This window comes from Budorcas taxicolor, chromosome 11 (assembly GCF_023091745.1).
Source record: "Budorcas taxicolor isolate Tak-1 chromosome 11, Takin1.1, whole genome shotgun sequence".
NCBI classification, from domain to species: domain Eukaryota; kingdom Metazoa; phylum Chordata; class Mammalia; order Artiodactyla; family Bovidae; genus Budorcas; species Budorcas taxicolor.
In genome coordinates this window covers 78,529,476-78,767,757 of record NC_068920.1, presented here as the reverse complement: position 1 = coordinate 78,767,757, position 238,282 = coordinate 78,529,476, and the positions used below count along the sequence as shown (strand labels likewise).

The window sequence follows — 238,282 nt, the reverse complement described above, 5'->3', positions numbered from 1 at the left end:
TCCTACACATGATGAACGACACTAATGATGAGCTGGGCATATTTGATTGGTGACTGACAACAGGTAGGTTTTAAATTTCCCTCACAGCAGCCTCCCTGGGCTGTACGCTTGGCGGTGGGCACTGGGGTCGGGAGAGGCCTCTTTTTTGTCTCACAAGGATTCCTTGGGAAAGGCCTGCCTTCTGAGCAAAGCACTGGGGCTGTTTGTGATGCTGGAGACTCACGGAACTGTCAACCTTAAAAGGATGAGTCATCTTTCACACCTCAGACAGAATCTTTCTGAAAGCCACATCATGTGATTTGGATTCAAAGTGTTTATTTGCTGCCAAGAATCAAGTTGCAGGTAATCCTCTTACAGCCTTGTTTTTTGAAGAAAACAAACTGTAGAACTACAGTGCACTCCAAGTGCCATATATCTATTTTATTCTTCAGGACATTATATTTTTCTTTTACAGAGCACAACAGGAACCAAAGTAAAAGAGTAATAGATACAGCACTCAGGATAAATCAAATCTTTAAAATAATAAAAAAAAAAATTTACACCTTGTCCTATATCCTGTTAGTGTTTTCATAATATGGCCATGATTGAAAAAACAAAAAGCAAGCATTTACAATTTTTTGATAGACTTTTTATGCCAGGAATGGTTAATTGTCAACCAAAATTTATACTAATCAGGCTGATGTAAATCTATTTTGGTAGCATATCATTAACAAATTTATTTTGGACATAGATAAAAATATTGCCCCTTGATAATAAATCTTTTTTTTTTTTGATGCAAACAGCTAGAACACCTTTTTCTTTTCCTTTTTTTTTTTTTTGATATTCTAAGACAAAAGAAATGGTTAATCTTCAGATTAATAAATTAGGTCATTATAATAATAAATTAATTTTTTTTTTAAGTTCAGCAACCTCTGTCCAAGTATTTACAACAATACTTGAAAGTTCCTTTACAAAACAGAACACGTTTTCTTTTCACATTAAGCATACTGGGTATCTGTGTCTTTCACAACAAGCATTTTTAAAAGAAAAAAAAAATCAATGCAACAAATGGGTAATTAGTATAAAAGTGCTAAGAGCTGTTTGAAAAGTTTAACACTATAGTATACAGTCAGTTATATCTGAGGCAAACTACAACAAACTTCCAGCTTCTTACGGACAATATTCCAGTAGTTGTTTCAAACAGTTGTTTGAAAGAAGAAAAAAAAATCCAGGAGCTGATTAGTGATGCAGCTAAAACTGCCATCGATGTCTCTGGCCAGTGAGCGAATTGAAAACCGAAAGCAAATCCAAATGAGGAAGAATTTAATAAAGGAATACCTTGTCCATGGCAGGTATGGGGCTGACTGTTCAAGGTGTGTGCATACACACACATACACTCACACTCACACACACATTTCTCTTCCCAATTAAACTGCAGGTAGAATGAGATTTTGTGTTAGTCAAAAATTTGTGATGGAATGCCTGTTTGTTTTTGTTCTGGTTAAAATCTCATAAAAATACATTCAACAGGAAAACATAAAATTGTATGTGTATAAATATATATGCATATATATATTATATACACACGCACACAAATACTTTTGTTTTTCTGAAGCATAAGAGTTACATAAATATTCCTATAATTGCTAGAGTTTAAAGAGGCATAATTTTTTTTTTTGAGCTTCAACCAAGGTGCTTGAATAATATACAATTAAAATGAAGTAGTTTCTATTTTGTAGATTCAGTATATAATAAGGAAAAAAAAATATCCCCGAACAGTCTTTTTTTTTTTTTTTTAAAGTTTCTTTTTAAGCTAGAGCTCCAACAAAAACTATGAACAACCAACAACAGAACAGAAGAAAGCGACAAGGAAGTGTAGCCCTGGAAATGCCTGGTGACCTCACCCTCCCCTTCCTGCCACGTGGCCGGCAGAAAAGCTCCAGTGCTCACGTCAAGAAACGACTCGGGTCCTGATCATCTGCTGACTCTGCTAGGAACTGGTTGATTGGCTCGGAAGAAAAAAGAAAGCAGCAAAAAGTATAACTGTAGATCCTTAATCACCCGCTTTAGAGAAACGTGGCTACCCCACGCCTCCTGCTTCTCGCCGCCTACTGCAGCTGTGACTGTATAGAAAAGAAGCGTGTGGCTTGAGGCCTGGGATGGCTATCAAAAGGGTCTGGTGCTCTTGTCTGGTAGTCTAAGGTGGTTACAGGCAGAAGGATCGCAAGGCCTGTTTTCCTGCTCGCTCAGGCCTGAGCTTTGCAGCAACCAGTGCAGTCTTCCGAGCAACAGGAAAAGATATCCTCTGGGCCACTGGACTGGACTTCTCCCCAAGCGGAGCTGACCAACTGTGTCTTTCCACCACCACCCCCCTCCCACCCACTCTCCCCAACCAAACTCACTGTCCCCGCCCCCAAGTTTCTCTACAGCTACATTACAAGCAAATACATCTTAGCAACTTTGAAACCTTTGGTTCTGAGACACCACTTGGTCAGTCATCTTGAGGAGGAGTGGGAATGCTTGCTCTGCATGCCGCTGCCGCCAGAGCCCAGCCCAGGAAGTCCTCAGCGCTGTACATCAAGTCACAATCCAATACAATCCACTAAGCAAGTGCATGAATTCGAGTTTACTTTTTTAAAAGCAGACTGAGTCGTTTTTCTTTCAGAACCTCGTTGGCGCCGCCTGTCTTCACACTGTTTGGTAGAAATTGTCTGCCTGTAGGTGGTTCTGTTTCTGCATGCTGTAGAAGCCACTGAATCTCGCGTCTGGTTCCGCGATTCTCAGCATTCTCTGGGAACCGTCCACCTGGACCCGGGTTCCTTTCTTGCAGTTCACAGATACCAGCTGATTATTTAAAGAAGAAGGCTATTTCAGAAGAAGGGGGGGGAAAAAACCATAAAGAATTAGCTGCGTTATGTATCTTGAATCAACAGATATCTAGGCCTCATTCAAGTGAGATAACAGCATCACAGTACATGGATGAGCGGACTACATGGGGTAATAGCCTGTTCTTTTTGAGGGGGTTGGGGCATACTGCATGGCACACGGATCTTAGTTCCCTGATCAGGGATCGAAACTGTGGCTCCTGTAGTGGAAACAGAGAACTTTAACCACTGAACTGTTGGGGAAGTCCCACCAACTATACTGGGATACTGAAAAATTGTGTTTAAAGGTAAAATGCCAATAAATTATGTCAAACGAGGAGATAAAGGAACTGAAAAAATACTGAAGTGACATAGTTATTTTCAAATCCTTGAAGTACAGATCAGTGCTTAAGAGAGTTGAAGGATGAATGGAAGGTACCAGGTAGGCAGCTATTAAGATAAATGGACCACTTTGAATCACTCAGGCTGTAGAATGAGCATCCCGGTTTGGGCCAGTCCCTCTGTCTCCAGCCACACGCTTTCCCCAGCTCTGCAGGTGGGGACTGTCCTCTACAGCCCTGTATCCCAACCCAGTAGCAATTCGTGTATTTGTTGGAAAAAATCAGAGGCAGGCTATTCCATCTGATAAATTTTCTGGGAAAGGGTTATCTGGATGATAAAATGGCTGTTTTCAATTCTTAAGGTTGTATGACTTTTTTCTTGAGTAAATGAATTCCTTCCTCCTTTTTAAAACAGGCAGATTGAAGCCCTTTGTATTGACAGTAAATACATGTTCTTTCTGCAGTACGAAATCTGCCTTTCTCCACCCTGTCTGGTATTATTTCACGCAATGTCTCCATCTGTCGCTACCCTTCTTTCTGTATGCGTTTGACATGTTTCCCTGTCCTTTGGACTTCTGTACATCTTCATGAGCTTTCAGCTCTCCTCTTTCCCTTTTCTGAGTGTTATCTTCTACCCTTGTGATTTTTTCTTCCTCTCCCAATTCTATGTTGATGGATGATTGAGAAATACCAAGTGATCAAGTTGTAATCTCTAATATAAACAACAATGACTTAAACAAATACCCTTGGATTGATTCCTATTTGAAAACTTTAAATTCAGGAAATTGGACTTGTGAAAAAGGTCAGGTTCGTTAACCGATGGATGATGGAGAATTCATTCAGTGACTGATCTAGCCCCAGGCAAGTACTATATATCTGATCACTACAGCCTGATGTACATTTGAGGCCATGAAGAGCAAAATAAAATTCGGCTGGTAGAGCAGATATCCAGCAACTAAGGAAACACAAGCATGGAGGCTTTCCTAGTTTGATTGTTTAAGAGGTTGAAACTGTTAGGACAATACCTTAGTTGGTGTTCGATACCAGCAAAGCAGTGGTATCCACTGTTTCTTCTGATTGATGAACAGGAATGCTATTATGATAGAGAGGCCTATTATTATGGGAACCACAACCGAGGCAATGGAGTCCACCGAAGAATCTTCTGAGTTCAGCCTGGTGTTATCTCTGTAATCTATCTGGGGGTGACCCACGTCTGGGAGAAAAAAAATATTACAAGCATTTATTACCTAAACCAGAATGTTTAAGGATTATCTTAATTACACTGCAAATAGAGATCAGTGGCTTGGTTTTATTGCTTCCCAGTACTTTAAGGCTAAAACATGATTAAAGTCTAATGTGGATCCAAAGAGCTCTTATGAAAGGGCAGAACTCTTAGGATGGATGTAAAAAAGGAAATATTAGGGTGAGAAGGTTTAATAACTGGGCAGGATGATACTGATTCTAGCTAGTCAAGAAAATATGTTTCTTATATAGACTTTAAAAATGACTAAAAAATATTTTGATTAATGTTAACCTTTATGGTCCTAAGATTCTGAAACAGAAACATCAGCTTTCCTCCCTGCTTATTTATTCTAGTAAACAGGAGGTGAGGACAAAGTGCATGCTTCCACTTAGTGTAACAGATAAGACTAATTAGTAGTGCACTTGTAAAAACCAAGCCAGGATCAAAAGCTTGGTCTGTTGGTTGATATTTCAGTTTACTGAGCTCTAAGCAAAAATGCCTTACTTTTCATAAACAATAAAAATTCACTCGGCCTGTTAGATCATTTTCCTGTATAACAGACATTTAATTTTGCTCTTATAAATGATGGGTCTTTTTGTTCTTTTAAATCACCATTCTTTCACAAAGGTAAATATACAGCAATCAGGAGCGCTCTGAAAATGTCCTTATTTTGTTTGAAGTAAACCACTGTAGTTAGGATCAGGTTAGTGAAAGACCAGGTTAGTGAGAGATGCGGAACACATACAAGCAAAAGGACCTGATTTTGAACTATTTTGAAGACTCAGCTCATGAAGCAGCACAGCTTTGTGATGTTAATACTGTCTTTAATTTAAAACTCAGATTTTTATTAGTATACTTCCATGTGTTTGTGGGGGGATGGAAAGAAGAGACCCTTTCTAGTCATTTTAGGCACCATAGATGGTAATACTTTATAGGAGGTGGGAAAAAAGCAAACGTATTTATCAGCATCAAAAAAATGCAAAAAAGATAAAACATTCTATTGATGAATTCAGGGTGCAAATACATAATGAAGAATGAACTTGTAGCTTCCTACAATATAAATGATATTGGAAGTGTTTTTAGGAATATATGACATATAAGAAAAGTAAATTGAGGCTTGGGGAAAGAAAACTGAAGCTTCAATCGAGATCTGTTAAAAAAAAATTTAGTCTTTAAATTGTTTTACGGCCTAAAAGCACGCCATAAAATTGAGCTTTAAGCTTTCTAGCAGCCAAAGCAAAAATGGAAACAAACATCATCAATAAGATTCACACTGTCTTTAAGATGAAAACAAAGCAGTTGCTTAGGAGAAGCATAGATTTCCTTGGTACCAACACACGAGATTTCTCCTGAGGGTCTTTATAGCACAACTACTATGTAACTCAGAGTCCTCAACATAATAAGTAAGGGCTATTCTTGTGGCCAAAACTCAGCGCCCAGAGCAGTATGTGGCACCGAACAGGCACTAATATTTACTGACTGAATGACTGTACACATAACGGGAAAGCGCCCTTCAGTCAGCAGTTAGAAAAGGAGCCAAAACATGGGTCCAGGAATTTGGCTCTCTGGTCATCTGGCTGGGTCCAAGCATAACACTTAGACAACATCTAAAGTAAGCGATCGTTAATCTCTCAAGCCATGAATTCAGTTCTTCCAAAAGAAATAACAAAAACTGTCTTAACAATGGTTTTGAAAATGTCCTTGGAATAGACAGGAGGCAGTACCGAGTCATGGCTAAGAGCAAGCTTACACTATTTTGATCAAGAGATCTACTTCTAGATAGAAGGTTAAGACTGACAGGAACTTGGCCCTGCTTTGCCACTTAGCTGCTGAGAGGCAGCATAACATCTCTATTGCACACAACTAAAAGGGCAGAGCAGGAAAAAAAGAAGCATGGAAAAGCCTGATGAGTGGGAAAACCAACATATCAGTAATAAACTGGACTCTGAGTGAAAACTGCCCGGAGGCAGAGGGCAATCTTAATGCATAAATGCTTGATAGAAGGTCCACAGGGGCAGGTGAATAATTGATTATTACTCTCCTTACAAAGTTTATTCACATACATACATTTGAGAGATGGCTTAGAAATTCCAGATGCCAAGCTTTTATGATCAGGAACATATTTCTTTCCATCATCACTAAGTCTGTGAGCATGTGGGGCCGGAAAAGGGGCATTTTATCTGAAGACTTACTTCATCATCTCAGGCTGTTAAACATGTTACAGCCAAGCAGGTCTTTCCTGGACTAGTTGTTTGAGATTACTTGGACATGTGATTTAATAGGTTACTCAAAAGAAGTTTTGAAAATTAAAAAAAAAAAAAAGTAAATCATACACATGACAGATTTGAGAGAAGTGGAAGGTGGTGAGAGAGGATGAACCCAGCTCCCACTGTGCATTGACTGAGCACCTGCAGTGAAATAAGCTCGTATCTGCTGACTTTGGCACTTACCTCTGGGGAGATGGATGATGTCGTTTTCACTAGGTGTGGGCCACAGAGGGACCTCCATGTCAATCTCCCGATGATTTGTCTTCTCAATGGGTATATTGGTTGGTTCTGGGACGTACATTTCTAAAAAGAAGGGAACATTTTTTTGGTAAGAGATGATTAGGGGGGAGCACCTTACTGACTTCTCTCTCCTCAACCCAGGTAGACAGTACATTCAGTTCACTGCAACACAACACAACATGTCCTGGGACACAACGATCCAGTTCCTGCACTGACATAAATGTCCGAGAGCCACTCCCTTTGCAGGGGTGGGAAACATGTTTTACAGCCATTTAAAAGGGGCAGAAGTTTACTCCTCCACCAAACTCGAAAGCTCTGCTTTTTCCTAACAAATGCTGCTGACTACAGATTTGTGCAAGCTGATGGGCACTGGCTGAAATGAAAGGATTTCTTTTACTTTCCATCAGCTAAATTATACTTTAATAACTGTTGCTCTTTAATCCATGAATGTTGAATCATTTATATGAAATATGTCACAGGAAGTGAAAAAGTTAAAGCACCTTCATTCTTTATTCATTTCCCCTTCACTCTGTTCCCCTCAAAAGGAATGGACGTCAGCGGACCTCATAAGGTGCTGCCTGATTTAAGTCTTACGTGTCTGCTCTGTTACTCCGGGAACCATGTAGGCTGGAAACTGAACTTGAGTAAATATGTTTATATTATCTAACTCAATCATACAGACACTTTGATCAACACCATACTACAACATGAAACAAAACTGAGAAGAATGATACATTTGTTAACCCCAAATATCAGGAATATATTCCTAACTTCATCTGGCTAACAATAATTCGCCAACTTTTAAAAGAAATAATTCTTAAGAAACCTCTTTTTCCAACATATGACAGAAATCTGCATCAAACACTTTTCTTGGCCAAGTCCTGCCATGTTATTAACTGATTTTTATAATAAGGTTACCCAACATTGGCAATACTAAATACTAAGAAACAGCCTTGTGCTGTGCTGTGCTTAGTTGCTCAGTCTTGTGTCTTTTTGTGACCCTATGGACTGTAGCCCGCCAGGCTCCTCTGTTGATGGAATTCTCCAGGCAAGAATACTGGAGTGGGTTGCCATGCTCTCCTCCAGGGGATCTTCCCAACCCAGGGACTGAACCCAAGTCTCTGGCATTGCAGGCAGATTCTTTACCATCTGAGCCACCAGGGAAGCCCAATAAACAGCCTTATTTACACCAAAATAAAATACATGAAATATGTTTTTCTAAGTTGGAATATTTCTCTCAGAGTGATCAATGGCAATCCCAAAGTTACCAGTTTTTCAAGAAGTGAACCTTAAAAAAGACAGATCTGAGAGAAGTGAAACGTGATAGAGAAGAGAGTATGAATTCAGCTTCCACTGCATTAACTGCCCAAGGTTATGCATCCAGGAACAGCAGAGCCAGGCTTCAGATGCAGTCCTGTGAATCCGAAGCCCAGGTCTTCCTACTGTCCCCAGGAATAAAGTTAGTTACTTCAGCTTTAGCTTTCTTAGTCGAACTTCAAGAGCTCCCCCAGTAGCTCAGTGGTAAAGAATCTGCAGGCAATGCAGGAGCCACAGGAGCAATGGGTTCGATCCCTGGGTTGGGAAGATCCCCTGGAGGAGGGCGCTGCAACTCACTCCAGTGTTCTTGCCTAAAAAATCCCTTGGACAGAGGAGCATGGCAGGCTACAGTCCATGGGGTCGCAAAGCGACATGGTCTACAGTCCATGTCAGACACGACTGAAGCAACTTAGCATGCGTGTACTCAGACATGGCAAGAACTAGACACTCTTAAGAATTTTGAAAGGTTCAACAATTCACTGAAATAAAAAAGAGAGTTTACTTGAAACCATTTTCATTTACAGAAGCACAGGCCTGAGTATCAACTAGTGATTCCAAACTTTTCTATCATATCTGAGTCATCTGAGGCCTTATAAAACCTGCTCACAGGTCCTGATTTGGTAGGTCCAGGCTGGACCTGATTTGGTGGTTCTAGGCTGTGTGTGGGGATGATGTTTAGCTTGCCCACTGAGACATCTTGGTATACGATACAAATTTCCTGGAGGAATTTGGGAAGAAAACCCCTTGACATTTCCATGACATCTTTGCTATGGTGTCTTGAACCCCTGCCCTGCCTGGTCCAACACACAGCCTTGAGCTGCCTTATCACCCCAGGGGCTGACCTGCCATTGACCTGCAGCTGCCTCAGGAGAAAAGGCTAACATGAGACCCACGCGGAAAACCTGTGAATGTCAGCAGCTAAGTAGCAAAGACTTCTACACAGTCCCCCAGGAAGACAGCGGCAGAGATAAGCAACTTTGAAATTCCTGTGCCTCCTTCCTGCCTGGAGGTAGATTTCAGTGAAAGCTTCCACACCACACAGGCTTGACAGTGTGCGTTCTCTTCCCCCAAGTGCTTAGAAAGGCTCTACCTGGCGACGGCTGGGAATGTTGGAAGGATCTGCCCAGGATGGAGGAGGACTGTTTTACTCAGTGGTTACTTAATCACCATCGTTCAACCAACATTTCATCAATACTTCCTACGTGGCAGGCACTGGGCTAAGTCTGGGGCACACAGTTGTGATCAAGACCAATTCTGCCCTCATGGGCCTCCAGTGATGAGTTCCGTCTCCCCATTGGGCAGCTCACAGCCTGTCCTCTGGATCAATTTGCTCTGCTAAGCTCAGTTCAGCTCTGATTAAAATCCACCCATAGCACCTCCTGTATCACCAAATATTCAAAGCTCAGTTCAGAGCTCTTGGGTCTAAGGGGAGAGGGTCATTTCCTTTAATGTGAATTTAAGAGGGAAGCCACCTCTGAGCATTTTTGCCAAAAAGGATACACCTTTAAAAAAAAGAATGCTTGGAGAAACAAAAAGGAGTGTGGGTGCTGCTGTGTTTCCACACTGAGACCGAGGTCTGCCACGGCCAGAAACGGCAACAACCCCAACTCTCAAACAGAACCCTTCTGACATTTACTGCAAGAGCCCTTTATAAAGCTGCTGGCCTTGTCGATGACAAGGAGTGACACACCCTTCCCCTGGCCCGGAGGCACAGATCACAGGCACTCAGTCACAATTAAGAATTACAACTGGGTCCAATTTGCTCAGAGGAACCTAAGACAACTTAGTGGCGACATATTTTAAATTCAGATGCACCGACCTGGCCCATTGTAAGATTCACCTTCCTTAAAATGTCTGTTTCCGGAATATGGGGCAGGGTGCTTGGGACTTGCAAGGTGAGGACACCATTTTTGGGGGGATGGAACTCCAGGTTAACCCAGGTCCAGGACTCCCAGGTCTGCTAACGAGCTGCGTGGCTTTGGATATTCGCTTTTCTGACCTTCAGTTTTCTATAAAATGGGGCAAGTATTGACCAGCAAACCAGTTCACAAGTCTTACTCATATCCAGAGGTGGCAAAAGGAGGAAATGCTTGGTGAGGGCAGGGCTATTCAGAATGTCAGCTGATGTGTGCAGGGGGCAAAGCCAAGTATCCGGGGGAAAAGCAGCCACCTGAAACTTCAGAGACCACGAGAAATTGGGACAGGAGCCCAGGCTTCCTGGCAGGCCACACTTAAGTCAAACGTGAAGTGGCAGAGCTCAACTGACTACAAAATGTGTAGAGATAAAATGGAAAAATGATTCATCAATAATACATCAGAAGCAGAAAGGGGAGTTAACAGAAATTAAGTTCCAATCCAATGGTGCACGCTGACAGAGAAGTCATTGGAGGAATCTCTAGTCGTGAGCAGATGCCAGTGAAACCTGCGTTCCCTCTTCTGTCACACTCGCAGTCGAGGAGAGGGACCTACCTCTATTCCTGCCACCGCGTCACCTGAACTCGGGTCCTACCATCACACACCTGGGTCGTTCGTAAGGCAAGTCACAGCTGTCCTGGCCCCGGGTCTCTCCCGGCTTCAGTCCCTCCTGCAGACCCCAGAGGCTGCCTGGAGCACCTCCATGATGTTGTGTCTCATCTGTTTAAAAAGGAGCCTCCCGAGAAGGATGAAGGACAAAATCTCCCTTGGTTTGAATATTAAAGCCCTGAACATCTTGACCAAAGCTGTCTCCTCTGTCCTTACCTCCTGCTACTAGAACTCCCTATTGCAGGGGCATCTGGCCTCTGTCTCAGGGTCTTCGGTCAGGTGACTCTCTCACTCCAATGAAGAGAACCCGCCTGTCTTTCAAGGCCCAGCTCAGTCCTTCTTCAAGTGAAAGCCGCCCAGACAGACCCCTCTGCTCCACAGGAAAATCCTGTGAATTGAGCACCGTGGTCTGTAGCTGAGATGTGTCACGGTTGTCTCCAATTCACCACCCACCCCTTCTTTCTGAAAACATCTAAGCAGACTTTGCTGCCACCACTGTGGGGAAATGGCTCGTCAAAATGACTTGGATGACGCTAAATGCACAGTGGTCAGTCCCAACTTCTCACCTGATGTCACCCACCACACTTTCCCCACCCTTTTTCCAGGTGGCTCCCAGGTCACAGCTCTTGGTGTCTTCCCATGTGGCAGGGGCTCCTTTTCTGTTTTCCATCCCTGACCTGCCTAGATCCCAAAAGTGAAGGGTTCTTGGGCTCAGTTCCAGACTCCCTTTTCTTCTCTATCTCCACTCACTTCTTGGGTGACCTCGTCCAGTCTCAAGGCTTAAAAACCTCCCTTCTATGACAATGTTCAGTTTTATAGAAACACTTCTTATCTCTCTCCTGAGCTCTAGATATTCACTGTCTATTCACTGCCTCCACTCAGGTGTCCAATGGAGATTTCAAACTAAAAAAAATGCCCCAATAAAACTGATTTTACACCAGAGTTGCAACTCCATGTTTTGATCAAAAACATTACAGTTGTTCATGGTGTGCCTCCTCTTTCACTCCTCACATCATGTTCAAATCCTATGGAATCTACCCTTTTACTAGAAGCAGAACCCGGCCACTCCTCCCACCTCACATCTACTGCCCTGGTCTCAGCTTCCACTTCTGCAAGAAACATTCCATCATTGCTCTACTCTAAACTCTCCAGAGTCTCTATCTTACTCAGTAAGATTCTAAAATCACTCATGAGATCTCATATTTTGGTACATGGCTGCTTCTCTGCTTGCTTCTGGTTACCCTCCCTGTTCAAGGGGTCCCACCCACACAGCATCCGTTTCTCTCCGAGCATCCACGGCAGATTCCCACCCACTGGGCTTTCATCCTGCTTATGTGCAGAGGTTCTCTCCTAATCCGTGATTCCTACCATCCTTCTGGGTCCCTTATAAATGTCATGCAATCTGTGAGGGTTCCTGGATCATCCAAACATCCCGCCCCTTCTGCCCAGCCCGGCACCCCCCACCCCCGGGCTGGCTGTGAGTCGCTCCGCGGCCAGTGTCCTCATCGTGTGTCTGTTTACCTGTTTGCTGCCTGTGTCTCCCTAAGAAAACATCAGTTCTGTGTGGATGGGGACTTGCTGGATTCACTGTTTGTCTTCCCCAGGCCTCAAGCAGTGCTTACTTGAGTAGGCATGAAATGATTCTTGGTTCAATAAGTAAGATCAAGTTTTACCATTTAGATCATTACAAGCTTATTACTAGGAAAACTGGTATGAAACTTGGGAATCAGGTGAAACGTATTAGATAAAGCAACTCGGATGGGAAATACATTTCTCATCATACTTCTCATGCAAAACACTTGCAGGTTCTGCTTCTCCGATGTACACACCTATTGATACAACATGGAAGCAACCTTCTGACTCTTGGTCTACATCATTAACAAGGCCAAGGGAACTAAACCATGAAAAGCACCCAACGGAGGGATCTGAAAAGGGCTCAGTCTCCTGACCCTTTTAACGTATCCCTTTCTTTTTAGGGGATAAATGGACATTTTTAGAATTGTCTTGCTTACACAGCACCTAAACAAAAGGCAAACCTGCGCTGAGCTCAATGAAATCCTTGAGATTTAACTGACCGTGCCATTTTACAAGTGCGTGGTGCTGATGCCCTTCTAAGCTGCCGTGACCTCTAGCCCACTGTGCTGCACGGAGCCAGAGTCTCTAATGCAATGCTACAAGGAAACACAGAATCAGGGTGAAGATGCAGGGCTCTCGCATAGCTGAGGAGCTTCCTGGGCTCCTAGAGTGAGCCCTCTCTTCGGTCGTGAGGTCTCGGCTGCCTGCCGAGATCTGTGTGTCCAGGGCTTTTGATCTGGACACTGCCCAGAGGCTGTCTTGACAAGGGCTCAGGCCCTGCGTTGCTGGGATGAGGGGCAGAAAACAAAGGAGCTGTTTTGGCAGGAGACACGGGCAGGGAATCCAGAAGGCCTGGGGGAGGATCTGGGCAGCTGAGGGGGGCTTAGGTTTAAACTGAGAGGCGGATTACTGGGCTGATGTGAACGGTGGGATGTGGAAACAGACGCAGACAAGTGATCCATCTGCAAAACCCAGCTGGGGGTGTGCTTTGTGGTTCCTGTCCTTGGTGGGAAGAGATGGAAAGTTCAGGGCAGACGGCCCGGGACTGCCAAAACTGATGCACTGAAGAGACTGGGCCAGGAGCGTGTTCTTTAAATGCAGCTCTTCCATTTTGGTTTTGGGAGACAGTCACCTTAGAAGAGCTGTCAAGTGTATCCCCTACTCTGTCTAATCATGGACCTTTGTCACTAGGCTCAGCCAACACTGCCCTCAAACTGTGCTGCTTGGATATGGCAGGTGTCATTAATACCCACGAGGGTATACCCATCAGGCCCGCCACTGACATTTTAGAGAATGCCAATCAGAAGAACCAGAGCAATTCCAGAATGGAACCAAAATCAGGCGCTCACCTAGAAGTCACAGTCTCTCAAGCTACCCTCCATGTCTCTCTCTGGGCCAAAGGAATTAGTTCCATAGGGTTGGGTCCAGGAGGCTCTCAGTCTGCTCTAGTTTGCTCTTAAAATCAACATCACAGGATGAAAAGTGGCAGGGTGGCAGCTTAAGATACCTGGGCACATGGGGCAGCAGCTGCCTTCCACGTTGATGGGCTCGACGCAGGGCAGCGGCGGGCAGCTGACGGTGGAGCAGAGGGTCTGGCCCTGCAGGCAGTAGCAGTGCGTGCAGCTGTCGATGTCCCAGCGCTCCTCGTCCGCGTAGGCCTTCCCGCTGAAGTGGCATACCACCTTCTTTGGGATTGTGTCCTCTAGGGAAAAAAAGGACACATGGTGGAGTCACTCCATGTGACAAGCACATCTTTTCAACATAGTTGAGACGTAAAGGGGGATAGCACTGTGCAATCACGGCATGCTCTGGGATGCCCAGCACTGGGTGAAAGTTCCGCTTCCCCAGTCCCCTGGTTCAGCAGACTCGTTGGAACACTCATCTTGTGGCCTGGACCTGCTCAAGGGCCATCGAGGCTGACGCAGGGTGGTAATTATAGCAACCAGCCAGGAAACGTACTCGCTGGCCAAGAGTCATTGGACTGTCATCGCAAAATACACAAACTCAATCACTGTATGGCTGTTGAACACGCCAGGTAAAAAAACTAAAACACAAATAGGTAAGGAGACGTGTTCAGAGGTTTTGTTCCATGTGGAAAGAGATTAAAAAGTCCAGCTGAGGATCCTTATAGAAACAACTTCCATCGTTATTCTCTGTAACAAGATGACGCAGGCGAGGGGAAGGAATGACGATGGCCTCTCCAGGGAGCCGGCAGGTTTCCTGTGCTCTCCCACAGGGAACTCGGATGGAGATAACCATTTCCTTCATTTTACAGGAATGCTGGATGCATTTCCCTCTCATCAACCAGGACATTCCTACTTCAAAAACAACCTCATTTCAATCTATTATTTCCAGCAAAGTATGGTCTGTGAAAACAATACATTTTTTAAGAGTCAGTTTTTGTATATAAGAATTTACACAAAATTGGCTCAGTCGTGTCCAACCCTTTGCAGCGCCATGGACTGTAGCCCGCCAGGCTCCTCTGTCCACGGGAACTCTCCAGGCAAGAATACTGGAGTGGGTTGCCATGCCCTCCTCCAGAGGATCTTCCCAACCCAGGGACTGAACCCAGGTCTCCAGATTCTTGGCCATCTGAGCCATGACCATCTTGACCATCCGAGGCTGATGTAAGAATTTACAGTGTAACACATTCTGCTCTTTTTCCTCTGTCCTTCCTGGCTGTCCTTGTATCCTCCTTCCCTCAACCTTTTCCTTAAAAGTTCCTTTCTCTTTAACTCAACACCTTCTCCTGGTTTATCTGAACTTATTTCTAGTGGTCACATTCCCTCCAGAACTCAGAGTGAGGCCCAATGACCAGCAAAGCAGAGATGGGGTCAATCAATGGAGAGACACAGGATGGGGTGGGGCAGCCCCTCCCTGTCACTGGCCAGGCTGATAATGGGACGACTTATACTAACCTGGGGAAATTCTATGCTCAGCTTCTACCGGCAGCTCCACTCACCACTGCATGCACGCTAGGTCGCTTCAGTCAGGTGACCCTATGGACTGTAGTCCTACACGCTCCTCAGTCAATGGGATTCTCCAGGCAAGAATACTGGAGTGGGCTGCCATATCTTCCTCCAGGGGATCTTCCTGACCCAGGGATCAACCTGCGTCTCTTATATCTCCTGCATTGGCAGGCAGGTTCTTTACCACTAGCGCCGCCTGGAAAGCCCACTCACCACTGGTCACTGGTTAATGAAAAACTATAAAAGCATCTGGAAGGAAAGTTCCTTAGGAAAGAAGTGGGGTGGGGAGCTCAGTTTCTCCCTGGAAGGCACGTAGGAAGGTCTGGCCAGAGCAGTGTTCGCTGCCCAGGCCCGAAGGACAGAACTCACAATGCCTGAGGGGCAAGGAGGGACATTTCTGTGCAAGGTTCCAGGCCCACACCCTCTGCAGTCAAGTGTTCCTGGGAGGCTGCAATCGCTCCTTGAACAGCCAGCAGGAAGCTTCCCAAGGAGCTCTTCCAGAGAAGGATCACAGGCAGAAATATGTCTTTGGAATCCATACTCTCTTCTTACCAATCACTCAAGCATATGCCCCTGATAGATGGCACCAATAATGTCTCATGACTCTGATATTTTGTGTTGCCAAAGACGGAAGTTTCGGTCCATAATGGAGTGTTATAAGTAATCGTGGAAATGAATCTGTCAAGTATTTAAATGCATAATATCTCTGCTTCCCAATGCTTTTTCACTATTTCTGTAATTACTGTTGCTTGAGGTTCAGTAAGGGAGACAGTTGAGTTCCAGTTGTAAAAATTCCACAGCAATAGGAGAAGAGACTTTGTATGATTTCAATATCTTTAGACCATGAAATTTTTGTACCTTTGTTTTAATCCCTGGATATATATCCCAGTATCTCTAGTTTACAGTCTGTGGGAACTTGAATTTGTATCCTGCTGTTGTGTGAAAAAAAAAAAGTTCTAGTTGTAAGCAGAAATTTTTTAATATCTCTTTAAATATGTATTTCATTGTATCTGGGAATACTCCATAGAAAGGGCTCTGGTGCATGGACCAGTAAGCTTAAAAATTCACTTGGAGGCTTTCATATTAAACTCATCTCAGAAGTTTTCACTAATCTGAGATCCTTAGAGGAGGTGATTTTGTTAAGATACCCAAAATGTACACAGCGAATGGCTGAGCAGAATCACTTAATGAACTTAATTCAAGTAATACACTGACCTCGAGCCAACTCTTGATTGAGGACATTAAATTTGCCATCAAATCTATAGAGTCTATTATGCAGAGGACTCTTTATGAAAGGAAGCATTCCTTCATAAAGCAATATTACTGATTACATTTTCCATACACCTTGCAACAGCTTACATGATGGACTAATATCACTGCATAAAATTGGAGTAATGCATTGCAGTGCAAGGACCTCTGAGGACAAGGTTACAATGCTCACCTCATCTCGTCCATCACTTTATCTATTTTGTGTTTTTCCTCCTAGAGGTATTCTGCCAGTTCTTTTCTTAGAGAAGAGGCAGAAGACAATGAGAAAGAGCCACAGAGAGGATGAGGAGTCATTTTAATAAAAGAAGTTCATCTCAAGGGCAAGCACTGGTCTGCATTTTCTTAAGATCGAGGCAAAAACACCCATCGCATCTTAAGACATTTAATTAATTAATGCTAATACAAGTCAGGTTAAAATTATCTATAATATTAAGATATTAAAATAGTGGTTGTATGTTAAACATTATAAAGACATTCATTCATTTATTCTACAAACATTTATCATCAATGGGAAAAAAGGGAGGACCTGGACTCTGACCCAGAGGACTGAGCAAAAGTGGGGGAGAAAGGCTACGGAGACTGGGACTCCTCACCAGCTACCATGCAGCAGCCACTGTTTCGTGAATTCAATGCGGAGCTGGACAACAAAACTCAGAGGGCGGAGCAACTAACTCTGCTGGGGGAACTGGGAGAGGCTTTGCCCAGGATCTGATGTTTTAGTTTTATTTTGAGAGATGAGTAGAAGATGAAGAAGCTGGAAAGAAGGGTACTGAAAGCAGACAGTGGTGTGCTCAACAGCCTGTCCCACTAGAAGGACAGTGGGAGGTGTCAGGGCTGCAGGGAGGATGGCTGGAGATGAGGTGGGGGTCAGACCGTAAAGGGCCATGAAGAACGATGCAGACTTAGATCCTTCCTGCAGTGCAGGGGATGGGCCTTAATCAGTTTTCTCTTCAAGAAGAGAACCCTGGAATATGACAGTTGCTGCTGCTGCTAAGTCGCTTCAGTCGTGTCTGACTCTGTCCGACCTCATGACAGCAGCCCACCAGGCTCTGCCATCCCTGGGATTCTCCAGGCAAGAACACTGCAGTGGGTTGTCATTTCCTTCTCCAATGCATGAAAGTGAAAAGTGAAAGTGAAGTTGCTCAGTTGTGTCCAACTCTTTGCGACCCTATGGACTGCAGCCTACCAGGGTCCTCTGTCCGTGGGATTTTCCAGGCAAGAGTAGTGGAGTGGGGTGCCATTGCCTTCTCCAGGAATATGACAGGATGGAAGCCTAAATGGGATTAGGAAGATGGGAACACTGTTGATAGGGATGTGCTATGGGCCTGGAGTAATGTGGTGATGGAGATGGTGATGTGGTGATGGGAATGGAGAGGAAAGGCAAGGTTTAGAGTTATTTCTGAGAAACAGTGGTCAGGATATGGATGGTGGGGGGACAGAGGCATGAAGGACAACTCTGTTTCCTGAATGGGAGGTGATGCAGAAGTAATTCCAATGTATGAGTCACTTTCCTGCTTTAAGAAATAAACAGCTGGTGAGCCTGTCAAGGACCTGGTCAAGGCTTATCAAACCAGATATTCTAGTGGGTCAATCAGCGGTGCAGTGGTTGACCTTCAAACTCTTTGCTTTTCTGTATGAACGCAACCATGAGGCTGCCTCTAGGGCAGAACTGATTTGGGGCTCAACAAGTAAAAGTGGTGCTGAAAATGCCATCTAGTCAAGGCTATGGTTTTTCCAGCAGTCGTGTATGGATGTGAGAGTTGGACTGTGAAGAAACCTGAGCGCCGAAGAATTGATGCTTTTGAACTGTGGTGTTGGAGAAGACCCTTGAGAGTCCTTTGGACTGCAAGGAGATCAAATCAGTCAATCCTAAAGGAAATCAGTCCTGACCAGTTGTTGGAAGGACTAATGCTGAAGCTGAAGCTCCAATATTTTGGCCACCTGATGAAAAGGGCTGACTCATCTGCAAAGACCCTGATGCTGGGAAAGACTGAAGGCAGGAGAAAAAGGTGACAACAGAGGATGAGATGGTTGGATGGCATCACCGACTCGATGGACATGAGTTTGAACAAGTTCCTGGAGTTGGTGATGGACAGGGAAGCCTGGCGTGCTGCAGTCCACGGGGTCACAGAGTCAGACATGACTAAGCGACTGAACTGATGTGAAGTAAAAGGGGACACGTTTTAGTCTCCAGTGGTGAAGATGTGGGGTAACAGGCAAAGCTGGCAGTATCCCTCATGTGTCTTTGCAAATCTTAAACTTCCTTGATCAAATAATTCTATTTTCAGTCTGCTGTCCCAAGAAATAATCAGAAAAGACCTCAAATAGGTTGTTTACATAGATGTCCATCACAATATTATTTATAATAGCAAGAATTTAGGGGGAAAAAAAACCCTGTGTCCAACAACTTGGGACTACTGAAATGACTCATGGTACAATCATATATGAAAGAATACTGTGCAGCTATTAAAATGCATCATGTGTAGTATAAGCTCAATCACATAAAGAGAAAAATTTAGAATTGTCTAGAAAGAAATGAAAATGTTAATAGTAAGTAACTGTTAGAACCAAGGGTGAATTTTTCTTTTTTTTTTTTTCCTGCAATGATTATGAGTTACTCTTGATAAAGGCAAAAATATTAAATTATCTCAAACAGACACGTCCATGCTTTACCCACCTGCCCTTCATCCCCAACACTGCCCTCCCTACCAGCCCCGACACACACATATACACAGACACACACACACTGAAGGAAAGAGCTTACTCTAACCCTGCTTCTAAAGAATATGGTCACGCGTGTGGCGCTTTCTGAAGGCTGCTGACCCACTCTGAGGAATTTCAATGGACTGCAAGCAAAGAAATGAAACCGTGGAAGACAGGCCAGAGATCAAATGCTGAGCTGCAGCATAACTTGGTGTTTCTGTAACTACTCAATCAGGAACTTACTGTATGATATCACTGTCCCAAAGAGCATTCATAAAATGAGAAAAGAAGGAGAGAAACTACTCTGGCTCTCTTAGAAGGCAATGGGTTGAACGAAGAACTTTTACTGCATATTAGATGAAACTAAACTTTCTCATTTGATTTTGTTACAAAAATAAGTCTGCTTCCAAATTCAAGGAAGATGAATTGTTCACAGCAGCAAAGCGATGACAACGGAACAGTGAAAGCCATTAACTGGGCACTGACACGCTGAGGCTGCAGCAGGCCCCACGCTCAGGTGCTAAGGCAGAGTCAGGTGGAGCCCCAAGAGCTTCAGGGGCCGTGATGAAGCTCTTCCCCTCCAGGGAGGGGGCTGACTACCATGGGCCCAATATCCAGTTGCTTCTACCAGTTTATCTCTATTCCATTCAAGTTCTCAGCACATTGTCTTGGAAACATCTCACCTTCAACTTCAGTTCATTTTCAACAGAATTAACTTTGACTTGAGGTCAGGAAGCTCTCTTATTAGGTTCAAACAATGGGTGTAGGTGAGGGGTGGTAGAGCTGGTTAGCAGATGCCAGTCAACTGCTGGTGGAAAGCAGGAGCTGAGAGTGCATCTCTCACTGGGGCTTCCCAGGGGGTGTAGTGGTAAAGAATCCACCTGCCAATGCAGGAGACCCCGGCTCAATCCCTGGGTTGGGAAGATCCCCTAGAGAAGGAAATGGCAACCCACTCCAATACTTTTGCCTGGAAAATTCCATGGACAGAGAAGCTGGTGGGTGAGTCCATGGAGTCACAGGGTAGGACACAATGGAGCGACTGAGCTTGCACACACGGATCCAAAAAAGATCTTTTAAAGGGACCTGACTGCAGGACCGAGATGTCTCAAGGTTTGCCCAGAAGTCTAAAACCAGTGTTTGGGCTTGTGTGCAGAATCAGCTGGGCCACACAGCAAGATCTAAGATCCATATGCCCAGCACTCTCACAGCTGATCTCCTTACAGACTGCAAGTCCAAGGATGCAAATGGCAGAGACAAGAGAGAGGGTTTCGAAAGAAGGATTTAGGGCCAAGCACTGAAGAGAACTGCTGAGCATCTGTGGTACCCAGGCGCCGCGCTCAAGATCCCCTAACGTTCAGCAAGAGGAAGGAATCCAGTAACCAAGCGGCAGGCAGTGGAGCCTGAATCTACTCCTGCCTCCACCTGACTGCAAAGCAAGCCACTTTCTCTGCCCTGCCTACATGCATGCTCAGTCGTGTCCAACTCTGTGACTCCATGGACTGCAGCCACCAGGCTCCTCTGATCATGAGGTTTTCCAGGCAAGAAGGCTGGCGTGGGTTGCCATTTCTTCCTCCAAGGGATCTTCCCAACCCAGGGGTTGAACCCACGTTTCCTGGGTCTCCAGCATTGGCAGGCAATTTCTTTACCACTGGGAAAGCTCCACCTGGGAGCTCTACCTAACAGCTCCCTCTCTTACCTTCCCAGGAACACACAGAGCCCTCTTCCTGTGGTCTTGACTATGCCTGGGCCTCTCTGGAACAGTGGGCGGCTTTTGGGCTCTCCAGCTTTTTCAGGTGGAGGTCAAGCTGAATCCAATGTGCTGACCCGGGGTGAGCCATGGTTAGCAGCGGACAGTTTACATCAGGGCTGGCTGGCTTGAGGATGTGGACTTCAGTCCAGGACAAGCCCCATTTTCTCTTTTCAAAAGAAAAATGTTCCCCCTGATGCTTGCAGGGGGTGGTTTTCTGTGATATCCTCAAATCTGATCAGTTTGAGTACAAAATCAATGTATTTCATAACAGTACAGTTTGTTTCTTCAAACATGCTTTAAAACAAAGCTGCACTTAAGATGTGGGTTGGTCACCACTCTGGGGAATTTTCATGTGAAATAAATGAGGACTCCTGTTTTTGAAAAAAGTCTTGACTAATTCTTTCCAGGGTGGCTGCTATGTGGCCCAGATTAGACTAGACTAGATTTTAGTTAATTAGATTTTGGTTAATGAGGCTTAATAGAAACATCTTTTCTTTAGACCAAATTTCATCTGAAAAGCCAATGCTCTGAACAGAGAAAGCATGTTGTGATTTTCAGTTTCACTGATGGATCCCGGTGCTATTTCTTTTTTTTTTTTAATTGAAGTATAGCTGATTTACAGTGTTGTGTCAACCTCAGCTGTACAGCAAAGTGACTAAGTTTTACATAAACACACGTTCATTAAAAAAAATTTTTTTTCCATTATGATTTATCCCAGGAGATTGGACTTAATTCCCTGTGTTATACAGTAGAAGCTTGTTGTTTATCCATTCTAAATGTAACAGTCTGCATCGACAACCACAAATTCTAGTCCAACACCCCCCCTCCAGCCCCCCCAGTCCCTGCCCTCTTGGGAACCACAGGTCTGATCTCTATGCCCGTGAGTCTGTTTCACAGATAGGTTCATTCGTGTCAGAGTTTAGATACTACATGAAAGTAATATCATATGGATTTGTCTTTCTCTGTCTGACTTCACTTGGTGTGATAATCTCCAGGTCCCTGCATGTTGCTGCAAATGCCCCTGTTTCTCACATGCTCACTTCTTTTCTTGGATGGATCACGTCCTCGCATGGCACCTTTGGGTCAATTTGAGAAAAGCTCTGTCAAAAAAGTTTAGAAATGACTTGATTTACAGGGAGATATGGTGGCTAATTTACCTGATTTGAGGTTATAAATAAAGTCATTGTAGATTTTGGGGGAAAACAACATAGCCTAATTGAAAGTTCACATAAAAGCATTTAAAATTTTAAGATTGAAGAGGGATATAGAAAGAGAGACATGGGACCTATCCAACTGAAAGCATCTGAATGGTTTATATTTGGTTATTGAGTGGGCTGTGCCACTTCATTCTGTTGTATTCATCACTCCAGAGAGTTGCTTATGCTGACAGTGACATTAGGTTTATTCTTCCATACCTAATAATAATCATAACCTCCACTGACTGACCGCCTACTCTGTCCTGGGCACGGTGCTAACCAAGCTGTTTGTTTGTTTGGTTGGTTGGTTGTGCTGCAAGGCTTGTGGGGATCCTAGTTCCCTAATTCACTAGGAACTGAATCCAGGCCCTTGGCAGTGAGAGTACAGAGTCCTAACCACTGGACCACCAGGGAATTCCCTAATGGAGCCTTTTTTATGAGTCAATTTCACATGCTTTCCACAACCCAATGGGACAGGGTATATCTGAATTCCATAGAAAACTGAGGCACAGAAAAAATAAGTAACTTGTGCAGAACGCACGGCTAGGAAGTGGCAGGGCCAGAAGGGGAACCACACACCTCCATAGCTGCACACCATCTGCCTGCCGTGTCCCCAGTGGGATAACCCTCGGGGGGAGGGGGCATGTTCCTCGGCAGGGATGTGGGCCAAACAAAAGTGGCTACTGCTCACGACTCTGGAGAATGGGCGTGTGCTTCTTGCCCCAATGTCTGATGAGGCTGGAGGTCTTTATAACACTTCCCTGACGGCTCAGCGGGTAAAGAATTTGCCTGCAATGCAGGAGACATAGGTTCGATACCTAGATTGGGAAACGCCCCTGGAGGAAGAAATACTGGAAATGGCAACCTATTCCAGTATTCTTCTCTGGAAAATCCCATGGACAAAGGAGTCTGGCAGGCTACAGTCCATGGGGTCACAAAGAGTTGACTGAACATGCGCATATGTCTTTGCCTTCAAAGGTAGATTACCCTTCAACCGACTGTATCAGACATGGCATAGTCCTGACAAGACTGGAGATACAGTGGCTACTGAGGACTGGTGGTTCTTCTCAGGATAACTCCTATTTAACACTCCTCTCTCTCTCAAGGAAGAGGATTAGAGAAGAACGGTTCAAGGAAAAAGTGAGGTATGACACTAATATAATAAGGCTTATTTTTCAAACAAACACATTACGAGCTATACACCCAAACAAACGTGATGCCCTTCTAAAACAGTCATTGTTAAGGGCTACAAACATACTCCAGCACTACTGCCCTCGCTCCATATGGCTTTGGAATTTCTCTTCTGCAAGGACATCCAGAGTCAAATTTTGAAACAAGCAAGGAAGACTGTTACTATTTTATGGCCACTCCTTGGCTGAGGTCAGCTTTGGTATTTGGTTCCTCAGGTCTGGCCTCTATCTTATCCACCAGATTGGTTTGAAATGACTTTTAGCCTCTATCAGAAAGAAAGGTCCCTTCCTGCTAAAGGATGGAGGGTTATTCTGCATCAGTATCAGCATTGTGAGTCGCAGGGTGGGTGTTTAACTCACGGAGCGATCAGACATACATCTTATATTTTTGGATTCAAACAGAAGCAACATTATCTTGCATTCTGTCTGACTACAATAAAAAATATGTGATCTCTTTCAGTGATAGAGTTTTGAAAATTCAGTGTGGTTTTTCTTTTTTCCCCCTTTTTCTTGATTCTGGTTATATGAAAAGAGAGGAGGAGGAAGTGATGAGATTTTGAAATGTGAACTCCTTTTGAAGTGACCTCTCCCATTGACTGAACCTTGCTATTTCACTTCTTTTTAAGATAAGAAAAAAGGCTTACCAGGCCATTAAAAGTTGGATTTTGCTTCTCCTCTTGAGCTATTTTACTAATTACACCATAAAACTAATTAACAGCTGGGGAGAAACCTAGATACTAAAATCTGGTCCTTTTCCTCCTCTCTAAAAGGCCAATTTAGTCTTTCAGGAGCCACTGGCGCAGCATCAGGGCTGCTCTGAATCCGACCACGGTGAGAAGAAAGGAGTTTCAGACTCCCCACCGCCTTTCCTCTGGCAAAGGCTATAAGAAGTAAAATCTGCTAGAAGCTGTATGGCAGCTGGACTTTTCCATTTCTGCCAGGAGATAACTTTCCTACATAGGTGGTTCAGGTTCTAAATCTGGTTGTGGTAGGTCATGAAGTCAAGAGTCTCAGTGTGGGAGTAACTTCCTGGGAGGAAGTTGGGCGGCTTTAGAAATGGCATCAGTTCTTTAAAATCTCCAGCGTACTATTTAGAGACCTGAAAAGTAATTTGCTCTGGGATCCTAGTGGCCAAGAAGCTAAATGCAGCTCTCGCTCCTGGAGCAGGTCCCATGAGAAGCATCCCGCCCAGCGGTGCAGCGGGTGCCCCCCACGCCTCACTGTGGAGGCACCATTCTAGACACCAGGGATGGGGCACGGCGGGAGGCGGGGAGCGGGGCGTTTCTGCCCTGCGGGAGATTCCTGGATCCCAGGGATCTTAGCAGCTTTATGTGACTTCAGGTCCAAACACATGTACCAAATGACTTGGATAAAAACTGTGCCAACTCCAGGCCCTGCTAATAATAATACACTTCAAAGTGATTTCTTAAGATTAAGGTTTGAGGAATTTAAAGAAAACTTTTAGTGCAATCATTTAGGCAGGTGGAGAAAGGTACTGGTTACACTGTGGGTAATGTAAGACGAGAAGTGAGAGTGGAAAAGTCGGCAGGCATTTCCACAGAGACGGCCGAGTTAGGGAAGCACGGAGGAGGTGGAAACTGCTGGCTACCTTTCACAAAGCACTGAGAACCTGCTATGACCTTACATTTCACTTTCTCTTAGCTGACAGGACACTGTGATCCCTGCCCTGTGATATACTCTGCATTTTTATATCCCAAGCTGGGCACACACTACGACAGAGAATCAATGGAATGCGGGTGCCTCCTGTTGGAGAAACTAGCTTTACTTTTTTTTATCCTTTTACATAAAGTGGAGATAAACAGAAATCATAATGAAAAAGGAATCTGAGCAAATGAGCAGGTCCCTAAGAAGTGGAGAGGTTTGTAGGCACAGAAGATGAAGACTGGTTTTGAACATGCTGGTCTGCTGAAGCTCCAAAGACTGACAAGGAACACAGAAGCGGAACTCAATGAAACCTTACTAAAAGCAGGTGCAAGTAGCCTCGACAATTTCAGTGAAGCAGAGATCTAACACAGTTACTCCATCAGCAAGTGATAAAGCTTTTGGCTAAAAATGCAAAAATAAAACTTACTGATTAATCTCAAAAACTGAGTACTTTAGTTTACAACTTTTAGCTTCTAACAAAGTACTTGCTCTTAATTCACTTACATAGAAATAAAAAACTGAGACACCTGGTCACAGTACTGCCATGTAGGCTGCCTCGTATCTCCATATACGGTGTTTTTTGGTGGTTTTTTTTTTTTTGGCGGGGGAGGGGTGCAGAGAAGGGTTATGGCAACGGGAATGGTAGCTTGTACTCAAAGCTCCCGATCTCTATAATGTCTTCACTGCTGGAAAGGCAGATCTGCTCCTGGTTTTAAGACTTTTCCTGAAAGGCCCATTTCTGCTTTTATTCTGTTTCTTGGGATGGGAGTCCAGGTCTCTTTATAAAGGCCAAAAGAGCCTTTCAGGTTTCTTGAACATATTGGAAAGAATAGGTGCTGACACAGGGTTCCAAGTTAACAGAGAAATTATAAACTTTCCTGAGTTCCTACCAAACTGATAAATGCAGCGATCTCTGATTCCTGCTGCATGCAAAGAAGAGGGACTTTCTCAGCGATAGAACTTGTTCATCCTTGTATAAGCATGTTATGGGTTGATTAAACACTTCCTGGATAGAAGTTCAATGAAACATTCCATTTCGAACTTTAAAGAGTATAAAGACTGACTCTTCTCTAGATTAAGAAAACTCTGAAGTAGAAGCCAGTGGGCTTCCAGGGTGGCCAGTTTCTGCACCAGAGGAGTTTCTGTACTTACAGGAGGTGCTTCATCCCATTAGAGCCCGAGCTTGGTCAGTCTGCAGACAGACTTCAGGTCTGACTGCATTTCCTCACTGAAATGTAATCCTGTTAAAGGGGGTCCTCCCCCCTCATTAGAGGGTGCACAATCAGGGCTGGCCCCCTGGGCAGAAATCAGAGGCAAAAGCACCTGCTAGTATTCTGCAAGCACCAGTGCCAGTCTCCCTTCCGTGCAAGAGACGTCTTTAAAATAAGAACACAGAACCGAAGCTCAGATAAAGACATGCCACTCAGAAGTTTCCCCCAAGTTAACCAGAACAACTTGAATTTCTATTTACACAGCCAGGGGCCTGGAAAGGATACAGAAGTGAGAGGGGAAAGCTGCCTATGGGATAAGCAAGATGAGATGCTTCCTAGGGTGGAGGGCACGATCTAAACAAACTGAAATCAAACCCTGTTTATTTTTGTCACGACAACTTTAGACCAGTTCCAAAGTTAGTATAGTGCATGACAACCGAATGTTATCCATCTTACACCCTCCAAACAATACACAGAAAAGCATCCTGCCCTCCTTTTGCTCAAATCACTCGGCACTGTCTGTGACCACTGGGGTTGCAAAGCAGGGGCCCCAGGGAGCTAGAGCTCTGAAGAACATGCAGGAAGCACTTGGGTGCCTCCCCTGATAGTAAACACCACATCCTTTGCTTCCAGGAATCACAGTGGATCCTGTACAATGAGTCCCATGGACTCCTCAAATGGGACTAGCCTCTCAGTGCAAACAGAAAAATAAAGGAGCTCCCTCTCTCTTCTGTGCGATGTCCAGAGGCATGGAAGGAAAGTGAAGCTCTGAGGCCTGGGGGCCAGGCACTGCTACCACCCAGCTGCAAAACAAACCTGCAGATACCACGCTGCTTCCACTGGGGTCATGATAAGGTGACTGAGGGCACCATGGGCTATTTAAGCTAGAAGTGTGAAGGATGAAGTATATCACCAAAGTGTTTTCTCAGATAGTTGCGTCCTTCAGAAATTCATCACTGGGATGCGATATCCAGTTTCTCTTGCAGAAAGGTGGGTGCTGTACTTAAAGTGAGATATCAAGAGTCCCTGTGGTGTCTGCCACCTAGGTCAGGTGCACCATGTGTTCAAAGAGCTGTAACTCTGAGCCAATATATTTCCATATCCTCTTTACCATTTTAAGGAGCTTTCACACACTGGGCTTCCTGGTGACTCAAATGGTAAAGAATCTGCCTGCAGTGCAGAAGGTCTGAGTTTGATCTCTGGGTCGGGAAGATCCCCTAGGGAAGGGAATGGCTAACCACTTCAGTATTCTTGCCTGGAGAATTCCATGGACAGAGGAGCCTGGCAGGCTACAGTCCATGGGGTCTCAAAGAGATGGACACGACTGAACAACAAACAGACTTCACATATGTATGGATTGTTCATAATGGTGGCTCAGACAATAAAGAATCTGCCTGCAATGCAGGAGACCCAGGTTCGATTCTTGGATGGGGACGATTCCCTGGGGAAGCGAATGGCTACCCACACCATTATTCTTGCCTGGAAAATCCTATATGGGCTACAGTCCATGGGGTCAGAAAGAAGTCAGACACGATGGAGTGACTAAGCATGCATGCACATATGTATATCACTTAATTTTCACAGAACTTTAGTGAAGTACAGAACAATATTATTATTCTCATCTTACAGATGAGAAAACTGACCTACAGTTATATCTTTTCACCAAGACCTACAGGTAGACTATGCCAGAGATGGGGTCATAACACCTTGGCTTTAAAGTACATTCTCTTCCCAACACTCGGAAGTTTTTAATTTTAGGAAAACATATTGGAGAAATAGCTGTGAAAAGTGTTCCAATGAAGATGCTAGTATTATAACATGATGGCTTAAAAATGCACAACATTTAGTCCTATGGATTGTATATCTTCAGTTCAGTTCAGTCGCTCAGTCGTGTCCGACTCTGCGACCCCATGAATCGCAGCACGCCAGGGCTCCCTCTCCATCACCATCTCCCGGAGTTCACTCAGACTCACGTCCATCAAGTCAGTGATGCCATCCAGCCATCTCATCCTCGGTCGTCCCCTTCTCCGCCTGCCCCCAATCCCTCCCAGCATCACAGTCTTTTCCAATGAGTCAACTCTTCGCATGAGGTGGCCAAAGTACTGGAGCTTCAGCTTTAGCATCATTCCATCCAAAGAACACCCAGGGCTGATCTCCTTCAGAATGGACTGGTTGGATCTCCTTGCAGTCCAAGGGACTCTCAAGAGTCTTCTCCAACACCACAGTTCAAAAGCATCAATTCTTCGGCGCTCGGCCTTCTTCACAGTCCAACTCTCACATCCATACATGACCACAGGAAAAACCATAGCCTTGACTAGACGGACCTTAGTTGGCAAAGTAATGTCTCTGCTTTTGAATATACTGTCTAGGTTGGTCATAACTTTTCTTCCAAGGAGTAAGCATCTTTTAATTTCATGGCTGCAGTCACTATCTGCAGTGATTCTGGAACCCAAAAAAATAAAGTCTGGCACTGTTTCCACTGTTTCCCCATCTGGACGCTGTATTAACTATTTCCTGTTTGGTTCTTGGGCTGAGTTAAATACACAATAATCAATAGATGTTCCAAATAGACAGCATTTATACTTATCTCTAAGAAAAGATACCTAAACAAATAAACATAAATCTAGGCAAAAAAGAATGTAGTATGATAGACTGATATAAAGTGCAGTCATTACCAAGTTGTAAGTCTTGGTAAGTCTCCTTACCAAGGATAAATATTATTAATCATTTGCTAGTTAAGATCACTGTGGAGAGGAAATATAATGACACCAGTACAACTGAGTGCCAAGACAGCTGGACTCCACTTGAAAGCTCCAACTCAAATGTTAATATAAGACATATAAAAACACAAAAGTAGCTAATCTCTAATCAGACAGATGTTTTGATACAACCCACAAGAAAACCACTTTTTCATGTACCATCTATACCAGAACTCATTTTCACAGATCCTTAAAGATACGAGATACTTAAAGACCCTTAAACGATACTGATAACTTGAAGACATGTAATCAGAATATAATTTTGTTCACATCAAATTATGAAATAAGTATGTGTGTGTGTAGACTCACACACAAAAGAAAAATGACTATCCTCCCCAAATAACTAAACATTTGACAAAAACTTAAATGAGAAAGATGCAGTGACTCAGGGATTTCCAGCCAACAAACTTGGCTCTAAATATCTGACCTCATATATTTTATAAAATAACATACAGCTATAAGTAAATAAAAATGCTTGCCAAATGCTAAGTTTCAAGACAATTCAGCAAGTCCCGTACATACGGACGAGTTCCATTCCGAGAGCACATTCGAAGTCTAATCTGTTCATAAGTCCAACAAAGTTAGCCTAGGCAGCCAACTAACACAATCGGCTAAATAGCCTTCCCTGATGGCTTTGCAGGTAAAGAATCCATATGCAATGCAGGAGACACAGGAGACTTGGGTTTGATACCTGGGTTGGGAAGATCCTCTGAAGAAGGAAATGGCAACCCACTTCATTATTCTTGCCTGGGAAATCCCTTGGACAAAGGAGTCTGGTGGGTTACAGTGCATGTGGTGGCAAGAGTCAGACACGACTGAGCAACTAAGCATGCATATAGTACTATACCGTAATGGGTTTATAATACTTCTTACACAAATAACACATACAAAACAGACACAAAGAAACAGAGAAAACATTTTCAATCTTACAGTACACTACCTTCACAAGTACACTACAGTGCCAGCTACATCGCTGCTGCTCGTATGCTTGTTTTTGGACATCCTGGGCTTGAAATGAAGACACTGCACTACTGTACTCTCTACAGTCGTATACAGTCAAGCACACAAGAACACAGCCACTTGCAGAGGGTGCATGAATGTGACAATGTGTGCCAGACACGCAAACTAACCGACGTGACTGAACATGTGAGTGAGTGTTTTCATCTTTGAAAGTTTGCAGCTTCAAGGTTCATATGCTGGGGACTTACTGCATTCTATGCACTGAGTCATACTTATGACTTGGCCCACACTAGAGTTGCTTATTCAGCTCCTCATCTGGTCGGGGGTCGGGGGGGAAACCTGAACATCGACATTTCCAAAGTCATCAGGTATGACGCAGCAGTGATATGGGCTTGAAGACCCCAAACATTAAATGAAGAAAGATCTTCATGATCAATGTAGTGCCCTTTCTTTATATTTTAGAATATTACAGATAATATCTATGGTAATAGATACTGTCAATTTTATAACATTTTATATTACATAATGCAAATATAATAGTTGTGAATATAACATTCAGGAATGACTGTGCTCCTGGACATGGTGCAGATCTGCTGGGTTGCTGACAGAAGATGCTAGTTTGGCCCTTGGCAGAAGCATCACCAACACAGACATCAGAGCAATGGTGACGTGTCAGGACAAGCATCCCCTCAGGCACAGGAAGTGCTGGTGGTACACCACCTGCTGGCCTTTAGCAGTGATGGGATAAAGATATCACTGAAGCACTGAAATAATTTTTTTCTTCAGCAAGTGTCCAAAAAGGCACGTAGCATGTAGTCAGTGATAAGGCCCCAGATGCTACCTTGCAAGTCTGACATGGAGAAGGCATCTGCTGTTTCTAACAAACCATGTGTCAAATCTGCCATCACACATTAAAATTCCCACCAGGCCTTTTATCCCCACCTGAGCTTCATTCAAGTCATCTCTTGATTCTCATTCTCCTTTCTTTAAGCCATCATGACAGTCAAAAAGCCTATGAGAATAAAATCTAAGTTTGTCTGTATTTGTGTAGGAAGCTGGAATAGAAAAAATTCAAGAATCTGAAGATGTTCCATTAAAATGATTGGGTAATTACTACTTAGCTTCTTTCCAGTACAAAGATGAATTCCTTAATGATGGGTATTATAAGTAATTAGACAAAGCTGTTCACTTTTCAAAATTAATCATCAATCCTATTAATTATGTATTACACATTCTATTAAATTAGCACACATAATATGAGGCCTTCACACATTAGAGAGAAGCATTATCATTGCACTTTAGTGACTTGATAATTTATCTGAAAGGAACACCAAACATTTGTAATAATGCTATGTTTAGCAGGATCACCCTTTTCAGTTCTCTTGTGGTAAGAAAAAAGGCTACTTTACAGGATGAAAGCAAGAACACTTTTCTTCAGAGGTTTTATCACTAAAAAAAGAAGTCAGATCAAAGGCAGGTATCCGGTTTTTTAGAAATCTATATTTGATTGATTTGGAAGAAAATGCACCCAGGGAGGTCATCTGCAGCCACGGTGAGCTCAGCGCTGCAGGCTTGGCGGAGGTACACACGACCCCAGGAACAGACTGCCTGGGTTAACACGGAGCTGGGTTCACACTGAGAAAGCCTAGGACAGGAGACAATGAAAGAACTGGTCCTTGGAGCCTGCTGAGAGGCCATCCGGAGCTTTAGGCCATGCAGAATGATGGCCTTCCCACTTTTTCCCTTTGCTTGATGATGTGGATGGGGATGCAGGCTTTGCCAGTGGGGCAGAGCTGATAACTGCCCACAGGCGTGCTACGGCTGCCCAGGCTTGGTGCCCTTACAGAGGGACCATGCTGATGGGAAGCTGACAAGAGAAGTCTGTAGAGGTGAAGGGAGCAAACTGCTGCTGCTGCTAAGTCGCTTCAGTCGTGTCCGACTCTGTGCGACCCCAGAGACGGCTCCCCCGTCCCTGGGATTCTCCAGGCAAGAACACTGGAGTGGGTTGCCATTTCCTTCTCCAATGCATGAAAGTGAAAGTGAGGTTGCTCAGCTGTGTCCAACTCTTAGCAACCCCATGGACTGCAGCCTACCAGGCTCCTCCATCCATGGGATTTTCCAGGCAAGAGTACTGGAGTGGGGTGCCATTGGAGGGTCAGAACATCCTCATATCGCAGTCATGAACTGAATTTGACTTCATATGCTTGAATATTAGCTGGGAGGAAGAATGAAGCCCAATCTGAAAGGCTAATTGCAAGGAAGTATGACGCATACAGCAGAGAAGGCAATGGCGCCCCACTCCAGTACTCTTGCCTGGAAAATCCCATGGGCGGAGGAGACTGGTGGGCTGCAGTCCATGGCGTCGCTGAGGGTCAGACACAACTGAGCGAATTCACTTTCACTTTTCACTTTCATGCATTGGAGAAGGAAATGGCAACCCACTCCAGTGTTCTTGCCTGGAGAATCCCAGGGACGGGGGAGTCTGGCGGGCTGCCGTCTATGGGGTTGCACAGAGTCGGACATGACTGAAGTGGCTTAGCAGCAGCAGTAGCATAATGCATACAGAGGCTCCTAATGACCATTTCAAGGCCTCCCAGATGCCTCAGTGGTAAAGAATCTGCTTGGATTAACAAGCAGGAGAGCTGGGTTCCATCCCTGGGTTGGAGAAGTAGGAAATGGTAACCCACTCCAGTGTTCTTGCCTGTTGGAATCCCATGGACAGAGGAGCCTGGTGGGCTACAGTCCAACACAGGGTTGCAGAGAGTTGGACATGACTTGGCAACTAAATGATAACAACAATGACTATTTCAGAAATAAAACATGTACGTAGCAATTAAGATGAATGTGAGGATAACAGCACACAGTATTACTCATCAGCTGTTAAAGATCCCCAATATGTTCAGCAGAGGATACCTCATAGGTTTATATAATACAGTTATACCTGCATCAATGTGGCTGGGGCAGTGGGGGTGGGGTGGGGGTGGGGTGGGGGTGGGGATTGTTGTAACAGAATCAAAATTTCTACTCTGTCATTATGAGTTTATGTGAACCACAATTTAGTGAAAGTGCTTATAATCTAATTTGAAATCAAAATCACAAATTGAGGCCAAACTGGTATTTTCCTGCCCACACTAAAGAAGAATGTATAGTCTAGATGCAGGAATTGGAATAGGAAAATATGAAAGCAAAAAAAAAAAAGACAAAGAACACAGAATACTAGGATATGCAGGTTCCTTTTCATAAGTATCAATTTGTTAAACTGGTTTTGTGAGACAGTAAAGTGATTTACTACTATCACATGGAAACACATTAATTAGTTGAGCAGCTTACTAATCACATATTCACCAATTAAGCAGCAAAACACAACAGGAACTTTTTTATCTTAAAAAAAAAAAAATTCAGAGCATTTCAACACATGAGAAATTCGCAGCTAGGTTTTTCCTCTGAAGGTTACAGAATTCTCAGGTTTCCTGGGCCCTGGTTTCCAACTATGATCCAAGTACTCCTGGTTGATTTATAAATTGTCTCCTTAGGACAGAAGTTTTGGTATTTCAATATGTTGGTCCTGGCTGTACATTTCCGCCCCCTCTACCAATGCCCTGGTCTGAAATAGTGACCTGGTTACACTTTTCATTCAGATCTTATCAAAGGCTATGCCATTTTTAACAAGATGAATGCCAGTCAACTCTCTGAGAAGATATATAGCAGTAAGCTGGATGGATGCCTTGATACATTTTTGGCATCTGCTTACAAGCTACAAAGCTTACAGGTATTATAGCAGATCTAACATCTCTGTCACTAAGAGGTGAGGCAACCATAGGTCCCCACTGGCTTGGGACACTCCTGGTCTAGAGCCATGGTCCCATCAAAATTATGAACAGTCCCCACTTCACTCACAAAAGCACAGTTTAAAGAATAAACTGGATAGACAGTCACCCTATGAAAAGAACAGAATCCATTTTCACACATTCCCTAACCATGATACTGAGAAAATCAAGCTCTGTAAAATTCCTGAGACCAGAAACTGTGTTTTAAAATCTTTCCATCTCTTGTATACTAATGTGCAGAATAAGCGTTCAAAGGGAGTGACCCCACAGAGTGGCCAGAGGAGCTATCCTGAGAAGCTTGAGTGGTGGCCGGAGGGCACCTGAGCTCCATTTACTGACTCATCTACACAGGCTGCTACAAAGTCCTGTGGACACAGGATTTCTGCTCCTCCTCACGCATTTACCACATATATGCACTGACTTGCCTCTAGAAAGCATGCAAATATCTTCAACAATAAACGCATGATGGCTGCCATTAATACAGCTTGCTTAATTTTTCACCTGCTGACTTTGATTATAGGTTCACAACTGGACTGAGATACGTCATTGTCTTTCACTTGACTTTATGAGTTTTACTTGAGACAGAAGCAATCAGAGAGCGTGAGAGCCTTGGGAGGGATTGTGCTTGTATTAGAGCTGCCAGCTGTCTGAGCCTCACCTTTGGGACTCCAGAACAGCATCTGGCTTGTGTGCATAGGACCAGTTTTGGTATAGATGTCAGGGGCTAATACACGTATGTCCTCTGATCGTAAGATGCATCCCCGTGGGTCACATGAAGGAGAGGGCTCTGACAGTGACATAGGCCTCATTCTGGGTCCCTAAGCCCTCAACACGGACAACCGCATGGTCTAAATAGGATCAATTAAGTGTTAGCAGACAGGGAGAACTGGGAGATTAAATCAGTATCTGGTATTTGGCTGATCTTAAGGTAGTGGCAAGCTTCAGGCACTAAGTGTACTCTGATATGAGTCATGGTGGTTCTGTGTGGACAAAAAGACCACAGTCAATAATAGGGGGAAGGAAGAGAGTTCTAACTCTAATACTGAAAATCCCCAAAAGCCAAAGGAGCCCAGAAGAACCTGACACCACTATAACACTATGATATCCTCAGAAAGCATTTCTGTACTCTCCACACGTTTTACCTCGGGAATACACCTTTCACATCTTTGCTCCTCCTGTTGTGACCTACACTGGGTCTGTGTGGTGTGTCAACCAGAAAAACGGATTTCACAATTACCAACTGATCTACGCATACAGCTGTCAAAAGAGAGTTAGTGGTCTCTGGGCAAGAGAAAGGACTTTTTTTCTTGGTCTTACCTATGCAGTAGGGACAACACTGGCCTTTTCTCAACACAGGTCTTTCACAGGATACAGAAGGGCAAGACTCAGAGTAACAGCTAATGACGCTATCCAGGCACACGCAGCTGGTACACACGTCGGGTTTCCAGGACTCAGCTGCCAGGAATATATCCCCTTCATCGTTTTTGCAGTAACTAGGCACGCTGTCATTGTGGGATGAGGAAGGCTGGAGAGGTTCATCTGCAAAAGTGAACAGAAGGTCAGTAGGGGAAAGAAGATGCTGCAGGGCACCCACTGTGCAACACAGCGAGCTTCACTCTGCCCCACACAAAGCGCGCTCGCCCACGAGGCATTCGTGTATCTCCTTAAAACAGACTCAGGAACGAAAGAGTGTGTCTGACTCGGACCAGGTCTGGGGTTTTTAAGCAAAACAACAGACACAAAAGGTCTGTTGCAGAGATTCTGTTAGTTGTTTGCACAGCATCCATGCTCTCTTTTCCCCTTAGCATAACAAAATCCTGATTTGGGGGACAGGAGGTGGGGTGGCTGAGGACTTGGACCACAAGGTTGATACGTCAGGTGGAACAATCTGCTCCTTCCTTTTCTAGCCTCCCGCACAACTAGGGACGGCTGTGTCACTAAGCTGTGGCTAATGGATTTACTGGTAATCAGGGGACCTGGGGAAGCTTTCGCGTCCCTCTTTTTCTTAAATATTTTTATTTTTGTGTTTGTGGCCACATCATGTGGTATGTGAGATCTTAGTTCCTCAACCAAGGACTGAACCTGAGCCCCCCTGCAGTGGGAGTGGGGTCTTAACCAATGGACCATGAGGGAAGTCCCAGCTGCCCCTTCCTTAAAAGAAGGGCAGACGTAAAGCGATCCTTAACCTTCCAGCCTTGACTATGAGCCTGTGGCCTGTAGCTGTAATATCCTTCTCATACCTGTAAAAGAGAGGCCTTGCTATCACTAAGATACTAAATCAAAGTGGTCAACATCTGGCTCCAAGCTTCCCATAATGCATGGAAAAGAAACCTCTACTTGTTTAAAAACTGAGCTGGGTTTTCTCCTATTTGCAGCCCCATGCAGTCCTAGCCAACCAACACCCAAACAGACTTCTAAACCTCATGTGACGGTTCAGTGTTCAGGCATTCACATAAATGGCTAAAAGGTGATGTGGAATGTAGTAACTCCTGAGGACGTACCTACAGAGAAACTAGCTGCAAGTCTTGTATGTTTTCCCTATGTACAGACAGACCAGAGGGTCTCGAAATCTTGCAACAACTTAACAGAAAAGAACGTTGCCAGAAAACCCCGGATATCTCTTTGGGTCTCAGCATTCACTGAAATGACTTGAGAATTGTTAACTCAAGCAGAAAGCTGATGGGCTATAACAAAGCAAAGTACAAGTTGGTGAGGTTCCTGGTTGAGTAATGTCACCGACAAGAGAGCACTTTTAACCACTTCTGCACTTGAGAGTCTAGACGAGACAGGATGGTTCCACCCAGCAATTCTTGAAGAGAATCCCATTTTCTCAGTGGACACAGGGACAGAAGTATCATCTGTTCTTCTCAGAATCAACTTTATTAAGTCTGCTCTGTAATAAACATGTAGTGATCACAGTCTTGTAGAAGCTCTCGGTGTTCCACTTTCTGTTCCCCTCATGAATACACTCTCCAGCAACAAGTTTGGCTGGATAAGGAGAGTCTCTATGAGAAGTGGGGTAGCTGCTTTGTTTGGGGCTCTGAGACCAAATTGTGTAACTGTATCTCCTACTGTCAGTCCTGAAGGCAGTGACAGAGAAAGAACAGCCACTGGTTTCCACTGCTGCGAAAGTGTTCCAGGTCCAGTTTTAGGAAAACTGGATCACATGCATGTGACTTAAAGATGGGACTGCTTTCTCAGGGACCTTTTCTGGGTCATCCATGTTGAGGGCTAAGTTCTCTTTAAGGGACTGACTGCCGTTAAATTTTGATTTGGCTGGCAATCAGGGCAACTCACACTAGTCTACATGAGGTTCGGCAGGCGGGCATGAGGTTTCTGTGGGTTATGACAGCTTAGCTCTTGCAAGCAACACCCAACCTGGTATCTGAAAACTCAGAAGAGGAAGCAGTGATGAAGTCATGAACTAGCAGCTGAAACGAATATCCTACAGTCTGGAGGGGACCTCAGGGGACACAGCGGTGTGCCCGCAAAGCTGGAGTGAGACCTGCAAGCTGAGATGAAGCGTCTGCCCCAAGGGCAGGAGACTACGTGAACCCTGATGAAGCTGTCATCTGGTATCTTGCCCACGGTATCTTCCTTTGTTGGGCATCTTTCCATTTTTAGGAAGAAAGGAGAACCCCTCCTTATACCTCTGATCCCAAATATTAACAAGTTACTGACTACAGATATATAAGTATGTTTTCTGTGACCCAAATATTATTGACTGGAGATGTTTCAATATTCGCTTACATAACAAATTGCTGGCCATAGGCGTTAGTGTCTACAAAAATCCCCCAGTCAATAGTGTGTTAACTTATTCTGTTTTTTTACCAGTTCTTTCACTGGCGTTCATTCATTCTTTTTATTTCTATTCCAGCTCCCTCTCTCTTCTGTGCTATGCTTCTCTGCAACTTTAAAATATCAAAAATGAAAGAGAATTTTAAAAGCGTGAAAAAGAAAGAAGCGCTCTTCTATTTTCTCCCTTTATCGTCACCCACAGGGATGCTCAATCTTTCTTCATGAGTCCACTTCTAGACCTTGTTCTAAGCCAGGCCAGATGAGACTGTAAGTTAAGGACAGAGGGACGGACAAAGCATCCAAGGCGACCCAATCACTACAGGGATGCAATTCTTCTAGTTTCATTACCTATATATCATTTTGGGGCAATATTACAATAAAAGTATCCTAAGACTGGGCTTCCCAGGCGGCAGCAGTGGTTAACAATCCACTTGCCAATGCAGGAGATGTTACAGATGAGGTTTGATCTCTTGAGTCAGGAAGACCCCTGGAGGAGGGTATGGCAACCCCCTCCAGTATTCTTGCCCAGAGAATCCCAGGGAGAGAGGAGCCTGGAGAGCTACAGTCTGCATGGTCGCAAACAGTCGGACACAACTGAAGTGACTCAGCAGGACATGATCCTAAGATTAGAGAAGGCATTCTTCTAGATGTGAAGTACTCCATTGATCAGTGTTGCTGTCGACCTTCACTGGGAGGTGAAGAAAGCGATGGTTTGAATTTTAAGACTTTTTATCACTGCAACACAACTATGAATGGAAAGTTCTGAAAGCTCAATGATGGGGTAGGTGACTGATTTGAAAATATAAGATCATTCCAGGGACATGCTTATTCACAGATGTTAAGTGTAGCCTTTGGAATACTGAGCTAGGAAACAAAGGCTTAACATTTACGATAAAGGCTATCATTGAAGTATCCCTCAAGTTATATGCAATGAAAGGAAGAGTCACCTAGGCATACGTTAATAAAGGAGAGGTCAAAGCCAGGTATACAGGGGGTACTTCTTCCCATTTCCTGGTAGAATCGGCAGGGCCTCTGCTCATGTGCACTGACCTTGAGGCCTGGCTCTAAGAAATCAGTCCTTAGCACACAAAGGAGTCCCACTTCTAGGGACCTCTTGTTCTTTGCCTGGGCTGAACCTGAGTCCAGTCAGAGGTTAAATCTGGGCCAGTGGTCGTGGAGATGTCCTGTCCCCTAAACCAACCTCTGTATTTCTTCTCAGATCCTAAGATGGGCAGCAACTGAGGTACTTCTCACTTTAGCTAAAGCTTCCTAGGTTACATGTGCTTTTTAAACTTATTTTTTTTTAAAATATTTATTTATTTGGCTACACTTGAAAGTAGTTGTGGCATCTGGGAGCTAGTTCACTGACCGGGGAGGAACCTGGGCCCCCTGCATTTGGAGCATGGAGTCTTGGCCACTGGATCACCAGGGAAGTTCCTACATGTGCTTTTTTTCAAATGCTTTCCTTTCCAGGCACTTCTCTCACTCTGTCGTGATTTACTTAAAGGTGGAATACTAGACCGTTCAGCTCTTCTGGATTATTGCTTCATAAGACAGGAGTTGTGTCTGTTCTCATCAATCCCAGGATCCCCATGGCTCAATTCAGGCAGTCCCTAAGCACTTGTAAAATGAAGCTATAAATGGATTTAACTTCATGATTACCATTGAAAAGACTACTCAAAGTAGTTTTCATCAGGAGGATGGGAATAGTCATGGTCATACATTAAGACAGAAACATTAGGAGGGTTTGTATCCAAGTAAAAGAGTTATGTTATATAATATAGCAGAGACTAGGGTATATAGGGTAAACAATCCGCCTGCAATGCAGGAGACCCAAGTTTGATCCCTAGGTCAGGAAGAATCCCTGGAGAAGGGAATGGCTACCTACTCCAGTATTCTTGCCTGGAGAATTCCATGGACAGAAGAACCTGGTGGGCTAAGTCCATGGGGTCGCAAAGAGTTGGACACGACTAAGCGACTAACACTGTCATTTCCAGGGTATGTCCTAACAACATAACACATCTGAACTATTATACTAGAAAAGATGTCACACTAACTAAGCTTTTCAGATTAACATGGTTGAAAATTACACCAAAGACTCGGTACTAAGATACTACCTAAGCAGCAGGGCATGATGAAAACAACAAAAATGTGGCTATCCCTACAATTTCATCTGATGCAATTAAAAATATCATCAGTGTGAACCCAGGAAGATTTTGGACATCAACTACGCTGGTTATATAATGACAGAATAATAGATTCCAGTTGGTTGACTAGACAATCCAATGTAAAGAAACTAATCAAATCCAAGGGTGTATGTTTTACTGAGCAGAAATGCTCTAAGAATATACATTTAGAAAATAAATGATTATTGATTTAAGTTGAAAAGATAAAAGACTGAGCAACAGCAAAGCAACACTAGTGCGCTAGCTACTTGGTAATGATACATATACAAACTAAGTACCTTCTGGAAAAAAGTTATATATTCTGGTATTAATTAGAATTGCTACCTTAGTTGCAAGATCAGCAACTTATGTTTAAAAAGTCTGACAAAATTTCATTGTATTTGTTACATGACTATAAATTCATCTGCTAAGGGCAGATTATCTGAGGACTGGAAAAAAAAAAAGAAAACAATAGTGCTCTCTGTGCATATGCAGTGCTGGTCGTTGAATACTTTCGGATCTTCACCACTGCAGATTTGAAAATGTGGGTGTTATGCATATTTTAGCAATTCTTCTGTTTAACAATGTATCTTCATCAAACACATATATCTTACATTTTTCAAAGAATTTAATTTACATTCTTTTATCAATAATCGCTCTTCACATTTTGTAATGACAAACATGACTTTTCACAATAGCAAAATCATTTGGAATAATTTGGTGCCTCAGGACACTCTTGAGTCTGAGATTTAGGGTTAAGGGTAAAAAAAGGTAAAAAGAAACAATTTTCTGTTACTGTTTAAAGTCACCTCTGGTGCAAAGCATACTGATGGCATAAACATGTGATCGACAGAAGGGAGTGGATTTAGGAAGCCGGCTGCCTGGGTCACTCCTGTCTGGGATGCTGGTGACTGGGCCTGGCACGTTACCCCATGGGGCTCCACTCGGCCCACTGGTCTTGCAGGATGGCGAGGCTCGGGCTGTAGCCCCGGCCCTCCCTGCCCAGGGCCTCCCCGAGATGCAGCGCCGGTTACCTGGGCACTGTGGGCAGCAGGAGTCCTGGGTGCGTGTGGGGTTCTGGCAGAGCAGCGGTGGGCACACCTCCGTCTCACACAGTACCCGCCCGCTGTGGCAAGTGCACTGGGTGCAGGTGTCAATGTGCCACGTTTCTCCCTCCACAAAGTACTCTCCCCCAGGGGCGTGGCAAACGGAGGGCGTGCTGAGCTCTGGCTTCTGCACCACGAAGTCATCTGCGGAACGAGAAGATCCAAACACAGGAAATGACCCGGCTGCAGTCTCACCAGCTTGGGAAGAGCCCGGTGCTGTGGGCTTTGAGGGACAGAGGAGACGAACTGGTGGCTCCTACCCAGAGGACAGGGGAGAAAACATTCCATGCACAGAAATATAAGGCAGAAGGGCTATTCTTCAGAAATGGTTCAAGCCTGTCAACATGGAATGACAGAATCTGTCGAGACAATTAAATTACAGGGACTCTCACTGCTGAAGGAAACAGGAGCCTCTTAGGGGATGTCTGTGAATGAATAGGATTGTCTAGAATAAATATCTCTCACTAACTGAATGCTCACTACGGTCCAGTTTCCATGTTTAGCACTTTACATGTGTTACTTCGTTTATTCCTTACACCAGCTGTGTGAACAGGTACTGTTATCCTATTTTACTTGTGACACAACTGAGAACTCAGAATATTAAGGGGAGACAAGGCATTTCAACCTAAGTTTACGCTTCTTTTCATCATGAATATGCCTACAGATTAAACAGAATTGCCAACTGATTTGTGCTTCATCCTCTTCATTATCTCTGGGGCCCTGAGTCCTTTTAGGCTCAGAAATAAGTCCTGCTGTTAAGCAGGACATACCCCACTATAGACCAGCTGTCAGCCCAGTGAGCAGGAATGCTTTTTCAGAATTTACAGCGTGAAACCTCACCTGAGACTAAACATTTGGTGATATGATCAAGAGAGGTAAATGCTCAGAGGTTGATGGCAAGTATGAGCTCTTTTTCCCCAGTGGAGGGGGGATTTGGAGCTCCTGGTGAGATGATAATGATAGAGAGGGAATTTAATGCTGAAAATGTCTCAAGAGGCACTGGGAGTTGCCCTGAAGTTGTGCTGGGGAAATGAGAAGTATGAAGATATTAACCGTGTTCATATCATCCAAACACAACAGGCGTTTCAAGAAGGTGCTGACAGTGGGGAACCCTGCGGAGCAGCCGTCTGCAGACACTGCGGCGGGCTCATGCCTGGAGCTCAGCAGAAATCGGGCCCCAGAAGAACTACCCTGTTTGTGCAGAGATACTCAGAGCTGACATCTCCTAAGAACTCATGGGCTGTGTCTTTCAAAGCAGTGTTCAGCCTGAGAGTTAGCAATACTGAGGAGATAAAGTGGTGTGGGCTCCGGTCCAGCTAAGAAGGTAACTTTTAAGACAGCGTTGTCTCCAGGGAGCTAGTAAAGACTGGAACGTTGACCAAGTGTACATACCACAGAAAACTGACATCAGCCAACTCTTATGTGCATAAACAACTCGGCCAGACATTCTAGTATATGAGGGAAGTAGAGAGGAAGATAATTAGAATAAAAATTGGGCTGGTATGAGATAAAAGTACATTTCTCATGGCTTACAGGAAAAGATAAAATTGTTCCAAAGAGTATCACTGCACTAATGTTGGAGAGAGGCTCCCTTTGGAAAGGACTTGCAGAGGGTTGAGAATTGCTGCCCTTTTAAATGTGGACGACTAGGGAAAATGGTCAGATGAAAAATGACATGTGTCTGCAGGTGCCTTACTCTGTGATTTCCTTTGCTATATACATCCATGTGCCTCAAGGCAAAACATGAGTGACCAGATGTGATAGAAAAACTCAAAGGTAGAAAAAAGTAAAAGGGAGAAGGTAAGAGAGATAGGGGAAAAAATCTGAGAAACCGTATCATCTAGTGAATCTTCTATCATAAGAGTTCAGAGGTTGCTCACTTATCTCAGAAGGAAAAATAGCTGATCTTTGAATAGAAGATAGGAGAAAATACTCTTTAAAGTAGGAGTAGGAGCCCGTGAATGTATCAGTGCTGGGGTATCTATTCAGAAAGATCCATACATGGCAACTTACTAAAGATTTTTGGAAGAAAACATACCTACTCATCTATATATGTCAATACCTATATGTTTTTGTATGTGCATATCTAGCTAGTCACTCATCCATAATTACACACCAATAATTCTGTGTATGTTTGCATAAGAACTTCTCATCTCTCTGTAATAGAGAAAACTACATTTGGTTTCACTGACTTTCCATGCTCAAGTCAGTCATCTGGTCTCAGTAATATCTTTGCATTTCCACCAGTTAAGAGTTCTTCACTGAGTACCAAGTTTAGCAAAGACCCAGATGCAGGCCACACTCTACACTCTCATGCTCATAGCTAAAGCATGGGGGTCTTCACTGGAATAAATGAGTTTTCTTTCCCGTAAGAGTCAAATCAGTTCTGTCTCATTAGATTTGTTCATTTATCTTCTGTTTCAGTAGACGCTGCTGGTTTTTCATATTTAACTAGCAAAACATGAACCAGGAAAGTTTTGATACACAGCACATCTGGCTTAACCAGGGGAAACAAAAGAAACTTTGTCATCTGGCCCACTAGTAAAGGGGCAGGAAGGCTGCCTAGAACTTTCCTTAGTTATCAAGGTACGTAGAATCTCAGGGCTGAAAAGGACTTCCAGCGCCCCTCTGCCCACTCCCACCCTGGCAGGCAAAGCAGGTGCAGACCAAAGTGCTAGTGTGTGGTACCTTCCCTCCCAGGCTGAGCCTGCGTCGCTGTCAATGGCCCAGGTCTCAGGTTCTTGAGTGTACCTACTGCACAGGCAGAGAGAGATACAGAACCAGGACTGACCAGGGGAAATACCATCACTACTCCAAACAGTACATTTCAACTTTAAAAGAAATCTGATGCAAGACTCAGGAGACTTCATATCTCTCTGATGTACTATTTTACTTTGGTTAAGAGAGTTAATCTTTGTGTCTGAAAATCTGCCTGAGTTTATTTTTCCCTAACTCAGCGGCCTCCACTTAGTGGAAGAATTAATAAATATAAAACCGTGCTGAGCTCTCTGCTTGTAAGGCACTAGATGAGGTATTATCGTAATAATTACTGTTATGGACAACCATAATTTGGAGCACTGTGAATTATAAATCAGTTCTACTAACTTATCTTGATCAGCATTATTATAATTTTAAATGTTTTGGATATGTGATCACTCTAAACATCTCCATTTGCCAAAAATGCCATATATCTTATCAGTTAGGAATAAAAAAAGCAATAGCCACAGACTTCAGTAATTCTCTCCCTCTCAATTATTACTTTATAAATAAGAAACTTTCATGGAATAAAATCAACACCAAGCCCCTCCAATAAACTAACACATTCAGCCTCAATACACTATCCATAAAGTGGAGGGCTGGAGTTTTAAGTCAGGCAAATTTGGCCTTGGAATGAGGAATGAAGCAGGGCAAAGACTAATAGTTTTGCCGAGAAAATGCACTGGTCATAGCAAACACCCTCTTCCAACAACATAGGAGAAGACTCTACACATGGACATCACCAGATGGTCAACACCAAAATCAGATTGATTATATTCTTTGCAGCCAAAGATGGAGAAGCTCTATACAGTCAACAAAAACAAGACCAGGAGCTGACTGTGGCTCAGATCATGAACTCCTTATTACCAAATTCAGACTGAAATTGAAGAAAGTAGGGAAAACCGCTAGACAATTCAGGTATGACCTAAATCAAATCCCTTATGATTATACAGTGGAAGTGAGAAATAGATTTAAGGGCCTAGAGCTGATAGATAGAGTGCCTGATGAACTATGGATGGAGGTTCGTGACATTGTACAGGAGACAGGGATCAGGACCATCCCCATGGAAAAGAAATGCAAAAAAGCAAAATGGCTGTCTGGGGAGGCCTTACAAATAGCTGTGAAGAGAAGAGAGGCGAAAAGCAAAGGAGAAAAGGAAAGATATAGGCATCTAAATGCAGAGTTCCAAAGAATAGCAAGGAGAGATAAGAAAGCCTTCTTCAGTGATCAATGCAAAGAAACAGAGGAAAACAATAGATTGGGAAAGACTAGAGATCTCTTCAAGAAAATTAGAGATACCAAGGAAACATTTCATGCAAAGATGGGCTCGATAAAGGACAGAAATGGTATGCGCCTAACAGAAGCAGAAGATATTAAGAAGAGGGGGCAAGAATACAAAGAAGAACTGTACAAAAAAGATCTTCAAGACCAAGATAGCCATGATGATGTGATCACTAATCTAGAACCAGACATCTTGGAATGTGAAGTCAAGTGGGCCTTAGAAAGCGTCACTACGAACAAAACTAGTGGAGGTGATGGAATTCCAGTTGAGCTGTTTCAAATCCTGAAAGATGATGCTGTGAAAGTGCTGCACTCAATATGCCAGCATATTTGGAAAACTCAGCAGTGGCCACAGGACTGGAAAAGGTCAGTTTTCATTCCAATTCCAAAGAAAGGCAATGCCAAAGAATGCTCAAACTACCGCACAATTGCACTCATCTCACATGCTAGTAAAGTAATGCTCAAAATTCTCCAAGCCAGGCTTTAGCAATATGTGAACCGTGAACTCCCTGACATTCAAGCTGGTTTTAGAAAAGGCAGGAGAACCAGAGATCAAATTGCCACTATCCGCTGGATCATGGAAAAAGCAAGAGAGTTCCAGAAAAACATCTATTTCTGCTTTATTGACTCTGCCAAAGCCTTGGACTGTGTGGATCACAATAAACTGTGGAAAATTCTGAAAGAGATGGGAATACCAGACCACCTGACCTGCCTCTTGAGAAATCTGTATGCAGGTCAGGAAGCAACAGTTAGAACTGGACATGGAACAACAGATTGGTTCCAAATAGGAAAAGTAGTACGTCATGGCTGTATATCGTCACCCTGCTTCTTTAACTTCTATGCAGAGTACATCACGAGAAATGCTGGGCTGGAAGAAACACAAGCTGGAATCAAGATTGCCGGGAGAAATATCAATAACCTCAGATATGCAGATGACACCACCCTTATGGCAGAAAGTGAGGAGGAGCTAAAAAGCCTCTTGATGAAAGTGAAAGAGGAGAGTGAAAAAGTTGGCCTAAAGCTCAACATTCAGAAAACGAAGATCACGGCATCCAGTCCCATCACTTCATGGGAAATAGATGGGGAAACAGTGGAAATGGTGTCAGACTTTATTTTTTGGGGCTCCAAAATCACTGCAGATAGTGACTGCAGCCATGAACTTAAAAGACGCTTACTCCTTGGAAGAAAAGTTATGACCAACCTAGATAGCATGTTCAAAAGCAGAGACATTACTTTGCCGACTAAGATCCGTCTAGTCAAGGCTATGGTTTTTCGTGTGGTCATGTATGGATGTGAGAGTTGGACTGTGAAGAAGGCTGAGCGCCGAAGAATTGATGCATTTGAACTGTGGTGTTGGAGAAGACTCTTGAGAGTCCCTTAGACTGCAAGGAGATCCAACCAGTCCATTCTGAAGGAGATCAGTCCTGGGATTTCTTTGGAAGGAATGATGCTAAAGCTGAAACTCCAGTACTTTGGCCACCTCATGAGAAGAGTTGACTCACTGGAAAAAAGTCTGATGCTGGGAGGGATTGGGGACAGGAGGAGAAGGGGACAACAGAGGACAAGATGGCTGGATGGCATCACCGACTCAATGGACGTGAATCTGAGTGAACTCCGGGAGTTGGTGTTGGACAGGGAGGCCTGGCGTGCTGTGATTCATGGGGTCGCAAAGAGTCGGACACGACTGAGCAACTGAACTGAACTGAACTGAACTGAAGCCCACAAACCTTTATACAAATGGAGTTCAAAGACCAATCAGTAAAACAGAGTTCAAACCTTCAAAATTTAGGGGAGTGCTTTTAGAGCTCTAGAATAGTCTAGTGGTTTCTGGCTAATCATCTATCATGCCCTGTTGATGCTTGTGGCTACTGCTGATGAAAACCAGAGAGTTGAAGTGTGTTCCAGGGGTCGTCCCCTGTACTCCCCACAGAGTTAGAGAGGTGATGAGGCTCTAGGAGGCGGAAGTCGCTTGCTTAGGGAGCGAACGACATCAGCCAGCCTTTACCTGAGCATGACGGGCAGCACCGTCCCGGGTGAATGGTGGGGTTGCCACAGGCAGGCACGGGGCAGGTGATCAGAGCGCACATCTCCCGTCCGCTGTGACAGTAGCATTCCCGACACCCATCATGCCAGCTCTCCTCATTTTTATGATGGTGGCCATCCATGGACAGACATGTGCCTGACAGGACGGGTGGCCCGGCGGAGGCAGAGACCTCTGGACAGACAGAAGGCAGCCTGGTAAAGAAGCAGCTACTGCACAGGAGAAACAGCCCACAGTGTCTCTACAGGCAATGCTACCCAGTCATCGAAACATCCCGTCTACATAGCACAGCTTGTGATACGGGAAAGGATCATGAAAAGAATTCATGTAAATACACCCTCAACTTTGAAAAATGGGAGAAAAAACCCCTTACAAATCCGCGTCTCTCCTACTGGAAGGCTTATGACTGAATTTTCCTTCTTTCATTCTACATTCTCTTATGTGCTCAGCCTGTCCAACTCAGCCTGTCCCGCCAGGCTCCTCTATCCATGGGATTTTCTACAACCAAGTGAGGTGGGCAGTGGGGGCTACAATCCGCGGAGTTGCAAGAGATGGTTCCCTAGAGAGTGATGGTGTTGTCAGAGCAGACAATGACTAGCGAAACTGTTTCCCTGACAGGCTGTCTTCTTCCTGGTTTCTGGGGAAAGGGCACGCTCTGGCACTTACCTCTGCACTTGCAGATGAGACAGCCATGACTGTCCTTCTGGAAACCCAGGGAGCAGATCTTACTGCACCGGAGCTCTGGGCATTTCTTGCAGCGACAGATGTCACAGCCATGCTTATTCTTCCTGGGTGATTAAAATTTTGTCAGAGGTCAGAAAATCCTAAAGTCTCAAATGACATCCAAGTGCTCACCCCCAGGGTCATGGAAGTGGTACTGTCATTAAGCAGTGACTTGACCTTCTTCTCTCACGACCCCCTGGAGGGATGTGTAATTAGCTCCCTGGGGCCATGACCACCATCCACTCATGGCCTAGGGTTAGACTTGCCCAAGCACTGAGGTGTCTCTAGGATATGAATATCAGAATCTCAATGACATGACTGTTGACTTGATTAGGAAAAGAGGTACCAAGTACAAAAAGAGATGAATGTGGAACTCCATGAACAAGAAGGTGAAGGACATATGGCTGGTCAATGTTGTAGGCCAGCATTAACAGCAGAAGTCCTCCTTTTGTTAGGGCCACTGCCTTCCTTTCTTCTCTTAAGAAATTTCAGATACCAGTAAATATTTTTTTGAGATATCTATAGAATCTTGTAGTTGATAGACGGAGAGCTAAAGGACACACAGACATGATGAAGAATGAAACATCTGAGAAGTTCTACAGTCAATGTCCGATAATTATTTCATTAATCAGTAAAGAATACAAATTGAAAAATGCTCCACCTATGGGGCATGACTGAAGCACAGAGAATAAAGGAAAATGGCTGGATGAATATTTTTTTTTTCCCTTTAATAAACTAGAGTGCCTAAATTTTGTGCTGATCAGGAAGATGATATTAAATAAATATGTGCTTATTAAAATATCACCATGGTTCAAGTGAACCAAAAAATTCTTAGCAACGATTCCTTGTTTTCTCTAAAAGGAGAATGATCTTCTCTTACAAAAGGCATTCATCTGCTCTCCTCTTCCTTCTGTTCACTATCTGCAGCTCCAGGTCCTCTCTTAGACTTAACATCTCCTCCACACGCTTTGCCCTAGCTGGGCTTCCTGGGCACAGAGGAGGAGGAGTTAAGTCTAGCTGCGTTCAGGTTTCATCCCAGGGAGCCCTAAGTGGCAACAGTGGTGCTCAACTAAAAACAAATAAATAAATGAACCCTGTTTTTTTTCTTATGTTGGACAAATTAAGAGATTCTAAAAGAAGACAGCCCTGTGGGAAACGTTGGTATATGACTGCCCAAGTGACAAACTACAATCTGCTAAGTGAAATGAGAACTAACACCAGGGTTTACATATTTACGTCAATATAATGAAAACGGTGAATGAAATGAATGGTTCATACTCATGTCATGGACTGTGCCATTTTTGAGCCTTAACAAGTCTTTAATGGATTTGTTTGCACACTCTTTTATTCACCCTTCCATTCCTTCTCTCCACCCCCCTCCCTCGTGTAAGCATTTGCTGCATAAACACAGTAATGACCCACTCAGCAGGTGTACATGAGCATTAACCTAATGCTCCCATGTGGTGTCTGGCCAAGACTTCTCCTTCAGAGGCTGTCCTTGAAACACATGTGCTAGCCATTCATTTGCCTACAGCACTCAACTTGGTCCTCCTTGAATGTGTTTAATGACAGGAATACCAAGTGGAATCTACAATCCTCTAAGAGATTCCTCTCCAAAATGAAGTTTGGACTTGAGGGCAGCCTGGGTTCTGAACTGTTATAATGCTGTAGCAAAAGGTTGTAGGTACTATTATGATAACAATCCTTTATTCTACATTAGCAATTAAGCTAAGAAATAACTCTACTTTTATTAGTATTGCATTCATATTTTAGGATTAAGAATACTGATGATTTATTAGTTAACTTGGGAAATTTTAAAGAATAATGTCTCCAACTTAATTATCCAATTAAAATTAAGGTTCCCCTCTCCCTGTTAAACATGAATTTCCAGGGGAAAGAATAAAAACAATGCCATTTAGGTACTGGGTAAGAGATGATGGCTCCAAGTCCCTTAGACTACCAGCATTATATAAACATATCATATTGGAAAGGGAGAGAGACTAAAATGGAAGGAACCAAGGCAGGAATGAGAAAGAAAAACTCTGAAAGGCTATTTTTAAGGAACCAATTTGACACATGCAGAAGGAGATGCTAAGACAGACAGTAACGTAACAAGTGTGAACTATCTATTTTCCCCCGAGAATAATCTGAGAGTTCATGGGGTTTGAGTCAATCAAGAATATTTTAAAATGTAAGTCATAATTCTTATCTCCAATGAAATTCATAAAATCTACTGCTGCTGAAAAAAAAGCATAGTGTAAACTGTAGAGAAGAATCAAGGTAAGGTAGGGAGGCAGGTAAGGATGCTCCATATTGCAAATCAGCAGCTTGAGAGCTACTGATTCATCCTAAGGTATGGATTAAATAGGTTATCACAAAACAGTTGCTGGGACAGCTGTGCAAAGCTGAAGGGCTTACATCTCTGGGACCTCACGACAGGTCCACTCCCTTTGGCAGTGTCCAAAGGCCCTGCCTATGAGGAGATTTCACCCAACAGGCCCAAAGGGCAGTGTCATAACAAGGCTCTGGCCTGTCCTCCAAGAAGAGTAAAACCTGATTCCTATCCTTGGACATACCTCCTCTCCCCACTTTCTGATTCCTGTAACAAAACAAGCATAGACTCTTTGGACTTCAGTACATCGCTGATTTGCTCACAAACACCCAAAAACAGCCTCCAAAAATACATAACACACTTCGTCAAGTTACAGACAACTGAGAAGAGCTCTTCTGACTGAGAAATACGTACAGGTATCCGAACGGACAATGCTTTTCACAGACTGTGGGTCTGCACTTCCTGGGGCGCGGGCGGCACTGACAGGTCTCACAGCCATGGGCGTCGGTTAGGAAGCCAAAGGCACAGTTCAAGGTGCAGCCTCGCTTGAGGCCGGTGCAGAGCTCCTCCCCTGTGAAGACACACGGACAGCACGTTTCCTCCAAAGATGAAGGGGCCAGAGCACATCCGACGCCTCAACGCCTCCCCTCACCTTCCAATCTTCCACAGATGTGAAGTTCTCAGCTCTACCACAGCATCAGCAATGGTTAAAAACGATAGATGGTGCCATTTCATGTTTATCATGCTTATCGGAATGTAGCTTCATGTTTTGGTACTAATATACAGAATAAAGTTCAACTCTGAAAAACAGTTTCTGACGTTACTCCAGTCTAGGGCCTAAGAGCAGGCTGACAATTACTATTTAAGATGTGGATAAAACGGAGTGTGCTTTCTCATGAAATCTGTTCTTACTGGTCACTTCAAACCGCTGATGACTATTTATTATTCAAATGTGAGAACTGGAAGCTTACACCTCAAATTTCATTATGCATTTTGTTCCTACTGCGTGCCTATGAGAAGCACATTCACACGTTTACTGTTATGAGTTTCAGATGTTACTGCATAATACTGTGTACTATATGGGAGCATAAAGGACTGCTTACCTTCAAGAGGTATATTTCTAATAACTAATACAAAGTGAAATAATCAGTGTTTCAACTAGATACTTTTTCCCCATTGCTGAAAAATATTCAGCTATTTATATATACTTGGCTAATTGACAAAAAATGTATGTGCCAAAGAAATATCTAGATTAATGTTTATCCACTATTTGAAATGTTCAAACTCTCCCCTGTTGGCAGAACCTGGAGTGATGGTTAACTGTCTTCTGAGTCAGTCATAACTTATTGTAGAAGAGGGGGAAAGAGGGAAGACGAAATGGTGGGTGGCACAAGAAACTGCTATTAGCTTAACGGAAATCTTCTAAAGAAATTTAAAAGGTATGACACAGGGATTACAAGAGTAACACAAGTGATAAAAACGTTACGGTAAATAAGAAAAGCATGCTTGGTGATGTAACTAAAGAAAGTTGAGATGTGTCTAAATTAAATGCAGAATTTGAAAGATAATCCAATTTAAAGAAGCAGATATGCTGATGGCGAAAGTGTGGCAATGTTTAATCAGTGTTCTGTGTGGACTGGTAAAACGGGAACCAGAGACTACTTTTGTTGGATAAATGCATTTATGTGGATATCCTTTGAGCATCAACATTGTAAATAATGTACACGTTATTGGGAAAAATAGAACACATGTCCCTTCCACACACAAATCTTTTCATCTAAATTTAAACCTTGCTGCTGCTTAGTTGCTTCAGTCGTGTCTGACTCGTGTGACCCTATGGACTGCAGCCTGCCAGGCTCCTCTGTCCATGGGATTCTCTAGGCAAGAGAAATAGAGTGGGTTGCCACGCCCTCCTCCAGGGGATATTCCCAACCCAGGGATTGAACCTGGGTCTCCTGCATTGCAGGCAGATTCTTTACCACTGAGCCACCAGGGAAGCCCCCAGATTTAAACCTTAACTACAATTAAATAGGTGAAATGGGTTCATGTTTTACATAAATATTTTAAGATAGCATCTTTTGTGAATCTTAGCTGGCAACACTTGATATTTAATATGCTATCTTTTAAAAAGGATACTGTGACTTATGGTATAATTTTCTAGTTTGTCATCATCATAAACCTTTCATTACACATATTTAATGTAACCACATGGGTCTGTATCACACAGTGAAGCAACTGATTACTCATTTGCATCCTTAAAAGCAACATTCTAAATGGCTCATTTAAAATTTTATAATTATATGACTTGAAAGGTCATCATTGCTTCTCCATTATTATAGGGATGATGAAGGAGGGAGCAGACTTTCATAGCTACACTTCTTTCTCTGACACCAAGATCTAAGTTGTGAATTCATTATTTTTTAATTGCAGAAATTTTAAGTCTTGACATCCCTGAGAACATCCCTGGGGACTGAATTCCTTGAAACTCTGAGCCTGAGCACTTCTGTGCTTTCATTTTTCTGGTGGTCCTGTAAGGACAAGTTTTCCCGTAGATCTTAAATTTATTGGGTTGGCCAAAATATTTGTTCAGGTTTAACCGGAAAGACCTGAACACACTTTCTGGCCAACTCAGTAGAATGGGCTTTCATCCTTAAAAGCTGTTGCATCACTAAGCTTAAAAATTTTGAAAGAAACTAAGTTTGTCTTTACCTCAGCTTTGCAGTAGAAGGGAACTTCAAGCAAAGGCTGCTACGTTTAAACAAAAATACAGGACATTCGTTGTGTTCAGACTGGCTGTGACTTCTTGAGCAGGTTGCCACTGTGGTGCCCTGACTTGGGACAGCTCATCAGCCTGCTATCTCATTTCCCTCCCCAGAAGAAAGGAGCTCTAAAGCAGGGACCCACTTATAGTCCAGGTGCTATCATGGTGTTCAGCACGGAGTGAGCACTCAAGTACTTGCTAAGGGAATGAACCCATCAAAATTCTTGCTATTTACTCCTCCACTCTCATCAAGACTGACGTGCTCATAGAAAATAATGGGATGAAAAAACTTAGTATAAAAAAACTTTAATGATACTGGAACTTGCTAAATGTCTCCAAATATCATCTAACTCAGAAATAGGGAACATTAAAGATTTCAAAGTATTCCTAGATCTATGTATCACTTATGAACTTTTCTTCAGAGAAGTATAACTTTAAGGCAAACATTTTACAAGAAGAGTAGAACAGATACATTAGAAATATTTATAGATGGGTAGGGTTTATAGGTTTGTTTCAAAAGCTTCAGTAGAAAGAATGGTGGAAGTGAAGTTGCTCAGTCATGTCTGACTCTTTGTGACGCCATGGACTATAGCCCACCAGGCTCCTCCATCCATGGAATTTTCCAGGCAAGAGTACTGGAGTGGGTTGCCATTTCCTTCTCCAGGGGATCTTCCTGACCCAGCGATTGAACCCAGGGTCTCCCACATTGTAGGCAGATGCTTTTACTGTCTGAGCCACCAGGGAAGCCTTTATAATTTTTCAATGGTATGACTTCACTGTGATCCAAAAATGCTTTCCAATCCAGAGGGGAAAAGTCCCATTGAAGAGAAGTGATAAATAATGGCAAACTACAGAGCCTGTATGATATGGCTGGTTGACAGCAGCTATGCAGTAAACTTTGTTTATTTGGGAGAAAAAAAGATGCTTTTGCTTCCAGGGGCACAACGTGGCCCCAGCTGTGGGGAGCGCGGTTTGTACTTTGCTTTAAGGGAGCACCATGGGGGCTGCACACAGAACAGTGTGACGGCGCCCCTAGAGCTACGCTGTGCTTCTCTCCGCAGGACTTCACGCGCTGGGGCTCTGGCAGTTCCCACCCGTCTGTGAGCAGCTATGGATACCGCAGACAAAGTTCCCCAGGCTGTTAAATAAAGAAGTGTAACCCTGCAAACAGTGGTCCCAATTTTGCCCTTGGTAAATGTTTGTTCAGAGTAACAATGACATGAAGACAGGAGCCTGCCTCTGTGCATTTGATGCTGCAAGCTTCTTTAGATGTTTGCTTCAGATATTTATTTCATGAAAACTATGAAAGCTTTTTCTCTTCCCGCTACCATTTAGTTTTCTATGTCTGCATTAGTTTCTAGCTAAAAGCATTATTAATCCCTAGAATTACAGAATGTTGAAAACTGGAAGAGAAGTTACAAATAATTTGATGAAATCCGCTTGATTTTAAAATGTAAATAAGATGCTAAAAGATCGACACCATTTAATTCATATGGATGTCATTTACTATATACAGTACCTATAGTAAGCGGAAGTGCATAATATATGACGGCAAACATTTTGGTTAAACTAATGCTACTAACAGCTTGGTATCAATAAAGTTATTTTTAGTAGCTTATCCAAATGATTTTGATTTTGACTTCTCTTTCTAGTGAGCATTCTTAAACATTTTCCACCACGTTTCTTTTCTTTATTCTAAATATGTCTTTGAAAAAATGAGTCAGGGACAGTTTAAATTGTCTGTATGCCCCTGATGCATTACTTTGCTTGACAGAGTTATAAGAAACGTTATTTGTTACAGGTTAAAAAAGCAAAGTTACAACATGTTCAAATAAAATCATTCTTTGTCATATACCTTTCAGGTTATTTTTAAAGATTTTTTTTTTGATGTGAACCATTTTTGAAGTCCTTATTGACTTTGTTACAATATTGCTTCTGTTTTATCTTTTCATTTTTTGACCCTGAGGCATTTGGGATCTCAGCTCCCTGACCAGGGATTGAACCTGCAACCCCCTGCATTGGAAGGTTCACTGGACCACCAGGAAGTCCCTCCATGTTCTTTTTAAGGACGTGTTTCTACTGGGTTTTGATTTCAATCTTCAGTGACTATCTATGATATCCTTGACTATAATGTAATAGCATTACAACCTAATATCGTATAACCAGTATTACCAACACATTACCAATACCAGGGATAAGGGCCATTTTTATCTTTTTTGTACTCCTAGTGTTTGGCATATAGTAGGCACTCAATAAATGCTACATGAATGAAAGGAATGAACCAGCAAACAACAAACCAGCCACAGAGGAGAAACAGTCCTTTGGTGCTGGTCTTAATTTTAAGAAAGAAATCTTGACCCCAGTGGTCTATACATATAGTCTAACTCCTCAGGGAAAACTTGCGTATAGATGGTTAGGACCAATGCAAGTGAAACAGACTTCAGTGGGATGCAGAAAAATAATGTAAAGGAGAGACCCATACTTAACATGTAGCTGCAATGGGCGAAAGAACATATTTAGCCATCCTTCAGTACAAGGGACTTTCACTTTTCTAAAGCCAGGTGAAAGAGACAGAATATTTGAGGGTTAAATGAAAAGGCGAAAGGAAAGCTGTTTGCATGTGTGCCCTCAGAGGACAGGCAGAACCTGAGGCAGGCTGGCGTCGGAACAGAGGAGGGGAAGCTGGGGGCTTTCCACGTCAGCCAGCTCCAGCTGACTCAGAACAGCACGTCATAAAACAGCTATTGTGCAGAGTAAACAATTACCGTATGTCAGGTACTAAATCTGGCTTTGCATTCATTAATTAGTTGTCCTTAAAATAACCCATTAATTTGGTATTATTACCTGCCCTTTATAGATGCAGACATAGAGGCTCTGGGAAATAAAGCAATCTACCCAATCACCCAGAGACAAGTCAGCCTGATGCCAGAGGCTTGGTGGGGAGCTGAGTCCATACAATCACAAGAATCTGACAACCGAGGATGTGGCAGTTTGGTTTAATGTGACTCACCTATCAAAAGGTGTCAAGATTGCTACTGGCAGGGGATGACAGCAGGAAGGCTGTATGGCTTTGTCATGTACCTTCCGTGTACTTCTGCTTGTTTGATACAGACAAAATGACCAATTCCAGTTGGCACAAAATGCAATGGTTTCCTGTACTTATTTCCTCCTACGTGTTAATGAAATGAAGGCGCAGGGCTGTTCCTCTGACAAAGCCAGGCAGAGCAGAATTCTCCTGATAGTCTCAACTTGCAAAAGCCAGTCAGATGTTTTTGACTGGCTCCACTGACAACTGACGGAAATTGCTTCTTTGGATTTAACTTGCAAAGGGCTCACTGTGAATCGGCTGGGTTCTTATGTAAGTGTGTCCATGTGGCCACAAGTTCACAACACCAAAGCCCAGGTGAAGACTGTGGGTGGGGTGATTAGGCACAATGATACATAAATTTTTAGACTTCAAAAAGTTCAGGGAAAAATATTAGGTATGCTCCCATGATCAAAATGGCTGTATAGCTCAAGAGATACAAGAGAAGGATTAAAATACAAACTCTTTGTGATACAATCTCCAATTATCTTGGGGTCAAAAAACCCAAGCTGACCATTTAAGCCAACAGATACTGCTGCCAAAGCAGCTGCCTAGTGAACCTGGCCTTCCAAAGGGAGATATAAAAGGCAGACAGGTGTATAACAGGACCTGCCCTCCTCTGAACAGAAACAAGTGTAGGAAGGCAGACAGTCCCTGATTGGTGGAGGCTTATGGGAAATTTAAAGGTAGGAACAACCATCATCATGGTAGTCTGATGGTCTCCCTTGCAGCCTAACTCCATCTGGCAGACAGTATGATGGTAACAAGTAACTGAGAAAACTGAATTATGCAACTTCTACTGAGTATCTGTCTTCATCAAAAATATCCTTACCAAAAAAAGTGTTGAACAATTAAGGAGAAGAGGAATACAGAGTCCAAGAAAACTGGTAAATCAGAAGGAGATCATCTCTCTACGTTAACTGATTCCAACTCTCTGTGCCTAGGGTAATTATACCTAGAGGCTCACAGAGAACCTGATGATTATAGAAGCACTGTCCATATTGGGGAGAAGGCAATGGCAACCCACTCCAGTACTCTTGCCTGGAAAATCCCATGGATGGAGGAGCCTGATAGGCTGCAGTCCATGGGGTCGCTAAGAGTCGGGCACGACTGAGCGACTTCACTTTCACTTTTCACTTCATGCATTGGAGAAGGAAATGGCAACCCACTCCAGTGTTCTTGCCTGGAGAATCCCAGGGACGGCGGAGCCTGGTGGGTTGCCGTCTATGGGATTGCACAGAGTCGGACACGACTGAAGCGACTTGGCAGCAGCAGACCATATTTGGAGACATCGGAGAGAAAAGAGATTTCAGAAAACTAAAAGAGGCCAAATGTCGATTCAAAAGGGACAAAGGATTCTAGTGCTACAGAAACTAAGCTTGACATTGACAACTGAAAATTCTGCAGAATGAATGTTTAAACATGGGACTTTGAGACATTTAGGAAAGAAACCAATGATTACCAGGAGGCAGTATGGTGAAAGTGAAAGTCGCTCAGTCCAACTCTTTGCGACCCCATGGACTATACAGTCCGAGGAATTCTCCTGGCCAGAATACTGGAGTGGGTAGCTGTCCCCTTCTCCAGGGTATCTTCCCAACCCAGGGATCAAACCCAGGTCTCCCGCATTGCAGGTGGATTCTTTACCAGCTGAGCCACAAGGCAGTATAGGTTTGTGAAAAACAATCCATACTCTACCAACTTTGTCATGTTTAAAGTAGGGTTTCCAGCAAAGAAATGTTGCAAATAGAATGAATTTATTTTAGGGCAGTGATTTAGATGAGGACATGTAAGTTATGCTCATTTAATATAAACTGAGAGACATAGATGGCATCATGGACTCGATGGATGTGAGTCTGAGTGAACTCTGGGAGATGGTGATGAACAGGGAGGCCTGGAGGCCTGGCGTGCTGCGATTCATGGGGTTGCCAAGAGTTGGACACGACTGAGCGACTGAACTAAACTGAACTGAGAGACACAGATAAAGTATGAGGTCATATCATCAAGATTCGCAAATATCCCAACTAGCTCATAAATGGTTGAAAATGCTCAGGGTAATTTCTTGCTCAATCCAACCCTGCATTTGTCTCATTAAAAAAAAAATCAAATATCCAAGTACAGAACAGATGAGAACCACCTAATAGCAGCTAATGCAAAAAGCACCAACTGGTTCTAGATCCTTATAAACTCAGTGTTAGCTGATAGTGTATAATCCAAAGAGCTAACAACCACTTAGGCCACACAATAGCAGGGCAGTGATCAGACCAAATTCTGGAGTATTCTGTTTGTTTCCAGGCCATACATTTAACTGGAGCCTATTATACAGAGTGAAGTAAGCCAGAAAGAAAACCACCAATACAGTATACTAACACATATATATGGAACTTAGAAAGATAGTAATGATAACCCTGTATGAGAGACAGCAAAAGAGACACAGATGTATAGAACGGACTTTTGGACTCTGTGGGAGAGGGAGAGGGTGGGATGATTTGGGAGAATGGCACTGAAATATGTATACTATCAGGTAAGAAACGAATCACCAGTCTATGTTCAATACAGGATACCGGAGGCTTGGGGCTGGTGCACGGGGATGATCCGGAGAGATGATATGGGGTGGGAGGTGGGAGGGGGGTTCAGGATTGGGAACTCATGTATACCCGTGGTGGATTCAGGTCATTGTAGGGCAAAACAAATACAGTATTGTAAAGCAAAATAAAGTAAAAATAAAAATAAAAAAATAAAAAGTAAAAAACAAACAAATCCTAAAAAAAAAAAAAGAAATATAGTGATATAGGAACACTTAAGTAATCATGATACTATAATGATATATAGCAATAAGATATTATGGAGCCACTATAAATGATTTCAGGTTGTTTTAGTTAGCACTGTCCAGTAGAACTTCCTTAAAAAAAAAAACCAAAAAAAAACCATGACATATTTTTAAGTGTATCAAAAGATGGAAAGACCCAACAGAATTCTAGAAACTGTGTCACCTGGAGAACAACTAAAAATGTTTATTCTGGTAGAAGATTTACAGGAATTCAAAATCGTTTTAAACATGAAGGGCAATTTTTTTTTTCCTCCAGGAGGAAATGCAATATACCCTATCTTATTTCAGAGATCATAGTGGAGACATGATTGGAATCTACATGGAGAAGAATTGGGGTCAACAAAGGGGAGTGCACTCTAAAGATTATGGTGTCCACGTGTGGAATGTGACACTTCTGTGTGAGTGACCTCCCTGTCACTGGATGACCCAGACAAGGGTGGTACTGAGAGCGTCCGGAGTGTTTGGAATCATGTGCCCCAGAGCTCCCAAGGCTGCACCTATGAAGCAGCTGGACAATAAGGAGTATCCTGATGCATAATGAAATGAAGGCGAAAAGCAGAATAAAGGGCAGCTCTTTTTCTGCAACTGACTGTGTGTTTACATTAAGTACACTTTTTTCCCCTCTTTCAGGTTGCTAAGGCAATGACATGAACAGGAATGAAAAGGATATTCAATCACATGATGTGCTTTGACAATATCATATTAGGCTCTGAAAAAACACAGTGTTCCATGTACTCACTGTTCTTGCACTGACAGGTTCGACAACCATTGTGATCGAGTTTGAAACCATAAATGCAGTCCTTCTCTGTCAGGGTACAGTTTGATAACTCCCCACATGCAGGTGGATCAATTGTGATGTAGGTTGGTTCTAATAACAGAGAGAGAGAGAGAAAAAAAATCAATGAAACATATGATTACCTCTTAAAAGCTATTCAATCTTTGAAATCCCATACTATGGTACGTTATAGGAAAAAAACCTAATCAATAATTTTCATCAGATCCTAAACTTTTATACCTTCATAATGTTGTTAACCCCTGAAAAAGAAATATTTTTATTTAGATTTTTGAAAATCTGACCCTCTAATTCTTTATGTTTGAGCAATTTATACACTGGGTACCTTCTATAGAAAGCAGGCAAGAAAGGTTAAAATGAATTTAAACTTTTAACTGTTCTTCTATCTCCTCCTGATGTTTTCTGAGTTTTTAAAAATAATCATCAGGACACAGCGCGTCAATTATCTTGCTCTCCATTTTGCAATACTTCTGATATCTATTTGAGGTTTTTTTTTTTTTTTCAAGTTACTAAATCAGAGATGTTTCTGAGACTTTAAAACATCTGGATTTCTTTGATCTGTTATGTGACACACTCTCAATTATTATAGATGACAGAGTAGATAACATCAGCTATGGGAGCTTATACTCAGGGCCCAGGGCTTATGGGAGTGGGAGTGAGACACACATTCCGGAGGAAGAGAGAGCAACCATCCTGGAATGAGATGCACAGAAAAAAACAGGCGATCTTGACTTTCCCTGCTGTGTTAATAATGAAGAATTGCTCTGGGTGATAACAGAAAACTCACACTTATATATACAGTGTATTACATATTCTCATAATGTCCAAGGTGCTCTTCATAAATGCTTTCGCATTTTAGATCACAGTCCAATGAGACGGATGTTACCATTTTAACTGATGAGGAAATCTAGCATCCTGACTTGCCCAAGGTCATGGAGTTAGTAAGTGGTGGATCCCAGATTCAAATCCAGGTGTTCTGGCTGTAGGGTCACACGCTCAGCTTCTGTGTGACACAAAGCACCTTACAAGGGTACCTGTTTGGCAGTGACTGATAGTGGACAGCTTATACAAACTCAGTCCATAGCAGGAGTGCCGTCCAAGGGAACAGGGACAATGACATATTTACGTGGCTCTTTTCAACCCAAAGATGCTATGAACTTCTTCAGAGTAAGCTAGTTTTCACAATATCTTTGGGAAGTGCTAAATACAGAATATCTCTAACCTATGTTTTCACAAATGGAAAATATGAGGTGCAGAGAGGGTAAGTGGCTTAACTAAGTTTACATAGCAACCCAGTAGCAGGCTGTGAATAGAACAGAACAGAGGTTCCTGACCTCCTGTCCAACAGTCTATCCATTAGTCCACACTGTCTTCTCAAGTTTCATCTCCAGTTACCATGGAAGAGAGACCAAAAATAAGTGTTTTAGCTGCCACTGCTAAGATCAAGAGTTCTACGTTTTTATCCATCTGCTAAAAGAGGCCAGTGATTCAACTCTTCACAGGTGGTGAACAACTAGGACTTTATTAAAGAGATGCTTTCATCAGCATTCTCCCAGCAAAAAAACATACGAAGACGGTATAGCACATTCTCTATTTTTATTTCAGCACAGTTGAAGAACATCTCTCTGAAATTTTTATATAATTTCCGCTGCTGTAAATTTTTGAATTGTCTTCAATGACTTAAAGTATCTGTTTTGACATATAAATATAAATATCAAAAAGTGGTTTAATTTTCAGGCAAGTTTTAAGAATTAGTGGATTAAATACAGTAGTATTGGTTTCCTCTCTTGTCTTAAAATTTACTGTAAACATTGTTGACGAGTTGCTCTATCTATCTATGTCGCCCCTCATAGCATGTGGTGACCTTAGTTCCATGACTAGGGATCGAACCTGTGCCCCTGCACGAGGAACACAGATTTCTTAACCACTGGACCACCAGGGAAGTCCCACGTCTTCAGTTTTTAAGCCTACAGGCTTTCCTTTATCACTACTCTTCCTAACCATCCAAGATAACTCTATATCAGCCTTTAGCCATAAGACTGCTGAGGTTTTGTCAAAATTATTCTAACCACAAATATAAGATAGAGCAGGGGGCCAGGATCACATCTGAGTAAACCATATCACAGATAATCCCATCGAAAGAGGAGTTAGGTCTACACTCCAGAGAGTTAAGAATCAGGGGTGTCTTCTAACTCTTTGTCTAGTGAATGGCTTATGGGTAAAGAAATGTCTTGGGCACATCCACACAGACCCAAAGCTTGTATTCTTTACTGATATTTCAGTTTATGAGAAACTTCTGCCTTCAGAAAGTGTATGATGGAAAAATATATACCTGGGCAGATGACACTGACACTGGAAATACAGAATAATCCCTGGGCAGTATGGGATTCTACTTTCAATGAGTTTCAGGGATTTGTTAAGAAAAATGGTGACGTACATGTGTATCATTGGTGATGTGCATCTTATTTTTGGTACACGTCCTGACTAATGGATGAGATGAGTACTGTGATCTGTGGCTAGAAAGTAAAAGAAAAAAAAACAAAAAACCAAAAACCACGGCATTGAGGATCAGAACCACAACACTGACTCAAACACTCCCACACTTTATCCAATGGCTGTATCTGCTAGGTAGTCAGGTCTCAGGTGTATATCAAGCACACATTTCTCCAGTACAGGAAATACATTCAACATGCCTCCCTATAACATTCAGGATAACAACTTTAGCTCAGTTTACCAAATGGGGAAAAAAAAAAAAAAAGCATAGAAGGGCTATTTAAGTAGGTGCTGGTTCAACAATGTTGCATTGTAAATATTTTAGGCAAAATAAGTCCACTGAGTGTCTTCCAGGTTTTGACAATGTGGCAGAATGTAAAGAAGCAAAACAAAATTTTGTGCCTCTAAAATTAATATTTCCCCATTCATCAGTGATGTTCATCAGAAGGAAGAAACTGTGAAAGCACAGAACTCTCAAATTCTGATTCCCTCAACATTTACTATTAAAACAGAAAAACTCAACAAAACCACTTATTCAACAGAACTTATTTACTCTAAAACTATTCAACTGCCCCTCAACAGATTAGGCTGAACACAATAGTCACTGTGATATGTTAAATAAAGACAGATGTCTAAAATTTTTTTAAGAAGCGTTTTAACACTAGTCATTTGATTTTATTACATTAAACAAATAATTACTGTTTTTGTTTTCAAATACAAAGTGGAACAAATATCAAAACCTTATGAGGGTGGAGGCACACGTTTTTGGGGGTACTTACTGCTGCTGTCCTTTGTCACTGGAGTAACTGCTGATTTGTAACACACACACACACACGCCTGGTTCCCTGGTGGCTCAAATGGTAAAGAATTTACCTGCAATGCGGGAGACGGGGGTTCAATCCCTAGGTCGGGAAGATGCCCTGGAGAAGAGAATGGCTAACCATTCCAGTATTCTTGCCTGGAGAATTCCATGGACAGAGGAGCCTTACAGGCTACAGTCCAGGGGATCGCAAAGAGTTGAACATGACTGAGTGACTAACTCTTTCATTAGATACATACAGGTAACTAGCTGCCTCCTAACATTTTATCTAAATTCAAACATTACGATCTAGTCCCTTTCAGCATTCTCTCAGCAATCTAGTGCTGTTTCCCACCACGAGAGGCCATCTCTATTTCAGAATTCCATAAGAACAATATTACAACAGAAACATGTAACTACAAATTGTCCAGCAGAACGCTGACATTATCATAAATGAATCTGAGTCTGCTTTCAGTCCAGTATAGTAATATGTAATCTCAGAATTGATCTTATTACTAACATCAGGGTTAGTGTTTTGAGAATGAAGTGCTACGAAGCTACTGAAACCCAATTTCTTATTCTGCATAATGAACTCTGAAGTGAGACATATTTGATACCATCCTGAACTAGAGTATTTCAAATCAACATCTGAAACATGTACAGTCCTTAGAGAATAACCAAGAACTGGTTAGACTTTCTGTATAGTTTCGATACGAGGAAGTTCTTGGTGGGGGAAGAGGTAAGTTTGAAGAATCTAGAATCATGTTATCATGGTATGATTGTTTCTAATCCAAGTAAACAAAGGAGCTTGAGGAAACATCTGTTGGGCTTGTTAGAGCATCTGAAACTTGTGTATTGGGAATTGTTATTTCCCGGGTAGCTCAGTGGGTAAAGAATCCGCGTGCAATGCAGGAGACCCTGGTTCGATCCCTGTTCGATATCCTGGAGAAGTGATAGGCTACCCACTCCAGTATTCTTGCCTGGGGAGTCCCCATGGACAGAGGAACCTGGAGGGCTGCAGTCCATGGGGTTGCAAAGAGTGAGACACAATTGCGTGACTAAGCATACAACACTCTTTCTTTAGTCTATGAAACAGTGCTCTGAATATGGAAAATATCTGGATGGGGCGTGGCTTGAAGACCAGATGATTCTTATTTAAATCCTATCCTTCTGTGCTCTTAGACGGTCGTTGTGGTTGTTTTGTCACTCAGTCCTGTCCGACTCTTTGCGACCCCACAGACTGCAGCACGCCAGGCTTCCCTGTTCTTCACCATCTCCCTGAGTTTGCTTAAACTCATGTCCATTGAGTCAATGATGCCATCCAACCATGGGGGTAAAATACTGACATGAAATGCCAGAGAGCAGATGCCTTTCTAGAAGGATGATGGTGATGCTGTGTCCTTGGAGGGTATCAGTTGAACAAAGACTAAGACTTTTGGAGACGTTAATGCATCTGCCTGTTGTGTGAAGCAAATAAAATGGTGTTCCTTTAAACTGGCTGGGCAGAGATGTCTTTAGTGGGCCTCTTTCAGAGGTGAGAAATGCTCTTGGATCTCCTTATTTAGGAGAATGGGAAAATGCTTGCACAAAGATGGATTTGGCAAGAGGAAATTCAATCAACTACTGCTTACAGGATCACCCTGAAATTCCATCTCATCTTGTATTGAATCAGCTGAGGAATTAAAGAAATACCTTAAAGTCCTCCAAAGGAAGAAGGCTTGAAACAGCAGGAATTCATTGTCTTTGGCTACAACTATTTCTAAAGGGAACCCTGGAACCGCTTCTTTGTGGAGAAGAACTCTAGAAATATTTTCTGAGCCTAGAAGCAATAAAGAACAAAAATGGGTGTTTGTTATGTCTGTATCCATTTGCTGTTTCCTACCTTGCATTTGAGTGGGAATCTCTAATTTCCTCGACCTGTCCTTTTCCTGAATGATTTTTAAAGACTTTCTAGGTACCTATACCTAACACTGTCCAGAAGAGCTATTTTTCACAAGAACTCTTGGGACTGTGTCAGGAGTGCATATGTTCAGCTACCAATTCTTATCCCAAGTCTCAGAAAACAAAATTCTGGGGAAAAAAAATTATTATAGCATGCAGTAACATAAGCAAACACATATCAGTTCTTCATTTTATAGATTATTAAAATTTCCTTCATATTCTAGGAAGTCCAACAAACCTCTTATCAGTAAAAACATTTCCAGGAAAATAAACACATTTTTCAAGACTTAGCCACAGACACTGAGCTTCTGAAGAACGCCACCAATATTCTGCACTGAAGTTCAGGTATTTCCTAGAAGCAATTTAATATACTCAATAAGGATATTAAGGCACTATGATTGCAATGAATTTGGTTAAGGGTATAAAGTTGACATAAAATCATTATTTTTAACTCCAAGGCCACAGCACTAGACCAGAAAGTAACATACATTTCACTATTCAGGAGGTATAAATGTGTTAAGCAAATCTAAGCTCTAAACTTTCTTGCTGCTTATTTTAAGGAAAAATTTCCAAAAAGAGGAAAGGGAATTAAGTTGAAACTCCAATCCAACCTTTTAAGGTCTTGATTTAAAGTTTTAGTATCAGTCTTATCATCATCATATTGGATAGTTCAACATGTTTAGAATGACAACAGAACAAAAGGGAATGTATTTTGACTACCAGTTAATTAATAATGTGCAACAATAATGTGAATTTGCTTCTGGAACAATGTATATAATCACTGGTCTTTAAATTTCACATAGATATAGCTTAAGTGAAAATGTTCATAGATTCTTTTTAACTTTGTGTCTAAACTGTGTTACTCTACCTAGCGCCTGGTTTTGAATAAACACAAGGTTCTTCTCATTACCTTGATTACTACGAGCTGTTTATCTTGCAAATAATACTAATTATCTCCATTGAGAAATGTGGGGAGCACGCTTTCTTATTAGCAACCCTGGGAAGGCTGACAGCCCATTAGTAGCTCTTGAGGATGGGTGGGTGACCCTGGAAAAATACACTCATGTAAAGCATACAGAGCCAGCGTGCTTAGGACTGTCTGCAGCACTGACTCTATCAGGGGGATAAAAGTTAGCTCAGGCTCCAGATCCCAACTGTCTCCAGGTGTGCTGATCCCTCCCTGAGGTGTGCTCCGGGCGAGTGGCAGGTCTGGAAGGCCTGGCATGGGTAGCAGCTGCCTACCAGCATCCTGCTGCTGCTGCTAAGTCGCTTCAGTCGTGTCCGACTCTGTGTGACCCCATAGATGGCAGCCCACCAGGCTCCCCTGTCCCTGGGATTCTCCAGGCAAGAATACTCGAGTGGGTTGCCACTTCTTTCTCCAATTACTAGCATCCTGCTGCTGCTAAGTCGCTTCAGTCGTGTCCGACTCTGTGCGACCCCACAGACGGCAGCCCACCAGGCTCCCCTGTCCCTGGGATTCTCCAGGCAAGAATACTGGAGTGGACTGCCATTTCCTTCTCCAATTACTAGCACCCTAGATTCCTACAAATCCATACAAGTGCACACATGCATACACAGACAGACACATACCAAGAAAAGTCTTCTCGGGAAAAATCTCACTATAGGTAAGGTAGTTCTCTATGGCAGATATGTTCCTATATTTCTTGAGTTAAAAAACTTTCATATAGAAGTGATAAAATAAACAAAGCTAATTCTTATCTGTCTCATTACTTCTACTTTCAGGATTTACTAATGATTTGCCTACCTTATGGAGATCTTCCATATCAATACAAAAGCCTGCTTATTTGATTGTGGGAGACAAAGATGACTAATGATGTTGTCTTTTCAGACCTAATTCAGGCATTTTCTTCCTTAAGATTTTTTGCCGGGGTGCGGTGGGGGTGGTGGTGGTGGCTGGACTTGGTTAAGCCATGTGAACATCTAATAAATGGGAAAATTCCAAAGCTTCACTTGGTTTATACGGCCATATATATCAGTCCTCCTTATAGTCCACCAATTACTGGTAGCCTGTCTGGGATCATAAAACTGGAGATAAAGCTGGCCAAGTCAGAACCGAAGGAGCTGTTTACAACAGCTAATCTGTTTTACTGTGTCGTCATATGTCATTCTGTTACCACAGTTGCTTTTCAAATGTGACCATAACTAGTCAGAAAACCATTCAAATAAATCAGCAATTTGTTAACATAATTGCAGCCTGGGAAGAGGTATAATAAAGATGAAATATTTCCAAATGAAGTTAGAGGGGAAAACTCTACTAATATAGACGATGAAAGAAAAAAAAAGCCAAAACCTGAGGGTACAAAAATTCCCTAATCTGGAAGTGGGAATTTCCATGGGGTATGAATGTGTATTTAAGAAAGTCTCATTAAGTCATGGAAAAAAATCTCCTACAGTTGGGAGTTTTCAAATTCTTTCAGCCACCACACATTTAGTTATCCTTTTTTTCCTTTGTATATATTTCTCATAACAACACCTACATCCTTGTAATTTCTGAAGTACTTATCTCAGAGCAGTTTCTTTATTTTAAAAATGAATGGTGTGAAAATGTTCCCAAGATTTGTATTATTTTATGAGCAGATAGGGAAGCATTATATTTACTTTAGGCCTATTTATTAACTCTGTATTCTTTTTCCAAGGAATCTTGGCTGTCAGTCATGTTTTTCTTCCTTTACCAATCTCACATTTAATAGGAAAAGACAGTACTATGATTATGTGATTATTAAAAGACCACAAGAAGAAAAAAGTAAAAAAAAAAAAACCCTCTAATTGAGAAGTGGGATATCTTTTTCTAGGAATTCAGCTTGAGAGAGCTCACAAAATGATTGGATTCCAAGAATAATCTTTTATACTTGTCTTATATTTTATCCTTATATATATTTTTACTGATTTATAAGTTCATGTATATATGTGTGTCTGTACATTTTAATAGCTATATTGAGCTGGGAGGGGATGTCAGATGGGTCAGAATTCTGGTATCTCACCCCAACCCTCTGGGAAATAAATAGCTGAGGTCCAGGGGGGAAGGATCTTGCCATTAGGGGCAATGGTTTATTCAGCGTTTACAACTTCAGCATTTAACACAGTGCTTGGTCCACTGGAGCGCTTAATCAATGAACAAAGAGGACAGAAAGACATCTGACAACTGAAAGTCGGGACACGTGTTCTGAGAAAGAGCCCTATTCAATACTGTCCTCTACCGGCCGAATCTCTCATTTCCTAACTTTTGTATCAGGATCCTCATCGTGGCAGGATACCTTGCACATAGTAGATACTCAATAAATGAGCTCCAGTGAAGTAGCAAGCTAGAACAAAAGTCTGCTGTCAACCCAACACACTAATAACAATGAAAACTAAATGCACCTCCCCAAACCCGAACAGTCCCAAACGAGATACTCAGCCTATGAGTATCTTAAGCATCTTAAGCCTATGAGTATTTAAGCCTATGAAATGCTTAAATTATGATCTGCACCTTTGACCTAACAAGGCCCAATAGTACAGGGAGCACTGTAGAAGGCCTGCCTTCAAAATGCTGAACATAAAACTTGACACCCCAAATTTCACTCATCTGGGGAATTCGCTCTGTGATGACTTCATTCCTTGATGGTGCCAAATGAATAAAGTGTTATTAACATAGTCTCAAAAATAGCTGGGCACTCGCTCAACTCCGCGGCTCATTTCATCCTGCATGAAGGACGGGTGCTCGTGCTGAAGGCTCAGCCAATCTGCCTCCTGATTAAGCATAGTTGGGCAGGAATTAGAGGGAGATAAGGGAAACGGGCAGGTCAGGATGCACAAGTGTTGAGGATAGTGTCTTGGTGCTGGGCACACTCAGTGGAGACTTGAGCATCACTGCCCAGGACCTTCAGCCTGGCAGGTGTGAATGAGGCTGGGCCCGTGGCAAGCACGAGGATAAAGACATCTGGGGAGACAACTCAGTGCTTGCAGGGGGTGGGGAAAGCTGCTTCCCCAAGTGGGAGAGGCAGGAACCTACTTGGGGGAGCAGGCTTTCCAAGAGGTCTAAAGGTGAGGTCAAAATTCTAGATGGAGGTTCAGGAAAAGAACCCAGATCAAAGGTAGGTCACAAAAGGTCAAAATAACAGCAACTGGGTCTCAGCCATGAGAACAGAGCCAGGAGCAAAAAGGTTTTGAATCTGAGCCATGACAGTCAAGTACTTTCACGTCCACTGACTTCTTTTCCTCATCTTCTCCGTCCTTACAATCTGGGTCTCAAGGGAAGCAATGCCAAAGACATGGGCTTGGGGTTAGAAGGCTCAGCGTGAGTCTGTGTTCATTCATTATCTTACATGTGATGATGAACCTCTCTGGACTTCTATAAAGTAGGAATTTCCCCTATTTCTACCTCACAAGATCATTATAAGACCCCAGTAAGATCGTAAAGAGGGGACTATTCCGTAAACTCAAAGGGTGACAAAAATATTACCTGTTGCTATAATTATTGTTGTAATGACTATCCAGCCGGCTCAGAGTCAGAAATGGTCTCAGATGATGGCTCAGTAGATGAACTACGAGCCCTTTTGCAGGCCTCAAATGTTCAGCTGATAAATGGTCTGACAACTGGCTTGGCATTCTGAACACTGTCTATTGTAACTTAAGCATCATTTCTATCTCCACTGATAACATGGAAAGCATCTGGGTCGTGGGTGGGTCCATGACATCCTTTCATATGGTCTGGTAAGCTTTGGAGCGTGTTAGTGACCGGCCACTGGCGCCTTTCACATTTGCTGAGCTGCAGTCTGAACATCATTGTTTCAACTTTTGACTGTGTCCATGGTGTCTCGAAGAGAAGAGAAATCTCTTCATAATCAGCTTATCCAGTGTGAGCTGAAACAATGCTCCTGTGTGCCTGGCTGACCCCACACTTCCTCTCTCATGATGGGGGCCTTGCTGGATCTTTGGGGATGAGAGCAAATTCATCAGAGGACAATGTATACTGTTTTGGTACAGCTTTGCCAGTAGTCCTGCCATTCTCAAGTTGAAAGAGGGTATGGAAGTCCCAACTCTAAAAGATGTCTTTAATCAGCAAATTTTAGTTTCAGTAAGTCAGTGATACGAAACCTATCAATATTAAGAGATAATTCAACAAGTACTTTCTTAATAATAGTTGGGGGGGGTAGTTATGTTTCAAATAATAATGTTCTCAGTGTCTGTCACAGCAATGTGGAACACCCCTATTGAATTCCTATGGCCTAAAATCTCCCTGAAATCTTTTAAAACTTGGTTCCCCAAAAGCACAAGAGTCATAGTTTTGAAAGATCTAAGTTTGCTGTCTTTTCTTAACATGCAAGGCCTGAGGCTAGCCCCAGCTGACAGTTTATTATCTCTGAATATTTTTTTAGTTTCACTAATAAAATAGACATCCCTGAATTGCTTTAAACGTAAGCTGATTTTCAGGGCAATAGCTTTCCAATGTGGGGCTTCCCTGGCGGCTCAGATGATGGAGAATCTGCCTGCAATGCAGGAGACCCGGGTTCGATCTCTTGGTTGGGACGATCCCCTAGAGAAGGGGATGGCTACCCACTCCAGTATTCTTGCCTGGAGAATTCCACGGACAGAGAAGTCTGGTGGGCTACAGTCCACGGGGTCACAAAGAGCTGGACACGACTGAGCGACTAACACATATAACTTGCCAATTAAGGTAAAAGAGAATACTGTTTCGTGTCTTCCTACAGATATCCGAACTATGGGTGGCAGGACCATAGTGCAAGGTGTGGGCATAGGCGATGGTGGGCACCAAGCACACAAACCAGCATTAAATCTACTCTGCTGGATCCCAAAGCAGACCCAAGGCAGTCTCAAATTATATCACAGATCACAGTTTAATTGCTGTGTTGTGTCAGACTCTTTTGTGACCCTATGGACTGTAGCCCTCCAGGCTCCTCTGTCCATGGGATTCCTCAGGCAAGAATACTGGAGTGGGTTTCCATTTCCCTCTCCAGGGAATCTTTCTGACCCAGGGATCAAACCACGTCTCCTGCATTGGCAGGCAGGTTCTTTACCACTAAGCCACCAGGGAAACCCATATCATATATGTGTATGTAATTAAAGAGAGAAAACGAAGACCAAGGTAACTTTTAAGTAGAATGAAGGCACTGCAGCCAGGGATGAGGTCCTGAGCACATGTTGTGAGGTCCTGCCTGGCTGGGGAGGTGGCTCACAGACTTATCGCTCAGCAGCCAAGGTGAAAAATCAAACCCAGAGCACTACATGACTCTCAGGGTCCCCCTGTTGGTCTTGGAAGGTTCTTGGGGATTCTTAGTCTTGGTTCATGAGGCTGCAAAGAAAAAGCATTCAGTTTTTTATTTGAATCGAATCTTATTTTTGACTCACAGCAAATGTTAAATTCTGTGGTCTCCAATGGTCTGAACCCCTTAACTGGGCCCTGTTTCAGGCAAGTGTGTTAAATCCAGCTAATCTCTTAGATATGAAAATAAAATTCACTTGATTGGTAAATAGGCATCTTATACACGGCTAGTGAAAATTTGGTCAAACTGCTAATAATTCAAATCAAATTGAAAAATGTATAATGTGCAATGCATTACTATCTTCTCACGTTTCTAATAAATTTCAAAAAAGTACTAATGGTTCCTTATTGCCTATCTCATATCAAACTTGGATCAAACTGATGGTCATGACCCCTCGATCAAGATCTGATGTTGCCAAGTCCCCTGGTAACAGCTGCCCCAGTCTGCACGATGATGGAAGGTGAGCATGTCAGGAGTCTCAAATGGAGAGGGACAGGTGGGTGTGATCCAGCTCCCTGTCACCTCGGCAACCACCTGTGACGGGAGATCCATCAATGGGCAAGGGATGCTCTTTGACAGACAGCTTCATTCCTTTCGTCTGCCTTGCTATTTTATAGCAATACTGCAGCAGATATTTTATCCTCAACAATCAGACAGACACAGCAAGTACTTCAATAGGGTCTCTATAAACAGTTCACTGGGTAGCTCACCATCTCTACCCCTCATGTATTAAACGATGGAAATCACTTTGCTCATTTTAAGGTGTTAAGACTATACCATGAGACAGTTTAAAATGCCACAATATATATAGGGAATTAGTCTAATAATTTATCTGAAAATAAGTCTGTATGGAGCACTTGCAATCCCACAAAAAGTTGAATATAATAGATCACCATTTAAATATATGCCTCTAGCCCCCGGAAATCATATAAATACTATGTAAGTGGATTGATTCTTTTTTTCAATAAACACACCAGGAATTGTACTTACAAATAAGTGTTATTGCTAAAAATGCTCACTTTTGGGGGTTATATGCTTGTACTAAAATGCTGCTCATGCTAAAATTCTATTTGAAATTTCTCTTCAGAGTTGCTGCCAGAGGAGATTACTATGTCATAGAAGACACAGTGCTTCTATTTTACTGTCACGTTTTGCTTCCTCTGAGCAGGTTTACCCAGCTAGATTACCCAGCCTTTCCATCAGGCCTAGGTATGAATGTCTTTGACTATTTCTAAGGGCCTAATAAAACCTCTGAAGTCAGGGGTTTACAAAGCTAAAGATACTCAAAAGGATGTGTTGCAAGCTGTAACGTCAGTTTCAACAGAGAAGCACCCAAAATACTCTGAATGACTATACTCCTGCAGTAGCTGTACACTTTCCCCATATATCTATCTTGAAAGGAGAAACACTTCACTTGGATATGTAAACCTTGGTTTGTTTAAAAATGTCACTATGTTTAAAAATAATTTTATTACTTTATGGTTGGACCTTGTATGGCTGGAAACAAATAAATGAGCTTCATATCAAAAGTGCTGTCCAGTGCTTTAAATACAGATGTGCTGAGACCAATGTATTCCTTAGGACTGAGGCAAACAGTGGAAGAAGATAAAGATGAGGATGTTACCCTAAGACAGTCTAATCAGCCATGGCTAGTAAAGCAGGATATCTCTCGGAAAGGTGGACAATGTGATCACCAGTTAAAATATTAAATTCTGTTAGGCTGACAAAAGCAGAAAGGAAAGCAATTTTGCTACTTCTGGTCAATGGCTGTACCAAGAAGAGAAAAGAATCTTTCTTTTTAATGTCCACAAGCCTTTTCTGAAGGGCATGCCTCTTAATAACCTTCATTAACTTCTGTTTGGCCTAAGAGTTGTCTCTTTTCCAAAAAAAGTTTAACACAGTCTCAGTAGAGATTGTGTTTATTTAAGCTTGTTGGAAAAACATTCCTATCATTTCAAGAATGACTAAATATTTTTCATTCACATAGCTGGCATTCCAGACTATGTTTTCCTGCCTCCGTTGATTAGATGAAAATTAGCAGGCCCAAGTCTGAACTATTAGATTCGATGATTATCTTAGTAGGAAAATTATGAGACTCCTGGCAATAATGCCCTTTTAGGGATGGGAAGTGAACAGCAGAGGAAGCAGAGAGGAACCAGCCCCTTCCAAGACCATTGCTACAGGGAAATACTTAAGAGCAGGGACTGCTGAAGGCTGGACAATCAGAGACAGAGGTTTCTAATCAAGTGTTTCAGAATCAGCTCTGAACCGTAACATTCTAAAGTTACTTGAAATACCTAAAGCTTTTTTAAATTCCCAGAGAAAAACCAAAATACTATGATATTCATTCATGAACAATTTCGGGTGCTTAGGTTCAAGGCCACCGAGGTTGACACAAGGTCATCTGCTATGCATTTGTTACCCCGCATATGACCTTATTTGGACAAGCCAAAAAACACACTGTGCTATATTTTAATCTCCATTTATGGAACTATTTTCCAGGACACTTAGAGTTAAAGGATGAAAGAACATGCCTAACAGTCTTTCAGATATTACGACTATTTTATTATTCTTGGCCTGCTAATAATAGCCTAGTATATGGCACTGAAGCAATATCACCCATCAACTGAGTTTTGATCCCTGTTATGTACCAGAACATTAATATCATGGGACCTGTGGCATCTCTGACTGCACAGACTCTGGGGTCAGCCAAACTATGTCTGATTCCTTGCCACAGAAGCAGTAGCTCAATCATTTGAGATACTGTTTGGTGAGGAAGTATTATGGGCAGGGTTGGAAACATTTTTTCTTATTTCAAGGAATTCCCACCCAGATATGTGCCTGGTACAGACTTTTCTGGCAGGCCAGTAGAAATTGCATTTGAAGGGTGGCTTGATTCAAACTATATCATCAGGATTTATAGGGAACAATATAGTACACCCATAAAATTAGGATTGATGATGAGGAAGACAGTCTATTCGACAGTTCAAAAACCTCCAGCTCTTTAGAGGAGTCCAGAATGTGATCTATCCAGTGTGCTGATGCTGAAGTGGCTTACTAAATCCACAACAAGGTCAAGAAACGCCTAATGTCCTTGCTTCAAAACTGTCCCAAGTAGGACCAGGATTTCCAAAATAAGGGATTCAAGAGAGCCAGGTAAGCAGGAAGAAAGCCATTGCCTGGTTCCATCCTAAGTCCAAAGAATTAGAAAGAATCTAAAGAGTCTAACAGGCAGGGAATCAATCTTATTCCTCCACTTCAGGAGTTGGTTAAGTCCAGGTTAGCGAAATTACAAGGCCTGCCTGAAACTCAGTTCAGTTTCAGACAATAACTCTGCAAATAACATTCATTTAAAGTTTGCAATGACAGAAAAATCTTTTAAATACCGAGGTAAGTAGAGTAATATGCTGAACACTCACACATCCATTACTCAACTACAGCAATCTATGACTATTTGATTTCCTGAGTGAATCTGGAAACAGATTTTGCTTTTGTTTCAGAGAAACAGAAATAGTAGAAAGGAAAGTACCCATTGTGATTGGAAAGTACCCAACCACAAGCAGGGAATTTATTTACTAGCAACTCAAAGCCTAAGGCTGAATGCTACCAAGTAAACTGTTACCTATGTTGTTTCTAGTTCTTGAAAAGTGAGACTCTTGGCATTGGCTCTGAAATCCCCAGGGTCATGGAAATCGTCAGCTCCTCCCAGTAGGAAGACTCTGCACACACCGGGCCTAAGGCACACTCAGGTCACGATGGCCACCAGGGCAGGGTCCAGCCACAGCCCAAGATGAGACAGCAGATGAGATCTGACATCAAGGCTCACCAAGGATGATGAAATCCTTATCTCTTGCATCAGGTGTCACAGCCAAGCTGGCCTCACAGTCGTCCACAGAGCCTGCATTTTTCTGTTGAGTCATCAGGTCATGTCATTACATCATGCAGCCAAATTCCCCTCCCCAACACCTTATCTTACCTTTAATTATAAAACAAACAGTTTTGTTTTTTTCATAGAAAATGGCACTCTGTCCTTAGGGTCTCTCTAATGTTAAGAATCAACCAAGACAGCATTTATACCTTGCATTACTGGGAAATAAAAAAGCAAATTATTCTCAATACCTAAAAAGTGATATTAAAAATCTAGCTGGAAACAAGATAGTGGCCCCTATACATTCTCAAGAGCAGGTCGAAAAGCAGTATGTAAAATGTGACAGTGAGCATTAGCCTCGGAGGGTCTGGAGAAGGCCCACTTGAACTCTGTGATTCTGGACTGCAGGGAATGAACTGAGAGAGGATGAACTGCAGTTTACAAACCAGGCTTGGAAGGCTGTTCCTGGGTGGGAATGGAGAACTAAGTGCTTATCATGAGGGTGAGTGGCCAATCTGAGCTAACTGGTCAACCCACCTGCAGACATGTGGACCCACTGTGTGCCAAACATACTTCATACAGCACTCTGGTTTCTGTCCTCAGAGCACACTGTCAAACAGAAGCATTTAAACATCACTCTTTGGTCAGCTCACAGGAGGTCAGCATCTGGCCTCTTTAACAGCACTGGTTAAGGAAACCCTAGATCAGGGTCTGCTGCCTTACTCCAGTCTTTTCCTCACTCATTCATTCATCATCCATTAATTAACTACTTTTCAGCACCTACTTTACATGCCAGGTGCCATTTTAAGGATTCAAAAGCATATGGTAAAATCCTAGCCCATGGGGGACGTAGCCTCTTTCAGGTTACTGGTCAACCCAGAGGATGCAGAGCATTCTGTCTCAGAGGCTGTATTCCTGTGGGGTCCACGGTCAAGGCTCTAGAGATACTGCTCTGCAACATTCAAGCTGTAGGAACTTGGGCAAGTCATACAACTTTTGAATTTTGGGTTCTGCAATCACAAGTTGGGAGAGCAGAACCTGTCAGAGGGAAGTTGTGAGTATCAAATTGGCTGATGCTCCTAAAGCACTGAGGTCTGGCTCACAGTCAGTGTATAAGAGGTACACTAGTAGCGACTCTCGTTAAGGGCTACAATAAGACAATGCAAATGGTGCTAGATGCTGAGGAAGACTCAATTCTGCTGCCCTTCTTTTTCATTTTTTGTTTTTAAGACAATATGGACGTATCTCCCACATGGACGCTTAAACTGCAAACTTTACATGCTCTTCTGTGTATTTCCACTCTGGCTTTTTACAAGGGCCAAAAAAATAGAAATAATGTGCTTGATGAATAAGAGGAGAAACAGAGAGCCAACAGAACAAAACATAAGAACACAATCAGTTACGGAATGAGATGGCTTATCTGTGTACCTGAACTGGCTGTTGACACTAATTTGCTAAGACTTAATCATGAGAGTACTTAAGTGCCAATTTAAAAAGCACTCAGGTACTTGTGAATTGAGGTAGCTGTCAAGTTAACAGCATAGTCTTTAAGGGCCCCCAAGTTCACATCCCCAGTCCTCCAGGAGTAACCAAGCACATGTTGTCATTTGGAAGGTATGTATCTCTAATAACAACAGCAGTCACAACAAGGTTTTTTCCTCCCTACAGGACCTCACACACCATATTTGTTGATGCAGTAATTTATTTAGGGAGAATTTAAACCTACAATCCTTGTGTGGGATCTGTTTCATCAAATTTCAGACCCTGACTATGTACCTTGGGATTGCAGCTAATAAGGGCAAGGCCAACCTTGTTATGCAATTGCGCGCCAAGAAATTTATTGTGTATAAATTGAATAAACACCAGTGTTTCTGTTTTCCTCCAAATAATTCTGGCTGATTATTCATTAAACAACAACACCTTGCTTTCTTCTTATTTTGTCTAATCTTTTGGCTCTTCTGAAATCACTTAAAATTCCATTTAAATGTGCTACTGAATAACTGCTGAGAAAAATATTTTCAAATAGTTTCAGGGTCTTTCTTGGATCCTAAAAACTAAGCAGTAAGATTTATTTGCCTTGCATAATTTTGTAAGCTTATTATCAATAAATACGTTTACTATTATTCATAAACAATAAGCTTTTACAATCATTATCCTAAGCTGTGCACTGTTTTTTGATCCCCATACCAAAAGAAGAGCATCACCGACACGATGGACACGAATTCGAGCAAACTGAGAGGCCGTGGAGGACAGAACCTGGCGGGCTACAGTCCATGGGGTTGCAAAGAGCCGAACGCGACTTAGCGACTGAAACAACCACGACTAAAAGAATCTTTCGGTCTTCTGAAAACATATTAGAATCAGAACGTTACTGAAGACTAAACACAATCTCATATGAAACTCAGCACTTAAGTGACTTTAAGACAAAAACAAGAAACAGAAGGCAAAGTAGTTCTCCAAGAACTAGACAATGGAGACTCCTGAAAGGCCGGGTGAAGGGGCACAAGACAGACAGACGGAACGGAGGCCGCAGCACCTAACAGCCTGGAATACAGGTGCCAAGTCTGGGGGGATTTGGCCTGGGTACAAGGTCTGAGAAGGAGATCGAGGCTGAGTCTCAAAGGCGTCCTTCCCCCAAGGCCCTCAGATTCGGGAGATCACATGGAATACACCTGGAGGAGCTGTCAAACTGCAAATGACTTCCTCCCCAGTCAGCTGACTTCCAGGTCTCCAACACAGGGCCACAAGCCAGAGATGGAGACAGATATAAGGGAACCAGAAATAGGGGTATGAGGAGACTGAGATGACCTCTGGGGGCAAGGAAAATAGACACAAATGCAGCTGAATCTGACGGACTTCAGCTGACCCCAGCTCAGCCACATGTTGGCAACTGACCTTGGAAGAATTTACCTAAGTCTCTCCAAAACCTAATTTCCTCATCTCTAAAATGGGATCACAAGCCCTACAGCACAGTGGTGATGTGAGGCTTAACGGAATCAGGTACACATAAAAAGCACTTATCCCACAGCATCTGAATGTAGACATTTCTTTTTTTCTCTGGTTTAATTTAAAACAGCCTAAACAGTTTCTTTGAAGTTTACTAGGAGATGTCCTTTATTTATCTTTGTGTCCAATGTGGTATCTGGATTACGGAAGGTGGTTAGTACATTTTTTGGAATTAATGGCTGGCTCAAACTGTCACTCTTTTCTCAAACAGTGGAAGATAAGATTACAACCTGACTCAAATGTTGCAGAGACCAAACTAACATCTTCTTCCTACCCAAATATCTACATAAGAATAAATCAGTTTTCTCATACATACTTTTTTTTCTTCTATTCACCACCTGCTTCCCTTCTCTGCTCACCAGGATGGAATTGCTAATGACTGCATAAGATGAATGCAAAATGATATGCATTCTTTACTTTTAGAAATGAAGCCCTGTATTTTTTTTTTTACAAGTTTTTTTTTTAGTCTTATTTTCAATCTATGATTCAAGACTCCTGAAGTTAAAAGGTTAGTGCTTACTGGATTATATATTTATGCTTTTTAAAATTAAAAAAAATTCTTCATTATCATGCATACATATATACTTAAACACTGCAAATCAACAACAGATTGTCCCTAATTCTTAGGAATAGAGAGTCCCATTTTAATCTGCACCAGCAAGGCATCCTTCCTTGTAAAGCTGACCGTACACCATCATACATACTATTGTGCACTCCATTTTCCAGCACTGAAATGCTTCCTTTAGGGGATAGGAGGAGTATATTCCGAGGGTAGGGGGGTGGTGCGTGATTTCCATAAAACTGGTCATCTGGAAGCTATAAAGTTTTGGAGTGTGGCAGCTGCATTGTAAGTAGAGTAATGGTGAGGGAATTCGTGATGTCAATAGAACCAGAATCCTCCAGTTTAAATTTTTATATGACTTGTAAGATCTTTAATAACTCCAACCCCTCAGAGGTTAATGAAGCTAGTCAGGCAAACTCTTGAAGACTGAGTTGATTAAAATTGAGGTAGAAGCAAAAGCCTTCTCCATAGAGGACTCAGTCTACTTGACTGAATTTCTGAAAAAGCTGGTCATTTCCTTAACAGCTCTTTTTAAAAATTCTAGAAGGATCCATCTTCTACAAGGATTAACTTCCGACCCACTTTAGTTCATTTCACTATGCAAACGTGTTTCTTAGTGATGGACATTCTCTATCAGATCTATCAGCAATATTCAATCTCTTGTATTAACAGACATGGACTGGGGATTAAGACTGACTTGAATAAATGTGCAAAGAATCTTCCCAGGATGGTGAAAATGGCCTGGCTTAGAGGTTGAGATGGAAAGACGAGTCCAGGATATCTCAGGCGCCTCTTTACTACAAAGGAAGAGAGGTCATGAATGTAGGCAACCAAGACATAAGTGAAAGCCTGAGAGGAACTGCACAGCCACAGCCGTCGTGATATTAGAAACAACGGACACTCGGAGGGAGGACTCTGGGCAGTGAAAACTGCCTTTGATGGTTCCAGGTCTTTCTTCTAGCTGCCAGGACTCTTGGGCTTACGGAAGCATTACAAATTGAACAAACTATGCTTTGAGGATGGGTCTTATGTCCAATTTCATTTCCCTGTTTTGACCTTTAGATGTTAATTAGGCTTGCGGTGAACTGAAGTCAAATGCATATATTCTTTGAGTGTAAAGTATTCGGCTAAGCATTATCTGCAGTGGTAAAATAAAGACCACACTGCTGTCATTGTAAATCTGCAGCATCTCCTCCAAAGGATTAGTCTGGGCTGTATCATAAAATCATCTGCAACTAACAGCAGGAAGCAGGCATTACACCTGAGGAAATAAAACACAAGCAAGCACACACTGGTGGAAGTTGATCTGACAGGAGACATTCACTAGGATCCTCAAGGTTTACCTTCGCATACGGGGCAGCACTCCCCAGGCACTTTGACAGGGTTCATGCAGCTCTGTCCACAGGCCGTCGCCACGCAGTGGGGCTCCCCATTGATGCACTGGCAGAACGTGCAGTCATCTTCCCGCCACCGGTCCCCGTGGGCGTGGATCTGGCCATTGGCATAGCAGCCAGCAGGATTGTTCAAAGGATACACAGGATCTAAATTAAAACGTGAGTTCAAGTAAGACCGAGGGCATTCTACATGTTATTTCTGCCTGCACCTAGAGATTTTTTTTTCCCCAGGTTCTCCTCATCAGCAGTTCTTTTCTAGCTGCGCTCAGCAGAAGCTCAGGACTGCAGGAGGTGTCTCTAGGGGGACAGGCAAAGGCAGCCATCGCGTAGAATTTATGTTCACCCATCCTAACACGGCTCACAGGGCAGGGGACCTGAGGCATGCAAGCCAGTGTGCAGGTGTTACTGTTTCATAAAGGTGCAAAACTTCATGGATAGAGCTGTGGGGTGGTAATCAGAGAAAACAAAAAATGCAGATCCATTTTAGGTTCTGCGGATGCCTTCTGAGTTGTCAATTTACAAGTTTATTATACCTCGGTTTCAGCCCCCTGTAAAGTAGAAAGAATAACGCCCCATCTAACTTACAGTGAGCCTGCTATTTCTAGGGCTAACTGGAGTCTATCTCATGGAGCCTGGAGGTCCTTGAGATAACAGTGAGGCGTAGGCAGGCCCCTGAGGACAGGGCAGACAGACCTTGTCTAAACCATACAGGACACTCCTTTGCCCTGGAGGGAATGCCATGGACCTACACAGCTTTTTCTCCACCTGAGCTGAGCGGTCAAGCAGCAACTGAGGCTGTGGGACATAGTTAACCAAGGCTACTGTGAAAGAGTTTTCTGAGGTTGTTGATAAGCACATAAATACAAAACCCCCAAATATCCTTACATATCAAAGTAATTAGATAAGTCACTCAACGTTCTTTTTTCAGACACATAAAATCTGGCCTCAAGAGAAGCAAATGCTTCTGTGCTGGGAAGAAAGTCTAGGCAGTTGTGAGTTTGGTCCTCTTTCTTTTGAAGAGGAAGAAAGTTTAGCTACAAGAAGAGTCAGAAGCCCAGAACTGAAGGCCGTGCAGTCACAGCTTCAGAAAGGCAGTCTGTCCACCACTGAAGCAGCCAAGAAACCTGAGTTAGATAAGACTTCATAAAATTTATTTATAAAAAAAAAAATTACACTGCATACTTCATTTCTACTTTGAGACTGGATCTGAATTCCAGGAAGTAAACATAACTGGACCCATGGCCAGACAACTCGTTATAATTATACACAGAGGTTCACATCTCTGTTTTTATACCACCAAGTGTCACCAATTTCAGGGACTATTATACCCTGGAGGTAGTGAGGGGACAAATCAACTGGGAAGGTTAAAAGATGGGGAAACAGTGGAAACAGTGTCAGACTTTATTTTTTTGGGCTCCAAAATCACTGCAGATGATGACTGCAGCCATGAAATTAAAAGATGCTTACTCCTTGGAAGAAAAGTTATGACCAACCTAGATAGTATATTCAAAAGCAGAGTCATTACTTTGCTGACTAAGGTTCGTCTAGTCAAGGCTATGGTTTTTCCTGTGGTCATGTATGGATGTGAGAGTTGGACTGTGAAGAAGGCTGAGCGCCGAAGAATTGATGCTTTTGAACTGTGGTGTTGGAGAAGACTCTTTGAGAGTCCCTTGGACTGCAAGGAGATCCAACCAGTCCATTCTGAAGGAGATCAACCCTGGGATTTCTTTGGAAGGAATGATGCTAAAGATGAAACTCCAGTACTTTGGCCACCTCATGCTAAGAGTTGACTCACTGGAAAAGACTCTGATGCTGGGAGGGATTGGGGGCAGGAGGAGAAAGGGGATGACAGAGGATGAGATGGCTGGATGGCATCATGGACTTGATGGACGTGAATCTGAGTGAACTCCGGGAGTTGGTGATGGACAGGGAGGCCTGGCGTGCTGCGATTCATGGGGTCGTGAAGAGTCGGACACGACTGAGCGACTGAACTGAACTGAACTGAAAAGCTTGATGTGACTTGCTTAAATCCCCTATGACACCTAAAAAGTGAACCACCTTTCTCCTATGTTAGCAAAAATAACTTTTACCAGGTGAGTGGGCCTCCCTGTTAGGAATGTAGAATTGTTCGCTGTTAGGAATGTACAATAGTTTGTATAATGTAAGCAATTTCAGATCTTCAGATTCTGTGGTAAATAAAGCTCAGATACTGAATAGAAACGGGATTCTGAAAACAGAGCAAGTTATAGGACACGACATGAAATTCTGTCCTCTCATTTCACGTGCGGAGGTTAAGGGTGGCATGAGCGTCAGACATGAGGTGGACATGCCTGACTCTGGACTAGAAGTCCGTGGCCCAGGCAGAGAAGAAATGCTCACAAGTCCCTCCTTTCTGGGGAAACTGTAGTGTGGTTAGACCAGAGACACAGTTGGGCACTGTTCCTGGCTTTACCGGAAACTCAAGAGAGAAGTGACTACTTTTCTGACTCTCCTTATCCTTAAAATGTGTGGGATGTAGCATGTGATACTCAGTTATCATTCTGAAATGTCTGTTATTTCTGGAGGGCAGAGACAGGAGGGTCGAGCCTATTGGGGGAACATGGACCTATTATTTCTTGGAGGGAAAAGGGGAATAAAAAAAATAAAAAAAGCAGACCCTGGGGATCCTTCTGCCCAGGGCTACCCTGGACACTTGTCTGGGCCTTGACCGGGTGCCACAGCACGGCCCCACTCTCACCAGCACACATTTGCAAAGGCCAAGGAGCCCTGCTCTCACCTGGAGGGGCACGGGTACCAGAAAAGAGGCAGGGTCGGGTCCTCTCTGAGCGGACTGGTTGGGCCTGTCAGTCACTAGGGCTGTCCCATCCTCCTGTCTCCACCCACTCTGAGGGGAGCAGAGTGGGCGGAATTCTACTGTCAGGATGAAGAGAAAGTCCCAGGACTTGCCAAGAAACTGCTGGAACTGCAGAGGAGGAACAGAGAGTGCCTCCGGGAGACCTTGTGTTGACCTGTGGAAACACGACCGCTGTCTACACCCAGGGGATAATTTCCCGCAGGGAAGTGTTTCCACATCGTCTACCTGGCATTACCTAAAAGGTAAAAGGTAAAACATGTGACAAAAGTGGGGAATTCTTTTCTATTTTTGAACTGTGAGACTGAATTACGTCAGTTTTGACGTTAACACTTTAAACCATGTCTATGCTTTGTTGTTCAGTCGCTCAGTCATGTCTGACTCTGTGACACCATGGACTGTAGCCCACCAGGCTCCTCTGTCCACGGAATTCTCCAGGCAAGAATACTGGAGTGGGTTGCCATGCCCTCCTCCAGGGGATCTTCCCAACCCAGGGACTGAACCCATGTCTCCTGGGTCTCCTGTATTGGTAGGCAGAGTCTTTGCCACTGAGCCAGCTGGGAATCTGTTCTTACTGGTCCCTAACTGGCAGATTTCCTTACCTTCACACACAGGGCAGCACTCCCCCTCAGGCATGTAGTATCTCTCACAGCTCAGCTCACCACACTGGGCAGTGAAGCAGATGGAAACACCCCCTTGGCATCGGCAGAATCGACAGTTGTCCATTCGAAACATGTCTCCATCACTGTACTCCATGTTGTTGAACACGCAGGCTGGCTTTGTTTCTAGAGGAGTTAAACAAAGCATATTCAAAGTCATTTCTGAGTGGTGTCCTTCCATGTTTTTTAAACAGCCTCTAGAAAATACTGCACAAGGTTAAAATTTAATGGAACTTTATTAAACTCAATATAATTTTTTACAACAGAAGCAATAAAGCTATGTAAAGTACAATAAAATAAAATACAACATTATCCTCATTATAACAAGGAATCAAAATTCCCCTTAGTAAAATCTATACTGGCTTCTCCTTACCCCAAATAAAAGTAATTATTTGACCATGAAACTGACATTTCTGATATGTGCTTTAAAAAGATTTAGTTTTGTTAAACAAAATGTGTGTTTTGCTAAATCACTGTCTATCTCAAGTAAACGATCTTGAATCCACATTATGTTTTGTTCTGCCTCAAAAAATTTATTTAGGCCTCTTAGGTTATGTTTCTGTTTCTCCAGTGTTTTTTTCTGAAATTCTTTTTTCTATTTAGTTAATAATCTATAGTTGTAATAGTGCTTGGCCTTTAAAAAATACTTCCTATATACATTACTTCACTTCATCCCCAAAACAAAGGTCTGATGTAGAAATACTTATCCTGAGTATAGAAGCGAGGAAATCCTAGGTAATTTGTGCAAAGTTATACATTTAGCAAATGACAGGAGAAGGAAATGGCAACCCACTCCAGTATTCTTGCCTGGAGAATCCCAAGGACAGAGGAACCTAGTGGGCTGCTGTCTATGGGGTCGCACAGAGTCGGACATGACTGAAGCGACTTAGCAGCAGCAGCAGCAGCAGCAGAAGCCAAAACCATAGCTCTTCAACTAAAACCTTGTACTCTCCCACTGTGTTTCAAGACTATTGTTTTCTGATAAGGACTCAAAACCCTGCATTTAGAATGATAATGATATCAATGATTTAAAATTTTTCTCTGCATGAAAATACTCTCCCCTAAATCCACTCCTTAACCTAATTTTGGTTGACTTAAAAGAACTCCCTCCAGATAAAGACATCAGAAGAAAAGGAAAACTACAGATCTATAGCTTTTATAAATATAAACATAAAAATACTCAAAAAAGTACTACCAGACTGAATCCAGCAGCATATAAAAAATATCATATACCAAGTGAGATTTATCCCAAGAATGCAAGGTTGGTTTAACATCCAAAAATCAATTAATGTAATTAATTGACTATAATGTAATGCAATGTCTACAGAATAAAGGGCAAGACCATAGGATCATCTCAACAGACACAGAGAAAACATCTGACAGAATTCAACACCCTTTCATGATAAAAAACATTCAACAACTTAGCAGTAGAGGTGTTAAACAGCAACTTGATAGACAGCATCTATGATATTAGCACATCATACTTAATAGTGAAAGCTGAATGCTTTTCCCCTTAGCTCAGGATTAAGACAATGATGTCCACTCTAACCACTTTGATTCAACTTTGTACTAGAGGCTCCAGTCAGGGTAATTAGGCAACAAATTGACATAAAAAGCACCCATATTAGAAAGCAGGAAAACTCTTAATTGCCAACAACATGATTTTGAATTTAAAAAGAAGAAATCTACTAAAAAACTATTAGATCAAAAAGTTTAGCAAGATTTCAGGGTAAAACTGCAACTCCAATAAATTGTATATCTACACACTAGCAATAAATGACCTGAAAATAAAGTTAAAAAATTCCATTCACAGTAGCATCAAAAAGAATAAAATATTTAATAACAAGTCTAAACATAAAGTACAAAACTTGTACTCTGAACACTAAAAAACATTGTTCAAAGAAGATATAGAAGCCCTAAGGAGATGAAAATATATTCCATGTTCATGGACTGAAAGATAATACTGGCAGGATGAAAACATTCCCCAATTGGTTTACATATTCATTCAATCTCTATCAAAATTCTAGTTTTTTCTTTTGTAAAAACTGACAAGTGAATCCTAAAATCAGTAAGAAATTTAAGGAACCCAGAATTGCCAAGACAAACTTGAAAAGGAGAACAAAGCTAGAGGACTCGCACTTTCTGATTTTAAGACACACTACAATGCCACAGTATCAAGACAATGTAGTGCTTGACATCAGGATAAATACACAGTTCAATGGAACTGATTAAGAGTTTAGAAACAGACTCTCATATTTAGTGACCTTTAACAAGAGTGCAATCTGACATTTGACATATGCAAGAACTTGTATCCAGAGAGAACAATGAAAATAACCCAACTGAAAAAGGAGCAAATATTTGAACAGAAATTTATCCAAATAAGATACAGAAATGACCAATAAGCACTGAAAAGATGCTTAACATCATTACTTATTAAGGGAATACAAATCAAAGCCACAATTCATATCCTAGGATGGCTAAGATGAAAAAGATATAGATAATAACAAATGCTGATGAGGATGTGGAGAAGTGGAAACTCTCATGCATCTTGGCGATTGCAGTTGTCTTGAAAAAACTGTTTGGCAGTTCCTCAAAATATGAAACAGAATTAATTACCTGAGGATCCAGCACTTCTACTCTTGGATGCACATCCAGGAGAAATGGAAACATCTACCCACATAAAACCTTGTACACAAATGTTTACAGCAATGTTATTCACAGTAGCCAAAAAACAGAAAAAGTCTAAACATCAACCAACTGACGTACAAGACACAAAATGGGGCATACCCACTAATGGAATATTGCTTGGCCATAAAAAGGAATGAAGTTCTGATATATACTACAATATAAATGATCCTGGGGAACATTACACTAAGCAAAAGAAGCCAGTCAAAATATACCAGATATTGTATAGGATTGTACTTATGTGAAAGGCCCATGACAGGCACATCTACAGAGACAGAAAGTAGATTAGTGGTTTCCAAGCGCCGAAAAATTGATGCTTTTGAACTGTGGTGTTGGAGAAGACTCTTGAGAGCCCCTTGGACTGCAAGGAGATCCAACCAGTCCATCCTAAAGGATATCAGTCCTGGGTGTTCTTTGGAAGGAATGATGCTAAAGCTGAAACTCCAGTACTTTGGCCACCTCATGCGAAGAGTTGACTCACTGGAAAAGACTCTGATGCTGGGAGGGATTGGGGGCAGGAGGAGAAGGGGACGACAGAGGATGAGATGGCTGGATGGCATCACTGACTCGATGGACGTGAATCTCGGAGTTGGTGATGGACAGGGAGGCCTGGCGTGCTGCGATTCATGGGGTCGCAAAGAGTCGGACACGACTGAGCAACTGAACTGAGTGCTGGAAAGTCTGGGGGACATAGGGGTTGACTTAAAGAGCTTGGGAATTCTGGGGGGATTGATGACAATGTTCTAAAATTGTGATGACAATCACGCAACTCTGTAAATACATTAAAAATCATGGAATTGTGCAACTTCACTCAGTGAATTGCATGGTATGTGTCTCTGTAAAGCTGGGAAAATAAAAGTAATTCCAAGGTTAAAAAAAAAAAGTTCTCTTGAGCTAATGCAACCTATTTAACAAGGTAGGAAAAACTGGATTATGACATACATAAGCCATGGGCTTCTCTGTCCTAACATCATTTCTCCATACGTTACCTTGCATGTTCGAAATACGTGAGATTTCCACTGCATTTTGAGTATATTTACATTTGTTTTGTACTTAGACAAACTAGTGTTTTCTAATTTGACTTTATAACAATGCTGTTGAGAATAGAGAACAAGTATTAACATCTACTTCTTCAATGAGGAAAATGAAATTTAAAGCGATGAGGAAGCTTGCCTAAAGTCACATCATTAGTGTGAGATGATCTGTGTGCATGTATTTTCACAAAGGCAGTAAATGTGCGTGTCTGAACCTCTTCCCTAGTACTGGCTGGATATACTATTTCCCCCCCCCCCCCAGAAAACTCATGTCAGAAAGAATCATCTTATTACAGCTCAGAAGTCTATATGCTTTTACCTAACACACTAAACTGAGCTGGGATTGGAAGGAACTGGGCAGTTAAACCCCAAGTTCGAAAGTGCAGGAAATGAAGCACTTTTCGCCAATCAAATCTGCATGCTGTGGAAGGAGGCAAAATACTGCCTTCTATCAAAATGCTGAGCTTCCGTTCAAATTGAAGAAGAACATTTTTTAAGAAACCGATCAGTATTAATTACCTATCTGCCTTCATCAACCACAACGACCATCTGGGTGAAGCCACAAATCTTGGTGCGAGATTTGAAGAAGTGAGGAGGAAAGGCTGTGGTTATGAACAAAGTGGCTCCAGATGAACTCGCTTTTATGGCGGGTTGTGCAGAAGCTTGAGTAGGAGGAGACGAGACTGACAAGGCGGCTAGGGCAGCTACGGTTCACTAGCATAGGCAGAGAGCATGGGAGTGGAACTGAGAGAGATGGTGAGTCCCAGAAAACACAGCCTTGAAAACACAATTGATTCTTTAGGATTAAAATAAAAAACAAACAAAAAAACCCCCCATGATATAATGAAATCCGTTTGATGCTGAGACAAATTTAGAGAAGCTCTTCAGAAAAGTGCACGATAAAAATGGCTGGCAGTATTCTTTGAGGAGCAATGACCAATTACTTCTTCACCTGCTAGGGACAGAGATGAATTTCAGAACCATAGGCAGGGTACCACTACCTCTGTAAGAGGACATTTTCCGTGGATGGAGAAAAGAATAATATTACAAATAGAATAACTTACTATGCAACTTGTACTTCTCAATGCATAAAAGTGCATATGCACTGAGATGCACAAAATGTCTTTTTAAAGATTTTTGCATGTTTTTTGTGTCTTCCCAATTAAATTTTATGTTTCTCAGTTCTGGAATCTTCTCTTCGCTCTTTAATATATTCCAGAACTCCTGAAAAAGAATTTTATAGTAAAGATTGCTATAAGTTCTATTGCCTGGCCAAATCATGCTGATTGGCAGATGGTGATAGATATATAATTTTAGCAAAGGAAAAGACTAAAATGAAGAACTTCACATCAAATGTGAAAATGGAGGGGAAAAGTCCAAATAAGTATACTTCTGTTGCTTTTTCTCTTTAATATCTCAGTGAAAAATGGCTGATGTCTTGCCTCTGGTCTCCTTTTTCTGGGGGTGAGTGGTACAGGAACAAAGTGGGCAGACTTAAGTTAAAAAAACAGAGATAACTGCATGACAAATGAGAAATGTCTGAAAATTTCTCCATAAACCAACAATAAACTGATGGAATCACAAAGGCAGGGTAGATGAGTTTCTAGATACATGAAGGAACAAACCACCTTTTCTGTGTGGGGGAAGCCGGGCATGTGTGCTGGAGCATACTGGATAGAGGATACTTCAGGATAAGAGAAGGGGAACAGTACTTACAAAATAGGGCTGCAGAACAGTGTGTCACTCTTACGCAAAATTAGCTTGGTAAGGCCCACAGAACACAATGGATGCTCAATAAATGCATATTGCATGGAATATTCCTTTCAAAGTGCCATATCCTCTCCATTACTATAGAAGGAGACCTTGCATCCCTAGAGACATTATTGAGCATCACTGCTATGCAATGGGTTCTCAACAGACGTTTCCATACTAACTTTTTCATTAACAAACCGAAGGTCTGAGTCTGTTCTTTTCTTAAAGATTTACCTATGTATTTATTTTGGCTGTGGTGGGTCTGCACTGCTGTGCACTGGCTTTCTCTAGTTGCAGCAAGTGGGGGTTCCTCTCTAATTGCAGTGATCAGGCTGCTCACTGCGGTGGCTTCTCTAGTCGCGGAGCAAAGGCTCTGGGCGCTTGGGCTTCAGTAGGTGTGGATCCTGGCTCTAAAGCACAGGCTCAGTAGCTGCGGCACACAGGCTTAGTGGCTCCGAGGCATGTGGAATCTTCCTGGAGCAGGGTTTGAATCCATGTCCCCTGTATCAGCAGGCAGATTCTTAACCACTGGACCACAAGGGAAACCCAAGGTTTGAGTTTTCTAGGCCCAAATTTTACACAAGGAGAAGCTGACTTTGGGTCTGGCTCTCCTGTGACTGATTGATTTTACATGTTAGTGCCTGATGCTGGAAGAGTCAGTGGCTACAACACTCAAATGGCTATGACACTCAAACCATGGTGTTCCAGTTTGGATTTCTGTGCATTTTTGTATGTTGGAGACCTGATCATATCTAAGCAACCAAATGATCGCTTCCATACTCTGAGCATGGATGACTGCCCTATTCAAACTCAAATGCCTCTAGAAACGAGTGAACTGGGCCAGTGTAAGCCAGTAAGGTGTACTATTACCAAATGGAAGAGGACACACGTCCATCTAAAGTAGAGGCTGTCACTCAACCCCCAGTGACGGATGAAAAAACATGTTTTTGGGCCGGAGCAGACACAGAACCATTTCCTGAAGAAGATGTGGGATTATTCAACACTGTTGTGGAGGTCATCCTTCCAGGTGATGATACTGATGTCTCACAAGTTCACACAAAAGGAGCACAAGCTTACCACCTGCTCATTAGGTCTCTCTAAACAACAGGGTTCTCATTCAGCTACTACCGTGCTGGTCCTCCTTTCAGCCCTCAGTTACAGACTGCCACCATCTGATGCGCAACTCAGCCATCCTCCCCCCCATACAAAACCAAACCCAACAGAAAAGAGGAGTAACATTTATGGAGAATGTTCTTTCCGTCCATTCATCTAGGCCAATGTTTTCAAAACTTGGGAGTTCTTAAATTCTCTCTTTTTAATCTTCTGTTTTCACTATAATGCTTATCTTAAAAAAAAAAATAATGTAAGCATATGGATCACGTGGATGGCAGCTAGGGAACTGAGTGCTGGCAGGTAAGCTCCGTTTCTTCACATGGGGTTAGACAGCAGCCCACTGTCTCCTGAACTGGGGTTCCCAGATCTACTCCAATATCTTCCTATGGGCAGAGGGGGAACAGTGGTGGTGGGGGCTAAGGGGTTGGGCAGCATTCTCAAAATCAAGAAACAGATCTTCAGGCATTCAGGTTCCAGATGGGTGTTCAGCTCACCCCTGAAAACTGCCTTCATGGAGGTGTATTTTAATATTTTGCTTCTACTTTTTATTGGGAAAAGCAGCCAGAGGAAATTGGGAGTAAAGCAACTGAGGACACAATTTACTGCGTCATCCAGTGCTCTCTTTTCAAAAGTTTCCACACGAGGAGAATGCTGCCCTGTCTGGCAGGTTTTTTGTCTCTAAAAATAAGAATTGTGGGTCCGATTCTATCTCCCTTTCCACTTTGACGGCCAGGACGCCAGGGGCCTAACCTGACATTTAACTCCAGCAATTACATAGACAGATGCTATGGCCTGCACACCTGTGGGCATTTCCTCTTTGCTTTTCAACTTTTACATACAACTCTGCAGTCTGACTCTCTTTTCTCATTAATATTTTACTACTATTTTATTGTGTCTGCTCTTAGTGTAAAATTGCCTCAAATCCTTTGTGGATAAGTAAGGCTTTATATATATACAAATAAGGCTTTAAAAAATACATATGCATAAAATAGACCCCTGCTCTTCTGGGCAATGATAATGAATTTTTGACAGGTAATACCTTCTATGTGTGTATGTATACCAAAAAAGTGAAATACAGACTTTGAGATAGAATTCCATAAATACTATCCTATGGAATTTTAAATCTTCAGAGTATTGTAGCTTCTAGTCTCACCTACAATTAATGACTAATGCAGTAACAGACAAACTATAGCAGGACAAGAAGTAAAGCAAAGATCACCCAACTAATTTATGGTGGCAAGAAAGAGGCAAACACCAGAAATCCTGTTACTGCTTTGTCATCTCAACATTTTCTCACAGTAGAAGGCCTGCTCCTGAAGTCTGCTGCTGCTGCTACTAAGTCACTTCAGTCGTGTCCGACTCTGTGCGACCCCATAGACGGCAGCCCACCAGGCTCCTCCATCCCTGGGATTCTCCAGGCAAGAACACTAGAGTGGGTTGCCATTTCCTTCTCCAATGCATGGAAGTGAAAGTGAAAGTTAAGTTGCTCAGTCGTGTCCGACTCTTAGCGACCTTATGGACTGCAGTTCCTGAAGTCAGGGCTCTATAAATGGGAGCAGACCCTGGAGATTTATCCAAGGCCACTGAGGTCAACCAGTCCATCCTAAAGGAGATCAATCCTGGGTGTTCATTGGAAGGACTGATGCTGAGGCTGAAACTCCAATACTTTGGCCACCTCATGTGAACAGCTGACTCACTGGAAAAGACCCTGATGCTGGGAGGGATTGGGGACAGGAGGAGAAGGGGACAACAGAGGATGAGACGGCTGGATGGCATCACCGACTCGATGGACATGAGTTTGAGTGAACTCCGGGAGTTGGTGATGGACAGGGAGGCCTGGCGTGCTGCGATTCATGGGGTCACAAAGAGTTGGACACGACTGAGCAACTGAACTGAACTGAACTGAGGTCAAATATGGGCAGTAATCAGCTGCCCAAACTGCATCACATTGGGGTGAGATGTAAAGTGAATGTCCTGATGAGAAGGCCTGACACTTGGGTTTCTATAATTAAGAAACAAAGAAAGAAGAAAGATACTCTACTTTCTCACCCAGTGGATACAACAGCAAGTTGTATTACTAGAGGTGTTACTTCCAGGGTATAAGAGACTTCAGATTAAAGTGTGGGGCAGTAAAAGATAGTGGATTCTCACAAAGTAACTCCTCTATGGGCTGACAATTAACAGCCACTCTAGAGGGAACTAAGACGATATGAATCAGATCACTTGCTTGCTCAACCAGCCATGCGTCAGAACCCAGGTGCCCCGCGAGAAACAGGCGATGTGCTCATGTCACAGACACAAGGACAGGTTCCCTGTTTTCTGGCAGTTCAGATTCTAGGGTGAGACAGAAACACGGAGAGGGGTGAGTACTAGAAGGAAGCACATCTGAGATGCTGGGAGCCCAGGACAAGGACCAACTATTTCGGTCCCAATGGTACGAGTTAAATATTCACAGAATATCACTTGCAGTCAATTAGCTTAAGCAGGAAGTATCAGAGGCTTGGCCATTTGCTGGTGGTGAAGACATTACTACCAGCTGGATGATAAAGCAGGTGGGGAGAAGCACCGAGAAGAGTTTATGTGCGTGGAGCCTGCCCTGTGCCTCCCCCCGTGTGCTTGAAGTCAAGAAGCAACGTCCTGCTGTGTCCAGGACAGTGAACAGGAAGGAGGCACACAGAATCATAGAGACTGTTTGCTCTTGAAGCACAATTTCTAGCGCTTCACATACAAAACCTGACTTCACTTACTGTTATTCTCTCCATTTGACAGATGTGGCAACTGAGGCTATACAGCTACTAAGTGGAGGAACTGATTTTCAAACTGAAGCCATTCAGTTCCAGTCTGTGTTCTCTTTTAACCACAAAGTCATACCGTCAGTGCTTCTTGAAAGTGGGAAAAAAACCAAAACATGTAGCCTCTGGCCTAAAAACTATAGGACTCAGTGAAACAAGCCTGGACTTTTCATACAACCCTTTCTTGTGGGGGAGGGGCAGCTTGGGAGAAGGGCAGAAAATCTTCTGAACCCTGATTTCTTACAGGCAGCAGTTAACATGGACACTTCTATCCGTATAATTTTATTGTATTTGTCCACATTCAAAGTCATTTTCCTTGTGTGTCTAAGTACTGACTAAATAATGCTCTCTAAAAATTACTGACAGTTCACTTGCTTGAGTTTATTCGCTTTTCCGAAAATTCTGATGGAGGAGCGTGATTTAGGCTCTCCTCCCTTCTAGCATCTAAATTCAATAAACACCAGGTCGTCACACACCAAACCCTCTGCTGAAAGGTGAGAGGGAGAGAGGTGGATTTTTTGTGAAGGAATCCTGGGGCTGAAGAATGGCTTTTTTGGCCCACAAGTTTCCGGCTTTAATGAGGACAATACTACTGACTAGCGGCTGGCCAGAAGTGTTTCCTCTAAGCAGAAAAAGGATGAACCAGAGGAACACGGTCCTTTCTCTTTTCAAACTGTGGTCACTCCATGGCCTAATGCCACAGCGTGGCCTTAGTTACACAGACTACCTCCAGGAGTAGCGGGATGAGGTCTTCCGACTGGAAGAACACAGCCACATTTTCTGTGGTCCTTTTCCTGCAATCCTAGAATTTCTCAACTACTGACACACAGCAGAAGGTGACGGCCACGTGTAGTCTGCGATGACCTTTTCAAAAATGCCTTCTCTACAAGATGGAATGAGGCTTCCCTTCCTAACTTTCCCTACTGCATGGTGGGGTCTTGAGCAGCTATCCTGAGTTTCATCAACTCCCTGAGCATGTTGTCTGCCTTTTAAAAAGACAGAAGCGGCTAGATTGAACCCTCCCTCCTCCTCCTGCACAAATGTATGCTCGCTGAGAACAAGAGAAACCCCACGTACCATTAACACATTCAAAGACATCACAGCACTTTCCAGGTGTCCCATCTCCACGAGAGACTATGCGGGGAGTGGATCCCACCTCACACACGGGGAAACCACATAAGCCAGAGAGACACTCGCATCTGAAACCAGAGAAAAGGGAAGGAAAACCCCGTGAATAAACAACAACACAGAAGTTGGGAGACCACAAACAAAGTGGCCGGCACACTCTTCACCCCTCTCCATGACACTGTCCTGTGTATCTGGTGTCACCGGGGGAACGGGGAGTGGGTCCTAACATAATCGGCATTCCAAATAACTAAGGCTCATCTCCTTAGTATACGCCCAGAAATTTAACATTAACCATTTGGACAGAAAAATTCCTAAAATGCATTACTTCATTTCTTACTTAACCAGACTGGTATTGAGCATAACAGACACTTTCTTGATGACATACATTATCCTGTCTCTCCAGACATCAGTGATGCTTGGACGGGCTGACACAGAACGGTGCTCCTGCATTTTCTAATGATTCTATGATGCTGCTTTGCTGCTGTTGACCTTTAGGTGTTTCTCAGCAATGTTTCTGACTCGATTCTTTCAACTAATAGGTCATTAGTTTTTCAGCTTTTTTTTTTTTTAATCAGTGTGAATGTGCCTAGTAGCACCCTCCTCTGGAGCTATATTAATTTATAATTATATAATAAAAAATATAGATTATGATTAAAGACCACGGAGCTTTTTACAAATAAAGGGTATAAGCTGTAGCAAATGGATTTTGTGACAGCTATCTGGATGCTGAGCGTTTTCGTGTTTTAGGTTTCTAAGCTGCATGTGTACATTCTTCTGAATGCAAACTACCTCTGTTGGCTCTCGCCCTTAACTTCAATTCTCCTGCAAAACTTGCTTGACTGCAGGAAAATAAGAGGCAGGTTTAAAAAAAAAAAAAAGAAGAGAAAAAGATGTTGTCTACTGCCCGATGTTGATGTGTCAGAATGAAACCGGAGGCAGGAAATGAGAAGCCCAGTGCAGCAGGGCGTCAGGATGTAAATGTAACACAAGGGAGGAGCAGCCAGGCTCTGCCCGGGACTCCCCTGGCAATGGAAGTGTGGGTCAGAGGTGGAGAGGATGACTAAGGGAGTTCCCAGGTTGACTGGAGTGAAGGGAAGGCCTCTTAAAAGGAGACATCCTTGCCGGAAGCATGTGGGTATTTATGTACCAGAGAGGTCAAGATTCGGGGAGGGTAACATTCCCAGGAGGGAAGAACTAGTAACACCTCAATTCATTAATTCTGTTTTTTCTCTTCTTATTTGATTGTTTTGTTCTCTTATTTTTCTTCAGATCTTTTCTAAAATAAAATGTCTGCCTTCCACAAGTACTTCCATAATCAGACCCAGAGACTTAATGACAATTTAGTTAAGTGTAGAACTAAAATAGAAATGAATTCAGATAATATCTTCACCAAAGATCATTAAAGCCACTGGACAGGTGTGAGTGACCCCTCTGAGGCCTCTTCCTTGTGGGGAAATGGCCATATATGCTTTATAGTGAAGCTGAGGTTGTTAGGTAATTAAGGTTTTGCTGCAGTGGTATTTCTGACTGTGATTTAGAATAAATGTTTGGCTGTTTGGTGTGAGCAGAGCGAGGAGCTCTCAATTCATAATCTGTATTCCTACAGGACAGTCACCTTCCACGGCTGAGTAAACATGAACTGAGCTTTTAGTCCCTGGAAAGGTTATGCGACGGTCTCTCATTTTTATGTGTGTGGCCACTGCAGTTTTAAACAGATGATCATATTCCTGTGACATTATAGTAACAATGTATCCTTTACATTTACTGCACTTAACACTCTGTACAACTTTAACTTTTCAGAGTTCACAGACTAATGGGGAAAGAGCATTGAGAGGCCCCGCCCTGATCCCAGTATCTGGATGTAATGCCGATGAAAGCATCCTACAAGAACAGCTGGCCAGCCTTCCACATCTTTGGGGATTGGGTATCTTCTCTCCCACTGTTGGGTTCTAGGAAATCACTCTAAGTTAAACACCAGGGAGCACACGACCGAGCAATAAATACCTCATCTGATGTCTTTTGACCTTTCAGAGATCTTTATTGAACACGCATGTGCGCTTGTGTGCCAGGCTTTGTGCTAGGCTGTCAGAAATCACACCAACTTGAAAAGCATAACCAAGTTCGCCTTAAGTCTATTCTCCCCGCTTTGTTGTTGTTTAGTCGCTGTCTTATCTGCCTCTTTTGTGATCCATGGACTGCCGCCCGCCAGGCTCCTCTGTCCGTGGAGTTTCCCAGATGAGAATACTGGAGTGGACTGCCGTTTCCTTCTCCAGGGGATCATCCCCACCCAGGGACTGAACCCGTGTCTCCTGCACTGCGTGTGGATTCTTCGCCACAAGCCACCAGGGAAACCTGCTTCCCCCATTTTTACATTTAACCTATTTCCCACTTTCTAAAATACTTCTCTCATGTTTTTAGAGACCCATACGAGTCGTCTCTGGCACGCTGCAGATCTAGTAACCCACTGAGGAAAGGAAAACTCTTTAGGCTGAATTTTTATTTCTAAACCCAGAAGGACTATACACAATACAGCACCAAGGATTCCGATGCCCTGGCTTTGGCTGGACGGCTTGCTCCTGCTTCCTTCCCCTTCTGGACCAGCCCTTGGGCAAGCCCTCCGTAGTTACTGCCACCTTTGACTCCTCAGAACCTGAAACTAGCAGGTGTTCAAGGCCACTAGCACCTTAAAAAGGAAGGAACCTATGAAGGAAACCAACAGGGGAAAATCTGGGCTCACATCGGATATCTACTGAGCAAGTATCTCTTAGGTTGAGGCTTTACAAAACTGCCTTCTTTGCAGATCAAAAATAGTCAAACGGCAATTTGACACAGTTCAACAAAATACAGCTCATGTGAGTTCTCTTTTGATGGATAAAGTCTGTACTGTCTCAGGTAACAAATGAGGGCCGATCAGGAACCTTTATTCCAAGGAAATCTATTACATTATAAGTAATGTTGAGTTCAAGGCAGCTTGATCAAAATTCTCTAGTAAGATTACTCTAGATTCTCTGGTTTACCTACACTGGAGGTGGGGAGTCTTCCCTTCCACAGATGGGAATAGTGAGGCAGGCAGCCTCGTCAACTGATCTGAAATCGAATAAGGTTTCCTATCCTGTTATTTATAGTGAGTCATGAGGAGGAAATGCTAAATTACAGAGCAACTGAAGCATGCAAGCAGAATCTTGCCCTTATCACCATTTCTCTTCATCCTTATTCTTTTTCTGGTCCCTCCTCCCAATCTCCCTCTTACCCTTTACCCCAAAGCATGGATAAAGAACAAGCAATGGAATGGGAAAACATGTGGGTTAGTGGCTGAGCAAACAGACTAACCTACAAGTAAACTGATGTCCACACTTACTCCTCACTTCTAAAACCTTCCATCCCCCAATTTCCAGGTTCCGACCTGGTCTCCCCTCACCTAGGTCTCTCCTTCTCCCAGTTCATGCCACACTCGACCTATGGGTTCAGTTCCTGTACTTCTGTAGTCAAAAGCCTTCAGTTACTCTTCATTTAACTGATAAACTTGTCAGCCTAGCATTCAACACTCTCACGTCCTCCGCGTATCTTTATTCAAATACAGAACTTCTCTTCATTCTCTTGATGCTAGCCACCTTCTCCAAACAAGCCCTCCCTCTGCTGTCTCTGCATTGCCTACTACCCTACTCCCTGCTGAACACTCTTTATCTAGCCTTCATCTCCCGCGGTCTGTCTAGGTACCATCTGTCTTTCTAGATTACTTTAGATAATAACTCCTCTCTGAAACCCTAAACACCACACTTCTCTTAGGACACCTGGAGCAGAAGTGCTAAGGGCTTTTTAAAGAAAACCAATAAAACAACAGCTTTATTGGGACACAATTCACATACTATAAAATCCACCCCTGTTGAGTATACAGTTCGATGGTATTTATATTCGCAGGGTTGGGCTACCATTACCATTACCTAAATTTAGAACATTTTCATCATCTCATAAAGAAGCCTGTATTTCCCATTTCTTTTCTCCCAACCCCTGGCAATCACGAGTCTTTATTCTTTCTCCATGGATCTTCTTATTTTGGTCAGCTCATATAAAAGGAATCATAGGCTAAGGGCTTTTGAACCTCCAACAAGAACCAACTTGTATTTGCAATCTGCCTGAAAATCAAGCCTTTAATGTTATCCTCAGTATTAAGATAATCATCAATCAAGGTACCACATTAATAAATGTTTGCATAATGTAATCACAGCTGCAGCCAGGTAGGTTAGTGAAGCTGTCTTTCTTCCCTCTCCAATAGGTAACAGATCCAGCTTAGTGGCAAGCAGAAAGATGAGCAGCACTCGGAAAAATCATCTAAGCCCCTAGAGGGCACTCCCCTCCTTAGGAGGCCTGCGTGGGCTGGTTCTCTGGGCTGAAAAGCAGTGCGCACTCCGGCCTTCCCTTTGTGTCATTTACTTCCTGACCTACACAGACAGTCCCGGGCAGGCCTGAGTCCCAGCACAACTTTCGAGGTGCTCCCAAGTCAAGTCTCCACTTATCTTCTAGCTTCCATATTCTGTGACGTGTGGAGAAGACAGTAGAATATGTCTGCACACATACGTGACACACATATGCAGACAGTGACAACGGCAACCTGCGATTCACTGAATCCTCCTTCCCCACCTCCATCACTCAGTGCCACAGCTCAGCCAGCCACTCTGTCTCAAATGCCTGCCTCTCTTTCTCGCCAGGCAAATCCCATGCAGCCTTAAGGCCACCTGCTTGCTCCACAAGGCCTTCTCTCATCAAATAAGCAACCAGGATTAGTTAGCTCTCTCTCCTGGTATAGAGCTGCTCCTGGTACAAAATCAAAATCCTACTGCTTCTCCTGTGAATTCCCCTCGTGCAGGGACATGTCTTATTTGTCTTGTAATGAAAAAACTGAATGAGATAAAGACATCCAAACAATAATTTGGAATAAGATTTTTTTTTTTATGGCTAGTAAGTCAGAAGTTGGACCGTGCATTGTTTTTAAATTTTTTATTTTTTATAAATTTTAGACACAGAGCTACTCAGTGCAGTGCTTTTCAAAATCAGTGTGTGGAGGGAAAGACTATGGAATTTGTTTAGAATGCAGATTCCAGGGCACCATTGTCAAGGACTGCTTCTCTGAGAGTGTCTGGGGCAGGGCTCTAGAAGCAGCCTGGATAATAAGATCTCCAGGAGATTCCACTGGGAATCTGGGGCCCACTTTCTGAACAATTTGCTCCTAAAGGAAGTGATGCTGAAGTTGAAGCCACCTGATGCCGAAGAGCTGACTCACTGGGAAAGACCCTGGTGCTAGGAAAGATTGAAGGCAGGAGGAGAAGGGGGTGACACAGGATGAGATGGTTGGATGGCATCACTGACTCAACGGACAGGAGTTTGAGCAAGCTCTGGGAGATGGTGAAGGACAAGGAAGCCTGGCGTGCTGCAGTCCACACAGTGGCAAAGAGTCAGACACGCCCAAGTGACTGAACAACAACGGCAGAGTCTCAATAACGCAGGTTGCACTTCCCAGTGGCAAAGGCCACGTGCAGCTAGTTTTGTCATTTTACTGAGTAGTCTATTTTGATCAGCAGCACTTACTCTCGATCATTTACTAAGTCCCTTCCTGCCTGAACATAGCTAGCCTACGGGTTAAGAGACGTGGAATGAAGAAAGTAACTGAATTCACTATCCAATACCATCACTCATCAGAAAACGGATGACTGCTAGCCAGCCACTTAAACTGTGGGATGCTCAGTTTTCTCCTCCTTAAAATGAGATGGTTGGACCTTCATGTGCTTTCTTCTAACTATAAAATCCCAGGATTCCAACACTGTCATTCCCATCACAGTCTGATCCTGGCCCATCCCGTCTGCAGCCTCTCCTTGTCTGCACCTCATCCTCGAAGCACATCACAGTCTCTCCCTTCCCCACTTCCCCCTCACCAAGCACCTCAACCTTCAGGCCCGGCTCATGATGGGCCTTGTCTCTTCCTTCTTTGCCCAAGGAGAATGCAGGAAGAGGAACGATACACTCAATGCTGGCATCTCCGGATTACCAGGCATGTCTTCACAACTACATTGAAGAATCAACAGTCTGTTTTACCACAATGACGACAGAAACTGCAAAGGACGCTAAAGCACAGGGAGTTAGCAGAAGACGCTGTGGGGAGAAGGGTCCTCTTGGCCCCTCCTCCCACCACTCAACAGAGCAGCAAACTATCAGACTCCTCGTCGTCCCCTAGCAGATTGTCATTTCTACCTGTTCCTGGAGGAAACACCACTTATTGAGGCCCCTGCAAACATGTCTCCCAACCCTGGATGCATTCCACATCCAAGCTGAGTGCTGAGCCCTTGGCAAGGAGAGAATCACTGTCTATAAATAAAAAATGACTCTATTTAGGCGGGAGGCAGTGCTCTCTTTACACAGGAAACAAGAATAAATGTGGAATTAAAAGGGCAAAGCACGTGTACTACTAGGATTCCACACACCATAAAAATAAAATAACTGTCAGTAACGGAAGTTATAATGACACATAAAACATATTCCTAGTCTATAAAAAGTAGCTTCAACTTTAATTAAATCTGATCTATCTACTAACTTTCTACTGATTAAATTTCTAACCTCTTTCTAGCTATGTGTAAGTTCTGTGTTTTTTTTTTTTTTTTTTAAAGAAGACTGAAAATAAAACCTCCAAAAACAAATGAGTTTCCCAGCTGAGGGCCTGCCTAACCTGATAGAAAGCTGCCCTCCCTATGTTAGTTTCTCACCACGTTTCTCCTGCTTCATCTGTAAGATTTACTACTAAGTGACAACCCCCACCGCACACCATCCCCAGATCATTCCTTCACCATCTCTTTCATTTCCACCACTCAGGAGGTTCAGCATGTGCCTTAGCCGTAGCAGCAAGCACAGGGCCTGGCTTCAAGGACCACACGCCTCCTCCCAGAGGCCTCCTCCCAGAGGCCTCCTCACTCCTCTTTTCACCTGTAAAACCAGAAACCCCATGTTCGGCATCACTTTCCCTTCAAAGACAACAGTAAAATCACTCTGTGCTTTTTGGTTGCTGTTGTATTTTGCATTTTTCTGTGGGGAGCAGTGGAAGGATTTGCTTCAGTAAAGGGACAGTATCAACGGAGGGCAAACAGAGAAAACGGTCCTCTGCATTTCCCACTGCACGGTATTAATAATGACAGTAAAGTCCACTGGAAGCCCTTAATGACACAGGCATTATGACCACCCTCTTCCTAACTTTATCAAGGGGCCGATGACTATGGCTTCTCAATGCTGGACTGTGGCTGAAGGAACTAAACTGTAGGTACTAAGTTTGAGAGAAAAGTGGTATAAATCATAAGACAATAGGAGCTGTGGGCTCATGCCATTCTTAGAAATCACCTTCCGGAGCCAAGCCCTACAGTAAGCAGGTAAGGTCAGGAGAAAGCCAGTGTACGTTGCACAGGTCCTCTATCCCAAGACTGTTTAAACAAGAAGAGAGTTGGGACTGTTCCCAAGAGACTCCTCCTGGCTGTGGGGGAACCAGAGGCACAGACATACAGCTGGGAAGCATCCCAGGGCCCACGAAACACAAGACCTCGGATCTGGTGGGGGTCCTGAACTGAACTGAGCATGGTCCAATAACCTGATAACTACCACAACCCAGGACAAGAAGCTCTCTGCCTTCACCTCCCCAGGCCTAGAGCAAGACACTGGCGTGTACTTCCATGGCGGGCAGGACGGCTGCAGAGGGGACAGGAGAGAGAGGTGCGTGGAGGCCCAGGCAGGAAGAGCAGGAGGAGAAGACACCAGCACGCTGAGCTCTGGGAAGGAGAAGGAGTGGGTCTGGTGGGGACAGTATGTTCTAATAAAGCAACATCAGGTGTTCCTGGTTCAGGGCTGGATTTGCTGACTGCCTTAGGAATGGATGCTTCAGGACGTGGGGGCAGCTTGCTGGTGAACATGCAGTGATTCTGGAACTCTCTGCTGAGTGTGTGCGTGCAACAGGCACTCAGCTGGGTGGACTCAGGATACACAGGGCCTGGTGCTTGGTTCAAGAAGTGTGGTTTAGGGAGGTATCGGATATATATAAACAAAATAAACAAACCAGAACACAAGTGGATGAGGACCATTCTGTCTCCCCTCTGGATCACGTGAAGAACAAACTCCAACATCAGGACTATTTGGAAATGTGGAGGCCTTCCACCACCTGGGCTGCTAACGCTTCTGTAGGCCCTCAGAGCTGCTTGTGGCCTGAGCTGGCACTGAAAGAGCTGACTTTGAGCACACGTCCCCTGGATCCCTTAGGGCTGTTGATTCCCAGACCTCTCATCCTTGTCATCAGTGTAAAGTGCAAGATCCCCTGGTCTCCCATCCTCAAGGCAATGCACATCCTCAGAGATCGCCCTGCTTCCCAGGGACTCATCTTTCATGCCCACTGCTCTGCCCGCCCCCCTACCCTTTCCTCTCCCAGAGTCCGATCATCATCACAAAGTGCACCATCAAATCTGTTCTCTCCCTTACCTGGCTCACCTGAAAAGACTACTTCCTCAAGGTGAGACCATGAACGGCCCCACACTCACCTTTGCTCTGGGCTTGTTCTTCACAGTGGCTATAGGCCAGCCCTACGCTGCTGTTTGCTCCCTCAAGCCTCCACGCAAGCCCCGCTGGCCCCCTGGGGCTTTATCTCCTGCCCATTTCCTACAGAGGGGTGGAGGTTCAGAGAATGTGCTCTGACATGCAGGAATCTTAGGCTGAGTTCTGGCCACTGGGAGCTGTCTGACCTTGGGCACCCCATCAGCTTTCTCAAGCTCACTTGTTCCACATGTAGGACAAGGATGATTCAAGCTTCCCTTTCTCATGGGATTGCGACGTGGATTCAATACATTGATGTGTGAAAAGTAACCAGCACAGTGCCTGGAACATAGAAGCACTCAACACCTGTGAACTATTCCATATCACTATCATTTGGAAGCTTCCAGGTCTATGTGGAGGAAGCCTTTTCACCATCCTGACCCCCTCACCTGATCTTTTGGACTCCAGTGACCCTTGCTGCCCCTTCACTTCAGCCATCTGCTTTCACCAGCCACAGTTCTCTCAAATGTCAAATCAGACTTGCTGCAGTCCACAACATTGGGGGTTGATTTTGGCATTTCCAGAATAATGGTTCATTTTTCCTTTCCGTTGTCTCAGGCCCAGGCTCCCACCACACCGAGTCCTCAACCTTACTGAGACTTCTATTCTAAGTGGTTCCCTTTTATGCTAAGCCTGGGCCTCATCTGATGGTACCTCCTTCACAAAAACAGCCCCCAAACCCAGGGCATTTTACCTGAGCCACCAGCTTCATGATACTTCTAAATTCCCTGCCCCTTTAACCTGCATCCATATCTCGTCCCTTGACATCAAACCCAAGTCAGATACACCCTGAAATGGCAAATATGACTGTCTTCTTTCAAAGGGCGGAAGGGTGTTGTGGACAACTCTAGAGGGTCTGTGCCCTCTGAGGGGGCTTCACTATTCACTCCAGGCAGAAACGTATAGTCAGTGTCACTGTGCCTTCCGACTGCTCAAGAGACACCAGATTTTTACATGAAGAATCCCAGGTTTTAAATGTTGATGACTAATTTAAAGAGGGATCCCCCCCTCAAAAAAAAAAAAAAGGGCAATGCCAAGAAAACATGTCTTGGGGTCAAAGCTCCAAGGCAGCCAGCTGCAAACTGGAGATCAAACCAGTGACTTGCTTGGTCCTGATACCCAAGCTGTTGATGACTGGTGGACGGAAAAAACCACACTTCTGGCAGTAGCTGTTCTGCATCTTCAACCCTGGAGTCCCTCATGTGTCTGGAGACCTCCGTTCAACCCTTAGGATCATTCTTCCAACTGCAGGCACAAAGAGCAGATGCTGTGTGTATGTGTGTGTATGAGCAGGGTAGTGAGAGTGGGCACAGATGGGAAGTGTTCATGCCACATGGGGAAGAGAGAGTGGAGGGACAGACATTCCTGGAAGAGGGAAGAAACTACACACATTTACAGAGGCAAGAAAGAATAGTGTGTTTAGGCTGGAGCAAATGGTTCAAGTCACTAGGAGGATATTGTATGCTGGGCTGGGGAACTGGGGGACATTGTGGGGAAAACGTGCGGGAGACATGAAGTAGCGAGACAGGCCAGAGCTGGGTAACAAGGGCCCTGGTGTACCATACTAGCAAGTACCTTTAATTGAAAGCGGTAAGAAAGTAAAAATCATCTAGTGATGTAGTTTTGCAAAAGGGATGATTATCAAAGGAAAAAAGGAAAAGCAACATGAGCATGAATTCCGTTTCTCTTGAGTCATCAAGTGTGCTGTGTGCTCACTAGCTCAGTCGTGCCCGACTCTTCGCGACCCCATGAGCTGTAGCCCGCCAGGCTCCCTCTGTCTGTGGAATTCTCCAGGCAAGAATACTGGGGCGGGTTGCCATTTCTTACTTCAGGGGATCTTCCTGACCCAGGGATCGAGCCTGCATCTCTTTGTGTCTCCTGCACTAGCAGCAGCAGCAGCACTACCTGCGTGAGTGGGATCAGTGCTAATTTTTAAAAATAATCACTTTGAGAGTAATTGCAATATTGTTGCGGTTTTTGCCATACACTGGCATGAGTCAGCCATGGGTGCACATGTGCCCGCATCCTTAACCCCCGCCCCCCCCACCCCATCACTCTGTCCCAGAGCACCGGCTTTGAGTGCCCTGCTTCATGCATTGGACTTGCACTGGTCGTTTATTTTCCATATGGTAATATACATGTTTCAGTGCTATTCTCTCATATCATCCCACCCTTGCCTTCTCCCACACAGTCCAAAGTCTGTTCTTTACACCTGTGTCTCTTTTGCTGCCTTGCATATAGGATCATTGTCACCGTCTTTCTAAACTCCATATATATGTGTTAATACACAGTATTGTTGTTTTTTAAGTTGCAAGACACATTAAAAATATGAAAATCGATGACCACAGTAGCCTAGAGTGCCCTTTCCTCTTTCTCCATCTAGTGAACTCTGACTCATTCTTAAAGACTGAGCTCAAAAGTGAAATCCAACAGTCAAATTCCAAATCGAAATCAGTATCTCTTTATAAGCTTATTTTTTTTTTGCATAATTCTACTTCTAAAGCACGTAGCACTTTAAATTGCTCCAATTATCTACATCTGTCTTTCCTTTAGACTGTAAGCTCCTTGACATCAGTCTCTACTTCTTATCCCTACAAGGTTAGCAAAACAACCAGCATATGATAAACACTCAAGTATTTGTTCTCCATACAGACTAAAAACATGGGATTCTGATTCTAGGACTTACTACAGCTTAACTACCTATAAATTTAACTAAAAGCATATACTGAGTATTTACCTATGAAAGACAACGAGGAGATTGAGACTTACAAGGTGCATCCTTGTCCTCAAAAAAGTACACAATCTAACGTCTTAGGAAGTCACGTCTTAGAAAGTGCCATAAGAGTCTTCAAGAATCCATGATCTAGTTAATGGACGTCAAAGTACTCCATCCTCTTATTACAAGAGCCAAAGCATACAAACAAAGGCAAAATCAGGAAAGGATCATTTAAAATGTGCTTGTCTGTGTGCTAATACATTCACAACAGACTGAGCAAAAGTCCAAAAAAAACACCAGTTGTCTCTGTCTTCAGGGTTGCAGTCAAGCAGGTAAATGTCCACTAAGCCAATATAACTCTCAACCCTCTGCAAACTGTGTCCACACAATGATGAGTCTTATCACCTACAGCCCACGTAAAGGGGCAATGAAGAGAAAAATACAGTCCACAGTACTGGGTGCTGTTTTTGGCATTTCTAGAAGAGGGAGGATTTTAACAGGTTAGATTTACTTGTTAGTTTCTAAGTAACTTCACAAAACATTTCTGCAGGACTGTCTGGAGCTATTCCTCCAATAGGCTGAATCATGATGCTGCTGCTGCTATCAAATGAGGGTGGGTGGGGAAAGCCCTCTGAGATTCCATATTATCCAGGCTGTGGATTCTTCTTTCCATTTTTAACGAAAGTCTTATGAATTCAGCTGAGTGACTTTCTTTCAGTGACAGTCAGAGGGCCATGTATTTATCATCTGGTGATGGCCAGTCTCCCTCATATCAAACTGAAAGCTCCTGAGTGACAGCCTAAGGCTTTTTGTTTCAGAAGTGAAACAAGTACAAAATAAGAATAGACACTGGTCAAATGCAACACAAAAGGCATAAGACACTCGTATAGGAAGTACAGGGTTACACATCTGAAGTGAATTATTGACAAATTAAACTCTTTATTAGGGAGATAGTTCATCTCCAATGGGCAAGGGTTTTACTTCTAGGAAAGCATATTTTCTTCATTCTGGGGACAAGTCCAATAATAACATGGAATTCCTACAATTATTTTGTTTTACAAACATCAGAGTTTAATATAGACTCTGGCTTTTTTAGTCATGAGCTGACTTGCTCCTTTGGGCCAAAAATTACTGTGACAGAGGGCAACAGAATAGAAGTTCTTTTCTTAGTTGAGAAAGAAGGGCTTCAAATGTATTTCCAAATTTTTCTGCATGTATTTAAAAACAGAATGCTGCATGATAGCATGTCAAGAGTCAGGAATGTTTTAAATCTGCCCTATGCTAATGCATATTTTACATACTGTGTAAGTTAATTTTATTTATCCCCAAAGCAGCTGGATAAATTATTCAAATGAAAGGGAACAACCAAAATATGAACTGAATTAGAGAAATTTGTCTACTAATAGATTAATCTGAAAAAAAAAAACCACCATCTTCTTCAAGACAAGGTCTTGGGAACAGATGGACATGATAATTAATTACAAGGCTTTAATCTGATCAAGTCCTTTTGAAAATGAATATTCAGGAATAATTCTGACTGGTTAGCTTCAGTAAGCATCATACAAGCAACTTAATCACCCAGCACATTGTTAGGAACACAGGGATCTACAGAAACTGTTACTGGATGATCTAAAACTTAACACTGTCTCAGAGGACTAAGAGGGGCTCCCTGAGCTTTGAGGAGGAACCTGGCTTTTCTGAGCCACCTGCAGGAAGTTTCTGGCTTTGACGTCCCTGTCTGGTTGGGCTGATGTGCCCATGATGAGTCCTGTCCTCCATGTTTCTGACCCTTGTATAATCATCCCGCCTACCCCCTGGCCCCTGCTGCTAAGTCATGTCCGACTCTGTGTGACCCCATAGAGGACAGCCCACCAGGCTCCCCCGTCCCTGGGATTCTCCAGGCAAGAACACTGGAGTGGGTTGCCATTTCCTTCTCCAAGGCGTGAAAGTGAAAGTGAAGTCGCTCAGTCGTGTCTGACTCTTCATGACCCCATGGACTGCAGCCTACCAGGCTCCTCTGTCCATGGGATTTTCCAGGCGAGAGTACTGGAGTGGGGTGCCATTGCCTTCTCCTGCTTCCTAGCACCCTCCTAAAGGCACCATTCAGTTGAAGACAGGCTGAGGTTCTAGAGTCAAGACTTGACTGCGGAGCTCTAGAAAACGGAACCACCCAAGTGCACGTGTAGGAACCAAGAGAAAGTTAAGGTATTTCCGATACTGACACTGACACTGACTCTCTCAGACTCTCAAAAGTGCTCAGCTGCGTCCGACTCTTTGCGACCCCATGAACTGTGGCCTGCCAGGCTCCTCTGTCCATGGGATTTTCCAGGCAAGAATACTGGAGTGGGTTGCCATTTCCTTCTCCAATTACTCAAAAGTGGATAGATGTTAAATGATGCAGAAGAGAGAACTGTGACTTCTCTATAAGCTGGTGGGAACTGTAGATTCCAAGCTTTGAAACGACAGGCAAATATGGAGGGATTTGAAAAAGGATCATCAGTGATTCTGTCTGTGTGTATGTTTTTTGAGGTCCTTGATTTCGTAGTTTGGATTTAAGGATTGCCTAGTCTGGATTTAAAGCTTGCTGGTTGCTTTATTGCTTTTTCTTAAATGCAGTTTTCATTATTTGGTAGAAATCCAGTCTATGACTTGACTCCTTCCTGGAAGGCAGATTACCTGTGTGTGTGTGTGTGTGTGTGTGTGTGTGTGTGTGTTCCTTTCTTATTACCTTCCAAAGGTCTGAAACTTTTCTGAGACTGGTGGAGGTGGTATTTGTGAGGTGTTGAGTTCCTTCAAGCCTAAGCCTTACCTTATTCTACACCACCCCCCATACCAAGCCCAGTGTTCTGTCTTCCACGAGGTTCTCAATGGTTCTTGGCTATTTAACTGAGCACTTCCAAATCTGCACCTTGTTTTTGCTCACTGCAGCTTTGTGGCTAGATTAATTTTGATGTAACTCAAGCACTTCTGAAGGGAAAGGACAACCTGCCAAAGATTCCATTCTGCTGGCCTCATCCAGGATGAGTCAATTTCAGGCTGTAACTTCTGAAACCCCAGAAAGCTTCTTTTCTAAGTATCTACAGCCAGTCACAAAAACCAGTGTGTAGCAATCTCCAAGACTCTATTATCATAATATAATACAGTACCAACAAGGCAAATTTTCTTCAGAGTCCAAAGAGATCAGGATGGAGCAAAGGGAACTAAGCATCCTGGATTTTCACCCTGAAGCAGCAGCATATGACTATTTAGATCCTGTAGGAAAACTCATGACCTTCATTCTGGCCATGGGCTGTATATCTGATGTGTCTTTCTTATACAACAGGGTTGGGCATCCTTCTTTTTATCTTATTTCCCTTCCTGGAATTACAGTGTTTGGAGCTTTATGATATACAACAGGGTATGAGTGAAAAATTGTCTTCTAAGGTCAATGTCTTATGAGACAGAAATAAAACTGAGGCTCAAACAAAGACAAGGGGCTGTAACTTGATAGACCATTCTTTACTTAAAGAGACATAGAAAAAAAATGGTCTAATCATAAAGTTAGAGAATCGAAAACTCTTCCACAAATATAATGCTCTCTCTGTGTGTATATACACAACTTAGAGTGAAATAAAGAAAAATGCAATAAAAATATGGAGAACCTGGATAAAGAGGTGTGACAAGGAAGAGAGACAAAGACATAGACTTGACCTTAAAGAAAGCGGGGCAGCAATAGCTGGGGACAAACAGGTACGAATGTGGCCGTGGGAGCCAGTCAGCAGCCAGGTACATGTTGATGGAGCTCACACCAGTGAGTTTGCAGGGCTATAACGATGCTACACACAGCACCCTCCCCACAATGCACCCATCAAGGCAGGCTGACAGGCAGAGATATCCACATTCTATTAGAAAGCAGTTTAATAGAGTAAATCCTTATCTTATGGATTCAGCCTTTGGCCAGACAGTCTCTGTTCCTGCTATATAAGGGGCTATCTATAGATGTAAAAAAAGAAACAGCAACTAGCAATATCCAGCTAGCCATTAACCAACAGGCAATCTCTTTTGTTGGATTACCACTCGGCCTTCACAATTCAACCAGTTCTGATTATCCTGGTTTAAATGATTAGTCTGTAACGTTTTTATAAGACTAACAATTTATTTCATTTTGCCTTACCTAATTTTTTTAAGAAAAAAAAAAACCCAAAGAACAAAGAACAGTAATTCTTTCATGACTTCCTTTGGACTTTACCTCTTTCCTATCATGATGAAAAACATCTCTCTCACTCTCTCATTGTCTTCTGAGTCTTGGGATTTTCTAAAACTTTTCCTTGTCTTCTTTCCCAGAAGTCTCTGATCACCAGCAGGTTGGGTTTCTTCCCCACCCTCCACCCTGCCCCCCCATTCTGAAGAGTTTGGGAGAAGTCCAAGAGTTTAAAGGTAGAAGTTACTTTTGAGATAATCAAATCCCTCCTCGTCTCCTCCTCTCTCGGTAGGAAAACGGACCCAGATGACGTCAGGAGGCTTATCCAGATTCATGCATAAGTGGACATGGATTCTAGAACTCAGATCTAGACATGGGCTCTCTCTGCACGGCACTAGGTCATGTGTGGAGGAGTGTTCTTTAGCTGTCTACTCACATGTATGCATTTGCTCACAGGGCAGAGGAGTGTTCTTTAGCTGTCGACTCACATGTACACGTTTGCTTACAGACTACAATGTAAAGGAAAGTGTAGGACATGGAACATGAGGTCTCCTGAGTGGTGGAGCTAGAGGGGAGTGAACTCAGGGCCACAGCAGACCGGTGCTGCCCTGTGACTCATGCTCACAAAGCCGTGCTCTGCCACTCAGCAGGTAGGACCCTGCCTGAAAGCAAAGAGCCATACAACCTGTCTCCTGGGTGGGTGGAGGAACACTGGGATTCAGGCTCAGCTGCATTTTCACTGGAACTGTACTCAGAATCTAACGTGCTCAAGACATTCCGTTAAGCTTTTTAGTGAAAACCAAAGTCCCATATTAGTCAACACTGTAACTAACAGATACTCTAAAATCTTTAACTACTTTGGACTAAGTAATGCTTAGTCCAATGCTTCCAAATCTTGATTTAAAAATAAAAGAGGATTTTCAGTATAGCGTCTCAGAAAACAAGTGATATAAATGTTCCGGATATAGGCTCTGGAAGAGAATCAGACCCTTTAGTCAGAGAGAGGCTGGAGCCAGGAGGGAGCTTGGGAACCTGGCGTGATACACTGCACACAACCCAGGAGAAACTCTATTTTAAGTTTTTGAATGTTATAAACAATGACTTCATTTATTTCCACCTCAAAATAACTGGATTGGATTTTTCTCAATAACTATGAAGGAATGCATATTTAGAGACAGAAATTGATAACAGAATGTTTCAGAACAAAAAGTTTGGGACAAATCTCATTAAAATAAATTTAGAATGGCTGACTGTAAATAACATATTACATTCATTCATCTTCTTAATAAAAACATAAGAAGAGTCACATAACACAGCAGAAGAGGCATAATGATGCTAAAAAACTCACAACGTACGTACAGAAAAAGGAAAGACAAGAGAGGTATTACCTTTTAGATTTTTAACTAGTTAACTTCTCTCCTGTGGACCTGTACCTAAAAATCCTGGTGAAAAATTACAGGGGCAAAGGAAAAACTGTAAAATGAGGCATGTGTACTGGGGACAGCAAAGAATACAGAGCATAGATTTAAAAAAAAAAAAAATCATGATCTAGGAGCTTTCTCCTTAAGATAGTCTAAGCTGGCTGACACAGGAGGTCACGGGATGCACAGAGGCACAGCCTGGGCAGGCTCCACACTCCAACCACACCTGCTGGGTCCAGGTCTCTCAACCATTCTATAATCAATCAGTCTAGAAGGGAATTGCTATGTATTGGGTAGGCCAAAAAATTCTTTCAGACTTTTCTGTTAGATGTAAGATGTTTTAAAAATCGACCTGGTTTTATTAGGCAGAGCCTGTGGTGTCCCAAAATGGTATTTCCTATTGTGTGATGGGGCAAAACTAAGTTTAACGAAGTAGTCACAACATTCCGCAAGGAGAGGAGTTAAAAATAATGATCACTAAATGATGCTTAAAGTTTAGGCAGTGCTCAGAAGCTTCTAAATTGTGTATCTACTCCCAGGTAAATTGCTGACTGGCTAGGGAAGGAAGTAACAAGAAGGGAGTGGCTGGGAGAAAGGAGGCCATGAGCCCCAGGCCAGAAGGACACTGGTCTTTGAAAAAGAGTCACAGAGCTGTAGCACTCCACCAATTCTCCACCATCAGAGAAGGAAAACTAAAGGAGTCCCTATTTTGGTGACATGTATGTTATGGTGACTTACAAATGGCCTCAAACTCTTTGCAGTTTCTCCCAGTTAGAGGCAGAATCCACTGCCCCTTTCTTTGAACCAACGCTCACTCTGTGAATTGCTTATACTAGCAGAATGTAGTGGAGGCGATGCTGTTGTGCCTTCCATGCTGGTCTCTTTTTAAAGCTTTGCTCCTTCCTCCCTTGTTTCTGCCATCATATGAAGGAGCCAGGATGAAGGACCACACAGGGGGCGACAGGCCCTTCCGGCCCACACACGTGAGTGACACCACCTTGGAGCATCCAGTCCCAGACGAGCCACCAGCTAGCTGCCGGAGAACCTCCCAGTTAACACACTGAGGCATGAGAAATAATAAATCTTCCCTGTTTTAAGCAACTACTTTTGAGGGTGGCTTGTTACACAGCAGTGAGTAACTGAAACATATGTATATTGTGTTAATATGTACTACACTGTTATAAACAAATATGATGGTTGAGATATTAACTCATATTCATTGATGTGTTTCCTGAACTTTAAGACAACAACAAAGTATTGTTTTTCTTAAATTCAGTGGAGAGTACAGGGCTTTAAATCAAAGGACTCAGGCTAAAGACTTGGACTTGCTCTGTCCCCTGTACCAAACAACGCTTGTGATCTTGCACGAGTCACTTATTCTGTAGATCTGTTTTCGTATCTGTAAATTCCTCATGGAGTCAGAAAGACAAAATGAGGACAGCAAAAGTTAAATTTAAAAAAAAGCTTTGTAAACGGCAAGGCACACTGTAACTTAAGCTATCATTATTACAGCACCTAGATGTTACTTAAAGACTTTCCTGTTTCTCCCTTCCTTGCAAAGACATCATTTGATCAATGCATCTGACACGACTTTCTCTGTAAGTTTTCTTTCTCATGGAGGCACTCCCTGGCAAGTATATCTGTGCACATGTACAAATGGCCTTATGAACCATGAAGTGTTGTGAGCTCCACGGATAGTCCCATTTTTCCTTATTGTAATCATGCAGGGTTCAGGACCAGAGCCACTAAGACTCATTCCTTCCCACTATCTCCTGAAAGGTACAATGAGCTGCCATTTACCTGACAATGTATTCAAGCTCCAATAGAACAGAAAAGGATGAAAAGTACCAGCAAGGTGCTTGAAGCCTAAACCAAGCTGAGGGAAGGAAGAATTAACCATGATAATTATATCACACAGAAGAACGATGTCTAAACAGGATGAAAGTGAAAGTTGCTTAGCCATGTCTGATTCTTTGCGACCCCATGGACTATACAGTCCACGGAATTCTCCAGGCCAGGATACTGAGTGTAGCTATTCCCTTCTCCAGGGGATGTTCCCAACTGAGGGATCGAACCCAGGTCTCCTGCATGGCAGGCGGATTCTTTACCAGCTGAGCTACCAGGAAAGCCCTAAATAGGATGAAGTTCAAGAGAAAAGATAGCAAAAGTGGTGACAATGGAGAATGGGGCATTAAGAAAATGCAGAGATGGAGCAAGGAGAGCGGGACTAACGTGTCCTTGGAAAGGGCAGGGATGGGTGGGAGAACCAGTACTTGGCAGGCATGAAAGTGGAAAGAGGTATCCATGCATGATAAGGACACCCAGAAGAGCTCAGCTCAGGTCGTGTTCCATGAGTGAATGAACAACTGAATGAAAAAAATGAACTGAAAATAGGCAACTCAAAAGAAGATTCACAAAGTGAGCAAGTACTGAAATAGGGCAGTCAGTGGCCTGAATGGGCGACAGTCTCACTGAGAATGGCAATTCCATTTGGATGGGAATGAAGGTGGGAGGAATTTATTCCTCAAGATGAGGGGAAACACGTCCACAGATTCCTTTTCTAGTCTATGCAAGTACAATAAATCCTACAGAAAAGGGGGAAGGTAGACCTCTTCTGCTAAAGCTTCCAATACTTTATACTCCATCCTGACTGTAAAGGGCTTCTCCCCCAGAATTCTCCATATAATCAGTTCTGATCTCAAACAGCTTTAACTTCTTAACAATGCCCTTTATAAATATGCTGGTAAAGGTCAAGTCATCATAACAGGGTTTTGCATATTCTAAAATGATCTTCTTTATATCTAATCATGGTCTCAAAGAGAAAACTTTTGATGTGGATCACACACAAGGATAAAGTTATGTAGCCTTTTTTCCCCTTAAAATACTATCACTATTACAACATATTAGGCTTTCTTTCTGTTTCCACTTTCATGTGATTGTTTGGGTTTTTATTCTCCTGACAAAGAATGACCTGAATGCCATCCTCCTTAACAAGCAGGAAGCTCAATATGCTCAAGTCAAGTCATGATCTGAGTCTATTCTGCATTTACTGATTCATTTGAAATTAACACATATGCAGAGGAAAAGAAAGGACATAATTCCTGACCTGTAGAAATGTCCTTTAGCTGGTGAGACAAGACTTTATCCATGTTAACAGTTACATAACAATGCAAGGAAGTATATGATTAATTGGCAACATGGACAGGATATGTTGGGAGTACCTAGGGAGTGAGCTGGGTGTTGGCTGCAGAACAAAGACCTTGTGGATAAAGTGGAATTTAACTGAGAGGTGAGCCCTGTGCTTGGAGCAGAGGATTTCTGCAGAACTAAGAACTGGCCATAAAGAAGAGAGTTGGGGGAAAACTGCAATGGTTTTATAGTGAGACAAGTAGGAGCATTACTACCTAATGGCAGAAAGATAACACTTCTCTTCTGCAATATATGTCAGCATGGCCAATAGTGGGCCTGTTCATTCATTCATTCATAAATGTAAGTTCACATTTTATACCATATGGAAAGCTATAAAATACTCCCATCCCTTGAGAAGCACACAGAATTTGAGAGTGCCCCCCCCCCCAAATCACTGATTTCAATGTCTTATGAAATCTGCTATGATAAAGTTATACATGGGAATGATTATTAATTATTATTAATACATTATAAGAGTAGAGGAGAGACACCTGTCATCTTTAGGGGCTGAAGACTGAAAAACGCTTCAAAGAGAAGGAAATGTAGTCCTGAAAAAGGAGAAGCTTGTAGAAGGGGAAGGCAAATGCAAGGGCCCAAAGCCTGAGAGCACGACAGGGGGAGAGGAGGCTGGGGTGCGGGGGAGGTAGAGGGGCTATTTCAGGTGGGAACACAGGATGCACATGGACAAGGGGCCGCAGGGGAGGAAGGGTCACTGACTATTTAAAATACAGGAAACCGAAGAGCTGTGAGAACTCCCTCCCTGCAAATAATTTACCGTGGGACTTCTGAATGGCTTCCTTCTCCATATTTCCAACTTCCACATTAGAGTCACCTTTAACTGACCACTCTTTGGTTCTGAATTTCAATGTAAAAATTATGTCAACATATAATAACTATCCCAAGGTTTATGTTTACAGGACTCACAGGAGCATGGGGATAAGAAGGCCTCTACTCAAACCTCCTTTCCAAAGTGATGTTTTTCCTAAGCATCTCTGGAAGGTACCCACCCAGAGGGAGAGAAGGCTCTCCAGCCACGGGGATCTCAGTTTATCTCTGGAAACAGCCAAGTTCATGACTGTACACCATTAGTTGTGAAAACTTATTTTTTCCTTAAATTGAGATTAAATATGTCTTCCTGGGGCTTCTATCCATTTCGACCCCCCGGCGTGACTGAAAAGATAGCCGACTGTGCCTCCTACACGCAGATGGCGCTACATTATGTTCATACCAGTGCACTGAGACTTGCCCCTTTTCCTCGCTACAGCTCTTGCGAGTCTACAACTGGCTCAGCTTTGATTAAGTGGTCTAATATCACGTGCCACCTTTTTTCATGAAGACCTTGAAGGGACATCTGTCGCTAGTAGCAATGTGCTCCATTTTCTCCCTTTCCTGATAAGTAAATACGTTTGCACGATACTTCAACCCTTTCCAAGCATTTCACATAAATTAGCACATTGTAATGTCATAAGAAAAGGCTGCACCACTGCATTTTTGTAGGTCACAAAAATCTTTGCATGTGTTTTGTGATACACTATAAAGGACTGGGCAAGTCCTGTAAAATATGTCTGAGAGAATCCTATGGTTTCTCTCAGAACAATGATTAGGAAATGCCAAAGAATTAAAGCATTTTGAGAGAGGAAAGAAGAAACCAGTAATGAGAACCAATTCTGGATGTCTACTCCAATCATGGACAAATCACCGATACTTAACTAGAGACCATACACATTCCTATCTTAGCAAACCATCTGTATCATCACAATTGCTCATGCAACAGATCCAGATGCCAAGTGCCTGGCACTGGGGAGAAAGAGGCTAGACACGGGGCTAAGGAAGGCACCATGCTAACTCTGGATGGTAACTGTGGACCAGAAGTTGAAAGAAATGAGATGACTTGTCAAAATCATGACTTAGTGACCTGGGAAAGCTGTAGGGGAGGACCTGGCAGGGAAGAGGGGAGGGCAACTCAGCAGGGGAACAGCGTGTAAGCCCTCAGTGTCCAAGCTCAGTCTTTCCAGAAGCAAAGCACAAAGTGCCAGCTCTATGGTGGTCCTATGAATCCCGGCAGGGATGGGGTCTGGGCACCCCTGAGTTCTCGAGTAAGCCTAGGCCCACAGGGTTAAGGAGATGTCATGCTACTAAGACTAAAATGACAGCAGTTTTCCCCCTATCAAGCCAAAGAGAGATTTGTTTGTTCCTTCAGAAACCATTATGGAAATCTAAACTCACTGTGGCCTCGGCAAGCTATGATTCTGCGTAGACGTGTAACAACAAACATTAAGGACCCCTGAGGAGCAATTCTATGACGCATGCAGTGCTCCATCCCGTTGGACACAACAGTTAAACACCTTAAGATTCACTGTGGAGGATCAAGCGACATGCCTCCCATGGGTCCACACCTTGCTGCCTACCTGGCTACATACTGAGGGACACACGTGCCTGTTCAGGACCCAGCCTCGAAAGTGCACAGGCACCCCAGCCTGAGGATCTGCTAGGGATGAGGGACTTATCCTGAGGACACCTGCCTTTGGCCCATACGTGGAACTACCAAGTCACAGTAACAGTTCAGGGACTTCTCCACACAAACAGGAGGATCTTAGGGTTCCCGGGCACTTGGGAAAAGCAAACTGCATGCCTGAAACTGGTTTTTAGATGCAACCACACTGGGCAGAGGAGAAAGCGTGATGAACAGACAACAGACCAACCTTGTTGGAAGAGTGCAGCAGCCATCCGCTGTGAGTCTGACTTGCGTTTCGTAGCTGTCCAGGGGGCACACGGTTTGCTGAAAGGAGGGGCACTCCACAGTGCTGCAGTCCACACTGAAAACTGGGGGGCAAATAGAGGCATGGGTCACTGTTACGTTTACTTGCACTTAAGAGTCCCCAAATGAAAACCCTGGCTCTTTGAATTTTCGCAGTTTCCTTGTTTCTTCAAAACCCTGTCTTGGCACTGGCATTTTCATTTCAGTCAATGTGAGAGAACTAGAATATGACTCAAATTTTCTGTTCAAGAAAAGAAGGGAACAGGACACCGAAGAGTTAAGATGCAGACACAGAGAAAGACAAAGAGTTAGACCAATGGTGGTTCTGTGGATGGTGACGATCAGCCAGAGGTATTTCAGATGGAACAGTTCAAGAGATGAGCAAGGGATTGTGAGGCTTGAGCATTTAACTAGCAGTTAAAAAACAAAAAAAATCTGACCGATGGTTAGAAACTTTCAAAGAGGCAATCACTCCAGTCCAGACCTATTCACAGACCACAATGCAGTCATAAGAACAAGGATGTTAGAAATGCCACAGAGCAAGGAACAGCTGGGACATGACAACAAAACGAACGCGGCAGAGAAGTTGAGTAAATAGTCAAAGATGACTTAGCACACGCTATAAAGTCAGCCGAGGAATGGTGGGGAGCCGGCACGAAGACAGACAGGGGCTGAGTGTTTCACTATAAGATGGCTGGGACTTTGATGCATGTATTTATCCAAACATAACTTTCTGTTTTATGCATGATGATTATTTTTAAATGTAATACTTTAAAATGACAGATATATCTGCAAATGAGGATGATGACCTCCTCTGGGGGAATGAAGAAGGCAGCCATAGGACCATAAATTTTAACCCTATTGCCCCTATCAAGCAAACTTTGAAGGAAAAAAAAAAGAGGAGAAAAAGCCAGGATCCCTCTCTGAAGGTGCTTATGTACCAGTTGATTATCTGGTCCTCTGACTGGAGGGCAGAAGTCAGACTGCCAGTAGCTCAAAGTAACAGGTCTGCAGAGCTCATCAGCATAGCCTGTGTGTGGGGGGTAGGGAGGCAGGGGAGGCAGTGGTTAGCTGCTGCTACCCTCTGATGCAAAGCAGCGAGGCTGCTGGGACCACACCTGTGCATACCTGGTTTGCACTCATAGAGGTCACAGCACTCTCCCGGCTTCCCTGAGGCTTTGGACACAAGGATGTTCAGGTATCCTGGCTGGCAGACTTTCCGCAGGCAGCCCGCGGGGTCGCACACACAGCGGCTGGGGAGGGGGCAGCACTCCCCGGGGGGCGCGTAGCCCTCGATCAGAACGGAGTCTTCAGGACAACGTGGAGAGAACTGGACTTCACAGCGGGCCTTGGAGCAATCTGGCTTCTCTTCTGAATGGGAGAGAAAGAGTTTAGCACAGGCCCAAGGGGGCAGCGCGGAGCACTTTTCCCAGAAGTGCAGGCAGTCTATGACCTAACTAGCCAAGAGGAGGAGACAGACAGATATCCAGCGAGAACCTCAAATGCAGCTGAGCCTCTCGTGGGACTCTCTCCCGAGACCTGCTCATGACACAGGGCGAGAGGTGGACACTGCCTCTCCCATCATCCCATCCCCCTTCCTTGTGCTGAACAATCCGTGTCCAACACATGGGCCAGATGAGGAAAGACCAAGGGAAGATAGGGATGTGCCATGGAGACTCTGAAAACGGGACCGAGCCACTGACCAACGCAAAGATCTTTAGTTTGAAAGGAGTTTTAAGGGCTGTTCTTTGTGAACAGTGTTCATTTAAACACCAAAAACAGACCCACATATACATAATGGCTATTTTGGGGTCTGGAGACAAGGTGCATGGCAGTCAACATGGAGGAATTTGACCTCCCTGCTCTGAAATTTGAGGTGATGAAGTACTAAGATGATATGAAAGCTTCAGCAAGATGGATACTGAGCCCAATTCCCATGTCATTTCCCTAAATGACATCGAGAGTGTTTCTTTCCTTAGCAGAGGTCCATAGATGTACCTCGTTCTCCCTTCTCCAGTATTGTGTCACTAACCTACTTCTGCACTTCCATTTGAGACAGTAAATAAATAAACAAATCAAGCAAAGACAGACCGAGTTTATAAAGCCCCAGTCTTCAGCTCAGTTTCTTGGTTTAAGCTTTTAAGAAACCTATAGCAACATTAGGCCCTGGAGAAAAACCCTGAAATAAACCAAAAGCACATCATCACAGCCCCATGACCTTTGCGGGAAAAGAGTTTGGGACTTGCTGGGGGAAAACACACCATGTGGTACTGGGGTATGTTCATAAACTGTCTTTCCTTGTGCAAAACCTACAAAGAATCACAAAGCTGGGTAAGGTGCAAGAGGTCTCCCAGTTTATCCTTCTAAATGAAAATTTTAGTCTGTTTTGCAGATAAAGAACCTAAAGTCCTAGCATTCAAGTGATCTAAGTTAGTGGTAAAAATAAAGCAAGAATCTAGGCCTCCTCACTTCTAGTCCCCCTTAGCTCTTTACATTACAAAAGTAGGTCTATTTACAAAATCTAAGTCCTCAGGTCATTTTCAACTTTGATTGCTGTATCTTTCATTTCACTACCATCTCCCATGTCTAACTATTTCTTATCAAAAGATAGCATAGGTGAGTCTTCATACTCATAGTTCTAGTAAATTCATGCACAGATATTTCTTAGGTGCCTGCTGTTTCAGCAGCCTTGTTTCCACAAGGAAAATAGACATAGCCCTCTGCCCTCATATAGTTTACAATCCAGGAGAGAGTGGTATAAAATAATTGGTAAAATAAATACTCAAACTATATAGTAGGAACAGGTGGTAAGTGCTGGGTGTGTGTGTGGGAAGCAGAACAGAGCAAGGGGGAATCAGAGTGCACGGAAGAAGTGGTGGGGGTGGGGGTGGGGTCCAGTTACAATTTGGTTGGAATAGGCATCACTGGGAAGCTGATGTTTGAACAGGTTAACAGAAGTGAGGGGTGGGCCACGGAGAAGCGTGTCCCAGCAGAGGGCCCAGCTATGGCAGTTCTGTGTGTCCCAAGAAGAACAAGAGGCCAGTGTGGCAGCAACGGGATGTACAGAGGATGCATATACCGATTTCACATCACAACCCTGAGCAATCGCCTTGAGAAGAGAACATAAGTAAAAGAAATTCCGTTCCTGGATCCCCATCGGTGTGGGCAGAACAGATCAGAGAGCTGAGGAGGAGAAAGCTATATGGGAGATGAAGCATGTACAGTACATTGATGGATGATCAGGCAAATACAAACACATGGTCTCACAATTAATAAGACGGCTATGACTTTAACTGGAATTAGCACCTAATTTCTACTCTCGTTAATGTGCTGTCATGGACGTACTCTGTATCACATTCTACTACATTCTAATCACGCAGAATATTTGTTACGTATGATCAGACTTCTCAAACATATGCTTCAATACAACCCAACACATTAGATCTTCCTATTTATTCTGCTCTTTAAGTTTCTTTTAACAGTTCCAACGTTGTCACCTACTGGTGTGTATTTTGCAGCTCAAGCCTTGAGAGATTTACTTAAGACCTGCCTTAGTCACACAGGTGGGATTAAGGTAGGCCCACCACAAACACTGTCTGAAACACAGTCTGAAATGACTTAAGAATGTTAATAATAAGGACTAAATCTTACTAAATGCTTTTTCAACTTTTGTCAAGATTCATATTGGCTTTCCCTTTAATGTACTAATATGATCAATTAGTAGATCTCAAACCAGTCTGAGGATAAACCCTATTTCTAAAGACCCAGCTGGATTTAACTTCCCAACATTCTGATATTTTTAGATTAATAAGTTTGTAATACTAGCCCGGAGCTCTCTCTTTGTGTGTGTGTGTGTGTGTGTGTGCGCGCGCACGCGTGCGTGCACATGCTGGCCTCATCCAGTCTTAGTTTTAGAACTTTCTTAATGAAATGTTTATCATTCTACCTCTTTCTCGGCTATAAAGCAGTTCGAGTAACCCAAGATTTATCTATTCTTTGATGTTTTCATACAACTCACTTATGAAACTACCTGAACTCTGGAGTTTTGTTTGTTTGTTTAAAGAAGGAAAGAACAGATTTCTTCTTTGGTTACTAGATTATTCAGGTGTTCCGCCTCTTTTGGAATTATCTGTACTAACACATATTAGTTAAGAAATATCTCATTCACCTAGATTTTCAAATTCACTTCAGGCTTTATGGACCAAGCTTTCTTGCTTTACATGTTCAAGGCTTCTTTTAAGTTTTCAAATTTATTCCTTCTTTGTTTTTCAGAACGCTTAACTGGCTTTCCTCTAAATTTAAAGATTACTGTTTAGTTCACTTTCTCTTTTATTTTCTCAGAAGTGTGAATAATTTTAATTATGATTTTAATCCTTTAGCCAGATGCTGTTTTGTTTTAATTTCTGATATGTACTACTTTAATGTAACTCATCATTTCTAATTCCATTTGATCTCCTCTTTAACTAAAGACATTTAAGGACAGTGTTAGCAAATTTCGGCATGGGTAGATTGTCTTCGGCTTTCTTTTTGAGCTTGATTTATAGTTTCACTGCCCTATTGTCAGAGAATTTAGGCTATACAATCTTCTACTTCTGTTAATTTCTTGAGTTTATTCATTTTTGCTTTTTTGGCATGGGGGTATGTTTACATGGCCGATGGCCAACTTTAAAATATATGAGTATTCATAAAGGATATATATTCTGTTTATTGAATACAAACCTGTAAATCGATTAAATCAAGCTTAATTATGACCCTCAGCTTACCCAGATCTTACACTTTTTACCTGATTTCCAAGAAGTATCTATAAAAATCTCCCACTATGAACCAGCAACTTCTCCTTGTATTTCTAACAGTTTTTATTTTTCAAGGCTGTGTTGATAACTACATGACTAGCAGGCATAAGATTCAAGCCTGTTACACTGACTTGGCAAACTGTAAAGTGATGATGCTTTCAAGGAATTTAGATTTCTAAGATATAATTTTTTTATTTTTGTAATCATTAATGTTCTTAGCTTTATTCTTTCCTTCTACCATCTATTCACCTTTCAGTAGATTACCTAGAACACCTACTCATCCAGCATCCTTCCCTTGCTCCAGCGAGTCATCTGTCTGTCACTTAAACCCAACTATGGTTATCAGAGCACCAGGAATTGTCTTTCTGATACCTTCTTTCTCAGCCTGTTTCTCAATAATTCCTGCAGTAGATTTCATTTATTCATTTGTCTCTCCTCCATCTCTCTTTCGTGAAGAAAATAAAGAGAAAACTATAGACACACCGTATATTTTTCTATCATTTAGAAGGCTGCTATGACATTACCTCTGAATTTTAAGTTTTATGCATTTGAACAGAAGCCTCTCTTAACTCTTTCCCTATGGTGTCTAACAAATCGATATATAATATGTAACTTAATTAACAAGCTTTTCAGTCTGGTTCCCCTGGCAACACTTCACAACTGGCATCTTAAAAAAAGAAAAAAAAAAAAAAAAAACTTCCCCAGATATAGAAAAACTAAAGTGACAGAATCACTTACAACAGAGATAATTAAGGGAAATAAGCTGGTTTCATCATATTAACATCATATTAATAATCTTCCTTAAAGAGGTGAGTCCTCAAAATGCTGAGAGACGCCCCATATTAAAGTGACATTACAATAACAATGGCAAGTTTCTATCAATCCTCATCACTTTAACCTCTGTGCCTGCATCTCGGCTATTTGTAGACTTTCTCCAGGTCCACATGTCAAAAGGAAAAGTACAATCATGATCTACAAGTAGCAAATGCATTCAAGGTTTTATTTTTTTGCTTCAAACACAGATTTCAATAAAACCAAAGCCAAAAGAAAAATGACTAAACAGAAAAATTTTACTGCCAGATCCTCATTCTATTTAATTTCTGTAGAGTCTCACACATCTGACAATGAAGCCTTCTTCCTTTTTCAAAATCTCTTAAAATGGCCACTTAAAAATAACAGCAGATACTCTGTACACTTATTAATGGAAAACAGGCCATGTGAATGAGTGAAAGTTGCTCAGTCACGTCCTGCTCTTTGCAACCCCATGGACTGTAGCCCACCAGGGTCCTCTGTCCATGGAATTCTTCAGACAAGAATACTGGAGTGGGTAGCCATTTCTTTCCCCAGGGGATCTTGGGGCCTGGGTCTCCTGCATTGTAGGCATATTCTTTACCATCTGAGCCACCAAGGAAGCCCCAGGCCACGTAAAATGGACTAGTAAATTGAGACTGGCAACTGCTTCTGGGCACTCTGCTTTGCTGAAGTCTATCCTGCTTCTCATATATACAGCATACATGCACACAGGGAACCTGTCATCATTCGGAGACTATCCTTGGGCATTCCTAACTATGGTGATATTTCAAAGGACCCCAAATTTGGATTAGAACTAATATAGTAGGTAGAGCACGGCATTAAGAAGGGAAAAGTCTGAGATCACCGTTTTCCCCACACCTCACTGGTAATCTTCTTCCTTTATTATAACCTCATTCCTTTATAATCCAAAGTCCCAGAGTAGCTATGGCATTGATGGAGGGTACAACAGGGGCCACTAGGTGGTCCTGGGAGACACATCTTGGTACCAGTTGAGATGCCATCTATGAATCCTTTTTTAATCCATTCATTCAACACATATTTACTGAGTGACTTCCACGCACCAGGGGTTCTAGGCAGAGGGCTTAGAGCAGGCAATAAAACAAAGTCCTTGCTTGCCTTCCTGGATTTACCATTCCAGAGGAGTTACATAATAAACAAAGAACTACACAGCATCATGCCAGATAGCAGCAAATTCTTGGAAGCAGAACTGGACATCTGGGTATAAAGTACTGGCCAGGTAGGTGAAGGCAGGACATGGCACCTGCACAAAGACCAGGATAAAAGGTGGCGGAAGGTGGGCAAACGTAGGGCCGGGGAGGGGGGCAGCCCCAGATATAGGAAACAGCAAGAATAAAGGCTCCAAGGCAAGAACAAGCTTACTCTCCATGTAGAAAATATTTATCTCATGATAGTTAAGAAGAAATCTGAATTAGTACAATTCACAAGTAGAAATACCAGTAAAGACAAGAAAAATATTTTGGTGAGTGACAGTTCTTATTAAGGATTCAATTCTCACCATCAGGCTGGAGCACTGAAAGTAGCATCTACCCACTGGACACCTTCTCCGGGGGAGGAGGCGCCACACCTCGCCGCGTGCTCACTGCCCTTCACCCTCCCATGTGAAGGAGACGACCTTGGCATCGCTACTCAGTAGATGAGGAGACGGGCACAGAGAGACTACGGAACTTGGCAGAGGTCACACAGTAAGTGGCAGAGCCTCCCAAGCAGTCTTCACACAAGTGCACAATGCGGAAAGCAAGAGAAACTTCAACTTTCCTGGTACGTGCATGTCTAGTCAATGGCTACAGTTTTGCTCACACGTAGAATGCGAAGGTCACTTGCAAAGATAAAGAGGTTCAGGGTCTTCGGCTGTGTCCTCATCACTTTCTGGTTGGCCATTTTCTCCATCTCATCTGCTCCTTGGCCATACAGACATAAAGGAGGGGCTTTCTTACATCCAGCATTATTTTATTCTGAAAGCTTCTATTACAAATGCAAGAGACATTTCATCCTATGCTTTTAAATTTAGAGACAGACTCCTTTAAAGTTACACTGTGAATTCTTTTCATTCACATTCCATGATTTTATCATAACCTTTTTTGGCAAGCTCTGCAGTGAAGACTTGTTCCACACAATCATAACCCCAAGGGGAAAAAATTAGGCTTGTTGATACAGTCCCAGAAATATTTCATATTTCAGCTCGTTCGGAAACACCAGCTGTACTTTCCCAGCATTTTCTTTCAGAATTTAACAGTGATGGAACCCACACAGAGCCTTTCCTTGGTGGTTTGTTAAGCATGCCATATTAAATTGTTTTCAAATACCTAATAAAGTTGTACCAGAGTGGAATATAAATTAGCCCAATATAAAGAACAATAATTAAATGATCTGTAAGACCACAACATGTGATTCTTAAACTCACTGGTTCTCAACCCTGGCTGTGCATTAGGCTCACTTACAAAGCTTTTAAGTATGCCACTGTCTTGGAGCCCATGTCAAATCAATTATATCAGAATTTCTGGGGGAGGAACCTGAGAATTTCTATTTGTTTCAATAGCTCCCTGGGTGAGTCTATCCTGTGATAAGGGTTGATAACCACAGTGTTACTTCTTCCAGCAAAATGAGAATCTTTACAATGGAGTTCTCTATTGACAACAAAGCTTTACCAGGGGCACGTTCAAACATCCTGGCAAATGGCAGCTGGCCAAATGCCAAAGAAGCATGAAGCCCTCCAGATGTCTGCCTGCCACGGAGTGGTCCAGGCTGTATGCTGAGCCCCTGGTACCTCCAGGAGTCTTCCAGACCACACATCTTTTCTAAGCAGGATATTACTGAGCTGAGTTGTAAACGATGCTTTCAATTAGAGCCTGGCTGGGCCTGCAGCACCTGCAACAGTATCAGCTGGGAGCTTGTGAGAACTCTAGAAGCCCAGAGCCCACCCATGCCAGGCCTACTGAGTCTGAATCTGCACTGGAGCAAGATGCCCAGATGTGACAAAGTGCTCTAGTCGGGTGGTTCTCTAACAGTGGTCCACTGACCAGCACATTGGCTTTTCCTGGGAACTTGCTGCAGAGGCAATTCTTAGGCCCATATCTTGAGCGTGGGGCCTGAACAAACCCTCTGCTGAACAAAGTCTGTCTGAACAAACCCTCCAGGGGATTCTCATGCGTGCTATCCTTTGAGAACCGCAATGCTAGAATTCTGATTCTCAACATCAGAAGCCCCTGTGGAACTTTAAAAGGTTCAAAAGCTCAGAATACATCCCAAACCAATTAAGTCAGAATCACTAAAAGTGGGACCCCAGTATCAGTCATTTTTAAGTCTCCCAGGTGACTCCAATGTATAGTAAGAATTTATTCACTGTTCTAGCACACACACACACACCACTCCTATCCCCTGTTCCATGGACAGAGGAGCCTGGTGGGCTACCGTCCATGGGATCACAAAGAGTTGGACACGACGGAGCGACTAACACTCTTTTTTTTTTTACTAGCACACACACAGCACTCCCATCCCCTATTCTCCCAGGAGATTCAAAGCCGCTTTCAACCTTAGGAAACGTGAATCAACAATTTCTCTGGAATCTTCCTGAAAGAGGTCAGATCTTCCTGGGAGGAATGAAAAAAGCTTGGAGGGGTTTCCAGGATCTGTTTCAGGTGGTAGGTGCTGGGGAAAAGGGAGCAGGGAATGGGAGAGAGAGACCCCAAATGGGCTCCATATGCATCTGCCAGGGTTTTAAATCATAGTTTATGGAAATTTATTAGAGTTGTTGAGTCCAGAGATATTTTATTTCATCATCTGTTAATTCACACCAGGAACATATATTGAATTTACTCCCAGAAGGATTTGCCATTCAAATAATTACATTCATATATTCATATATGGTAACAAGTTTTCAAAATGTAACAACGAATTCATTTTCTCAAAATTCTGGCAATAAAATAGGGCCTAAGGAGAGCCTGGATAAATGTAAAAGAACTGAAGATTGGTTTCAAAAAGATTAATTTTACCTAATAAACTATATAGCCTTCTCTGAATATTACTTGTCCCCTTGTTGCCATATACACAAGCCCACAAAAAATGAATGAAAATTATCAGAGAATAAGACAAATGACTAATGAGGAAAGACTTAAATGAACTAAATTTGTACAGTCAGCTCAGCAACATCTTAAGAGGAATCTTCCTAACAGCTTGAAAATGTCACACAGGCATAAACATTAGAAATGAAGAACTCTCCAGGGTGGCGTAAATGGAAGGCAACATCCATTATCAAACACAAACAAAGCCTCTATTGTGCTGAGTGGTCTGAGACTTTTGGGTGGGTCACTTTCCATACTTCAAATTTTCCTCCAGAGGAAAAGGATGCTGCTACTAACTTGGTTGTTACTTTGTGTAAATGTGACATGGATTTGAGAAAACAGATTAAAATGCCAGATGTTTAAACGGTGAAATGAAGGATCTGTCTGGTGTGTCCCATCTGTAAAACGAGGCACTGGCCTTTGTGGGCACCTAATGAACCTACTCCAACCAGAAGCCCTGTGAGCCCTTCCTCTGCAAGCAGGTTCCAGGGGCTCTTGGCCTCTGCTTGTTTAAGGAAGACCAACAAATAACTAACTGTTGGATTAAAGGAGGGACCAGTCTTTTTTTTTTTTTTTTTAAGAACTCTAATATTTGTTATCACTGTAGAGCTTTTGCAGTACAGTAGGAAATGTGATCATATGTGATTTTAAAAATCAAAGAACTGTAAACCAAGGGCTCTGTCAATAATATTGTCAATAACTTCCTGAGTCCCAGAGGTGGCATATGGATCTCAAACACCTTCAGAAGGACTCCAAAGAATATTACGTGCCAACCTAACGTCTTCAGAAGTTCCTCAAAGTGACTATATTTATGTGGTTAAAATGATAAACCAACCACAAAAGGCAGATGAATGAAGGACAGTAGAGTCTACAGAACACTGCTGCTGTTCTGTCTGCTGAGAAGAGCAGGCAAATAAAGAACAGCAAGCTCTCTTACTGTTCAACTGGGAGTTGTCATGAGGGTTTGCACATTCTGGGGAGAAAAAAAAAACCCACGTGGCTAAAAATACAGAAACAGTTTTGAAAACATATTTTGGCCATTTATTTTTTCCTTCCTCTTCATACTTTTCTTATTTCTGTTTTATTGAAGATAAACTACTTGTCTGTATCACTTATTTGTCATTTAACAGTGGTTACTTTTTAATCTTTACCTGGGAGTCAGTTAAGCTAGGGGTTTACCACTAATGTTTGAGAGCCAGAAAGAACTACGTTCAAATCTTGACTCTTCTACAACTAGCTGTGTGATCTCTCTGGGTCATAATTTTCTCAGGGTTGTTTTAAGTGTCAAGAAGATAAATATTACAAGTAGGCCTATGTCTGACACATCTATGTGCCCAACTAATAGTAGTTCTTATCATCCCCATCATTAATTATTAGAAAAAGTCTGGGCTTTGAGTTAGACCTCAGAATACTCAGTATACCTGTGTACTGAACAGGGCATAAAAATACCTGTTCCACAAGGACTCTTGCGAAACTGTAAGATGGCACAGGGAACTCTGCTCAGTGTTATGTGGCAACCTGGATGTGAGGGGAGTTTGGGGGAGAATAGATACAAGTGTATGTACGGCTGAGTCCCTTTGCTGTCCCCTGAAGCTACTGTAACATTGTCAATTGGCTATATTCCAATACAAAATAATAATAATAAAACCTTACCCTACAAGACTTCTTAGAGACTAAAAGAATATACACATTCTTTCAAATATAAAATATTATATAAATATAAAAAATATTTCATATATTTTTATGTATGCATATGTATGTGTATAAAGACACACACACGCACATACAAAACACTCGTAGGTTCTCTGATTAGCTCACTTTCTGTCTCACTTTGTTTTAAACCTAATGCCCAATATGATGCCTGGGCATAATGAACCCAGATAAGATCATTAAATGTTTGCTCTTATTGACAAAGGTGTTAGTCACTCAGTCATTTGTAACTCTTTGCGACCCCATGGACTGTAGCCCACCAGATTTCTCTACCCATGGAATTCTCCAGGCAAGGAAGGATACGGGAGTGGGTTGCCATTCCCTTCTCCAGGGGATCTTTCTGACCCAGGAATTGAACTCAGGTCTCCTGCACTACGGGCAGATTCTCCCCCATCTGAGCCACTAGGGAAACTCAGGGAAGACCAAAGTAAAGATGACCATTACCCACATAAATAAGCTATATATCACCCCTACACATACACACATTCCTTAGCACGCCCAACACACGTCGTCATCTTACTACACTAAAAGCTGTGCTCAAGTGCTGTTTCTCTGTCAGCTTCGACTCCTTTATTCATTCCTTTTTTTGTAAAGGTTACTTATAAAGACTAGTTCCTCACTCTGGAGAGAAGACAGGCAGCTGACTTATTCATGGAGTTTTCCCTGGAGAGTCTTCCCCAGCTATTTCTGCATTCAGGATGTATGGATGGGCCCTGCTTCCACAGCGACCTGACTGACAAGATGGCATAGATCGTAACAAGTGACTCCCCCACGCAAAGGCCTCCTGACATTTACCCCATGCCCTGAAGGAAGGCTCTCCCAGTGGGAGAGACCACCTCTTCACTGCAGACCACCTCTGACGGTCAGCACCTCTCACAGCAGCCTCACTGCCTTCCCACGACTTTCTGTGAAGGCTTCTCCACCTCTCTGACCGTTCCTTTGGCTCTAGCTCCAACTTTCTGATCAGACATGTGCTGGGCTGAGCCCCTGAAAGGGCCCCCCGTTTCTATGCCGTCTTTGTATCCTTTGTGTACCCACGGTGTAAACCCTCGTCCACTGCGAAGGCACCCGGAGACTACAAATATGTGAGCTGCAGCTGAGCAAAGGGATGTGTTTACTTTCCATCCTGAACTACAACTTGACCTGCAGCAAAAACAAAAATACTGCAATGTGTATTTTTTCCCAGAAATGATAATTATAGTACTCCAAACATTTTTCAAACTTCAACTACCAAAATGGAAAAGGCATCTCAAAAAATAATTTATTAAATAGGCACTTATATTCTTGGTAGCCCTTACATGGAAATTCCACTTTTTTTTCTTCATAGCCATGAAAGGGCTTGGCTCCTGGCTCAAAACCCTTTTCCAGACTAACGTGGGACTCAGCCTGCCAGGCTGAGAGGTAAGTGGCTGAAGAGCCCTCCCTCTTCATTTGCAGTCAGCAAGGGGCTATAGCACTTTTTGCCACTTTAAAAGTACTGGCAATGGTAAGGAGCAAAGGCTGTACACGGGGTGATACAAAGGGACGTCTGCACAAGTGGCTGAGGACAGATGTGGAAGCAGGTGGCCCCATTCAGGAGGTACAGTATTTAGACCCACTTTAGGAGCAGCACATGAATCCCAGCCTATTTTTCCTCCTCTCTCTGAAGAGGATGTTTCCTCACCTCATTCCCCACCTGGTCCTTTTTCTCTAGCTGCAGTTTTTCTGGACCAGTAACTCTCATCAGGATACAGCCGTTGTTACCCACACTCTCAGCTCTCCCACACTCATTAGAGTCTCATCTAAACATGGTGGAAGGCTTCAGAAACACAGGCTCTGAGCCTCACCTCCAGAGCTGCTGACTAAGTTCTGCTGGGTTTGGGCCTGAGAATATGCATTTCTGACAAGTTACTGATGCTGCTGTCTGAGTACCAAGCTTTGAGAACCACTGCTGTGGACCATATCTGTTCCCCTCTTGTAAGCTCAGCCAAGTTTCCCAGGTGGCTCACTGGTAAAGAAATCGACTGCCAATCAGAAGACTCAGGTTTGATCCTTGGGTCAGGAAGATCCCCTAGAGAAAGGCATGGCAACCCACTCCAGTATTCCCACTGCCTGGGAAATCCCATGGACAGAGGAGCCTGGCGAGCTACAGTCCATGGGGTTGCAAAAGAGTTGGACAGGGTTCAGCAGCTAAACAGCAACAAAGCTCAGCCAGCCTCTCTCTCCCGCCCGTGGGCAAAGCTGTCTCTCTACCTTTGTTTCTGTCTCTAAAGGCATGTGGCAGAGCCTGCTTTAGGTACAAGAGGACAGTGACGCATGCTGGATGAACTTGATGGAACTGAGCAACGGAGGTCCTAGCCAGTCTCACCAAGTTTCATATTAAACAGCAACTCGCAGGGAGCTACCATCTCAGGCCAGAGCAGGCTGTGTTGCTGCCAATGAACACCATGCTTAGTGCTGGAGCTGCTCCCCCACTTCAGGGACATAGCTTATTTCCAAATATTTTCAAATACAACAAAGGACATCATGATTCCATTAATAAGTCTAAGCAGAACAAATTAAAGGGGACACAGTGGTTTACGATGAAGCAATTCTCACAAATGCACACCCTACTAATTGGGAATTTGTGGCAATTTGGAATAAAAGTGCCGTGAAATTTAACTTCACGTGTATTACGGGCTCCATGAAGTTGCTTGGGACCTAAGTTCCTTTATTTTTTGGCTCTTCAAAACTGGCTGTGTTAGGGGACTACTCTGGCAGCCCAGTGGTTTGAGACTGTGCTTCCACTGCAGGGGGTTCAACTCCTGATCTGGGAACTAGGATCCCACAGGCTGTGTGGTCAGAAAAGAAAAAAAAAAAATTTAACGGTGGGGGAAAAAAAAACCCCTGCTGTGTTAGCCCATGTTCATAGAGTCTTCTTCACCAGTGGGAAGGGAGAGAAGTAGAAGCAAGGCACAGCTCTCAAGGGTGTAACGTGAAAAGTTACACTATTGCTGCTTGTCTCTTTACATGGCCAGGACTGATTCACATAGCCAGGACTGAGTCGCATAGCCACGCCTACCTGCAAGGGAGTCTGGAAATGTCATCTTCATTCTGGGTGGCCATCTCTCTAGTTAAAACTGTATATCTGTGGGAGAACAGGGGACTGGACATGTGGGTATGAGGACGAGAAACTCTGACAGCAAGTTTCCTAGGAAAGTCAACTCTATAAATAAGGGAAGTATCTTGCTTGCCCTTTGAGGAATCAAAATACAAAAAGCATTCTGAAAAATCACCTGGGAAACACTCAAATAAGCAATACGCGTGCTTCATACCAAAGATCCACACCTAGATGTTAAAAGTACCTGGAGGATGCTTATTCATTCAGCAACTCCACAGATATTTAATAATCAAATACCATGAATGAGACATGGTAATAAATTATATATTTTAATAAACCCTTAGCTATCAGTAAGCCTAGATTTTTCACACATATAAACTTCAAGCAGAAAGCCTGGGCTTTTTGGAAATGTTCTGTAACTCACAATTTTCAACAAATCAACCTGACCTTTTCTATAACTAAAGCATATTTTTAAAAAATGATGGACTGGAGATTTGAAGGTTTAATTGCAAAAGAGTAGAAGAATTAATATCTTACATAAAAATGTGGGAATGATTCTATCCATAGGACTTACTTGTTGAAGGAGAAAAAAAGTTTTCATCAGAAATTCTTTTATCTAAGTAGAGAAGACAGTGGCCTAGAGAAGCCAAGTGATTTGCCCAGATCACTGGACCTAGAATGGCCAAAAGCCAGGTCTCCTAGGGAATCCCACAGTGGTTCCACCAAGAAACACCATCATCATCCTAACTTTCTCATCTTTCAGTCTGAAGTCTGATAGTCATCTCTTCCTTAATAGTAAAAACTGCTTAGATTCTAGCTTAGTAAATATCTAATCATAAAACTTGATCATGACATCAGCTAAATATACAAAGCAAAGCAAAGCAAAAATAACCTTTGTAAGCAGAATGGCTACGAAAGGTCAGAAGAGAAACCTCTGGTCACAGGGTGGCTGGGGTGCTATCCACCACCCAGGTGCTGATAGGCTACACACCCACACACGCAGAGCCTCACCCTCTGAGACACAGAGAACAAATATGCTGGGAATGGGAGGGATGGCAAGCCTGCCAAGACGGACTACAGGGGAATCTGTGCACACCAAAGGCCCTGGGACTTGGCCATGAAGGGAGACGACTCCCAAGAGGAACACTCTAATGCCTTCAAACCATAGGGACTTCTCTATAACAATTCAATCCCCAGGAAATTTACAGCGCTGGCAATTTCCCCAGCTCATTAAGAATATGAGGTCCAGCCAGAAAAGAAGTGGAAACTAAGACCAGAGGAGCTGGTCATACCAGATAGGGTCTTTCAGCACTGAAGATAGGAAAAAGCTTCACGTGGAAGCTAGAGAGCACTCTCTGCTCTAGCTCTGCTCCTCGGTTCTGTGGTAGAATGGGCTTCCCTGGTGGCTCAGATGGTAAAGAATCCGCCTGCAATGCAGGAGACCTGGGTTCGATCCCTCGGTTGGGAAGATCCCCTGGAGGAGGGCATGGCAACCCACTCCAGTCTTCTTGCCTGGAGAAGCCCGATGGTGCGAGAAGCCTGGCGGGCTATAGCCCATAGGGTTGCAAAGAGCTGGACACGACTGGGTGACTAAGCACTCGTGCACACACAGACTTATCTGTACATCTGCTCCTGGTGCAACCCTACAGATACGCATAACCCACCACGTACAGAGACTCAGGCTTGATACTGAGTGTATGCTTCTGCCTGCCCGGTGTCCGAGCACTGTGGGTTCCTTATCCAGCAATGAGAAGAGAGCCAGCTGCTCTATTCCCTGCCTTTTTCTCTTCTTTTCCTTACTAGTTTCCTGTTTAAAAGTCATAGCTGTCCTTATCCCCAGGAAACCCACTCTTTAAAATTCAGGGTTTATTTATGTCAATACTATCCTTTGTCCATGTTATAACTGAGAGTTTAAAAACTTGCCTTGGAAGGAAACTAGATATGAACAAGGTGGGACAGGGGGTGAAGGTAATCCCACAAGTTATAGTGATACTGGGAGCCTGATGGCTTGCTGTACATGAATTCCTATTCTAAGCACTTTTTAACAACACAGTAAGATGCCACCTTTCTCCCTGATCTCGTGCCCAATCTCAGACCTCCAGGATTTAGGGAAGATACTGTCCCAATCTCTAGTTCTACTTGGAGACACACTGTCTCACTGTCCTCCCTCTACAGGAGGGTTTCCTCCTAGGAGGCTGGCAGAATCTGATCAGCCAGATATTCTTTTTGGAAAATATAGCCAGGGGTTTAATACAAGTGGCTACTAATACATGCTAGGAATTTTACCTGATCTTAAAGACTTCAACAAGAGATTAAAGACATCTCAGCTGACCTACAAGATTAATGGTATAATTTAAAAAGGTTATTCGGTCACCATATCACTACTCAGCCTCCATTAAAAAAAAATCAGGTGGAAATATATTACAGTCAGAATTCCACCAGAGAATCAATCCCCAAGGTCTTCACAAACACTAATGGGTGCACGATGGATGCCACAGATTACAGGTGTCCCAGAGAGTGCAATCTTACACACTGGCCAGTGAACTCCCTGAGATATACCTAGAAATTGCTCTTATTTTTGAATCATACATTTCAGAGATTCAATCTACTGCCAACCACAGACCACCAGCTTATAAATTTGTCCCAGATTTCTGTTTGTTTTCTGGTTAAAAAATCTTACTTCTAGGACCTCTTTATCCCTCTTCAGTCTTTATCATGAGCCCTACCAACTGGCTTTCTTTTATAAAGAAAAAAAATTTTTGACCAGTTCAAGACTTCCTACATTCGTGACAATGAGCTAAAAACAACTGGACAGCCAGCTTGTCGCCAGCTAAATGACCTGCCCTTGCATAGGTATTTCAAGCACACCTGACTCAAACTACAAATTACTGTATGTCTCGGATCTTCTGGGTCATTGTTTCATGAATAACTGAATTCGTGAATGTTAAGTCAATGAATCTGCTGTGTCGCTTTCTGTGTAATGAATCTTGCATAAGTCGTGGTTGTTTCTATTTAGCAATAACCTTGTACCTAGCTCCCGGCTCCCCAACACCCACTTAAGAACGCATTCAGAAGGCTACTCCTCGTCTGAGCCTCTAATGCTGGGGACAATAGAATTTGTCACCAGTAAGCCTCCTTTCCAGTCACAGAAGAATTACTCATTTAGCAATTTCAAGGGCACTGTGAGGTCTAATTTGCCTCCTTAATTATGTCGATAGGAAGCAAATATTATTAAGAAAATTGCTTTTTTAGTACTGGAAAATAACTTAGACTAACTTACAGTCACAACTGAAACATAACTAAATTTAAACTGACAGAAATAAAGAAAGCTGGCTGAGCCATTCAAGTGAGTTTTAAGTAATGAATCAAACAGCCACGTTTAAGAGTATCCTAGTGAAATGAACAACAACAAAAATCCCACCCAGCAGCTGCTCTTCTGAAGCTAATTCTGAATGAACATAGCTTACAGTTGAGGCCTTATTCCCTATACATTTAATGTACTAGACAGATGCCATATTTTTAAGCCAGAACCACACCATCCTCATGTCAGCAAGAGTGCCAAAGTGATACTCTTTCACTTACAAAAGCTTCTAGAGCAACTATGTGACCCCCAGTCAGTGTGATACATGGTTCTTCATCTCCAAAAATTCACAATGGGGTGTGGGAGAAAACAAGCACAGATCTGGCTCTGGCCACAGACTTGAGCCAGTCACTGACTGCTTATAGGATCTCGTATAACTTTTTGCCTCTCTCTGAGCTTCCCTCTATCAATGGGAAGGTTAACAGATGATTTCCAAGGTTCTTTCCACTCCAAGAAGCAGAGAACAATACAGGAGAAGTTTAAAAAGCAACCCAAAACTAATTGAACTATAATTAAAGAGATGACCCAAGGCAACACAGTATAAAGTGTGCATGAGTGCTGCAGACAAAATGCGCTGTGATTTAAGAGACGGGAGAGCTACTGCTCCTGAGAGTCGCGGACAAAGCTTCCTGGAGGAAGCGTCACTTTTTAATCAAGGCCCTGAAATACGGATAGGATGGAATGCGGGTGTGTGGGGCACAGGGACCACTGCTGGCCTGAGAGGGACATGGTTGGGGAGAAAGGACAGCGTTGTTGACGTGGCTGCCAGCCACACTCCATCCGCTTACTTCCCAGTGACACGTGCACAGCCCCTCTGTCGAAGAGTGGGGCCCTTACCTGCCCTGTTTTCTCACCTGGGGCAGCCAGACCTTCCCTCCAATGTCCCTTCCCCAGGCTCACCGCTAGCCAGATGCCACCATCTGTCCATCCAACGCTCACTGAGCACTCACTACATCCTGCGTACTTTGCTAGGGATTCAGAGTTATATTGTGAAAATACACAGTGCTTGCTCTCCCAGAGCATCTGGTCATTTTCAAGCAAAAGTCACCTCTGTGAAACAGCCCTTCACCTCTGTTTCCCCCACAGGTCTGATTTCTTCCTCTATTTTCACAGACTCTGTATGGGTGTACAAAATGTTCACATTGCATTATTAATTACTTAAATTGTGGCACTCTACGACCAACTGTGATTTCCATGAGGGCTGGACTTGAGTCTTGTACTTCTTCGTTTTCCTACTGCCTAAGATAATGCTGAGACCACAGCCGGCAGCCAACTCTCTCTCTCTCTCATTAATGTGCCCTACTACTTCTAGAGCCTTTACTTCTTGCAGCTGTCTATCTCCTGCCTACCCACCTATACTTTCGGAGTTCTACTCCTTACTCCTAGTGTATGACCCTGGGTGACCTCTCGTGGCTTTGGTTTCCTCATCTGTAAAATGGGGATAATAAAAGTTTCCACCTCACTGGTTTGTTGAGAGGTTTAAGGAACATATGTCAAGAGCTTACACTAATACCTGGCACCTAAGTATTATAAGCACCCACTTGTTAGCTCTGATTATCATTAACTGCTGGCCCTGAAATAGGTACAAAAGGTTCTGGGATCTTTGTAGAAGACATGGAACCAAATCAGCAATGTAAAGTCAAAGCATCAAATGATACAAGGGCAAAGGGCTCAAACAATTTAGCACAACAGTTGGTGGCGCCAACCCAAAGCATAAGCTTTCCGATCTTAGCTACACAATAGCAAAAGGCCTGGTCTCTTTAATTACTGTGTAGTTATTACTATTATCTTCCTTTAGAAATGTCTGCATACAATGAACTACACATTACCAGAATACTGTACTTCAGCCACATTGATTTTTGTTAACAAAGGAATCCTGTAAAATTGATACAGTGCTTAATTAAGTGACTGAACAGAGGCTGTGTCTCAAGATGTAATTAACTTTAAGGACTTTTCAAAGGTCTCCAGATCCAGCCTGATAATTATTTTAAAGTGTTAAAAACATGCTCTAACAAAAGCCTCACACAGACATGCAATTCAATGAGTCTTGGGCGAATTTAGCTTAGGGGCCCCCTAATATGACACTAGTTACCCTGAGAAATACAATAAAATTCTCAAAATCAGTTCTGAAAACGAACACCTAAATTTATTCACAATTTTTACAAGGCTATAGCTTGAACTGAATTCTAAAGTACGCAAAAATCTCTGAAATATACAAAGAGATTCCACGGTCAGAGTTGTAAAATACTCTAGCATGGAAGTAATTCCTTTCTCACCCAAGGACTCTAAATATTGTTTCTACTACATATACTATTGATACACTTGAAAGCTCATTTGAAAGAAAAAGGCTTAGTCTGGATAACACATTGTGGTATTTCTGTAACTAGTCCTTGGGTCTGACATATTTAAGGCAGCTGAGAAAATATGACGAGAGGAGACAATGGACAAGAATCAAGCGAACAAACTTTAGCCCCAGAACCAGCACTAACTCAGCAGTAACAAGACAGACAGATCCCGGTGAGAACAACCACTCTGGAGGGATTAAATGGAGCATTTGGGGAGCTGCAATGAGAACGTGACGAAGATGAAACTGGCATCACTAAATCTGGGGGGAGGAGACGTGACAGACAACAGATAATCTAATTCAAGAAGCTGACAAACACCACGTTATTTAAAAATTTGTCCCTTGGAGAAGGGAAAGGCTACCCACTCCAGTATTCTGGCCTGGAGAATTCCACGGACTACAGTCCATGGGGTCACAAAGAGTGGGACACGACTGAGCGACTTTCACTTCACTTACTATGGTATTACGTCATGGTCACTGACAAACCACACTTTTAGTATCATAATAATAGCTACAGGAGCAGAAGCTTACCCCTTTCCAGATGGGGAAGTTACTACTTATATTAAGGGTGAGCTGGAGGATGAATTAGTGGTAAAATAAGTTGTATAAAATAAGCCCTGGCAGTTACTGAGAGCCAAGCTTTTCAGATTCTCAGAAATAATGTTTTGGGGATAATCAGATTTTCAAGTGATACAAGCATTCAACTACACAGGGGAAAAAAGGTGTGCCGTATCATATTCTATTAGTTCTATCTGCTGAAACCTCTGCCATCTGGTGCAAGTATATCCACACATATACAGTAGTATACAAATTAACATTCTTTTTGAATTAAAAGATATAATATTTAATGTATAGGATATGACAGCAAAAAAAGGGATAAAGCCCCCAAGAAACAAAATAATAGGACTTACATATTCAAATCATGTTATTTTGCAAAGTCACCTTTATGAAATTATATAGTTATTCCAATTCTGCCATTTCTCAACACCTTTCTGTAGAGTTCCTCTTGACATTTTCTTTAAAGGCAGTTCATGAGATTTATTACAACAAGATCAGCTTCAGTGTTTAATAGTTCTACCTTATATTTTAACAAAAATAGAATTCCCCAAAGTGCTCATGTATTTTATTAATCAGGTATGACTCCATGTGCCTTTTGATTATTTCCCCAAATAAAAATTAAAAATAAATAAATAAAAATAAAAATCCAAAGGATGAAAGTTGCACTACCAAAGGCATTCAAAAGAAGAAAGCTACAAATGCTGAAAGCAACTAAAAACAAAACAAAAAAAAGACAGAAGGGAGAAAAGGAAGAGAGAAAGGAGAGAAGAAGACATCATCCTTGTGCAAAGGCAGCCTCATATGGGCTTCTAAGGTACTGGACTGGGAACATCGTCTAGATTTTAAAGCATGTTTGGAATTTGATTCAAATAGTCCCCACCAAAGGCAAGTTATGACCAACCTAGATAGCATATTCAAAAGCAGAGACATTACCTTGCCAACAAAGGTCCATCTAGTCAAGGCTATGGTTTTTCCAGTGGTCATGTATGGATGTGAGAGTTGGACTGTGAAGAAGGCTGAGTGCCGAAGAACTGATGCTTTTGAACTGTGGTGTTGGAGAAGACTCTTGAGAGTCCCTTGGACTGCAAGGAGATCCAACCAGTCCATTCTGAAGGAGATCAGCCCTGGGATTTCTTTGGAAGGAATGATGCTAAAGCTGAAGCTCCAGTACTTTGGCCACCTCATGCGAAGAGTTGACTCATTGGAAAAGACTCTGATGCTGGGAGGGACTGGGGGCAGGAGGAGAAGGGGACGACCGAGGATGAGATGGCTGGATGGCATCACGGACTCGATGGACGCGAGTCTGAGTGAACTCCGGGAGATGGTGATGGACAGGGAGGCCTGGCGTGCTGCGAGTCATGGGGCCGCAAAGAGTCGGACACGGCTGAGCGACTGGACGGAACTGAAGAAGCTTACTATGAGGTACATCTTACTACATTTTATTCTACTCTTTTGGCCAGTAGGAAATTCTTTCCCTGAATAAGCTAAGGCAATACTTTAGCACCCTGATTGAAATATTTATCTTCCCTGCAGTTTTCTGACTGAAAGCAGAAGAGAATGGGTTTTAAATGAAAACAACAACAACAGCAACAACAAAAACCAATTAGTTTCGTATCTAATCATTCTAAGAGCAAAAAAACCTGACTAATAAAAATGTTTTTTGAAAAAAAATGCCATCAAGAAATATGTCGTTAGCTTTAAGAAGGTTACGTTTCAACACTATTTAGCAGAATAAGCATTTAAACGTATTGATTATAGCTTTGTGAGGTCGCTCAATCGTGTCCGACTCTTTGCGACCCCATGGACTGTAGCCTACCAGGCTCCTCCATCCATGGGATTCTCCAGGCAAGAGTACAGGAGTGGATTGCCATTGTTTTCTCCAGGGAATCTTCCCGACCCAGGGATAGAACCTGGGTCTCCTGCATTGTAGGCAGATGCTTTACTGTCTGAGCCATCAGGGAAGTTCAAATGCTTCTTCACAGCATTACTTAAATGCGTAATTTCTCCAAAATGTTTTAAATTTAATTGGGAAACAAACCACAACTGCATAAAAGCCATACATTTAAGCTTACATAAAAACTTCTTTGGAAAACATCTCTGTATTAATCTTACAAGTGAAGTAGCCACACTTGCCTCTCGAATGACACTTAGGATCCAGTCCTGTAAGAGGAGGGGGGTCTTTGCTACAGTTCTAGCGTCTGTGTGTTTAGAATGGTACAGTGACATCACTGGTGATCGCCGAATCTCACTGGTGATTGCTAAATCTTGACAAACTTAATAGTTGCGACAAAGTAACAACTAATTAAGAACATGGGATCCAGAATGATAACACTGGGTAGGCTGTGTGACCATGGGCACGTTACTTCACCTCTTTAACTTATTTCATGGGGTTCTCATGCATATTAAATAAATAAGCCATATAAAGTGCCTGGTGACAGCCCGTACATGGTAAGCACATGGTAGGCATGCCAGAAATGTTAATTATTATTACATCACAGTCCCATTCTCAGATATAAGAGGCTTATTCTTAAACAAATAGGTAAGAGAACATTTTAACCATGGAAGATCTGAAAGACAAGATAAAAGGAGAAAGAGGGCAGGAAGTTGGAGAGAGAATTAAATATGTGGGAATTAAGGCCTCAAACAAATACAAAGACAGGAAACAATAAGACAGGAAATAAGAGTCAAAAGTAAGTGATGAACACTGAAAATGAGCAGAGAACGGAACAGGATTTTAAAGTTGCAGGGTCAGTAGAACAAAGAAAACAATCACCTCGTTGGGCTTAATGCTATCAATTTGGTATGAATTTATTTATGGGCTGTCATCATTTCTTAATCTCACCACCAGATACAACCACTGTATACGACCACATCTCAGGTATTTTAAATGTGCTGTGCAGAGCACCCACATCAAAATGTTTCCAGAAGACCTTCTTTGATTTATTTACTCATGCATTTCTCATCTTTAAATAATAATTGGCTCCAGAGAAAATAAAATGAAACCTTATGCTCAGATTCTAACCTAAGCTTCAGGAGTAAGAAAAGTAATACTCAAAAAGCTAACAGCTCCACTGGCCAGAGACCTCTACCTTAAAATCAGTGCATTCAATCTCTTCCACGTGATAAATAAGGTAAGCAGACAAAGAACCTGGCACATTACAGAGAACATGGAATGTCAGTGCCCTGGGTACAGATTTAACAAGTTGCCAACATCAAAACTACCTAGTCTGGGATGCCAATGAGTCCATTTCAAGTGGCAATAAAATATACTCTTGTTGATAATGCAAACAGGGGACTCTAACATCAACCTAAGTACATCAAGAAACCACGATTTTTACTGAACCATGTGTGTGTCCTAATGCAGTCTCAACTTTCCAAACAAGTGTTCGATATAAATAAAAAGGACAAGGCTACTAATGAATCTATAAAGTATACGTACATTTTAACACTGCAAGGAGTCAATAAGTCCTCTCTCCACAAAATCATGATTTTGTCCAAATAATAAACAGGTATTTGTATGCCTGGAACTTTTGTTTCAACTTTAAGATAATTTCTGCTTAAACACTTCAAGCCACTTTGCTAAACGGTTAGAAAATTTCTTTAAATATGTGAGTGTTGAATCAGGAACATCCACTTATATTTATCACAGGATAAATCAGGTTAATAATTACAGCAGGAAAGGGAACAGAAATAAGGAGGAGAGATGAGGTGGAAAGACTAGAGCTTGGGTTTGTATCCAACTTTAAACAGCGGTGGCCTAGGACACAGTCTGGGATCACCATCTTGCTTTAACAGATAAAGGCAAGGCAGGCTCCAAGAGGGTCAACTTGTGACCCAAGTCACAAATCCATGAAGACCTCAGGATGAACACCCAAAAGAAATAAAACTAATACAACTTTAAATCAAGACAACCATGCCTCGGTTTTCTGAATCCTGCCAACACAGTTGTAGGTGTGATGTCCTGTTTAGAGACGGAAACCTTCCCATTCAGAGAAGGCAAAAGGAGAAGAGGGCAGCTGAGGATGAGATGGTTGGATAGCATCACCAACTCAGTAGACCTGAACTTGAGCAAACTCTGGGAGACAGTGGAGGACAGGGAAGTCTGGTGTGCTGCAGTCCGTGGGATGGCAAAGAGTCGGATGTGACTGAACAGCTTTACCTCATTTGGGGAGCGGATCCCTTGGCTCAGTGGCTTCACCCACTTTGTACTGTCAAGGGAGCCTGGACACAGCAGAACAAGAGCCAACATCTAAACATCAGTACTTCAAGGACAGTGTTGTGCCATCTGAGGCCTTATACTATTGTTTTGTGCCTTGACTTCCTCCCCCTTTGCTGGCTCTTCCCCTTTTTGTTTATAAGCATGCTTAAATTTCTAAAATTTAGAAAGTTAGAAAACGATTTTCCTTTAAATCTTATAATACCTTCAAGGCAATAATTCTAAGCTGCTCCTGTTTCTTTCCTCACCATTTAGAAAGTAAGAGTCAGCATTCACTTATGGCAAGCCCCCCATAAGCGAGTCCCATGGGGGGACACTCCCCCTGCACGTGAGGGGTGCTTGTCTACACGCTCCACCCTACCTCCTGCGTCTGGAGGGCCCTTTGTCCTTCTCCATCTATTGAAATTCCATCCATCCTTCAAGGTTCAAATAAAACGCTATTCTCTTCTCTGGGAAAGAGACTTTCCCAATCAGAGTATCACTATTTTCTCAGCATCCTTGTAGACTTTTTCTTGTACCTTTAAATTACAAAAGTACTTATTTCATTCTACAGGATTGTTTTCATGTCTGCCTCCCCAAGAAAATCGGAAGCACCTTGAGCTAGGGCTTTGTGTTATTCACTGTTGTTTATGTGAATGTTTATTGAATGCAGTAAAATCTTGGTAAGAACTTAACTGTGACAAATTTATTTTGGATCTTTCTATTACTGTTTTTAAGATATCACAGATACAGTGGAGACTGTTTACCTCTGAAAAATCTAGAAGAATCCCAAACTTCAACAACTAAAATAATAATCTCCTGAAATAAAATAGAATTTTTATCCAGAACAAGGAAAACAAGAGAGAAATGTAAATAAAATATATGATCTGCTGGAACAGAATTTTATTATTTCAGGCTACCAATGCTTCCATAAACTGCATTGACTTTATTAAATGAGCAAATATTTTAAGTTGGTTAAAAAAAAATGAGATGCATTAATATTGCTGGAACTAGGCCAACATACAAGGCAACCCCTTTGTATCTGGGGAAATGCAATGGTAAGGGGGATAGATGGGAAATGAATTTGAAGTATGGAGGAAGAGATGATAAAGGAAGAAAGAAGATGGGTGAGGAAAAGGATGTCAGGAAATGTTACAGAGCAAATTAATCACTGAAGACATAGAAGCTAAGTAGCCTGGACAGGAGTCAAGGACAAAAGAATAAAGGAAGAATTACAACATCTACATGGAGGAGAACAACATGCTTCTGCAGGGGACACGGTGTCCAATGTGAGTAAAGGGATTTTGATTAGAGGCTGTTGTGCTGTTATCAGCTGAAATGTCTAAATTGATCTGGCTGCTCTTCCCACCTCTCTGCTCTCCCAGCTCTCAACCCCAACGTCTGAGGCGCTGAGGATGGAATCGGGAGCAGAGGCCTGGAAATGGCTTCTGCTGTGCAGCTGGCCACACTCTGGAGCCAGGACAGACTGGGCTCAGGAGAGAGGCTTTTCAACTCCAGAACAGATTCTCCCATTAATCAGGAATGGTCATGGGAGGAAGAATCTGAGCCAGTCAGCTACTGGTTTGGATATTGCTAATAATTTCTCTCCTTGGTTTCTGCAGGATCTATGCCAGGGTTTCTTCCAACTGCATACAGCAAGCATAATTTTGCCTTTGTATCTGAAAAAATTGGCAGCAATAGTACCAAAAAGAAATGTGACCAGGGCCAAAAGGGTAATAAGCTTCAATGAAATCAGGCATCAGTAAAATCAAGTGATGGGTGAAAAAAAAAATACTAAACCTGTATGTCTCTTCCTTTCAGAGGACAAATAAGAGTATTACAGTGTTTGGTTGGTGTCCTGTCTTCCATCAACTGGAAATCTCCAATAATTACATACTTCTCTCCTTATCAGGCCAATGACAATATTCATGATCACAATCTTGAATTTTTCTAAGTACTGAATATGTTTTACATTTGAGGATACGTTCTGATATGCACCCTTTTTATACTATCTCTTTATTGACTTTCTATTCTTAACCTTTCTTCTTACAAGCCTGCAATGGATCCGCAGTCTCCTCCTTTTATGCTTCAGTCGACTGTGTAACCTGGCTACATAAAGTTCAACTTTTTAAAGGATATCATGAGTGATCTTTTATAAATTAGTTTTAATCCATGTTTTCAGAATCAGCAGGTATTAATTACCCCCTAGGTGCAAAGCAATGTTTCTGCCTTCAGGGGACAGGGTCAGGCAGGAAGGAAAGCAAGATATGGTACAAGTACACAGCCTGAGAAAGTGTAACAAGGTCCTACCACGTTCAAGATCTACACTTATCTCACATGCTAGCAAAGTAATGCTCAAAATTCTCCAAACCAGGCTTCAACAGTATGTGAACTGTAAACTTCCAGATGTTCAGGCTGGATTTAGAAAGGGCAGAGGAACCAGAGATCAAATTGCCAACACTAACTGGATCATAGAAAAAGCAAGGAAATTCCAGAAAAACTTTTACTTCTGCTTTATTGATTATGCCAAAGCCTTTGACTGTGTAGATCACAACAAACTGTGGAAAATTCTTCAAGAGGTGGGAATACCAGACCACCTGACCTGCCTCCTGAGAAATCTGTATGCAGATCAAAAGCAACAGTTAGAACTGGACTTGGAACAACAGACTGGTTCCAAATTGGAAAAGGAATACGTCAAGGCTGTATGCTGTCACCCTGCTTATTAAACTTATATGGAGAGTACATCATGAGAAACGCTGGGCTGGATGAAGCACAAGCTGGAATCAAGATTGCTGGGAGAAATATCAATAACCTCAGATATGCAGATGACACCACTCTTATGGCAGAAAGTGAAGAGGAACTAAAGAGCCTCTTCATCAAGGTGAAAGAGAAGAATGAAAAAGCTGGCTTAAAACTTAACATTCAAAAAACTAAGATCATGGCATCAAGTCCATCACTTTATGGCAAACAGATGGGGAAACAATAGAAACAGTGACAGACTTTATTTTTCTGGGCTCCAAAATCACTGTAGATGGTGACTGGAGCCATGAAATTAAAAGACGCTTGCTCCTTGGAAGAAAAGTTACGATCAACCTAGACAGCATATTAAAAGGCAGAGATTACTTTGCTGACCAAGGCCTGTCTAGTCAAAGCTATGGCTTTTCCAGTAGTCATGTATGGATGTGAAAGTTGGACCATAGAGAAGGGTGAGCACCGAAGAACTGATACTTTTGAACTGTGGTATTGGAAAAGACTCTTGAGAGTCACTTGGACGGCCGGAGATCAAAGCAGTCAATCCTAAAGGAAATCAGTCCTGAAATATTCATTGGAAGGACTGATGCTGAAGGTGAAGCTCCAATACTTTAGCTACTTTTTGTGAAGAGCTGACTCACTGGAAAACACCCTGATGCTGGGAAGGACTGAGGGCAGGTGGAGAAGGGGACGAGAGGATGAGATGGTTGGATGGCATCACTGACTCAATGGACATGAATTTGAGCAAGCTCAGGGAGTTGGTGATGGACAGGGAAGATTGGTGTGCTGCAGTCCATGGGGCTGCAAAAAGTCGGACACAACTGAGTGACTGAAATGAACCACATTCAAACACAGATCCTTGGACAGGGGATCAGGAGAAAATGATTTACACAATATAAGGCCTCATTGTTAAGTTCAGCAGTGTGTAAGAGAAGGAACACACACGCACTTGCATTTCCCTAAGTAGCCCTGGTTCCCCCTAGATAAATCATGTAGGATAAATCATGCCTGAGTCAGGAGATGCATGTTGTCAGAAACCTAGAGAATCTGTGAACAATTTTAAAGAAAAGCTAAGCAAACTGGGGTGTGGGTTCTGCTGACGTTCCTGGGGAAGGAATAGAAGCATCCACCAAAGATCATAGAGAAACACTGCTTGTGGCAGAGGAAGAGGATGAGACAGTGGTATGCCAGGCTGAGGACCTGCGGCTGAGCTGAGGACCTGTGACCGAGCTGAGGACCTGTGACCAAGCTGGAGTCTTAGAATTTTACTCCTGTGTTGCAGACAGTGATACACTTTAATGACTTCATTTCCAAACATCGTCACTAAGTAAACAGCAGGATTCAAAATCACCTCTGCTTTGGTATATTTGTTCCATTTCAAAGAGTAACTCTGACTCCACCACTTGTTGCCCAGTCTTCTCCCATCTCAGCAAAGAGGATCCACTGGTGAAGCCGGCAGTGTGGGGTCAGTCTAGAGCCCACCTCCTAACCTGGTCTACAAATCCAATCAATGGGAGACTTTTTTTCTTTTTCTTTTTTTTTTTTTAAACTTTCTGGCCTTTACGGTAGCACCACATGGCATGTGGGATATTAGTTCCCGGACCACGGATGGAACCTGTACCCCTGTATTAGCAGTCCAGAGTCTTAGCCACTAAACTGCCAGAGAAGTCTTGAGACCTTTTAACTGTACCTCTAAATGACACACAGAATCCACACCTTTGTCTCCAAGTCCTCTGCCGAAACTCCTGTCTGGCCTCGCAGCACCCTCCAGGCTCTCTCTCAGTGTCCTCACCAGCCCCCCGTTTGACTCTCCCTCTTGTGATGAGACCCTTTCCTCAGAGCAGCCAGAAATCGCCCATCCTATCACTGTCAGAGGGCATCCAGTCATCTCCACTTGAAGCTCAGAACTGTGTGACGGCTTCTGATCACACCTGGAATAAAATCCAAACTCCTTACCTTAGAATCTCTGTGATTTAATCCCTCCCTACATCTCTCACTTTCTCTCCCCACCTCTCACTCCACTACAGCCCCTAAACCTCTCATTCCCAGCACACAAAGCTTGTTTCCTCACTGAGGTTGTTCATCCTGCCTAGAATGTGCTTCCTCAGGCTCCGTGCACAGCTACTTCCTTCTTAACTTTCAGCACCACTTAAACATCATCTCTTCAGAGAGACTTTCTCAACCCCATCCTACCTTGGTTTCGGCATTCTGTTATCCAACTGCTCTTATACTTTAGAAAGTGAAAGTGTTAGTTATTCAGTCATGTCTGATTCTTTGAAACGCCATGGACTGAAGCCCACCAGGCTCCTCTGCCCATGGAATTATCCGGGCAAGAATACTGGAGTGGGTTGCCATTCCCTTCTCTACAGGATCTTCCTGACCCAGGAATTGAACCCAGGTCTCCTGCATTGCAAGCTTCAGTGGTGGCTCAAATAGTAAAGAATCCACCTGCAATTCAGGAGACTCGGGTTCCATCTCTGGGTTAGGAAGATCCCCTGGAGAAGGAAATGGCAATCCACTCCAGTATTCTTGCCTGGAGAATTCCATGGACAGAGGAGCCTGGTGGGCTACAGTCCATGGGGTTGCAAAGAGTCAGACATGACTGAAGTGACTTAGCATGCATGTTCAGGCATTGTAGGCAGATTCTTTTTATCTTCTGAGCCACCAGGGAAGCCCTTTATTATACTTTTATTTATGGCTTTTTTTCTTTTACCCCATAAGACTGGAAGCTTGAGGGGACTGAGACCTTATCTGTCTTGTTCACTCTGTATCTACCACAGTGACACAGCGAGGGTTCCACACATATTTGTAAAATGAATGCATGAATGAATGAATTAGGGAAAACTACAGAGGCATCTGCTAAGGGCAGATGACTATCCCCTTCAACTTGAGTTTACAGGATAAACATATTCAATACATAAGCTTCAGATAAAACAAGTTTTTATGAGTCAGATGGCTTTGAAAACTACTTTTAAGGCTACTTTTAAGTCCGTTAACATCTCTGCATAATAGTATTGCTTCCTAACTTCTCTATCTCATAGAACTACACAAATGGCCCACAAGAACTGGTGATGTCAAAGCTTGAAGGTCTGTAGCAGTGAGTGGCTACAGTGGCCACCGTAAAGAAAGACACAGGCTACCAAACTCAATGCCTCTGAACAAAGAGCACCTTAGAGAATGCTGCTCCATATTATTTAAGATCTCAAGAAAAGCTCACACACACAGAAGCTTATTGGATGTAAAGCTGAGAAAACATGAAGATGCTCCTGCCTTACTGTATTGATGGAGTATTAAATTAATGGCTAATCAGATGCCACAGAATCATTTCCTAAAGCTGTAAGGGAACTTTCCTCAGTGATAAATGACAAACATGACTGAAATATTAATAGAGCTGAAATAAAGTATCCATGTCAAAACACACACACTTTATATGCACTTCTATTGAACTAGATTCTCTTCTCAAGCCACAGAAGAAACTTTGGAAAGAACAGCTTCAAGCAGCTAAAAATGCAGATGAAGATCCTCAAACCGGATACAGATGAAATACCTTGAACATGGCAATGACTCCAGAAGCTCAAAAAATACATAGGCCACTGACTGTTCAAAGTAAGTCCCGAGTAGGTATCTAATTTTATACAAAATTTACATTTGTGTGGGATTCTGTTTGTCTGCTTTCTGGTTCTAGGCTCCCTCTGAAACAACAAGCCATTCAGTGAGGCCCTGCTGTGGAACGCCGAGGAGAAACATATTGCTTCTGGCTTCATCACTGTCCTTTGCCGCTTGTGTGAGAAGCCTGTGTTGACTGTACCGCGAAAAAACTTGAAGGAAAGAAAAGCCCTACTGTTGTAACTGTGCCAAGAAAGTATAAAGAAACAAAACCCAGATGCTAGAATTTGAGGCATTTCCTCTGCTATGTGACTATGTCCTTTAACTGAAGGTCAAAGGAACATGAAAGCACTTCAATATTTTAAAGCCCCAAGTGGGTATTTTTGTGGCCCTCTCAGTTTCTGTATGCCAGCCACACACATTTAACTGACATTTAACAAGCAGAATGTATTCAGCAGCATTCAAGGGAAATCCTGGTATTGCTCTCAAACACGATTTACTTAAATTTCTAATGCTTTATATTAATACAGATTGGTTCATTTCCCTGACAGCCTGAGTTTTTCCAAAATGCCACTAAGTGAATAAAGTCATTTTTAAAGCCCAATCCACATTTGCTACCTCCTAATCCTTTAATATGTCTATGGGCTTTAATTTCATAACCTCTTCTTCTGGGGACTTTTATTTTTGATGCTACAGATAATAGTAAATAATGCAAGATATAACCATTTTATTTCTCAGGAGGTACCTGACATCAGATTTTATAAAGACTTCAAACGTGTTTTCTGGTCATAGGAAACAGTATCTCAGCCCATGGGAAATATAACAAAATCAACCATGTTTTATCACGTTTGGGAAAACATATATCAAACGTGCCACCTCATTTGATGATATGACTCATACCAGTCAAAGTCTTTCAGAAGTTGGCCAAAAAAAGAAAAAAAAAAAAAAAAAAAACCCCACAAAACTTGATGGAAAGGTTAATATGATTGAGGAGTAGATGGATAACTCAAAAAACCTCGAAGCATCAACTCAGTATGTGATTTAATTAAAATCTCTCTGAGCAGTGATACAACTATAAGATGTGGCAAGGATGGTCTAAGGGTTTCACATTAACCAACAGAGCACTAAAACACACGAACGAGCTCCCACTGCAGGGCTCTGAATGGCCATATATGGAGGCTCTGGAAAAACACTATTTCACTTGGCTGATCCAGAATGAGCTAACCTCAGAAATGTGGAGACTCCTATTATCTGTTGATCCTTACCTTCTTCCCTAGCAGTCTGCTTCCCATATATAGAAAATTGGAACCGTTTGTCAGTTAACAACCACTCCCCTTTTGTTTACCAGAATTCTGAGTTATTCATCGGAATGTTTTAAATAATTCTGTTGGGAGTCATCAGAGTTACTAATGGACATACCATCTAATCATGACCTGTAGCCTCTTGTCTACCCAGTGGGAGACAAGCTTTCTGACTTGTTGCTCTAGAAATGTCAACAAAAGGAAGACAGTTTTCAACGTTATCTCTCATATTTCCTCTGCTGTCCAAAGGGTCAGGTTTGCTAGCATGTGGGAAGCAGATAGACAACGCAGTGTAATAGCAAAGTTGGGTGTGGTTGTTATGGTGATAAGGGAAATGAAAGTGGAAGGAGTTTGAATAATATTTATTTGAAGAGTCTTGCCTTTTCCTTTATAAGCTATTCACAAAGTGCATAATATTACACCAATTCTTAAGAAGAATTGTTGGAATGCAGAGCTAGGGTTCAGATTCTATGACTAATTTCTACCATCAAAGATAAACAAAGTTTTCAGAAAACTTTTAATGAGAGAATGTACCACCATTATCAGCATTGTCATATTTATTAACATAAGTAAATATGGACATATATGTATCAGGAAAGATAACTTATTATTTTAATTTATTATTGCATTTATTTCCATGGATTAATTATAATGCCACCATGCCTGTACGTGTGCTTAGCTACATCTAGTTATAGATTTGTACATGCACATGGATGTTATATATATAGATTACACTTTCTGGCACAGAAAATACACAAATGCACATGTGATGTGTATTTTTTTCATAAGCAAACCATATTTCCTATGCACATGAACACACACTACTATAATCCATATGGGATATACTCTGGATTAAAGATGTTTGCTTAGTTATTGATGTATCTAAAGGACCCTCAAGGAAAACACTATAATAAGCCCTGAATTTAGGGAGACACAAAGCCAGGCCAGGAGGCATGCAAGAACGCAAAGATAACATTTTTGGGAGTTCCATGTTGCACTGAGGTGTGACACCACAGCCTAACTGGTCTGAAAAACTCCTAACGGAAACAGAAACAAGTCGGCTCTCAATCAGAAAACACTCAGAAGGTTCCACTGTGATTAGCAACCCAAATGCCAAAGGGCACCAGGAACATATAAATGGGATCATACTTTCCTTTTACTGCCACAGAGATAAAATTTCACTTTAAAAAAACTAATTGCCCCAATCTGGGTCAGACACAATAGAGATGGTTAGATTCGTTTCATGCCTTAGAAAGGAAGGCAGCCAGGTCCTCTAATGCTACAGCAGGAACCCCACGGGACAGGTCACCCTTGCTCGGTGTGGTTTCAAGGATACTTAGGGACGCCACTGTAAACCCACCTTTGCCATGAACTGAAAATGCATCAAAACACTGAAACAGGCATCCTTTCAAGGCCACTCTTGCAAAAACACACCCATGATATTTAACAAAGCTCTATGAAGCAGTTGGACTTTATTTGTGCCCAAACAGCAGAAACAGTAAACAGCAATTTTTTTCTATAAAACAGATAAATAAATCAGAATGTATTCTGGACAACTCTGAAAGGCGTCCTTCTATTAAGGGGACAACAACTGGTCTTACTTATCTTTCTAATTTTCAGGACTTTGACTCTTAACAACAGACCATGGGAATAGATTTTAAAAAGGAAACAGAAAAAATCCCTTATTTCATTTTTCAAACTGCATAAAAGGGTAGGAAGGGGGCGGGGAGGGACTAAGAAGGAATTGATAAAATATGATCTCATTTTACTGACATGCACTTTTTATCTATGTCTATAAAACTTGGGATTTTATCTACAGACAAATATATGGATACATTCAGAAAAGGGGGTATCAATTTTTAACATTATTAAATTCCTGTATTGTTCTTTTGTTATTGCAACAGGAAAAGAAAGGCTACTGATAAGGAGAAGGCACTTTACTTGCTTTTCGGGAAATTAAAAAAAAATATCCCAGTGACAGAGAATAGAATAATGAAGTGTAGGAAAACCAGGAAGTTGTCAGCCAGAAAGGAAAAACACATTCACAATTTAAAGGAACATTCCAGTCTCTGAAAAACACCACAAAAATATTAACTCATCACGTGTTAATTCCTTCCCTCTTCCAACTTTACAGGCACTACTTATACTGCTACTTCCTCCTGATGCAAAGAACACTTAGCAACAGAGACCGCAAACCAAAAGCAGGAAGTCACCCTATAAAAGGGTGTTTCCCCAGCTTTCGATGTTTCAACAACCAATGTGAATTCACTATCCTTATTTCAGAGACCATGTACCATCAGAACAAAGGTCTCATAAGTTTCAAAATAAATTATTCAAATGCTTAGAACAGTATCTTAGTGATCAATATGAATGAGGGAATGAGTCAGGTTTTATTTTTATTACAGCATTTCTATAAAAAAAAAATCAAATACTGACTGCTAGTGCTCTTAAATACCTTTCTTGAGAAAGCTATACATTTCACAAAAAATGCAGCACCAGCTCTGGAAGTAAACATAATCTGTTTATGCATCACAAAATAGCACGTAAACTGACTGCCTATCATGTACAACTGTTCAGACTGGGAATGGCCACTCTGCTCTGTGTGCCCATCTTATCTCTCCCACTAGAGGTGATGCCCTTTCCATGTCCCCTTGAATGCCCTGGTGCAGCTGGGCTGGACCCAGGTCCACGCTCCCCAGGTGTGCAGGACACAGTCAGAAAGGGGCAGGATTAACATTAGGGGTCCTTGCTCCATCCTGAAGAGCTCTCCTCCTTCTGGACTGGAATCCCTTCAATAGGAATTCCACAATTAGAAAGGAAATGTGAATGAATGCCCAATGAGGCCACACTGTAGAGTGTAATTCATCAATAAGAGGTAAGTATTAAAAAAATTAAAACTTTTATTCAAAAAAGTTTTTTTATTGTTGTTGTTTTTTGCCTAGAGGATCTCTTAATCAAGGTACTAGGTAAATACTGCCAAGGCTGGAAAATGGAAAAAGCACACTATCTACCCGAAAATCCTTATCTATATTGATAAAATTCTAAGAACATCTGAAATAATCACTTTTTGATGGAATGCAAATTCCTGCTAGAGTGATTATGCTCCCAAAACTGTTTCTTGAACTTCCCTTTGAACAGATTCTTTTTTTTACCATGAGCAGAACTACTGCAAACCACCGAGCTTGCCCGAGTTGTACAAAACCCCAGATTACGGTTTGGGAAAACTGATTACACTAATTAATGAGGTTTTAATGGCGTGAGTTTGGGAATGACAACTCCTGATGGTCCACACCCTCTGCAAAGCTGATGGAGACAGCTGGCCTGGGGCTAGAGGACACAGAAGGGGCAGCTCCAACTCCCGGCAGAGGGAAAGGCCCTGCTCTGGGGAGTAGTCCCCACCTGGCTCCCTTTGTAGAAGCTCGAAGGCCTCCTGATCTAGGATTCCAGACCCTTCGCTCAAGTCAGGAAGAGCCTCTGTGGAAGCCAGCAGTTAGATGGACACAGCTGGGCAAAGCAGCAACTCAGCAGCTCAGAGTGATAGAGCACACGCCAAACCCTGGGAATAACTGAGAGGTCACCTACAGCCAACTCAGAAACCACAAATCCGCAAGGGACTGCTCAGCGCTACCCAGAAGCTAAAACATTAACCTGCTGAAGGCCGGCATTAGACCAATGTTTCTTAAGCATCCTTGGTAGGTGGAAATACAAAGTTTTCAGCATGGCCCCCCCAAAAAACATCATTTCTCTGGCTGAAGGTGTCGGATTGCTTTTTTTGTCTTTTAACAAGGAATGTGGGTTGTTTTTTTTTTTTTAACAGTATTACTAAGCATATGGTATTTAATCTTGAAACAAACATATGGTGGTAATAAAAACTGTTCACCTATAATTTCTGGGACTCATGTCACTAACCTGGGAGAGGGTACAGGACAGACAGATGGTTGAGCTAAACATAACTTGGGACAGAAGAGATGGACTGAAAGTACATATAAAGAGCTAAAACAAAGAAAGGGAAGGATGTGAATAAATGGAACAAAGTACTACTGGCTACGTACAACTGCACACAAGCATCCTTCTGAGGGTTAGATTGAAAAAAAGTTTACACCATTTATAGTAACCCCAATGTGGTTGAATGAAATGTTCCTCTCAACACACACACACTCCTCTCTTAGCACAAGGATGTAACATTTTTATCATGACTTTTTTTTTCTGCTAGGCACAAGAAATCACAACAACCAGAAGGTCACTGTATAACTTCCAACAGTTAAAATGCAGGTATAAATATTCAGCCAACTGCTCCTCTCCACCTGGGTTTATGCCAAGTTCCAAGTTTCCTGTTTTGATTTCCCAGATATTCAAAACTGGCTACCAACTCTTGGTAGCTGTTTTGGTTTTTCTTCTCCCTCCCCCGCCCCAGTGCCAGTTATCAAGACATCAGAACAACAGCTTGTACTTAAAACACAAAATTATAAGATACTGACTTAGGTGTCAACCTAAATAAAAATACTTATGGAAAATAAATAACTATCTATACTTTCTTTCCCCAGGACACTGCTGGAATTTAAAATGAAACACATGTATTTAGATTTCAAAATCATTTTACATAAATGAACCCAAAAAAGAAAGACATATCATATTATCAACTTGTGATTGCCTTTACAGAGGGCAACAGCAGTGCAGACTTATAGTTGCCTAAAAGCCTTACTGCCTTAATTAAACAAGTATCCTTAATGGTACTTGGGCAGCCTCAGCAAAAATCAAAATCAGGGAGACCTTTATGGTAAGGAGGTACCTTATCCATCTGGAAGGTAAGGTTAAATATGTTTATCTGGTCAAGGGGAGGGTTTGTGCTTCCAAACTTGGTAAGCAATGTTAACTGAATTCCTCAAAAATATATTTTTAAAACAATTTAGATGAGCTAAAGCAATATATTCACAAACATAACAGTGATTTTACATATACCTAGCCTAAGAAAAATAGAATCTGTGATGAGTAATTTTAATGAAATAAAAAATGACTAACTTAAAAATTGTGAATTGGTACACTTGAAGGTCTCGAAGAGAGACAGCTGAGTCTCTAAACACAGAACGCTTGGCTTCAGAATAAGAACCACAGTTGGAGAGGCTCTCTCTTTTGTTTTGTTTTTGTTTTTGATAGTTCAGTACATATATTTTATTATAAAGGATTATGTAACAGCAGTTTTGAAAGGCCAAGTGCTTCCGAAAGTTCCCTGAACTTCATCAACCTCATAAAATGTACAACAGCCACTCCCATTTAAATTCTGCCTCCAAGAGAATTATCATACTGGTAAGTTGTAAGGATCTTATAAATTTAACTCTGCTCTATTATAATCTTACAGTGCAAGGCGGTTATATTTTGAGAGAACATGTAATTTGACTCTTATATGTCTGAGTTTGCGAGTTAACAGTTACACTGGATCATTCTACTATGGTCAATACTATATTATGAAGGGTTTTGAGATGGTATTTAATACCATGCAGATCAATACAACTGTATGAAAATCCATAGACATAAGGGCCTAAACATATTTCTCAAGTTTAGCAAAGGCTGAACAGGTAAAATTACATAGAGGATCACCTCTACTAAAAACAAAAGAATCTCCCCAGCATCCACATTTGGGGATTTTCTTGTTCCTCACTATGTGATTCTACACAGGCACCATGAAATGTCTCAGTAAGGTTTTAATCTCTATTAATACCAATTGGAAAAAAAGTTTTAAAGTCATATAATGAAACTATTGCCATGTATTAATACTTGAAGTAAAGTAATTCATATACAGACTCTGTTTTTAAAAACAAAAAGTATTAGAAAGTAAGTCCAGTGATTACTTAAAGACAAGATAATTCTCTTACACAACAGCACAGCAAATCCAGGGACACAGATTCATATAAACCCTCTATGACTCTGCTACTCAAAAGTGTGGTAAAAAACCAGCTCCTCCTGAAGGTTGACGGGAAACGCAGATTCCTCTGCCCTGGTCCAGTCCTGGTAAATGAGAATATCTGTGTGACGGTCAAGCTCTCTCAAATTTAAGAAACCTACTTGGGACTTCCCTGGTGGTACAGTGGATAAGAACTGCCTGTCAACGTGGGAGACAAGGGTTTGATCCCTGGTCCGGGAAGATTCCACAAGCCACGGAGCAATGAAGCCTGTCTGCAATTACTGAGCCTTCATGCTACAGCCTAGAGCCGTGCTCTGCAACAAGAAATGCCACCACAGTGAGAAGCCTGCACACCACAACGAAGAGTAGCCCCTGCTCTCCACAGTTAGAGAAAGCCATGCACAGCCACGGAGACCCAGCACAACAACCAAAATAAATTACTTTTTAAAAGAGAAACCTATGCCATTTCCTCTGCATGATACCCAAGGCTTGCCATGGACCTCAAGTACCGTGTGGAAACTCAGGCTGGCGCAGAGTTGGGTGCATATGTTATCTCTTTGTATATTATGGGATGGCCTCAGTCTTGCTGAAGATGAGCGTCTCCATCCAGCACTGTTCCAGTGGGAAGAGGGTCAGAAGGGAACTCCACTGTACTTTCTCAAAAATGGAATGGATATTCATTAACACGCTGAGCTCTGTTGGATCACATTTTCTTGGGGTGCTTTTTTTGTGAGCATCCTACTACCCCCACAAAAAACCCCAAGAACTTCTGAGTAAAAAAGTTCTATGAATAAAAGGAAATGGCATCATAATGCTTTCTAAATACTAATGAAATGTGTGTCTACTGACAAACATTACAGATGGCTTCAAGAGCTACAATATCTGATTAGGTCACACAGCACAGGTTGTACTGTAAGCTACAGACCAAAAAAAAGATACCAACCAAGAATAACATTTAGCACTCACACTTTACTGGTGTGAAAAAGGCAAGTGCAATGTAGAAAACTAAAAATGGAGTAAGATGCTCACGTAACATTAACATTTCCTTAGGTAGGATTGAAACAGTGAATTTAGGGCATAGAATAATTAATAAAACGTAAGGCTCTGAAACACCTGCTATTTGGATTTTTAAAAACTGAAAGAAAAGTCTATTAATCAGAAGCCATTTGTCTGTATCTAAATTAGTTTAGCTTCAGAGAATATAGACTTACAATGTAAAAAATCAAACCTCCCTTTGCTTTAAGCAGCAGAAAAAATACAGATATGAAAGCCCACATATTCCTTCTAACCTTTAATTTTTGCCTAAGCATATAAGAACTGATGCTGAAGCTCCAACACTGGCCACCTGAGACAAAGAGCCAACTCACTGGAGAAAACCTTGATGCTAGGAAAGACTGAAGGCAAAAGGAGAAGTGGGTGACAGAGGGTGAGATGGTTGGATAGCATTACCAACTTAATGGACATGAGTCTGAGCAAACTCCGGGAGATAGTGAAGGACAGGGAAGCCTGGCATGCTGCAGTCCATGGGGTCACACAGAATTGGACATGACTTAGTGGCTGAACAACAAAAAAGCACATATATCATGCAACATAAGTTTTGGAGATAGACAAATACTTAAAAATATCATTTAAGACACCTATAAAACATATTTTTAAAAAAAGTCAAAATTCCATAGTGAGTCTAAAACGTGTGTCAATTTATGCACCCTGCATCTTTGAGGCCCTTTAGACAATGGTCCCTCAGTCAGAGGCAAGACCAAGTCAAACTAGCAGCATGTGCTGTGCAGTGAGTGACACACAGCATGCGCTAAATATCCATATTGACCTTTTGAGTAAACAAAGGAATGAGTGTGGGCTTCTCTGGTGCCTCAGACAGTAAAGAATCTGCCTGCAATGCAAGAGACCCAGGTTTGATCCCTGGGTCTGGAAGATGCCCTGGAGAAATGAAATGGCAACCCACCCCAGTATTCTTGCCTGGAGAAGTCTATGGACAGGGGAGCCAGGTGGGCTGCAGTCCAGGAGCTTGCAAAGAGACATGACTAAGCAACTAACATACACAAGAATGAATGAAGAATTAAAGTTGCTCTAAAGTGAAAGCAGTAGCCTCGGAGGGCGCCTGTAAGAACGCTGAGGAAGGGATCGTTCTGGGCTCAAAGAGTCTACAACCATACTGCCACCTCTTCATCTTCCTATCCCATTATTTAATTTTAGGGCTCCTACCCTGAATGGCTCTAATCTCAGCTGCATCGGACCAGCTCTCTCAGACTCAGACACTTTAAACCCTTCTTCAAATTAGGGTATACAAACAAACGAATTAAGCAATCAATTAATTAAAATGATATATTCTGTTTTATACATTCCACTATCACAGGTGCCAACATCTATGTTCTAGGTTAGCGTTCAGTCAGTCACATCAGTGGTCCTGAGGCTTTCTTCCACCAAACTAACAGAACACTCAAATGCTTCCTGCACCATCATCAATACACAGGTCATTTCATCTCACTTTTGATGTGTTAACACTGATAGTCACTCTTTTTCTTCCATGATGCATATTACGTCATATTAATCTTCCTAAAAATGCTCATACTCCTCTCATTACCTATAAACTCCAAGGTCACTGACAGCACTATATTCTCTCCTTGGGAGGATGACTCACAAATCCTTATCTCCAGCCCAGATCTCTGAGTTCCAGACTCATAACTCTCATTTTCCCCTTGATCCTCCATAGATGTTTCCCAGCTGGCTCAGTGGTAAAGAACTTGCCTGCCAATTCAGGAGATACAAGTTTGATCCCTGGGTGAGGATGATCCCCTGGAGAAGGAAATGATAACCCACCCCAATATTCTTGCCTGAGAAATCCCATGAACAGAGAAGCAAGAGAGTCAGACACAACCAAGCAACTAAACAACAACAAACCTCCACAGATAGCTCAAACATAACAATGCAGACTCAATATCTACCTCATCTTACCTCCCATAAAGCTGCTCTCCTTGTATTCCACATCCTAGTACATGACACCGCCATATAGCCTGAGCACTGTGCCCACCCCAAGGATCTAAACAATCACCCCTCACGTCCAATTCTGGGAGTCTTTCTCTTCCACATTCTCCAAAGTCAGCTGCTAAAGCCCGTTGACTTGCCATTTTATCCTTCTCATCTGGCCCCCTCTGTCCATTCTCTCTTTGCTACTCCAAGGCTCTTCTTAAATTATCTTTTCCCTTCTGTTGAGCCGCTTGACATGTCTCTCTGAGTTCGACTCCATCCCTGATTCCTCCACAATGCCTTCCTGGCTTTACCCCTCCCTACAGCAGTTCTTATTTGTCCACCCTGCATAACACAATGATATAAAGTATCTCAAGACAATTTTTGACTATCTTTTCTTTAAAACATCTTACAGAGAAAAAAATAATATAGCCTAAAATTTAAAAACTTTACACATTACCTCTAAGGGCTTTCAGCTAAAACAAAGGAGGACATTCTTAAGTTCCAGGAGTCTTCCTCCTTTGGCAAAATGTTCACTGTGTAGCTCCAAACAGTAATGAGTTTCACAGAACCCATACTATTCCAGTAAGCCTCGGGACCCATGATACAGCAGTGCCAAACATGTAAATGTAAGAACACATCTTATGGACCCCACACAGATATCCCTCTGGCTAGACTCTGCCTGGTGATAAATCAGCGTGAACTGGGCTGATTTTATTTTTCTCTAGAAGCTCCCCACAAGGCTAGACCTCCATGTAGAAAGGGCAGATTTTCCCTCAAGGATGTGTGTCTACCTTTGCAGTCCTTAGCATACTTACCATGAAGATACGCGTGTATGAATGCTACTTAATGAGTTAATTACATCAAAAATTATCTAAATGACAAACAGCTCTACTTGGGTATCAAGTCCAATTTATCTGAAACAAAGCTCCCAAGTTCCCCCTTATGTCTGCTCTTGCACCTAGTAAAACGTACTACAATTTGCTTAAATTCCAAATCTAAGAGTTTTCCTGGACTCCTCCTCCTCTCAGCCCTACACTTAATCCATCAACATGGGAGGACCACATCACCTCCCATCCACGCCTCTTCTCCATCTCTAGCTCTCTTGGGTCTGAGTCCCCAGTATCTCTTATCTGAACAACTACCTGTGGACTCTTTCCCATTCTTGCATCTTCCCAGTCTCCCAAGTCTTAATTCTCCACCATATTCATGTTTGAGAACATGTACCAAATCACATGACGCTCTTGTTCACAATCCTTTAGCCACTTTCCTACCCACTCATCACAAAATCGTCTGTAAGGCAGCACATGATCTGGCCCTCACTCCTGTCCCTCTCTCTTCCATGACCTTCCAGCCACCTTGGCCTTTCTTGCTTCTCGTGACCTTCTTTCGGCACACCAAGCTTGCTCTCACTGAGAGCTCTCACACCTGCAGTGTCCTGTGCACGGGCTTCTCTCCCCTCAGATCATCACCAGTTCGACTCCCTCTTACAGTCGGATTTCAGGCCAAATGCTCTTCCTTCAGGGAAAACTTCCCTGACACTGACATCCATATCTAAAACAACTTCCTTAGTCAGCCTAGTAATTCTCTATCACATCATCCTGGTGCTTACTCTTCGCGGCTCTTATCACACTTGTGATACTTTCCTCTCACTTCTGAGATTACTGAACGTGAGCTCCACAGGAGCTGTATCCTCAGCAACTGAACTATGACTAGGACATATTTGGCACTCAGTGAATATCCGCTGGATGTAACAATACAGACGAATGTTTTCTAGCGTGGTTGACATCCTTCTCTGAATTGGACATGATTTCATATTCCTGATTATTTCTCAAATTTATTTCAACCACTCTGAATAACAGTACATTTTTTTTTTTGGAAAAGAAAAGCTACTTACCCCAATCTGGAGTCATATGCAAGCTTAAAAGTCCAACTTATTCACTGTATCATGGAAGTCTTTCATATCAACTTTAGCTTCCATTACTAAGCCCAGAGAGGTCCCTCCAGAAAACCTTTGGGGCAGCTGCAGAGGCTGGTACTGCTCTTGTTAATGTGGTCCCCTCTTCTGATGGTCTATCAATTTAACTTTTGGGGAGCTCAGTACAGCACGCACCAAGACAATAAAAATAGGTAGCATGGCATAAAACTACAAGCTTTGTTAAGATTGAGGTGGGATGACTTGCAGGCATTCCCTGTCTCTCCTTCCTCAGAGAAATACAGATGGTTCTGACAAATCATTTTGTACATAAGGCATGACTGGCTGTTATCCAGTATGGTATTTCCTCTAAATTTGTGACAAAATTTATGATGTTGTATTTATTAAAATCCAGGACCAATGATCTCCCTTTTAAACAAATAAAATACCCAGGAACCTTTCTTTAAAAATACCCTGAATCGTCATTATTCTTCATAAATCTGTACTGACTAAAATGACTTTCATGCATTAAAAAAAAATGTTGCAATTATGCTTAAAATTCAATTCATGTTCAGAATTCACTCACAAAACACAGAAATGAAGACCCATGCATTTTAGCATGATGCTCTGGCAAGAACACTAGACCTCCTTCCTTATCCCTAAATGCATACATACCTTCACGCTACAGAATGCCCCCAGAGAATGGTGCTTAAAGGAAGGCTTTCATTAACTAGTCACCTTCTCATAAGAAACTGCAAAAACCAAGTCTAAATTTATCAGGTCATGCATCATCGTGGGACTTAATCTCACTGGCTCTGCAAAAATCACCCATGCTCTGCACAACCCTCCCTCCTGAATACCTACCGGGCCTTCTAGAACTCAGACTGTCATCACCAACATCCCTTTTGCTGTCATTCTCCCCTCCAGGTGCTCCTTCACCTCTGTGCTCTAATGAACACCTGCGTCCTCCCTGACTGCACTCTGCCCCCTGAAATCCTCCCAAGTGGGGATGGCTTCACCTTCCACATGCCATAAACCCTGAGGGTGCGGGAGGAGTCTTCTTGGTCTTGTCACTACTTTCAGATCATTCTTCCTTTTCCCCTTAAAAAAAAAAAATACCTTGTCTGCATGAAGCACATGCAATCAGATGCTGTCCGAGCTCCATGCAAGTGTTGCATTATCTTCTTACAGAACTTCTGCCTCTTGTTCATTCCCTGTACATTGCTGCTTCCTCCTTGCCAGCAGCGATGGCCTGGCTGGTCACCGTCTAAGTACTCTCCTGCATAACTCAATCTCAGGGCCCTTCGCTTTCTATAGGACTCACTATGGGATTTTCCAGGCAATAGTACTGGAGTGGATTGCCATTTCCTTCTCCAATGAAAAACCCTTACCCTAGTTAAATCCACCTTTCCACCTCTGCTGCACAGGCCAGAGCCAGAGAAAGGCACAACTGTGCTGGCTGTTCTCCCTTCCAATTTATAGCCGCTAACCTCAAGCATGCAGTCAGCACTAGCAAATGACCCGAATACACTTCCCTACTTAATTCACTCCTCCTCTTTCTGAGTTGTCTATTTTCCATTTCCTCTCCCTCAATTTTTCACACCCTTCTTCCACCTGAACGTTAGCTGACGACCTTGTTTTATAACCTCTGAGAAATAGGAACAATTTTGCTCCTCTCCCTCCTCAATGCCTTTGCTTCTATAATCATCACCATTCTTACATTATTAGTTTTTCCCTTTTTACTAGATCATTCTTGTCATCAAACATGCTGTAACATTTGCCATATTTTTAAAGTCCTTTTTGACCTTAGATCCCTCTGATACAACCATTTCACTTGTTGGTTCCAAGTTTTGAGATGTTTTCCCATGGCTGTTACTTGTACCATCATTCTTCTACTATTTCAGGTTAGGAAACCAGAATCACCTTTGTATATTTTCATCCCTCCCTTACCTATAAGCAGATACTTCATGTTCTTCCATCAAAATGGCGTGCATCTGTTTGCTCTTCCTTGCTTGTCCTTTGCCATCCCCTAGACCCATCTCTAGTGGTACTACATCTAAATAATGTGAAGAGCTCTCCTGCAAGCCTCTACTGCAGAATCTCTCCCTGCTAATACATTACACAACCCCCGCAACTGCAATTTGCCTAATACCGATTTCTTCACGCTCTGCTTCTCTTGGCTTATAAACCCACAGTGACTTTTGATAGCTCCTATTCCTGGGCCTGAGTTCCCTGCACCATGCGAAAGACATTTCATCATCTGGTCCTGTCCTGACTCCTCATCTTTAGTTCCTATCTACCTATAGAAATAAAAACTTGCTCTCCTACATTCATTTCCCAAGTATCTTACACATAAGTCATGCAAATCTCACTTAGACATTTCATTCTTCTGCCCACATCATTCTGCCTGGAATCCATCACCATCCAAATTCTAAATTGTTCAGACTCCAACTCCTCCACGATACTTTATCATGTAATTCCAGGTAACATTTTTTTGGCCCTAAGTTCTTAAAACATTCCAAGTTCTCAACGCTATTAATGATTTAATTATATGCAGTGATATACCATCACTAACTTTATCATTTGCAATATACTTGAATATAGAGTTTTTTCTTCAACATTGTCTCTCAGGAAAGGAAACCCCACAGTACTGACTTCTTACAAGACCTCAAATATTACAGGGTGCTTTATTTAAAAAAAAACAAAGCACGGATCTAAATAGACATTTCTCCAAAGACGACAGGCAGATGGCCAAAAGGCACATGAAAAGATGCTCAACATCACTAATTATTAGAAACACGCAAATCACAACTACAATCACCCTACACCAGTTAGAATGACCATCAGCAAAAAATCTACAGACAATAAATGCTGGAGAGTGTGGAGAAAAGGGAACCCCCCTACATCATTGGTGGGAATGTAAATTTGTACAGCTACTATGCAGAACAGTATTGCAGGTGTGTATGCTCAGTCATGTCGGATTCTTTGTGACCCCATGGACTGTAGGCCGCCAAGTTTCTCTGTCTATGGGATTTCCCAGGCACAAATACTGGAATGGGTTGCCATTTCCTTCTCCAGGAGATCTTCCTGACCCAGGGATTAAAGCTGCTTTCCCTGTGTCTCCTGCATTGGCAGGTGGATTCTTTTTTATCTTTATTTTCTTATTGAAGGATACATGCTTAACAGAATTTTGCTGTTTTCTATCAAATCTCAACATGGATCAGCCACAGGTATACATATATCCCCTCCTTTTTGAACCTCCCTCCCAACTCCCTCCCCATCCCACCCCTCTAGGTTGATACAGAGCCCCTGTTTGAGTTTCCTGAGCCATACAGCAAATTCCCGTTGGCTATATATTTTACACATGGTAATGTAAGTTTCCATGTTACTCTTTCCATAAATCGCACCCTCTCCTCCCCTCTCCCCATGTCCATGAGTCTATTCTTTATGTCTGTTTCTCCACTGCTGCCCTGTAAATAAGTACCTTAGTACCATTTTTTAATATTCTGTATATGTGCATTATAATACGATATTTATTTTTCTCTTTCTGACTCACTTCACTCTGTATGATAGGTTCTAGGTTCATCCACCTCATCAGAACTGACTCAAATGGGTTCCTTTTTATGGCTGAGTGATATTCCATTGTGTATATGTACCACAACTTCTTTATCCATTCAGCTGTTGATGGACACCTCCATTGCTTCCATGTTCTAGCTATTGTAAATAGTGCTGCAATGAACAACTGGATGCATGCGTCTTTTTCAACCTTGGTTTCCTCAGGGTATATGCCTAGGAGTGGGATTGCTGGGTCATATGGTGGTTTTACTACTAGTTTTTTTTAAGGAATCTCCATACCGTCTTCCATAGTAGCTGTGTCAATTTACATCCCCACCAACAGAGCAAGAGTGTTCCCTTTTCTCCACATCCTCTCCAGCATTTATTGTTCGTAGACTTTTTGATGATGGCCATTCTGACCAGTGTGAGGTGATATCTCATGGTGGTTTTGATTTGCATTTCTCTAATAATGAGCGATGTTGAGCATCTCTTCATGTGTTTGTTAGCCATCTGTAGGTCTTCTTTGGAGAAATGTCTGTTTAGGTCCTTTTACCACTTTTTGATTAGGTTGTTTGTTTTTCTGGCATTGAGTTGTATAAGCTGCTTGTATATTTTGGAAATTCAGTTGTTTCATTTGCTATTATTTTCTCCCATTCTGAGGGTTGTCTTTTCACCTTGCTTAAGTGAAAGAGGAGAGTGAAAAAGTTGGCTTAATGCTCAACACTCAGAAAACTAAGATCATGGTATCTGGTCCCACCACTTCATGGTAAATAGATGGGGAAACAGTGGAAACAGTGGCTGACTTTATATTTTTGGTCTCCAAAATCACTGCAGATGGTGACTGCAGCCATGAAATTAAAAGATGCTTACTCCTTGGAAGGAAAGTTATGACCAACCTAGATAGCATATTGAAAAGTAGAGATATTACTTTGCCAACAAAGGTCTGTCTACTCAAGGCTATGGTTTTTCCAGTGGTCATGTATGAATGTGAGAGTTGGACTGTGAAGAAAGCTGAGCGCTGAAGAATTGATGCTTTTGAACTGTGGTGTTGGAGAAGACTCTTGAGAGTCCCTTGGACTGCAAGGAGATCCAACCAGTCCATTCTGAAGGAGACCAGTCCTGGGTGTTCTTTGGAAGGAATGATGCTGAGGCTGAAACTCCAATACTTTGGACACCTCATGCGAAGAGTTGACTCATTACAAAAGACCCTGATGCTGGGAGGGATTGGGGGCAGGAGGAGAAGGGGATGACAGAGGATGAGATGGCTGGATGGCATCACTGACTGGATGGACGTGAGTCTGAGTGAACTCCGGGAGTTGGTGATGGACAGGGAGGCCTGGTGTGCTGTGATTCATGGGGTCGCAAAGAGTCGGACACAACTGAGTGACTGAACTGAACTGATAGTTTCCTTTGCTGTGCAAAAGCTTTTAAGTTTAATCAGGTCCCACTTGTTTACTTTTGATTTTATTTCCATTACTCTAGGAAGTGGGTCACAGAGGAACCTGCTTTGATTTATGTCATTGAGTGTTCTGCCTATGTTTTCCTCTAAGACTGGCAGGTGGATTCTTTACCACTGAGGCACCTGGTAAGCCATGGAAAACAATAAGGAGGTTCTTTAAAAAACTGAGAACAGAACTACCATAGAACTGAGCACTTCCACTTTTAGCCATATACCTGAAGAAAGCCATAATTCAATAATTTGAAAAGATATATGCATTCCGATGTTCACTGCAGTACTACTTTACAATAGCCAGGGCATGGTAGCAGCCTAAATGTCTATCAGCAGAGGAATGGACAAAGAATATGTGGTACATATACACAACAAAATATTACTCAGCAATTAAAAAAAGAACAAAATAATTTCATTTTTGAGATTGTCAAACTGAGTGAAGACTCAACACAGAAAGACAAATATCATATAATACCACATATATATGGAATCTAAAAAAGGGTACAAATGAGCTTACTTACAAAACAGAAGTAGAGTATTTGGATATAGAAAACAAATTTATGATGACCAAGGGATGGGAACTGGGACTGACATATACGCTTACCATACATATAAATAATAAGAACGTGCTGTATAGCATAGGGAACTCTGCTCAATGCTCTATAACGGCCTATAAGGGAAAAGGATCTCAGAAAAAAGATATGTATACATATACATATGTATGGAGAAGGCAATGGCACCCCACTCCAGTACTCTTGCCTGGAAAATCCCATGGATGGAGGAGCCTGGTAGGCTGCAGTCCATGGGGTCGCTAAGAGTCAGGCATGACTGAGCGACTTCACTTTCACTTTTCACTTTCATGCATTGGAGAAGGAAATGGCAACCCACTCCAGTGTTCCTGCCTGGAGAATCCCAGGGACAGAGGAGCCTAGTGGACTGCTGTCTATGGGGTCTCACAGAGTCGGACACGACTGAAGTGACTTAGCAGCAGCAGCAGCATACATATGTACATGTATAACTGATTCACTTTGTTGAACACCTGAAGCTAACACAACATTGTCAACCACACTCCAATAAAAATTAAAACTTAAAAGCAAACAAACAAAAAAGCCCCAAGAGATCCCCTGGAGTAGGAAATGGCAACCCACTCCAGTATTCCTGCCTGGAAAATTCCATGGACAGAGGAACCTGGAGGGCTACAGTCCATGGGGTCGCAAAGAGTTGAACACGACTGAACAACTGAGCATGCACACACAATCTGTGGAAGATACATTAACCTTAAATGACCTCTACCAATCCTAGTTTTGGATTTTGTATACAGAGGCCAGACAGAATCTGTTAAAAAAGGGGGGGTGGGTGGGTGTGAGCATAAAGAAATTTAATCAGCCACAGTAATTATTCCTGAGGGAATGATGTCAAAATTAGAAGTGCTAGATCTTGTAAACAGCCTTTTCAGAAACACTTTAAAAATCAATGCAGTGAATCGCCACATTGTAAAGATCATAAACATACACCTCACTAATTAAAAATGTAACTGTCCTAGTTTTATGTGCAAAGACACCCTGTTTGGAACAAAACTTGTGATAACCTGGATTCCAAATCAGCTGTATCTCCAACAACTTAGATGGCAGTGAGGAAGGTGTGCACAGAAACAGGTGTTAAATGACACAGAAAACAGCTCCAGCAAAGACAATGACAGTGACGGAGATGCATTTGAGATGTGACTAAAACAGTTAAGTAAAATATAAGAAGAGCAAAAAGTAATCCTCTAAACTGCTATATGATGTGACTTTATGCATGAATAATTAAATGAATTAAATAGATATTTGACAGCTTCATCTATGTCCCTGAAGATTTATCCACTGAAGCTGGCAAAAATACTGAAAAGCAGGCAATAGAGGTGAGGACAGGGGTGAGCAAAGAGCCTCAAGACAATACAAACGAGCTTGGTGAACTGTGTCAACGGCATAATATGATTCAAAAAAGACTTTACGGGCCTGTCAGTCATCCACTGTGTAGAGGTGAAGTTTTCAATTTTCAAACTGAAGGACTAAACTAAATGTTATCTAAGATTCCTGAGGTTCTTAAACTTTATTTCTTTCGTTTTCTACTTTGTTGTTTTAATGATCCAGCAGCACTTGGAAAATACAAACAGAAATGCTATTTTAGAAGCTACTATACATTTCTTAAGGGACCTCCCTGGTAGCTCAGCTGCTAAAGAATCCACCTGCAACACAGCGGACCCCGGTTCAATTCCTGGGTTAGGAAGATCCACTGGAGAAGGGATAGGCTACTCACTCCAGTATTCTTGGGCTTCTCTGGTGACTCAGACGGTAAAGAATTCCCCTGCAATGCAGGAGACCTGGGTTCGATCCCTGGGTTGGGAAGATCTCTCAGAGAAGAGAATGGCTACTCACTCCAGTATTCTGGCCAAGAGAGTTTCATGGAGAGAGGAGCCTGGCAGGCTGCAGTCCATGGGGTCGCAAAGAGTCGGACACGAATGAGTGACTTTCACTTTCACATACACTTCTTATTCTTTACAACCATTTAATATGTCTTGGAAACAATACAATTCAAAAACTTCAGTCCTGCTCTACTGCTTTTATGAGCTTGATTTTGGACTTGAAAAATCCTTGGTATTCCACACTATACTACCAGTTTCTCCATCATCGGAGAGATATAAAGTGTATTTTGCAGTAACATGGATAAACCAAGAGACTGCCATACTGATTGAAGCCAGAGAAAGACAAATATCATATGATATCACTTACATGTGAAATCTAAAAAAATGGTTACAAATGAACTTATTGACAAAACAGAAATAGAGTCACAGATGGAGAAAACTCACGGTTACCAAGAGGGGAAAAGGGGGTGATAACTGGGAGAGTGGGATTGGCATACACTACTGTATATAAAATAGATAACTCATAAGAACCCGCTGTATAGCACGGGGAACCCTTTTCAATACTCTAACGAACTATGTGGGAAGAGAATATCAAAGAGTGGCTACATGCATGTGTATAACTGATTCACTTTGCTGTATAGCAGAAACTAACACAGCACTGTAAACCAACTAAATACCAACAAAAAGAATGACAGAATACAAACAAACAAACACAAGAATGTCTCATTCAGCCCTCCTTCCCCGCCGAGTGGAACCTGGGGCTCTGAGATAGTTCACTGCTGCCCAGGGGCACGGCTGAGTCCGAAGCCCAGGCCTCATCCTGTGTGAATTCCGGCAACAAGCCAGGGCACCCGGCTCTGGCTTTGTCACTCCTGATTACTGCAGTCATGAATCATACTTTCAAGTCTTCCATCCTCATCTAGGTTTTATGCATGAATGTACAAAAGTTATGGGCCACGTTAGTATAATTTTCTTGTTATTTTAATGTGATTTCTGACTTCATTCCAGAAGGGAAGCACCCAATGACCTGTCCACACCCACATGGTTTTGCCCTGCGGCAAAGCCCACCTCAGCCTCCAACAGTCACTCCACAAGGCTCCCATCTCCTCTAAACTGCACATTCTTGCCAGACTGCATTTCTAATCGGCCCTCTCCTCCTGGAGCACCATCCTACGGTAAATCAAGCAGAATGGACATGGTGACAACAGACGCTGATCTCAGGAACGTCTCGTGTGATATCATCCATTAAGTAGAGGTGACCTAGGCAGGCAGGCGCAAACTACTTTGCCCGTACTGCCCCAGCGTCACCATCCCGTGGCTTTTAAGACACACACAAGTGTGCGCAGACACATACGCACGCATACACCATCACATCCGCCGCTGGTGAACTTTCGGAATCTTGTTTGAAATCAAAGCTACTACCCACCTCTGTAAGCTCATCTTTGCCTTTTCCAGCTCAAATACGATCACTGCTCAGAGTTATGTGACGCTAAGGCTTGCGACCGACAGTAAGTACTCACCTTCAATCCTCTTTAAAGCTGAAAGGCACATATCCTTCCTTGGAAACTCGAAGGGATTGTTACAGGTTCGAATGGTGTCACACTCACATTTCCCATTGATTAGATTGCAGCCAGAGACAAGGTTTTCATTGCATGGTTCAAAACCGAGCAGTTGGTCATCATCCCAGTTCTCATCTGGAAAACAATTAACAACCACATAATGTTTGCTCGTTCGCTTCATTCAAAGGCCTGTCTGAAAGCAAAAATGTGAGAAGGTGTCAAGATTAACATCGAGTTTTGAACCTCAACTCAGGAAAGGCAGTCTGGCTGCAATTTTACAAATGAATCAAACCCAACCTCCTAATAAATGAGAAGACTGAAATATAGCCAGTCGCATCAACATTAGTTAGTGGTATTTACAAACATTTCTAATCAAAAACTACTACTCCTCTGATGTGTTATTACAGTAACAATTGAGATTCCTTTAAAGTTTTTCATTTTAAACAACGATTCCAAGATTTTCCCATGTTCAATAAAACTATAGGAGCTGCATCTGTCAATCTACAAAATTATTCCAAAAAACTCCAGTTTCTTTTTTTACCGCATCTGATAGAGACTAGTTTCAGGTTTAAAACAGTTCTGAAACATGATACATCAAGGCAGTGCTAATAAATATAAACAGACACCACCCTCCAATGAATGTGCTTCAGTTCAGATGCTAAGGTCTATTACTGCCCACAACCAAGGTCAGGAAAAACAACAAACAAAACTAAGGGCTACAGCCTAGTGAGAGGCTGAAGTCGTCAAATTCTGAAGCTGAGACCAAATCAATGTCCGGGTCAAGGAATGGAGCTGACTAAAGTGAAAGTATTAGTCACTCAGTCGTGTCCATGTGACCCCATGGACTGTAGCCCACCAGGCTTCTCTGTCCATGGGATTCCCCAGATAAGAATACTGGAGTGGGTTGCCATTTCTTTCTCCAGGGGATTTTCCAAACCCAGGGATTAAAGCCAGGTCTCTTGCATTGCAGGCAGAATCTTTACCAACTGGGCCACCAGTATGAAAGTCACTCAGTTGTACCTGACTCTTTGCGACCCCATGGACTACACAATCCATGGAATTCTCCAGGCCAGAACACTGGAGTGGGTAGCCTTTCCCTTCTTTAGGGGATCTTCCCAACCCAGGGATCAAACCCAGGGCTCCCACATTGCAAGCGGATTCTTCAGCAGCTGAGCCACCAGGGAAGACCCTAAAATAGATTTTAAAACCAACTTTCATGGGACCCAGTTCAGAAAAGTGAAGCAAACATGACAGAACCACAGGCAGACTCAATCCTTAACTGAATTCCTCACAGTTGAAACACCTCTTTAGGAAACCAGACTATTTCTCTGAGTCTCTGGTAGGTTATATGAGTTTTCCCCTCTCTTAACATTATCTTTAATAGATACTTTATCACACCTTAACTGGGTACTGACTATTAAATAGTAAACATGTTTCTGATAATCATATCTTGAGAGAATATTTTTAAAGTGCTTGAATTTAAGGTACTTAAACCTGTTGCTCAAAGTAAGGCAGGTATAAAGCCATCTTAACAATGTGGTATTGCAGAAGTCAGTGCAAACAAATGGGTATGATTTTTATAAGGCTAACTTTTCCTTCTGGTGACACTGTTGACTTACTAAGTCAGGAAAAGACTGTTTTCCCTCACTGAAATAAATAATTTTCTTGTCAAGGTGTCTTTAGATGGATATCATTTACAAAACAAAGGGCTTCAGGGTGATTCTTTGAAAAGGGAGAACAGAAAAATCTCCTGTGTTTTGATTTCAGAAGACCAGGCTCTCTTATTTGATCAAACCTTCAGCTCTCAGTAGAATGATTTTAGAAGTTTAAACAAAAACAAAAGTTACCCGTTTGAAGATCTGCTTTCCTATTTAGTCTGTATTTGGCCTTTAGAAATAACAGGTACATAACATGTACACACACAAAGGGACATTCCTATCTTCAAGATGGAAAACCAGAAAAATACACCGAAACAATTCAACAACGTAAAATAGGTGATGATTTTGTCTTCAGTTATAATACATGATGAAATGGCTCACGTAGATAATTTCTTATCTCTATATTTAATTGCTGACATGTTATTAGTACCACCAGCCTAATCCAGTTCTGTGAAATTTACCATGAAGAAATTTTTTGACTGAATATTCAAATTTGGAATTCAAAGTTAGTTCAATTAGGAATGTAAAAGCTAGTAAGAAACTCGAGTGACATTCAAACCACTGGAAAACTGTATTGCTCCTCTTTCTTATCTCATTCCAAGAAGAAATTTTTATCACTATCATTTTAAATATGTATAGTTCCTGTATCACCAATGTGTTGAGGGGATTCTGATGCAGATTCTTCCCTCACAACAAACATCCCTTCCCTCCATTATAACTGGAGTTCCCTGACACATCACTCTTCTGAACCACTGCAGCATCCTCTCACCTGTCTCCTTGCATTACCCTGTTAACTCACTCTGTCAGCACAACCATCTTCCTCAAAAGACAAACTTGCTCAATGGCTCTCTCTTGGCAATAAGACAAAGTCCAAACTTCTTACTGTAGATACGATTCGTTATGATACAGCTTGTACCCACTTGTACAGACCTACTGTGCACCAATCCCTCACACAACCTAATGCTCCAGTAAGTACACAGATTCTCACCACAAACCCTCAAGAAACGCTCCCATGCCTTTGCTCACAGAACATCATCTGCCTAAAACACCTCCTTCCCCTTCCTCTTGATAACTCCTATTCATTCCAAGACCCAAGTCAAGGGGTGGGATGAGTTGGGAGACTGCATTGACCTATATACACTATTATGTGTAAAACAGATAACTAATGAAAACCTACTGTGCAACACAGGGGCCTCTACTCAATGCTCTGTGGTGACCTAAATGGGAAGGAAATCCAACAAAGTGGGGATATGCAGAGCTGATTCACTTTGCTGTACAGCAGAAATTAATACAACATTATAAAGCAACTGTACTCCAATAAAATTTTTTTTAAATTTAAGACAAAACACAAAAAACACCCAAGTCAAATGTCACTTCTTCGAGAAGTTTTCTCCAGCTCTGAGCTGCTCTATCCTCCATGTTCCTATAAATACCTGTGCACACCTTTTATCCTTTCTAGTAATGGCTTCATATAAGTCAAACTTCCCCATTAGACAAACAGTCCTCATGCACAAAACCAGATCCTATCCAACTCTGAATATCCTAACCCCATGATATAAATACAGCCGTATTTCTCATGTCACTGATATGGTAAATGCGCTGTCTATGCTTTTTTTAAAAAAACAACCCACGGACAATGCCTTACTAAAAAATGTATAGATACATATCAAGGAAAACTGTTTCATTATAATGAACTTGTTTACGCAATAAAAATCTTATTCAAAAAGCTTATTAGTAAAGTGTTAATGAGGCAGGCATTTTGAAAAAATTTTCAGACATACTTTGGTACCTTTAGGCATCATCTGTCATTATCTCTTTTCCAGGTCAGCTCTAGACTTCAGCCTTATCACCTGGTTGGCATCATAGGCACTTCCAAAGAGTTCATCTCAGGGCCAATTTGTTTTCACTGCCAGATGTTTTTCTCTGCCTCCCCACAGGAAGACCATTTTCCCTGAGCGTGGAGTCAGAATTAAAAGGCAACTTCCCTTAATACCCACCCCAGCTCCTTACTGTTCTCAGAAGCCTTTTGGCAGAAACGACAGGCTGCACCCCATGGTGCACAGGTGAGCCTGGCCACCCCTCAGGAAATGTCACGGCCGCCTGTGTCCAGTCAGGACACCTCTGACTCTAAAGCCAAAAATGTCTTAGATGCTTTTATTTTCTTTCTTGAGAGGAAACCCTTTCAATTCCAGGCCCCTATCTTAATCAATACTTTGTTTTTCTTCTTCGCAAATAGTTTCCTTAGCAACTGCTGCTTCATAGGGATCAAGTACAACATGTTCTTGAGACAAATGCTTTTGTGTTGTTCTATTACAGAACATTATACGTTAATATAATTTATCAGCCAACCAACAGAGACTGAAAAGCAAAAATTCAGTGAGGTCTGATTACACAGAAATCAAATCTGAGCCCAGCAGCGCCACTGACAGCACTCAACAAATTTGATGTTTTAAAATTTCTTTTCTTAAGTAAATCCATGTATATAGCACAAGGATCAAGGTTCTGATTCTGACACAGTTTTTCATATCTCCTTGGACTGGTCAAGGGTTAGAAGGAAGAAAAAAAAAAAGAGTTAATAACAGGAACAGCTATGACAAACCTGGACAGCATATTAAAAAACAGAGACATTACTTCGCTGACAAAGGTTCATATAGTCAAAGCTATGGTTTTTCCAGCAGTCATGTATGGATATGAGAAGTGGACCGTAAAGAAAGCTAAGCATGGAAGAATTGATGCTTTTTGGACTGTGGTGTTGGAGAGGACTCTTGAGAGTCCCTTGGACTGCAAGGAGATCCAAGCAGTCAATCCTACAGGAAATGAGTTCTGAATATTCATTGGAAGGACTGATGCTCAAGCTGAAGATACAATTCTTTGACCACCTGATGTGAAGAGTTGACTCACTGGAAAAGATCCTGATTCTGGGAAAGATTAAAGGTAGAAGGATAAGGGCATGACAAAGGATGAGATGGTTGGATGGCACCACCGATGCGATGAACATGAGTTTGAGCAAGTTCTGGGAGTTGGTGATGGACAGGAAAGCCTGGCGTGCTGCAGTCCACGGGGTCACAAAGAGTCGGACACAACTGAGCGACTTAACTAAATAACAGGAATACTGCCCTTTATTTATATCAAGTAATTTTTCTCTGGTGTTCTCCATGTGACAAAAAGTAGTCTTTGAGACCGAAAGGTCAAGATATCTGACATACCTCTGCAAATTTATTTTTAAGATTGTAACTTCTTCAAGACACCAAATCCAAATGCTATTTTTTCTAAATATAAAATGAGAGAAATTTTATAATTTCATGTATGAAAGCCTGGCGTGCTGCGATTCATAGCGTCGCAAAGAGTCGGACACGACTGAGTGACTGAACTGAATGTATGAATTAAAATTCATGCATGTTCAAATATAACTAAATGTTTGAGTACTCTAGTGAACAGTCAGTTATAACTATGGCTAATCTGACATCTCCAACTGGGATGTTTATAAGGCAATGTGATGCTTTTCCTCAAGACAACTGTGGGATTTCGGTAGGCAGGATCATTTCATGTGTACTTTCCATTTCATTCCACAGAATATTCATAAGATATGTAACCAGTGATTAAAGTTTAGGAAAATTAGGACTTCCCTTGTGGTCCAGTGATTAGGAATCTGCCTGCCAATGCAGGAGACACAGCTTTGATCCCTGATCTGGGAGGATCCCACGTGCCATGGGACAACTATGCCTGAGCGCTGCAGCTACTGAGCCCACGGGTCTAGAGCCTGTGCTCTGCAACAAGAGAGGCCACACAATGAGAAGTCCGCGCATCACAACTAGGGGGTAGCCCCCACTCACTCCAACTAGACAAAGCCCCTCACAGCAACAAAGACCCAGTGCAACCAAAAATAATTTTAAAATAAAAATATTTCTTAAAAGAGACTTGATAAAGTTAATAATATGTACTACTTCAATAAAGGGCATTGTTAAGGGAATCTGATTTTTTTACTTGGTTATTAGTATTAATTTACTGCAAGTGAATGGTAGTAACTGATGAACACAGTTTGGGGTCACAGCCTCTGCTCAGGCCAAGATGTCAGCAGTTTTACCAGCATTGCCTTTGTACCACCAGTGCAAATGTTGACACACAGAATAAAAGCAAACAATATGTTAGTATTACTGTGAAAATAACTCTGACCTCATGCACTACTTGAAAAGGTCTCTTGGGGTTCCCCCAGGGGTCTGTGGCCCGCATTTTGAGAACTGCTGTTCCTAAAAGCATGCCTCACTGGTACACTTAGGCCAAGACAGAACAGGAGTCAGGTTTAAGAACTAACAAAAGGACACTGGGTACCTCTTCTCCTAAAAGCTACTGGGGCTGCTAAGTCACTTCAGTCGTGTCTGACTCTGTGTGACCCCATAGACGGCAGCCCACCAGGCTCCCCTGTCCCTGGGATTCTCCAGGCAAGAACACTGGAGTGGGTTGCCATTTCCTTCTCCAATGCATCAAAGTGAAAAGTGAAAGTGCAGTTGCTCAGTTGTGTCTGACTCTTCGCGACCCCATGGACTGCAGCCTACCAGGCTTCTCCATCCATGGGAATTTCCAGGCAAGAGTACTGGAGTGGCCTAAAAGCTACTGCTGAATCATAAAAACACATTTCTCTAATGTAACTTTACTTAATACATAATTTGGAACAGAATGATGTCAGTATAAAGCAGAAGGTGGGCTGTTATGTGTGATTTTAATGCTATACTGTTATAAAAAGATCAAGAACAAGTTCTCTCACAATAAACGGAAAAGTCTGCAGTTAATGAATATGTTAAGAAAATATCTTATAATCTCATTTAAATTCCTTCCTCTAATGCAAGAAATGGCTGCCCTAGTGGCTGAACTTTCACTACATTCAACTGTCTGGAGAGGTTGTAAATGAAAAAGCTAGAGATATTCTCCTCTGTGTCTAAAAATCATGATGAAGAAACTACCCCTGAATCTTTAATTCTGATGAAACCAGTCTCCATTCAGAGTAAGTATCTGCGAGGCCTCAACCCCTGGAGGAAGCAGCATGAACTCAGGAGTGTGTGAGGCTGCAGACATGGTTTGCCAGAGCCCAGATGCAAATGTAAAGGGTGGCTTAATTGAGTCTGGATCTTAATTTGGATTTTTATTGTTTATATTTATCCTCTGTGTATGCAGTTCCACAGGTTTTACATGACCTGCCATCCCTATTGTCCCCAACAGCTCTCTATAGTCTAATGAATGATTTTACAAAAAAAAAAATTTAAGAGTGTACATGGGGTGCCAAATCAGAAACACTTAAAACACCTGTACGTCCAACAGCCACCCTCAGTCTTATTCTGGACTTGGTGTTTCTGCTTCATGGACTACTTTCCAACATTCTTGATGATGCCTGAAATTCCTTCTTCCCACAGTTGATATAACAGATTCTAAGTGCATAGGCTAGTGAGAAAGGAGCTGTGATCCTCTGGGTAGGGGAGGGGAAAAGGATGTGAAAGAGGAGGAATCTTCGAAGATGTACGAAGACTCATCAGCCGCAGATCTGGGAAGCGGCAGTCGTGGTTTAGTTGCTAAGTTGTGTCCAACTCTGTTGTGACCCCATGGACTGTGGCCTGCCTCGGGGGTTATATCCGCTCTATGCTCAGGAACCAGCCACGGCAACCCTGGCCTAACTGGACCTAGATTCCACTTCTCTACTCTTCAAAATATCTTTCCATCTGCTTGCTGGAGTCTGAAATTCCATTAACATGGAAAAAAATGTTTCAGGTATGACTGCACATATTGGACAAAGTACTGCGTGTTCACCTGAAATGTCCAACTTCCTGAGGGCACAAAGCATCCCCAGACTCAGAGCCTTATCTTTCCCACCTTATAAGAGCTTAGGGTGCCACAGTTTACTCCAAACCCAGATACAACTGCACCCCATTATGTGGTATTCCACTCACCAGAAATACGCTACAGCAGCTATTAAAAAGCAAGACACAAATTCATAGTACACACTCAGAAGCTCACAGTAATGGAATTCTGTTGGCAGAAGAGAGCCTGCCGGGAATATATATCAGATTAATTCTCCAGCTGTTCACATATCCCTGTGGCTACAGTAAGATGCAAATAGCTAATACTGGCATCTCTTTCCATGCCAGCCTAGAAACTCTGTTGTAATGTAAAATTGCTGCTCTTAACTCCCCCAGCTCCTGGCTGGCTGTTATCAGGCATCCTGTTCTGCTCAAGGAGGAATCTAACATAGCGAGCTTTCATTCTCTCTCCTTCCAGCCTACGGCGTTATGTTCCAAAAGCTGGTGCTTCCCTCTCTCTCTTCTGCATGCTGCAATCGGTGCAAAGCAGAAGGGCAAAATTATGGTTATCAACAGAAATGACTCACGTTATAAACATTTGTTTTATAGGCATTTTCACAGAATAAAACTATGTTAGGCATATGTAGCTATGTACCAGAGTGGACAAAGTCTGAACCTAAAACAATGGAAATATTAAAATATGCACACAATTTTTTGGGAAAGATTCTTAAACCAGTTTGAAAGATTCTTAAACAAACTCTATAAATATGTAACAAGCAAACGTGACCACTGATTCATATTATGTCCAAGTAGGGAAGTCTTTGAAAAACAATGCTGATTCAATTGACTAAATCAATTTATAGTAAAACATTTGTGGACGAAAAGTAATGTTCCACTGCTGTAGCTTTTGTCAGACACCACAGCAATACAACTATCAGATGATGACCACGGAGGAACTACAGCCATGTAAAGTCAGTCATTCATCCATTCATCCTTCCTTCCAAACATTCGTTCCTCAGTTACTGGTATTCCATTAAAAATCAAGAGCTGAACAAGGAAGGTACTAAGAATTTAAAACACTAGGAAAGAGGAGTTTACAGTACAATTTCCCACCACTCTAACCAAAACCATACCAAATATGTGAATAAAATGTTCCTAAGAATCCTGAGACAGAGGAAAAGATTAAGGAAAGGATAATTTCCTTTTTGATAATAGGAAGCTGGTGGGGACAGAGAAGAACTTAAGAGAAGATAAGCAGTATCTCTAGAAACAAGGAATTCATGAAACAAGATGAGGAAAAGAGAGATCGGGGCTGCAGCACACAACTCTATTTCACAATCCTGCCTAAAGCCGGGACTGTCTATCCTCAGTTGAAAGTGGAAAAGCAGATAGCCCAGAGGTCTGTCCTCATGGAGAGGGGATCACCACCTTAGTTCTGTCATTAGAGTGACTCTGAGCAAGGCAGTTAGTCCTCTCAGCTCCAATTCATCACTAATATGGAAGTGTAATGGATAATCCATGAGGTCCCTTTAGACATCATCCTTGTGTTTCCTCGATTCTGGCACCTTTGTTGAAACTGTACTATTCAATTTACTGGACAGTGTCAGAAAACCACATGCTTATGGTGGTCATAATTTAAATTTAAAATAATTTCCCATTTATCTGACTAGTTTAAGGTTTGGAAACCAATCACTATGCATTGTAAGGCAAGCCAAGGGTGCTTTTAATATAACAAATATCACTTTGGAGGACCTTTCCAGCACATCTAGTCCTAGAGGATTAAAACAGGATTGGCCTTGAATTGATAACTACTAAAGCACTGTGTCGCTACACAGTTGCCTCAACTTCTGTATACATTTGGAAATTTTTATGATAAAAATGTTTTTTAATGGGAAGAGACTATAGGAAAATTCATCAAATACTTCAAATGAAGAGCAATAGAAATGGCACAGGTTGATATTGATGGGACACAGTTAAAAGGGACACAGTTAAACACGCAGGGTTTAAAGGGAAATTTCACAGGAAATAAGGTTAAAAAAAAAGAAATTGAATTGAATTCAATTGAAATTAGAAAAAGAGCAATAAAGCAAATCAAAAGAAACAAGAAAGATAATATCTGGAGAAAATGCAATAGAGATAAAAGCAACAGGGGTGATTAACATAATAAAAACTGATTCTTCAGCAAGATTCTTATGATATCTCATAAATGGTTTATGACTAACAGTCCCATCTATGCATGTCACCTCATTCAGGTAGGTACTTGGACATATATTAATACTGTTTTCAATAGGTTTCTCTTCCCTGGTTTTACCAGGAAGTTAGACATTAAATGGTTACATTTTTGAAATTTTTAGATACTTCATTCATGGAAACTCTTCCCTTGCTACAATTAGTCTGACTGAACCCAATGGTGTAGAACTCAACCCCCTACATTTCTTCTGCTTTAAGACTGAATCTCAGTATTTTTAAAGGAAAACTTCAGGCCTTCTCGACCAGCGCATGCTTGTGCAGTGTTAGACCTTCTGGTCAGGCACATGCCATTACTAAGCCACACAGGCTTCTCTGAGCAGGAATGTCCACTAAAACATGGAATTTCCTTGTTTCACCAGCTTTAAAGAATATTGGTACTGTTATCAAATGCACTGTTACTTACAAATTAATACATCTTAGTTGAGGGAAAAATTATCTTGGAGAAGTATTTAATTCTGTCACATTTCCTCTCTTCATCTCAATTCTCTAAAAGTCATCCTTTAAGCCAGATGATTATTTTCCTACAGAAGGGCTTTGGTGTAAATAACACCTAGTAAGGGCGTTATAAGAACTGCCCTATCAAACTTCTTAAGGATGTGGAGTCAGAAAACAGCAATTTCCAAATAAAGTCCAACATCTGGCCGTTCAAGTCTCTGGCACGGAACACAAAGCCTTGTTTAGATTTGATCACAGACCACCTCTTCACCCTCATCTCTCCCACTCTTCCCCACTCACTGCAGCAATACTTTATAACGGCATGCTCCCAAAGGACCCATACTGTTCGTGACCCCCCCCCAGCTTTGCAAAGCCATTCTCTCTGGCTAAGAAAGCTGCTTCCCTTTACCTGCTTTGAGAGCTCCTATTTAATCTTTAATACTTTCTCCAGGTTTCATCTGCTCTATAGGGACTAAATCAAGAATTATCTCCTCTGTAGGAGTCCTATTACATATCTATTAGAATTATTTCATTTATGGCAGTATAATGAAATTGCTCATCTCATCTCCACCAGAAAAAGTAGGTTCTTTTTTGTCATTGGGCTATCACAGGGCTTGCAAATAGTAGCTCAGCAAAATAAATATTTGCAGAAGGAATAAACAGGAACAGGAGGACCTGAATTTCAGCAAAGCAATCGAAATCTTTAAGTGCCAAATGTTTTTGGAAAGTAAGTTTGGTGGTAGGAAAGACACACAATTATTCAGAAATAGCTGAGAAACACCTTTTTATCCCAGTTTTTCTGCTGAAACATTAATACTGAAAACATTTCCTGTGAAACATTAATACTGACTCAAGTTTTCTTTCAGCCTCAACATTTTATTACCCTATACTTCCAAATATCAATAAATATGTCGTGTTGAACGGGTAAACGAATGTAATATTCCTCAACCAACATTGGATAAAAAAATAATAATAAATTCTTGTTATCCCCCTTCCTACCACTTTTGTCTATCATGACCATAATTAGATAATGTGACAAAGTTAATGCTTCTTGTCAGAAAGGTACTTGTATGAATAATACACAGTACCACTTCATAAATAGGAAATGTATGCTCCAACCTAAAATCTGTTAGTCAAATGATCAAGAATGAAACAGAAGACTAGATATGAGAATGCCATTTTTACCTGACTGTACTCACCCCAAAGTATAAAGCACAACAGGGAAAAGAAGAAACGTGACCAGAATTCAAACAAGAACAACAAAATGAGCATGGTATTCTGAAAATAAGCACTCCGAGGGCTATAAATGTTTCATTATACTAGCTGAACAATTAACACAGATAATGAAACACATTTCACAACATGTCCCACCCCTTCAGTCAAATCTTTAGATAACAGCGAACATTTTCTAAGCCACGGACCTTACTAGGTGCTTTCCATAGATTCCCACACAAGCAGGCAACAGGAGGAACTGAAGAACAGGGAAGTGAGGTGGGCAAGAGCTAGACAGGCCAAGAGTCCAGAGAACTCGAGCACCACGGAAAAGAAAGGGAAGTGAAAGTCCTCAGTCGTGTCCGACTCTTTGCGACCCCATGGGCTATACAGTCCACGGAATTCTCCAGGCCAGAATACTGGAGTGGGTAGCCTTTCCCTTCTCCAGGAGGTCGTCCCAACCCAGGGATCGAACCCAGGCCTCCCGTATTGCAGGCAGATTCTTTACCAGCTGAGCCACCAGGGAAGCCCCAGAGAAAGGGAGGAACCCTGTTATTCTTTCATGTCACAATGGAGCAGCCCATCCCAAGTGGATATGATGGTCCACGGCTGATGGTCATTGCTCGAGGGGCCAGCAGAGCCTCCGACACATTCTCAGCCAAGACGATGGCATTGCTGGTGCCTTTGGAAACATCTGGAAACCTGACAGTATGAACGTGATCTCAACTATTCTATCATCCAGGAAACAAGGGTTTCCTTGCGAAAGTAATAATGCCTCCACACAAAGCAATACTCCTGAGGCAAAAGTAATGATTTCTAAGAGGTGTAATGATCTGTAAGTAGCATTAAGGAATCCTTTCAGGATAATGAATTAGTGAAACCAGTTAGCAACTGTTTTGAAAGAAATGTCTTTATAAATCAACTTGGGCACCGCTGTGAACCTCAACTTAGTGTTTCTTCAAAGTAAACCAAGTAGAAGATAAGTGAAAGAGTGACCACCTTTGATTTCAACAATTTTATTTCTAACTGATCCTTACCACTAACTCCCAATACTATTCTACAACGAAATATCATCCCTGAATATCACACACCCAAACCTTTAAACTTTTCTGTTAGCAAGTTTCCATGTATGATCTTATTTTTCCCTACACACTCCATGGATCTCCAGCTACCTGGTCCTGGCAACAAAACGCAATTTGCCAGCAATATTCAATGAACATTTTTTTGTTTTCTTTTTTTTTTAATGTGCCCAGTTTCATTGTAACTGAACATTTGATGTGTATGTCCAGATCGCTTTTCTCTTAAAAAAATATTAAAATCCACGTTGCTACTGTATGTTTATATGGGAAGAAGTATTAGAAATTAGTAATGAGAATCAGAGAAGTCCCTGGTGGTCCAGTGGTTAGGGCTTGGCACTTTCACTGTCGGGGCCTGGGTTCAGTCCATGATTGGGGAACTAAGATCCCCTAAGATGTAAGGTGTGGTGAAAAAAAAGAAATGAGAATCAGAGTGACAACTGGGGTCTATTAAGAAATCTCACACCACACAGCACCTCTCTGATACACTGATTCTTAAGGTCATCAAGTCTTTGAAATTTACCCTGGAACTCTCCTCCTAGGAGCAAATGTAGATAAGGGGGCAATGAAAAAACAGGACTCTTGGGCTTCCCTGGTGGTGAAGACTCTGCACTTCCAATGCAGAGAGCATGGGTTAGACTGGGGAACTAAGATCCCACAGGCTGTGCAGTATATGTGGGGGGTTGGGGAAGGGTGGGTTAGGACTCATGCCTTAGGGTATGTCAAGAATGAACATTAATCACTTGGGAGGTCTATGTTTTATACAGCAATGATTTTATCCCTAAGATTCACGTGAAATAGACCATACACGCAAATATAGCAAGACCCAAAACTAAGCAATTTTAAGAACATGTTTGAAAAATATATTTGCATATTTCCCTCAACACTGGAGTTTCCTCTGTGTAGTAATCGAACCTCGACACCTCATGGATGCCAAGTTCTGATACCCTGGGGGTCTCGGCGATGACATCAACACTACCCCACCATCTTCAATGGCTTCCACTTGATTCCAGAGTCAAGCCTAACCCCTCACACTGATAAATGGGGCCTGTGCCTGGGCCCCAACTAACCTCCCAGTAACCTACCCCCTACTGAGTGGCCAGCACCTCTTACCTCCAGCACTGAAGCCTCAGGGCCTGGGGACCTGTGTCCCCTCCACCCAGAATGTCCCCTGCCCCTTCTGTGCCCATTCACTCTCCCACCCCTTCAGGATTCCAATCAAACTCAACTACTTGCCAAGAAGTTCCATGACCACTCCATTCAAACTGAAAACCTCTGCACAGCTGTTCCCCTTCTCGGCTTTATTTTCCTGCACACACTGCATATCCCTCTGGCACAGTACATGTCTTACGTACTATTTGTAATATTGTTCGTTTTGTCTCTCTCTACCAGAAAGCTCCAGATTGAAAGAAATTTTTGTCTCTCCTGGTCATAGTTCTGTCATCCAGGCCTAGAACAGGGCTTAGCACAGCAGGTCCTCCACAAACACTTACTAAATCAACTCTCAGAATTCTCCTGCTTCCATTCCCTCTGCGTGGCATGGGCTTTCTTACACTAATGAAATCTGCTACCATCTTCCTGTGTGTGGCTTAAATGTCTTCTTGAAGTTAACTTGATTTTTTTCCCACCCACTTCACTTATCCAAAGACACTGCGGCTGTGTGTTTGCAGCTGGATTCTGAGCTGCTGGAGGAGTGGGGGACTGTGTCTTCCTTATTTCTAGAGCCACTTCATGCTGTGCTGAGTAGGATCCCAATCCTTACTTGATAAATGTTGAAAATGAATGGGAAACTGGACTAGTGGACTACTCTATTAACAATATCCTGCGTGTGGGGGTGGGGGGGTGGGGGGCAGGAAGTAGCACCTTTAAAGATGTTCTGTGGGTATGTAAGATTCAGGTTTACTATGTTCTTCAATCCTTATGCATTTATATTTCCTATCTTTCTGGAATGTTTTAAGTACAAAAGAATAAGCTTTATAATAATTCATGACTACAGAGGCTGAGGAACCAAGTATTATTTTGGTATTTTAAAATATTGCCAAGAAACTTTCTTTCAAAGTCAAAAAAAAGTTGATTTCTTTCTGCATTTCATATTTAAACACATGCCTGCATAAACATACACATTGAGAGAATAACTAATTTGCTACCAAAACAAAACATAACTAAAACCCACATGAATCACCCAGTCCTTTTTCCACATGCTACTACAACAGCATGTATCCCCCCATGCAATTAAGTAGGTGGGTTTTGCGAGATCTCGATTCTGTAATGTTATTCTATTCAAAGTTAGTCTTTATAGAGTAAAAGAAGCATCAAAAACAAGTTCAAATGATAAAACTCATAATTTCTTGGAATATATGGAAATGTCTCTACCTTAATTTCTACCTGAAAGGTTTAAAATTATTGTGTATTTTATTAGGTTCAAGATACCTTTCAAGAACCAATGGTTATTAGTATATAAAGGAAAACTTTAAATGTCGACCATTCCCAAAGGATGCTCTGCTCAAATCCATAACCTATTTAATAAGGATCACCAATTTTCAAAGGATTAGAATATACAGAGATACATAGCTTTGAACTTACATACAAGCACTTAACATGTTCTTCAACAATTCTGTTGTTTTAAACTTTCAAGTTTAGAGGACTGCTAGGTTCTCAGAGAAGTCCTAAGAGGCACACCTTGAGTAGTGAGGCACTGGCCTGCTCACGGGCTGCACTGCCTGCAGCATCCCCACGGGCCTCACCTGGTGGCTTCTGGTATCAATTAGGTGGAGGAAAGGTGCCACATACCCCGGGGTTTGCAGGACCAGTGAGTCTGAAAACCAACACATCTCCACTTAGCCTCAGGGCCACGCCTCCCAGGACTCTGTGGAGACACGAGCACCCTCACTTCAGCAGGATGTGTGGAACCACAGAACAACCCTGGGCACAGGAAGATGAACTGACTCAGCCTGGAGAGACTCCAGCTGCAGAGGAAACCCAACCCCTGCAGGTACGACGGCAGTCAGGAGGGTTCTCTTCTTAAGCGGGTGTTGCAGACACACTTGACCACCTCTCGATTCTATTCCTTTCCTGTGAGCATGGAATTTAACTGCAAACACTCCCCCATGAAAACTGGCTTGCCATTCTGGCAGACCTCATGAGCAGTCTGGCAACAGTACAATGCTCCTGGTTTCACAAGCGCCCACATGGGGCATCTCCAAGCCCTTGCTGTGCATCCCGCACGGTGCTTTAATAGGGAGGAAGTGGAGGATATGAGGTGCCCTTACCCCAGAGCCAGTCAAGGAGCTGGTATAGACACCATCACTGAGACCTGACCTCATAGTTTCTGAAAATCTCTTTGAGGGTGGTAACTGCCCAGAGTGTGTGCAAAGGAGTGGGCTGTGGGGCTGCGGGGGATGGGGATGTGTGTGTGCACGCATCCATCACTGACAGAAAACAGAAAGGGATAACTAAGTGCCAATCAATCTCACACCAGGACGGACAGCACCCCACCCCCACCCCCTGCCCCGCCCCGCCCATTTACCAACTCTGTCTTGCGAAGGGAGAGCATGTGAAAAAGTTCCAGGGTCTCAAATGAGGCAGCGGCCTCTTCAAAGGGGTCTTTCCCACCTTCTGACATATTTGGTTTCTAAAGTGAGACTGTGCCTGGTCTGAATAGGGACTGGACATCCCTTCCTGCCATCTGCCACCCTCGCGTCCACCAGCTCCTATGAGTCTCCCCTGCATTCTGGTCTGCTCCCCTTTTCTCCCCCTCCAAGCCCTTCCCCATGGCCCCACGTGCTCTGCACTGAGGAAGCCTGCCGGCTCAGTTTGCCACATGGTGCCCCCGCCACCTGCTCGCCCGTGCTGGGGAGCTGGCTGGGTCTACGCGGGGAGGCAGCGTTGGCCAGCACTTCCTTTCCCTCCGTCCCACCCCAAGGCCAAGGGGCAGTCTACCCCTCCCCTGAGTCTTTCCTGTTTCCCAGGCCAGGTCCATCCAGGACACTCACTGCCAGGGGTCAGAGTGCCACATTCCAGTGGCTTCACACCCCCACAGGGAGGGCTGGGATTCCTGCATGGGGGGTAGGGGTGGGGCAGGGCGGCGGGCAGGAAGAGAACTGTTCAGCAGAGGCTGACTCTGCCACTGTGCCCATTACCCTGAGACCAAGGTCAAGGAGTGGGAAGGGCAACAGGAGTCCCACAGCTCCTTCCAGAGTGGGCAAGAAAAAGCCCCTCAACCTCCCTGGGCTTGGAAGAGGCAGGAGTAGCAGAAACTGTAAAACGCAGTCAGAGAACATAAGAAGCTGGGCCTCAGTTCCTTAATCTGTAAAATGAGGGGCTGGCCTAGAGATGCTTTTCCAAGGGCCCTTCCCAGCCTGTGATTCTGAGCCCTGCTACAGCAACGGTTCTCTGGCCTCAGACATTTCAAGGTCTGATGTACTTTCGGCTACAAATAGAATGCCATCTTCATTCAGAGGGCAACCAAACCTCCTTGACGTCCCTAAGCTAAACCCTCCTCTGATAATACCGGATTCCTCTGCCTCCAACTCCACGTCTCCCAGAGTCACTCGGTGTCTTTCTTGTGATCTCTGGGCCCCTTGGGTTTCAACTCAAGCCCTGCCTTCTCAGAGGCTTCCCAACTTCTGCAGAGCCCCAGGAGAAACCAGGCTCCTGGATGTGCATCCATCGAGGGCACCCTCTGCATCTCAGGCTGCAGAGTGGTGGGACTCGACGCCACCTGCACCAGGCCTAGAGGGTGGGGGTCGGGGGCGCTGGGAGGCCTGGCACCCAGTGCTGTGAGAACCCCAAGCACAGAAGCTCCACTGCAGAATCAGAGCTGTGGAGGAAGGAGACGCTGGGAGCCCAACGCGATCGCATGTGAATGGAGGAAATAAGCCCACTCCTGTCTGGGCTTGGGAACTCCTAACCCCTCCCAAGCATGGTCAGGGTGACTTTCTCTCCTGGAGGATGGGGGTGCAGGGCTGGCATTCAGCTTCCTCAGGACAGGAGCCAGCCTGCTCATCAGCTACCTGACAGATGGGAACAGAATTTGAAAGGGGAGGTAAATAAGATATGGTGCTGAGGAGAGTGGGGAGGAGAAATAAGTGAAGAAGAACCCACTGAGGGCTGCTATTCATGTGATAGACAAAGTCATAAACAGCTTTTGTTAGCCAGGTTCTGCCTCTATAATATGCTCTGTGGAAAACGCACTCCTACGTGGTCAAAATCTACCAACTACTTCAACCAACTGTCTACCTTTTCCTGTTTTTTTGCTTCGTTTTTTTAAACCAAGCAGTTTTTAATAAATCCCTATGAGTAAAGTCTGACAGCAAAGACTAAGTCTGTGGATAAGATGATAAAAACAAACCTGTGAAAAGGTTTCCTGATGTAGAGGCATCTCACTCTAAGCAATGGCTTTTAGTTAAAAAAAAGAAAAAGAAAAAACAGAGTCCCTGATCAATTTCTTCTGGTCAAGCCAGGATTCAACACAGAACACTCCCTTTATTTACTCAGACCCAAACACTAGTGAGAGAGCACGCATTCTGTGTGGTAAATCATCTGGAACTAACTGGAACCTGGACTTTCCCCCCCCACGAAGGTACTACCTTTCACAGGAAAATAGTTCAGAGTTCTGCTCAGTACAAGCTACACGTCCCGGCTCTCCCGGTGCTGCCAGGCCGGTGGCCACACCGGAGCACAGGGTGGAGCTGCAGCAGAAGCAGTCAGGCGGCCCACACAGCGAGCCCTGGGAAGCACATCCTTTCACAAAGACCAGGTTTTAAATGGGCCGCTTCAATACAGGTGAGAGAGACAGAGGCATGGCGATCACACACTCCTGTTCTTTTTATAAAACCATGAATCCAGATGATTCATCTGTGAAATAATCCTGCCATACAAGAACCATACTACACGCATCTACATTGGAATAAATTTATTTTTTTGAAGTTGGGTACCAGGGGAGAATTCAACAGTTAAAAAAAATTTTTTTTGGAATACAAAGACACATTAAAAAAAAAAAATGGTGGTGGCGGCGGGGGGAACCGTGATTAAAAAATGACGACAGACAACAGAAATGGCATTTTTAAAAGGCAGGGCAAGCATTTTGGTTTGAATAAGTATGTGTGTATGTTTGTTTAAAGCTCTTCCAATTTCTTCATAAAGAAAAAGGGCTGTTGCAATCCTGTTGCATAAATCATTTTTTGAATCCATAAATAGTTTTAGAACAAAATAAGCACTCATAAACCACTGACAATGGACTTCAGGATTATGTTCTTGTCACCTTTATGGGTATGATTGGTATTTTGAAATCATCTTTTCCAAACTGTAATCTCTAGGTCCTGGTCAAAAGCTCTTGTCCTTGTGATCGCTGTCCCTACTAAGAGAACACAAGGATATATATTCTTCAGTTCTCACCATAGCAAATATTATCAGTATAAACTTTTAAAACCAACTTTCTTAACTTAAAAAACAATGACTTACCTCTTTCTATTAGAGCTGTGATCTTCATCCTGAGTACTGCCCAGACGCCTCATCAAAGATGAGTGATGGTGCCCTTCTTCCCACCATTTCATCAAGATTTTATTTGGAGACCATTTATTCCTCTCATGGTAGATGAGCAGTAACTCTGAGAAAAGCCCTCAATTCATTACCCCAACAGCAAGACAGAAACACTCATATCAGGTAGCAACTGCCTAAGGGCAAAATCATAAACAAAACCTCCTAAAAGGAACCTTCCAGGCACTGGTGTGATGTAAGGGAGAGAAGAATGTCCCATGATTTACTTATTAACTGAAAACACTATTTACTGAGCAACTGCCACTTTCAAGGCCCCACGCTAGGCACTGGGTGGGCTACAAAGAAGCAAGAACCTATTCAATGAAAGGGCACCTTGCTACCCATCTCCACCTCAAAAGCAAACATACGTTAGAATGTAGAGTGAACCCATAAAGAGCGGGCAGAGCCTTGTTTCAACATAGCTGTCACATATGCTGGAGTCTGAAACCTTCCAAAAACAATGCTCACTGGAAACAAATCACCTGATTAAGCTGTTTTGCCCTTTCAAAATTACCTTGGGAGCCTGTGAACAGGAATCAAACTTCTTCCATACTGAGTATGTTAGGTCTGATGAACAAATCATAGACACATGGTTACTGATAACGAATCTGGAACATTCTGCTACCCTATCCCCAACCACAGGATAAATGTCTCCATGCCTACAATGTTTTGTTGCAACCAAATATTACTGCTTTCAAGGCAAGAGATGAGGAAATAATGTTTCCATCTTCTGAATGTTACAACTATTCAACAAAATCTGTAATGAGCACCTATTATGTATAAACCACGGTGTTCAGAAAAAAATGACAATTTACATTTAGCATGCACTTTCTATGTATAGCCACTCTTCAAGTGCTTTACACAAATGAGTCAACTTAAGTCATTCCTCCTAACAATCCTATTTTACAGATGGAAACTGCACACAGAGGTCAAGTAGCTTGGCCAGGATAATGCACCAGGCAAGTCGCTGGGTGGGACAATGAACTGACTTCAGAGCCAGGACACCCTCTAGTATACAATACTGCCTCTCTCATTAATAAAACATGGTTTCTCCTTAAGGAACTTATTATCTGCATTTCTCCTGAGAAGTCATTCCCTCTGGGCAGTGTGGAAGACCGCAACCCTAAAGCGACCTGGCAATGCCTATGAGCCCTTCAGGCGGGTAAAATGCCCCAAGTCCAGGGTGATTCACGGTCTGGCGAGCAAGCAACAGAGCCGAGGAGACAGGGCCAGCACTGGGAGCCGGGCCAGTGCCACCACTGAAAGCAGGCGAGTTGCCCCAAGACAAGGAGGGCTGTGGTCGGGCAGGCTGGGCAGTGTCCCCGAGCTCGTGACAGCAGAGAGCACCTGTGTGCAAGATGGGGCTGACCCAGGGCGGGCACGGACGTGAGGCTTCCTGAACCCACATGGGTGGGAAGCAGCGGAAAAGGACTCAGAACCTGCAGAGGGGGAAGCGGTGATCACAAAGAGACCAGAGATTCCGGGGAGCTCGGGGGCTCAGAGCTGCTGCCCTCGCTGAGTGCCCCTGTACACGGTAATATATACCCAGGTACACACAGAGCCAGAAAGCCTCACATACACACCTCGCCCCACTCCTGCCCCAAATGCTATATATGCGGACACTTGGAGTTCATTATTTTAAAAAAATAAGGTCTCATGACAGGTCGGGAAGTTATTTCACCACAACTGCAGAAAGAAAGGGAGCAGCGTGGCCGTGATCGGTCCACTGGGGGAAGACTTCTGAGACACCCATACCAATGGGCCCCAGACACTGAGCTTCACACCTGGGAAGCACCAACTCTGAGAGGTAAAAGCGTGAAGCTGCGAAAAGCAGACCCATCCATAAGCAAATCCATCCAGCACTTACCCTGGCGAGAACCTCCCTCAAACTCTATTTATGACTGCTCCCACAGTCTCACATCTCAACAGCCAGAAATAAACTCAGGGCTCTCAAACCCAAACCTTTCCTCCTCCCCCTCACCCAAGCTGGCCAAGCTCCAGGGCTCTGTGAGCGAGGAAACACAGCCGAGCGATGCTGCGCTAGCACTCAGCCGCTGCAGGAACGTTCCTCTGAACACAGAGGCTTACTCTCTATCATGGGACAAGGAACACACACGCCCATTTCATTCTCCATTGATTTAGACATTCGTAATCACATTATTAGGAAGGTTCTGAAAAGAAAATATAAGCAGTTTGGGTTCATAATAAAGATCAACTGGTTAATGATTAACTGTTCTGCACTGGAGGCAATCTATTGATTCCCACTTTCAAATAAAGTTTTATAAATTGATTACAACAGGAGCTACAGGCACTCTCCCCCGTGTCACACTTATTTCCAAAGAGTGGCTGCCTTCCCATGCCTCTTTATATTCATCCTGGAGACACAGTTTCAATACACATATTTTGGTGGTGGTAGCAAATGTCAAATTATTTGCTTATTATTGTTGAATGTAAGTATCTGTTAAACTTTGTGCTTTAATTTTGAAAAAACCTTAACAAAACACTTTGTCTCATGAAAGAGCTTAAAATTCCACAAATATCCAAGGTTAAACTATTACATTTGATGTGATTTCACCTTCAAATTACCTTTTCAATACAAAGTGTACTCTATATTTTAAATCAATACGCCCATACAAAAAGTATTTATTAAAATCTACTTGTGCACACACACTGCTTTGCTGTATGCTATGGCTTAAAGAAGACTGAACAGGTACTCTCTCCAACCGACAAGAAGTCAGGCAAGGTAAATGTCCAGTGCTTTCTGGACTGAAATATGTTGACTGGTATGTATCATGCATGATTCACAAATTTTCAAAGATTTATGATTCAGAAACTGTAATATTAAAGAGGTAATACAATTTAGGTCTTCCTTTTGATAATCTAAGAAGCACTTGGAATTTATATAAAATCTCTCTGAAGCCCGGTGATTTGATTCTGCTCAGTTTGCACAACTGAGAACCGGTATTTTAACTTAAAAAATTACAGAAATGAATCTGAAACAATATCTGTACCTTTTGAATGTAAAACTGGCATCTAAATTGTAAAAACCATTTTTAATATTATATCATCAATAATAATACAAGGAAAAACAGTGTTTCCCTGATAGAACTTCAGCAAACTTAATCGCAAAAATGATCCAGGTTTTTTGAAGTGTTATATGTGTGCCTTGCTGGATAACTCCTAGTCCTCTGGTAGAAGAGGGCAACTATTTCAAATCCTTAGAATCATCGGTAATGTCGGTAACAAGAGCATATGTCACAGGCATGCAAAGCACAAAGGCTGCAAATTCATCTTGGAGTAAATATCTAGTCCCTATTTAGGGCATGGTTAATTATCCATTTTTCATACTAAGTAAACATTCGTAATCCAATAATGCAGTACCAAAAAGCAACAGAATTAAAATGTCTCTACCCAGTGGGCTGGTTATTTGCCCAAACCCCACAGTCATTACAGAGCTTCGCTGTCCTCAGAGTCAGTACAATTCTGGTGGCAGCAAAGATCTAAGACAGAACAATGAAGGGCCACAGAACTCACACCACAAATCCCAGAGACAAGTGGTCAGAAACTTAGTAAGGGGACAGGGGACAATCATGGGCATCTGCTTGGAGAGCCCAGGCACTCATGAAAACAAATTAAGACTACACAGAATTTTCCCCTAAATTCACCTTGAATGATGATTTTTTTTTCACTTCTTGCCTTTTACACTGTCCTCGGGAGAGGAAGTGAAAGTTGCAGTCAGTACACCTAGATTAATCTGCTGACATCACAACAGAGACTGCGAAGCAACACAGGAAGATGCATTTGGTGTAACTTTAAGTGGAAAGAAGATACGAGATGTGAATAAAATATATGTATATAGAGACAGAGGCAGAGAGAGAGAGACCAGACAGTTTTAAGTGGAAAGAAGCAAGATGTACAGTGTAGGATACAAAAATATATGCATGTAGAGAAAGACTACACAAGATGTATATATAAAAACACAAAACTGATTGCCCTTGGAAAATGAGCATTTTGGGTCACTGTTTCTCTTCTGTTTTCCAGACTGTCTAGTAAAGTTCAGTTCAGTTGCTCAGTCGTGTCCGACTCTTTGCGACCCCATGAATCGCAGCACACCAGGCCTCCCTGTCCATCACCAACTCCCGGAGTTCACTCAAACTCACATCCATCGAGTCAGTGATGCCATCCAGCCATCTCATCCTCTGTCGTCCCCTTCTCCTCCTGTCCCCCAATCCCTCCCAGCATCAGAGTCTTTTCCAATGAGTCAACTCTTCACATAAGGTGGCCAAAGTACTGGAGTTTCAGCTTTAGCATCAGTCCTTCCAAAGAACACCCAGGGCTGATCTCCTTCAGAATGGACTGGTTGGATCTCCTTGCAGTCCAAGGGACTCTCAAGAGTCTTCTCCAACACCACAGTTCAAAAGCATCAATTCTTCGGCGCTCAGCTTTTTTTACAGTCCAACTCTCACATCCATACGTGACCACTGGAAAAACCAGAGCCTTGAGTAGATGGACCTTTGTTGGCAAAGTAAAGTTATGTTACCTTTATAATAGTTTTCTTAAAAAGGAGGCAGGATACCTAGTATTTGGCCTCAGGGTGAATACTTAGTTATGGGAAATAAGATGTTCAAGAAATACAACTATAGAGAGGAAATTTAGGTAACACTTTTGATCATTAAAGGGATTTGGGTCTCTTTTTACAAGGCAAGGCCTTTCCCCACATGTAACTAAGCTCCAAGAATCTCTGAGCATGAACATTTCTAGGGAATTTCTATATCAGTCCTTTTGATGGTCTAACCTTTTTGACACATGGCCAGAGTAGGACATTAGCCAACGCAGATCTGATGAGGACCTTCTTAACTGCAGCAAACAAGGTGCAGGAGCGAGATGCCCACAGCTTTATGTAAGTTGCTTACAATCTACATGTGCTTACCTATATAGATTAATAATGGCACACACAGAATTTTTTTGTTGTTGTTTCTGTGGGAGTTAACAGAACCTAACACTCCAATTAGAAGAAAATGCTATCATCACAGAGAAATGGACATAACAGACGGACTCTCCAGACAAGAACACTGACCCCAGGAGGAACTTTTTCACACATTTGTGCATTACGTATATGGATGTGTGTGCACATGTCATTTACAATGTGCGTACAGCTGTCCACTGCAATGAGAGTTTTCTACTGGAACAAAAGACAGGGTCTGTGCTTCCAGTAACTCTAAATTACAGGCATATGTGCAGCCTGCCCACTGCCCGCTGCCAGTCCACTGATTCCCCTGCAAGGCTTCCCTAGGGCACTGACGAGTCAGTCTTTACTCTTCAGAGAGCCCCATCTGCTTGCTTTCTCTGGCATGAGCATGAAATCCGCCCCCCCACCCCCCACCCCACCAAGTGCTGTCACTGGGTGTGGCTGTAGGCAGGACAGCCAGTAAGAGTCGGGGTTCAAGAAACCAGCTTCTCATAGCTCTGTGAGGTACTTTTCCGGACTCAGAGCAACATGGCTATCTATACAGCTGGAAACGGTACTTGCGGGTCACACTTCACACCCTCTCCTGCTGGTCCATGGCTTCCAGGAAGTCTCCTTTCCAGTTACAAGGACTGTTTACCTTGGCTTCTGACCTAAGGGGCCCTTCCCTCCTTCAAGTGTGTTTCCCAGTCCTCTGCCTCCATTCATTTATTTTATTAAAGTCTCAGGATAAAATGTGCTGTTCCAGCAGCAAGAACAGCTCTGGACCTTCACCCATCACCTCAAATAAACTGAGGAAGCCCAGGTTTGAGGGGCACACGTCTCCGAGTTGAGCAGCCTCCACCATTTAAGCCAAATACTCCCCCTGCTGATAAAGAGGAAGACAAGACAGCACTTGGGGAGAACACACTTGCCCCCAGGGTCTGAGAGCCGACTTCTAAACTTTCAACAGTAATGAAGCCACATGAAAGTTAAAAAGTATTTTTCAAGAGTTAGAGGAACATCAAATGGACTCTCAAAAATTCTCTCACTTAGAACCTTCACCTTTCATTGCCAGCTAAGCATTATATTAATAACTTCACTTAGCAATCAGTTTCAGCTTGCCCTCCTCCCACCACTGTCTAACAACCAGTGGTGAAGAATAAAAGGCTTTAAAGTGAGTTACTGGAAAGCCACCAATGCATGACACCCACACTGTGAACAATCACCATCAGGTTGCGAGACGAGGCTCTTTAAGGTGGGAAAGTTGAAGGGACATGCTACAGCGGTGACATCAAAATTAAACTTGCCCTTAAACTTAGCCTAAGACAATGGACCTCCCTGGGCACATTCACCAGAGTGATAAAAGGGTCTGGGTGCCTGAGCTTATATCCAGGATAGCTCTATGTTGTCTAGGAACCTGTATACTTGATCTTGACCAAATTGCTTTCCTTTCCCAGTTGAAAAGCTTAGCGCCAAATGTATGACCCAAAGGTCGTAATTTACTGTTGTGTCCGTAAGTGTCTCAAGTTGCACTGTCTGAATTTGCAAACCACTTTCAGACCTTCAGAAAAACAAACAAACAAACAAACAAGCAATGGGTTCATGGCTAACTGTGAAGGAAAAAACAACTCCACACTGCTCAATAACAAGTTGGGACTCTAGCCATGAGTCATCAAGAATTCCTCCATCTCTGAAGTCACAGGGCTTGGAGTGAATCCAAATGGGATTTTGCTTTTTAAATTCCTTATATTGCATTCCTATGGACTTCCTGTGAAAACCATTGTGAGTCGTTTTTATTATTCACAGTCATACACTTCCAACCCTCCTGTTCCTTCCTCAAAGAAGCTGTACAGTTAAATTCCTGAGGACACGTGCAGATCACCTGGGGGCAGTAAACAGGCTGTGTCACTCACTGGCACAGCACTCAGACTATCCAGTGCGGTTTGTTAAACTCCCTCCTCATGTGTCAACATTCTCGTCTTAGACCCAATCTTGGATTCACTGAGAATCCAGAAGTTTGTTTCATCATCACCGATTATTCATATGGTCACCTGGAACTAATTCATACTTGTTTATCAGTTGTTTACAAGCAGCTGATTGCCACAGCATCTCCACCGCTACAGGCACAAGATCCCTGGCTGGTAAAGACCTTATAAATAGCTACCCACAAGGATAATTCTTACTAATGGATGAAGGCTTGGTGAATGAAAGACGACACCTGTATGATAAACTGGCAAGAAGAAAAGTCCCCACAAATAAAAACTGCCTTTAAATATTTGCCAAAATAAATAAGAGCTGAAACTGACCCACTGCAGCAAACTCTAAAAAAATTAATTCTAAGAATGATCTGGGGGAGACTTCTCTGGTGGTCCAGTGGCTAAGACTCCCAAAGTGGGGAAGTGGGGTGGGGCAGGTTTGATCCCTGCTCTGAGAACTAGATCTTGTATGTGGCAACCAAGAGTTTGCATGCTTCAACTAAAGATTCCACACACTGCAACTAAGACCCAGCATAGCCAGATTAATTAATTAAAAATAAACATTTAGAAAAAGAATGATTTGGGGAAAAAGGGGTAGGAGGGGACATGAGACGGTCTCAAGTTGTCTTCTGCCAATAATATGAGACTTCTCCCTAGGATTCTCTTTACAGGTAAGTGTCATCTATTTTAGTTTCCACAATACAGACCAAACTATTCAGATGGAAAAGTTTTTGTAGGATATCTTGGATGACCTTGCATTGAGATTTAGTCAACAAATGCTCATTGAGTTCTTCCTGTGTGCCAAGCTCTGGAATAACACACTATCCTGGCACTCAAGGGGATCACAACGAGGCCGGGAGACTGAAATGTGAACTCTAGCACAGTGTGAAAAGTGCTATAACAAGGCAAGAAGAAAGCGCTATCCATGGGCAGGGGGAGGACCGGGAGGATGGCATTATTTTTTTCCCAGCAGAGCAGGAAGGCTTCACAAAGGAAGCAGCATAAAATAGTGGAGGCTGAGGACGAGAATACATTTTGAAGGATATGTGAAGGTAACTCTGGGGAATCTGAAAGTCAACACCATATTGATTTTCCAGCGGCTACTTTGCCTCCACACCTTTGAGGGCAACAGATATTAGGAAGTATGTGTCAAACACACCTCCTAATTTTCTGAGTTCTCAAAGGGTGTTTGTCCAAGATAATCTTGAAATAAATCATAGGTACTGAATGAATTTAGGAGTCTACTTTTCCTTTACCTGTGGGCTTTTAGTAATAACATGCAAATTACTACGGCTCTAAGGGAAGTTAAATGCTTATTACACTAAGATTAATTTAAAAAGTAATGTTGGGATCATTATGCATAGGACAAGAAAAAATAAAGCTCCCAGTTCCTTCCTGGCCGTCACGCTTCCTGTTTCTCTCTCTGCAACCCTTGACACCTTCTACTTTTCTGATGCAAAGGCACAGGATCACATATTCACCCACAGTTTAGAAAATATGGACTATTTTCAGTGCCAAATGCAGCTGTAATTATATATTTCTTTTGGACATGTTTTATGTTATTAAAGCATGTAAATACTTTATCTCCCTCAAGTTTTCCAGAACTCTATTGGCAGAAGAGTCTTTTTCCTTTCTCCTTCCAAAGCATCAAATACAATTTCCTTAAGAGATAGTCAATAAACTTGTTTGCTAAGGGCGCACCTTTTCCCAGCACAGTCTTTGGAAATGATTTATCTCTTTCCAACAAAACACACCTCTGGCTTCTTGTATCTCTCTCTTTCTGCGCACCTCCCTCCCCGCACCCCCCCACTGCCCCTCCCACCCCCCCTCCCCTGCCGCCCGCAGTGTTCCAATTCTCCCCCTAAATTTCTACTTTTCCTATCACGTGTAAAATTCCCTTGTAAGGCCAGAAGTTATGTTTAGTGATAATCTACTATAAATCAGACCACACTGCCTTAAGGATAGTAAAACTTTGGTCCCAATCACCAAGAAAGGAAGTCAGTCATTTTCCTGAGCTCCACTTGTCCAGATAGCTATCCCAATTAACCAGGCAGTTTAAAAGCCAAAGCACTTTAATTAAAATGGTTTTTTTAATGTCATAAAACAATGCACCATCTTTATTTATTAAGAAGTCATTTTCAGTTTGCTGATCTACAGAGAAGATAGTACACTTAATCTGCTTCAAGCATGGAAGCTGTTCTCAGCATGCCCATAATACAATGCAAAGTATTCTTCGTGTTGTGCCACAGCAACTGAGCACACACATGCACGTGCACACACTCTAGATGCAAAGCCTTAAAGAAGGAATTATCACAACTTCCTGTCTCTCAAAGTCACATCTGTAACTGGACCAGGGGCCAGTTGCTGATGCTGCGGATACATTTTATCATCCTGGACACATCTTCTTAAACCAGTATACAACTTCATAAAAGATTCTTTTATGTTTTTAGCACTTTCTAATCAACAGTGTCAAATGAGTTCTATGTACTGGCAAACACTGCTTCCCCCTCCGCCCCCCAAACATTACTACAGATTCTTCTGCCAGTCTGCTAGCCCAGACACCATTATTGGAAGGGTCCTCACCGAGGATGCGACCCTTGGCACCAGCTTCTCTTCAGAGGTGGGTATGTACAGCCAGAGAGGGAGCTGCATGCAGCCATACTCGGGAGGAGGTGGAGGCAAATGGGAAGATGCTGGAACACGTGCCTTTCCAATGGCTTTCAGAGCACATGAGATTCAGCTACACTGGGTCATGGCACGGACTCATCAGGAAAGGAGGAGGGCCAAACCACAGCACAAAGCTGTGGGTGCAAGAGGTACCAAATGGACTTTCTAGAAGACTCTGCTGCTAACAGACACACACTAAACCTTCTGGCTGCTTCTGAGAGAGAAGTGTAGGGCCTCAGGCATTCAAAGTTTTCTTACTACCCCCACAATTTAAAAGTTCTTAAGCTAATATGCATCAACCTAGCAGGAAGAAAACCAAATAAAGACCTATTGAAACAGCAAAGAAGAGTTAAGCAGAAGCTCTTCAGGCGAAAGCTCGCGTTACTAAATGAATACCACCCACACCTCCTCAATGGCTATTTCAGATGCCAACACTTCTAGCTATCCAGAAATCTACCCTGAAAGAGAGGATAAGAGCCGGAACAGGATTTAACTTTTAATATTGTCTTTAAAAAAGAAAAGGAGGAAAGACAGAGCAAGCCATAGTACTCCACTTAGAAGTGTTCTCCATTTAACAACATAAAACGTCTACTCAGTTATTAATAAACTTACAAAAGTTTTACAGATTAGAGCAAAAAAAAAAAAATCATCTTTGGGTGTATAAAGCAGAATGTCATAGAAAACCAGAACTTAAATCAGTTCACATGGCTTCATGGAAGAGATCCACATAATAGTTGCCGAGTTTTCTCCTGTCGCATACTCTCAAAAGAGTATTTGGCGCTCAGCAGACTTATTAATGAATAAATGCCCAACTGGAATTAACTAGTACCTCATTCTGGAAGGCTGCTCTTGGCAAAAATGTAATATTCACAAGGCACAGCGGGCTGACTACTGGTGTCCACCATGGGCTGGGCTGAGCATGGCATTCTTTAGACCCATACGTATCACATCAAGGTTAAGAGCCAGAGGTCCACACCACCTAGCAGCACAAAGCCCTGTCGCTGGACAACGTGCAAAGTAAGGGTGAAGCTTCTAGACCCCAAGAGACAACTTTCCAAGCTTCGCGGTTGACCTGGACGGGAAACATCTTCACTGAAGATTGGCCATCTTGCACACGTGCAGAGCGCTCCCCCGTGGGGGTGGCAGGGCCCTCCGCAGAGCCTCATTCACTTCACCCTCCCCATATGGGACGCAAGTGCCCTGCAGCCCGGGCCCCTCCTTTTGTGCATGATCACTGTTATGCTTCTTTAAATTCAGCTGCTGCTTAAGGAAACTCCCTGGCAAGTGAAAACAGCAGCAAAGGTAAAAGAATGCTGAGAATTTGGCTGCTGCCTGCAGTATTAGGAAGAACAGCAATTACTCAACTCTCTCCGAGTGTCAGAGGCAGAAATGAGCATGTGAATTTGGGCAAGTTTTGGCCTGTCTTTGCTCAAGCTTCTGCCTTTGCAGTATCTGTCACCTACCCACCTTACAGTCATTATAACTAATGAAGAAAATGAGAAAATGGGAGAAAAGAGTGGAAGGCGGCAGACCAACGCAGACATAAGAGAGGTGTAAATTCTCTCAGAGCCAGATCAGACCACAGTTAATGCGGTCCAAAGATCACCAGCGTTTAAAAGATGTCACTGACTTCCCAATAACTGTGTTTTGCTGTCTCCACCGCCTCACAATAAACATAACTACAGGAGAACTCTTGATCTCTTGCTCCAAGTCCTTCCGTCTACGGCATCTGGCATGCAGTCATGTAGACACTACTGCTTTTTCCTTCTCTGGCTCTGCAGACACAAGGTAATAGTTGACTCTTGCCCAGGACTTCTAGGTCATAAAAACATTGATCTTATGACTAGAAGGGCCTTAAGATAGCATCTGATTCAGTTCCCCTGCCTTCAGGTAGGTAACTATTTAATTCTCTTTGGACAAATCAAGGCAAAGTCAAGTCAAGGGACACTGCTGCTGTTGCTGCTAAGTCGCTTCAGTCGTGTCCGACTCTGTGCGACCCCATAGATGGCAGCCCACCAGGTCCCCCGGCCCTGGGATTCTCCAGGCAAGAACACTGGGGTGGGTTGCCATTTCTTTCTCCAATGAGAAGGTTTTATTTCAGTTACCGGCCATTAGAGGATGGAGGAAGACCTGGGCTACATTTTTTCTCCTTAATCGTACTAGATTCATGTACAAGAATGCAAAGTCTACTTTTCTGAGCAGCCCTAAATCCTACCAGCAACAAATGATGATCTATACAAATCCACTCATTCTTTTGATTAAAATATGGACATGTATTTGGCCTTTCATTTTAATGTTTAAATTTAATGGACACAGTTATAAATTTTCCTGAAATCTGTCTGAAATCTAAGAACTCAGTATTTCTGAACACACAGCACACCCAACCTTTCTCAAATCATTTAACAATCCTTCAAAAACTCTGGCCTTCAGCAAGAAAACTGTCTAAAAATCTATCCCCTTTTCCTCCCTCAGAATGTAAATGCCCTTTCCTTGAAAACAGGCAAAGCTTCCAACTATGGAAAGTAAGGAAAGTGTTTTCAAGATGTGCGTCTGACAGCATGATGGAGTGTCCTGCCTCTGCAGAGTCATAAACACACACTCTGAGGGGACAGAGTCCACACACCCTGTACAGGGTTCCTCACACTTATAGGGCTCAAGTAGACCCACGAATCATCAATATTCAAAGGCCAGTTCTGGCTATACCTTTTCAAGACAGTTTTGCCTTATCTTGTCAGGTCTCTTGGAGTCTTTAAAGAAAAAGAAGAAGAAGAGGTATCGCAAGTATCCAATATTGAGATGCCTTTTGTTTTATCGGTTCTGAACAGTTTCCCTTGTGGTCTTTGGATAAGATGCTAAATTAACTCCTGTAGACTGAGATTTTGCAGGCTCAGGTTTCATTGTGACCTGCCAGAAATTCCTTTCTGTTTTGAATCTGAGATGTTTGTTTATGGTTTTTGTTTTGAAATGCTAAATAAGATAGGCACAGTCTAGTTACAGCCTATACCTTTTTTTTTTTACCTTGCTACAGCCAAAGTGGCTGGTTGCTAAGGACATAGCTAAAATTTCCAAAGGGTAGACTCTTGTGATTCCTCTTCTCAGGGACTTGAAATGTAAAACACCTGAAAACACAATGAACCCTTAGCTTTCTTCCTTAAACATTCATAAAACAAATATTCCCAGGGTATTTCAAAATGAAGGTGTTCTTTTTGGATTTGACAAATACTTAAGCAGAACTCTGAAATGTGGAAGCTTCTCACCTTGCCTGTAGGCTGCATATTTGAATATCCACACTTGTGATGAAAGAAGCACTACAATGATAGGTTCTAGAGAGTCTCAGTAAAAAGAAAAAAATCAGTTTTGACTGTGTAATATGTTTTGGTTGTCATGAAGAAAATAAAGAGTTTTAAACTACTGATTTCAAGGACGGTATCATCATTGTGTTTCCTTCTCCATGTTGCATAATAGCCAACAAAAGGCATTTGCCTTGTAAGTACTCAGCCCATATTTACTAGATAAATAGAGGACTTAAAGAAAAAAGTCACAGTTCTGTCTTTCCGAAGTGGGACCTCACCTACACTAGGAACCAGAGAGACAAGAACGTCAGATGTTTTAATTCTAGGTGTTCTTTTCTAGCCTTCCACTGCAGCACAGACTCTCCAGAGAAACCACAATGCAAGTCCAAAGGAAAGCTGCAGCATCAGTCCACGTGGAAGATGCATGGAGCACATCGGATCAATCAGAGCAACGCAAATGTACCCTGGGCACCACCTCCTGCTCATCCACAAGCCTGCCCTGGTCTCTGAGCCAGCGGGCCTGCTGCTCTTTCTTCTGGAACCCCAGTGACCCCATCTTGCCTTGGCAATGCTCCTGGGGGCTCTGAGGTCTCCAGCTATGTGTGGGAATCCACAGAAAACTTCTAACAATAAAATACCATTTAACGCACTTCCATCAGTCCATATGCCATCCATATTAACATAGGTCACCTTTTTAAAAAAATACTAATTTGAAATAGCTCTGTGGAAGTAAGCATTCAAACTGCAAAACAGAGCAAGATGGCCACATTCTCTGAAGCACTAAAGGAACTGAGAATTACAATCATATTGGATCAAACCTATGAACATGCTTTTGGTACAGAGACCATACCCCTCGCTCTTGGGGATTCACTGTCCCTTCCTCTCTGACAAACATCAAGAGACCATAATTGTCGGAATCCCCTGTTAAAGAGATTTGGTTAAGTGTAGTCAATCCACAAAGCAGAAATTTTCTTTTAACTTATACAGAGAGAAAGCTAACAAATTAGAGAGAGAGAGAAGACAAAAAATAGAATAGAAATTGGAATATTAACTATCTTTTTCAGTGCCAGGTACTCTATTAGCCATTACACATATTTTTGTGCATCTATGCATGTATATACATAACACACATACATGTAATCATATATATATTTATTATATGTAATAATTCTCTCCAACCCTCATTGTAATTACCTGATAAAACCTATTACTATTCCATTTCACAGGTAAGGAAACTGAAACTCAAAACCAGTTAAGCAAACTGGTGGCTTACAGTTGAACACAGTTGATTTAAACACAGGTCTGTCTGGCCCCAAGGCCTACTTTTTCCCTACCACACCCTACACAGACAAGTAGAGACCTCCTCAGGCCTGGCTTGCCACTGCATCCCACTAAATCCTTCTTAGTAGTCAAAGGTGGAGTTGGGGCCCCTCTTAGCTGCCCCTGAGATGCCCAGCACTTCCTAGCTCAGGCCTTACTAACTGTAAATTATTGTCTTGGGCTACAACAGATGGTCCCAGTTTTCACTACCTTCAGACCACAGCCTTTGTGAGAGTCGGGTACCTATCTCATTTATTTTGGTTGAAAACTAATCATTACACAGGTCTCACTATCATACGCCATACTCATGCTACATGCTTCACACGCATTATCTTTCTGCTGTTTCAGGTGTGGTCCTGGCACCAGCAGCACTGGCATTCCCTGCGAGGGCTATTAGAACTGCGGACTCTCTGGCCCTATCTGGACCCACTGCATCCGAACCTGCATGCTTAATGAGATCCCCAGGTGATCTGTGTGTACATTAACATTTCAAAGGCACAGTTTTATTTCATTTAATCCTCAGAGCAAACCTAGGTGGTACCTATCACTATTAACAGCTGGGGGAACTCAAGCTTAGAGAAAGTAAGTGGTATCACGAAGACCAGAGCTTCAGCAGCTGCTCAGTAAATACTTATGGGCAGAGCAGAGCCGAGAAAGAGGTAGGGCTGCAAAAAGAATGGAGGAATGGTCTGGCTGAATGCCTGACCTCTGGTTTTGCCTCGTTTGCACCTACTTTGGGGACAAGTGAGACTGTGGCCCCTTTGCGGGTGAGTTGCAGCTCTACAAGCTGTTTGTTCTGCTCAAGCCAGGCCGAATCCCACGCTGACCGCCACTGTGGACACCCCGGGAGGTAGGAGCAGAATCTTCTTTCAGAATACGATGTGACAGAAAATGCACACTTACTAAGTATGAGTTTAGGTGTTCCCCCTTCCCCAAATATTAGTCCAAAGGCAAATGGTTAAATTCACGGTTCCTACAACCTGTGGCACTAGCGGCAAAGAACCTGCCTGCCAATGCAGGGGACACAAGAGACGTCAGTTCAATCCTCTGGGTCAGGAAGATCCCCTGGAGCAGAGAATGGCAACCCACTGCAGTACTCTTGCCTGGGTAATCCCATGAACAGAGGAGCCTGGAGGGCTATAGTCCATTAGAGTCGCAAAGAGTCAGATACAACTGAAGCGATTCAGCACAATGCAAAAAATTTCAGATTCCTCCCTCTCTATTTTTACTCCAAATATACAAATTTTACAGAAACTATTTAGACCAAGTATAATAAATGGGCATTAGGAGGAAAGATAGCAAATAGCTTCAGAGGGCTTTTAAGTTTTTTAACTCGATGAATTTATGGTGTCGGGGGTGGGGGGAACCTGAATGCAATAATAATCTGCTCCCTTTCTAAGAGCCCAAACTCCTTAACCACCAATGATGAAATACTCAGATGGCTGAGGGTTAAATAGAACAAGAGAATGAGCCCATATCAGATTATTTTACTTCTACTGCTTAGTAGCTTTGTTGTCCTTAAGTGTTTACCATATGCAAGACCGTTGTTTTAAGTGCTTCACAGGGTTAACCGAGTCCTTTACAGAAACCCTGTTATTAACCCCACTAAACAGAGAAGAAAATGTAGATGCACAGAAGCAGAGTGTAGACTTGACCCCAGAAACCAAGTTTCTAACCATTACACTCTTGGATCAAGATATAAGTATTTCTCACAAGGAATTAATGGGGGTTGGGAGAGGGAGATAAGGAAGTGAACCCTGTTCACTTAGTAACTACAGAAGAAAAAGGAACCTCTTGAGTTTTCATTTTTATTTTTTAACGTCGGACCCAAATGAACCAATGTTTACCTTGAGGGCATTCTTAAGAATAGTTCACCACATCTCTGTCCTGTCCCGAAGACCAATGAGGTCTTATCCAAACTTGCAGGTTTTCCATGATTTGATCAGACTAACTGGCCAGGACAAGCAGCAGAGTGGTGAAATCAGGAGATGCTGATAAACAGACAGTTCTCAGTTCACTGCCGACGACACTCACCTGCCTAGCGGAACAAGCTAGAACAAAGAGAGAAGTGCTCCCAAAAGGAAAGTGCCACTTTGAACAACACCTGGTAGAGCGTTAAGAACGCAGCCTCATTCTCAGACATGCTGGGAAGCACTCTTGATACCTATATCACAAGAACTCTGAGAATGGGTAGGATCCCTTCCCTATTCCCCACCGAAACATAGTTCTCACTCAGGCTTCTGTACCTTATTGGACTTTGAATTCTCCTTTTCAGCTTTGCCACCTGAGCCTGAAAAGATCACCTCAGATCCTGCGATTCCTACAACAAATTTTAACCACATATCTCACTCACCAACTAGTCATACAGAGACCCGAGAAATCACTTCTGCTTGGCTTGAACTTATGATATAGACTTGTGAAGGTCTCGCCTCATTCTTTATCTTGATTATAAGAGTGGCTGGAGTAGGGCTCAGGTCTGCGAGGTCCCCAGGCTTCCCAACTCCCCCTCCTCCCCTGCCACTCCAGGAGAAAGCCTTGTACAGAGTAGATCAATGAATAAGTGATTGATTTCTATGCAGAGACAAGCCAGAACTTTAAAAATTCAGCTTTGGAGAGTTCAGTCTCTGAGCAGGAAGGATTTCAGTTTGTTATTCACTCATGCTTGGCTAGTCCACTGTTTCTTCCTCAAATAATTAATTGAGCTTTACTGGGGTGTCTCCAAAACCCTCATCCTGCATGTGCCCTGTGGAACACAGTGTCATATAGGAACCTGCTTCAAATATATTCACCTTCCACTCATTTTACCATCATCTACCTGATGGTATTTACACACGAAAGCAGCACTGCCATCTCTCGTGTTAGTGCCATCTCTCATGTTAGTTAGTGCATGTTAGCCTGAACGACGTTAAACACACCCACATTTTTCAGGAATTTCACAATTAATGTCTGGAATGTGTTTTGGATTATTCTTCAAAGGATGACATACTTGCCCTAAGATGAATTCAGTATTTTTCCCCTCTCCCATTTGTCATTCTTTAGTCCTCCCACTCCATTATCTTTTTGGGCCATCTGTTTTATCTATTTCCCCCCAACTTTGTAATTCCTGCTCCATGATTCCCTGAAGCATCCCCTTGTTCATCCAGATCATCACATTTTAAGCCACAAACACAGAAACCTGCACCACATTGCTAGTTCTCCAGGCCAGAATACTGGAGTGGGTAGCCTTTTCCTTCTCCAGGGGATTTTCCCAACCCAGGAATCAAACCCAGGTCTTGCAGTTCAGATTGCAGGCGGAATGCATCGCTGGCAGATTCTTTACCAGCTGAACCACAAGGGAAGCCCAATAATTCCCACAACTGGTTGTATCTCAAATTCTAAGGATTATTCAGATGGTTTTCTTAATAAATTAATAATGTTTATTACAGTAAATTTACCTGTATGTTCATCATGGCACTTGTAGAGTAAATGCGTGTTAATGGCAGCAAGATCCCCAGACTTGCTATTTTTGCCCTTCCAGTGCTATGCCACTCATCCGCCCCTTGCCAAGTGTTTTATGCGACTGGACTCCTCGACGACAGTGAGGGTTCTGTAAGCTTGACAGTCAAAATCAAAGTCATGAAGTCCTGTCATTTGAATACGTGCAGTGAACAGACTCTCCACATTTTGTCAATATTTACTCTGGGGAAGAACTAATTATTTCCTTGTTTACTTACATTGGTTCCTCTTCCCATGCTGTATTAAGGTGATTTCATAGGCCCTCTGCTTGCCTCTGTCTCTGGCATCTAAGAACTTTACCTAAAGACTTTTGAGATGGAAACTGAAACACCTTCCTCAAAAACAAGGAGCTCTGGGTGTTTTCATTTTTCTAACATCAGTACAAGAATATGAACTTTGCCCATCCCCTCTATTTAACTGGGAAAAATCCAAATCCATGGATTCTTAACTCTGAGTCCTACATTACAGATGGATGAGAGGAGATCTGTGGCTAGTGTGCAACCAACTGGTTTGATTTGTTCCCTGGCCTCCTAGAGCCTGTTCCCTAGGCCTCACCTCAGATCCTCCACAAACCTTCTTCCAAGGAGTCGTCAGCTCCAGTGAGTGAAAAGAAACCATAACCTTCTAACGTCAACAGTTTCAGAAAACATTCCATTCTCTGCTGTGAATACCCACCCCACATCCTTGGTTTTACTTACTGCCCCGTGACAAGTGGGCGGAAAGAGAAGTTCAAATACCTGGGGAAAATCAAAGGAGGATTGAGTTTTGAAAGAGACAGTTCTTACATGGCAGAGGTGAAAACACAGTTCCATTCCATAAACACAAACACTGAGTAAATAATCTCCAGGTGGGAAAAAAGTGCTTCTTTGTGATAGGGATCGCCTGGCTCTAATGCAAAGTTCTCAGAGCAAAGTACTCTATAGTGTCCACTAGGTTCCTCACCACTCTGCCCTCACGAACTGTCAATCTTAAGCCATTGCTGCCCTTTCCTTACTTAGAGAAGGCTGGTCATGCTCCCCCCACCCACCCCCTTCCTTATAGAAGCATATTATACGAGTCCACAGAGGAGGAAAAATGGACCTCACCCCTTGTCTGAAACATAAACTTCACTGGCCAATCCAAACATTCTTCCTAGAAAATCTCATTTGAGTATTTTTTTTTCAACACTGTCTTTCATGTCCCAGAGAGGTCTCCCACTCAGTCTTCCCCCTCAGGAGTTTAGACTCCAAACTTATCTCTATGGCTTCTAGGCAACTTACCTAGAGGCAGGCACCCTAACCAAGGAGCAGGCCACTTAGGAAGCTGCAAAGGGCAACGGGAAGACTCAATGAATCAGTGGAAATGGGAAAGGGATCTTCCCAGGGGCCAGAAAGCACTTCACAGAGTAGAGAAAAATGGAGGTATCTGGCTCTCTGCTCAACTTTAAATACACACATAGCCAAAGAGTTTTTTTTTTTTTAAAGGAACAAGTATGTCAGGATTTACTTAGTTAGCAGTCTAAATGATGTGGAAAAGAAGTCCAGGTGTATGCATCGCATGATTCACTCTTCGCATCATTTAACCTTTTCAGACAATATTTTTCCCTCAGTGTTCTATGGAAAAAACTGTTCTTCCGTGTATTCATTGCACATTCACTGAGAGCCTACTATGAGCCAGTATGCCTTAAAAACCTAAGGCAAGAAACCACAATTTGGAAGGGGTCCATTTCAGACCCTACTTTATCTACTTACTTTGTGAACTGAAGTTAAAAACCTGATTTTTTTTCTCTCATAAAGCCAGTATGGGGAGTGATATAAATAAAAATTACTGCAAGTTGGCAGACAGAGCAATGTAATTTGTATTTAAATTATGTCAATGAAAACAGGTTGACATGATAACATTTCTATACCATGCAATATGTTTTCCTCAGCATAGTCAGTTAAACAAGTTTCAAAAGAGTTTTCATTAACAGATACAACCAGTAGGGGTCATTTTAGTGCAGAAATTGCAGCAAAAGACTTCCTCATGAACAAAATATATCAATTTCTATTTGTTAGTTATGATAATTATGCACAAATTTCTGAATAAAAATGGAAACTGAGGGAAACACTGGCCATTGAGAAATTTTTTGCCAACTAAGAGAAAAACAAGAGAATGTCAGCATCCTCTAGGGTAATTACTGCCATAGAATGACTCCTCTAATTCTTAAAAAGGAGGAAGAAAAAAGGCTATTCACTTATCTTGTTTTCCATAAATCTTGTAATCACGTGAAAATTCTTGAAATTTTAGACACCCTATTGAAATAGCTGTCTAAATACAATCATCATGCTAAGTAACACTGTCCTTTCTACTTTGGGTCCATAGATTGCAATCCAACTGCGGCTTTTAGAGTTCTATAAAAAAGTAAAAAATGCCCTGAACACACAGTTTTGGTAGCTGAAAACAGGCTGGCTAGGTGGAAAGTGTTGTTAAAGAACACTAAATGTGAAATCATCATGCCAATAAATACTTCCAAGCGTTTTCAAGATTAATACCAAGTGTGTAGAGTGTTAACAGAAGAAACGAAGCTATGAGGGATCACCTCACTTCAGAAGAATAAAAGGCTCACCAACAAACTGCCAAAATAACTCTATACTATGACACGGGGACATTGGTGCCAAAGCACTTGATTAGTGTGAATGTTCCCTGAACTCCTCATTTCCTTCACCAGAAATCTATCATGAAGTAACAAAACAAAGGTTAGAATCTTTAGAACCTTCCCAAGTCCTTCTCAGAGCACAGCAGTTTCCACCACATTTAACCTTGTTTCAGGGTGCTTGTTCTTTTCAGATTTATGGGAGGCTGGCTTAAGTAAATTACACACTCCAAGTAGCAGGGTTCAAAGCCGCATCTTTTGGTCCAACTCATTCAGAATTCCCAAAGTCAAACACATAAAACTGTATCAGAAGTTAATCTCTTGGCCATTTTTCTTCTTTGTGAGAAATAAAAACATGTTATACGGTGGGACTTAACACCAGGTGAGAGGCTTTTGTGCTGGAGGTAAACAAACTCTTGTATCCCAATGTCCTCAGGGTGCATCGGTGCACTTCCTGGCAACGGTTCTCTCCACTCATTACTGCCCACTCGCTTCCAAACCAGAAAGGCCATCCTGATTTTCCAAAACTGTCCAAACTTTAAAACCTGCCTGGTGGCTCAGTGGTAAAGAACCCGCCTGCCAACGCAGGAGACGCAGGTTCCATCCCTGGGTCGGGAAGATCCCCTGGAGGAGAAAATGGCAAGCCACTCTAGTATTCTTGCCTGGGAAATTCCATGGACAGAGGCGCCTGGTGGGCTATAGTCCATGGGGTCTCAAAAGAGCGGGACAGGACTGAGTAAACAATAATCAACCAGCATGCATGTATGTAAAGAGAACCAAAGAAGCCTTTCAACAGACTCTTAAGGCATCTACTTCCTCTCTCAGTTTCCCAGCACAATAAACAGACACACAGAAGGATGCTTCAGAATAAACCCCTCCCTGATCTCCTGCGCACAGGCTGTGAGTATTGAGGAAGACAGGAGCAGGGGCGCCTGTCCCTCCTCCGCCCCTCCAGAGTAAGGCTGCTGCACGCACACCAGGATGGCCCAGAACAGCATCACCGCCCCAACGTCAGCCCGAGCAGGGATCCTACGTTTCACTGGTGCTCACTATTTGGCATTAGCCAAATAAAAGGAACTCACTGCGTCTCTCTAGACCCCAAACCTGACCAGGCACCCCGAGGCCGGCGGGCAGGGCTGAAGGCCAACACCCATCAGCAGTGATTCTCCCAAGAAGGAGGGCTCCACTAACCCAATCCTTCTTCAATCAGACACCATGGTGCACAATACTTCACTGGAGAAACCAGCAGAACAATCCTCGTTATTAAACACACAAAAAGAACAAGCAACGCGACTGGAAAGACGCGGATATCTGATCTTAAAAAGCAGCCACTAATAGTACAGAAACAACTTTTCACTCCTAAGCGCAAGCCCCCCGCCCTCCCCCCCAACCCTCCCTTCATTCAGGAGAGAAAGCCTTTGACCGCTTTCAATAGGCAAATAAATGAGTAACCACCGTCTGTAACTTCCCCTGGGCTGACATATTCCGGAGCTGAAACTGATTTATATGCGCAGGAGGAGGAAGGGGGTGAAGGAAAAGCGCAAGGAAAAAATAATACAAGAGTCACACAGGGACTGTGAGCTGGAGACACGTCTCCTCCGCCAGCAGAAAATGGACTTGAGTGGACGTGGTGCAGCACTCGGTTCCACACTGCGCTAGTGCGGGGAGGGCGGCAGGGGCCGGACTCCCCGAGGGGCTCGCCATAGCCTCCGCAGTGCCCCCTGCCCGCCGCGCCCCCACCTCCGGGCGCACAGCCTGGCCACTCCACCCAACCCAACCCCAACCCCAACCCGATGGGCCACACGTGTGCGCGTTTGTGCGCGGCCGGGGGCGATCTCCCACCAGCCGGCCTCCACCCACGCAACCCAACCTCTCCCGCGGCTGGCCAGGCATCCGGGGAAGCAGCGAGCTGGGGACCCAGGGACGCGGGGCTCACTCCCGGGGGTGGCGGGCGCCCCTCCTTTCCGAAGAGCCCTCTCTCCTCGGTAAAGTCTCGGCCAAACTTTGTTCGGCGCCACCAGCGCCGAGGGGGCGGCGCGGGCCAGGTGGGAGGGGGCCCGCGGCGGGCGGCCGTACCTTCGCAGACGCCCACTTCGTACTCGGTGATGGAGTCGCCATTGAGCGGGGGGCGGATGACACAGCGCAGCCCCCGGTCGCAGGCTCCGTGGAGCCCGTAGGCGCCGCCGCAGCTCTCGTTTCTCTGGCGGGCGCACATGTAGCAGCAGCCGCAGAAGCCCTGCACGATGCTCCCGGGGCAGCTTTTGGGCTCTTCGCACTTGGACTCGTCGCAGGGCAGGCAGACCAGAGCCCGGGTGCCGGAGCGCGCCAGCAGCAGCAACAGCCCCAGCAGCGAGACCAGGAGGTGCCCGCAGCCGGCCAGCCCCCTGCCCCCCGCCACCAAGTACATCCTCCTGCGCCGCCGCCGCCTCCTCCTCGCAGCCGGGCCGGGAGCGGGGCGGGCGCCCTCCCCTGCGCGGGGCACACGCGCCGCCGCCGCACCCGCAGCCCGCGGTCCTCGCCGCCCCCCTCGGGGCCCCCGGGGCGAGCCTCCCCTCGCGGGGCGAGGCCCCCGCTCCCGCTGCGGGCCGCGCCGACCCGAAGCCCACTAGCGTTGGCGCCAGCAGTGGCTTCCCCTCCTTCTTCTCCTCCCGGGAGGGAGGGGGGAAAAAAGAAAAAAAGTTTCCTCCCGGCAGCTCCGGTTCAACCCAAACTTCTGGCGGCGGCGGCGGCTGCGCTCGGCTCCAGCCCCGGCTGGCGGCGCCTCCTCCCTCTCTCCTCCTCCGCGTCGGCCGACCCCGCGGCGGCGGTGGTTGTGGCGGCGGCAGCGGCGCAGCCTCCGGGCCGGTCCCCGCCTCCCGAGCCGCCGAGTGGGCGCGGTGGCGCAGCAGAAGGTCCGCGGCGTCCGCTCCGCGCGCCCGGCTCGCCTCACTCCTGCGCCGCTCCTCCGGGCGCTTGTTTATGGCTCGAGCCTCCGCCGCTCGGGCTGCGCCCTCCCCCATCCTACCTCATCCCCCAACCCGCGCCCCCCCCCCCCCGCCCCGCGCCGCGCGCAGCTCATTGGCTGCCCCCCCACCCCTCCTGGCCCGGCCGGCCCCCTCCCCCTCCTCCCCCTCCCTCCCCGGCGGCCAGGCCCTTCCTCCCTCGCACGCCTCCTCCGCCTCCCCCTCCTCCCCCTCCTCCTCCCCAAGCCCGGCGCACCGAGCCGGCCCTGCGGCCGAGTCTTCGCGCGCCTCTCCCGCTACGGCATCGCCGGCGCGCTGCGGCTCGGGCGCACCGGCGAGCTACGAGAGTTGCGGCGTTCCCGAGCGCCCGCCAGCCTTCGGGGCCACCGTGGCTGGCTTGGGAGTCCCGAGGGCGAGGCAGATGCACCTCCGGGAAACGCTTTGAGCTCGGAGAGTGGCGGGGAACCCGGAGCTCGGAGCGGAGTGGAAGGCTGCAGCCCTTGGCTGGGGTGCCCGCCGGATCGAAACCCGGGAAATGGAAGCAAAACGCGTGGAACCTTTGCAAAACTGGATGAGAATCCATCTTCCACTCGAGCTGGGAATAGAGTTTGTAAAAGATATTATGTAATGGAGTCTCGGAACGCTCGAGACGCCTCCAGCGAAGCTGCTGGTGAATTAATTAAGTGCTTTAAAAGGTCTAGGTAAATATACCAGAGGATAGGAGGGTAGACTGTTGGGGGCCGCTGTAGCTCGAGTCCACATCCTGGTGTGTTTTGTCGCTCTGCCGTCTGTGCCGAGGTGCTTCATTAAAGGAGGGGGCGGATGGAAAGTAGAGGTGAATTTTTCTCCCTTGAGTAAGGGCGAATTGGACTACTACAAGTCTTGACATGACTAAACCTGCATATCTCATGCGTCATTAATGTCATCTGTCATTGCCCCCTTTTCGCCAAGGTGGTAGACAAAATTGGGTTTTAATTTTTTTTCATTTTCCGTGAATGTGGTAATAAAGAAGATGTTCTTTGTGTTAAACCAGGTAAAGAAGCAGCTGAAATGGTGCAGAATGCATCGTGTGGAGGTTGTGTCTCATCTGTAGCTGTCAGAAAAAGCATCTCGAAGTGATAGGCTCTGTAATGGCCCACCATTCCCAGGATGTGTTACAGGGTCAATAAAATTAGTGAATTAACAGAAAGTGACTAGGATCAGTGTGGGAGGAAAGAAAAATCAGATCTTGTGGCAGGTGTGAGATGGGAATGGCCTGCCGACCTTTTGATCCAAGATGGTGTGGCTGCAGGAAGGTGGCAGCCAAGTGGATCTGAAAATCCTGACTAATGAACTCAAAGTTAATAGCAGAGCAGTGTAAGGAGAGAAGAAACAAAGATGCCTTTGAAATCTTCTGTTTGCGGAACAAATTTATACTTCTTATAAACATTTTGGTTTAACCACTCTAATCCTGAATGGAAAAGCCAAAGGTACCAGTGGAATATTCCCCAGTCATTGGAATCAGAAAACTAAACATTGCTCCAATCATAGTTCTTTGTCCTGAGAAGGGGAAGAGGCTCATTAATTATCACTGATTGTCAGCAGTGGAAACTGGGGAGTGAGCATACCATTTTCTGGAAGCATTTAAAGAGCTGTTGAGATGACTCGTTTCCAGGGATGTTGTAGAGACAGTTCCTGTAGTTGTGTAGGAGGTCAGGTTAGATGATCTCCAAAGGACCTCATACCCTAAGGTTCTATAACTATAAGTATTATAAGTGGTAAAATCATTTCAGATATGCTTGATATTCCATCAGCAAAATTCAAGAGCAATAAAACATACAACGCTGTTGAACATGGTTGTTTCTTGGACCCCAGCAAGGCACCAGTACTCTACCGTGGGATTTGCCAACAAGCTGTCATCATTGAGCTGTGTTAAAAGGCCCTTTCCACTCTTGCAGAGGAGGTTATCTATATTTCTGTTCAAATGCAAGTATAAAGACATTATTAAAATGTAACAGATAACATTGTAGGACTTAAGAGGAAAAGCCAAGGTCAGGTGATGGAAAAAAAATACAGAAGTGAGAAAGCTACTGTAGTTGAAAGAAAAGAGAATCATTGCCACGGTCTTGCTTTTATGTTTGTTTATTTTATTTTTAAAGGCAACATATTAAAGTTAGAGAAACCTAGAGATTGATCACAAGCAAGGGACATCATTTCTGGGATACCAGAGGTAGAACCTTCAGGAAGGTTGATCAACACAGGTGATAGTCTGACTCCTCATGGGAATTGAAGTCAAATGTACACGAATTTGGATGTAACAGCTGAGAAAATTCCTTACACATGGTCCTTTACCATAGCCTTAATAGAGAAACAAAAAAGAAAATAAGCATAGTTCCTTAAAGCCTGTAACTAGTGGCAAATAAGAAACCTGCAAGGGCCTGGCAGCTTACCTGAAACAGCGTGTAAAGTAGGAGCTCAGTTATGAAATAGCCGTTTCCCCTCTGGGATCCAGGAGAGACAGTAGGTGGCCAGAAGCCAAGGCAATGAGATTGGGGCTCAGACACCAGACTAAGGGTTCAAAAGAGAGATTAGGTGGGCCCAACATGGTGACAACTGGGGGTTAAGGGAGAGAGGGAACTAGGGGGGTTATACAGACCCTGAAAGACATGTACAAATATAAGAGTTAGAAGCATACATGGAATATGGTTTAATGCCTCCTCTTCTGGGAAGCATCTTGAGCTTATTCCCTTAGCTGTTTGATAGCATTTTGTAATCACCTCTGCTTACATTTATCATGTTATATTACAAATGCTTATATTAATATATAAATTAAATATGTAAATAAATACGTTGTAATATAAACCTTTCTCTAAATAGTTCTGATTCACCCTGTTAGACTGTCAGCTCATTGGAGAGGCCAGAACTTCTAACAACGCATGAGTACAGGAGTGGAAGAGAGGGATGGAAGAATTACAGACGAAAGGATGTTTGAACTTTTCCATCTGTCGCCCTTCTCTCTAGATTTTAGGAAATGCCTTTTTTTAAAAAAGCACTTGAAAGGGCTGGCTGGGGAAGGAGGGAGTCTTCTAAACTGGGGTGGGGTGGGTTTGGGACCGCACAGGTCTGAAAGGAAAAGGAATCAGAGTATGCGGCTGGTAGACTTCTGGAAGAAGAGATAGGCCGCCCTCTATTGGCCGATGCGGGGGTTGGAGGGGAGGGGTTTGCTACATCGTTGAAAATGACTGAGAATCAAAGGGCCCAGTTGGGGGCCTAGCAGCAAGTGGAAATGAGATGGTAAGAGCCAGACCTAGTGTTAGGGCCCTCCTCCCTAGATACAGAGTCTATCTAGCCTAGCCTCTCTCCTGCAGTCAGCTCTGGGAAGTTGCTGTGTGGATTTTCTGTTCTTGACACGAAAATAGAAATGTAGAAGTTATCTTTTGAGTCAGACACACAGACTCTTGGAATTGAGTTGCGGAAAAAATCTCATTGTTTTATAAAGAAGTTGCATACATACAAGAAAGATCTATGACAAAACCAGGACAAGCACCCTAGCTCCTTTCACCTTCCTCCCCCATCTCTCTGCTCCCCCTCAGCTTGGATTCACTCACTATACGTGGATTCTCAGTCTTCTAGGCTTGGGCCATTTCAGTGACACAGGAGGATCCCTAGATTGGGGGCTAAGCGTCTGATACTGGACTCTGAACCTGGTACTTGGACTCATTTTTACCAAGGGAGGAAGTGGTCCCTGTCTTATGTGTCCCGCCCGTTTATGATTGCTGCTCCAGAGTTGGCAAGGATTTGCACAGAGCACAGATTCTCTTTAAGGTTTAGCCTAGGATCTTGTCTACCACCCCCTCCACACACACCTCCCTTTGCTGTTTACACACCATTTTGAACAAAGTATTCATCTCTTCTGAATCTGTTTCCTCCTCTATAAAAGAAAGACCAGAATGCAGAGGACCAGTCACCCAGGGTACAGTGTGGATAAAATGGTTGTTCTCTTTTTCTATTTTTATTTTTAGAGTCCTTCCACTTGAGAGTCGCCTTGGGTTTTATGCTTGAGCTAGGATCCCTGCTCTGTGATATCTCAGCACCTATTTCTATGCAGCATCTGCCAGACTAGGAATTTGCTTTTCTTCTTCTACTGATCAGTCGTTTGGTCCCACTTTGGTACTCTGTCTAATCTCGGGGTGTTTGTGATATTTTCTTGGACCCATTCCAGTCAAAGACTTATTTTCAAGGGTAGTCATTAATAATAATGATAATAATAATAGCTAACCTTTACAGAGAGCTTGCTAATAAGCACTTCATATGGCTTATTTTAACGAATCTAGAGAATAGCCCTATAAGGCCATTGCCTTATAGAATCTCCAATGCCTCCGTGATCTCCACTTCATAATTGAGGAATCGGAGGCACAGGAGGTTGTGTGATTTGCAGGGCCTCAGAACTGTGTTCATGACTTTCCTGTTTGAAACCTAGTGTACTTAACTGCCTCACGTAGTAATTTGAGGAATGGCAGGTTGCTTTCCTTTGCAGTCTTATTGTATTTAGTGAACCTACTTTAAAATTGTTAGTATCTGTGAGGGAATCTTGCTTTCTTCACTAATTTGCATATGAAAATAGTGATTTGTATTTTTCTAAAAATGGAAATAGCTCCATTATTTTCCTAATTACTGAATTACAATATTTATATAATGTTTGCTTCATGCATATTGACTAATTACCTGGGTATATTATACCCACTTCTATTATATATATACCACTTCTATTATATTATATACCACTTCTGGGTAATTACCACTTCTGAGGCTTCCCTGGTGGCACTAGTGGTAAAGAACCTGCCTGCCAATGCAGGAGACATGGGTTCAGTCCCTGGGTCAGGAAGATCCCCTGGAGGAGGGCATGGCAATTCACTCCAGTATTCTTGCCTGGAGAATCCTATGAACAGAGGAGCCTAGCAGGCTACAGTCCATGCAGTCACAAAGAGTCAGACATGGCTGAAGTGACTTAGCACAACATAGCATATTACCACTTCTAATCCTCACTCCAGCCTGATGAGGTAGGTACAGAATTACTTGCATTTTGCGGTGAGAAACCAGAGACACAGAAAGGCTAAATTATATGCTCAATAGAATATGTATATAAAAGGAAAAAATGGGATGCAAAACCAGGCAGTATGGTTCAGAATCCACATTATGCAATACTACTCCTCGTATATATTCTTTACAAATATATGCCCATTGAGGGGCAGGTTGAGAACATATAAGGTTTTTGTTTTTTTTTTTAAGGAAAAAAATTAACACTACCCATAAACCACTCTAATAACATTTGTTATACATCTTGAAGGCTTTTTTACCCCTATACAGTATAAGATGAAAGATGGACTAGTTATCCTAATTTATAATTGCTTTTTTTACATATCCATATCCATAGCATCGGAGAAGGCAATGGCACCCCACTCCAGTACTCTTGCCTGGAAAATTCCATGGATGGAGGAGCCTGGTAGGCTGCAGTCCATGAGGTCGTTAAGAGTCACACACGACTGAGCGACTTCACTTTCACTTTTCACTTTCATGCGTTGGAGAAGGAAATAGCAACCCACTCTAATGTTCTTGCCTGGAGAATCCCAGGACAGAGGAGCCTGGTAGGAGGCTGTCTATGGGGTCTCACAGAGTCGGACACGACTGAAGTGACTTAGCAGCATACATAGCATATTGATCTTTCAGTTCAGTTCAGTCGCTCAGTCATGTCCTACTCTTTGCGATCCCATCAATCGCAGCACGCCAGGCCTCCCCGTCCATCACCAACTCCCAGAGTTTACTCAAACTCACGTCCATTGAGCTGGTGATGCCATCCAGCCATCTCATCCTCTGTCGTCCCCTTCTCCTCCTGCCCCCAGCATCACAGTCTTTTCCAGTGAGTCAGCTCTTCGCATGACGTGGCCAAAGTACTGGAGTTTCAGCTTCAGCATCAGTCCTTCCAATGAACACCCAGGACTGATCTCCTTTAGGATGGACTGGTTGGATCTTCTTGCAGTCCAAGGGACTCGCAAGAGTCTTCTCGAATACCACAGTTCAAAAGCATCAATTCTTCGGCGCTCAGCTTTCTTCACAGTCCAACTCTCATGTCCATACATGACCACTGGAAAAACCATAGCCCTGACTAGATGGACCTTTGTTGGCAAGGTAATATCTCTGCTTTCCAATATACTATCTAGGTTGGTCATAACTTTGCTTCCAAGGAGTAAGTGTCTTTTAATTTCATGGCTGCAAACACCATCTGCAGTGATTTTGGAGCCCCCCAAAATGAAGGCTGACACTGTTTCCACTGTTTCCCCATCTATTTGCCATGAAGTGATGGGACCAGATGCCATGATCTTCGTTTTCTGAATGTTGAGCTTCAAGCCAACTTTTTCACTCTTCTTTCACTTTCATCAAGAGGCTTTTTAGTTCCTCTTCACTTTCTGCCATAAGGGCGGTGTCATCTGCATATCTGAGGTTATTGATATTTCTCCGGGAAATCTTGATTCCAGCTTGTGCTTCTTCCGGCCCAGCATTTCTTATGATGTACTCTGCATTTAAATTAAATAAGCAGGGTGACAATATACAGCCTTGACGTACTCTTTTTCCTATTTGGAACCAGTTTGTTCCATGTCCAGTTCTAACTGTTGCTTCCTGACCGGCATATAGGTTTCTCAAGAGGCAGGTCAGGTGGTCTGGTATTCCCATCTCTTTCAGAATTTTCCACAGTTTATTGTGATCCATACAGTCAAAGGCTTTGGCATAGTCAATAAAGCAGAAATAGATGTTTTTCTGGAATTCTTTTGCTTTTTTGATGATCCAGCGGATGTTGGCAATTTGATCTCTGGTTCCTCTGCCTTTTCTAAAACCAGCTTGAACATCTGGAAGTTCACAGTTCATGTACTGCTGAAACCTGGCTTTAGGGTCATATTGATCTTTAGGGTCAATAACTGCATCCTTTTTATCACTGAATATCATTTTATTGAATGGGTATACTATATTTAATCATGACATAATATACTTTTAGGATTTTTTTGTTTATTTTACATTTCCACTGTCATAAACAAAGCTGCAATGGGTTCCTACTTAGCCAGATTTACAAATTGGTTAGTGATTTTCTTTGGGCATTTCCTAAATTGGAATTGATAATTGTAGGTCCAAAAGTAGGCTATTTTTTCACATGCATTGCCAGATTGCCTGCTACAAACTCTTATCAGCATGCATTCCGTCCAACCTTTAGTGAAAGTGCTCATCTCCCCAGGGTAGAGGGCCTTGTTAAAAACCTTTCCCTGTTGCTTGAAAAGCACATTACATTGCAAAACTTTTTTTTTAACTTAAATTTTTTTTTGGTTTGCATTCATTATTTTATTAGACGCTTTAAAATGTTCAATATTTGGAGGCTTTAACTATGAATCATCAAATATGTTAATATTACATATTACCAAATCATGTAGCCTGATAAACTGTATGCAGTAGGATTTTAAAGGACAGTGTTATGTCCTTAATTAAAAATTTTCTTCCAAGAAAGGACTTTTTATAAAACCAAACTAATGGAATAAATGATTGAGAGCCATCCAAAAGGTAAAGCTCTTTTAGTTGATATTGTCTGCTTATGAGCATTCTTCTCAATGTCTGGAAAAAAACGAGTGAGAAAATTGAGGAGAGACTGTTGACCTATGGCGAGAAAGAGAGATTTTCACTCTTGCAGTGCTACCGACCTCCCCATAGTCTCTGACTACCTAGCCGCCTGTTCTGTTTCCTGGTTTGAACAGCCTGAAGGTTCATAGATCCAAATTGCAGATGCCTTTCCCCAAATCTAAATGGCATCTGGGCTTCCTGGTTGCTCAGTGGTGAAGAATCCACCTGCTAATGCAGGAAACTCAGGTTTGATCCCTAGGTTGGGAAGAAGCCCCTGGGGAAGGAAATTGCAATCCACTCCAGTAATCTTGCCTGGGAAATCCCATGGACAAAGGAGGCTGGCGGGCTATAGTCCATAGGGTTGCAAAAGAGTCAGACACAGTTTAGTGACTAAACAACAAAAAATGGCATCTATGTTAAGAAATACAGCTATATTTTTTCCAACAGTGATATCATTAATCAATGCATTCTAAAAGTGTTTATTTTTGGATTGCTTTGTGAATATTATGAAAAAATAAAACTCATTGTTTAATCTTTGTATCTGACCCAACTTATTGTAACTTAGTTTTTATGATATCAAATTCATCCTCTAAGAATGGATATTTGTTGTGAATGTTTAAAAGAACCAACACATATTCCAGGGAAAATCTTTTTTAAAAAGAGTTTAAAACATGGTGATCACTTCACAACATATACAAATATTGAATCATTATGTTGTATACCTCTAAATTATATAATATGTCAATTATATCTCAATTTAAAAAACATGAGAGTCATCAGTGGCTTTCATGCAGTAAACATACAGCTTTTCCAAGTAACAGCCAAAAAGAGACATCACTTATCTCAATGTAAATTCTGATATGATAATGTTCATCAGAATCCTGATTTTTTATATTCATAGGCTATATATCATACAGCTGTTTTGTCACTGAAATGAGAATTTATTACCTATTTTCTGGGGATAATGATAGTGCTTACCAATATCCATATTCCTTCTTTCATTCTGGAGACACAACTAGACAACATTTAGCACTTTCTTTTCAGTACCTGGAATATAAATAGATGTGGTGGGGACCTTGTCCAGGCTTGCCTTTATTCCTGTGTATTTTCCACAATCCTGTGTATTTTTTTCTTCTCTCTCAGCTAGCTGACTGCAGAGCATACCACAGGGGATCCTGAAGCCCTGAAAGAATCTCAAACCATTAAGTGGTAGATCCTGGGTGCCTGCATGACTGCATGAAATAGACCTCCTATATACAGATACATTCACATATACCTACTTCACGGAATCTCAGGAGTCTGTAATTTGAGTGAGAAATGAATCTTTACTACGATAAGTCACTGAGATTTGGGGCTTATCTGTTAACAGTAGTTGGCCTAACCTGTTGTTTTAAACAGAAATAATGTTAACCATTTATTCTTACATTTGCTATTATTATGCATTCTCAGACAAGATGCAATTTTGACGTGCACTTATTACTAACTTGCATTTGTCTGTAGACTGTATAATGAATATATAATGACTAGGTTACTGATCCTGGCATTTAAAATATTTTAAATATTATGGTGTTCCAAGAAGACCTTAGCTTTTTGTTAGCACTGATTAGTGGCAATAAAATAAGTAATATCAAAACTTTCCACTTACTCAAATGAGAGGATGGTCATCTAAATATATTATGTTTACCCAGTGAGTTTTATTTCCTGAGCTTCCACAGTCTTAGACAGTTATCCACTCATGACTTTATTGTGGGTCACCAAGGTCCTGGGTCCTGTGCAACTCATTAAAGAATGAGGCTCTTCAAATCCTCATTTTCCTTTTTTCCAAGTCCTTCAGAACATACTGCTTCCTCTCCAAACCTCTTTGTCAAGACTGCCTATGTGTGCTCCTGTTTGATGCATTCCCACTACCATCAACCTCATTACATGCACAGACTTTAAATCAGTACCTCTTCTGATTTCTCAATGGATATTAAGGAATATTTTAATATTTTGGTTTTATATCTAATTTATTGATATCATATCTATATTCTCTGTCATTAATTATCTTTGATAGCTTAATGCATCTTGATCATCTTGTTGTTGTTGTTCAGTTGCTAAGTTGGGTCTGACTCTGTGATCCCATGAACTGCAGCATGCCAGGTTTCTCTTTCCTTCAGTATTTCCCGGAGTTTGCTCAAATTCATGTCCATTGAGTCGATGATGCCCTCCAAACATCTCATCCTCTGTTGCCCGCTTCTCCTCCTGCCCTCAATCTTTCCCAGCATCAGAGTCTTTTCCAATGGGGCAGCTCTTCGAATCAGGTGGCCAAAGTATTGGAGCTTCAGCGTCAGTCCTTCCAAAGAACATTCAGGGTTGATTTCCTTTAGGATTGACTGGTTTGATCTCCTTGCAGTCCAAGGGACTCTCAAGCATCTTCTCCAGCACCACAGTTCAAAAGCATCAATTCTGTGGCTCTGAGCCTTCTTAATGGTCCAACTCTCATGTCCATACATGACTACTGGAAAAACCATAGCTTTGACTATATGGACCTTTGTCAGCTGTCTTTGCTTTTTAAAATGCTGTTTATTTGCAATTTTTAAAGGAATCTCCACACTGTTCTCCAAAGTGTAGGAGGGTTCCCTTTTCTCCACACCCTCTCCAGCACTTATTGCTTGCAGATTTTTGGATCGCAGACATTCTGACTGGTGTGAAGTGGTACCTCATTGTGGTTTTGATTTGCATTTCTCTAATAACGAGTGATGTTGAGCATCTTTTCATGTGTTTGTTAGCCATCCGTATGTCTTCTTTGGAGAAGTGTCTATTTAGTTCTTTGGCCCATTGTTTGATTGGGTCGTTTATTTTTCTGGAATTGAGCTGCATTAGTTGCTTGTATATTTTTGAGATTAGTTGTTTGTCAGTTGCTTCATTTGCTGTTATTTTCTCCCATTCCGAAGGCTGTCTTTTCACCTTGCTTATATTTTCCTTTTGTTGTGCAGAAGCTTTTAATTTTAGTTAGATCCCATTTGTTTATTTTTGCTTTTATTTCCAGTATTCTGGGAGGTGGATCATAGAGGATCCTGCTGTGATTTATGTCAGAGAGTGTTTTGCCTATATTCTCCTCTAGGAGTTTTATTGTTTCTGGTCTTACATTTAGATCTTTAATCCATTTTGAGTTTATTTTAGTGTGTGGTGTTAGAAAGTGATCTAGTTTCATTCTTTTACAAGTGGTTGACCAGTTTTCCCAGCACCACTTGTTAAAGAGATTGTCTTTACTCCATTGTATACACACCGAGGAAACCAGAATTGAAAGAGACACGTGTACCCCAATGTTCATCGCAGCACTGTTTATAATAGCCAGGACATGGAAACAACCTAGATGTCCATCAGCAGATGAATGGATAAGAAAGCTGTGGTACATATACACAATGGAGTATTACTCAGCCGTTAAAAAGAATACATTTGAATCAGTTCTGATGAGATGGATGAAACTGGAGCCGATTATACAGAGTGAAGTAGCCAGAAAGAAAAACACCGATACAATATACTAACACATATATATGGAATTTAGAAAGATGGCAATGACGACCCTGTATGCAAGACAGCAAAAAAGACACAGATGTGTATAACGGACTTTTGGACTCAGAGGGAGAGGGAGAGGGTGGGATGATTGGGGAGAGTGGCATTGTAACATGTATACTATCATGTAAGAATCGAATCGCCAGTCTATGTCTGATGCAGGATACAGCATGCTTGGGGCTGGTGAACGGTGATGACCCAGAGAGATGTTATGGGGAGGGAGGTGGGAGGGGGGGTTCATGTTTGGGAACGCATGTACACCGTGGTGGATTCATGTCAATGTATGGCAAAACCAATACAGTATTGTAAAGTAAAATAAAGTAAAAATAAAAATTAAAAAAAAAAATAAAATGCTGTTTAGGTTTGTCATAACTTTTCTTCCAAGAAGCAAGTGTCTTTTAACTTCATAGCTGTAGTCACTGTCTGCATTGATTTTGGAGCCTAAGAAAATAAAATCTGTCACTGTTTCCATTGTTTCCCCATCTATTTGCCGTGAAGTGATGGGACCGGATGCCATGATCTTAGTTTTGGGAATGTTAAGTTTTAAGCCAGTTTTTTTCCACTCTCCTCTTTCACTCTCATCAAGAAGCTCTTTAGTTCCTCTTCACTTTCTGGTATTAGAATGGTATCATGTGCATATTTGAGGTTATTGACCATCAAATGGTTAATACTGAAATCAGATTGATTATATTCTTTGTAGCCTAAGTTGGAGAAACTCTTTGTCAAAAGTAGGCAAAAACAAGACCTAGAGCTGACTCTGGCTCAGATCATGAGCTCCTTATTGCAAAATTCAGGCTTAAATTGAAGAAAGTAGGGAAAACAACTAGACCATTCAGGTACAACCTAAATCATATCCCTTATGGTTATACAGTGACAAATAGATTGACTATTGACTATTCACTATAGAGGTCACAAATAGATTCAAGGGATTAGATCTGATAGAGTGCCTAAGAGCTGTAGACAGGAAAAGATGACCAAATCTATCTCCAAGGGAAAAAAATGCAACAAGGCAAAGTGGTTGTCTGAGGAGGGCTTACAAATAGCTGAGAAAAGAAGAGAGGCAAAAGGCAAAGGAGAAAGGGAAAGATATACTCGACTGAATGCAGAGTTCCAAAGAATAGCAAGGAAACGTAAGATTTTAAGTGAAAAATGCAAAGAAATAGAGGAAAATAGAATGGAAATGACTATGGATCTTTATTTTAAATTAATTAATTTTAACTGGAGGCTAATTACTTTACAATATTGTGGTGATTTTTGCCATACACTGACATGAATGAGTCATGGGTGTACATGTGTCCCCCATCCCGAAACCCCCTTCCACCTCCCTCCCCATCCCATCCCTCAGGGTTGTCCCAGTGCACCGGCTTTGAGTGCCCTGTTTCATGCATTGAACTTGGACTGGTCATCTATTTCACATATGGTAATATACATATTTCAACGCTGTTCTCTCAAATCGTCTCACCTATGCCTTCTCCCACAGAGTCCAAAAGTCTGTTCTTTATCTGTGTTTCTTTTGCTATCTCGTGTGTAGGGTCATCATTACCATCTTTCTAAATCCCATATATATGTGTTAATATACTATATTAGTGTTTTTCTTTCTGACTTACTTCACTGTGTATAATAGGCTCCGGTTTCATCCACCTCACTAGAACTGACTGAGTCAATCTGTTCTTTTTAATAGCTGAGTAATATTCCATTGTGTATGTTTATCATGGCTTTCTTATCCATTCATCTGCCAATGGACATATAGGTTGCTTCAATGTCCTGGCTATTGTAAACAGTGCTGTGATGAACATTGAGGTACACGTGTCTCTTTCAATTCTGGTTTCCTCAGTGCATATGCCTAGCAGTGAGATTGCTGGGTCATATGACAGCTTACTCCTTGGAAGAAAAGTTATTACCAACCTAGATAGCATATTCAAAAGCAGAGACATTACTTTGCCAACAAAGTTCTGTCTAGTCATGGCTATGGTTTTTCCAGTGGTCATGTATGGACATGAGAGTTGGATTGTGAAGAAAGCTGAGCGCCAAAGAATTGGTGCTTTTGAACTGTGTTGTTCGAGAAGACTCCTGAGAGTCCCTTGGACTGCAAGAAGATCCAACCAGTCCATTCTAAAGGAGATCAGCCCTGGGTATTCATTGGAAGGAATGATGCTAAAGCTGAAACTCCAGTACTCTGGCCACGTCATGAGAAGAGTTGACTCATTGGAAAAGACTGTGATGCTGGGAGGGATTGGGGGCAGGAGGAGAAGGGGACGACAGAGGATGAGATGGCTGGATGGCATCACTGACTCAATGGATGTGAGTCTGAGTGAACTCTGGGAGTTGGTGATAGACAGGGAAGCCTGGCGTGCTGCGATTCATGGGGTTGCAAAGAGTTGGACACGACTGAGTGACTGAACTGAACTGAACTGAACTGATGACAGTTCTATTTCCAGTTTTTTGAGGAACTCCACACTGTTCTCCATAGTGGCTGTACTAGTTTGCATTCCCACCAACAGTGTAAGAGGGTTCCCTTTTCTCCACACCCTCTCCAACATTTTTTGTTAGTAGACTTTTTGATAGCAGCCATTTTGACTGGGATGAGATGGTACTTCATTGTGGTTTTGATTTGCATTTCTCTGATAATGAGTGATGTTGAGCATCTTTTCATGTGTTTGTTAGCCATCTGCATGTCTTCTTTGGAGAAATGTCTGTTTAGTTCTTTGGCCCATTTTTTGATTGGGTTGTTTATTTTTCTGGAATTGAGCTACATGAGCTGCTTGTATATTTTTGAGATTAATTCTTTGTCAGTTGCTTCATTTGCTATTATTTTCTCCCATTGTGAAGGCTGTCTTTTCACCTTGCTTATAGTTTCCTTTGTTGTGCAAAAACTTTTAATTTTAATTCAGTCCCATTTGTTTATTTTTGCTTTTATTTCCATTACTCTGGGAGTTGGGCCATAGAGGATCCTGCTGTGATTTATGTCAGAGAGTGTTTTGCCTATGTTTTCCTCTAGGAGTTTTATAGTTTCTGGTCTTACATTTAGATCTTTAATCCATTTTGAGTTTATGTTTGTGTATAGTGTTAGAAAGTGTTCCAGTTTCATTCTTATTACACGTGGTTGACCAGTTTTCCCAACACCACTTGTTAACGAGATTGTCTTTTCTCCATTGTATATTTTTGCCTCCTTTGTCAAAGATAAGGTGTCCAGAGGTGTGTAGATTTATCTCTGGGCTATTTTGTTCCATTGATCTATATTTCTGTCTTTGCACTAGGACCATACTGTCTTGATGACTGTAGCTTCGTAGGATAATCTGATGTCAGGCAGGTTGATTCCTCCAGTTCCATTCTTCTTTCTCAAGATTGCTTTGGCTTTCTGAGTTGGTTTTTTTTTTTTTTTGAATTTTCTATACAAATTGTGAAATTATTTGTTCTAGTTCTCTGAAAAATACTGTTGGTAGCTTGATAAGGATTGTATTGAATCTATATATTGCTTTAGGTAGTATACTCATTTTCACTATATTGATTCTTCCAATCCATGAACATGGTATATTTCTCCATCTATTTGTGTCATCTTTGTTTTCTTTCATCAATATTTTATAGTTATATATCTATATATATCTATATATATATATATATCTTTTGTTTCTTTAAGTAGATTTATTCCTAAATATTTTATTATTTTTGTCACAGTGGTGAATGGGATTGTTTCCTTAATTTCTCTTTCTGTTTTCTCACTGATAGTATATAGGAATGCAAGGGATTTCTGTGTATTAATTTTATATCCTGAAACTTTAGTATATTCATTGATTAGCTCTAGTAATTTTCTGGTGGAGTCTTTAGGGTTTTCTATGTAGAGAATTATGTCATCTGTGAACAGTGAGAGTTTACTTCTTTTCCAATCTGGATTCATTTCTTTTTCTTCTCTGATTGCTGTGGCTAAAACTTCCAAAACTATGTTGAATAGTAGTGGTGGTGAGAGTGGGCACCTTTGTCTTGTTCCTGACTTTAGGGGAAATTCTTTCAATTTTTCACCTTTTAGGATAATGTTTACTGTGGGTTTATCATATATGGCTTTTATTATGTTGAGGTATGTTCCTTCTATGCCTGCTTTCTGGAGGGTTTTTTTTTTTTAATCATAAATGGATGCTGAATTTTGTCAAAGGCTTTATCTGCATCTATGGAGATAATCACATGGTTTGTATCTTTCAATTTGTTAATGTGGTGTGTCACATTGATTGATTTGCAAATATTGACAAGTCCTTGCACTGGGATAAAGCCCACTTGGTCATGATGTGTAATCTTTTTAGTATGTGGTTGGATTCTGTTTGCTAGAATTTTGTTGAGGATTTTTGCATCTATGTTCATCAGTGATATTGGCCTGTAGTTTTCTTTTTTTGTGGCATCTGGTTTTGGCATTAGGGTGATGGTGGCCTCATAGAATGAGTTTGGGAATTTACCTTCCTCTGCAATTTTTTGGAAGAGTTTGAGTAGGATAGATGTTAGCTTTTCTCTAAACTTTTTGGTAGATTTCACCTGTGAAGCCATCTGGTCCTGGGCTTTTGTTTGTTGGAAGATTTTTTTTATTACAGTTTCTATTTCCATGCTTGTGATAGCTCTGTTAAGATTTTCTACCTCTTCCTGGTTCAGTTTTGGAAGGTTATACTTTTCTGGGAATTCATCCATTTCTTCCAAGTTGTCCACTTTATTGGCATATAGTTGCTGATAGTAGTCTCTTATGATCCTTTGTATTTCTGTGTTGTCTGTCGTATCTCTCCATTTTAACTTCTAATTTTGTTGATTTGATTCCTCTCCCTTCTTTCCTTGATGAGTCTGGCTAATGGTTTGTCTATTTTAATTATCTTATCAAAGAACCAGCTTTTAATTTTGTTGATTTTTGCTGTAGTATCCTTTGTTTCTTTCTCATTTATTTCTGCTCTAATTTTTATGATTTCTTTCCTTCTACTCACCCTGGGGATCTTCATTTCTTCTTTTTCTAGTTGCTTTAGGTGTAAAGTTAGGTTATTTGTTTTATTTTTCTTTTGTTTCTTGAGGTAAGCTTGTATTGCTATGAACCTTCCCCTTAGCACTGCTTTTACTGAATCCCATAGGTTTTGGGTTGTTGCGCTTTCATTTTCATTTGTTTCTATGCATATTTTTATTTCCTGTTTTATTTCTTCCCTGATTTGTTGGTTATTCAGAATTGTGTTGTTTAGCCTCCATATGTTTGTATTTTTAGTAGTTCCCCTCCCCCCCCCCCCGTAGTTGACATTTAATCTGACTGCATTGTAATCAGAAAAGATGCTTGAAATGATTTCAATTTTTTTGAATTTACCAAGGCTAGATTTATGGCCCAGAATGTGATCTATCTTGGAGAATGTTCCATGTGCCCTTGAGAAAAAGGTGAAATTCATTGTTTCGTGGTGAAATGTCCTAAAGATATCAATTAGATCTAACTGGTTCATTGTATCATTTAAAGTTTGTGTTTCCTTGTTAATTTTCTGTTTGGTTGATCTATCCACAGGTGTGAATGGGGTATTAAAGTCTCCCACTATTATTGTGTTATTGTTAATTTCCCCTTTCATATTTGTTAGCATTTACCTTATGTTTTGAGATGTTCCTATGTTGGGTGGATATGTATTTATAAGGGTTATATCTTATATTTTGATTGACCCTTTGATCATTATGTAGTGTCCTTCTTTGTATCTTTTCACAGTCTTTATTTCAAAGTCTATTTTATCTGATATGAATATTACTACTCCTGCTTTCTTTTGGTCTCCATCTGCATGAAATATATATTTCCAGCCCTTCACTTTCAGTCTGTATGTGTCCCTTGGTTTGAGGTGGGTCTCTTGTAGATAGCATATATAGGGGTCTTGATTTTGTATCCACTCAGCCAGTCTTTGTCTTTTGGTTGGGACATTCAACCCATTTACATTTAAGATAATTATTATTGATAAGTATGATCCTGTTGCCATTTACTTTGTTGCTTTGAGTTTGAGTTTATAAACCTTCTCTGTGTTTCCTGTCTAAAGAAGCTCCCTTAGCATTTTTTGAAGAGCTGGTTTGGTTGTGCTGAATTCTCTCAGCTTTTCCTTGTCTGTAAAGCTTTTGATTTCTCCTTCACATTTGAATGAGATCCTTTCTGGGTATAGTAATCTGGGTTGTAGATTTTTCTTTTTCATTCCTTTAAGTATGTCCTGCCATTCCCTACTGGCCTGAAGAGTTTCTACTGAAAGATCGGCTGTTATCCTTATGGGAATCCCCTTGTGTGTTATTTGTTGCTTTTCCCTTGCTACTTTTAATATTTGCTCTTTGTGTTTGATCTTTGTTAGTTTGATTAATATGTGTCTTGGGGTGTTTTACCTTGGGTTTACTCTGTTTGGGACTCCAACTAGAGATCTTGATCATTTTACTGCCTACATTATTTGTTCTTCACTAGCTTTTTCAAACTCCAACTAAAGTTCAGAGGACCAATCAAGTTCATTGACCAATTGCTAGTTACCAGTAGGCTGTGACTGTGTAAATGACTACTGGTCTGAGATTAGCAAGAAAATTGGAAGATTAAGATAAGGCATGAAACTTGCAGGAAGAAAATGCAGGAGAAAAGATGCCAAGAGTGTCTCCATCATCAACTGATTATTGCCGAAAATCATGTCGTATTTCCTATTAGATTTGCCAGGGAGAGCAAATTAACACCAATCACAGGTGATTGAAGAAGACTATCCATTTTTTTTCCTGACAAATTTTTAGCCAAATGAGGAATCTCCTCATTGATGATGAGGTGCTATGCCATAAAGTACTCTAATGAAGAGTTTGATCTTGGCAATCAGATTGACCCAGGATCAAATTCAGATTGTGCTTAACACTGTCTGTGTGACTTTGAATATGTGATTTAATAAGAGTTTCATCTTTCTCACCAGTCACTTAGGAAGTTAGCACCTGCAGGATTCAGTGCATATAGTAAGTACTTAATAAATCTTCTAGTTTCTTTAATGATTTTTTTTCTTAACCTATAACAGGTTCAGATATTCACTGAAGGTTTGCTACTTGCAAACTTGTGAGATGGGTTATAGTCTGTGATTCATAGTACTTCTGGTCTGTATGAGGTTCAACCCTAAGAACTTCACCTCATAGTGACTGTACTCCCTAACAGTTTGTACTTCCTCGAAAATGTCACTTATTTCTTTTGCCACAGGGCACAGCATGCAAAACTTCCCTGAGCAGGGATTGAACCAGTGCCCCTTGCAGTGGAAGTGCAGAGCCTTAACCACTGATCTGCTGGAGAAGTCCAAAAATGTCACTTTTCATGTCTGTCTCCCCACTTAGGGTACATGATTTCCCACTAAGCAGGAAAGGGACTTTGAAGCCAGGAAGCAGGATTCCACTTTCTTAATCCCTATCGTGATTATCGGAGAAGGCAACGGCAACCCACTCCAGTACTCTTGCCTGGAAAATCCCATGGATGGAGGAGCCTGGTAGGCTGCAGTCCATGGGGTTGCGAAGTTGGACACGACTGAGCGACTTCACTTTCACTTTTCACTTTCATGCATTGGAGAAGGAAATGGCAACCCACTCCAGTGTTCATGCCTGGAGAATCCCAGGGATGGGGGAGCCTGGTGGGCTGCCATCTATGGGGTCGCACAGAGTCGGACACGACTGAAGTGACTTAGCAGCAGCAGCAGCAGCAGCAGCATCCTGATTACAAAAATAAATGTCACTTTTTTGTGTGCTTGAGGGGCCCACTGTCTAGGATGGGCAACTGGTGCATTAACTGTTTCAACACAGTGTAACAGAAGCTTACAAAGTTAAGTCTACATGAGAAAAACTGGAGAAAGTTTCACAAAACAGTTTCATGAATGAGAAGATGGTTGGTTTGGATCTTGAAGGAAAAATAGATATCTGGTTTAGGGGCTGAGAGAGGGAGATTCAAAACGAAGAAAACAGTGATATACTTAAAATAGGACTTGGTATATAGTAGGTGTTTAGTAAATGTAGAAGGAAGGAAGAGAACATATGATTTTGCAGTTATAAGAAATGATATAAATGAACTTATTTACTAAACAGAAACAGGCTCACAGACTTAGAGAATGATCTCAAGGTTGTTAGGGGGGAAAATAGGGGCAGCAATAGTTAGAGAGTTTGGGATCGACACATATATACTGCTATATTTAAAACGGATAACTAACAAGGACTTACTGTCTACCACAGGGAACTCTGCTCAATGTTATATGGCAGCCTGCGTGGGAGGGGAGTTTCGGTGAGAATGGATACATCTGTATGTACAGCTGAATCCCTTTGCTGTTCACCTGAAACTATCACAGCATTGTTAGTTGGCTATACTTCAATACAAAATAAAAAGTTAAAAAAAGTTAGGTTGGAGGCAGCTTGATAGCTGGTGGTATGTGTTAGGAGATAAGTCCAGTAAGATTGGGTAGGATAGTGAAGGCCCCAAATCTGTTGCAGAGTTCAGAGTTCATCCTATGGGCAGTGTTTGGAAGCTTCAGAGCCAAGGGACCTTAGCTGATTCCTATTTTATAGACATACTATTTATTATTGACTTTAAGACACACTTTGGAAACAGTTTAATAACTCTGAAACTCAGAAGCATCCCACAACTGATGATGTGTCATAGATTAATTGGCAGTTGTTTATTTTCTTTCTCAGAAATATATAAAATAATGTGGTTGCTTACAAGTGATGGCACCTTATATTCAATAAAAAGTTGACATTATAGCAGCAGAGTAAGAGAGGAACAATGAATGGAAGCAAGAAAACTGGTCAGGAGATGCACCAAATAGCAGAACTGTGTGAAAATGAGCTGTGACACAAAGCCAAACATGCCACAGTAGGTTTTGAAATTCCAAAGTAAAGGAGGAGTTCCTAAGTTTAATGGGTTAGATTTAGCTTTCGGCTTCCCATTTTGTTATTTGCCGCATGGTTAGAACCTGAGAACAAGCTTCTAGCTTTTCATTAAAACCATATTTTCTCAGATGAATAACAAGCATAAATAGTATTACTCAGCATCTACCAGGCAACAACATTTTGTAATGAAGGTACAAGACCATTCAAACTAGAGGCCTCTTGAGATTTCTAACAGAAATAAAGGAAACTTTTAATACTGGAAGAGGCTTCAGAGATCCTGAGGTACAACGCCTTCATTTTATAAATGAGGAAAATGAGGTCCTGGCTGCTAATGATCTCAAATTTGCTGGTTCTCTGCCATTTCCTACATGGTGAGTCTAGCATGGAACCCTCCACCATGCTCCTTGACACCGGCCGTTTATTTGTTTACCTCTGGTTTTACTCTGACTCCAGTTCTACTAAGGAGCAGGCAGTATGAAAGGACATTTTGCCTCCAACCGCCACAACTTAGAGCCAATAAATTTCTTATCAGTTCTCCTCTCTTTTTTCTGACTCAGTGTACAGTTGCAATGTCATCTCTTTTGTTTAAACACCAGGCTGTCTGCCTCTTCACCTCTGTTGATGAGTAATTTTGTCTCTGTTGCCTGGGCATTTGGTGTCTGAGCTTCTGATGGACACCACCTGCTTTTATGCAAACCAGTTGCTCCCACCCTGAGGCACTTTACCTAGTCCCAAAGTACAGTCTCTAGAAAACAGAACTCCCCACAACTTTGTTTTATTCCTCCATCTGACTATAGATTATTGGCCAAGCAGACCTGTTGAATATTTGCTCCTTTCCCAAGCTCCAAACTCTGAAATCCTTACTTAGTATGAAAACCACTTTCTCATCTTTAAGGAGCCTATAAAACACCAGTGATATGTGTGGACCTGCATCCTTTCTTTCTGGTTGGACCAACTTTTCTATTCACTGGGGATCCCTTCTCATTGGCCTCATTGCTCAGGCATTTGTTCTGATTATTCAGTGTTCACACAGTTTAGATCCTAATCATGTTTAACATCTGCTCTGCTTCCTTGCTAGGTTCCATTAATGGAGCACATGGAATTGAGTAGATGCTACTTGCTTTTGATATCTTAACTTTTAATCCTTATAGCAATCTCATTATAGGGTATGATCAAACATACTTTTACAGAAAAGGAACTGAAGTTAAGAGAAATTACCTAAATATACCAAGGACATAAACCATGTGCCAGAGTCAGGATTTAGATCTGGGGCTCAGTGACTTCCTTCCTGCATCACTATGATGCTATGCTGTGTGCTGTGCTGTGCTGTGCTTAGCTGCTCAGTTCTGTCTGACTCTTTGCAAGCCCATGGACTGCAGCCCACCAGGCTCCTCTGTCCATGGGGATTCTCCAGGCAAGAATACTGGAGTGGGTATTACTGGAGAGCCTATCCCTTCTCCAGGGGATCTTTCTGACCCAGGAATCGAACTGGGGTCTCCTGCATTGCAGGTGGATTCTTTATCAGGGAAGCCCATGATGCTATAAGTACCCTCTATCCAATACCAACTTACCACACAAAACATTGAGTCTGTTCTGCTTGACTTCTTTTGGAATCAGAACCTCTTGGCTAGGCTTCTTGGTGCTTCCATGTCCTTACTTGCAGATTAGAGCAGAAGCCATTTACCTACCGAGAACTCATTTACCCATGAGTTTACCCAAGCCTTCAAACCTGGCTTCTAGGTCTTTCCCACCACCTCTGCAACCAACTCACCCTGGCCCTGCATGCATGCTAAGTCACTTCAGTTGTGTCCTACTCTATTCGACCCTGTGGACTGTAGCCCACCAGACTTCTCTGTCTATGGGATTATCCAGGCAAGAATACTGGAGTAGGTTGCCATTCCCTCCTCCAGGGGATCTTTCTGACCCAGAGATTGACTCTGCATATCTTATATCTCCTGCGTTGGAAATGGGTTCTTTACTGCTAGTGTCACCTGGGAAGCCCACCCTGGTCCTGCCCCCCAGCTATCTAAATCCCACTTGGGTGATGTCTCAACTGTACATGTCATTCAGACCTGTGCAAGGATTTGAAAGTCTTTCCTTAGTCTCATTTTGCAAAATCCTAAAAGCCACTAGAAAACTAAGAAGAGAGTTTCCTGTCATTTCTTATTTGTTTCTTACTGTAGAACTCTTATTTATTTATTTGGCTACATCGGGTCCCAGTTGTGGCCCATGGGCTCTCTCTTTAGTTGTGGCTCGTGGGGTCCAGAGTGCGTGGGCTCAGTAGCTCTGTGGCATGTGAAATCTATTTAGGTGATAGATTGAATACATTTAGGTAATAGTTTAGGTAAAAATTACTATTACCTAACTGGATTATTCAGAATTCTCAACCAGGGATCGACCCTGTGTCCCTTGCATTGCTAGGCAGATTCTTAACCCCCAGAGTACCAAGAAAGTCCCTAAAACTCTTTCTTAAGTTCCCAAACTGAAATTTGAGGAATCTAAGCGCATCATCAGGATGGTTTACCTGCAAAGAGAACAAGAAAACATACATTTAAAAAATGTTTTCAAGTAGAATGGTGGTTTAAGTTTGAGCAGGTCATGAAACCAAACAGTATCATTGCACTTAATAATAGCTAATATTTATTGAGCACTTGAAATGTTCTCAGTTCCATTCTAAATACCTTATACAAATATTCTCATTAAATTCCCAACAACTCTATGCAGTAGGGACTATTATTATCTTCATTTTATAGATGAGGAAACCAAGGCATAAAATAGTTAGATAACATGATTGGTCACCCAGATTCTGAATGAAAGAGTCAGAATTTGAGGACAGGCAATTTGATTCCAGAACACAGGCATTTAATCAAGCCTAAGGATTATAATATTTTTCTTCAACAAATATACAGAAATCAGATATACAGAGGAGTATTTTTCAATGCACTCATGCTGTCATGTTGGGAAAATAAACCCAATTTCTAAGAATGCTGTCAATTCTCAAAATATTTTTGGAACTGACCTCTGATCCAGTTAGAATTCTATAAGGAGACTAGATTCATTAGGCTCACATCTTGGTTTTGATTAAAAGCAGCCTTACCTTAATATAAAAATCATGCCATGAATCAGTAAAACTGATGAATGTTGCCTCTCAGGTGGAAATATGTGACAGGTAACTCCCAAAGAAGAAATATAAATGATCAATAAACATGTGAAAAGATGTTCAACTAAATATCATCAAATATATGAAAATCAAAATAGTGAGAAAACACACTCCATCTGTCAGATTGACAAACATTTTTAAAGACTGACAATATCTAAGACTAACAAGGATGGGAGAAAGAAATAACTTTCATGAATTATTGGTGATAGCATAACTTGGTATAATTTTTCTGGAAGGAAGTTTAACAATACACTGCAAAATATTAGCTGGGCATATCCCTGATCCAGATATCACAATTTTAAGAGTTTATTCTAAGAAAATAAATCTTATTCTGAGAAAATTTATCATTCTAAGAACTCTTTTTCTAAGAAGAGGCTAAGGTCAAATATACAAATATCTAACAACCAGGATGTCCATCATAGTATTATTCATAGTTGAAATATTGAAAATAAACTAAATGTCCTTGAATGGAGTGCTGATTAAATAAACCTATGTAATAGAAAAGTATAGTTATTAAAATGATTGTGTGGTTCTATATTTACTGTATTGGAGAGATATCCACAATGCAGTGTTGATTATTTTAAAGCAAATAATAATATAACAATTATGGTGGAATCTCATCTTACCTTATTTTGTTTACGTCTATATCTCCATGTCCATCTATAAAGATACAAGCCCACATACAGATAACATTTTAGAAAAGCTATTTATTAATATGTTAAGAGTGATTATCTTTGTGTGTTAGGATTTTAAAAACAATTCTTTTAAATTTAATTATTATTTAATGCAATGTATTTATATTGTTATATTTTAATTTTATAATATTCTCTTCATATATTAGAAAGAATTGATTTGTCTACATTTTTAATATATTTTTTAATTTCTTTTATTGAATGATAATTGTTTTACAGAATTTTGTTGTTTCTTGTCAAACCTCAACATGAATCAGCCATAGGTATACACATATCCCCTCCCTCCTGAACCTCCCTCCCATCTCCCTCCCCATCCCACCCCTCTAGGTTGATAGAGAGCCCCTGTTTGAGTTTCCTGAGCCATACAGCAAATTCCTGTTGGCTATCTATTTTACATATGGTAATGTAAGTTTCCATGTTACTCTTTCCATACATCTCACCCTCTCCTCCCCTCTCCCCATGTCCATAAGCCTATTCTCTATGTCTGCTTCTCCACTGCTGCTGCTAAGTTGCCTCAGTCGTGTCCGACTCTGTGTGACCCCATAAACGGCAGCCCACCAGGCTCCCCCGTCCCTGGGATTCTCCAGGCAAGAACACTGGAGTGGGTTGCCATTTCCTTCTCCAATGCATGAAAGTGAAAAGTGAAAGGGAAGTCACTCAGTCGTGTCCGACTCTTCGTGACCCCATAGACCGCAGCCTACCAGGCTCCTCTGTCCATGGGATTTTCCAGGCAAGAGTACTGGAGTGGGGTGCCACAGCCTTCTCCATGAAGTTGCTCAGTCGTGTCCAACTCTTCACGACCCCATTGACTGCAGCCTACCAGGCGCCTCTGTCCATGGGATTTTCTAGGCAAGAGTACTGGAGTGGCTTCTCCACTGCTGTCCTATAAATAAATTCTTCAGTACCATTTTTCTAGATTTCGTATATAGGCATTAGAAGGTGATATTTATATTTCTCTTTCTGACTCACTTCACTCTGTATAATAGGTTCTAGGTTCATCCATCTCATCAGAACTGACTCAAATGTGTTTCTTTTTATGGCTGAGTGATATTCCATTGTGTATATGTACCACAGCTTCTTTATCCATTCATCTGTTGATGGACGTCTAGGTTGCTTCCATGTTCTAGCTATTGTAAATAGTGCTGCAATGAACAATTGGATACATGTGTCTTTTTCAATTTTGGTTTCTTCAGGGTATATGCCTAGGAGTGGGATTGCTGGGTTATACGGTGGTTTTATTCCTAGTTTTTAAAGGAATCTCCATACCGTGTTCCACAGTGGCTGTATCAATTTACATTCCCACCAACAGTGTAAGAACATTCCCTTTTCTCCACACCCTTTCCAGCATTTATTGTTTGTAGACTTTTTGATGATGGTCATTCTGACCGGTGTGATGTGATATCTCACTGTAGTTTTGATTTGCATTTCTCTAATAACGAGCAATGTTGAGCATCTTTTCATGTGTTTGTTAGCCATCTGGATGTCTTCTTTGGGGAAATGACTTAAGTCTTTTTCCCACTTTTTGATTGGGTTGTTTGTTTTTCTGGCATTGAGTTGTATGAGCTGCTTGTATATTTTGGAAATTAATCCTTTGTCAGTTGCTTCATTTGCTAGTATTTTCTCCCATTCTGAGGGTTGTCTTTTCACCTTGCTTATAGTTTCCTTTGCTGTGCAAAACCTTTTAAGTTTAATCAGGTCCCATTTGTTTACTTTTGTTTTTATTTCTGTTACTCTAGGAGGTGGCGTCATAGAGGATCTTGCTTTGATTTATGTCATCGAGTGTTCTGCCTATGTTCCTCTAAGACTTTTATAGTTTCTGGTTTTACATTTAGGTCTTTAATCCATTTTGAGTTTATTTTTGTGTATGGTGTTAGGAAGTGTTTTAATTTCATTCTTTTACATGTAACTGTCCAGTTTTCCCAGCACCATTTATTGAAGAGGCTGTCTTTGCTCCATTGTATATTCTTGTCTCCTTTGTTCAAAATAAGGTACCCATAGGTGCATGGGTTTATTTCTGGGTTTTCTATCTTGTTCCATTGGTCTATACTTCTGTTTTTGTGCTAGTACCATACTGTCTTGATGATTGTAGCTTTGTAGTATAATCTGAAGTCAGGAAGGTTGATTCTTCCAGCTCCATTCTTCTTTCTCAGGACTGCTTTGGCTATTTGGGGTCTTTTGTGTTTCTATATGAATTGTGAAATTTTTTGTTCTAGTTCTGTGAAAAACTGATTTGTCTATGTTTTGAAAAACATTTACCATTACCTAGCTGGATCATTCAGCATCTTTACCAGACATGATAGTCAATAATTTTGGTCTCTACTCAAGACAAGAAATACACTCACAGATAAAGTGAGCTTGTCTCAGCTAAAGACATTCTTTTGTTATGTGAAGCACAGATCAATTTCAAGAGAGAATTTACAAAATTGTTTCATAATATCATTGAAATAAGTCTCCAAATGGTGATGACATTTAAATCCTCAACATCTATTTGAAGATATAATTCTGGATTGTTTGTTAACAAAATCGTCTCACCACTTTTATTGTTGTGCCTCTTATACTCTGTTTATTTACATCAGCTTTCATGAAAATTTTGAGACAGTTGAACCCTGAAGAAATTGTCTCATGCAGTGGATAAACAAGCTGTAATTTCTTTAGCTTTGGCAAGCATTGGTAAATGAATGCATAATTTTACTTGCTTGACCAAGCTCAGGAATCTGCAACTCTGCTAACATTGCATTATGTGGATTGTGCCCTGAATAATACCATGTGCCCTGTCGCAAAAGCTGAAGATGCACTTGTGGAATTTACTCTATTCCGATTTATGAGGACTGCTGCACACAAATAGATTATTGTAGTGTCTGTGATTAATGGGACACCACATGGCTGCATGGACTTCATAAATCATTTGATGCCACGTCTGAGTGAATCTTACTTGCAAAATCAGTTTCAATCAGCTTGGCTTCAAAACTAGGTAAACTAGAAGGATTTGTCCAGTTGTGGGAGGTAGCGAGATGGCATAGCTACCATCATTCAGTGCTGGGTCCAGTTTTGTGTCTCTTGTTATCAGTGATGTGA

At 42.5% G+C, this 238,282-nt stretch overlaps 1 protein-coding gene across 1 annotated transcript; it reads right to left on the bottom strand.

Annotated features, from left to right (window-relative positions):
• Nucleotides 1-2,399: 2,399 nt before the first annotated feature.
• On the bottom strand, nucleotides 2,400-210,795 carry CRIM1 (cysteine rich transmembrane BMP regulator 1). The gene is made up of 17 exons (XM_052648451.1): nucleotides 210,450-210,795; nucleotides 169,068-169,241; nucleotides 117,881-118,123; nucleotides 116,697-116,817; nucleotides 93,828-93,949; nucleotides 83,318-83,500; nucleotides 79,814-80,011; nucleotides 59,464-59,592; nucleotides 50,466-50,622; nucleotides 47,663-47,784; nucleotides 46,961-47,170; nucleotides 40,846-41,061; nucleotides 35,166-35,387; nucleotides 13,857-14,051; nucleotides 6,878-6,997; nucleotides 4,210-4,397; nucleotides 2,400-2,844 (listed from the first exon to the last, which is right to left on the bottom strand). Exons 1-17 carry the CDS (start codon nucleotides 210,778-210,780, stop codon nucleotides 2,668-2,670), a joined length of 3,108 nt encoding a protein of 1,035 aa, XP_052504411.1. The 5' UTR covers nucleotides 210,781-210,795; the 3' UTR covers nucleotides 2,400-2,667.
• Nucleotides 210,796-238,282: the final 27,487 nt, after the last annotated feature.

Coding starts and splice junctions, on each gene's coding strand:
- CRIM1 (XM_052648451.1), bottom strand. CDS start 210,780: ATGTACTTGGTGGCGGGGGGCAGGGGGCTGGCCGGCTGCGGGCACCTC. Junction 93,950..116,696: donor TGCTGCACTCTTCCAACAAG/GTTGGTCTGTTG, acceptor CTCTGGTTTCAG/ATGCGAGTGTCTCTCTGGCT. Junction 41,062..46,960: donor GTGCTGCCCGTCATGCTCAG/GTAAAGGCTGGC, acceptor CTCGTTCCGCAG/ATGACTTCGTGGTGCAGAAG.